The sequence below is a fragment of the Pelophylax lessonae genome, assembly GCF_965119305.1.
Source record: "Pelophylax lessonae genome assembly, chromosome: 8".
Classification (NCBI taxonomy): Eukaryota; Metazoa; Chordata; class Amphibia; order Anura; family Ranidae; genus Pelophylax; species Pelophylax lessonae.
The window spans coordinates 39,463,759-39,752,116 of NC_138775.1; the positions used below are offsets into that span (position 1 = coordinate 39,463,759).

The 288,358-nt window shown below is 45.7% G+C and overlaps 1 protein-coding gene across 1 annotated transcript; it reads left to right on the plus strand.

Annotated features, from left to right (window-relative positions):
- The first annotated feature begins 77,077 nt into the window (after nt 1-77,077).
- On the plus strand, nt 77,078-195,079 carry RYBP (RING1 and YY1 binding protein). Its single transcript, XM_082266115.1, has 5 exons — nt 77,078-77,287; nt 88,267-88,392; nt 176,205-176,828; nt 188,139-188,237; nt 194,064-195,079. The coding sequence occupies exons 1-5, from the start codon at nt 77,256-77,258 to the stop codon at nt 194,314-194,316; spliced, it is 1,134 nt and encodes a 377-aa protein (XP_082122241.1). The 5' UTR covers nt 77,078-77,255; the 3' UTR covers nt 194,317-195,079.
- The last annotated feature ends 93,279 nt before the right edge of the window (nt 195,080-288,358 follow it).

Here is a 288,358-nt window from a genome sequence, read left to right on the forward strand (position 1 = left end):
GGAGGTGGCGATATTTATGTTTTAATCACCTTTTGAAATACACCTATTTTGCCATATTATTATCTGTACTTGCCAAATATGCTAAAAAAAATCTCCTCCATTAAGTCTGGCTGCAGCCATTTTAACTGTGGGCAGCTGAAGCTGCTGCATGTTCACTTCCTGGATTTACACAGACACACACACACATATATACAGACAGGCACATTCACACCACTGCTTGCCTGAACATTGCTCCTCTCTGGGTGGATACAAATGGATCTCTGCAGTCTCCTGATATCTCCGCCCTCATCCAGCCCCCTCCAGCTCTGCAGTTCTCCTTGGTTTTCCTATGACTCATTCCTCCCTCCCTTGCTGACAAACTCTCACGAGAGTAAGAGAGAGAGAGAACTGTGCATGATGTCATTAGCTCTAGGCTAATGACCAGACAAGAAAGAGGAAGTAGGCTGTATAAGGTATTTACTGGAAAAAAAATGTTTTACTATTCAAAGTTAAAACAACAAGGGCAGAGGATTTAATAGATGGAAAGATGAAAAAGGACCGAAGAGCCACTTAGAGGATAGTAATTTCTGATCACATAGTTATTTGGATCCTTTTTAAATCATAGTGATAACAGAAATCACCAAAATGGCCCTGATCAAAGTTTACATACTCTGGAATGTTTGGCCTTTGTAAAGACCCATAAGGTGACACATACAGGTTAAAATGGCAATTACAGGTTAATTTGCTTCTTAAATTGCAATTACTGTCTAGGTATAAATAGTCATCGCGTTTATCATCTCTCACATGGATGCACTGAGCAGGCTAGATACTGAGCCATGGGGAGAAGAAAAGAACTGTCAAAAGACCTGTGTAACAAGGGAATAGAACTTTAGAATGATGGAAAAGGATATGAAAAGCTATCCCAAGCCTTGAATATGCCAGTCAGTACTGTTCAATTACTTATTAAGAGGTGGAAAGTTTGGGGATCTCTTGATACAAAGTCAAGGTCAGGTAGACCAAGAAAGATTGCAGCCACAAATGCCAGAAGAATTGTTCAGGGTACAAAGAAAAACCCACAGGTAACCTCAGGAGAAATACAGGCTGCCCTGGAAAAAGATGGTGTAGTTGTTTCAAGGAGCACAATACAACAAAACTTGAACAACAATGAGCTGCATGGTCGAATTGGCCCGAAATAAGCCTTTACTTCGCCATTGCCTGTTTACAATATGCTTGACAACACCTTGACATGCCTCACAGCTTCTGGCACACTGTAATCTGCAGTGACAAGACCAAAATAGAGGTTTATGGCCACAACCATAAGTGCTATGTTTGGAGTGGGGTCAACAAGGCCTATAGCGACAAGAAAACCATCCCCGCTGTGAAGCATGGTGGTGGCTTACTGATGTTTTGGGGCTGTGTGAGCTCTAAAGGCACAGGGAATCTTGTCAAAATTGATGGCAAGATGAATGCAGCATGTTAGGGAACTTAGGGGGAACTTTAGTGTAGGGCAACTCTGATGGGGACCCAGATGTAATGGGAGCTGTGATAGGGACCTAGATGTAAAGTAGGACTCTAATGGGGGCACCCTGATGTAAGGAGGGAACTTTGATGGGAACTTTAATGTAAGGGGGACTCTGATGGTGACCCTGATGTAAGGGGGACACTGATGGTGACCCTGATATAAGGGGTGACTTCAATGTAAGGGGGTACTCTGATGGAGGCCCAGATGTAAGGGGTACTCTGATGGGGGCCCTGATGTAAGGGGGTACTCTGATGGGGGCCCAGATGTAAGGAGGTACTCTAATGGAGGCCCAGATGTAAGGGGTACTCTGATGGGGGCCCTGATGTAAGGGGTACTCTGATGGGGGCCCTGATGTAAGGGGGTACTCTGATGGGGGCCCAGATGTAAGGGGGTACTCTGATGGGGGCCCAGATGTAAGGGGGTACTCTGATGGGGGCCCAGATGTAAGGGGGTACTCTGATGGGGGCCCTGATGTAAGGGGGTAATCTGAAAGGGCCCCTGATGTAAGGGGGGAAATATTATGTAAGGGGGACTCTAATGGAGATTCAGATGTAAGGGGGGACTGTGATGTGGACCCTGATGAGAATATTTTTGGCCCTCAAATATTTGTAAAATATACTTTGGCCCTCTTATACTGAAAAATTGGGAGACCCTGACTCTAGGCAAAAATGAGCAGTTGGGACTCACTGCAAGGGTTAAAAATTTCCATTGGTTGAATTCATCTTCAAGGTAGTGTGTAAAGGTAAATGTTTTTTGTTTTTTTCTTCCTTTCGGATAAACTAGGGAAAGATTAGAACCCCTGCCAGGTTTTTATTCCTGTGTGTAACTACTGGGGATATTCACCCTCTTTGTTTGTCCTAGTTGGGACCACGGGCAGCAATAAAAATAACTGACACGGTCTTAACTATTTCCTATTGTATCCAAAACAAAAAAAATTAAAAATAAATATATCGTCTTCATATATCAATTCGTAATGTTCATCACAAAAATGTAATATATCTATTTTTTATTTTTTTTTTGTTTGAAATGTAAAAGGAAGAATTTTTATTGGTTGCTACAAGCAACACAGGCAGTCCTTCTTTCAGGCACTTTTTATAAATAAGGCCATATATGGCTGAGCAGGAGGCACCGTCTTGCTTGGTGCCACGGCAGAGTCCAGCGTCTTGTACTCTGCATACTTCTCTAATCACCTCCATGTAATTTGTGTTTGCACAAGTGGTACTTATCAGATCGAATGTAAACAGTGGTCTGTGCTGCAGGGAGCCTACTGTGACTTCAGAAACAATTTATGTCAAGGGTGAAGCAGTGTCTGCTGGGTACTCTGGAGAGACTTGACCACGAAGGGAGCGCAGAAGAAACTTGCTGGGTACACGGTGCACCCACTGCTCCTTACTGGGAAAATAAATACATTTGGGCAATTTTTGGTTCAGTTGATTTCTACACATTTTTATATAGCTGTTTATATCTGTTTATTTTTATTTTTTTGCTTTTTATATAATCTATATTCAATCTTTGTTTTACAGATTTATACTATATTGCCAAAAGTATTGGGACGCCTGCCTTTACACACACATGAACTTTACTAGCATCCCAGTCCAAAGGCCCGTACACATGATAAAATCTGTAGGGAATATTCGTTCGACGACCGATCTGCCGATTTCCGGATTGTAAAGCCCCGTACACACGCAACGATTATCGGCCGACCGATCGTCCGTCTTTTGTCCAGAGTTGTGTTTTGTTGGTTGGAATGTGCCTAGACTGCACACAAATTTTCTCACCCAACAAAATTCTACTTCAGAAGTGATGTCATGTGTTGGTTTGCTTTCTTTGTGTTCTTTCTTCTCTGAGCATGCCCAGACTTGCTCATCAGATTTTTCCCTGTCGAAATCTGTACTGACTGACGGAAAATCGGCCGTTATGTTGACGGCCAACTAAAATTTTATAGCCTGCACACCAGATTTTTTTCGGCCGAAAAGTCGGAGTTGGTTGTCGGAAGCATCATACTAACAAGCCCAAAATCGGCAGATCGGACGTTGGCCGAAAATTCCCTGCCAATTTTCGACGCGTGTGTACGGGGCTTTAGTATGGTGCTTTCGACAGCCAACTCCGACTTTTCGGCTGACAAAATCCTGATGTGCAGGCTATAAAATTTTTGTCGTCCGTAATACAACGTCCGATTTTCGTCTCATTAGTACAGATTTTGACGGAAAAAAATCTTAAGAGCAAGACTGGGCATGCTCAGAGAGGAAAGAACACATACAAAACAATCCAACACATGACATCACTTCTGAAGTAGAATTCTGTCGTACGGGAACATTCGTATGAAAATAACCTCTTCCCTTTCCACATCAGACTAGCATGCCACAAAAAACGGACGACAGATCGTTCGATAATCTGATCGTGTGTACGGGGTCTAAAGCTGGATACACACTATACAACTTTTGTTGTTAGATTTCCTTTAGACTCGATTCACACTAGTGCGACTTGTCAGGCGACTTGTCAGCCTGACAAGTCGCGCTCCCTCGCAGTCCATTGACTGCTACAGGACCCGTTCTAATAGGAGCAACACAAGTCGCTCCGACTTAGAAAAAGGGTCCTGTACTAATTCGGGGCGACCTCGGAGCGACTTGCATAGACTTCCATTATGTGAAGTCCATGCAAGTCGCTCCGAACTCGTGGTGCATGGGAATGCACAAGTCGCCCCCGAAGTAGTACAGAGTCGTACCGTCCCATTGTGAACCGAGTCTTAGATTTACCTTCAACTATGTAGTACAAGGTCCTGCCTGATTGCATATAAATTGAAAGTGTTTAGGTTTGACCTCATATTATATGGTTTTGGTAAATCTAAAGACAATTGTATAGTGTGTATGGCTACCATTCAGTTTATGACTGTGAGCGATCGGTGACAATGGAGCATGCCCCAGAACTACACAGTGACGCATATACACAATATTACCAAAAGTATCGGGACGCCTGTCTTTACACACACATGAACTTAGATGGCATGCCAGTCTTAGTCCGTAGGGTTCAATATTGAGTTGGCCCACCCTTTGCAGCTATAACAGCTTCAACTGTTCTGGGAAGGTTGTCCACAAGGTTTAGGAGTGTGTCTATGGGAATGTTTGACCATTCTTCCAGAAGCGCATTTGTTAGTTCAGGGACTGATGTGGACTAGAAGGCCTGGCTCACAGTCTTCGCTCTAATTCATTCCAAAGGTGTTCTATCGGGTTGGGGTCAGGCCAGTCAAGTTCCCCCACCCCAAACTCATTCATCCATGTCTTTATGGACCTTGCTTTGTGCACTGGTGTGCAGTCATGTTGGAACAGGAAGGCTCCATCCCCAGACTGTTCCCACAAATTTGTGAGAATGAAATTGTCCAAAATGTCTTGGTATGCTGATGCCTTATGAGTTCCCTCCACTGGAACTAAGGGGCCAAGCCCAATCCCTGAGACTCCCCACTCCCCCAAATGATTTGGACCAGTGCACAAAGCAAGGTCCATAAAGTTTGGGGTGGAGGAACTTGACTGGCCTGCACAGAGTCCTGACCTCAACTAGATAGAAAACCTTTGGTATGAATTTGAGCGCAGACTTTGAGCCAGGCCTTCTCGTACAACATCGGTGCCTGACCTCACAAATGCGCTTCTGGAAGAATGGTCAAACATTCCCATAGACACACTCTTAAACCTTGTGGACAGCCTTCCCAGAAGAGTTAAAGCGGTTATAGCTGCAAAGGGTGGGCCAACTAAATATTGAACCCTATAGACTAATGGGCCATACACACTATAAGATTTTCTGAAGACTTTTTCCTTTAGACTTACCAAAACCATATAATATAGAGTCAAACCTAAACACTTTCAATTTGTATGCAATCTGGCAGGCCCTTGTACTACATAGAAAAGGTAAATCTGAAGGAAAAAGTCTTCAGAAAATCTTATAGTGTGTATGGCCCTTTAGACTGGGATGCCATTAGAATTCATGTGCGTGTAAAGGCAGGCGTCCCAATACTTTTGGTAATATAGTGTATATTTAAACAGGACAAGGTTTTCCCAAAGCACTACAGGTTATGTAAAGAGACAGCCTGCTTTACAGCTCCCAATAAAGTGGAACTATACTTCTGAGCATCACAAACCAAAAATGCTATTTAATTTATTTTTAACATTTAAAGCAAACTCCCCCATCTATCCATGTCTCCACGCATTTTTTTTTTTGTTGAGAAAAACCCCCCTAGCACTTCTGGCCGTGGCAATTTTAAGTAGGGGAAGATTATTCATTTAGCATTTCCTTCCAGAATCCACTTGCCCTTATCTTGCATGCAAGCAGGAGAGGGTGTGCTTAGCTGAGAAAGCCCCTTCTCTCCCTTGAAAAAAAAAAAAAAGGTTTATTTACTAAAGCTACAGCGTGCAAAATTAGGCTCACTTCTGCATAGAAACCAATCAGCTTCTAACTTCAGCTTGTTCAATTAGGCTTTGGCAATAAAACCTGGAAGCAGATTGGTTTCTATGCAGAAGTGAGCCTGATTTTGCACTCTCCAGCTCCCTTTTGTTTTTACATTTCTTCAGTTACTTCCTGGTTTCCATGCCTAGGCAAATGATGTCATACATCCCAGGAGTCTTCAGTAGGAGAGGAGGGTCTTTCTCAGCTAAGCACACCCAAACCTGCTTGCATGCCTGAGCTAAGGGTAGCTTAATTGAACAAGCTGAAGTTAGAAGCTGATTGGTTTCTATGCAGACATGAGCCTGATTTTGCACTCTCCAGTAAAGGGCTGCATTGGGTTTGGGCTCCCGCGGGACCCAACGCAAATCTCGCGGGTGCAGGCGGTTTTACCTCTGCTGCGGGCGGGAGTGGGCGGTCACAAAATTTTGCGGGAGTGGAACACAAACATTGCGGGGGCGGGCGGGAGTAGAACACAAACATTGCGGGTGCGGGCGGGGGGGGGAGTAGAACACAAACATTGCGGGGGGGGGAGTGCAACACAAACATTGCGGGTGCAGGCGGGAGTGGAAAACAAACATTGCGGGTGCGGGCGGGAGTGGAACACAAACATTGCGGGTGCGGGGCGGGGGGGAGTAGAACACAAACATTGCAGGTGCGGGCGGGAGTAGAACACAAACATTGCGGGTGCGTGTGGGAGTGGAACACAAACATTGCGGGTGCGGGCGGGAGTGGAACACAAACATTGCGGGTGCGGCGGGAGTAGAACACAAACATTGCGGGTGCGGGCGGGAGTAGAACACAAACATTGCGGGCGGGAGTAGAACACAAACATTGCGGGCGCGGGCGGGAGCGGAACACAAACATTGCGGGTGCGGGCCGGAGTGGAACACAAACATTGCGGGTGCGGGGGGGAGTGGAACACAAACATTGCAGGTGCGGGCGGGAGTGGAACACAAACATTGTGGGTGCGGGCGGGAGTGGAACACAAACATTGCGGGTGCGGGCGGGAGTGGAACACAAACATTGTGGGTGCGGGCGGGAGTGGAACACAAACATTGCGGGTGCGGGCGGGAGTAGAACACATACATTGCGGGTGCGGGCGGGAGTGGAACACAAACATTGTGGGTGCGGGCGGGAGTGGAACACAAACATTGTGGGTGCGGGCGGGAGTGGAACACAAACATTGCGGGTGCGGGCGGGAGTGGAACACAAACATTGCGGGTGCGGGCGGGAGTGGAACACAAACATTGCGGGTGCGGGCGGGAGTGGAACACAAACATTGCGGGTGCGGGGGGGAGTAGAACACAAACATTGCGGGTGCGGGGGGGAGTAGAACACATACATTGCGGGTGCGGGTGGGAGTGGAACACAAACATTGCGGGTGTGGGCGGGAGTAGAACACATACATTGCGGGTGCGGGCAGGAGTGGAAGACAAACATTGCGGGTGCGGGCGGGAGTGGAAGACAAACATTGCAGGTGCGGGTGGGAGTGGAACACAAACATTGCGGGTGCGGGGGGGAGTAGAACACAAACATTGCGGGTGCGGGGGGGAGTAGAACACATACATTGCGGGTGCGGGTGGGAGTGGAACACAAACATTGCGGGTGTGGGCGGGAGTAGAACACATACATTGCGGGTGCGGGCAGGAGTGGAAGACAAACATTGCAGGTGCGGGTGGGAGTGGAACACAAACATTGCGGGTGCGGGGGGGGAGTAGAACACAAACATTGCGGGTGCGGGCAGGAGTAGAACACATACATTGCGGGTGCGGGCGGGAGTGGAAGACAAACATTGCAGGTGCGGGTGGGAGTGGAACACAAACATTGCGGGTGCGGGCGGGAGTGGAACACAAACATTGCGGGTGCGGGCGGGAGTGGAACACAAACATTGTGGGTGCGGGCGGGAGTGGAACACAAACATTGTGGGTGCGGGCGGGAGTGGAACACAAACATTGCGGGTGTGGGCGGGAGTAGAACACAAACATTGCGGGTGCGGGCGGGAGTAGAACACAAACATTGCGGGTGCGGGCGGGAGTAGAACACATACATTGCGGGTGCGGGGGGGAGTGGAAGACAAACATTGCGGGTGCGGGCGGGAGTAGAACACATACATTGCGGGTGCGGGCGGGAGTGGAAGACAAACATTGCAGGTGCGGGTGGGAGTGGAACACAAACATTGCGGGTGCGGGGGGGAGTGGAACACATACATTGCGGGTGCGGGCGGGAATAGAACACAAACATTGCGGGTGCGGGGGGGAGTGGAAGACAAACATTGCGGGTGCGGGCGGGAGTAGAACACATACATTGCGGGTGCGGGCGGGAGTGGAAGACAAACATTGCAGGTGCGGGTGGGAGTGGAACACAAACATTGCGGGTGCAGGCGGGAGTAGAACACAAACATTGCGGGCGCGGGCAGGAGTGGAACACAAACATTGCGGGTGCGGGCGGGAGTGGAACACAAACATTGCGGGTGCGGGGGGGAGTGGAACACAAACATTGCAGGTGCGGGCGGGAGTGGAACACAAACATTGTGGGTGCGGGCGGGAGTGGAACACAAACATTGCGGGTGTGGGCGGGAGTGGAACACAAACATTGCGGGTGCGGGCGGGAGTAGAACACATACATTGCGGGTGCGGGCAGGAGTGGAAGACAAACATTGCAGGTGCGGGTGGGAGTGGAACACAAACATTGCGAGTGCGGGGGGGAGTAGAACACAAACATTGCGGGTGCGGGCGGGAGTAGAACACATACATTGCGGGTGCGGGCGGGAGTGGAAGACAAACATTGCAGGTGCGGGTGGGAGTGGAACACAAACATTGCGGGCGCGGGCAGGAGTGGAACACAAACATTGCGGGTGCGGGCGGGAGTGGAACACAAACATTGCGGGTGCGGGCGGGAGTGGAACACAAACATTGTGGGTGCGGGCGGGAGTGGAACACAAACATTGTGGGTGCGGGCGGGAGTGGAACACAAACATTGCGGGTGTGGGCGGGAGTAGAACACAAACATTGCAGGTGCGGGGGGGAGTGGAAGACAAACATTGCGGGTGCGGGCGGGAGTAGAACACATACATTGCGGGTGCGGGGGGGAGTGGAAGACAAACATTGCGGGTGCGGGCGGGAGTAGAACACATACATTGCGGGTGCGGGCGGGAGTGGAAGACAAACATTGCAGGTGCGGGTGGGAGTGGAACACAAACATTGCGGGTGCGGGCGGGAGTAGAACACAAACATTGCGGGTGCGGGGGGGAGTGGAAGACAAACATTGCGGGTGCGGGCGGGAGTGGAAGACAAACATTGCAGGTGCGGGTGGGAGTGGAACACAAACATTGCGGGTGCGGGGGGGAGTAGAACACAAACATTGCGGGTGCGGGGGGGAGTAGAACACATACATTGCGGGTGCGGGTGGGAGTGGAACACAAACATTGCGGGTGTGGGCGGGAGTAGAACACATACATTGCGGGTGCGGGCAGGAGTGGAAGACAAACATTGCAGGTGCGGGTGGGAGTGGAACACAAACATTGCGGGTGCGGGGGGGGAGTAGAACACAAACATTGCGGGTGCGGGCAGGAGTAGAACACATACATTGCGGGTGCGGGCGGGAGTGGAAGACAAACATTGCAGGTGCGGGTGGGAGTGGAACACAAACATTGCGGGTGCGGGCGGGAGTGGAACACAAACATTGCGGGTGCGGGCGGGAGTGGAACACAAACATTGTGGGTGCGGGCGGGAGTGGAACACAAACATTGTGGGTGCGGGCGGGAGTGGACACAAACATTGCGGGTGTGGGCGGGAGTAGAACACAAACATTGCGGGTGCGGGCGGGAGTAGAACACAAACATTGCGGGTGCGGGCGGGAGTAGAACACATACATTGCGGGTGCGGGGGGGAGTGGAAGACAAACATTGCGGGTGCGGGCGGGAGTAGAACACATACATTGCGGGTGCGGGCGGGAGTGGAAGACAAACATTGCAGGTGCGGGTGGGAGTGGAACACAAACATTGCGGGTGCGGGGGGGAGTGGAACACATACATTGCGGGTGCGGGCGGGAATAGAACACAAACATTGCGGGTGCGGGGGGGAGTGGAAGACAAACATTGCGGGTGCGGGCGGGAGTAGAACACATACATTGCGGGTGCGGGCGGGAGTGGAAGACAAACATTGCAGGTGCGGGTGGGAGTGGAACACAAACATTGCGGGTGCAGGCGGGAGTAGAACACAAACATTGCGGGCGCGGGCAGGAGTGGAACACAAACATTGCGGGTGCGGGCGGGAGTGGAACACAAACATTGCGGGTGCGGGGGGGAGTGGAACACAAACATTGCAGGTGCGGGCGGGAGTGGAACACAAACATTGTGGGTGCGGGCGGGAGTGGAACACAAACATTGCGGGTGTGGGCGGGAGTGGAACACAAACATTGCGGGTGCGGGCGGGAGTAGAACACATACATTGCGGGTGCGGGCAGGAGTGGAAGACAAACATTGCAGGTGCGGGTGGGAGTGGAACACAAACATTGCGAGTGCGGGGGGGAGTAGAACACAAACATTGCGGGTGCGGGCGGGAGTGGAAGACAAACATTGCAGGTGCGGGTGGGAGTGGAACACAAACATTGCGGGTGCGGGCGGGAGTGGAACACAAACATTGTGGGTGCGGGCGGGAGTGGACACAAACATTGCGGGTGTGGGCGGGAGTAGAACACAAACATTGCGGGTGCGGGCGGGAGTAGAACACAAACATTGCGGGTGCGGGCGGGAGTAGAACACATACATTGCGGGTGCGGGGGGGAGTGGAAGACAAACATTGCGGGTGCGGGCGGGAGTAGAACACATACATTGCGGGTGCGGGCGGGAGTGGAAGACAAACATTGCAGGTGCGGGTGGGAGTGGAACACAAACATTGCGGGTGCGGGGGGGAGTGGAACACATACATTGCGGGTGCGGGCGGGAATAGAACACAAACATTGCGGGTGCGGGGGGGAGTGGAAGACAAACATTGCGGGTGCGGGCGGGAGTAGAACACATACATTGCGGGTGCGGGCGGGAGTGGAAGACAAACATTGCAGGTGCGGGTGGGAGTGGAACACAAACATTGCGGGTGCAGGCGGGAGTAGAACACAAACATTGCGGGCGCGGGCAGGAGTGGAACACAAACATTGCGGGTGCGGGCGGGAGTGGAACACAAACATTGCGGGTGCGGGGGGGAGTGGAACACAAACATTGCAGGTGCGGGCGGGAGTGGAACACAAACATTGTGGGTGCGGGCGGGAGTGGAACACAAACATTGCGGGTGTGGGCGGGAGTGGAACACAAACATTGCGGGTGCGGGCGGGAGTAGAACACATACATTGCGGGTGCGGGCAGGAGTGGAAGACAAACATTGCAGGTGCGGGTGGGAGTGGAACACAAACATTGCGAGTGCGGGGGGGAGTAGAACACAAACATTGCGGGTGCGGGCGGGAGTGGAAGACAAACATTGCAGGTGCGGGTGGGAGTGGAACACAAACATTGCGGGTGCGGGCGGGAGTGGAACACAAACATTGCGGGTGCGGGCGGGAGTGGAACACAAACATTGCGGGTGCGGGGGGGAGTGGAACACATACATTGCGGGTGCGGGCGGGAATAGAACACAAACATTGCGGGTGCGGGGGGGAGTGGAAGACAAACATTGCGGGTGCGGGCGGGAGTAGAACACATACATTGCGGGTGCGGGCGGGAGTGGAAGACAAACATTGCAGGTGCGGGTGGGAGTGGAACACAAACATTGCGGGTGCAGGCGGGAGTAGAACACAAACATTGCGGGCGCGGGCAGGAGTGGAACACAAACATTGCGGGTGCGGGCGGGAGTGGAACACAAACATTGCGGGTGCGGGGGGGAGTGGAACACAAACATTGCAGGTGCGGGCGGGAGTGGAACACAAACATTGTGGGTGCGGGCGGGAGTGGAACACAAACATTGCGGGTGTGGGCGGGAGTGGAACACAAACATTGCGGGTGCGGGCGGGAGTAGAACACATACATTGCGGGTGCGGGCAGGAGTGGAAGACAAACATTGCAGGTGCGGGTGGGAGTGGAACACAAACATTGCGAGTGCGGGGGGGAGTAGAACACAAACATTGCGGGTGCGGGCGGGAGTGGAAGACAAACATTGCAGGTGCGGGTGGGAGTGGAACACAAACATTGCGGGTGCGGGCGGGAGTGGAACACAAACATTGTGGGTGCGGGCGGGAGTGGAACACAAACATTGCGGGTGTGGGCGGGAGTAGAACACAAACATTGCAGGTGCGGGGGGGAGTGGAAGACAAACATTGCGGGTGCGGGCGGGAGTAGAACACATACATTGCGGGTGCGGGCGGGAGTGGAAGACAAACATTGCAGGTGCGGGTGGGAGTGGAACACAAACATTGCGGGTGCGGGCGGGAGTAGAACACAAACATTGCGGGTGCGGGGGGGAGTGGAACACAAACATTGCGGGTGCGGGCGGTCCTGGTCATACATTTAGCGGGTGCTGGTTTAATAAAAAAGTCCCATGCAGGGCTCTACTCTCCAGCTTTAGTAAATAAACCCCAATGTTTTTAATAAGCAAATACGATATACTTTCCTATCTATAGCACTGATCCCTAGGGAGCTGCCGAGTGTGGATTTCCCTGGGTTACCCATAGCAACAGTCTGTAAAATGTATCTCTTTAAGACTTGGCTCAGACACAGTCCAGGGGATTTGGTTTTTGTGTCTTATTTTAGAACTTGGATGGGAGAAGGGATGAGTGGGATACTCCAACTTGAACTATGCACAATATCTGAGGACTGTAATGAGTGTGGCAAGGCCGCTGCTTCACCTTGCCGCTGAAGTGAAGTAGAAGATTTGTTCCTGACTGAATTTCTCTTCAGGGTCCTGCCTTGGCACCCCCTTTCTCACTTCCCCTGCATACTAGCCCCTGTCCACTGACTCTCCACTGGAATGGTCCCCTTCCTGGTCAGACCCCTGGCAAGCTTCTCGGTACTCACAGACACTGTTTTTCCCTGGGTTGCTCTGCCTTCAGCTCGACTTGTCAGTGTCCTGGATCTCCTGGCTCAGCATCACACACTGAATCCACTAGGCCGACCGCCTGTGATCACCTTCCTTGCTGACAGGAGGAGAGACCAACGTCACCCTCCTCCTGGGACCTGGCTTCCCTCTCAAAGACACCCTGTCACATGTCCCCGGCTTTTATGACCTATCCCAGGATGCACCACTCTTGTACCCTCCCACTGGGACAGTCACAAAAGCCTGTGTGTCACTGGCTGGGTTTCTTCCACTGTCCAACAGGCTCCCCTGTTGGATACAGAGGGACACTCCCTCAGACCAGATGAATCACACATTAACACATGTAACAGGCCTAACTACTGATCAGGCTCCCCTGATAAGCAGATGGAGCAGAACAATGCCTTTATCTAGCACCTACCTAGGAGGGTGCTACATCTTTACTAATGCTAGAAACATAAAGATTAACGTTGTGCACGTCAGTGCGTTTTTTTACATGTTTGAAGAAATGCGTATCTGCTACTCCCAGAGATAAACTGCCTAAGAGCTGGTTCACACTGATGCGGCTGCGGCGATCGCATGTAATGTCAGAGCGCACTGCTCCTTCATTACATGCGATTGGCTGTGCGGTGCGAGTTCAGCCATACACTTTGTATGGCTAAATTTGCACCGCACCCGCAGCAAAGACGCACAGGACCCTTTTTTGCAGCCGCATCAGGATCGGATCGCACAGTCAACATTAAAGCGTTTGAGATTTTGCGGGACTGCGACATTGTGGCGGACAGATCGGACCCCTAACTGACATTTTTGACACTTTTGGGGGTACCAGTGACATTACTACAGTAATCAGTGCTATACATATGCACTGTTACTGTAAAAATGACACTGGCAGGGAGGGGGTTAACTATACTGGTGATCAGTGGGTTAAATGTGTCCCTAGGGGTGTGATTTTAACTGTAGAGGGGCGTGGCTTGTGAGATCATCACAGAGACATGCAATCCTATATAGCAGGATCGCATAGCCTCTGTGATAATCGAAGGGAGAATGACAGATGCCTGTGTTTACATTAGCCGTCTGTCTTTCTCCCTCTGCTGCGGGAGATCGCGAGTGGCCGGCGGCCATCAGAGCCGCCGGTCACACACGCTGGCTCCTCAGGGAAGGAGCAGGGGCGGGAGCGCGCCGCCAGCGGCGTGCGCTCGCCCCCCACAGGCGCCTGAGCGAGCGACGTAGGGGTGCGTCGATTAGCCCAGCAGCGGCAGAGTGCCGCAGTATATGTACGGTGGGGCGCAAGTGGTTAACCAATGGCCTTCTCTTGGGCACACCTGAAAGGTAATCACATTAATGATGTGCAAAAGGAGACGAGAGCTCCTCCTGTAGGCTAGATAAAAAACTGCATAATATTCATATGTAATATTTCACATTTATCTGACTATAGCAAATAAATAAAAACGTTATTTTTTATTTATTTTTTTACCTGACCTTAAGAAGTTAAAGAAAAAATAAATATATCTATCTATCTATACTTATACAGTAGCTCACAAAAGTGTGTACACCCCTCACATAACTCAACACACAGCCATTTATGTCTAAACCTCTGGCAACAAAAGTGAGTACACCCCTAAGTGAAAATGTTCAAATTGGGCCCAAAGTGTCAATATTTTGTGTGGCCACCATTATTTTACAGCACTGCCTTAACCCTCTTGGGCGTGGAGTTCACCAGAGCTTCACAGGTTGCCACTGGAGTCCTCTTCCACTCCTCCATGACAACATCACGGAGCTGGAGGTTGTTAGAGACCTTGCGCTCTTCCTACTTCCATTTGAGGATGTCCCACAGATGCTCAATAGGGTTTAGGTCTGGAGACATGCTTGGCCAGTCCAGCACCTTTACCCTCAGCTTCTTTAGCAAGGCAGTGGTCGTTATTATGTTGGAATACTGCCCTGCAGCCCAGTCTCCGAAGGGAGGGGATCATGCTCTGCTTCAGTATATCACAGTACATGTTGGCATTTGTGGTTCCCTCAATGAACTGTAGCTCCCCAGTGCCAGCAGCACTCATGCAGCCCCAGACCATGACACTTCCACCACCATGCTTGACTGTATGCAAGACAGACTTGTCTTTGTACTCCTCACCTGGTTGCCGCTACACATGCTTGACACCATCGGAGCCAAATACGTTTATCTTGGTCTCATGAGACCACAGGAGATGGTTCCAGTAATCCATGTGCTTAGTCTGCTTGTCTTCAGCAAACTGTTTGTGGGCTTTCTTGTGCATCATCTTTAGAAGAGGCTTCCTTCTGGGACGACAGCCATGCAGACTAATTTGATGCAGTGTGCGGCGTATGGTCTGAGCACTGCCATGCTGACTCCCCACCCCTTCAACCTCTGCAGCAATGCTGGCAGCACTCATACATCTGTAGCAGGATTTCCAGCATTGTTGCTGAATATGGGTCTGCCAGGGTTACCGCTAACACCAACAGCACATTTAAGCTTGCTGCCCAAGTGTGAATACTGAGACAATGAACAGTCCGGCATCTTTGGTTTTTTTGTTTTATTTTATATGGGGATGGGAGAAGGGAATGAGTGGGATACTCCTCTGGCTCAACTATTTACTTGCAATAGGACACTTGAGAAAAATGCCTCCTGATGCTGACTTGACGCTGGCTGAATGCCAGTCAACGCCCGTTGGCGCTTGTGAACACTGACTTGCTGCTTCTCAACTTGAACTGACTTCTGACACTTCCTGATAGCTCAAAAGTCGTTTGTACAGCTCCCTTTAGTCTTCACTGACTGAGGTAGCTACTTGACACTTTGCTGCAAGACATAACACTTCAGGGCCCAACCGCTGGCACCCCCTTTACACTTCAGGGTTAACACTGGCACCCCCTTTGCTATACTTCCACACCGGCTAGCTCGCTTCTGGATCCCTCTGACCTCTCCAGAGTGGTTCCCTCTACTAGGCGGACCCCAGGGGTAGTTTGCAGTACTCATGACACAGAATGCTTTCCTGAAACTCCATCCCCACAACTCCGCTTGGTCCTCAGCACACTGGATCCTTCTGCAGCTCAGCTCAGCCCTGTATCCACTCAGGCAAGCCGCCTGGGACACCCGTTTTCCTCTGACAGGAGGAGAGACTGCCGTCACCTCCCTCCTGGGACTCTGCTTCCCGCCAAAGACCATCTGCCATGTGTGCCTTACAGACTTATAGCCTCTCCCAAAATGCCCTTCTGGGATAGATACAAGACCTGGTGTGCTATTGGTCAGGTTTCCTCCACTGCCCAGTGAGAGCCCTCATTGGGATGCAGTGGGGAGACTCCCCAACACAACAGGCACACCTGGGAACACATGGCAGCCTAGCTGAATAATCTGGCCAGCAGGCAAGGCCTCCCTTACAATTTACCTAGCACCTACCTTTTAGGGTGCTACACATCTATTTCCCAAAGACAACCTCTGGATATGACGCTGAGCACGTGCACTCAACCCCTTTGGTCAACCATGGCGAGGCCTGTTCTGATTTGAACCTGTCCTGTTGTATGGTCTTGGCCACCATACTGCAGCTCAGTTTCAGGGTCTTGGCAATCTTCTTATAGCCTATGCCAGGGGGTTGGGAACTTATGGCTCGTGAACCAGCCGTGGCTCTTTTGATGGCTGCATCTGGCTCGCAGACAAATCTTTAATAAAGAGGGGCGTCTGGACGTGTAGTCCCAGAGCTCTGCCGTGTCTACCACTCAATCCAGTGTCATCCACGTAGCTGTGCCCGGTGCCAAGGAGATTTCTGCACCCATCGATGGTACACTTTGTGGGCTACCCACCGCTACCCTCAGTTCGTCTCTGGGTGACCAGATTGCCGCGCTACGGACCCCGCGGCCTACTCCCGGGACCGCTGCTGGCTCATGTGCTGTGCATCTGAGGGCCTTGGCAATCACCGCCCGGTAAGGAGACCTGCCATTCACTGCCTGTGCCCCGACAGACACAATCTCCTTCCCCTCTGACACCTGGGGACCCATGGGAGCTGCCTCTCACATCCACTTCTGAGGCCTTCAGCGGCCGGCCGCCATTTTCTCAGGGCCTATACTCACCTCCATCACTCGCAGGCCTGCAGGCACTTCACCACTCAGGCCTCATTGTATACCTGCCTGCTCTGCTCTCTTCCCGACCAGACTCCAGGCACTTTCACACGGCTCCATCTACTCACTGTATAGCTGCGGCCCATGAATTTGAATATTAAATAAAGTTTCCTGACCCCTGAAATATAGTGTATGGCTCTCACGGAATTACATTTGAAAATATGTGGTGTTCATGGCTCTCTCAGCCAAAAAGGTTCCCGACCCCTGGCCTGGGTCATCTTTATGTAGAGCAACAATTCTTTTTTTCAGATCCTCAGAGAGTTCTTTGCCATGAGATACCATGTTGAACTACCAGTGACCAGTATGAGAGAGTGAGAGCGATAACACCAAATTTAACACACCTACTCCCCATCCACACCTGAGAACTTGTAACACTAACGAGTCACATGACACCAGGGAGGGAAAATGGCTAATTGGGCCCAATTTGGAGATTTTCACCTAGGGGTGTACTCACTTTTGTTGCCAGCGGTTTAGACATTAATGGCTGTGTGTTGAGTTATTTTGAGGGGACAGCAAATTCACACTGTTATACAAGCTGTACACTCACTACTTTACATTGTAGCAAAGTGTCACACACACAATACATATACTACATACCACTGTACATTTTAAATAGAAAATATAAGCATAGACATATGTTAGATTCCACTGAATCTGTCATTAACTGTGTCCTTATCTGTCATCGGTCATTAAAAATACATTCATCAGGGAGAGTCATCTGCAGTAAATATCTCTTGAGCCCCTGTTCACATCGGTGCGATTTGACAAATCTCATGCCAAAGTGCAGTCTATTGCCTGCAATGGCACTGTCCTAATCGGTGTGATGCCGGCTTTGCGGCGCCACACCAATTTTCAAAAGTTGTTCCTGCACTACTTCGGGGGCAATTTCAATAGACTTCTCTGTATGAACCCGCACGGATGTCATCCAAATCGCTCCAGAACTCACACTAAAATGCGTGTTTGAAATCGTGCGAGTTCAGTTGAACGTACCCTAAGGGTCCTTTCACACGGGCAGTCCGTATGTCCGTATATCATCCCATCCATTTGCGGGTGATATACGGACATAATGCATGTCAATGGGATTGGGGATGTCAGCGGATGACCTTCCGCTGACATCCGATTTGCGTCCTTTCAGTTCTGTTCTGTTTTTTGGAACAGAACCCTATTTTTCTTCCGTTTAAAAAACGGAAAGGACGCAAAATCGAATGTCAGCGGTGTCACCCGCTGACATCCGCAATCCCATAGACATTATGTCCGTATATAATTCGCAAACGGATGGGATGATATGCGGACATACGGACCGGATGACACAAGAGTCACCCGTGTCCGTAAAAAAAGAAAAAAGTGCCGGAGCGGACCAAAATACGATCCGCCCCATGTGAAAGGACCCTTAAAGTCAGATTTACTGCTTTATAATTATGTCTCTTAGTGTGACACCTACCCACAACAAGCATGCAGTCAGTGAAATGTCTAGGCTTTTGATGCAGAAACGCATAAAAAAAAGTGGCAAAAAGCCAAGCAACTGGAAAGAATAGTGCATTTTAAATTATCATTGCAGAATTTTTTAAAAATAATTTTCGATTTTGCATTTTTATATGCTTGTTCGGCCATATTTATGTTACTGTGGCACAAACACATTTGTGTTTTTACTGTGATTTTGCTACAGAGCAGTGTGAATGGGGGCCTAGGAAGACAGTACTGGATTCTATGTCTTCTGACACATCTCAGATCCCATTATTCTATCCTGACATGTTCCTTTTAATATCTGTACTGGGGTATTCACACACAGCTCTTTACCCAAGAATTAAAAAATTGTATGAACCTTGGGTGAAAGACACACAACTTTCTGTCACCTGTGTATGTCCCAGCTCCTCCTGTCACATTCACCATATGATAAAATACATAAAAAAACAGCAGGGATGGTGGGAACCCCTCGTAGCAGGGAGAAATATTAAACACAATTTCAGCACCATGGAGAGCTATTAGTGGTAGATTTGCCTATACAATAAATCTGAATATTCACTAAGGGCTCTTTCACACTTCCAGTGGGCTTTGGTGCCCTCTGAAGAGCAATCTGAGTTTGGATTGCTTTTCAGAGGGCATTAGATAGATGCTGAGGAGGTGTTTTAATGCTTCCTCACCATTTGCTTTAACCCTGTAATGCTGCACTACTGTGCTTTGCACGTAGTTGCAATGCAGTCCCATTGAACTCAATGGACAAGTTTGAGAGGTGATATTGTCGGTCAAAATCTGCACCAGTGGCGGCTGGTGCTCCATGGGCCGGGGTCGTCAGATGGACCAAACCATACCCTCCCCCCCCGGACCACACCAGCCCGCACACCATACTGGCTCACTCACCCATAACATGTGGAGGGCAGGCAGGCAGCAGCAGCGGTGGCGGCAGCGGCTTCTCCTCAGTCTCCTGCGTCTTCTCCCTCCTCCTCCTCCTTGGCCAATGGCATGGCTTCTCCTTTCGGCCCATTGGGAAACGGGTCTCAGGACCCGCTTTCTGATTGGCCAGGAGGAGGATCCGTGTGACAATAGCAAATATTCATTCGCTATTGTCACACAACTGGGTGGGCTCGGGGCGCAGTTCTCTGAGCCCCGAGCCCACCCTTTTTTGAAGCCTATTAGAGCTTTTGGCTGTAATCGTGTGCTTAAAAAAAAAAAAAAAAACCCATTGGAATCCATGCGTCCGGCGCCCTGCATGTAGATTAGGGGCCAGATGCATGGATGGGGGACGGCACCCCTGCGCCCCCCATGGACGGGCTGGCACTGATCTGCACCCTGCATTAAAAATACTGCATCCACAGCATGTGTACAGCCCCGTCCAGCTGAATTTTTCCAATTCAAGCGGGTAGACAGGGGAGCAGAAAAACCCTGGCTCAGCCATCCATTTTGACCACCCTGCAACCGCCCATCTGAAAGAGACCTTTATGATATATGTCAAGTTTGATAGCTGTTTGCCGGCAGCTGCATTCACCTGTAAATTCCTAATAGGGTGAATGTGACTGCGAAACGCCGGGTAAATCCCATCATATCACTTGAGCAAATGTCTATTATACATTGAAAAACATATCCCTATGAGTCACCAACTCACCAAAAACAATACACTCCCTGTGTGGCTGATCACAATTTTCGACAGCTGCTAAGCAGACAAAGAGAGATTCCACTGAGCCACTGAGAGCTCCCTCTAGTGGCATTTCTCTATATTTTACACAGTAACATAAATATTGACAAACAAGCATATAAAAATGTCAAATCAAAAATTACTTCAGGCCCTTTTACACGGGCTTTCTGATCAGATCCGCCTCAGTTTTTCAGGTGGACCTGATCGGATGCTCCATGCATCCCTATGGGGCAGCGCATGTCCGTGGTGACATCTCTGCTGACACCCGCTGCTATCCCATCCAATCCTGTCCATAAAATCCAGACGGATGGAAACCCTATGGGTCCTTTCACATAGGCTTTCCGCCCAGTGGACTCTGTTTTGCTCAGCGGGGATCAATCCGCCGATCCCCGCTGAGCAGACTGATGACAGGTCCATCTCAGCTTAATTTGCAGAGACGGAGCTGTCAGATCCCCGTTCTCCGCTATGGGAGAGTGGATGAGAACGGTCCGCCTGTCCATTTCATCCGATCCTATCCGATCCTCCAGACGGATGGAAAATAGGGTTTCCATCCATCTGGATTTCACGTACCGGATAGCAGCGGGTGTCAGCGGACATTTTACCGCTGACATCCGCTGCTCCATAGAGGTTCATGGAGCATCCGATCAAGTCCACCTGAAAAACTGACAGGCAGGCCTGATTGGAAAGCCCGTATGAAAGGGACCTTTTTTCCATCCGTCTGGAGGATCAGATCGGATGAAAATGGACAGGCGGTCCATTTTCATCCGATCTGCCATAGAGGAGAGCGGGTCTGTCTCTTCACAGTGAGCGGAGAGGGAGCTGTCACCCGCCTGCTCAGTGGGGATCGGCGGATCGATCCCCGCTGAGCAAAAGTGAGTCACCAGGGTGGAAAGCCCGTGTGAAAGGACCCTTAAACAAAATTCTGCAATGATAAAATAAAATACACTAGACTTTCCCCCTGTTTGTGAACCCCAGCAATCAAAAAGTTAGACGCAAAAGCATTTGCAGTCTGATGTAAAACCTCGGTGGGGACACTTTGTCATCCGACATCCTTCTTCTTGTGACAAGATCCAACGTTGAAGACTCCATTTTTTTTACAAGAGAGGGAAGTATCACAGTTCCCTCCCACCTAACCAGTTCATTTGCTTTTCTTGCATGACTTGGCCACGATCGCTGAGCTACACCCTCCAGGGAAGCTGGTGAGGCAGAGTTTAGAGGCTGTACTAATTATCAGCTAATTATCCAATTAATGTGACACCGACACCATTTCATCATTTGATATAATGGTTACCTGGTGTTGTCAACTTCTCGCTAGTTTTCACACCTCCTTACCCGATGCAAAGAGAGATGGAATGACAATGTTAATTAGGGGGCTATAGGAGAACGATTCGGTTGCTGGACATGGCGTGTGGCAAAGACACCATGATTTTATTTGGAGTCGATTTTGTAGTCTGTTGGCATAGGTTGACTTTGAATGAAAGGTTTAATGGTGACATTCCATGGTAGTCTAACTGTTCTGTTTCAAAATGCCACTTTATTTATTGATATTCCTCCTTAAGCCCCGTACACACGTACCGATCGTCGGCCGAACGATTAACCGTCTTTTGTCCAGGGCTGTCCTGTCCGCTGAAAAGTGCAAAAGACTGCACGCGAATTTTGTCGGCCAACAACAGACGACTGCAGAAGTGATGTCATGTGATGGTTAACTTTCCGTGTCTTTTTTCTTCTCTGAGCATGCCCAGTCTTGCTAATCTGCTGATTGTCGGCCGAAATCTGTACTGACTGACGCACAATCGGCCGTTCTGCTGTCGGCGTACAAAAATTTTAATGCCTGCAGGACAGATTCTGTTCGGGCCAAAAATGCGCTGTCGGCTGTCGGAAGCATCATACTAACAAGCCGACAATCGGCCGATCGTTCGGCGGCCGAATATTTGCGGCCGACAATCGGTACGTGTGTACGGGGCTTTAGACCCAGTCTGTCTGGCACAGTATGGTCACCTGCTTACTTAGCACTGTCCACAGGCAGCTTAACTCATTAATAAGACACAAACGTGGAATCCAATGTGATTTTATTTCAGACAATTGCAGTACAGAGGATGTTGTTCTAATCTAAATGTGAGAGGACAATGACTTTCCTGAGTCCTGTCTCTATGAATTACTAACAGTGACTGTGGGAACATGTAATAAATGGGGAGTGTCTAGCTATGATTAAACTAACTAGCACTAAACAGGAGGATAGGACAGAGGAAGATACCAAAATCACACAGTAAATAAATTACAGTGGCCCAAAACTGGCACTAGATATTAGCATACTACAAAACAATATTATAACTGTATGAAGTTAAAGTGATTGTAAAGTCAGAAGGTTTTTTTTTTTATCTTAATACATTCTACGGCTGCAACTAACGATTATTTTGTCTGTCGACTAATCTAACAATTATTTTTATTTTATTTATTTTTGCTTAATTGAGTGTTTTTTTGATTAGCTAATTAATCCTGTAATTAATACAGACCCCTCAGTAAGCCCCCCTCCCAGTACAGACCCCTTAGTAAGCCCCCCTCCCAGTACAGACCTCTCAGTAAGCCCCCCTCCCAGTACAGACCCCTCAGTAAGCCTCCTTCCAGCACAGACCCCTCAGTAAGCCCCCCTCCCAGTACAGACCCCTCAGTAAGCCCCCCTCCCAGTACAGACCCCTCAGTAAGCCCCCCTCCCAGTACAGACCCCTCAGTAAGCCCCCTTCCAGCACAGACCCCTTAGTAAGCCCCCCTCCCAGTACAGACCCCTCAGTAAGCCCTCCTCCCAGTACAGACCCCTCAGTAAGCCCCCCTCTCAGTACAGACCCCTCAGTAAGCCCCCCTCCCAGTACAGACCCCTCAGTAAGCCCCCCTCCCAGTACAAACCCCTCAGTAAGCCCCCCTCCCAGGACAGACCCCTCAGTAAGCTCCCTTCAGCACAGACCCCTCAGTAAGCCCCCTGCCAGTACAGACCCTTCAGTAAGCCCTCAGTAAGCCCTCCCACCTAGAACAGACCCCTCAGTAAGCCCTCCCACCTAGTACAGACTACTTAGTAAGCCCCCCCCCTCCCAGTGCAGACCCCTCAGGCTCACCTGCGATCACATGCTGCTGCTGGAGTGGCGCATGACATCTCCTCTGTGTTGGACAGTGGGAGGGATCAGCCTGCAGCGGCCCCAATCAATGCAGCGGCCCTGCCGGCAATGCTTAAAGCGGCGATGCGGGCCGGCCGTATCTTGGCTTCCCGGTAGGCCAGTCCGGCCAGGGGGCGTGTGACGTCACATGTGACGCGTCAACGCCTTTCACGCACGTCGACGTATTTCTGTAGTCGAGTAATCGACTACGTTGATGTATCGTTGCAGCACTAATACATTCTATGCATTAAGATAAAAATAAGAAATAAAAGATAATGTGTTCAGCAGCCCCCCCTCAGCTGCCCTAATACTTACCTGAGCCCATCTCTTAGTGGTGTTGCAGGAGAGACTTGGCTGCCTGGGACTCTCCCTCCTTAATGGCTGAGACAGCAGCGGAGCGCCATTGGCTCCCACTGTAGTCAATCAAAGTCAGTAAGGCTGGCCATACACTATACAATTTTCTTATTCAATTTCCTTTATATTTACCTTAAACTATGTAGTGCAAGGGCCTGCCTGACTGCATACAAATTGAAAGTGTTTAGGTTTGACCCTATATTACATGGTTTTGGTAAATCTAAAGGAAAGTTGAACAAGAAAATTGTATAGTGTATGGCCAGCCTTAGCCAATGAGGAGATAGAGGGGGTGGGGCGGCTCAGCTCAGGTGCCCCCATAGCAAGCTGCTTGTTGTGGGGGCACTCCTCAGGAAGGAGGGGCCAGGAGCACAAAAGCGGGAACTGAGAAAAGGAGGATTCGGCTGCTTTGTGCAAAACCAATTGCACAGAGCAGGGAAGTTTAACATGTTTGTTATTTTTAAGCAAAAAAAAAAGAGACTTTAGTATCACTCTAAATACAAGACCGAAAAATTACATGAAAGTGGGGCAGAACACTAAAGCTCACTATATATAATGTAACTGGCTGACTGTACAACGGCTGTAGGATCTCTAAGGCTGGCCATACACTATACAATTTTCTTGTTCAACTTTCCTTTAGATTTACCAAAACCATGTAATATAGGGTCAAACCTACAAACTTTCAATTTGTATGCAATCAGGCAGGCCCTTGTACTACATAGTTTAAGGTAAATCTAAAGGAAATTGAATAAGAAAATTGTATAGTGTATGGCCAGCCTTAGGCAGGGTTCACATTAATGCGAATTGGATGAGGGTTTTGGCTTTTTTTGGGTCCAGTTTAGGTGCGAATTCAGGCAAAAATTCGGACCTGAACCGGTGAACAGGCACACAGCGGACCCCAGGCTAGAAACCGTGGCCGCACATGTGTGAACCTGGCCTTAAAGTTTTACTAAACCCAGGATCCTGCATTCACTATATCTGGTCTCCTACAGTGCACAGAACATGGAAATGCAACTATTTTAGTAAATATAAACTGCTAAATACCTTTTCTCACCAGCAGTATCTAGCAGTCTTGTGATGAGATTTATTTTTTTTAAAGCGGTTGTAAACCTAAAAAAAAAAAAAAAAAAAACCCTGCAAGACAAAGGCATAATGAGCTAGTATACATCGCATACTAGCTCATTATGAATTACTTACCTTAGAACGAAGCCCCGACACGGACCAGCGTGCCCCCTTTAAATGCAGAATGACCAGCGTGCCCCCTTTAAATGCAGAATGACCAGCGTGCCCCCTTTCAATGCAGACAGACCAGCGTGCCCCCCTTCAATTCAGAGAGACTTACCTGCAGCGGCGGCTTCTCCTTAGTTCCCCGCATCTCCTCGAGTCCTCCCTCCTCCTCCTCGGCCAATGGCATGCGTTTGCCTTTCGGCCAAACAGGAAGCGGGTCTCGGACCCTCTTCCTGATTGGCCAGGAGGAGGATCTGTGTGACAATAGCGAATTTTCATTCGTTATTGTCACACAAATGGGTGGGCTAGGGTGCACTGCTCTGCGCCCCGGGTCCACCCTTTTTTGAAGCCTATTAGAGCCTCTGGCTCTAATCAGGTGATTAAAAAAAAAAACCCACTCTGTGACAGCACCAGGCTGCTGACTCACTCGCTGCTAAACTGACTGAGCAGTGAGGAGAGGCGGCATAGGCGGTGCTTGGCTTGCAACGCCACCCACCCTACACCAATGGACAGGTGAGGCAAAGTCCAGCCCCGCCCGAGCCGACCTGACCTTTTTCAGCCATAGGGCGCCCGCGCTGGACATCTCCCAGCCTAAAAGATGGAGGCAGCCGAAGAGAGTGTGTGAACTGTGTATGTCAGAGTCAGACAGACATAGTAACACTGTGGATGCGCCCCCCCCCCCAGATGTTGCGTCCGGTGCGGCCGGCCCCCCCTGCACCCCCCACGATACGCCACTGCCTACAGGTAAGCCTTATTATAGGCTTACCTATAGTTAAAAGTGGAAAAAAGCGGTATACTACCGCTTTAAGAATCATACATACCTAGGTGGATGCTGCATCTGTCCCGTGGTGTCTCTAACACTGAGAACCTAGCGATTGAACACCGTCAATCACTCACTTCTCACAGCTCCCTGAGCAGAGAGCCGGTGACTTATCAGTCACCGGCTCTCTGCTCCCCCCTCCTCATGCTCCCTGGAGCACTGGGCTGTGAAGGGGGCTGGAGCTTCCAGCTCAGGCTCTCAACTGCTTGCTAAGAGGTTGAGCAGGTGCCGGTCCAGGCTTTTGGGGGCGGATCCCGACTCCATTGTCACGGATCGGCTCTATGACGTCAGCCCTCTGTCTGCTGAAAATGGGTCACAGGAGTGCAGAACAAACTGCACTCCTGCAACTGTACTTCTCCTTTAAAGCTTGTAGGAGGAGATTTCATTCTCCTCTGACTGTCCTATGATGCTGAATGACTCCTGACCCTCTGTCTGGAGAATGCTGATTGGCCCTGTGCTGGTCACATGCACCTTCCTCCAATAAGAACTCTCTAGCAATACACACCAAAACTGAGCATGTGCGGAGTGCCCCTAAGGCTGTACGATCAGCTGATGGATTGGGGACAATAAAAGAAGGGAAGGATCAGAAAAGACAGGATGAAAAAGCCTTTTTACACTTAACCTCTTAGGTTCCACAGTGAGCATAACAAGCATGCTTTACTGCATATACAGACCGATTTTACTGTTGTGGGTTTAGTAATATTTTAAGCCCTGATTTCTCCAGTGGGCTGGCTCTTGGGTGGAGTTATGCAAATATCAAAATGTCTTGATAGGTGGATGCCAGTCTGGAGGAGTGGGTGTTCCTTGGCAGCCTGTATTTGCATGGGTAACACCCACATGTGGTGCTGAGCCTTCATGAGTGAAAGAACAGAAATCCAATAAATGAAAGGGGCAGGCCTGGTGATAGATGATGCTGGATGTCTTCCAGCCAAGAAATTAGGTGGATGTGTCTGACTTGAAGCTTCTAATGCACACTGTGAAAAGCTCACAGTGTGCAGTGAAATCAGAGTACTGTTTAAGTCTGAAAGGAAACCTGGAGATCAACTTTAAAGGCGCCCATAGAAGTTGGCCATGCTGGCACATCTGGATCATCCTGGTGGCCCGTGGTCCATCTTCTGAGCTTCAACATAAACATGAATGCTCGGTGACTGGGCAGCTGTAGGAGAAGACGGCTCTATAGATCTATGTTCTCTGTTTATTAGTCCCCGGACGTTTGTTTTACTCACCACCCTGGCGGTATTACCTGCCTCGCTGTAACAGCAGTCACATTTAATTAGCTAATTTATCTCATTATCTAAGTAACTGAAATTGCTACCAGCAAACTAACGTAATGAGGCTTAGCCGGTATTGGGTGATTTAACTGCTCACAAGGCAGCTTGATTTTGGTAACGCTGTCATTCCAACTAAAGGAACGCCGTTGTTGAGCATTTATAAATCAATTGAAAGATGTGCGAATCGCCTTTTTATATATTTTTTCCTATATCTCCCCAGAGATAAAAAGTAAACTAATATTAACCGAGGTTCAACTGTCACCTGAGCATTTGTGGGATGACCTGGAGGACTCCTCTATCTACTTGGCACTTTCACCCCCTTCCTGCCCAGGCCAATTTTCAGCTTTCAGTGCTGTCACACTTTGAATGACCGCGAATTTGCGCTGTCATGCAACATTGTACCCAAATAAAATTTTCTATCATTTTTTTTCACACAAATATTTCTTTTTGGTGGTAGCTAATCACCACTGGCTTTTTTTTTTTACATTTTTTTTGTTAAATAAACGAATAAAGACTGAAAATTTTGAAAAAAAAACTTTTCCAAAGTTTGGTATAAAATTTTGCAAACAGGTAATTTTTCTCTTTCACTGATGGGCACTGATAGGCTGCACTGATGGGCACTGATAGGCTGCATTGATGGGCACTGATAGGCTGCACTGATGGGCACTGATAGGCTGCATTGATGGGCACTGATAGGCTGCATTGATGGGCACTGATAGGCTGCACTGATGGGCACTGATAGGCTGCATTGATGGGCACTGATGAGGAGGCACTGATAGGCAGTGTTCTATCAGAATACCGCTACCTATCAGATTCTGAATCCGGAAGTGACGTTTGGACAAGAACAACTTACTGTCCATGCGCTACGCATTCCAACATGGCCGATATGGGTTCCAATAGGTTTCCTAATGTGACAGAACACGAAGCAGCGGCGGACATCTTCTTACACCCACGCAAGTCTTGAATTTTACATTTATTTTAGCAGTAAACTCACCTTATAGACTGAAAAACCATATTACTTTTATATTATTATTGTAATATAAGTAAAAAATAGCGAGAAACCTGCAAGTAGAAGGTGGCGATGGCCATCTTGGTACACCCCGCACTTCTCAGCGACAAACTGAAATAGACTATTTCACTCAGTCACGATGAAGTAGTCTATAAGGTGAGTTTACTGCTAAAATAAATGTAAAATTCAAGACTTGCATGGGTGTAAGAAGATGTCCGCCGCTGCTTCTTGTTCTGTCACATTAGAAAACCTATTGGAACGCATAGCGACCATGTTGGAATGCATGGCGCATGCGCAGTAAGTGGTTCTCATCCGAACGTCACTGCAGAATCTGATAGGTAGCGCTATTCTGATAGAACAGCGGCACTGATGAGCACTGATAGGTGACGCTGATGGGCACTGATAGGTGCCACTGATAGGCGGCACTGATAGGTGACATTGATGAGGAGGCACTGATGGGCACTGATTGGCAGCACTAGTGGGCACAGATTGGCAGCACTTGTGGGCACTGTTGGGACTGCACTGATATTCAGGACACCAATAATCAGTACCCTGTACATCAGTGTACATGTCTTTTTTACAGAAGCCGGTTATCGGCTCTCTTCTCCTCTCTTCATGCTGTCATCATGAGGAAAGAAGTGCTGATAACTGGTTTCTGTTTACTTCTGTGATCAGCTGTGATTGGACTCTCAATCTGTGATCAGCAGTGTCTGGAAGACACAAAAATCACAGAGCGCGCGGCCCACGCCCCACAGCGGGCTCTCAGTGGGCTCGAGCACGGGAAGCCATCATATGACGGTATCCCAGAACTGGACGACCACGCTGTAGCTGTCATTCGACTATAGCGCGATCGGAAAGTGGCTATAGAAAGGCACATTGCACTCCTTATCTATGAACTCTTGGGAGGCTTGCAGTTCATATCACAGATGAAGCCATTTGTGAATTTAGCAAAATCCAAATCCTCAGCGCTCTAATAAACTCCACTCTTTATTGAATGTTTTGAAGGGGAATACACTGAGTTATTAGAACCTGGAGAAAAAAAACACTACAAACCCGAAATTTGTCTTTGTGATCCAATCTGGTGAATTTTGGAACAATATCCTGGACTTTTTTGGTAAAGTACTTTTAAAGGTTCCTCTTTGACAGTCTAAACATGAACCAAATCTGGTTACTATATGATGCACAAACCTCATAAAGTAAGCAAAACTTTTCTTACCTTGCCAGATTAGCCAAATCCTCCTTCATGTGTCTCACACAATCCCCCTCATAGGCACTGCAGCTCCAACTGGGAGGATTTCAGCAACAGAGGCAGTGCTGCCAATCTATAAAGCGGTGGGCGGGGCTAGTTGTGGCCAGGTGCTGGCTGGCTGACTACAGATTTGTGAATCAGCAGTGATGATGCTGATAGCCACGCCCACTGCAACATCTTCTCCTCCCACTATAGCGCAAGTAGGCATATGGGGGTGGCAACTCTGCTCTGAATTTAGGAGCAGTGTAGCATTGTTGTCACCCCATCGCAGGAAGATGGTGGACTTTACTGGCAGGAGCAACAGGTATTTGTGGGACTGTGCAGGGGGACAATAGGAAAACACTAAGTGCAGATGCATTTACAGTATAATTAAAACTGTTGTAACCCCTTACATATACCCAGTGATACACATAGATGAAACAAATCCTCCTACATAATTTGTACCTGTTTATCTGCAGTCTTTTCTTTATTCGTTTTATCACAGGTAATTATATAGCGCCATCAATTTACACAGCATTTTACATTTAGATTGTGCATTTATATCAGCCCCTGCCTTCAAAGAGCTTACAATCTAAACTCCCTAACTCACATTCATATTCTAGGGCCAATTTAGACAGGATCCAATTACCCTACTAGCATGTCTTTGGGAAGCTCTCTACATCTATACAAAGTGCTGAATTTAAAAGCTTGTCTGAGAGTTCAGAAAAAAAGGGGGCGGAGAGCTGAAGTTACACTCTGCAGAGCTCAGGAAGAAGAGTTCTGAGAGCTGATTGGTGGGAAGAGACAACCCCCCCTTTCACACAGCACACAGGAACAGAGCTGAGGCTGTCAATCAGCTGGAGATCCCTCCCTTGTCCCTTTTGGTGTCACGAAAACTTGTAAGAAGTGATTCATGCTGATAGCAGAGGAACAAAGCAGCAGACAGAAATGAGACTTAGCCATTGTTCATATTGAATGCAGCTTTGAAATCATGTGACTTCACCTGAAATTTCACAATTTCAAAGCTGCATGTCAGTGCGACTTCATGTGCGACTTCGAAGACATCTTTGCACCTTCATGTACAGATGTCTATGCAAGTCACACCCGAAAGCGCCAAAAGTAGTGAGTTTTTTCTAATCGACGCGGCACCGCAAAATTAGCGTTGCATCGATTAGAACATGACCATTGCCAACAATAGGGTGCGACTTGTCATGAAATTTGTCCTGTCAAATCGTATGACAAGTCGCTCCAATGTGAATGAGAGCTTAAATTTTTTATTGGGAAAAGTACACACTATGGAAGGATATCCTTGTTTTCATGTCAGGTTTACAACCACTTTAAGTCCTGGCTTATACCAGTGCGGCTTCAAAATGGTGCTACTTCAGCATGATTTCAAAGCTGCAGATCAGTGCGATTTGGATCTCTGATTTCATTGCGGCATGTGACTTCATTTTACAGAAGTCAGTGCAAGTCACAATGAAATCGCAGAAATGTAGTGCAGGAAATTTTTCAAAGTCGCTGCCACTTAAGTCACAACAATTAGAACATGTTCTTATGCCAACAATAGGGTGCGACTTGTCATGCAATTTTGAACTGTCGAATCACATTGGTGTTAACGAGGGTTAAGTGTTGTAGCCCATATTTTGTTTCAATGGGAGCTCTACTTTAAGTCCATCCCACCCCAATGCCCCTTGGGTTTGTATGCCCGGGGGCGCAGGAAGGTCTGTCCAATAAGGTGACCACTGTGATTGGCTGTCACACTGGGCACATGATCGGAAGGCAGTCCTTCCAGTCATTAGTCCGCCCTAAGAGCTGTCTTTGGCAGCTTGCAGCCTGTGCGGGACGCTCACAGTGATCCTACTCTCATCAAATAAACCTCTGCCGCCCATAGACGACGCCTAGGTCTCTTTTCTCAACCACTAAACACTTTTACTTTTTTTCCCCTCAATGCTGCACCACTGACAGCACAGAATTCTTGTGGGCTAAGTGGTGTCAGCCCTGCCCTTTGTGTTTTGGTGAACTCTTAGCTCTCTACAACTTAAAGGTTAAATATTAGGCAGCCCAAGATAAGAACTAGGAGGACTGTTCAAAATAACACAAGAAAATATGCAGAGGACACAGGAGTTAGTTTCCGGCAGGATCACCAGATTTGTTTGCAATTATCAAACAGATAAAACAAAATGTTTCCAGTGGTGTATTTATCACACCAAAAGGGAGTATGTAAGGCTCGGTTTCCACTAGTGCGGCTACGAAGTCGTGCTACTTCTAGCACGACTTCGTAGCGAAAGTAAACTGCGGCATCAGTGAGACTTGTCCCTCATATATAGAGGGAAGTCGCGCTCAAAAGTAGTACACGATTTACTTTTGAAGTCGCGGCAACTGAAGCCGCGGCAGTGGAAACGGACCCCATTGAAAACAATGGGTTTTGACTTGCTGTGCGACTTGACGACACCGCAAGTCGCACTAGTGGAAACCGGGCCTAATAAAAGTTCATTGTTAGGATTTACATTCACTTTGAGAGCCAGTTCACACATATGTGATGACAGACGTCACATGTGATTCGCAGCGCACTGCTCTGCAAATCACATGCGATGTCTGTGCGATGTGAATTCAGCCATACAGATTGTATGGCTAAATTCGCATTGCATTTGGACACAACTCACACAGGACCCTTTTTTGAGTCCGCACCAGAATCGGATCGCATGGCTGTTCACACCTATGCAATCCGATTAGTGTTCGAACTGACAGTTCGCACTGCGATATGTGAACTGATCTGGGGGTGTTGTTAACTCTGTATTGACACCCCCAGTGATTTGCATACGGCAGTGTGAACTGCCTGCGAGTTGAGTGCGATGCGGGAACCCGCAGTGGATTCGCAGGGTTCCCGCATCCCATATGTGTGAACCGGTACTAAGGCTAGGGGCATTTGGGTAATTTCTAATAGTACATTCATGCTACTTAAATAACGAATGACTACTCACTAGTAGTAATCAGTCTCTACACACATGGAACAAATAGCTTTCTATGGAGTAAGGTACACAAGTAGCCTGTAGAAGTGATTAATCGCTCAGATTTGGAGCAATATGCAATTATTAGTGATTCATTGTTTCTGCATGCTGTTAGATGGAGTGCACTGATATCTGAGGTCGTTGCGCACACCCCAATCACATGAGGGATGTTCCCCAGAGGAGACCCTCTGCCTCCTCATACTCATCAGTTTGCACTACGGGCAGCAGTATTAGATGGGGAAATGCCAACCGTAACACTCTTGGGAGTCAATTTGCTGCCCCTCACTAAGTGCTGCCTGGGTCCAATGGACCCAGTGGGACCCATGGTAGGGCCGGCCCTGCCCTCCCTCTTCCAGTGCTGCTGTGCAAAGGATTACAGCAGGCAAATACAAAGACAGGTTCAGTTGTTTCTGCTAGTTCAATGCAAGAATAGATTTAAACCTGAACCTGGATCAAAAGTTCAGCTTTAAAGCATATGTAACCAGGGTTGCCTCCGTTCCAGGATTCACCCAGACAGGGTTTTGAATCATGTGTCCAGTTTTCAGCCCACCTGAAAACTGAACACAATACGCAGACAGGACAATGGCTTCCTAAGGTAGCTGGAGAGAGGATTAGGTGTTCTCCTCTCTCCAGCCTGCAGGGGCGATAGAGAGCTGGCACTGAGACTGAGAACTCACCTCAGTCTCAGCGACACTGCAGGGGAGTGTCTGTCTGGAGACTGGAGAGGGGAAGGAGGGGCTTCTTTCTTTGGCTTCTTTTAGTTTTTGGTCTGTGAGTACAGAGGGAAGGGGGGGGGGGGGGCAACTCTGATGTGTGGAGGAACACCTGGGGGCACCTGATGTAAGGGGGGATTGTAATGCTTGAAGGAACTCTGATGGGGACACCTGATGTAAGGAGACACTCTACAGGGAACCCTCTGATGGAAAGGGGGGGGGGGCAACTCTGATGTTTAGAGGGACACCTTGGCGAAGTCACCCAGAGATTCGTCCCCCTCCTCCTTCCTTTGCTGCTGGGCCATTCACACATGCGCAGTAGGGAAGCGGCTGTGAAGCCACACGCAATGGAATTTTTGTAAGCTAAAAAAGTGCATCCCCCCGTGGGAATTGCTGGATTGCTACACCTTCGTCCTAGATTTGTTATCTTCCCTCTGAAAAGCGATCCAGCACAGTTGAGAGGCAGCTGGGAAGCAGTATGTCCTTGAACGTCTGCAGCATTGAGCTGCAACTGCAAAGCCCAATTGGTTGCATTTGGCCGTGGTACTGCGGTCCAAATGCAATATGGGGTAAAATGTTTGCCATGGCTGCAGCATGCAGGAACGCTGATAGGGGGGACCACCAGTCCTCCTGTAGGGGGCCCAGGCACACAGGGGGGGCAGTTACAGAAGGAAGCCCTGTGCGGCTCTCTGCAGCAGCTGAAAGTTAGATTCTCCCCCTCCTGACAGCTTTCAGCTGCTGCAGGGAGGGACACAGACACAGGGCATTGTTCCTGTAATTGCTTCTCTGACACCGATCCCCCTCCCTGTCCTGCCTGCTTTTGATCCCCCCCAATGTGCCCCCTTTCTCAAATATGTGGCCTCTCGGCGGGCAGTGCCAATAGAGCTGTGCAGAGAGCACGTGCCCTGCACGCTCCCGATACAGCTACTGGTGGCTAACAGAAAGCTCCTGATGGCAGCGATCCGGAGATTTATGATCATCTGACAGACAATCACAGCGGTCACATGACCATAAGCCCTGCCTCCCGGAATTTTAAAGCCCTTAAAGGGCCGGCAGGCACCAGCTCTACAGGGTTAAAAGTGGAAGAGAAAGCCTAACTATAACTATTCTTAAAAATGTCCCCCTCCTCCCCTTCTCCTCCTATCTATTCTGCCAAACCTGTATAAAAAAGTTCTGTGGACTTACCTAATCAGCTCCGGTCTGGTCCGGTCACATGATCACGCAGCTCTGGCTCTCCTGTGTCAGTGAGCAGCTGCTGCAGGGGAGAGGAGGGAACACCTACAACGGCTGGGTCTTAGGAGCCTATAAGCGACATCATTCTCAGTTGTTGTGGCGCATTCCCTTATACAGAGCTGCAGGATTACATGACCGGACCTGACCGGATTCAAAATAGGTAAGTACTCAGATCTTTTGTATACAAGTAAGGCAGGATAGGTAGGAGAAGACGGGAGGGAACATTTTTAGGACTAGTTATAGTCTTAGATTTCTTCCACTTTAAGGTCAAGGCGCTGAAAAAACAGTGGCCCAACCACCTATTTTTAACGCTCCCCACCAGCTGAAATTATAAACGATGCCGCAAGCTTCAATATATTCCATTTTTGTTCTTAGGTTTAGACACATTTTAAAAATGTTTTATTGGATACTGCACAAAATGGTGCTCTTTTTTTTATTTACGTCTGCCCAGAGTTCAGCTTTAAGTCTATAATTTGCTTTTAACTGCGTTAGATAAAAGCAGCGCGTGCCCCAGAGGCTCCCCGCCCCGCCATAACTGCGCCGGCTCTAGAAAATGCATCCCAATCAAAGCTGAAGTATTCCGGCTTCCTGCAGTCATGCTGTCTATCAAGGCAGCGGCGCACTGAATTAACCTCCTAAACAAAAGCTCTTTTTTTCCCTTTTTCTTTTCACCCGCAGAAGGACGGAGGCGAAATAAGAGAATGTGTCTGACACGCACGCCGGTAGCCTGTCTGGTTGCCACAGAGACAACAAATACTATTGCAGTACCTGCTCTGATTCTTCAAGAGCTCCCCAGCTAACTCTGATGCTTATCCTTCTAAGTGCTGATCCGTCTACTTAGCATGCTCAATAGGCATTATGCCTGGCCGCGCTCTTCTGTCTGACAAGTGGCTGGGTAACAAGCGCTATTGAACAGCGAGAGGAGCTCAGCTTTTCGATTTTTGGGCACTTGCCTTGCTGAGGAGTTGCATTTGATGGACGTTTTTCACCAGCAAATTGCCCATCACCGCCATGCCGCACCGGCTAAAAAAAAGATTGAGTTTGTCGGAGCATGGCGTGTGCCAGAAATACGATGGCAATCATTGTTCTAAACCAGATGGTACTCTGAATTAAAGGTTAAGTTTGCCTTTTTACCAAAGATGGAAAGGTGAACTAATTCCAAATATCCTGGCTGATTTTTGGGCACTTGCCTAGCTGCGGAGTTGCAATTGATGGACATTGTTCATCAGCAAATTGCCTATCGCCACCGTGACGTACCGGCAGAAAGGTTGAGTTTGTCGGAGCATGGCGTGTGCCAGAAATACGATGGCAATCATTGTTCTAAAACAGATGGTACTCTGAATTAAAGGTTAATTTTGCCTTTTTACCAAAGATGGAGAGGTGAACTGACTCCAAATATCCTGTCTGATTTTTGGACACTTGCCTAGCTGAGGAGTTGCATTTGATGGACGTTGTTCACCAGCATATTGCCCTTCGCCGCTGTGGCGATGACAATCATTGTTCTAAAACAGATGGTACTCTGAATTAAAGGTTAAGCTCGCCTTTTTACCAAAGACGGAAAGGTGAACTAACTCCAAATATCCTGGCCGATTCTTGGGCACTTGCCTAGCTGAGGAGTTGCATTTGATGGACATTTTTCACCAGCAAATTGCCCATTGCCGCCACGCCGCACTGGCAGAAAGGTTGAGTTTGTCGGAGCATGGCGTGTGCCAGAAATACGATGGCAATCATTGTTCTAAAACAGATGGTACTCTGAATTAAAGGTTAAGTTCGCCTTTTTACCAAAGATGGAAAGGTGAACTGACTCCAAATATCCTGGCCACCGCACTTGCCTAGCTGAGGAGTTGCATTTGATGGACATTGTTCACCAGCAAATTGACCATCGCCGCCGTGCCGTACCGGCAGAAAGATTGAGTTTGTCGGAGCATGGCGTGTGCCAGAAATACGATGGCAATCATTGTTAAAAAACAGATGGTACTCTGAATTAAAGGTTAAATTCACCTTTTTTACTAAAGACGGAAAGGTGAACTGACTCCAAATATCCTGGCTGATTTTTGGGCACTTGCCTTGCTGAGGAGTTGCATTTGATGGAAGTTAATCACCAGCAAATTGCCCATTGCCGCCGTGGCGATAGCAATCATTGTTCTAAAACAGATGGTACTCTGAATTAAAGGTTAAGTTCTCCTTTTTACCAAAGACGGAAAGGTGAACTGACTGCAAATTTCCTGGGTGATTTTTGGGCATTTGCCTTGCTGAGGAGTTGCATTTGATGGAAGTTTTTCACCAGCAAATTGCCCATCACCGCCGTGACGTACGGGCAGAAAGATTGAGTTCGTCGGAGCATGGCGTGTGCCAAAAATACGATGGCAATCATTGTTAAAAAACAGATGGTACTCTGAATTAAAGGTTAAGTTTGCCTTTTTACCAAAGAGGGAAAGGTGACTAAGTCCAAATATCCTGGCCACCGCACTTGCCTAGCTGAGGAGTTGCATTTGATGGAAGTTTTTCACCAACGAATTGCCCTTCGCCGCCATGGCGATGGCAATCATTGTTCTAAAACAGATGGTACTCTGAATTAAAGGTTAAGTTCGCCTTTTTACCGAAGACGGAAAGGCGAACTGACTCCAAATATTCTGGCCAGTGCACTTGCCTTGCTAAAGGGGCTGCATTTGATGGATGTTTTTCACCAGCAAATTGCCCAAAGCCGCCGTGGCGTATTGGCAGAAAGGTTGAGTTTGTTGGAGCATGGCGTGTGCCAGAAATATGATGGCAACCAATGTTGTAAAACAGATGTTATTCTGAATTAAAGTTTAGGTTTGCCTTTTTACCAAAGACATAAAGGTGAACTGACTCTAATTATTCTGGCCACCTCTCCAGACCACCTCTCCGGACCTCCACGCACCTAGAGACCACGATGCCCCATGCTGCCGATGTAGTGGTCTGTACACCACAATACACAGCCCTGGAGTTAGTGTCCATCATAATGCTTGTAATGGCAATGGCTCATTGGTCAGCATGACAGAATGACCACACTAACCATTGAGAAGTCTTCTTTCTTCTGAGACATCTTCCCAGAGGAAGAAGCCTCAGGTGTGCTGCTCAATACAATAGTTGGCAATGGAGTTTGCTCCATCCATGATGTATAGCAGGGAGGGAGGAATCGATTGGCATATATACACTCACCGGAACACTTTTGTAGGTACAACTTGCTAGTACCGGGTTGGACCCCATTGTGTCTTCAGAACTGCATTAAAGCGGAGCTCCACTCAAAAGGGGAAGCTCCACTTGTTTGCTTTCTACCCCCCTCCACTGCCACATTTGGCACCTTTCGGGGGGGGGGGGGGGGGTAGTGCTTTTGACAAGTACCCACCCCCACTTCCAGGTGATCTTGCTGCGGCGAGATCCCCCGGAAGTTCGGCCCCCCTCCTCCTTCCCTTTCACACATGCGCAGTAGGGTACTGGTTGGGAAGCTGCAAGGCTTCACTGTCGGTTTCCTTTAGAAGGAATGGTGGTGGCAGCACCCAAGGACCGATAAAAAAATTGGCTGGGGTGCCGACATTGCGGGATCCCTGAACGGGTAAGTGTCCTAGTATTAAGAATTTTAAGTATACAGTATTTGTAGCTGCTGACTTTTTAAATTTTAGGTGGAGGGGCTGGAGCTCCTCTTTAGTTCTTCGTGGCATAGATTCAACAACGTGTTGGAAACATTCCTCAGGGGTTTTGGTCCATAGTGACATGATAACATCACGCAGTTGCTGCAGATTTGTCGGCTGCATAGCCATGATGTGAATCTCCTGTTCCACCACATCCCAAAGGTGCTAGATTGGATGAGATGTGGTGAGTGTGGAGGCCATTGGAGTACAGTGACCTCATTGTCATGTTGAAGAAACCAGTGGTGAAATGATTGGAGCTTTGTGACATGGTGCATTATCCTGCTGGAAGGAGCCATCAGAAGATGGGTACACTGTAGTCATAAAGGGATGGACATGGTCAGCAACAATACTCAGGTAGGCCGTGGCGTTTAAACAATGCTCAATTGGTACTAAGGGGCCCAAAGTGTGCCAAGAAAATATCCCCCACACCATAACACCACCAGCCTGAATAGTTGATACAAGGCAGGATGAATCCATGCTTTCATGTTGTTTATGCCAACTTCTGACCCTACCATCTCAATGTCACAGCTGAAATCGAGCCCCGTCAGACCAGGCAACGTTCCAATCATGATAAGCCTGTGCGAATTGTAGCATCAATTTCCTGTTCTTAGCTGACAGGAGTGGCACGTGATGTGGTCATATCCACGGTCGGACCGTCCATTGGGGACTCAGGGGCGATGCCCCCCTATGCATGCGTCCAGCCCCCTGATCCACATGCAGGGCACCAGACGCATGGATTCCAATGGGTTTTTTTTTTTTATTGAAGCACATGATTAGAGCCAGAGGCTCTAATAGGCTTCAAAAAAGGGTGGGCTTGGGGCGCAGAGCACTGCGCCCTGAGCCCACCCAGTTGTGTGACAATAGCGAATGAATATTCGCTATTGTCACACGGATCCTCCTCCTGGCCAATCAGGAAGCGGGTCCTGAGACCCGTTTCCGGAATGGCCAAAAGGAGAAGCCATGCCATTGCCCAAAGAGGAGGGGGAGGAGGGAGGAGACGCAGGAGACTGAGGGGGAAGCCACCGCCGCCGCTGCTGCCTGCCTGCCCGCCCTCCACATGTCCAAGGTGAGTGAGCCAGGGACCGGGGGGTAAGGGGTATGGTGAGCGGGCTGGTGTGGTCAGGGGGGGGGGGGAGTATGGTGTGGCCCGTCTGTTGACCCCCCCTGGCCCATGGAGCACCAGCCGCCACTGGTCATATCACATGTGGGCCATGGGACAATATAAAAAAAGATGGCAGAGTCACATTTTTACCACCCCCCGGCCGCCTACCTAACATTACAGCTGGACAAGCCTGTACACAGGTTGCGGCAGTGTGAACCGAGCCTGGCTAACATTCAAGCTGTGGATGGCCTTGTAAGCACCACCCAACCTGACAATAGTTCATTTTAAAAACAGCTGAGCCAGGTGGGAAAACTATCGGCCAAACAGTAACTGCATCCCATCAGATCGGTCCTATCAGCTGCAGTCACTATTTGGCAGTGCAATTGTTTTCAGACAGCTGCGGGTATTGTGGCTGCTTAATAAAAAGCCAGCAGTGGAGACTCCATTATCCATGCTGTTTAGCTGAGATGTAGGGATTCGATTGCCAGCTTTAGGGCCGGTTCACACTAGTGCAATGCCAGACATCGCATGTGATTCGCACGGCATTGCTGTGCATATCACCTGCGATGCAATTTCAGCCATAAAAACTGTATGGCTGAAATCGCATTCACACCAAAATAGTGCAGGACCCTTTTTTTGGTCTGTACTGGAATCGGATCGCATTCACACCTATTCGATTCGATTTTGTTCTGAGTGGAACCTGTCCTGTTAAACCGCTGTATGGTCTTGGCCACAGTGCTGCTGCCCAGTTTCAGGGTCTTGGCAATCTTCTTATAGCCTATTCCATCTTTATGTAGAGCAACGATTCCTTTTTCAGATCCTCAGAGAGTTCTTTGCCATGAAGTGCCATGTTGAACTTCCAGTGACCAGTGTGAGAAAGTGAGATAGATAACACCAAATTAAACACACCTTGTCCCCATTCACACCTGAGACCTTGTAACACTAACAAGTCACATGACACCGGGGAGGGAAAATGGCTAATTGGGCGCAGTTTGAAAATTTTCACCTAGGGGTGTACTCACTTTTGTTGCCAGCGGTTTAGACATTAATGGCTGTGTGTTGAGTTATTTTGAGGGGACAGCAAATGTACACTGTTATACAAGCTGTACACTCATTATTATTACATTGTAGCAAAGTGTCATTTCTTCAGTGTTGTCACATGAAAAGATATAATAAAATATTTACAAAAATGTGAAGGGTGTACTCATTTTTGTATGATACTGTACCTGCTGTTTTTTTGGCTTTGAGTGTTGCGCAAAAGCTTGTGACAAACTGTATGTGTTCTTCTTGTCCAGATCTGTTACTTATTGCATGTTGCTGTGTACTGGCTGGGATCAATCAAGACAGAACTGGAATATTATTTGAATGGTAAACACGAAGAATTGTTGTGGTTGGCACTGCAATGTTATTATGCATCCCTATGGGTTGGGGGGGGGGGGGGGGTGCTGAAGGTACTGCGCTTTGTTCTTATCAAATCCAAGCATAATTTTGTCTTTTAGGGCCAGTTCTCACTAGTGTGATGGCAGACATTGCATGTGATTCGCACTGCATTGCTGTTCAGATCACATGGAATGTCTGTGCGATGCAAATTCAAACTGTATGGCTGAATTTGCATCGCATTCTGACCAAACTTGTGCAGATGCCTTTTTTATGTCTGCACCAGAATCGGATCGCATGGTTGTTCACACCCATGCGATCTGATTCTGCAAATTGCGCTGCATTTTGCAAACTGATTGTGGGGTGTCATTAACTTAACATACACTTCACCAACAGTTTGCATGAACAATGAACAGGTTGCGATTTTGATGGGGTGCAAACTTCCAACGAATTTGCAGCGCATCTGGCCTTACCCCACAAAAAAAAAAAAAAAAAAAAAAACTTAATTTGCAACCTATTTAGAAATGTTTAAAAAATGTGATCTTTCAAACCATTGTGTAACAAACTAATCCGAAACAACTAATCGATTATAAAAATAATTGTCAACTATTTTCATAGTCAATTAGTTGGTCAGCCGATTAGCCGGTGTCCTGTCAGAATGCCGCTACTCATCAGAAAATGTAACGGAAGTGACGTTCTCAGGGAAAAATTCTTACTGCGCATGCATTCCAACATGGCCGCTATGCGTTCCAATGGGTTTCCTAATGTGACAGAACACGAAGGCATCGGCAGACATCTTCATACACCCAGCCAAGTCTTCAATTTCACACTTATTTTAGCAGTAATTGTCGTTCTTTTTTTGTTTATAACGAAAAAAATAAAAACCGCAGAGGTGATCAAACACCACCAAAAGAGAGATCTATTTGTGGGGAAAAAAAGGACAAATTTTATTTGGGTACATCGCTGCACATCTGCACAATTGTCCGATAAGTAACGCAGTGGCGTATCGCAAAAAGGGGCCTGGTCATTAACCATTTCAAGACCATAAGGACTCCCCCCCCCCCCCTTAATGACCAGGCCATATTTTGCGATTCAGCACTGCGTTACTTTAACAGACAATTGCACGGTCGTGCGACACTGTACCCAAATAAAATTGACATCCTTTTTTTCCCACAAATAGAGCTTTCTTTTGGTGGTATTTGATCACCTGTGCGTTTTTTGTTTTTTGTTTTTTTTGCGCTATAAACATAAAAAGAGCAACAATTTTGAAAAAAAAACAAACAATATTTTTCACATTCTGCTATACGACATTCTCAAAAAAAAATGTAAAAAAATCTAAATTTTTTAACATTTTGGCCAATTTGTTTTCTGCTACATATTTGTGGTAAAAATTGCAATAAGCGAATTTTGATTGTTTTGTGCAAAAGTTATTGCGTCTACTAACTACGGGAAAGATTTATGTCATTTTAATGTTTTTTTTTTTTTTTACTAGTAATGGCGGCGATCTGCGTTTTTTTTTTTTTTGCGAGACTGCGACATTGCGGCGGACAGATCGGACCCCTAACTGACATTTTTGACACTTTTAGGGGTACCAGTGACATTACTACAGTAATCAGTGCTAAAAATATGCACTGTTACTGTAATAATGGCATTGGCAGGGAAGGAGTTAACCCTGTGGGTGATTAAGGGGTTAAATGTGAGCCTAGGGGAGTGATTCTAACTGGGGGGGGCGTGGCTTGTGAAATGACCATAGAGACATGTGATCCTATATAGAAGGATCACATGGGCTCTATGGTCATTGCAGGGAGAAGGACAACAGTGTGTGTTTACAACAGCTGACCGTCCTTCTCTCTCAGCAGGGAGCGATTGTGTGTGTCAGGCTGCAATCGGAGCCGCATGACCCATGCATCGGGATCCCCGCTGCCGAGTGGGGGCTCCCCTCTCTCCTGCCAGCTGCTGCAGGGGATGATTCATAATAGAGAACCAGGAAGGGGTCGGTAAATATGTAATTCCTTTTCTGAATGGACAGAGTCATAGTCAGTGACATTGAAAAAAAATAAAATAAAATGATAAAAAAAATGATACAATTAAAATACCAAAAAATAAAAACTACTGACACCAGTAGATGAACTTCTAGGATCGCAAAGGTCACACTTGCAACCGGGCCCTGTCATTCCACCACCATGGGGAGGCCCCAAGATGGCAGGAAGGGGGCCCACTACAGAACCTGTGAAAGGGTCCCACTGCGGGGCTGTAATAAAGGACCCCGCAACGAGAGTAAAAGACACCAAGATCAGTGGGAAGAACCCCAGGCTTGAAGGGAAAGGCCCCCGGTAAGGGGTCCAGGGGGCCCTTCGTGTTTTTTTGCACCAGGGCCCTGAAGGTTCTAGTTACGCCTCTGCTCACACATATCATGTTTTGGAGCGTGGACTATATTTCAGCTTGTTAATGATCGCTCTGAAGTTACTATTGGCTTTTGCACTTTATACTGGACTTTCATGAGGAATTGATATTTGCACCTATGTTATTTACGTATTTATTTTCTTAACAATATTGAGTTTTACTGCATTTTAAATATGCTGCGCAACCCCATATCATAGATTGTTATGTCACCATTTAAAAGTCCACTATGTGAAAGCATGAAGTAGCAGTCAATAGGTAGCAAGAAATAAGCAAGGAGATATGCTATTTTAAAGGAGAACTTCACCCTAAAAGAGAAACTCTGCTTTATGTCCTCCTCCCCCTCCTCTACCTTATTTGTCACATTACATTTATTCTTGGGGAACAGGTACCTAGTTTTGATAGGTACCCACTCCCACTTCTGCTCGGATCGCCTAGACCCCCCTCTATTTGCCCACTGCCTTCTGGGACATGTCAGAGGCCCCAAAAGGCTTCAGGAAGCACATGTGCAATGGGTAACCAAGTGTGAAGCCACAAGGAGCCACTGTAAAAATGCCGGCGGCGTGCCGAGGACCCAAAGACCTCCAAAGAACAGGTAAGTGTCCTTTAATTAAAAGTCAGCAGCTACAGTATTTGTAGCTGCTGACTTTTAATTTTTTCTCTCTAGGATGAAGATCCTCTTTAAGCACATTCAGCCGATACAATCTTCCACCGGTGACAACTGTCTAAGAAGGAACTTTAACTTCCTTTGTAGAAATTTCCTCTCGCTGTTTCATCTTCTGGACAAAAGAATGAAGGGACATCTCCCCATCTGTTCAGAAACAGCAAACAATAAACTGATAAGGAATTTAATTATGGCCAACTTCACCAAAACCGATTAAAAAAAAGTTTAGGATCTCTATACACTTTAATACAGGAGGCATCCATGGACTGGTGGGTGTTAAAAAAGAGAAAGCAAAGCAGAGTCTGTCTGCTTTCAGACACGTCTCTAATTGACAGATCCAGAGGGATGGTTTTGGAATGGGATGTCCAACAAGCCCATATAGGTGTGATGGTCTAGGGCAGTGATGGCAATCCTTGGCACTCCAGATGTTTTGGAACTATATTTCCCATGAGGCTCAACTACACTGCAGGGTGTTGTTCACCATCACTGGTCTAGGGGGTTTATTATTTACTAAAGCTGGAGAGGCAATATTCGTCACAATTCTGCAGAGAAACCAATCAGCTTCATTACTGATTCCCACGATAAGTTCCTTAACCACCTCCCACCCGCGCCACTGTACATATACGGCCGGGTGTGAGTCTCGTCCTTCTGATCGGACGTTCCGGAACGTCCTTCAGAAGGAGCGAGATTGCGCCGCTGCGGGCACGCGCAGCGGCGCGATCTCGATGTGCCTGTGTCCCTCGGACACAGAGCAACAAGATGCGGCAGGAGAGCCCTGTGATTGGCCCTCCTGATCACATGATGGCTGTGTCCAATCACAGCTGTCATGTAATGTAAACACAGCCGTTGTAACGGCTTCGATCTCTTCTCCTACTGACAGATCCTGTCAGTGAGGAGAAGAGACGATCTGTACTGCAGCTTGGGGGATCAGTGAGTATTTCTAATTACTCACTGATCACAGGGGGGGTCTGTGCTGGTAATCAGAACATTGATTACCAGTGCAGCCCTGGGGGAGGGGGGGTGCCACTAGAGCCACCAGGGATGCCCATCCATGACCACCAGGGATGCCCACCATGGATGGCAAACAGAGCTCAGAGAGCCTGCATGTGGTGCCCTCCCTATCACTGCTGCCCACCAATGCCATCTATCAGTGCTGCCCACCAGTGCCCATTATTGCCATCTATCAGTGCCGCCCACCAATGCTGCCTATCAGTGCCACCCATCAGTGCCGCCCATCAGTGCCACCTATCAGTGCCCATCAGTGCCGCCGATCAGTGCCCATAAGCGCTGCCTATCAGTGCCCACCAATGTTGCATATCAGTGCTATCTATCAGTGCCACATATCAGTGCCCATCAGTGCTGCATATCAGTGCCAACCCCATCAGTGCCACCCCATCAGTGTCTCCTCATCAGTGCCTGTCAGTGCGGCGTCATCAGTGCTCATCAGTGCAGGAAAAAACATATCTATTTACAAAATTTTATAACCTAAACAAAAAAACTTTTTTCTTTCAAACTTTTCGGTCTTTTTTTATTTGTGCACCAAAAAAGAAAAAACCTGGCGGTGATCAAATACCTCCAAAAGAAAGCTCTATTTGTGGGGGAAAAAATGACACAAATTTGGTTTAGGTACAGTGTTGCATGACCACGCAATTGTCATTCAAAATGCAACAGCGCTAAAAGCTGAAAATTGCCCTGGGAAGGAAGGGGGTTTAAGTGCCCAGTATTGAGGTAGTTAAAATATGGGACCCCTGGACGTCGTACTCTGTCCAGATTCCATGCGACACTCCTTTCCATTTAGCTGACCCCCTGGCGCTTACCCCGCAGGATCCACCCTTCCTCTTCTCCTTGCCCCCCCCCCCCCCTTCCCACCCTCCTCTCTGCTCGTTCATTCATTCTTTCTTTCTTTTTCCTTTCTCTTTCTTCTTCTCTGTGTCTCGTCTTTGTTGACAGTCGCCTCTGCATTCTATGCCGAATAAACATGTCTACCTACGGTCAATGGAACCTACTCTAATATTGTTGCTTTTTCCCTCTCTTTTTTTTTTTATTGTTCTTCAAACCCATAGAACGGAATATGTACATCTATGCTATCTGCGTATGGGAGACCGTTCGTCTCCATTCTAATGACTTTCTTTATACTTATACGCCTACTTACAATAACTCATGTCTTGTTATGCATTCCTGTTTGTTCTTCATTATGTTTCTTGCTTATGTGTTCCATTTTTCATTGTACTCCTTCGTATGGCCTTGTTGTATACCTATGCTCGCTATACAATAAAAACGTTTGTAAAAGAAACCAATCAGCTTCTAACTTCAGCTTGTTTAATTAAGCTTTAGCAAAAAAACCTGGAAGCTGATTGGTTTCTCTGCATGACAAGGGTACCCAAGAGGGTTTTACCGGACTGCCTTGAGCACCACTCCAACGACCACTTATCATAAAAATGACCAGACATGACACCAACTAGAGTTTTAATGGCCATAGCAGCCTTTTATTGACCAAATATAAATAAGATATTAACATATTAACATGTGAACATCAGAAAGTATTCAAAGGGCCCCAATGTCCTTATGGGCATTCACTACAAGTACCTGCGTAGCCACCATTTTCAGCCTCCAGCCGCAGAAAGCACCGACTCTGAGACAAACAGACATCGCAGGTACCACCAGCCAACCCCTGCTAAAAATTAAAAATCTACAACTCCTGACACATTAGTGTTACAGTCAGTGGGAAGAATGCTCCTTACTCTTATCATTGGGAAGAATTACCCTTTTACAGATAGCTAAAAGGAACAATGGTGTCATTGGAAACTTATCTGAGAGGCAGAAATTGCCCATTGCTCAAGGAACCCCTAGCAACCTCAGGAGGAACCCTAGAGTTCCATGGAACGCTGGTTGAGAAACCCTGCTCTAAATGTACCTTTTGTCCCAAATCATAACCCATCCAAGGACCTCGTGCCCCGCCAGCCACTATGACACGAATGCCCCAGATCCGTGACCTGTGAAATACAGAAAACAAAAACCGAAACAGCTGCAAAAACCCATAACCCTAAGGGAGGGAGGGTGGAAAGTTGTCCCGTCCATGTTTTTCTTCCAACTAACACTCGTCCCTGTCCTTTCCATGCTCCACCTCGTGAAGCCCCACCTCCTCCCACCTTTTACCAATCCATATTATTTTATCCTAACTCCTCCTATGCCCAAACCCCTTCTGACCCAGTCATGCCGGCGCTTCGTCTAAGTTTGCTCATTTTTCTCTGGGCCTCCCTGAATTGTGACTAATTTTGCCTTTTCTATCTTGAAGAGGTTCTAACCCCCATACAACATTTTATTTTTTTTTTTGCAACCTGTAAGAGAAACACATAATGGACTAGTATGCATATATTACCTTAGAACGAGCCCCCGCCGTCCCGCCCGCTTACCTGTATGACGGGCGACATGTCCAGTCGCCCGTCTTCCGGGATCGCGGCATCCGGCCATCTGATTGGCCGGAGCCGCGGTGACGTCACTCCCGCGCACGCGAGCCGACAGTCACGGCACGGGGCTCTGAAGAAACGGCACCAGCGGCCGTTCCTTCAGAGCGCATGCGCCAGTGACATCACTGGCTGCATGTAAGGTAAATATCTCCTAAACGGTACAAGTTTTATTAGATATTTACAGTACCTATAGGTAAGCCTTATCATAGGCTTACCTATAGGTAAAAGTGTCAGAGGAGGGTTTACTTCCTCTTTAAAGTGGTTGTAAACCCACCTTGTTGACATTTACCTATAGCACAGGTGTCAAACACAAGGCCCACGGGCCGAATGCGGCCCCCCCAGCCCATTTAATGTGGCCCTCGCACCTCTCCTGCAGCTGCAGCACCCCCCTTGTCTCTGCCACCACCTTGTCTCAGTAGTCAGCAGCAGAGAGGACAGAACTCCTTTGCCAGATCCAGCACTTCTCTGTGCAGCTGCAGAAAGGCTCGTCGTTGCCCCCCCCCTTTCTCAGCATAGAGGAGGGCAGAACTCCTCCTCCAGATCCTACACCTCTCTGTGCTGCCGCAACACCACCTTGTCTCTACCTCCCCTAGTCTCAACATTCAGCAGACTCCTGCCCTTCGCTGGTCCTCCTCCAGACCCTGTACTTTCTTCTTCTCAGATCAACCCGCATTTTCTTCCTGGCAGCAGCACAAGGTAAGGGGGTGCATTGTCATGTAAAGAAGGGTGGGTGGGTGACTCTTGACTTCTGATGGTAGGGGGCTCTTGACATCTCATGTAAGGGGGTGTGGGGTGCTCTGGACATCTAATCTTACAGATATAACCGGCCCTTTGAGGGCAACCATAAAGCTGATGTGGCCCCCAATGAAATTGAGTTTGACACCCCTGACCTATAGGTAAGCCTATATTAAGGCTTACCTATAGGTGCTATAAAATATCTCCTAAACTTGCACCGTTTAGGAGATATTTACAGTGCATGCACCCGATGACGTCATCGGCGCATGCGCTCTGAAGAAACGGCCACCCGTGCCGTTCCTTCAGAGCCCAGTGCTGTAAACGACGACTCCCGTGCGCATGCGTGGAAGTGATGGTATCGCGCCTCTAGCCAATCAGATGGCCGGAGGACGCGATCCAGGAAGCAGGATGGATGGCTTCGTTTTTAGGTAAGAACTTCATAATGAACTAGTATGCGATGCATACTAGCTCATTATGCCTTTGTCTTTACAGGTTTTTTTTTTTTTACATTTTTTTTCAGCGGGTTTACTTCCTCTTTAGGTAAATAAACCCCCAAGTGTCTACATCTGCTGAGGTTCGAAAAAAAAAAAAAAATGTCATACAAGATCGGAAGAAGGAAGTCCAATCCAGTATGAGAGTGGTCCTAGCCAGCTGGTGCCATTTGGGTGCAGGAACAGATGACTGGAGATTGGCTATACGGGTCATCTTCATTGTGAATGCCATTCTGTGTGAAGTGGTAATAAAAGTACACAGTGTGTGTGATTGCACCACGTGAGCTTTTCCCCAAGCTGTCATGATCACTGCAAGGCACCCAGGCCGCAGTTACTGGATGGAACTAGATTTTTATTGGGCCATTGAGCTACATTATCAGGAGTTTTACCTCTTGATGCTAGCAGGCGATTATTGCCTAGTGTTTCCCTTTGGGTGACGTAAATTCATATGTTTATAGACACATGTGCTATAATTTTTTTTTATTTGCAAATAAATTTTATAAAAAAAATTCTACAATTACCTAAAGCACAGATGTCATGAATGTGGGCTGCCATTGCTCACCACTTAGAATGGCAGTCATGCTGACACTTAAAGCGGTGTTTCAGCCTCCCCTCTCCCCCTCTAAAAAATAAAAGTCAGCAGCTACACATACTCTACACATACTGTAGCTGCTGACTTTTAATATTAGGACACTTACCTGTCCTGGAATCCAGTGATGTCGGCAGTGCAGCCGATGTTTCCATCGGCTGCTGCCGCCGCCATTGCCGGTGAGGGAACCGGTGGTATTCGATCACCTCTGCGATTTTTAGATTTTGTGCTATTAACATCGCATTAGCTCATTATGCAATACTTACCTTAGAACGAGCCCCCGCCGTGCCGCTCACTCACCTCTATGACGGGCGAGATGTCCATTCGCCCGTCTTCCGGGATCGCGGCATCTGGCCATCTGATTGGCCGGAGCCGCGGTGACGTCACTCCCGCGCACGCGCGCGAGAGCCGACAGTCACGGCACGGGACTCTGAAGGAACGGCACGAGCGGCCGTTCCTTCAGAGCGCATGCGCCAGTGACGTCACTGGTTGCATGTAAGGTAAATATCTCCTAAACGGTGCATGTTTAGGAGATATTTACAGTACCTATAGGTAAGCCTTATCATAGGCTTACCTATAGGTACAAGTTGTAGAGGAGGGTTTACTTCCTCTTTAAGTGTTAATAAACCCACAACAGTAAAATCAGTCTGTATATGCAGTAAAGCATGCTTGTTATACTCACTGTGGAAACTAAGGGGTTAATCCTTTGCATTGTGTATAAAGGCTGTTTGATCCTGTCACTCTGATCCTCCTCTTCTTTCACTGTCTATAATAACCTGATATTTACAGAGCCAGTGGATGGACTGCACATATTCAGTTTGGTGTGTATTGCTAGAGAGTTATGTTTCTAGGGAGAGTGCATGTGGTCAGCACAGGGCCAATCAGCTCTGTCCAGACATGTCCAGACAGAGGATCAGGGGAGAATGAAAACTCATTCTACAAGATTTACTAGGAACTGATAGAAGTCACTAGGCTGCTATATACTGCTGATGAGAAAAGGTATTTATCCATTTATATTTTCTAAAATAATTGCATTTCCAGGTTCTGTGTACTGTGGGAGACCAGATATAGTGAATGCAGAGTCCTGGGTTTAGTAACACTTTAAAGCGGAGTTCCGGCCTCAAAATTTTTTTTCCGATAAAAATACCCCCCGGGACAGTCAGGGCTAGTGCATTTCCGCAACTAAGTGCCGGTTCACACTAGGTCGCTCTGACTTAGGGGACGACCTGTGAAGTCGCATGCACCATGACTTTGGCGCGACTTGCACGGACTTCATAAAATGAATGTCAATGCAGGTCGCCTCCAGGTCGCCCCGAAGTAGTACAGGACCCTTTTTCTAAGTCGGAGCGACTTGTGTCGCTCCTATAAGAAACGGTCCTGTACTACTCAATGACCGCGACGGTTCACGACTTGCCAGGCTGACCAAGCCGCCTGACAAGTCGTATTAGTGTGAACTGGCACTATAGCCTCTGAACTGTCCCGTTTCACTTACCTTTTTAGAAGAAATACTTACCTTGAAAATGTCTTGTCCAGCGCTGCCATCTCAGGTGTGGGCAGCTGAAGCCGGAGTGTCCTCTTCTGTGACGTCGGAGTCCCAGAATGCCCGGCACCGGCCCTGCTCGTTAATTCTGGTGCAGGCGCGTCATCCATGCACAGCTCCTGGGCATGCCCAGAAGCTGTTCAGCAGGGAATAACGTGCCTGCACCTGAAGTGACGAGCAGGGCTGGTGCAGGCGCATTGACTCCTGGGAGCGATGACGCTCATCTCCCAGGAGTCAATGCAAGCAGGAAGAGACGGCGCGGGCCGCGGCCACAGAGGGAGGAAGTGAAAGGAAGGTAAGTACTGTATATTTTCTTTAATAACAAGGTAAGTAAATAAAAAAAAAAATTTAAATTATCCAATTCTTTTTCAGCTACATTACAGCAAGCTGATGGTGTAAAGTCGATTTTGAGGCCGGAACTCCGCTTTAAACAGCTCTCTACCCCAAATGCTACTGGAGAGAGGTTATGCTTTTTACATGTATTGCCCTATGAGGTTTAGCTGGTTGACTTCTAATATGGCAGCTCAAGCTACTGGTACTAGGATACGCAGACATATGCCAGAGAACAGGCAGTCAAAAAGCAGAGCAGGCACATGCACTTTGTTTCATATGCGTACATGCCCCCTACTGAGATTCCTCCTACTGGTCATCAGCCGGTGGGGTCTTTAATGACGACTTTAGAAGGTCGTTTACTAAACAAATGGAGTGGCTCCATTGATAGGAGCTACAGAATGTTCCCCCTGGAGACAACACTAATTTGTATGGAAGCTCCCCCTGCCCTGTAACAACACAGAAAGCTTGACTGGAGAAACATTTTTGATATAAGTGATTCAATTAACCACTTCTGGACCGGAAGATTTTCCCCCTTAATGGCCAGGCCATATTTTGCGATTCGGCACTGCATTATTTTAACGGTCAGTTGCGCGATCGTGCGATGCTGTACCCAAATAAAATTGATGTCCTTTATTTCCCACAAATAGAGCTTTCTTTTGGTGGTATTTAATCACCTGTGTGATTTTTTATTTTTTGCGCTATAAACAAAAAAAGAGCGACAAATTTGAAAGAAAAAAAACAATAATTTTCACATTCTGCTATACGACATTCCCCCCCTCCCCTCCAAAAAAAAAAAAAAAAAATCAAAATTTTGTAACATTTTAGGCCAATTTGTTTTCTGCTACATATTTTTGGTAAAAAAAATCGCTATAAGCATATTTTGATTGGTTTGCAAAAAAATTATTGCGTCTACTAACTACGGGAAAGATATACAGTATGTCGTCTTTATTTATTTATTTATTTTTTTACTAGGAATGGCGGTGATCTGGGATTTTTTGCGACAAGGCAGTGGACAGTTCGGACCCCTGACTGACATTTTTGGCATTTTTGGGGGGACCAGTGACATTACTACAGTAACCAGTGCTAAAAATATGCACTGTTACTGTAAGAATGACACAGGTTTTTTACCACTACTATTCCTTTATATTGACTTTTGGAATTTACAAATGCAGCAATTTAGAAATTGGATGAAAGGTGTATCACTGTAAAATAACTTTTTGAAAGATAAATAATGCATTTTATATACATCTCTATAGATCAGACCAAAATTAGGGAAAAATGAGGAAGAAAGAGGAACAGAGGGACATTGTTCAAATCAGGGACAGTCGATGGCGCCGTCTCCTGGAAGTGGGGAAGGGTACCTGTCAAAAACAGGTACCTGTCCCCCCCCCCCCCCCCCGAAAGGTGCCAAATGTGGCACCGGAGGGGGGAAGGAATCAAATGAGCAGAAGTTCCACTTTTGGGTGGAACTCCGCTTTAAGGCATAAGTTTAGGGCTACATTCACACCGGTGAATAAGGCAGGAGAAAAATGTAGCACCATGAATGCTCAGATTCCTGCAGCAGCTCTTAGTGGCTAGGTGCAGCTGCCGGCCCAGTTCACTATAATGACAGGTCACCGGTGGCCGCAGCTTTACGCGGCTCTCTGCACACTTTGTGTGTGTCCAGCACAGATCACTGGTTGTGCAGAGAGCCACGAATATCTGCCGCAGCCAGAAACCTGTCATTATAATGAACGGGGCCGGCGGCCACACCTAGTCGCTGAGAACTGATGAGAGCCATAGCACGGACTGCTGCTACAATTCGCACCGTCCCTTATCGCCAGTGTGAATGTAGCCTAAATATGGCTCAGCTTGGACCAATGTAAGTATTGATGTGCTATACCTGTGGGATCCCCATGGAAGCTGAAAACCACTACTACAGTAATACTACAGTAATTGCTGCTAGCTTTAGGTGCCTGTGCTGAGGGACTATTCTGCTGTTTACCGAACCCAAGAGATTTCTCGTTTAGCACGGGCCCCATTCAGAGAATGCTTTGCATTTTCTCAATGAATGTAAAGCCTTCTCTGACTGAATGAGAAAGAGACTGAAACGTCACCGCCCAGTCTCTCACTAAATAAAAAAAATAAATGCTGTTGCTTTAAAGTGGAACTTTATTCCTGAGTTTTAAAAAGGATGGACAGGCAGGAATTTTAATGCATGTCTTTTCTGCATAAAGTTACTTACCTGTCTGTCCGCCACTTACTGTCAGGGCCGGCCTTTGGGGTGTGCGAGCTGTACGGCCGCACAGGGCGCCATGGGCAACAGGGGCGCCGTGCGGCCATCAAAGTTTGCAAATGATCAGGCGGGAGGTAAGCAGCGACCGCGGCCTGGAGAGGGTTAACACAGGCAGCCGCTTACCTCCCGCTGTGCGGCTATGCCTCGGTCTCCTACTGCTTCAGTCTGAGCTGTGTATCACACACAGCTCAGCCACAGAGACGCCGCCGCTGACTGATCCCTCCTCCTCTCAGCAGGGACGCCAGAGGAGAGAGATCGTCAGCTCCTCCTCCTCCCTCCCCTTCTCCTCCTGGGTCTGCCCCACCCACACTCCCCGGGCATGTGTGGGCGGAAGGTTTAAAGAAAAAAAGAAAAGCCGCATACAGTGTGAGCCTCCATACTGAGGTAAGTTCTCTCTACTGCAACAAATGTAAGGGGGGCTCTGTGTGGGGGTCTCTGATGTAAGGGGGGCTTTGTGTGGAGGGTCTCTGATGTAAGGGGGTCTCTGATGTGGGGGGGCTCTGTGTGTGGGGTCTCTGATGTGGGGGGGTCTCTGATGTAAGGGGAGCTCTGTGTGGGGGGGTCTCTGTTGTAAGGGGACTCTCGGTGGGGGGGTCTCTGATGTAAGGGGGGCTCTGTGTGGGGTCTCTAAAGTAAGGGGGCTCTGTGGGGGGTCTCTGATGTGGGGGGGGCTCTGTGTGGGGGTCTCTGATGTGAGGGGGGCTCTGTGTGGGGGGTCTCTGATGTAAGGGGGGATCTGTGTAACGGGGTCTCTGATGTAACGGGGGCTCTGTGGGGGGGGGTCTCTAATGTAAGGGGAGCTCTGTGTGGGGGGGTCTCTGTTGTAAGGGGGACTTTGTGTGGGGGGTCTCTGATGTAAGGGGGCTCTGTGTGGGGGTCTCCAAAGTAAGGGGGCTCTGTGGGGGGTCTCTGATATAAGGGGGGTCTCTGTGGGGGTCTCTAATGTAGGGGGGGCTCTGTGAGGGTCTCTGATGTAAAGGGGGGCCTCTGTGAGGGTCTCTGATGTAAAGGGGGCCTCTGTGAGGGTCTCTGATGTAAGAGGGGTCCTCTGTGAGGGTCTCTGATGTAAAGGGGGCTCTGTGAGGGTCTCTGATGTAAGGGTGGCCTCTGTGTGGGGGGTCTCTGATGTAAGGAGGGCTCTGTGTGGGGGTCTCTAAAGTAAGGGGACTCTGTGGGGGGTCTCTGATGTGGGGGGGGCTCTGTGTGGGGGGTCTCTGATGTGAGGGGGGCTCTGTGTGGGGGGTCTCTGATGTAAGGGGGGATCTGTGTAACGGGGTCTCTGATGTAACGGGGGCTCTGTGGGGGGGTCTCTAATGTAAGGGGAGCTCTGTGTGGGGGGGGTTTCTGTTGTAAGGGGGACTTTGTGTGGGGGGTCTCTGATGTAAGGGGGGCTCTGTGTGGGGGTCTCTAAAGTAAGGGGGCTCTGTGGGGGGTCTCTGATATAAGGGGGGTCTCTGTGGGGGTCTCTAATGTAGGGGGGGCTCTGTGAGGGTCTCTGATGTAAAGGGGGGCCTCTGTGAGGGTCTCTGATGTAAAGGGGGCCTCTGTGAGGGTCTCTGATGTAAGAGGGGGGCCTCTGTGAGGGTCTCTGATGTAAAGGGGGCTCTGTGAGGGTCTCTGATGTAAGGGTGGCCTCTGTGAGGGTCTCTGATGTTGTAAGGAGGGTCTCTAATGTAGGGGGGGCTAAGTTATTAGTGATCAGAAAATAAAGTGCAAAAAAGGTGCAAGAAAATGTGCACGCGCGCGCGCGGGGGGGGGGGGGTGCGACAGGATTAGCTCGCAACAGGACGCATGAACACCTAAGGCTGGCCCTGCTCACTGTACAAATTTGGCAATGCTGAATCTGACTAAGCTCCCGCACATGCGCAGGAGTGATGTCATCCCCACCTGGCCAATGACAGCGGCCAGCAATCGAGACCCTGAAGCCAGCCACCTAAAGATGTCGGCAGCCAGGCAGGGAGCTTGGGCACGCCGCATTGCTGGATCCTAGGTGAATATTGTTCAGCTTTAAATGCTTAAAAAGTGTTAGCCAGAGTTGGCCTTTAAAGCGGTTCTAAATTCCCGGGTGTTTTTTTTTTTTCCGGACCTGCAAGGTAAAGGCATAATGTGTTAGTATGCATCGCATACTAGCACATTACGTGAAACTTACCTTAAAACAAAGCTTTTCCAGCACCGAGATGTCAGCAGGGGCTCCTATCTAAACCTGTCTTGCTTCTGGGTTCGCGGACTGCGGCTCTGTGACTGGTTGGAGGCCGCAGTGACATCACTCTCGCGCGCATGTCGCTGATTACGGCACAGGGCTCAGAAGGAATGGCACAGGTGGTCGTTCCCTTAGTGCGCATGCACCGATGATGTCGGCTGCATGTATAGTAAATATTTCCTAAACAGTGAACATTTAGGAGATATTTACAGTACCCATAGGTAAGCTTTATTATAGGCTTACTTATAGGTACAAACTATGCATGGGACTTTACTTCCTCTGTAATGTCTTGGTCATTCAAAACAACATATCCATCCACAGTGTGACAACCCTGAAGAGTGTTAAGCTGGCCATACAGTATAGGAAAAATTGGCTGAAATTCGGTCATTTGGACAGTTCTTTAGTTTTTCGGACGGTTAATGGGCACGAATCGGTAATTGGTTGTGACTTTTTTGAGCCGAAAAAACGAAGAACAAGTTTGGAAATTTTCTGCCGAACGAACGATAAATTGAAAGGTTAATGTGTTTCTCGTCCAAACTGTTTGCACTAGGTATATGTGAAAAACGAACAAAAAACGGATTCATTTATGTCCATTGAACACGATGGCACGATCATCTGCTCTCACTGCCAAGTGTTCGGTTTTCGAAAATGAGCTTGAACGATTTTTCGTATAGTGTATGGCCTGCATTACCCTGTCCAACAACGTGTAAAAATCAACAGCTCTACTAGCAGGATCAACAGGTTATGTTAAGGAAGGAGCTCAGAAAAACAATAACTGCTGTGTTAATACTAATGACAGACTGCGTCATATTTCTCATTCTTGCCCATTGTTCCACTTTCAGGCAGGGGGACACCAGCAACAAGTTATTCTGGGTGTCAGATTGGGAGATCAGCTAATTGGCCCATTAGTCGCCATTGCATTTTAGGGAAAATGAGACATGATTCATAAATTATATTTAGGCTCTGTTTACACCTGGAAAACTTAAGTGCCGGTTCACACTAATACGACTTGTCAGGCGACTTGGTCAGCCTGGCAAGTCGTGCACCGTCGCGGTCATTGAGTAGTACAGGACCGGTTCTAATAGGAGCGACACAAATCGCTCCGACTTAGAAAAAGGGTCCTGTACTACTTTGGGGCGACCTGGAGGCGACTTGCATTGACATTAATTTCATGAAGACCGTGCAAGTCGCGCCGAAGTCGCGCTGCACGCGACTTCACAGGTCGTCCCCTAAAGGCCTGTACACACGTGCAGATTGTCGGCCGAAAAGATTCGGCCGCCGAATGATCGGTCGATTTTCGGCTTGTTAGTATGATGCTTCCGACAGCGCACTTTCGGCCGAACAGAATCTGTCGTGCAAGCATTAAAATTTTTGTATGCCGACACCAGAACGGCCGATTGTTCGCCAGTCAGTACAGAATTCGGCCGACAGACAGCAGATTTGCAAGACTGGGCATGCTCAGAAAAGAAAAAAGACCAGGAAAGTGAACCATCACATGACATCACTTCTGCAGTCGGCTGTTGTTGGCCGACAAAATTCGTGTGCAGTCTTTTGCAGTTTTCAACAGACAAGACAGCCCTCAGACAAAAGACGGCCGATCGGTCGGCCGACGATCGGTACGTGTGTATGGGGCTTTAGTTGGAGCGACCTAGTGTGAACCGGCACTTATGATTTGAAGCATCACCAAAAAAGCACCAAAGCTCGATGGTGCTCAATGGTGCCCATACAGCCTGTTGTTCGAAAAAATACACAAGCTTCTTTTGGGACAGTTGCCCATTTGGATCCCAATAGACTTTAATAGGAATGGCTGAAAATGCACAAAAACGTGCACATTTCTTGCCTAGTAGCTACATTTTAATTGGTCAAAAAAATGTACAAAAAAATGCTCAAGCCTGGAATGCACACAAGGTGTGTAAAAATGCTAAATTAAAAAAAAAAAAACTAAAGACGCTCAGCTCAGGTTTGAATGGGGCTTTGGATGAATGTAGTTTTGCAGGTAGGACATATTATCATAGGAACCTGCAAGACCACTGCATCCAATTTCCTACCTAACCACTTCTGTTTTATTCTTCTTCCTCTATGCAGTACACATAACCTTGATTTTCTCAGCTTCCTGCCTCCCGCTATCCGATCTCCCACCTCCCATCCTTCTCTGTGCTATCTGTATCCTATTCCCACCATGTTATCAGTGCAACCTCTGCCACCATCACCTCCTCATCGCCTCTATCTCTCCCCTCTTCCTGTTGTGTTCTTCCTGTTCTCTTCCTCCCTCATATCTCAAACTTCACTTTCCTGTTTTTCACCTTATGTTATTTCTACATCTGTTTCTGTGTGCCAATCCATTTCTCATTTATTCCGAAACAGACCGTGCTTTCTAAACAAGGATCAGTCGGTATTCTCGTAATAGCAGGAGCACACATTATTTTGAAAGGTGCTTCCCGAAATGAACCACCAACAAAACATTTGCTGTGTTGAGGAGCACATTTTGGAATAAAGTAGAACTCTATTACCCACTTCAGCTCCGGAATGTTTACCCCCCTTCATGACCAGGCCAATTTTTGCAATACGGCACTGCGTTACTTTAACGGAAAGTTGCGTGGTTTTGCAACGCTGTACGGAAATAAAATTGATTTCCTTTTTTTTCCCCACAAATAGCGCTTTCTTTTGGTGGTATTTGATCACCTGTGTGATTTTTATTTTTTGCGCTATAAACAAAAAAAGAGCGACATCTCTGAAAAAAACAAAAAAAAAAACAAAACAATATTTTTCCCATTCTGCTATATAACATTCTCAACAAAAAAAAATTAAAAATCAAAATTTTTTCATCCTTTCAGGCCAATTTATGCTCTGCTCCATATTTTTGGTAAAAAAAAAAATTGCAATAAGGGCTCTTTCACACGGTCCGCCTCCGTAGGCGGATCCGTGCTGCTCAGCGGGGATCGATCCGCCGATCCCCGCTGAGCCGGCGGATGACAGCTCCGTCTCCGCTTGCAGTGCGGATAGGGAGGTGTCACAGCTCCCGCTGCTCTCTATGTGGGATCGGATGAGAGCGGACCGCCTGTCCGCTCTCATCCGATCCGATCCGATAACTGAACGGATGGAAAAATAGGGTTTCCATCCGTCCAGATTTCACGGACAGGACCAGATACGGATGGCAGCGGGTGTCAGCGGAGGTGTCTCCGCTGACATCCGCTGCCCCATAGAGCTGCATGGAGGATCCGATCAGATCCGCCTAAAAAACTGACAGGCAGATCTGATCGGATCGCCCGTGTGAAAGAGCCCTAAGGGTATTTTGATTGGTTTGAGCAAAAGTTATCGCGTCTACAAACTAGGGAAAAGATTTATGTAATTTTTATTTATTTATTTTTACTAGTAATGGCGGCAATCTGTGATTTTTAGCGGGACTGCGACATTGCGGTGGACAGATCGGACCCCTAACATTTTTGACACTTCTGGGGGGGGGGGACCAGTGACATTACTACAGTAATCAGTGCTAAAAATATGCATTGTTACTGTAATAAGACACTGGCAGGGAAGGGGTTAACCTAGGGGTGATCAAAGGATTAAGTGTAAGACTAGGGGAGTGATTCAAACTGTATGGGGGATGGGCTTGTGAAATGATCACAGAGACCTGTGATCCTATATAGAAGAATCACAGGCGCTCTGCTCCATTCAGAGAACACTTTGTGTTTTCTCATGAATACAAAGCGCGCTCTCTGATTGGATGAGGTGAGGAGGTGGGGCAGTGAGATCCCAATCTCCACTTTGTTCAATCATGGAAATCTTTGCATTCATCAAGGAAGTGCAAATGGTGCCCTTGCCAAGCAAGCAACCTCCTGTGTGTACTAAGCAGCAAGGCAGCTTCTTGGCACAGGACTTGTTGGCGATCATTGTAGTAAGTTGTGCCTACCACAGTGATTCAAGGTGATCCCACAGGTATGACACACGCATGGTTACATTGGTCCAAGCTGGACCAATGTAACTAAGCAAAAATAGCAATACCTGGAATTCAGCTTTATGACCTTGGACAATCAATATCTGCAAATTTCAGTGTGATAGGATTTAAAGAGGAAAAAAACCTGTAAAGACAAAGGCATAATGGGCTAGTATGCCTGCAGGAGGGAGAGGAGGAGAATCAGGCATTCAGCGGGCGCAGGAGATATATGAAAAGATCAATTCCTCTTTATGCAGCTGTCCCAGCCGCTTCTCCTATCCAGCACACAGCACTTACCTTCTTCCCGCCCCCTGTGAGCAGCGCAGACTGAAGCTGCCTTCACAGGGAGATGCGCGCTGGCCCGACGGCGCCGGCGGGCACCCCTGTGTGGCCTGACACCCCCCCCCCCTGTGCGTGGCACCCAGGGCGCCCCCCCATTGGTACGCCACTGGTAAGCCTTAATATAGGCTTACCTATAGGCAAAAGTCTTTAAAGTGGGTTTACACCCACTTTAACCTCTATACATTCTTCAGAGCTGACATTCATTTCAATCTACACCTCCTCTCTGGGTCAGCTGATAGCCTCCCATGGCTTCCAATACCATCTCTACGCTGATGATAACCAAATCTATTTATCCACCCCTCAGCTCTCTCCTCACGTATCACTAATTTACTATCAGATATATCAGTCTGGATGTCACACCACTTCCTCAAACTCAATCCATCCAAAACCAAACTTTTCTACTTTTCCTCCACCACGTGCCCCTTCTCCCGATCTCTCTGTCAATATCGATGGCACAACTATCACCCAATCCCCACATGCCAAGGTCTTAGGTGTTGTCCTGGACTCTGAACTCTCCTTAAAGCCCCACATCCAAGCACTGTCCAAATCTTGCCGCCTCAACCTCCGTAACATCTCCAAAATATGCCCCTTCCTAACCAACGACACAACAAAGCTCCTAGTTCACTCTCTGGTCATCTCGCGACTCAACTACTGCAATTCCCTTCTCATTGGCTTACCTCTACATAGGCTATCCCCCCTTCAATCCATCATGAATGCTGCCGCCAGACTCATCCACCTTACCAATCGCTCAGTGTCCGCTGCTCCTCTCTGTCAATCCCTCCACTGGCTTCCGCTCACCCAACAAATTAAATTCAAAACACTAACAAAGCCATCCACAGCTTAGCCCCCAGCTACGTCACTAACCTAGTCTCAAAATACCAACCTAAACGCTCTCTTCGTTCCTCTCAAAACCTCCTGCTCTCTAGCTCCCTTGTCACCTCCTCTCATGCTCGCCTCCAGGACTTTTCCAGAGCCTCTCCAATCCTATGGAACTCCTTACCCCAATCTGTCCGATTATCTCCTACTCTATTAGCTTTTAGACGGTCCCTGAAAACCCTCCTCTTCAGAGAAGCCTATCCTACCCACACCTAACAATCTTATTTCCATTTTCTCCATCAGCTCATCCTCCAGTTACTGCCTTTTGTTTCACTTGACCCTCCCTTCTATAAGCTCTAACGAGCAGGGCCCTCTAATTCCTCCTGTATTGAATTTTATTGTAAGTGTATTGTCTTCCCTCTTGTAAAGCGCTGCCCAAACTGTTGGTGCTATATAAATCCTGTATAATAATAATAATAATAATAATAATAATTTCAACCACAGAAGTGGCTTTGATAAGCTACGAAAAGCCTTCAACATACAAGTCCAGCTGAATGTGACTTAAGTGGGTACACACTATAAGAAAATCGAGCAAACGATCTTCCGATTTTCCTCGTTGTTTCACAATAAATCGGAACCGATGAATGAAAATTCGTACAAAAATTCGGAATCGGCTTGTCGAAAGGTGTGTACACACTATACGAAAATGGTACGAAAATTCTTTGGACGAAAATGTTCGCCCGATTTTCTTATAGTGTGTACTAGCCTTAAGGCCTCTTTCACACTTGGATGACCTGAAAGTCGCATGACTTTGATGCGACTTTGCTGTGCAACTTTGACGTGACTTAAAGCAATGGCTGTGTAATCTTGAGGTCTATGGAACTCAAGTCGCATCAAAGTCAGGCCAAAGTAATGCAGGGACTACTTTGAAGTTGCTGCGACTTGAAGTCGCACAGATATGAATGGTACTCATTGGAAATTATGGGGTACGACTTGTCATGCAACTTTGTAGTCCCAAATCGGAGTGCAAGTCGCACAAGTGTGAAAGGGGCCTAACCACTACTAGTTATACACTGCATGTAAATTGTTTTATCTGCTCAAGGATTTGTATTTCTGGTTTCCTAGTCCACAATACCACCATGTCTGGCAGAACCGGAGACCTCTGAAAAATAATAAAGAACATTTCGAAATGCGTCAGCCTGCAGGGACCCCAGTGAGGTCCCCTCTTATGTAATATGTGATTATCCAGTCTGGAAGTACCAAGCCATGCATGAGTGGCTAGACATGTTATTATTTATTCAAAATTTGTGGGATAATGCACGAGGCCTGTGCGCCGTATTTTGTTCTTTATTATTTTTCATAGGTCAAAGGACATCCCCAGTCCTAGAGGGCATCAAGGTGCTAAGAGATTACCCAGATGTGCAGTGGAACAATACTTATACCCTACTTAGCTGTTACACTCATGCGCAGGAGACTAATGGTTTTGTTGAGAGCTGGAGACCTGTTTTACTCTACTGCAGTGCTCCCCAACCTTTTTATCGCCGCGGACCGGTCAATGTTTGATAATTTTTCCGTGGCCCGCTGAGGGGGGACGTCCAATCCCAATCAATGCAGAGTGCCACAGCGTGCCCCCAATCAATGCAGAGTGCCACAGCGTGCCCCCAATCAATGCAGAGTGCCACAACGTGCCCCCAATCAATGCAGAGTGCCACAGCGTGCCCCCAATCAATGCACAGTGACCAGCGTGCCCCCAATCAATGCACAGTGACCAGCGTGCCCCCAATCAATGCACAGTGACCAGCGTGCCCCCAATCAATGCACAGTGACCAGTGCACTTACCTGATTTGCAGCGACGGCTTCTCCTCAGTCTCCCCGCATCTCCTCGAGTCCTCCCTCCTCTTCCTTGACCAATGGCATGGGTTCGCCTTTCGGCCAATCAGGAAACGGGTCTCGGGCCTGCTTCCTGATTGGCCAGGAGGATCCGTGTGACAATAGCGAATATTCATTCGCTATTGTCACACAAATGGGTGGGCTCAAGGCGCACTGCTCTGCGCCCCAGGTCCACCCTTTTCTGAACATTTTTTTTTTCTAAAATGGAAATAATGTAATGTTCTTTGGGCGGACCGGTACCATTTGATCCACGGACCGGTACCGGTCCGCAGCCCAGGGGGTTGGGGATCACTGCTCTACTGCACCTAAAGCAATTCAACCAGGTCTTGTGCCTTCCCCAGCCTGAAGCAGGACAAGGTAATGAGAAGCAGTAGATTGAAGAGCTCATCTCTGTATCACTGGAGGCTCCTTGAGATACTTTTTCCTCTTCCAGTTTCAGCTTTGTTGTACCAAGTCAAATTTAGGTACTTTCTATGGGTAAGCCTTACTTATGGTGGCCTTCAGCATTCTTTCCGAGTACAGCTTACTCATAGCAATGAATGGGGCCCCCCGCGTGGAGTATAAAAAGGACCTTGACAAAGAAAAAGATCTCTGGATCCGGGTATTGTCCTAGTTGAGCTGCACTCAGGGGGGGTAAGGGGATTTAAAAAAGGACAGCTCAAACAAAGGGGTTGTTATTTCATCACTTGGCGACCGGCCGCCCACAATGTACTGTGGATGGGCGGCTGCTGTAGGCAAAGAGATTGTACAAAGCAGTAGCTGTCAGCAAGTCCTGATTCAAGGCTGGGAGCTGCTGATCGGCTGTGTGCAATCACAGCCCAAAGCTCTGTGTTGGTAAACAACACAGAGCTCTGTACAAAGGGAGCGATCTGTCAGTTTCCAGGGATGAGAAACTAAGAGATGTATTAGCAAAAGCAGCACACTTTACACACATTACACATAGCTAGGCACGCATTTAACCCCATTGATCGCCCTAGATGTTAACCCCTTCCCAGCCAGTGCCATTAGTACAGTGAATAGTATTAGCACTGATCACTGTATTAAAGTCACTGGTGATTTTAGTGGCAGTTCATCTGTTTCCTCCAGTGTTAGTTAGTGTCAGATTTTCCGCCGCATTATTGCAGTGCCATTATAAGTCGTTAATCAACGCCATAAGAAGTATAAAAAATAAAAATAAAATTCCAGTATATATACCATAGTTTGTAGATGGTAAAACTTTCAAAGAAACCAATCAATATACGCTTATTAGCAGGGAACGCAGGGGAACACAGTTCCGGCACCTCTGGCACTGAATGTATGTAATAGCAAGGGGTCCTAAAGGTTCTATTGCTGGCTGCTGGGGGGATCTGTTATCTCTGGAGGGGATCTTCTGTTGCAGGGTTACTATTGTAGCTGGTGGGGGGGTCTATTGTTGCTAGGAGGGAATCTACTATTTAGGGAGGAGTCTATTAATGCTGGCTGCTGGGAGATCTATCATTGCTGGGGTAGATCTATTTTGCTAAAGAGGTGGGGGGTATTTTTTTTGGCAGGAGGTCTATTGTTGTTGGGGGGGGGGGGGGTTCTGATGTTGCTGGGGGGAATCTATAGCTGCTGGCTGAAGGGAATCTATTTTATTGCTTTCCTTGTTATCATTAACAAATTCTTTACAAATTACGTAGTACCACGAAATGATACTTGGTTCTGTATATTCCAAAAGGGGTGATACTGGGAGGTTGGTAGGGAGTGGAACCAAGGGATGGGGCTCAGGGATGGGTAGGGGGTGGAACCAGGGGACTGTGCTCAGAGGTGGGTAGGGGGTGGGACCAGGGGACTGTGCTCAGAGGTGGGTAGGGGGTGGAACCAGGGGACTGTGCTCAGAGGTGGGTAGGGGGTGGAACCATGGGACTGTGCTCAGAGATGGGTAGGGCGTGGAACCAGGGGACTGTGCTCAGAAAAGGGAGGGCGTGGAACCAGGGGACTGTGCTCAGAGGTGGGTAGGAGGTGGAACCATGGGACTGTGCTCAGAGATGGGTAGGGCGTGGAACCAGGGGACTGTGCTCAGAGATGGGTAGGGCATGGAACCAGGGGATTGTGCTCAGAGGTTGGTAGGGGGTGGAACCAGGGGACTGTGCTCAGAGGTGGGTAAGGGGTGGAACCAGGGGACTGTGCTCAGAGGTAGGTAGGGGGTAGAACCAAGGATGGGGCTCTGGGATGGGTAGGGTGTGGAACCAGGGGACTGTGCTCAGAGGTGGGTAGGGGGAGGAAAAAAGGGATGGGGCTCCGGGATGGGTAGGGTGTGGAACCAGGGGACTGTGCTCAGAGATGGGTAGGGGGTGGAACCAGGGGACTGTGCTCATAGGTGGGTAGGGGGTGGAACCAGGCCACTTGTTCTCAGAGGTGGGTAGGGAGTTAAACCAGGGGACTGTGCTCAGAGGTGGGTAGGGGGTGGAACCAGGGGACTGTGCTCAGAGGTGGGTAGGGGGTGGAACCAGGGGACTGTGCTCAGAGGTGGGTAGGGAGTTGAACCAGGGGACTGTGCTCAGAAGTGGGTAGGGGGTGGAACCAGGGGACTGTGCTCAGAGGTGGGTAGGGGGTGGAACCAGGGGACTGTGCTCAGAGGTGGGTAGGGGGTGGAACCAGGCGACTGTGCTCAGAGGTGGGTAGGGAGTTGAACCAGGGGACTGTGCTCAGAAGTGGGTAGGGGGTGGAACCAGGGGACTGTGCTCAGAGGTGGGTAGGGAGTTGAACCAGGGGACTGTGCTCAGAAGTGGGTAGGGGGTGGAACCAGGGGACTGTGCTCAGAGGTGGGTAGGGGGTGGAACCAGGGGACTGTGCTCAGAAGTGGGTAGGGGGTGGAACCAGGGGACTGTGCTCAGAAGTGGGTAGGGGGTGGAACCAGGGGACTGTGCTCAGAGGTGGGTAGGGGGTGGAACCAGGGGACTGTGCTCAGAGGTGGGTAGGGGGTGGAACCAGGCAACTGTGCTCAGAAGTGGGTAGGGGGTGGAACCCGGGGACTGTGCTCAGAGGTGGGTAGGGGGCAGAGAAAAGTGGTGACTCAGATTGGGGGAGTACTTGCATCTATTCTCCAAGAAAAAAAGCCCTGTATATTGGGTTTTCTTTTAATCAAAGACATGTAGCAAAATACATTTTGGCCAAACTTTATGAAGAAATTCGATTTTTTTTTATTGGATATGTTTTATTGCACAAAGTAAAAAATATTGTTTTTCTTTTTTTTTCAAAAATGTTGGTCTTTTTTCTTTTATAATGCAGAAAATAAAAAAAACTCAGTGTTGATCACATACCAGAAACAGAAAGCTCTATTTGTGTGGAAAAAAAAAGTTTGGGTAGAGCAATTACCAGTTAAAGTAGCACAGTGCCGAATAGCAAAAAATAGCCTGGTCATTAAGGGGGTAAAATCTTATGGAGCTCAAGTGGTTTCGATTTGCAATGAGATCTTTTTGATGTATGTGGCGGTGTGTTGGACTGTATTGAAATTTGAGGCTGAACTGAACATAATACTGACTGGGACAGGTGGAAAGATTCTTGGTTTTTTTGGAAATTTTAATGTGCATGGTTTACTTTATACAATCACTTTTCAATGTGCGAAAAAAGAGACAAGGCGCATGTTTGTCGGTATCACAAGGATAGAAAGAACAACCCCCATGGACTTGTAAAAGGATACTCAGGACCTTTGAACGTTTCATTCCCCATGTTTAATGTGCGTGCGTGCCCCAACCTCCCCACACTGACCAGAAATCAGCCGTGGTTACATGAGTGATGTAATACTATACTTCCTTATACATCCTATGGGGAGGGTCTGGACTGCTTCAGATATCATCTACAGCAGCCTAGAGATAAGAGATAACACATGATGAGCTTTTCAGCTGGATCGGCCACAGCCCTGGGGGGGACCTCGATTGGGTAAGTAATAAGAGCTTGAGGCGGAACTAAATTCTACTATACTTCACAGGCAGGGAAGCTGCTATGTCAGCCTCCATGACACCAGCCATTGATGGCTTGACAGTTTGGGTGACAGCACAAGCAACTGTGACAGTTATGCCTCGTACACACGATCAGTTAATCGTACAAAAAAAAAAAAATCGCTTTTAAATTGATCACACGATAATCTGATCGTTAGTACACAGCTTTCGACAGATCACGACATTTCGTCCAACAAAATCCGAAGGGACAAACACAAAAACGTTTGTCCTACGATAGCCTAGCGAAAAACATTTGTTTAATCAGTACAGTATGCGTCCGTTAAAAATCGATAGACAAAGACCACGCGCGATCAGAAACACAAAAATAACCCAGAAAAAGCCTGGCTGCTATTGTTTTTGTTTTGCACTATCCGATATGTAGCTACGCAACCAGGAAGCTTTTCCAGAATCGTACGAATAAAATCATGTTTGGTACACATTGTTGAATTCGATACTAGCATCATGTAACAAAATGCAAACGATAAGTTGTCCGATTATCTGATCGTGTGTTCGAGGCATTAGGTAATAGGTGCAGGAACTCGCCCCTTCAAAGTCACTTTGTGTTTCCACCCCCTACCCACCTCGAGCCCTGACCCTTGGCTCCACCCCTACCCACATCTGAGCACTGACCCTAGGTTCCACCCGCTACCCACTTCTGAGCATGGACCCCGTGGTTCCACCTGCTACCCACCTCCGAGCACTGACCTTTGGTTCCACCCCTACCCACCTCTGAGCACTGACTCTTGGTTCCAATCGCTACCCACCTCCGAGCATGGATCTGTGGTTCCACCTGCTACCCACCTCCGAGCACCGACCCTTTGTTCCGGCCCTACCCACCTCCGAGCACTGACCCTAGGTTCCGCCCCTACCCACCTCTGAGCATCAACCCTTGGTTCCACCTGCTGCCCACCTCTGGGCACTGACCTTGGTTGCTCTCCCACCCACCTCTGAGCACCGACCCTTGGTTCCACCCACTACCCCCCTCGAGCACTGACCCTTGGTTCCACCCACTACCCACCTCCGAGCACCGATCTGTGGTTCCAGCTGCTACCCAGCTCTGAGCACTGACCCTTGGTTCTGCCCCTACCCACCTCTGAGCACTGACCCTTGGTTCCGCCCCTACCCACCTCTGAGCACCGACCCTTGGTTCCACCCCTACACACCTCTGAGCACCGACCCTTGGTGCTGCACCTACCCACCTCTGAGCACTGACCCTTGGTTCCACTCCAACCTACCTCTGAGCACCGACCCTTGGTTCCACCCATACCCACCACCGAGCACTGACCTTTGGTTCCACTCCTACACACCTCTGAGCACAGACCCTTGGTTCCACCCCACCAACCCCTGAGCACGGACCTTTGGTTTCACCCCTACCCACCTCCAAGCACTGACCCTTGGTTCTGCCCCACCCACCTTTAAGCACCAACCCTTGGTTCCATCCCCAACCTACCTCTGAGCACCGACCCTTGGTTCCAACCCACTACCCACCTCCGAGCACTGACCCTTGGTTCTACCTCTACCCACCTCTGAGCAGCGACCCTTGGTTCCACCCTCACACACCTCTGAGCACAGACCCTTAGTTCCTCCCCTACCCACCTCCGAGCACTGACCCTTGGTTTCCCGCCCCTACCCACCTCTGAGCACTGACCCTTGGTTCCACCCCCCCAACCTACCACTGAGCACCGACGCTTGGTTCTGCCCCAACCCACCTCCGAGCCCTGACCCTTGGCTCCAACCCTACACACCTCTGAGCACCAACCCTTGGTTCAGCCCCTACCCACCTTCGAGTACTGACCCTTGGTTTCACCCCTACGCACCTACGAGCACTGACCCTTGGTTTCACCCCTACCCACCTCTAAACACTGACCCTTGGTTCCACCCCTACCCACCTCTGAGTACTGACCCTTGGTTCCTCCCCTACCCACGCCTAAGCACCGACCCTTGGTTCCGCTCCTACCCACCTCTAAGCACCAACCCTTGGTTCCACCCCCCCCACCCAGCTCCCATTATGGCCCCTTTTAGAGACTATAGAGCCAAGTATCTTTTTGTAGTGCCACGTAAGTAAACAGATCAACAGTAGACCCCTTCCTAAACAGTAGATCCCTTCCAGCAACAACTGATCCCCCATTACCAAATGATCCTCCACCAGCAACAAAAGATTGCCATGCAAAAAATGTATATCCTCCAGCAATCAGCATCAGTAGACCCTTCATCATACCCCTGCACTCGTTGCTATTACATACATTCGATGATGGAGGTGCTGGAACTGCGTTCTCTGAAAAAAAAGCCCTGGTTATTCTTTGGATATAAGTGTTTTGGGAAGCAGTTGCAGCAAATCCAGACCCTCCTGACCTTTACAGCCAAGGAAGCGGCCATCTTGGCCTCTGTTTGATCTGCAGTTGCCATGGTACTACACAGGTGATCAGTTATGAAGCTAGCAATTTAATAGCTTGACAGTTCACTTGAGGGTACAAGCAACTGTGACAGTTATCATTCAACAAATGCCTTAAATGCAACTGTTTTTGAAAACGTTAGGTTTACTTCAACTAAACAGGGCCATGGGAAATGAGGCCAGTTGAGGTGGCAACCTTAGGCAGCACTCAGGGAGAAACTGTAGGGGGCAGCACTAAGGCCGAAGTTTCAATAGGACACAGTATAGCAGGATGGCGGCCTATAAATGTTCCCGTTTTGGTGAATTAGTGTGGGTTGCCATGGTAACGGGGATACAAGCTGGAGATTGTACAGGTTTTTAAATGTTTTCACTGCTGGTTTGGTGAACTACGGGTGGGTTGCCACGGTAATGGGGATGCCCACTGGAAATCATAGTTGGGTTTACTTCCGCTAAACAGGGCCATGCTTCCCAAGAGGCCAGATGAGGTGGCTACCTTAAACAGCACTCACGGAGACAATGTAGGGGGTAGCACTTAGGCCAGAGTGTCCATGGGACACAATATAACAAGATCACCGGCAACATTCAAAAGAGTTTATTATGATCTACGGTGGACATTACCATTACTGTGGCAACCCACTCACCCAACTAGAAGTGGAGAAATAATGCTGGATTATGGGTGGGTTGCTACGGTAGAGGGGACACCCGCCGGAGATGGCCTTGACTTTTGAATGTTTACGCTTTTTGTTTGGAGGATTTTGGGCAAGCTGGCATGGTAACGGGGAAAGCCGCCGGAAGGTGGCTTTAAAAGTTTCCAAAACTCTGGTGGAGTGCTGCTGGATTGCAGCGGTAACATAGAGGCCTGCTGGAAATCATGGCGGCTTTTAAATGTTTCCTCTTCTTGTTTCATGGCTTATGGGTGGGTTGCCACAGGAAAGGGTATGCCTGCTGGAAATCCTAGCGGCTTTTGAATGTTCCCGCTTCCTGTTTGGTGGATTAAGGGGGGTTGCCATGGTAACATGGATACCAGCCGGAAATTGTAGATTTTTAAATGTTTCCGCTTCTGGTTTGGTGAACCGCTGGTGGGTTTCCATGGTATTAGGGATGCCTGCTGGAAATCTTAGTGATTTTTGAATATTTCCACTTCCTGTTTGGTGGAGTAAGAGTGGGTTGCCATGGTAAGGGGGATACCCGCCAGTGATTGTACAGGACTTTAAATGTTTCCGCTTTTGGTTTGGTGAGATGTGGATGGGTTGCCATGCTAACAGGGATGCCCGCTGGCAATCATAGAGGCTCTTGAATGTTCCCGCTTCCTGTTTGGTGGATTAGGTGGGGTTGCCATGGTAACGGGGATACCAGTCAGATATTGTACAGGTTTTTAAACGTTTCCCCTTCTGGTTTGGTGAATCGCGGGTGAGTTGCCATGGTAATGGGGATTTCCGCTTCCTGTTGGGTGGATTATGGGTGGGTTCCCAATGCCATTGTAACAGGGATACCAGCCAAAGATTTTACAGTTTTCAAATGTTTCCGCTTTTGGTTTGGTGAATTACAGTATTTGAGCTTACTGTGGCAGGGGGGCGTCAAAAAGCTGCAACTAAACTGGGCACAATCCTGGATATAAAAGGCACAAATTAAGTCAGTGCCGTGCTCAATAATACACTACTAAAATGATTATGTTAAATACAAGCAGTGTAAGTACCTAAATCTGACCTGGCATTACCCTCTTGCAGTCCTTGTACAAAGTGACTGCTTAGGGCTCAGACTGAGGTGTGGTCACTGTGATGTTTGATATTTAAAGCGGTGAGTCAGCATGCCACCCATGCCCCAGGATGACGTCATCTGTGACGAAACGCGTCGGATTTAGCGTCGTGCTGACGTCACCGCACTCTGTAAGATCCTGCAAGGACAGGAGATGCTGCTTTAGTCGACAGGCTTCATTTTATGCTCTTAATCACTGCGCTGTTGTAAGTGAAATATTTTATACTTTGATAATAAATCATCTTACGTTTTTACACTGTGGCAAATCTTTTGTTATGTTTATGGGGAGTGCCACCCTTCGAATAGCTGCAAAGCTGGATTAATGGTTGGAGGTATACAGAGGAGAGTCCTTATGTTCCTTTGAAGATAAAGGCCTTGGTTGGGTTTTAACCCTAAGCGCTGTGGACCCATTGAGGTCTATATTTCTGGAAAGCAGGTCACCCTGTCTTGTTGGTGGACATCCCAGTTGGTGGTGGAAGATTTTTCATGGGGGAAATCCAAGTGTAAATTACATGGTTGGAGATATACGTGTTTACAGGATAGGGCGCGCAGAGTGGCGATTGGTGATGCGGTGTGTCAGAGTGTCTCTTTACCATGTGACCAGCTGTGTGCAATCACAGCTGATCACATAGTAAATAGGAAGTGCCGTTGATCGGCTTTCTCTTGATGGGGGGGGGGGGGGGGCTGTGCTGGTAATCAGAGCATTGATCACCATTGCAGACCCTTGGGGGATGCCACTAGAGCCACCAGGGATTACCCACCCATGGCCACCAGGGATGCCAATCAGTGCTCAGGGAGCCTGTCAGTGCCCTCCTCATCAGTGCTGCCCATCATTGCCATCTATCAATTCAGTGCCCAACATTGCTATCTATCAGTGCCCATCAATGCTGCATATCAGTGCTACCTATCAGTGCCACATATCAGTGCTGCATATTAGTCCCTCATCATCAGTGCCACCCCATCAGTGCCTGTCAGTACGGCCTCATCAGTGCTCGTTGTGCAGGAAAAAACGTATTTATTTACAAAATTTTATAACAAACAAAAAAACTTTTTTTTTTCCAATCTTTTCGGTCTTTTTTTATTTGTTTACCAAAAAAGAAAAAACCTTGCGGTGATCAAATGCCAGCAAAAGAAAGCTCTATTTGTGGGGAAAAAAAGACATACATTTGTTTATGTACAGTGTTGCGTGACCGTGCAATTGTCATTCAAAATGCAACAGCGCTAAAAGCTGAAAATTGGCCTGGGCAGGAAGGGGGTGAAAGTGCCCTGTATTGAAGTGGTTAATTTCTGCATATAGCGCAACTTATAATTATATACTGTTATTGGTGTATATCTCACTTTTGAGGTGCTGCTCTAATTGTACACCATAGTACAGTTTTGTTTTTCTTGTATTACATCAAGTGGCTGGTGTCATAACTGATCACATTTGAAGCACCATGGCAACTGCCGATCAAACAGAGACTAAGGCAACAGCTTCCTGTAAAAGATTGGAGGGTTTGTTATTGTTTTAACTACAACAGATTAAATTTGGATCTTCTTTCCTGACAGACAGAACTTTGCGACAGAGCTGTGTAAATCTCAGGAATGGATGGACAGAAATACAAATCCTTTTACAGGTAAACAGCTTCCATATATGCATTTGGCCTGGATGGAATCTTTAAAATGTACAGATTTCATTTTTTTTTTTTTTCAAGCCAAGCCTTCAGCAGGTAAAGGATTTCTGGTATCTATCTCCTGTAGAATGTCCCCAGTCTCTGACCATCTCCTGCAACATGTCTCCAGTCTCCGACCATCTCCTGTAACATGTCTCCAGTCTCTGACCATCTCCTGCAACATGTCCCCAGTCTCTGACCATTTCCTGCAACATGTCTCCAGTGTCTGACCATTCCATGCAGCATATCCCTAATCTATGACAATTTCCTGCCGCATGTCTCCAGTCTCTGACCATCTCCTGTAACATGTCTCCAGTCTCTGACCATCTCCTGTAACATGTCTCCAATATCTGACCATCTCCTGTAACATGTCTCCAGTCTCTGACCATCTCCTGTAACATGTCTCCAGTCTCTGACCATCTCCTGTAACATGTCTGCAATCTCTGACCATCTCCTGTAACATGTCTCCAGTCTCTGACCATCTCCTGTAACATGTCTCCAATCTCTGACCATCTCCTGTAACATGTCTCCAGTCTCTGACCATCTCCTGTAACATGTCTCCAATCTCTGACCATCTCCTGTAACATGTCTCCAATCTCTGACCATCTCCTGTAACATGTCTCCAGTCTCTGACCATCTCCTGTAACATGTCTCCAATCTCTGACCATCTCCTGTAACATGTCTCCAATATCTGACCATCTCCTGTAACATGTCTGCAATCTCTGACCATCTCCTATAACATGTCTCCAATATCTGACCATCTCATGTAACATGTCTCCAGTCTCTGACCATCTCCTGTAACATGTCTCCAGTCTCTGACCATCTCCTGTAACATGTCTGCAATCTCTGACCATCTCCTGTAACATGTCTCCAGTCTCTGACCATCTCCTGTAACATGTCTCCAGTCTCCGACCATCTCCTGTAACATGTCTCCAATCTCTGACCATCTCCTGTAACATGTCTCCAGTCTCTGACCATCTCCTGTAACATGTCTCCAATCTCTGACCATCTCCTGTAACATGTCTCCAGTCTCTGACCATCTCCTGTAACATGTCTCCAGTCTCCGACCATCTCCTGTAACATGTCTCCAATCTCTGACCATCTCCTGTAACATGTCTCCAGTCTCCGACCATCTCCTGTAACATGTCTTCAATCTCTGACCATCTCCTGTAACATGTCTTCAATCTTTGACCATCTCCTGTAACATGTCTTCAATCTCTGACTATATCCTGTAACATGTCTCCAGTCTCTGACCATCTCCTGTAACATGTCTCCAGTCTCCGACCATCTCCTGTAACATATCTCCAATCTCTGACCATCTCCTGTAACATGTCTCCAATCTCTGACCATCTCCTGTAACATGTCTGCAGTCTCTGACCATCTCCTGTAACATGTCTGCAATCTCTGACCATCTCCTATAACATGTCTCCAATATCTGACCATCTCATGTAACATGTCTCCAGTCTCTGACCATCTCCTGTAACATGTCTCCAGTCTCTGACCATCTCCTGTAACATGTCTGCAATCTCTGACCATCTCCTGTAACATGTCTCCAGTCTCTGACCATCTCCTGTAACATGTCTCCAGTCTCCGACCATCTCCTGTAACATGTCTCCAATCTCTGACCATCTCCTGTAACATGTCTCCAGTCTCTGACCATCTCCTGTAACATGTCTCCAATCTCTGACCATCTCCTGTAACATGTCTCCAGTCTCTGACCATCTCCTGTAACATGTCTCCAGTCTCTGACCATCTCCTGTAACATGTCTCCAATATCTGACCATCTCCTGTAACATGTCTCCAGTCTCCGACCATCTCCTGTAACATGTCTTCAATCTCTGACCATCTCCTGTAACATGTCTTCAATCTTTGACCATCTCCTGTAACATGTCTTCAATCTCTGACTATATCCTGTAACATGTCTCCAGTCTCTGACCATCTCCTGTAACATGTCTCCAGTCTCCGACCATCTCCTGTAACATATCTCCAATCTCTGACCATCTCCTGTAACATGTCTCCAATCTCTGACCATCTCCTGTAACATGTTTGCAGTCTCTGACCATCTCCTGTAACATGTCTGCAATCTCTGACCATCTCCTATAACATGTCTCCAATATCTGACCATCTCATGTAACATGTCTCCAGTCTCTGACCATCTCCTGTAACATGTCTCCAGTCTCTGACCATCTCCTGTAACATGTCTGCAATCTCTGACCATCTCCTGTAACATGTCTCCAGTCTCTGACCATCTCCTGTAACATGTCTCCAGTCTCCGACCATCTCCTGTAACATGTCTCCAATCTCTGACCATCTCCTGTAACATGTCTCCAGTCTCTGACCATCTCCTGTAACATGTCTCCAATCTCTGACCATCTCCTGTAACATGTCTCCAGTCTCTGACCATCTCCTGTAACATGTCTCCAGTCTCCGACCATCTCCTGTAACATGTCTCCAGTCTCTGACCATCTCCTGTAACATGTCTCCAGTCTCCGACCATCTCCTGTAACATGTCTCCAATCTCTGACCATCTCCTGTAACCTCTCCAATCTCTGACTATATCCTGTAACATGTCTCCAGTCTCTGACCATCTCCTGTAACATGTCTCCAGTCTCTGACCATCTCCTGTAACATGTTTCGTCTCTGACCATCTCCTGTAACATGTCTCCAATCTCTGACTATATCCTGTAATGCCTCATACACACGTGCAGATCGTCGGCCGAACGATCGGCCGTCTTTTGTCCCCGGGCTGTCGTGTCTGTTGAAAAGTGCAAAAGACTGCACAAGAATTTTGTCCGCCGACTGCAGAAGTGATGTCATGTGATGGTTAACTTTCCCTGTGTTTTTTCTTTTCTGAGCATGCCCAGTCTTGCAAATCTGCTGTCTGTCGGCCGAATTCTGTACTGACTGGCGAACAATCGGCCGCTCTGGTGTCGGCATACAAAAATTTTGTGCTTGCACGACAGATTCTTTTTGGCTGAAAGTGCGCTGTCGGAAGCATCATACTAACAAGCCGAAAATCGGCCGATCGGTCGTCGGCCGAATCTTTTCGGCCGACAATCTGCACGTGTGTACGGGGCATAACATGTCTCCAATCTCTGACTATATCCTGTAACATGTCTTCAATCTCTGACCATCTCCTGTAACATGTCTCCAGTCTCTGACCATCTCCTGTAACATGTCTCCAGTCTCTGACCATCTCCTGTAACATGTCTCCAGTCTCTGACCATCTCCTGTAACATGTCTCCAATATCTGACCATCTCCTGTAACATGTCTCCAGTCTCTGACCATCTCCTGTAACATGTCTCCAGTCTCTGACCATCTCCTGTAACATGTCTCCAGTCTCTGACCATCTCCTGTAACATGTCTCCAATCTCTGACCATCTCCTGTATCAATTAAATGTTTATATTGATACGTGTGGCCACCCTAAAGCGTATATAAACTCTAACAATGCTTTTCCCTTATTCAATCCTTTTTGCTCTCTGAAATATCCCATTAAAAGTGCTTTATTATATCTGTTCAACAAGAGCAAAGATATATATATATATATATATGAAATAGTATAAATCTTTTGAACTGATAAGATAATTTCCTGTTAGCATCGTTCCCTGCTCTCTCTGAGAAGACACCGTCCCATTATGGAGAAGAGAGGGAGGTGTTATGTAGTCCTTTCCCAGTGTTTTGTACTCCTAACACACTCTCTGTCCTAGGGTGACAATGCTATTCAGCACTGTTGGCACCCTGGGACTAGTAGTGTGTTGATGGCAGTTTTACCAGGTTAAAATAGAGGGGGGAAAAAGTGAGAAAAATTAAAACTAAGGCAGCCACCACATCAAAGTTGCAATACTCTCCATTTTTGTTCTTGGGTTTACATATATATATATATATATATATATATATATATATATATATATATATATATATATATGCATTATACCTATCCAAAAAAAAAAAAAAAAAAAGAAGGGGGTGCTGCAGCAGCTGATTCATCCCTGCATGGGTGATGGTGACCCTCAGCCCATGCACCCCCCTGAGCCCTTGCATCCCCCTCTAGTCCATGCAACCCTCATGCATCCCACTCAGCCCCTGCACCTACCCCCTCTAGTCCATGCAAATCCCTTCTCAGCCCATGCATCCCCCTCTAGTCCATGCACCCCCAGAGCCCTTACATCCCCCTCTAGTCTATACACCCTCCTCTGCCCTTGCATCCCCCTCTAGTCCACCCCCCCACTCTGGTCCTTGCATCCCCCTCAGCCCTTGCACCCCCCCCCCCAATTCCAAGCACCCCCCTCAGTCTTTGCACCCTCCCCCTCTATTCAATGCAGAGCTCTCCCCAATCCATGCACCCCCCCCCCTCACTCCTTGCACCCTCCCCCCTAGTCTATACACCCCCCTGAGCCCTTGCATCCCTCTCTAGTCCATGCACCCCCCTGAGCCCTTGCACCCCCCTCTAGTCCATGCACCACTAGAGACATTGCATCCCTCTCTAGTCTATGCATCCCCCTGAGCCCTTGCACCCCCCTCTAGTCCATGCACCACTAGAGACATTGCATCCCCCTCTAATCTATACATCCTCCTGAGTCCTTGCACCCCCCCCCCAAATTCCAAGCACCCCCTCAGTCTTTGCACCCTTCCCCTCTAGTCAATGTAGAGCCCTCCCCAATCCATGCACCCCCACCTCAGCCCTTGCACCCCCCTGAGCCCTTGAATCCCCCTCAGCCCTTGCACCCTCCCCCCCAGTCCAAGCACCCTCCCCCTCTAGTCAATGTAGAACCCCCCCCCCCCCAATCCGAGCTACCCCCCTCCCCCCACCCAGTCTATGCACCTCCACCTCTAGTCAATACAGAGCCCTCTCCAAGCCATGCACCCCCCCCCCCCCCAGTCTATACATCCCCCCTAATCCATGCCCCCACCCTAGTCTATACACCCCCCTGAGCCCTTGCACCCTCCCCTGTAGTCAATGCAGAGCCCTCCCCAGTCCATGCACCCCCCTAATCTATACAACCCCACTCCATGTGTCCCCCTCTATTCTCTATACCCTCTTGAGCCCTTGTATCCCCCCTTAGCCCATACACCCCCCTGATCCCTCCAGCCCCGCTCCTCTCACCTTCCCCACTTGCCCCAGCGCTGGACTTTTAAAGCCCCCTCGCTCCGCCATTGGCTGCCCGCTCCCCGTGACGTCACGTCGGCCGTGTCCCCGCCCTTCCTTCCGTCCCCGAGTGACTGGTTGTGTGCAGTCTGGCAGCGGATCGGCGGAGGAGAGAGCACGGCTGATCCCGGACTTCACCCCCCCTCCCCTTCTTCTTCCCAACCCCCCCCGGGCTCCGTCCATCCACCGGCAACCGTACCCGCCAGCGGGCCGCCCCCCCCTCTCCGCCTCCCCCCTCATCCTCCCGGTCTCTCTAGGTGTTTTGGGGGGGTCCCCCTTTGCACATCACCAGGAAAAGGGGGGAGGGTGCACCAGGCGTGGATTTTACATTCATGATTATGGGCGACAAGAAGAGCCCGACCAGGTACAGTGCAGAGGGGGGGATGGGTGGGGGGGGGGGTATTTATTTATATGCAACCAGATGGACATTTAAATCCCCCCTCCCTCTTTGCTTGTTTTGCCAATGCCCTTGCAGAATCAGCCCCCTCCCTGTGTATGTCTTGTTTATGTCCTACTTGGAGCCATCATGCCCCCCCCCCCCCCATTTAAAGGGCCCCTGTCAATGCATTGCATATGATCTTTGCCCTGTGCAACCAGATGCAGGCACCCCCCCCCATCCCCCATGCATGCGCCTGCACCATGCATGCCAATACCCCCCCTTCTTCTTTGCAACAATCCCTTTAAATGAGACCCCAATCACAGACAATGGGGGTAGACCAAGCCTGATCCAGGGATAGGTTGGGGGTGGGGGGTGCTGTCATTGCGCGGCGATCGCCTGCCGTGCGTCTCCTAATGTATATATGATGTATAGGGAGGCGAGGGGAAGTGCGCCAGGGCATTGCTGTGCTATGGCGGCTGAGCCTTTCAGACACAGAACACACTCCCTGCACTGAGCCTCAGACAAAGAGAATATTTACCAGGAGAGAGAGAGAGGAGAGGAGAAAAAGGCGAGGAGCAGGGTGGAGAGGAGAGCGCAACGCCTCCACTGCCCCGAAAAAAATCCAAATAAATGATCATAGTGCCCCCCCCCCCCCATTATTCCTTTTATTGCTAGGTAAGCAAGGTGGGGGGTGAGGGGGGGTGCTCTGGAAGGGATCGGTAGACGGCGGCGGTGGGTGGTTGGAATGTCTTCTATGGAAAGGCTCGCCATGGCTGCTTTTGTCTTTTGTGTTATTTTCACAGTGGGGTGTGTTGTCTTTTTTTTTTTCTCATTAACCCCTTCCTGATCTCACCTTGGAAAAGGGGGGGGTTCCATGAGACAGGAAAGGGTTAACCTTGCCCATCTGCGGGGGGGGCTGAGATGGGAAAACGGGGGGTCGATCCGTCCTCTTTTGCGACGGCGGTCTCCGCTGACAATTAGGGCACTGGCATGAGAGCGGTGGGAGGTGAGGGCAGAGACGTTCGCCTGGCATCAGGCGCCATGGACGAGCGTTTTCCTTTTTTTTTTTTTTCCCTCGCTCGTCTCCTTTTTGACGTTCCGTGCTCTTTAACTCCTCCCGGCCCGGAGGGTTTTTTCTTTTTTTCCCTAGTGTGCGATGCTCCCCGTGGTCACGTAAGGTTAATTTGAAGGGCAGCAAATTTAATCGGAGGTACCGTTGCTGCCTAGTGCCCCCTGCAGTCGCCGAATTGACAGGCTGCACCGCGCGTTCGCTCGGGCATTTTCTTGTTGGGTTCGGTGGGGAGGGAGCGAGGAAATGAAAAAAGTTAGTGTGTGGGGAAAGTCAGGAGGGATGGCGTTGGCGAATGTGAGAATGCCCAGGAAGCCAGGCGTTCGGTGTTTAGAGACGTTGGCGATTGTCTGCCCAGGAAGCCAGGCGTTCGGTGTTTAGAGACGTTTGCGAGTTGGCGATTGACTTATGGTCTCTGCCATATGAAGCTGCCCATACACTCTACAATCTGATTGTACAATATCCTTTAAGCTTACTATATATACCATCTGGTTGTGCAATATCCTTTGATCTAACCATTTACTATACAGTCTGGTTGTACGATATCCATTAGGCTAATCATACACTATACCATCTAGTTGTGCAATATCCTGTAAGCTTGCTATGCAGTCTTGTACAATATTCTTTAAGCTAACTATACAATCTGGTTGTACAATGTCCTTTAAGCTAACCATGCACTATACAATCTGGTTGTGCAATAGCCTTTAAGCTTGTTATGCAGTCTTGTATAATATTCTTTAAGCTAACCATGCGCTATACAATCTAGTTGTACGATATCCTTTAAGCTAACCATGCACTATACAATCTGGTTGTACGATCTCCTTTAAGCCAGCTATGTCCAAACTATGGCCCTCCAGCTCTTCAGGAACTACAATTCCCATCATGCCTAGTCATGTCTGTGAATGTCAGAGAGTTACAATGCCTCATTGGGATTGTAGTTCCTGAACAGCTGGAGGGCCATAGTTTGGACACCCCTGCTTTAAGCTAACCATGCACTATACAATCTGGTTGTACAATATTCTTTTAGCTAACCATATACACTATACAATCTGGTTGTACGATATCCTTTAAGCTAACCATGGACTATATAATCTGGTTGTACCATATCCTTTAAACTAACCATGCCCTATGCAGTCTGGTTGTACAATATTCTTTTAGCTAACCATATGCACTATACAATCTGGTTGTACGATATCCTTTAAACTAACCATGCCCTATGCAGTCTGGTTGTACAATATTCTTTAAGCTAACCATGCACTATACAATCGGGTTGTACAATATCCTTAAAGCTAACCATTCATTATGCAGTCTGGTTGTACAATAACCTGTAATCCAACTATACAATTTGGTTATACAATATCTATCAGGCTAACCATAAACTTGACAACCTCCTTAAGATCCAACATCCCCTATGTAGTACAAGGGTCTATCCGTTTAGATAGAAATTGATTGGATATAATTCATTATTGTAATGTGTGTGTCCACTATTTAGAGTTACCGAAAGCATGTTATAGGGGGACACGCCATTTAATGTGTATCCAGTCAAATAGACCCTTCTACTACATAGCTGATGGCAGATCTAAAGGAGATTGTACAATCAGATTATAGAGTAGTTCCTCCTAAAGCCTACACACAGTCCGGATTTCAGACGACATTGGCCGGTTCAGTAAAACTGGCTGACATTCGGCCCGTCTCTAAGGCTTCTGTCGGACATGCATGCTGGAAAACCAGCAGCTGACCGGCTCCCGATTGGCTGAGATTGCTGTTCTGGGGGGGGGGGGGGGGGGGCAGAGCACCATAGAACAGCTGGGGAGATTGCTGTACTAACATCGAATCGTTAGTACAGTGGCTCCAACCAGAGCTGTCAGTTGTTGCGTTGGACGAAGAAAAAACTATTGGTGTGTGTGCCAGGCTTTACCTTGTATGTTACAATATGATTGTACGATTTCCTGTAGTTTTGCCAACAGCTTTGTAGTACAAGGGCCTGCCAGGCTGAATGTTGACTGATTGGATAGATTGGGTTTGCATAGTTTTGGTAAATCAGAAGTTGATTGTATGATTGAGTGATCAGATTGTTAAGTGTATGCGAGCTTTAAGCTGGCTATAAAAATGTCTGAATTTTGATCTATGTATAGGCAGGTTGGTTGTACAGAAGTCGGTCTACCTATCCACTCCTGCACAACCAATCTGTTGGGCTTTTCCTGATCAATCAGTGCCGCCGGTTATAATCTGCAGCACTGATCAGTGTATTCTGGCTGTAGGGAAGTCTCCCCGCTGTCATAATACAATCGCTCAGCAGGGGGAGTGATTCCCCCGTCCGTATCAAGTGTGTAGATGGGGGAGCTGGGTCATCGGTTTGTGAATGACGCATGCATGGGCTAACTTAAAGCAGAGCTCCACCCAAAGAGCGAAGCTCCACTTGTTTGCGCCCCCTCCACTGCCACATTTTGGCGGGGAGGAGGGAAGTGACAGGTACCCTCTCCCGCTTCTGGCTTAGTTTGCTGCGTCAAACCGAGCCATAAGTTTGCCCCCCCCCCTCCCCCGCAGTCTCCCGAGACACATGACCGGTTCCAGAAGACCGGATAGGAGAAATGGAAGGAGGGTGCACCGGCCTAGTGCATTATCCTTGGTAAAAAGATATTTTATTGAAGGTACTCACAAACAAATGCTTGATGCAGGCATATCACAATGGAGTGGCTGTAGTGCCCACAGTATCACATCATGGATGAAAAAGTCCACAAAAACTGGCTGACGCATTTCGAGGCCCTGCCTCTTCAGAGAGTTAGCACTGAAGAAGAGGCAGAACCTCGAAACACGTCAGCCAGTTTATGTGGACATTTTTTTTCATCTATGAAGTGATACTGTGGGCACTACAGCCACTCCATTGTGATATGCCCGTATCAAAGATTTGTTTGAGTACCTTTCTTATATAAAATAAAATATTTTTACCAGGGATAATGCACTAGGCCGGTGCGCCCTCCGTCCATTTCTCCTATCCAGTTGCTCAGACATCGCTAGTCTTGTGAGGACGGCAAGGTGGCATTTATTTGATTCAGCCTGGACGGAGATCCTAGAGCAGTGATGGCAAATCTTGGCACCCCAGATGTTTTGGAACTACGTTTCCCATGATGCTCAGCTACACTGCAGAGTGCACGGCATTATGGGAAATGTGAAACATCTGGGGTGCGAAGGTTCGCCATCACTGTCCTAGAGTATAACCTCTTTGGGGCCGACCTTTAAGGGCAGGAGAATTGTGTTGGGTTTCTTTGGAAGTTCCAGAAGATGGCTGGACCATTGACAAGGGGCATGCAAAGTAGGATAACCCATTATAAGGATGCCCGCGCCTTCACCCAAAGCTGATTATAGAATCGGCTCAGGTGAGGACAGCGCTGGATCCCTGGACAGGGAAGTCTCCTTATATTGAAAGTCTGCAGCTACAGTATTTGTAACTTCTGACTTTAATTTTTTTTTCTTGGAGTCTGGAGCTCCTCTTTAAGGTCACCTCAATATATCCTGACAGCCAGCCTTCGCTGTAATATAAGGACCTCCCTCATCTATCCAGTCAGTATGGCAGATTCTCATACTACAAAGTTTTTTATAGAAGATTGTACAATCAGATTGTATAGTGTGTGGTCACCATGTTGGGTTTGTCTGCTGTGCCATTCCTCTGCAATGCTGATATCCTCCCTGTTCTGTCTCTCCGGCACCAATATTTCACTGACCCAGAACGAGTAATCTGATCGGGATCCATGTCTGAGAACTGGTTCTGCATCAGTGAGCCAGGCAACTGGCATTTCTGGAAAATAGGAAATGGTTTTCTTGTGGTTCCCTGTCAGTAGAAGTTCCTGATTTTCCCCCCCCCCCCTTTTTAGATATTTGACATTCATATACCATTGCTGGTGTCCTGTGTTTGTTACACATCTTCATCTTAGGTTTAACCCTGCAATTAGAGAAAGGGCTGCAGTCGATGTGATCCTTTAATGCTTGTTTCCTGGCTGTTTGACATTAGTACATTTGTGAGTCACAGACCTGTAACCGGCATGCTGTAAACACATCCGAATTCTATTTCTGTTCTTGTTCCAAGTCCTGGAATGAGGGAATTATAGAGGCTGCCCTTGCTGGCCATTCCTTCTGGAAATGGCAGTTACCTGGCTGTCATGCTTGGCTCCAATGGACCTTTAAAGTGGTTGTAAACTCTTCCATGTTCCCAGTGCAGTGAGTGGCCTCAGGTGATACACATGAGAGGAAATCAATCCTGCATAAGTTGTATCTCTTTATCTGCAGTCTTCTCTTCTCTGCATCCATTCAGAGTGCAGACTTTGCACAGGATCTCTCAGCTCTGAAAAGCAGGGGGCGGAGAGCTGAAGTTACATCAGTTAGGAGAGCCGATTGGAGGGAAGGGACACACCCCCACCCTTCACACAGCACACAGGAATAGAGCTGAGGCTGTCAATCAGCTGGAGCTCCCTCCCCTGTCACCATTGTTCTCTTGGTGTCAGGAAAACTTGTCAGAAGTGATTAATGCTGATTGTGGAGGAAGGAAGTAGCAGACAAATAACTCTTAGGCCCCAGTCCATTCTGCTCAGGGGGAATCGATCCGCCAATCCCTGCTGAGCAGGCGGATGACAGCACTGTCTCTGCTCTGTGCGCGGAGACCGAGCTGTCAGATCCCCGCTGTCCTCTATGGGAGATTGGATGAGAACGAATCGCCTGTCTGTTCTCATCCGATCCGATCCTCCAGACGGATGGAAAATAGGGTTTCCATCCATCCGAATTTCATGGACAGGGTCGGATCGGATAGCAGCGGGTGTCAGTGGACATGTCTCCACTGACACCCGCTGCCCCATAGGGATGCATGGAGCATCCGATCAGGTCTGCCTGAAAAACTGACAGGTGGATTGGATCTGATCACCCGGGTGAAAGGGGCCTTTGTGCTCTGGATTGAGGCAACTACACACTATAGAGGGATATGCTTTGTTCATATTCCATACCTGAGGTTTACAACCACTTTAAAGCTGAATTCCCAGGAAAAGAAAAATCCTCCCTTGCAGTGGGGCTCCCCCTGACACTGCAAGGGTTAAATGTTCACCTTATTCATCTGATCCCGCAGGCTCCTTCCATGCTATGTGATTGGCTCCTGCCACCTCTTCTCCAAGGCGCTCCCTGTGATTGGCTCCCGCCACCTCTTCTCCAAGGCACTCCCATGGTCACAGACATGCTGACCTCATCAAATACAATGCCAGGCCAACTAGCCCTGCGTTGTACATGAGAGCACAGAGGGACCGCCTACAAGCTGGAGGGGGATTAGAGGAGCGCCCACTGCTGGAGGAGTGTGGATGAGGGAAAGTCTTTTTACTGGTAAATTGAGTATTTAACCCTTGCAAAGCTTTGTTTACACTTGTGGTTGGAGGGCGGTAAAAACAGGCAGTTAAGCCACGCTTTTACCAATCCCCCCCTAAGCTGCAAAGGCATCCATATGGGGAATACACCTCATCCCCATTTCAAGTGGCATAGTGATGCGGGGGTTAAAACGGGCAGTGAGGAGGTGACATCATCCCTCTTCATCGTCTGTCACATGTCCTATGAATGCGATCCTCTGGAGCGCTTTTCAGAGGGCAAGTGCAATTGTAAACAAGCCCCAAAGAAGGAATTTTCTTTTTGCCAGAGTTCTGCTTTAAGGATCACTGAAGCCAAGCATGATGGGCAGGTTAGTCGTTTTATCTGCAATAAAAGCCTCCGGAATTCTGTTACTCCAAGGTATCTTTTATAGTGGAACTCTGCAATACTAGGAATGACCTGTATGGAATCTCTCACCAGCAATGTTTGTCTTCTGCGTCCTCCTTCTTACAGCAACTGCCATTTTTTTTAAGGAAAAAATGATAAATCTGATGAAGTCCGTCCTGCATTAAAAATGGCAGTTTTTGGTTTTCTGAGTCCCTTCTGTATCATTGTTTTATTATCTGCTGATCTTGCCAGTAAATCCATCATTATTTTATTTCCCGTTCCAACAAAAGTGACTGGTACAGAGGTTGGGACAAACCATGTAAAACTGCCGGGGTGCCTACAACAGTTATTATTATTATTATTATTATCATTTATAAAGGGTTTATATCGCGCCAACAGTTTGTGCACCGCTTTACAATGTAGAAGGGGACAGTCCAATCCCAATACACTATTCATAGAATTTGAATCTTTGTCCTAAAATAGAACCTGTTGCTGTAACTGCCCAGAACGTTTTAGATGGTCTTGATTTGGTTTGTTTCTTACTTACACCCAATTCACACTTGTGCGACTTGTCATGCGACTTTGAACATCCCCCCTTGCTCAGAGCTGAGGCTGTCAATCACAGGCTGTGTGCTGGAGCTCCCTCCCTGGTCACCTTATTTTTTGTCTTGGTGTCAGGAAAACTTGTCAGAAGTGATTCATGCTGCTAGCAGAGGAATGAGGCAGCAGTCAGAAATGACAATTAGTGCTCCTAATTAAGACAAATACACACTATAGAGCAGTGATGGCGAACCTTGGCACCCCAGGAGTTTTGGAACTACATTTCCCATGATGCTCGTGCACTCTGCAGTGTGGTTGAGCATCATGGGAAATGTAGTTCCAAAGTATCTGGGGTGCCAATGTTCATCATCACTGCTATAGAGGGATATGCTTTGTTCATAATTTATGTCTGAGGTTTACAACCTTTTAAGAGCTTGTTCACATATGCGGCAGGGCCTGCTGTACCTATGAAAAGCAATCCATGCTGGGATCGCTTTTCAGAGGTTTTCACAGGTGGTGAGGAGGCGGATTTTCGCCTGCTTGGACCCCACAATAATGTACTGCATTGCACGCAGTTGTGGGGCACTTGCAGAGCAGCCCTATTCTTTTTAATGGATTGCAGGCGGTAGTGCTCAGCAGCAGCAACAAGGGGTAAACTTCCTGCCCAGAAGCAAAGCGTTGTTGCTCCAGCATGTGTATACCCTCAGCTGCTGCCTCTGCAGCTAAAGGGGAGCGGCTGGGGGCTCAAACGCAGGGTTTTAATGCCCTCCCCAAACCCTAGTGTGAATGGGCCCGAAATCCATCAACCGCTTTGAAAACGACCTTGTCCACAGGGTGACAACACTGCTGTGTGATTTTGATGGCAGAACATACAACTTTGTCACCCTGTTAGTGGAAAAGTATCTGCTCTGATGGCAGGATCAACAGGTAATAAAACTTTATTATATGGGGGACTCAGATTATCCAAAACTGGACCAGCTGCACTCATTTAAAAAAAAAAAAAAAAATATATATATAATTTCTGTATGGGAAGACTAGACAGGAAGTCAGTTGTTGTGAATGTTTTTTTCCCCAAACAATAGAATATTTTCTGCATTGCCGGCATTGTATGTATTTGCACACGAGTGTAATTAAAAGCTGTGTAAATAAAGCAGCGTGGTATTTGGAAGGCATTTCAGTTTGGTTTGTGTGTGCCGTTGTTTGATGAAGGGACGTGTCTGCTCTCCGGAATGCATGAGTCAGTGGGACGAGTGAACGCTTAAAGTGAGGAAATACGGGAGCCGCCATTGTGGAATCGCTTTTAAAGCTGCAGACTCTGGGGCTGCCATTCTTGTGAGTCACTGACTGGGAACAGCCGTGTGGTTTGTAAAGTCTTAGGCTGGCCATACATTATACAATCTGATTGTATAATCGCCTTTAGGTCTGCCATCAGCTATGTAGTGCAAGGGACTGCTTGGCTGGATATAAATTGAATCGTTTAGACAGGTCCCCTTACTACAAAGCATTGGTAAATCAGTAGAAATTGTATAGAGATTGTACAAGGGTCTCCAAACTTTCTAAACAAAGGGGCCAGTATACTGCCCTTCAGAATTTATCCCCATCATTGGTGTCAGTGGCGGGAGGAACTGTGCCCCAACGTCGGGGGGGGGGGGGTGCGGGGAACCGTGCCTCAAAGTTGGGGGGTGACCATGCCTCAACGTTGGGGGGGTGACTGTGCCCCTACATCGGTGTCGAGGGGGGGCGTACCCCGATGTTGGGGAGGGGGGGACCGTGCCCCATCATCGGTGTTGGTGGGGACCGTGTCCCGACGTCGCTGTTGGGGGTGGACACCGTGCCCTGGTGTGGGGGAGGGACCGAGCCCCGACCTCAGGGGGGGAGGGACCGTGCCCCGAACTCGGGGGGGCCTTGCTCCAACCTCAGTTGGGGGGGGCGTGCCCTGACGTCAGGGGACGACCGTACTCCAACGTCAATGTCGGGGGGGAACCGTACCCCGATGTCAGTGTCGAGGGGGGGGCGGGAGACTGTGCCCCGATGTTGATGTCAGTGGGGGGACGGGACTGTGCCCCCGACGTCTGTGTCAGTGCGGGGGGGAAACAGTGCACTGTTGGTGTCAGTGGGGGAGGAACAGTGCTCCATTGTTGGTGCTAGTGGGGGGGGGGCAGTGCCCAGTTGTTGGGGGTCAGTGGAGGGTGGGGGGGACAGTGTTACATCCCCATTGACTTCTATGGGACCCTCTGTGGTGGTCCCTGGCCTCAGCACACAGCCCCCATTAACTTCTATGGGACCCTCTGTGGTGGTCCCCTGGCCTTGGCTCACAGCCCCATTGACTTCTATGGGACCCTCTGTGGTGGTCCCTGGCCTTGGCTCACAGCCCCATTGACTTCTATGGGACCCTCTGTGGTGGTCCCTAGCCTCAGCACACAGCCACCATTGACTTCTATGGGACCTTCTGTGATGGTCCCTGGCCTCAGCACATAGTCTCATTAACCCGTGGTCGCACTAGCATCATGCTTGCAATGCCCTTGACAGCTAATGACACCCTATATGCACCAAGCATAAAGCGCAGTTTTGTGACTGCAAGGGTGCGCAAATGTCTTAAAAATGGGCCTTTGTCACTTCGGCTGCCCTATGTGTGAAGACTGATGTTGTGTTATGGTCAATGGAACCCCAATTTATGTCTATGGGGCTGTAATGGGCAGCACTGCTGGATGTAAACAAATGGCGGAGCTGCAGCCTTCAGATGAATGTAAATAGAGGGGGAATGGGAACGGTTGGGTCAGGGAAAGGGGTGGGTTAAGAAGGATAAGCCCTTTGTTTATATAGGGCACTTCCTTTAAATGTAACCTTTCTTCTCTGGAAACTGAAATGCGATTTCCTGCTCTGTATCGGTTTGTTCTGTATTATTGGTTTGTTCTGTTATCCGCTTTTTAGGTTGAATTAGGGAAGGGGTGATACATATCCTCCAATACAATAAGACCATCTACTCGGTACCATCCATTGCAACAATTCTTTATTGGTTACATGGCAGGATACAGCAGTAAGATGCTAACACGTTTCGTCCGAAGCCTTACTCATAGCATGCGAGGCGTGATACATATCTTCTATGGCAGGGGTGTCAAACTGCGTTTCATCTTAGGCCGCATCAGCATTATGGTTGTCCTCAAAGCGCCGGTTGTATCTGTAAGACTAAATAAATGTATCTGCTCTTTATCGTAATAAATAATTGCCTCTGCATTCAGTTATTCTAATCAAATGCAGAGGTAATCGAAAAGTCTGCATTCGGTTTTACTAATAACTTAAGTCTTAAAGCGGAGTCCCCCCCCCCCCCCTTTTTAAAAATGACCATGAGGGCACTTACCTGTCCTGTCCTGTTTGAATCGGCTCTCGGGTGCTGGTGTCGCCATCTTGGCTAAGGGCAGTTCGGCTTCACAACCAGGATTCCTACTGCACATGCGCAAATTGCACTGCGCTCTGTGAATGGGCCAGCTGCAAGGGGGGAGGGACAAAGTCGGCTGTGTACACAAAAATACAATTGTATCAATATCCTAATTTATGTGTGTGGCCCCTTTATTTAGGCATATAGGCATAGCGCTATTTATATTTAATGATTTCTATTTTTTTTGATTTTCAGGCCAAAAAGGCAAGCTAAGCCTTCAGCCGATGAAGGATATTGGGATTGTAGCGTGTGCACTTTTAGGAACAGTGCGGAAGCCTTCAAGTGCAGTATATGCGATGTGCGGAAAGGAACGTCAACCAGGTACAGTCCATTGCTAAGATCTTTCCTACCTTAAAGGTGAACTCCAGCCAGCACCTAAAAGTCCCCTCAAACCCCGCCTTTCCCCTGTGGGAGAGAAAAGCTTTTTTTAACACATTTTTTCAGTTACTTCCTGGTTTCTTGCCTAGGCAAATGATGTCATACATCCCAGGAGAGGAGAGGAGGAGGGTCTTTCTCAGCTAAGCACACCCTCTTGCCTGCATGTCTGAGCAAAGGGCAGATGGATTGCAGGAAATAAATGCTACATGAATCACTTGCCCTTACTCAAGATGGCCACTGCCAAAAATTCTAGGGGGGTGTTTTTCAAAGTGATTTCTCAACAAAACAAAAAATGGAGACCTGGATGGATGCAGGAGTTTGCTTTGATTATTAAAACTAAATTAAATAGCGTTTTTGGTTTGTGGTGCTCAGATGCAGTGAAGCTCCGCTTTAAAACTAAACATTTTGAACAAAATTCTACTAGTGTATGGCAAGCATTGATCCAGCCCCTCCCTGCACCATGGCTCTGCATCCTCTAGCCCAGCTTTTTCAACCAGGGTGCCTCCTAGGTTCTTCAGCGGTGCCTTGGCAAAATGGCAACAAATTGCCAGGGGTTTTTGTGAAATTACAACCCTGGGCACTGTGCGGGTCGAGCCTTTGGCACCCTGACAACCCTGGGCACTGTGCGGGTCAAGTCACTGGCACCCTGACAACCAGTGACATAATTGGTTGATAAGGAGAATGACGGGTGCTTGGACAGCATACTTTTTTACTCCTCCTCCTGAAAAATGGAAACAAATTGTCACAGGTTTTTACTTTACAACCCTGGGCACTGTGTGGGTCAAGCCACTGGCACCCTGACAACCCTGGGCACTGTGCGGGTCAAGCCACTGGCACCCTGACAACCCTGGGCACTGTGTGGGTCAAGCCACTGGCACCCTGACAACCCTGGGCACTGTGTGGGTCAAGCCACTGGCACCCTGACAACCCTGGGCACTGTGCGGGTCAAGCCACTGGCACCCTGACAACCCTGGGCACTGTGCGGGTCAAGCCACTGGCACCCTGACAACCCTGGGCACTGTGCGGGTCAAGCCACTGGCACCCTTACAACCCTGGGCACTGTGCGGGTCAAGCCACTGGCACCCTGACAACCCTGGGCACTGTGCGGGTCAAGCCACTGGCACCCTGACAACCCTGGGCACTGTGCGGGTCAAGCCACTGGCACCCTGACAACCAGTGATATCACTGGGTGATTAGGAGAATGAGGGGTGCTTGCACAGCATCCTTGTTTACTCCTCCTCCTCCCTTCTCCATCAGCAATGGGGTCACATTAGCAAATAGAAGAAGAGAAACTGAGGGAGAAGAGAAACCCTAGAATACTAGCCGTACCAGTTTGTGCAATGTTATTACGATAGTGAAGGAATAAATCACTTCTAATGTTGGATGGCCCGTGTGTATGGATGTTGCTGCCTTATGCAAAACTATTAGTTTAGAAGGGGTTGCCTCGAGATTGCGCAGAATTATTAGGGGGGCCACAACTGAAAAAAGGTTGAGAAATATTGCTCCTAGCTGTTTGGCTTGCAGAAATGAACGAGATAAATCCCGATGAGTATAGCTGTGTATGGCTTTCCCCAATCCCCTACCCACTTGATTGGAAAAAGTGCCTGGAGTTCCCCTTTAATTGGACAAAGTGCTTTGCTATCCATGTATCACTGCTGTTACTTTACATCATTTGTGTAAATTCAGGGAAATCCTCCCGAACACCGATGTCAGTCGGGCGTTGTGTTATGTGACTTTTAAAAAGTAAAAGTGAAGTTTCCTTTTTAATAGGATGTGCTGGTAATGATGTACAAAGTGTCAGAGGGACAAATGATGTCCTAAAAACATTTCATATATTGCACCTTACCAGTTCTTGGATGCGATGGCTGCATTCGTTTTCTTTTTTTAGACTTTCCTTCTTCTATTTTCATCTGGAGATCCAGCCAGTAAGTCTGTTGTTTTTCAAAAGCTCGCCAGCAGAATGTATCAGTTTACATGGACAAGACAAACCATTGAACACAGGCAGCGGTGCTTACAATGACCAGTTTTTTGCCGTTACTGAATTTAAAGTGTTAGCGTATCTAAATCTGCTAGTACATTTAATACTATCCCCCTTAGACTGGCAATGCTGCTGTCTGCTGTGGCTCCTATGCTCATTCCTCCAGAGTTGTCTCATTATTATAGCAGGCGTGTTACTGGCCAGATCACCAGCTGAAAAAGCCAAAGAAAATGAATGCAGCCATTTTATCTAAAGATTGGTAAGCTGCAATAGAATGTATTTTTAGTTTTGGGTTTATACAATCTGCTTCTAATTCTGTATGGTCAGTAAAAGGTTCTGTGGTGTTCTGATGCGGGGAGCCGGCAGGAGAGGCTCGGCATGTGTGGTGTTTATCATTTTGTTTTTCAGCCCTGATAAAGGGAGTGTTCGGCCCCTGAAACGTGTTGGCTGCTTTCTATAGAAATTCACCTGACACTCTGTGTGACACTCTTCATCTTCACACTCCCGGGATTTGTCCTTGTGATGTTTCTTGCTACTTTCAGTTGTTCTCCATTGCTGTTGCTGCTCTCCTCTTCTGAAGATGTGAACTGTCTGGCTGTCATGCTGACCCAGAACAAGTACACAGATTGGCCCTCAGACTTCTCTGATCTGTATGCTTGTTCCAGGTCAGTGACTTGTAATGTATTGGAGCCAAGGGGTCAGAACAGCAGCTGGGATGGGGGCTTTGAAAGGTTTGAAGTTGTTGGATTAAATTGACAGCCTATATATAACAACTTTATTTTTTGGAAAGTGGTCGGCCATGGAAGCTGCCCAGCTGATGCCACTGGTGGAGCCTGGCAGGTCATGCTGGGTCTTGTAGTTGCCCGGCTAATGTTACTGGTGGCAGCTGGCAGGTCATGCTGGGTCTTGTGGTTTCCCTAGCAGCGGTTACTGGTGGAGGCTGGTAGGTAATGCTGGGTTTTGTAGTTCCTTGCCAGCTGTTACTGGTGGCAGCTGGCAGGTCATGCCGAGTCTTGTAGTTCCCTGGCAGCTGTTACTGGTGGCAACTTGCAGGTCATGCTGGGTCTTGTAGTTCCCTGGCAGCTGTTACTGGTGGCAGCTTGCAGATCATGCTGGGTCTTGTAGTTGCCTGGCAGCTAATACTGGTGGCAGCTGGCAGGGCATGCTGGGTCTTGTAGTTCCTTGGCCGCTGGCAGGTCATGCTGGGTCTTGTAGTTCCTAGGCAGCAGTTACTGGTGGCAGCTGGCAGGTCATGCTGGGTCTTGTAGTTGCCCGGCTGCTGTTACTGGTGGTAGCTAGGTCATGCTGGGTCTTGTAGTTCTCTGGCAGCTGTTACTGGTGGCAGCTGGCAGGTCATGCTGGGTCTTGTAGTTGCCCAGCTGCTGTTACTGGTGGTAGCTAGGTCATGCTGGGTCTTGTAGTTCCCTGGCAGCTGTTAGTGGTGGCAGCTGGCAGGTCATGCTGGGTCTTGTAGTTGCCGAGCTGTTACTAATGGAGGCTGGATAGACTTGCTGGTCCTTTTAGTTGCCTTAAGTTTAACTGCTGGGGCATGCTGCATCTTGTAGCCCCCCCCTCCCAGCTGCTTATACTGGTGGAGGCTGGAAGGTCATGCTGGGTCTTGTAGTTGAGCAGCTGCTGTTACTGGTGGAGGCTGGCAAGTAATGATGGGTCTTAGTCCCCTAGCTGTTTATACTGGTGGAGCCTGGAAGGTCATGCTGGGTCTTGTAGTTGCCCAGCTGCTGTTACTGGTGGAGACTGGCAGGCCATGCTGGGTCTTGCAGTTCCCCAGCGGCCATCATTGAATAGGTTGATGTCTGTCTATATAAGAAGCATTACTGCACTCTTTTCTGAAAGCCGTGTCCGGATACAGCGCTGGGACCCGGCATCCCTGTCCTGGTTTAGGATTCTCTCCTTATAGTTGCTTTACTAGTCAGTGAGTCACTGATCTGAGACAAGCATGCAGCCAGTGAGGGCATTCCTACCGATCAGCATGTTACAGATCATTGACTCACTACTAACCGTGAAACAAATAAGGATGACGGCAGTTGCCAGGCACACCCCTGTATAGGGATAAGAGAGCCGAGGCGGCCATCATTACTATTTATAAAGGTCTCTGATTTGCTGCATCACAAAATGACCTTTTCCTGGAGCCACTGAGTGTTTTTTTTTTTTTTTTTTTCCTTTGAAAAGTAAATGTTAATCTGAAATGAGGATGTTTATTTTGTATCGTAAACTATTGCAATTTATTTTCAAATAAGGTCAGTTTTTCACTATTTTCCATCCTTTATTACATCTCATTGCTGCTGATCTCCTGCAGCTGCTTTGTCTACATGTATTGCACTCCTCCCACCAGCCCACCCACTGTGTGCATCAGGGCTGAGGGCTCTACAGAGGACTACTGAGGCAGGGTGATGTCATGTTTTAAGGAAGCTTGTGGCCACTCCCACCAGCCATGATCTGCCTGCATTGCATAGAGAAGTATAGAGACCCAGTGATGATGTAAAAAAAAAAAGTATGCAAGGGTAGATTTGGACGTGAGTCTAAATCTTCCTGTCCTCCAAAACTCTAAGGCTCGTACATACTATAAGAAAATTGGGCGAACATTTTCATCCAAGAAATTCCCGTACGGTTTTCGCATAGTGTGTACACAACTTTCAACAGCCGATTCTGAATTCTCGAAGGGACAAACTCCAAAATTTTTCTTGTACGGAAAAAAAAAAAACGTACGATTATCGTTTAATATGTATAGTTTTTTACGATTTTTGCACAAGAAAAATCAGAAAGGAAAGACTGCGCATGATCCAAAACAATAAACAAAGGAAAATCCTTTGACGTTCGGGAATTTTTGTTCATTGGTTCTGATTTGCTGTGAAACTAGGAAAATTTAACAATCGTTCACCCGATTTTCTTATAGTGTGTACCCCACTTAACTGCGACCGGATTGAGATTCAGAGACTACTAGCGGGCGGTGAGGAACCAATGTGGCATCTCCTCGCTGCCTGTTATAACCCCATTTTTACCAACAAACGTGCTACAACTGTGTGCACTGCGGGGCGTTTGTGGTGCTTCGCCATTTTCATGAGTGTGTTCTACGTGTGGAGTAGACTTTGGCTTTGACATCGCCACCATGGCATGTGAGTCCGCTGCCTATTGCAGCCTAAAGTGTTACTGAACCCAGGACCCTGCATTCTCTATATCTGCTCTCCCACACTACACAGAACATGGAAATACAATTACTTTAGTAAATATAAACTGCTAAATACCTTTTCCCATCAGCAGTATATAGCAGTCTTGTGGCTTCTATCAGTGTCTTACTAAAGCTTGTAGGAGGAGTTTTCATTCTATTCTGACTGTCTTATGAGGCTGCAGGACCCCTGACCCTCTGTCTGGACAGTGCTGATTGGCCCTGGACTGATCACATGCACTTTCCTAAGGAAAAAAAAAACTCTAGCATCGGGGTCTTCAAACTATGGCCCTCCAGTTGTTCAGGAACTACAATTCCCATCATGCCTATTCATATCTGTGATTGTCAGAGTTTTACGATGCCTCATGGGATGTGTAGTTCCGCAACAGCTGGAGGGCCGTAGTTTGAGGATCCCTGCAAATACACACCAAACTGATCATGTGCAGAGTGTCCCCCAAGGCTCTGTACTATCTGGAGATGGATTGGGGACTGTGGAAGAAGGGGAGGATCAGAGAAGACAGGATCAAACAGCCTTTTTACACCATGCACAGGATTAACCCCTTAGGTTCCACAGTGTGTATAACAAGCATGCTTTACTGCAGGGGTATTGAATAAAATTCACATAGGCCCAGTCAGTAAAATATTCTTCCAGCAGAAGTCCGAATCACATTTTTGTGCAATGACCGCCCTGTATCCTCTCAACCAATCAACTGCTTGTTAACTTGGGTAGCCCTGGACCTCTGTCCAAAGCTGTCCTGCCTCCAGCTATTGGCTCTGTGAGAATGGCTGTGGGCAGAACGACTGTAAAGGGTGGGACCACAGGGGTCCGGATGAGGCATGAACTGGGTCCTGATTTGGACCGCGGTCCGCCATTTAGTGATACCGGCTTTACTGCATATATATACACTGATTTTATTGTTGTGGGTTTAGTAACACTTGAAGGGGAGTACAGTTGGTGGGTGGCAAAAATTCAACCACCCATTTTTGCTGCCCCCCCCCCCCCACCCGCACATTTAAATGAAGCCTGATAAAAAAACAAGCTTTGTAATTGGCTGTCGGTGGTGATAAGCAGGGAAGGGGAAATATTTTATTTCAGCTTTATCCTATGAAAGCCTATATGAGATTTTAGTGATTAGTTCACATGTATTTTAGTACAGAATTTCTTTTTGTAAAACAAAAGTTACCGGCGTTTTGCTAGCAGAGAAATGTTCAACGTCCTACACTGACCAATCAGAAGCCGTCTCTCTGACCCCGCAGTTCAGTAGAATAAAAGCCGGTTGCTGAGGGTGACCGCACTTTGCCCATCTCGGCGCGGCGTCACTGACCTGATTACACAGCCAGTAGATTCCGGCTCCTGACCTGTGTGTTTGTTCCAGGTCAGTGACTCGCTGAGTACTGGAACAAGGCGAAGGAGGAAAGCCCTGGTAATCACGCCTTTAAAAATCAGCCCCATATTTCTGTCCTGACAAGTCGTTCACGCCTTGCGCGTTCTGCTGCTCATTGCACGGCTACTACTACTCCGCATTAAAGAGAGAGAGAAGAAAAAGACATGGCACAATTTCATGCACCCCAGCGCACAAAAACACGTTCCAACGCATGGTGAGGCTGCGCTGTGCATGGGATTTAGTAGTAGGTAAAGGGCGGAACAAGCGAAAAACAAAATGCACAGCAGCACATGGATTTTGCGCACCTAAGTGTGCGCCCGCTGATGTGAAAAAGCCCTAAATGTGTTTTTTTATGTTTTTTTTTTTTTATTTTTTTTATGCATCATATTAGTGTACATTTGTGTGTCTGGCTTGAGAGCATTTTGCATTGCATCGCCTCACTGCTTGCTCAAACCCCAGACTAGCACGATGCAACGATCTGCATTGCTTACGGTTTGGGGCATTTGCAGAGCAGCCCCATTCACTTGAATGGGTCGCACTCCTCAGGCGCCAAAAGCGACGACGGGGTATGTAATTACTGGATATTATATATTATGGAAATTATTGTGAAGCTGCGGCATGTGTACACTCCGATCTGCTGCAGCTAAAGGGGGAGCAGTTGGGGGGTAGCAAGAAAGGGCCGCTCAGCAACGGGTTTTACCTCCCCTCAACTGTTAGTGTGAATGAGCCCTTCTAGTTTTGGACTTTGTTTCAAGTCCTGAGCTACTAACCAGGCCTTAAGAGTTACTCGGCATCAGTTACCCCACCTAACTACCCTTCTCCGCCCCTAATTCTGGCCCTGACACTGTTCAATGTTTTTTTGCAGAATTAAGTTACAAAAATAAATATTAACTTTAACTATATTAACGTAAAGCATATCAGTACCCATCGGTGCAGCCTTACCAGTGCACATCAATGCAGCCCCCTTCAGTGGCCATCAGTGCAGCTCCTCCGTCAATGGCCATCAGTGCAGCCCCTCCGTCAATTCCCATCAGTGCAGCCCCCCCCCCCCCCCTGTCAGTGGCCATCAGTGCAGCCCCCCCCCCCTGTCAGTGGCCATCAGTGCAGCCCCCCCCCCTGTCAGTGGCCATCAGTGCAGCCCCCCCCCTGTCAGTGGCCATCAGTGCAGCCCCCCCTGTCAGTGGCCATCAGTGCAGCCCCCCCCCTGTCAGTGGCCATCAGTGCAGCCCCCCCCCTGTCAGTGTCCATCAGTGCAGCCCCCCCTGTCGGTGTCCATCAGTGCAGCCCCCCCCTGTCAGTGTCCATCAGTGCAGCCCCCCCCTGTCAGTGTCCATCAGTGCAGCCCCCCCCTGTCAGTGTCCATCAGTGCAGCCCCCCCCCCCGTCAGTGTCCATCAGTGCAGCCCCCCCCCCGTCAGTGGCCATCAGTGCAGCCCCCCCCCCGTCAGTGGCCATCAGTGCAGCCCCCCCCCCGTCAGTGGCCATCAGTGCAGCCCCCCCCCGTCAGTGGCCATCAGTGCAGCCCCCCCCCCCCCCGTCAGTGGCCACCCGTGCAGCCCCCCCCCCCGTCAGTGGCCACCCGTGCAGCCCCCCCCCCGTCAGTGGCCACCCGTGCAGCCCCCCCCCCCCGTCAGTGGCCACCCGTGCAGCCCCCCCCCCCGTCAGTGGCCACCCGTGCAGCCCCCCCCCCCGTCAGTGGCCACCCGCACAGCCTCCCGTCAGTGGCCACCCGTGCAGCCTCCCGTCAGTGCATAGAGGTCACAGGGAGGAATCGAGAGGAGAGCCAGCCGATAACACAGAGATAGGATCTTCCGCAAACAAAGCCCCCACCTCCTCGACTGACTTCTGTGATAGAAAGCACACTGATTCAATTTCCTGCCATTGGACCAGTGTGCTGTCTATCATAGGAGCCTGTACGTAATCTTGCAGAAGTGGTTGTACGGGGAGGATGCCTGCAGCTGCAGGCAATCAACCCAGTTCTTTTTTTTTAGAGCCGGCGGTCGGCTTTCAGGAGATAACAGCCGAGTGGGAGGGGACGTCCTCCTCCCGCCGCCTCTAGCGACTCTGCCCGGGTCTCCAGTCCCACCGGGAGACCCGAGCAACCAACCGGCTGGTTGGAGTCCCAAATAAAGACGGATTCGGCTTTGATCGGGTCTCCGATGTAGTAACCCGGAAGCGACGTTTACTCGGCTGCTAACTGCGCCAATTTTAAAAAACCGAATTTTGAATACTTTGAAGTGCAGTGGAGTCTTTTAGGCCCCCGATCCCTCCATAAAGAGTACCTGTCACTGCCTATTACTGTTACAAGGGATGTTTACATTGCTTGTGACAGCAATAAAAGTGATCAGATTTTTTATTTTTTTTTATTTTTTTTAAACCGTGCTAAAAATAACCGTGCCCCTATCACTGTGAGCTTGTGCACGAAAGAAAACGCATACGTAAGTCGCGCCCGCTAATGAAAATGGTGTTCCAACCACACATGTGGGGTATCGCTGGGATCGCCAGAGCAAGAGCAATAATTCTAGAAAAATACTTACTCTGTAACTCTAAGCTGGTAACCGTTAAAAATTATTAAAGCATCACCTTTGCAGATTTTTAGGTACCGTTATTTTGTCGCCATTCCAACGAGTGTGCAATTGTAATGTATATGTAATTTATATGTATAGGGGGGTTCTAAGTTAATTTTCTAGTAAAAAAATACTGATTTTAACTTGTAAACAACATGTGTCAGAAATAGGCTTACGATTGACCTTAAGTGGTTAAATAAGTGGACTAAAGGCTGTTTTCCTATACTTCTGTATTATGTAGAAGTAATTCTGAATCTCTCTCTCTCCTCTTCCACGCTCAAATAACGATAAGCCCTCCAAATAATATTCGCCCCCCCCACGTGCGGTTTGTATTGCCCGTTCCCTTGAGTCTATGTTTGCCGGCAGGATTTGGATGAATAATCTGCGACGTCTTTGTGTGACGTGACTTGGACCACAGAGGAGGAATTTACATAGAAGCGTACAAAAACAGATGATTCATCTGTTATCTGAAACTGGTTTAAAGAGGCTGTGAATTCTCTGCGAGCGTTTCCTGCACGTGATTGACAGGTAATAGTAAACAAGGTGCAGCGAGACTGTTTCGGTATGTGTGCGGTTTTTTTATCGACTTTTCGTAAAGATGCCGAAAATATCTCAATGTTGGTGTTGTGTAAATAGTTGTGTGTAACTGGTCACACTTAATGACTTTCATCAATTTAGTTTTTTTGTTCTTCTTCTAGAGTTGTAGACTACATTCACACCAGAGAGAGCCAAAACACCTGTTGCACTTGCAGTGCCATTAATTGTTTATGCCCCCCCCCCCCCCCCAAAACGTTGCAAGTAGACATGCGCAAAAAATGCAGCAAAATGCGCAAAGCTCAATGCTCAAAAAGTTGGGCTACTGTGCAGCATTTGTCACACAGGCAGGATGGATAAAAATCAAAGATAATTATTTTTTTTTTAAATCTGATTTTTTTATTGAATTTGTTTTTAATAAAATTCTTTTGGAGTAAAAAATCTATCTAAAGATATCCTATTTAGGATACATTAATAATTTAGTTTATTCAGCATGAAATGGAGCTTAGTTATGTAGCATGAGGCTGTATATTCTGCAATATTTACATTTTTGGTAAACTCATTCAATGAATCCAAGCTCTGCAAGCTGAGATAACATGCACTGCATTGATGCATTCACACAATTTCACACTACCAGGAGGAATGAGTTCTTCCATTTAAAGAACACCTGTCATTTCAGATCCATCATGGCAGCTCCTGTTAGCGGGCATCCACTCCCCTGCTGCTGCCACGTCCTTCACCTTGTGACACTGCCGCATCACCAGTCGTTCTATTAAAGTGAATGGGAGTGTCGGTGAGTCAACGCCGGGTCAGAGGAGGAGCCGCTACGGAACAGAGATTACAGTTGCTCTTTAAAAATTATATAATAAATTGAGCCTTTATACTAGTGATTTAAATTATGATTTAAATCCACTTGATTTAAATCAAATCCACCCTGTACACAGGGCAGCCCATTGAAATGAATGGGCTGTCTTACGCATGTAGTGCAGCAATGTGCGCAAAAAGCACATATATGCAACGCCTGGCATAACACGTCATAGACAGTTTGAATCTGAACAGGCGGAGACTCGAACCATGTATGGGCAGGCTGAATGTACCCAAGTTGATTATTCGATCAACTTTGGTACAGCCAGCCTGCTGGATTTTATATGCAATTATTGCTAGCCGCTAGCAATAATCACTGTGTTCTCCCGGCGGGGATGGCTTACCCCGCCCCCCTGCTGGGAGATCACAATGGCTCTGCCGGAGGTATTACCCCTGCTGTGGGGGAGATTACCAACACTGTCTGTGTTGATGGGGAATCAAGCGAGTTTCCTTCCTGTGTCTATGGCCAGCCATAGTTTGATGGGGAAGTCCTTCAGAATCACCCAAGGTCATTCTGCACAAGCTTAAGGACTACATGAATATTTGCAGTCAAGCCCCCCCTCCTGAGATGCAGTTTATTGAGTTGTGCCTAAAACCAGCTTTAGGCCTCATTAACATGGGCCCCCAGGGCTGTAGAAGGTAATAATACACTGTAATGCAAAAAAAAAACCTTTAACCCTTTATTTTTTTTTTTGTAAAATATAAAAGATGTTACGCCGAGTAAATAGACACCTAACATGTCACGCTTTAAATTTGCAGAATGGCGACAAACTATGATACTTAAAAAATCTCCATAGGCGACGCTTTAAAAACTTTTACTAGTTTAGAGTTGCAGAGGAGGTCTAGCGCTAGGATTATTGCTCTCGCAATAATGTTCACGGCCATACCTCACATATGGTGTGAATGCAATTTACATGTGTGTGTGGGACCTACGTATGCGTTCGCTTCTGCACGCAAGCACAGAGGGATGGGGGCACTTTTTTTATTTCAGACTGTCCCAATAATTTAAGAGCCCAAATCCCTCCTCTACCCTTGGAAGCATCAGATCAAAAAAAAAAATTGATGCTTAAAAAAAAAAAAAAAAAAGTTGTTTACAATCGCCCTGGACCGGAAGTGACATCATGACGTGGCTCCCAGCCTCCTAGATCATAGAGGTGAATAGAGACGACCTGGTCTCCTCACCTCAACGGCCAGCCGCGGTGCCTGGCGGATTGTTTTCTGGACTCGCTGGTGGGAACAGTAAGCCGGGGAAACACCAGGGAGCAGCGGGAGAAGGAGGCTATCACTGCTGCTAAAAGTGATCCAGCAGCTAATCGGCCGCTCGGGTTGCTTTTATCAGAGAATCGTTGGCTGAAAAGAAAAATACAGGGGTTATGGCTGAAAGCTTCTGCCATAGCCTTGGTAAATCACTTCAGAGCCATCGCGTACAGTATTTATACATACTGTGGTCTTGAAGTGGTTAATAACACCTAATTGCGATATGACTTGTGCAGAAATTCTGTGCTATATTTATTTGCTATGTTTATATTTTTAGGCCAATTGCAACGTTTCTGCTGCATTTCCGGCTTTGCTCGCTAATCCATAGGAAGGATGTCCTTCAACTAGAAAGGGTTCAGCGAAGGCCAACAACATTAATTAGGGGGTCGGAGGACCTCGGCCACTAGGAACGATTACAAAGATGACATTATTTATTCTGGAGAAGAGGCGCTTTAGGGGAATACGATCCCATTGTACAAATATGTCCGATGATTACAGTAATGGAAATAATCTGTTTACGCTAAGGCTATAGTTCTCAGCCTTGTTGAGACCAGGGCCAAGTAACTTTTCCCAAAACCCACCATGCTCCATCAGTAAAATAAAATAATTCTAGTACAATAAACGTATGGGAATAGAAAATGTGTATTGAAATGCTGAAACATGCTGGACATTGCTGGGTGTCACCGTGGGGGTTAGGGGAGCCGTAGGGGTTTAGGGACTCTGCAGCAGACTTGCTGGCCCTGTAGGGGATACTGGCCAGAGGTGGGGGCAGCTTTTGGGGCTGCAGCCTTTAGTGGGCGCTGTGGGTCTCTCCAGTGGGCTTTCAAGGGGCGCTGTGGTAGTCTGGATTGCACTTCAGGGACATTGTGGGACACTGTTGGGGGCATTATGGGGGTTAGAAAGCTCTGCAGCAATCTAGGGGGCACTGTGGGAGGGTGGAGGGTAGTATGGGACCCCTTGGAGGTTGGGGGCACTATGAGGGGTTGGAAGGTCTGCAGCAAGAAAGGAGGCACTGTGAGAGGGTGGAGGGTACTGTGGGACCCTGTTGGAGATTGGAGGCACTATGAGGGGTTGGAAGGTCTGCAGCAAGCTAGGAGACACTGTGGGAGGGTACTGTGGGGCCCTGTTGGAGATTGGAGGCACTATGAGGGGTTGGAAGGTCTGCAGCAAGCTAGGAGGCACTGTGGGAGGGTACTGTGGGACCATGTTGGAAATTTGGGGCATTATGGGGGCTAGAAGCTCTGCAGCAAGCTAGGGGGCATAGTGGGAGAATGGAGCGTAGTGTGGGACCCCCCTTGGAGAATAGGGGCACTATGAGTATGAGGGGTTGGATGCTCTGCAGCAAGCTAGGGGGCATAGTGGGAGAATGGAGGGTAGTGTGGGACCCCCCTTGGAGAAATGGGGCACTATGAGTATGAGGGGTTGGAAGCTCTGCAGCAAGCTAGAGGGCACCATGGTTCACTGTTGGAGGTTGTGGACACTATGGCGGTCTGGGAGCTCTTCTGCAAGCTGGGGGGGGGGGCACTGTGTGAGTATGGGGGCTGAGGGCTCCCAGGGTCCCCAAAGGCACTGTGGGAGGTTGAGCAGTACAGTGGACCACTGTGGGAGGTTTGGTGGCACTATATTAGAGTGGGGCATCTGCAGGTGGCAGGAGGCCACAGACCAGCAGTGAGCCATAGCCTGCTGGTTGAGAACCACTGCCCTAAGATCCAACATGGTCATGATTTAAGACTAGACTTTAAATAATTTTAAAGCGAGGACAGATTTCTTTACTGTTAAAGTAGTGAAGATGTGGGGCTCTCTTCCCCAGATTTTAAGCTGACAGTGTGGATAGATTCAAGCTTTTAGATATGTTCCTCAGTCAGCATAATATACAGGGCTATAAGAATGCAGAAATTAGATAGACGGTTGATCCAGGGATTTACTGGATTGCCAGTTTCCCCAGCCTGAATAGGACACAAGATCTGACTTTTTTGCAAGTCATTGTTACACTCCACCCCTTTGCTGTACTTGGTGCCACCTGCTGTCAAAATGTCAGAACTTCTACTGGTCCGTAAAGTTCTGGCAGTGGGAGGGGCTGTAGGAGGTGCAGCTTAGTCTTGACTTGGAAAGAAGTCAAGGCTGTGCATATTGATTACAGCCCCACTCCCTTCCACACTTAATATACCTAATATACTCATCCGTTTGATATATCACCTCAATTACCTATCAGTTCTTTCTGTTTAAGGTTGGTATTTGCACATTAGTGCACCCAGTGTACAGGGAATTTTGGCTCCCTCTAGTCACTGTGGCAATTGTACCCATTACAGGGGAGAATGTCCCCCGACAAACTATTGTTTTTTGTATATCTTTTATGCAAATAAAGATTACATTTTCAACCGAAAAAAATAAATAAAAATTGTACCCATTACAAAATTCTCCCTATTCCTGTTCTAGTGATAACAAGCATTTCACTTGGTGTCAGCTTAGTGCCATGCCTGTACAGCAGAGCTCAGATATGGAGAAGCCGCACAAGGAACTAATTGGCTGTGATGCTTTTGCTTCTGTGCTAACAGGTGGCGTGCTGTTGGGGGAGAGAGCAAAGTGACATGCAGATGAGCTCATCAGTCTGCTGCTTCTCCTTTTACTGTCCATTCATAGGCTGGGGGAGGACCAAGACCTGTAGGTGTTACTTAACTGCAGCAGAGAAAAAACAGGTGGGCTGTGCTGTGTAAAGCCCAGGACTGGATGGGCAGAAATACAAATTCTCTGACAAGTAGAACTATCGTATACTGTAGTGGTCTTCAAACTGCGGCCCGGGGCCAGATGTGGCCCTTTGCTTGCCTTTATCAGGTCTTTGAGATACTAATCCTCCCACTGATACAAGGCATAATTCAATTCCTATCACTGACCCCAACAATTGGGCACTATTCTTCCTACTGACACCGATGGGGGCTCTATTCCTCCCACTTACCCCAACTGCAGGGGCCTATTCTTCCCACTGACACTTATGATGGGCATTATTCCTTCTTGATACCAACAATGGGGCAATATTCCTCCTACTAATACTAATGATGGGATATTCTTTACTCCCACTGATACCAGGACACCACCCCCATTGGCCACCTGAAAGTCAGAAGGACAGTAAACTGGCCCTTTGTTCAGAAAGTTTGGAGACCCCTGATAGGCTGTATTCCAGGGTGCCCAGGCACCCTGGTGTGCCTTGAGGTTTCCTCAGGGGTGCCTCAGCAAAATAACCCAAAAATTTACCAAAATTGCATACAAGTCAGCGGGTGGATGAAGACTGCCTTTTAGTTACAGTCACAGGTTTTCATTGTACACCATTACAACCCTCTATCCACTGATCTGCTAACGACTAATGACATCATCAGTTGATAAGTAGGATGTCAGTTGCCTGCGTGGCGTCCTTGTTTGACCCTCCCCTGCTTCTCTCCATTGGTTTTGGGGTCACATTAGCTGAGTGATGGAGAAAAACTTAGGAAAAAGAGAAACATTGGAATACAAGTCCGTACCAACTTGTACCTCTAATGGCACTTTTCCACTGCAAGTACCGGCTAGTACCGGCTCGGCTCTACTCGGCCCTGCTTGGCCCGGTTTGCTTTTCCACTGCGGTACCGCATGGTATAGTGTCGGAACGGTTCGGTACGGTACGGTATAGGTTTGCTTTTCCACTAAAAAAGTACTAAAGTTAAGTGGGTGGGATAACAACGGGGTGGGTGTGATTCTCTGACCAATCAGTGGCTAGTAGTGACTGCATGCAAAGGATTGTGGGATATGGTACCAGTTTGGTACCTGTTGGAACCACAATCGAGTAGGTACTGTTTTTTCAGAGCCGTACCGTACCGTACCGTTCGGTTTCATGCAGTGGAAAAGCAAACCTATACCGTACCGTACCGAACCGTTCCGGCCCTATACCATGCGGTACCGCAGTGGAAAAGCACAAAAGCGTGCCGAGCCGGTACGGTTCTATGCAGTGGAAAAGCGCCATTACATTGGGCATCATATGTGTGTGTATGTTGCTGCATTAGGTAAAACGATTAGAATAGTTTTTACGTTTTAGGATGGGATGCCTCGAGACTGTCCATAATTTTAAAGGGTGCCCCAAGACTGTCCATAATTTGGGGGTGTGCCTCGACTGAAAAAAGGTTGAGAAACCCTGCTGTATTCATTCTCTAGAATTGATATCTGCATAGTTGGAGTTTAGCGCCATCATCGGAGTATTGGTTCACCTTACATGAACACGTGTCTCTTATTTGCGCCATTTCTGTGTGTTTTATTTTAGAAAGGGGCGTTGAAATGCAGAATCCCAAATCAACCAGTTTGCTGGAGTGCAACCAGGAAAATATTCCTGCTGATCGGCTTCTGCACTTTGCTCTAAGCTTGAGATTTTCACTTTTTTTCTTTTTTTTTTTTTTTTCTTCCTCTGGAATTCGGCCTTTTCATAGACTCCAGCGTGCAGACGGCTCTTTGTCTGCTCGCTGCTGTCGGGGCCGCTGGCGATGAGCGCTGCTTGACAAGGGCAGTCAAGGTGATGAAAAGATAATGACTTGGACGATCTTCTCAAACTGTTTATTACAGAAGCCCACCTCTCACTCCAGAGGACCCTTCTATTAATTGGTCTGGCCTGCGATGCTGCTGAGGGGGGTGTCCACGCTTTGTCCTGGCTTTATTTTTGTGTTTCTGCCTATTAAAGAGACCCTGTCGTCAGCCTACTAAAAATACCGATAAAGCATCGGAAAATAAAGAGTTGTAAATGGTTACTTGCAGCGTTCGTTCTTTCCATAAATTACTGTATTTTATATTGACTTGCAATATGCCTTTCAACTTGCTAGAAAAGTTTTAGAAAGGGTCAATTCCTCAGCACAGCCCTCTCCCCCTGTGCACACACAAGGCCTCTCCTCTTCTGAAAGTGTCTGATTACGGTCTGTGCAGGCCCAGCTCCTCCACAGCTCACCTCCCTCCATAGACGCACCCAACACTGATTTCTATGTGAGGACCCCAGAGTGTGATTAGCTGTGGGAAGCAGCCCCCATTAAATGCAATAGAAGGCTGCTGGCTCCCGCAGCTAATTGTGGCCACTCATTTAAAGTGGCAGTGAAAAAAAAAAAAAAAAAAGTGGGCCCCTGGGCGTTTTAAGTAGGGATCGACCGATTATCGGTGGGGCCGATAGTCACTTTTTTTTTTTAAGTATTGGTATTGGCCACAAACTTTACGATGTGGCTGATTATAGCTTCAAGTGGTTGTGCCGGGATGATATGCAGCTAGAGGCATCACCCTGGTACCGTTTTTTAGAGCCGAGGGTCAGTTTTCTTGTAATACCAACTGATGCAGCTAAGCAGCCGATCGGCTGTTATTACAAGCAGCGGGAGGGGACTTCTCCCGTCCCACTGGGAGGCCCGAGCAACCAGACGGCATGTACGCCGTCTGGCCGAAGATTCGAACAAAGCCAGAATCTGCTCTGAACGGTTCTCGGATCTAGTAACCCGGAAGTGATATCATGACATCACTTCCGGGTTCTGGAGCCTTAAAGGCGCCAGATTTTTTAAAAGACCGTATTTAAAACAGCCAAACTTGGCGTTTTGAATGTTTTTAAAGTGCAGAGGAGGGGTTTGGGGTCTTATAGACCCCAGATCCCTCCATAAAGTGTACCTGTCACTGCCTATTACTGTCACAAGGGATGTTTACATTCCTTGTGGCAGCAATAAAAGTGATCAAAAAAAACATTTTTTTTTAAAGGACGATGTAAAAATAAGAACTTTAAATGTGCAGAATATCGGCACCTAATATCAGCTATCGGTATTGGCCCTGAAAAAAAACTATATCGGTCGATCCCTAGTTTTAAGCCATAGTGTGCTAGTAGGCATGCACCGAACATGACAGTCTTAGCTTAAAACGAAGCTCCAGCGGCGCGCTGTCACCTCTGTTGGTGCTCTTGTCTTCACATGGTCTTTTTTCTGGGTTCACGCTCTCAGGGCATTCAAATGGCCAGGCCACTATGACATCATTCCCACACATGTGTACAGGAGTCATGGTAGCGGCACATCGCTCTGAATGGACAGCACACTCGATATGCTATGAATTCAGGACGCGGGGTGCATGTGTCGGTGATGTCACCGGCTGCTTCAAGCTTGAATATCTCCTAAACATCGCACATTTAGAAAACATTATTATAGGCTTACCTGTAGGTAAAAGTCAGAGTAGGGTTTACTTCTGCTTTAGGCCCCTTTCACACTTGCGATTTTACCGCAATTTTGTTTCTGCGGTTTTGACTGGACTTGAAGCAATGCCTATGTCTTTGGACCTCAAAAACGCATTCAAATCGGCCAAAAGTAGTGCAGGGACTACTTTGAAGTTGTTACGACTTGAAGTCATACAGATATGAACAGTACTCATTGGAAATCATGGAGAACGACTTGTCATGTGACTTTGCAGTCCCAAATCGCAGGACAAGTCGCACAAGTGTGAAAGGAGCCTTAATTGATCATGGAATGATTGGGCCTCAGTGCAGTCTGCCTACATCCAGAGCCGATCACCCACATGTGATCACTGGGGTTCTCGCATGTAATTTGGTGTCAAGTCCTCCCGGATGCAGACATTTTACGCCCAGGGCCGTTCATCCTTGCACCGGCATCTCTACTCTTGGGTATAGAGATATACACTTATACCAATGATGTACAGCCCCCAGCGGCTATGTTATAAGGTTTAGGCCTGCTCCATACTTCATGTATTTCACCTTGCGTTTCCTCAGTGCATGTTACTGTCTGCATGGAATGACCAGATAGGGAAGGGTTTTTATTGCCCCTATTAGGAAGGTACTTCGGCCTGGAGCTTAAGCTTGCAAAGCTATTTGTACCACCATGAATGACTGGGAAATATAGTAAAATCGTTCATGGATCGACAGCGACCCTTTAGGCTCCATGCACATTGGCTTATTAATTGCTGTTTCTACAGGAGTTTTGTGTTCTGCTTGTAGAAGCAGCTCAATGTTATCCTATGTGTTCATGTACATTAGGAGGATTACATTTAGGCTCGGTTCACACTATTGCGATGCGGGAAGGCTGCGAATTCGCAGCCTGTTCCCGCATCGCACACGCACCCCCGGCAGTTCACACTGCCATATGCGATCCGCTGGGGGTGTCAATGTAATCTTAACGACACCCCCAGTTTGATCGCATATCGCAGTGCGATCGTGCAGTTCGCACAGGATCGGATCGCACAAGTGTGAACCGCTGTGCGATCCGATCCTGATGCGGCAGCAAAAATGCCTCCTGTGCGTCTTTGCTGCGGGTGCGGTGCGAATTTAGCCATACAAACTGTATGGCTAAACTCGCACCGCACAGCTGATCGCATGTCATGTCGGAGCAGTGCGCTCCGACATGACATGCGAACCCGGCACACGCAGAAGTGTGAACCGGGTCTTACAGGTGTATTTTGAGTTCAACGTTTAGAGGCAGGAAAAAAAAAACCCTTCTGGTTTGCATTTCTGATTGGAGCTTACTGGCAGAAAAAAAACCTAAAACTCTCCTAAACTCATCTAAACTTTGTACAAAAAATGCTCTGTATGAGTGTTTTTTTACTACCAGGAGAACTGTCTTTTTTTTTTTTTTTAAGCCCAGTGTGCATGGAGCCTTAGAAGGTCCCCCCTCAACCACCCACCTGGTTCCTCTTCACTGCTTAGGTGACTGGAGCTTTTTATCCCCAGCCAGAGTCAGACCTGTTCGGGTGGGAAGAACAAACATCTGTGAGCTGTCATGTTAATGGCTGATATAGCTTATTTAAAGGATAACTGCATTTTAAAATAAAGTGCATTTATCATTTTTGCCCCCTCTCCTAACCTAACCCAGCATTCCCTTTCATGCATGCATGTTTGCCTTGGTCAGAAGGCCATGGCCTCCAGTGTTTGTTTCCATCCAGCAATGAAGGTCTTCACTATGCTGGCTGTGCCTCACACATTACAGCCCTATAAGCTTCTATGAGACTGTCTCTCTTTATCTCCATAGAAGCCTATGGGGCTGTAATGCGCAGGCGCAGCTAGGAAAGGGAAGACTGTTGCTTGTAAACAAGCATCGGAGGCCACTTTGTTTAATCCCTTCCATACCGATGGCCGTCATATGATGTCCTTGGATTTGAGTGGAGATATCTGAATGATGCCTGCAGCTACAGACATTCAGATAGCTTTTTTTTTTTTTTTTTGCAGCCAGAAATTCCCTGCACAGTAAAAACAATCATAGCGGCAGTTCAGCTGCTTGATTGTTTTTACAGGCGGCCGGAGGGGACGGTAAACACTCCCACCTGCCACCCTCCGGTGCTTCTACCGGATTTGTGTGATCAGCGTACCGGAGAAGGAATCCGCCGGCAGCGGAAGTTTGCCATAGAGTTGACCGAGAACCAGATGGTCCCCAATCCTCTCTATGACTCTCTGAGGCCGCATCAGTTGTAAACAATGCCGTGTGTTTGGCTGGAAAGCCTGAGATCCATAAAGCGAACTGGTCTTGACCGACTCCTATTACAAGGGATGTTTACATTCCTTGTAATAGGAATAAAAGTCATAAAAAAAAATGTAAAGGGAAAGTTTTAAAATAAATTAAAGTGCCCTCGTGCTCGCACACAGAAGCAAACGCATACGTTGGTCGCTTCTGCATATGAAAACAGCGTTCAAACCACACGTGAGATATCGCCACAAATGTTGGAGGGAGAGCAATAATTCTAGCATAAGACGCTCTCTGTACTTCTAAACTGGTAACCTATGAAGATTTTTAAGTACCTAAGTTTGGCACCATTCCACGAGTGCACAATTTCAAAGCGTGACATGTTGGGTATCTAATTACTCAGCGTAACATCTTTCACATTATACAAAAAAATTGGTCTAACTTTACTGTTTCGTTTTTGTTTTCATTAATGAAAGTGTCTCTTTCCAAAGAAAATCGTGCTTGAAAAATTGCTGCGCTAATACCGTGTGACATAAAAAAATTGCAAAGAACGCCATTTTATTCCCTAGGGTCTTTGCTAAAAATATATGTTTGGGGGGGTTCTGAGTAATTTTTTTAGCAAAAAATGATGCTTTTTACATGTAGGAAAGGAATGCAGGAATTCGTAGGTATAAAACCCATCCCCTCAAAAATTGAGCCCCCCCCCCCCCCCCCCCCCGGCCCACCACATTAACGCATGTACAAAGGTAAATGCATGGGCTGGGCGCCTATGCCTGACACTGCAGATTGCGACACACATGGTTCATATCGCCATGCACCAGAGCAATAATTGTAGCACCAGACCCCCTTCGTAACTCTAAACTGATGACCTATAGAGGGCTTTTAAAGCATTGCCCATGGAAAATATAGGGTGCTTTAATAAGTTAAATTACTAAAAGCAGCCCTTCTTTTATGTGAGAATTACCTCTTATCTGCCTTTGTAAAACCTCGCCGCTTTTTACGTTTGTCGCCATTTCATGGGCACACACAAATCTAAGGTTTGACATGTTGGGTATCTTACTTGGGGCAACCTTGTCTTTTTATATTTTACCAAGAAGTTGGGTACCATAATTTATTGTGTTTTTGTGCCCTCTAAAATTATTTTTTAATGTGTTTTTTTTTTTTTTTTTTTTTACTGAATTTTTGTGTTTCCTATACCTTTGCAGTTATATTGTGTGACATAAAAATTGGAACTACCGCTATTTTATTCTGTAGGGTGTCTGCTTTCAGAAAATATATAATAATTGGGGGTTTTATGTAATTTTCAGACCTGTTCAAAAAATGCAATGACTGCTCTCACCATGATAGGGTTAAAGGATAAGTTCACCTTCGGGAACATGTTGCATGTTCTACCCGTAAGCTTTCAGTCCCGGTTCACATATATGCGATGCAGGAACCCTGCGAATCCACTGCAGGTTCCCGCATCGCACTCCACTCACAGGCAGTTCACACTGCCATATACGAATTGCTGGGGGTGTCAATACAGAGTTAACGACACCCCCAGATCAGTTCGCATATCGCAGTGCGAACTGTCAGTTCGGAATCGGATTGCATAGGTGTGAACACCCATGCAATCCGATTCTGGTGCAGACCCAAAAAAAGGGTCCTGTGCAAGTTTTGTCCGAATCTGATGTGAATGAAGGGCCATACACACAATAAGATTTTCTGAAGACTTTTTCCTTCAGATTTACCTTTTCTATGCAGTGCAAGGGCCTGCCAGATTGCATACAAATTGAAAGTGTTTAGATTTGACCTCATATTATATGGTTTTGGTAAATCTAAAGGAAAAAGTCTTCAGAAAATCTTATAGTGTGTATGGCCCATTAAGCCATACAATCTGTATGGCTGAATTTGCATCGCACAGACATCGCATGTGATTTGCAGAGCAGTGCAGTTGCATATGTGTGAACCGGCTCTTAGTTAAAAACAAATTTAGCTTTTTTAGGCTCGGTTTCCACTAGTGCGACTTGTGGTGCGACTTGACACATGTCAAGTCGCACAGCAAGTCAAAACCCATTGTTTTCAATGGGGCCCGTTTCCACTGCCGCGGCTTCAGTTGCCGCGACCTCAAAAGTAAATCGTGTATTACTTTTGAGCGCGACTTACCTCTATATATGAGGGACAAGTCTAACTGAAGCCGCGGTTTACTTTTGCTACGAAGTCGTGCTAGAAGTAGCACGACTTCGTAGCCGCACTAGTGGAAACCTAGCCTCAGCTGGTTTCTTGATCTAAAGCAAATTTGTCAAGCCCTGGTGTAAACCTTACAACGCATTTTGCAGTCTGAATGTACAATCTTCTTTAGATCTGCCAACAACTATGTGCTTCAAGGGACTGCCTGTCTGGATGCAATTTGATTGATTAGGTCCTCATATTATTAAATAGACAGTTTTGGTAAATCTTCGGTTGATTGTATGGTCACATTGTAATGTATGTAGGGCATTTATCCTTTAAAATGGCTTCTTCAGCTGTTCTGTCACATCCGTCACTTGTTTTCCAGAAGAGCTCCCCACCCCCCACTCTGTCACGCCATTTGTTTATGCGGTTTGTCCCCTTATAAGAAGACTGTTTGTTTCCAAAAATGAATGTAATATTTTAGCGGCGCTACGCCTAGGATTTTCTAGCCAAATATTCGTTATTTATGGACTATAGGGATTTTTTTTTAAATAAATGACTGTTGATTTGATGATTTTGTACATTTTGTTAACCAATAATAGAAGCTGCAGCCTTTTTTTAGGCTAAGTTGGTGTTTTTTGTGTATTTGTTCGAGATTATCTAAGGATCTATTTGTCTTTGTTGGTTTTCCGGGGGCATCCCTTGGAGTTCCATGATTCTTTTATGACCTTGTCCTCTGAGAATTCCTTTCCCTGAGGGCCGTGACCTTCTAGGTGGGGTGAGGAAGGTCAGGATTGATACTTAGATAAGATGAAGGAAATAGTAAATGGATGAGGAGGGAATAGTTCAGGAAGGATATGTGATAACGTTCTCCTCACCCACCTTTTTCTTTCTGAGGCCAGACAATGGCTCGGGGCCACATTTGATATATTGGGCCCTCGGGTGGCACATAGCAGCCGGCATGGCCTCAGGGCTTGTAGGAAAGCCTTGTGCAGATGTTTGTTCTGATCATTTCTTTACAGAATATAAAATCTCTATTAGTAGTTCTGTTTATCGGCACGTTTCTGGAAATGTGAATCAGAAAATGGCCGCCATCGTGTTGTCTACGCCTCAGGTTCTCTGTCGGAGGCACTTATGGCCCAGGGCTGCTATTCTTATCAAAGTAAATACATTGAGATTTTGTTGTTTGTTTATTACAGGTATGTATTTAGACAGGCCATACATTATGCAATTTTTCTTACCTTTTACCACGGGTTGAAGGAAAGGAAATAGCTTGATTCCCCCATCAACACAATCAGTGTTAATGAGGGAATCCCTCCTGCAGCGCTATTGTGTTCTTCAGGGCAGGAGCCTTCTCCACCGCCAGAATACAACGACCTCTGCTGGGGGTTATAGCTGCTAGCAGTGATCAAGTGAAAAAACCCAACAGGTTGGTGGTAATGAAGTCATTTAATGCAGTGGTCCTCAACTCCGGTCCTCAGGGACCACTAACAGGCCAGATTTTAAGTATTACCTTGGGGAGATGTAGACTAGAGTACTGCAATCACTGAGCAGCAAATGATATCACCTGGGATGTATTTCAGTTATCTTGCAAACCTGGCCTGTTAGTGGGCCCTGTAGGCCAGGGTTGAGGACCACTGATTTAACGGATTGCCTTCAGTACCACCAGCCTGCCCATAGATGGATCTGCTGAACCGGCCGAATTTTTATCCGTTCATGGCTTGCTTTAGCGCCAACAATGTACTTGGGGCTTTACATACTGAACGTTCACTTCAGTCCCTGTCCCTAAGCTTACAGTCTTAGGCCTCACACGCGTTTAAAAAAAAAAACGTCAGCGCTGCTGCTAGGAAAAAGCAGCTATGAAAATGTGCTTTTGGCCGCAATTATGACTAGCGTTTGTGTGTTTTTGGGCGTTTTTACAGTAAAAACACTCCCTATAATGTAAAAACGTCTATAAACTCAAAATGCAGCTAACAGCTTGTTGCCGCATTTAACGGCTTTTACTGCTCAACAGCCTTTGCTCCTGGACGCATAGGCTGTCCTTTTTATTTTATATTTTCTCCTGTCCCTAAACGCTTATGCCTCCAAACTCCTCTGAAAGTTTGTGTGCATGGAAACCAGTGTTGGGGTAGTTACTCAAAAAATGTAACTAGTTACTTCTGTAAATTGTAATGAGATTACTTTACTAGTTATTGCATTTGAAAAGTAACTTCACTACTTATTACTTTACTTTCCTCTTTCCTAATTAAGGCTCTGTTCACATATATGCGATGCGGGAAGGCTGCGAATTCGCAGCCTTTTCCCGCATCGCACATGCACCCCCGGCAGTTCACACTGCCATATGCGATACGCTGGGGGTGTCAATGTAATCTTAACGACACCCCCAGTTTGATCGCATATCGCAGTGCGATCGTGCAGTTCGCACAGGATCGGATCGCACAAGTGTGAACCGCTGTGCGATCCGATCCTGATGCGGCTAGAAAAAAGGGTCCTGTGCGTGTTTGGAGCGGATGCGGTGCGAATTTAGCCATACAAACCGTATGGCTAAACTCGCACCGCACAGCCAATCGCATGTAATGTCGGAGCAGTGCGCTCCGATATTACATGCGAACCCCGCACAAGTGTGAACCGGGGCTGACCGTGTAGAAGAAGATACATGACACTCTTTCTGCATAGAGTTTATTGTATAAACACAGGCTTTGGGAAACATGAGAACAAAAGCTGAAAAAACAGAATAAGGGCTCTTTCACACGGGCGCTCCGTTTGTCCGCAAATCATCCTATTTTTTTGTGGATGATTTACAGACATAATGTAAGTCAATGGCATTGCGGATGTCAGCGGAATACCATCCGCTGACATCCGATTTTCTTCCTTTCAGTTCTGTTCCGTTTTTTGGAACCGAACAGAACCCTATTTTTCCTCTGTTCAAAAAAATGGAAAGGAAGGAAAATCTGATGTCACAAACGGATGGGATAATATGCGGACATACGGAGCGGATGACACAAATGTCATCCGCTCCGTGAAAAAAAAAAAAAAAAGTGCCGGAGCTGATCGCAATGCGGTCCGCTCCGTGTGAAAGAACCCTAAAACATAAAGTGCAACAAAAAGTCATAAACTTCATCCCTCTCTATTCTTCGAAATAACGATTGTATCGCATGGCTTGGGTAACGCAGGAAAGCGCGTTCCTATAGCCTAGTATACCGAGTTGTATAAAGTACTCGAAACCCATACTTGAGTAAAAGTACAAGTGCTCCATCAAAAAGTGACTTGAGTAGAAGTGGAAGTGCTCAATCAAAAAGTGACTTGAGTAGAAGTACTAAAGTATTCAACATTTTTTGTACTTAAGTATCGCAAGTAGTTTTTTAAAAAATTTTGCTACTCAAGTACTGAAAGTAAAAGTACAAGTACTGTGTTATGTAGTTGTTAAAGAAAGAAGTCAAAAGTTTGAACATCATATTGTTTTTTATTATTTCAAATGCAGCTTTTATTTATACATACAGTAGCATTTATTTTCGTATGCGCTGATAATACACATGTTTTCAGCTTCATGAAACCTTCCATCTACTGTTCTGGCAGTGGTAATTTTTAGAATTGTAACGAGTAACTATGCAGCACAAAAAAAAAATATCGGAGTAGAAGTATTGAAATCATCGAAAAAATGTAGTGAAGTAAAAGTGGAAGTAGGAGAAAAAAATTCTACTCTAGGAAAGTACAGATACCGCATTTCGGTACTTAAGTACAGTAGTGAAGTAGTTCTACTTAGTTACTATACATCAGTGCTAGTAAAGTAGTGTAATTACCAATATTAGTATTGTAACTAGTTACATTACTTTGTTACCAAAAAAAGTAATGTAGTTACTGTAATCCGTTACTTTGTAACTAATTACCCCCAACTCTGATGGACACATAGGCTAACATGGAGGACCATACAAAACCAAAGTTCCAGCGCTGGCACTGTAGCAATCTCACTTCGAAAATTACAACTGGCCAATGGTGCTGCTGCTTAGGAAATGCTGGTGCCAGCATAAATGTTTGCAAAAAAGGGAGAAAGAAAGCAGCGCTAACCACAGTTAGTATCATAGAGACTAGGAGAGCAGCCCATATGAGAAAGTAATGTTTTTAAGAAGGACATGTATAAAAAAAGGTTCCAAACCGGTAGCCTATTCAGGCTGAGGCCGCTGGTGGTGAAGGGGGCACAGCTGTCAAAGTCGCTGGGTGAGGGGTCCGGTATCCACGATGGTATGAGGAGAACCCCAGCTAGATGTTGTCCCTGGGGGTCTGAGGAGCGTCGGACCAGCCGGTATTCTATGCAGAGCCGTGCGGAATCGCCTGGTCTGGAAACCGTCAAACCGGAAGTGGCGAAACCGAAAGTCAGGACCAGCTTGGAGCGCTTGGAACTAACATGGAGGGTAGGCTTTAAGAGGTGGTAAAAAAAGGAAAATCAGACACCCCTAACAGCAGCTGTAAAAATGTCCTATCTGCATGAGCCCTTAAAGTGGATCTTCATTGCATGTGAGCGATACAAACTAAATAAAACTATACAATTCATTTTTAATATTCAAAGCAAATTCCCTCATCTATCCATGTCTCTATGCTTTATTTTGATGTTGAGAAATCACTTTGAAAAAAGCACTCCCTAGCATTCCTGGCTGGGGCCCATCTTGAGTAAGGGCAAATGATTTATGAAGCACTTTAGTTCCTGGAATCTGTCTGCCCTTAGCTCAAGCAGGCATGCAGAAGAGTGTACTTAGCTGAGAAAACCCCTCCTTCTCTCCTCCCCTCCTGAAGACTCCTGGGATGTTGGACATTTGCCTAGGCAAAAAAAAACAGGAAGTAACTGAATAAATGTAAGAAGAAAATAAAGGTTTAGAACAATTAAATATATTTTCCTATCGATTTTACTAATGCTAGCAGCATGAGGATTAAAAATTAAATAATGTTGATTGGTAGAGTGAAGTTCCACTTTAGGCACTTGTAAGGTGCCAACCCCCTGACGAAGTCACGTGTTGACGAAAGCGGTCGGAGGAGGAGCCTGCGGTTCGTCGTGCTGAGGCCAGCAAGGAGACACGGCGGCCATTTTATTGGTTGGAAACAAAGGTTCTGAGAGTATAGCTCCGAGACATGCTGTGATTTCTTCATGCAAACGTGAGTTGCCACTCTGCTTTTACTGAATAAACCTGTGAACGTACTTCACTATTGGAGTTGTCCCTCTTTTCCTTATGTTCACTTGTTCCGGTCGGAGCTGCTGAGGGAACACTGGGAATCGATACATGTCGATCTGGGCACTGATTTGATCACACAGGCTTTCTTTGATCCTTGTAATGGGGGTCATTGCAATTTGGTAAGAGGCCATTTATTATCTTGGTGGCGGTTCCTGCACTCGGGGCTTTTTCCAAGTTTGAAGTGGTGGACAGTTTCCCTTCTTTATTGGATTGGAGCACTCTCTGATGAACTTTTGTTTACTGCACTTTTGTATTTGATCCATTTGAACATTTGTATGGACTGTGGATTCAATTGTGTTAGCGCTGCACCAATCCCATTCTAAGGTGGGAAGAGCCAGGAGCCCCGGTGGGGGACCCCAAAAGACAAGGATCAGGGCTGCTGTGTGCAAAACCATTGCACAGAGAAGGTAAATGTAAGACCCCGTTCACACTGGGGCGACACGACTTTCGGTGGCGACCTGTGAAGTCGCGGTGCGCAGCTCGCACCGCGACCTCGGAGCGGCCGGCACGGACTTCATATCATTGAAGTCAATGCAGTTCGCTCCGGGTCGCCCCAAAGAAGCTCCGGACCCTTTTATAAGTCGGAGCGACTTGTGTCGCTCCTATTAGAACGGGTCCACAGCTTCTCTATGGCAGGCGACCAGGTCGCCCCAGTGTGAATGGGGTCTAAATGTAACATGTTATGTTTTTATTTATTTATTTCTCAAGTTTTGTAGAAAACAAAAGGCCCCTTTCACACACGGTAGTCCGCCGGTGGACTCCGTTTTTCTCAGCGGGAGATCGATCCGCCAATCCCTCGCTGAGCAGGAGGATGGCAGCTCTGTCTCCGCGCTGTGTGTGGTGACAGAGCTGTCAGGTCCCCATTCTTCTCTATGGGGGAATCGGATGAGAACGGACCGTCTGTCCGTTCTCATCCGATCCGCCAGACGGATAGAAAATAGGGTTTCCATCTGTCCGGATTTGACGGATCGGATGTCACTGGACATGTCTCTGCTCACATCCAATGCCCCATAGAGATGCATGGAGCATCCGTTCAGATCCGCCTGAATAACGGACAGGCGGATCTGAACGGATCTGTGTGAAAGGGGCCTTAAAGTTTATTTTAGATACAAAAAAAAAATAAGTGCCATTAGTAACACTTTAAAGAGGGAGTGGCCTAAGAAAAAGTAGGTGGGGCTAGAACCAGGGAACACACCGGTCTGCATTTTCATAGGGCCATTCAAAAGATGAAAATGGGTCAGCATTCTTTAAATCAAGAAAAAAAAATAGAGCTAATGCGATTTTTGAATATTTCAACGTTTTTGGGATTTTGTGTGCAAGTTGAATTTACAGAATATATATATTTTGCCTGTTGTCGGATTTGCGGATCCTGGCTTGTAATGGCGTTCCTTTTCTAACTCGCGTGTCCTCCACTAAAATATAATCATCACACCGCCTGCCAGAGATCATAGATCTAGATAGCTCGTGTGATGCCGACTGCCTCGTGAGTTTAATATTCGGTGCCAAAAACATATCGATTAAGTGGAGTGGAATTAAAAATGTATGTAATTAGTCTACAACATCCCTCAATCTGAACAGAGCGCAGACAAGAAAGCCTTTGTATAATTGAGAGCGTTGGGCACACAACAGAGAGAGCACGCGCTGCTAACGGTTCAATCCAAACTGCTGCAAATTATGTTTATTAATAGCAGCCTTCCGTATAAACGTATGCTCAGGACGTGGATGGGACGCAAAAGTCCCTGCACTCTGTAGGGGCGGTAGGAGGGAAACGCAGCAGCACCACGCACTCTGTCCACACTGAGGCTCTGGGCGAACTGGACAAGTCGCCATTTTTTTTGATTGCTGATAAGGGAAAAGCTGCAGTACCCTGTTGTTGATTCTTTGCGTCTATCAGCTTGTCATTGATTTTCAACTGACTGGTGGCGGCAGTGCTACAGAACATCTGTCACTCTCGGGTGCATAACCACCTGCTGTATAGGCCTCTGTAAATGAGCCAGAAAAAAATAAAGCCTGGCCAGAGTTCTACTTTAATACCAAAGCTTGACAAATTTGCTTTGAATCTAGGAGGTAGTTTGTGCATGTGCGCAGAGTAATGCAACGTGTGCATCGCGATTGACGTTTTCATGCATATTCACCCCATTTGTATGTGCATACATGTGGGGGGATTTTATGTGCTTGGGTGTAACTTGAGTTTTTTTTACAATTTACGAAAAAAAAAAAAAAAATTAACTTTTTTTTTTTTTTTTTTTTCACGTAGGGGACATAAATTCCCCTATGTGATGATTTTTTTGGTGACAGGTTCTCTTTAATGAGTGTCATTTAATGTCTCCCCTGTGCTCCATGGTATGTAATTCAGTGCAGATCATACTGCATTACATTTTTTCCCGGGAAACTGTCATCGGGGACCCAGAAGTGACATCGTGCACATCGCTTCTGGGTCAGGAACAAGATTGGGAGTAGAGCAGATGTGTCTCCGCTCTCCTCTCTCCCTTCCTCTCCCTTCCACCCTGTGGTACCCACTATTTTGGGCTACTAGATGGACATGCGGAGCCCAGGATACGGGAGGGGGGGGGGGCACTTTACCCATCCCTGACAAGTGAGCTAAATGTAGAAAGAAAAAAAAAAAAAACTACCTGCCCGGCACTCAAAACTGCAACAGTGAATGGGCTGACAAGCCCTGTTTGATACAATTATAAAAATTTGGTAAAGTGGCATTTGGGACTTCTGCTTCCGAGGGGAGAGTCAAGCATGCTGGCAAGGGAACAGGCTTTTCTACTCAGGCTGTGGCTGCTTTCTAAAACAGAGAGGCACAGTGGCCTTGTCGTTAACCCTTTTGCCTTGCAACACTTGTGTTATCAAGTGGGACACCATCTGCATGGAGTTTTCTTTTTTGCCTTGTGTTTGTGTGGACTTCTTTCCACACTCCAAAAACTTGCTTGTAGGTTTAAAGACTTCTGTCTAAATTGCCTCTAGTAGATGTATATGTATGTATGTGACATAGGGACCTTTGGGGCTAGCACTTCTGCCTTGCAGCACTGGGGGTCTTCATCCACGACATCACCTGCATGGAGTTTGCATGTTCTCCCTGGGTATGCATGGGTTTCTTCCAGGTAGTCTGCTTTCCTCCTATACTCCAAAGACATGCTGACAGGTTCATTGGCTCCTGTCTAAGAGCTGGTTCACACCATCTTCTGGATCAGCCTTTTTCAACTAGGGTGCCATGGCACGTTTGGCGATATATATAGATGATAGATCCTGTTTTGTAATAATAATGCCCGCACATGAATGCAAAATGCACTCCATTTGCAATCTGCAGTGGGTGTCGATCCAGAGTTGAGGAACCCCCCCCCCCCCCAAATGCAGGTTGCAAACGCGGTCAGTTTGCCCGCAGTGAATTGCATGGTACTTTTGTACCATGTGATCCGTTTGCATTGTGTTTTGTAAAAAGTAGTACATGCATTGAAATCCCCCTGCACAGAACCGCATTGTGAATCGCACAGGAATGCATAGCGTGTTCATGTGCGGGCATGGTGTGAACCAACCCCGACATTGGCCCTAGTATCAGTATGTATGCATGTGAGATGGGCACCTTAGATTGTAAGTTCCCTGAGAGCAGGGACTGATATGCGGCTCCATTTGCACTCCCAACTCACGATAGCGGCTGTCGTTTCATTTTTGTTGTGCTACACGCATAGGGCAGTTCCCTCGTTTCAATTGGCTTCCCTACGTGTGGCAAACTCGCTCCTATACCTTTTTTTTTTTTTTTTTTTTTTTTTTTTTTTTTTTTTTTTTTTTTTTAAAGCGCCGCATTTTTTGCATGTCTGCTTGGCATGTTAGGGTTGCAAAAGCTGTTAAAGCAAACGCATAAAATGTGAAAGTCCTAAAAATGTTAATGTAAGGGTAAACGCTGAAAAAATCACAAAGCATTTGCCCTCACGTGCAATTTTTTTATCATAGCTATACATCGCCTTCTCTCCTGGCATTTCGTTATGGAATACGCTTGCAGAGGTTGTCCTAAGCTGCGGTTTATTGCTATGGATAGAATTCCTGGCATTTAGCGCACTTGGGAAGGCTGCAGCATGCTGATAGATGGCTGGGTAATGATGGAGTTAATCTGCTGCCTGTCATGTCTCCCCCCTCTCGCTCTCTCTGGAGGACTCCTCTACAGAGCGTATTATTAGTCTGTAAAGTGCTGCTCTCACCATTCAGTGTTTCTCCAGGCCTGGATTCCGCTTCTCGTCTGCAGCAGCTGATAATTCCATTTGGCTCGTGACGGATATCACTAAGCGATGATGCCATTGCTCTTATACCGTTACATTAGCGCTGCGATCCATTCAATTACTTGCTAAACGCATAGATCACCCAAATTACGGTATCATTCTTGGTGCTCGTCTATTTGGTTAGCATACATTATATATGTTATGCGCAGAGGGAAAATTAATTCGTAGACCGCTTCTACGGAATGTGTTTGTACATGGAGGTTCTAAAGAAACCCAGGCACGTCTATTGGAAAGTCTTTTAGTTCAGCTTTGGATGCCTTCAGAGGTCTTTACATTCTATGTAAACCCTAGCTATGAACCGTTCTTATTGGCTCCTTTTTGTTTGAGATAGGATTAGCTATGAACCGTTCTTATTTGCTCCTTTTTTTGTTTGGTATAGGATTAATATTTAGCGTTATCTGTTCCGGGAAAAAACTGTTGATCCTGCCAGAAGTCCAGTGCTGTCCTGTGTGCATTGCATTATCAGCCCTGCCTGTGTTACCTATGTAAACTTAAGAACACCTTCCCCATGTTATGGAGCTGAAGAGATGTTCTGAAATCCTATGTTGTGGGGATTTTCTGTAGTATGTTAGGAAGATGAAGAGATGTTCCAAAGTCCTATGCTCTGACGATGAGGGGGAGATGTTCTTTTGGTCCTGTGTTATGGAGATGATAGGGAGATTTTCTGTAATCCTATGCGAATGAGGGAGAGATGCTCCATAGTCCTGTGTTCTGAAGATGAGCAGGAGATGTTTTATGATCCTATCTTAAGTGGGGTACACACTAGTAGAAAATCTGCCGAAAATTCCCGCCCGATTGTGAAATCGTCCGATTTTCGCCTAGTGTGTACACAACTTTCAGCAGCCGATGCCGACATTTTCAATGAAAAAAAACGGAGGGACAAACACCAACATTTTTATCGTCCGTCCCCAGACCGATTTTCGTTTAATGTGTACGTCCGTGAAAAATCAGATACGAAAGACCGCGCATGATCTGAAGTTGCTGACAACCCGGAAGTCTAGGAACAAATGTGCCAAAAAGAAGAAAAATCGGACGAGAAATTTCGTGAACATTTATGCACTGTAGACTAAAAACGGTTATGAACGCTGAGAAGACAGAGAAAAATTGGAGGATATTTTGTCCGATTTTCATCAAGTGTGTACGGCCCTTTATGAAGATGAGGGAGATATTTTCCGTAGTCCTATGTTATAAAGATAAGCGGGAGATTCTCCATAGTCCTATGTTATGAAGATGACCAGGAGATGTTCCATAGTTCTATGTTATGAAGATGAGGGAGATATGCTCCATAGTCCTATGTTCTGAAGATGAGGGGGGAGATGTTCTTTCGGTCCTATGTTATGAAGATGAGGAAGAGATGGTCCATAGTCCTATGATCTGAAGATGAGGAGGAGATGGCCCATAGTCCTATGTTATGAAGATGAGGAAGAGATGGTCCATAGTCCTATGATACGAAGATGAGGAGGAGATGGTCCATAGTCCTATGATATGAAGATGAGGAGGAGATGGTCCATAGTCCTATGATATGAAGATGAGGAGGAGATGGTCCATAGTCCTATGATATGAGGATGAGGAGGAGATGGTCCATAGTCCTATGATATGAAGATGAGGAGGAGATGGTCCATAGTCCTATGTTATGAAGATGAGGAGGAGATGGTCCATAGTCCTATGTTATGAAGATGAGGAGGAGATGGTCCATAGTCCTATGTTATGAAGATGAGGAGGAGATGGTCCATAGTCCTATGATATGAAGATGAGGAGGAGATGGTCCATAGTCCTATGATATGAAGATGAGGAGGAGATGGTCCATAGTCCTATGATATGAAGATGAGGAGGAGATGGCCCATAGTCCTATGATATGAGGATGAGGAGGAGATGGTCCATAGTCCTATGATATGAAGATGAGGAGGAGATGGTCCATAGTCCTATGTTATAGAGATGACCGAGAGATGTCCTGTAATGCTATGGCCTCCTGCACCAAGGACAGAAAGTTTAAGCCCTTCTGAACGCCAGAACTCCAGGCAGGAAAAAGCAGCTTTAAAAATGCGGTAAAAGCCGTGTATTGCACACACGCTTACGTGCGTCTAGCTCTAAACGATTCTCTACTAGGCATGGACACAAAGGCTTACACAGATGTGTTTTTACAGGCCGGAAAAAACTGCTGAACTTCTGTAACAGTGGCAGTTTTTTTTTTGCATGCATATGAGGCTTTGGTCCTAGTGATGAGGTGGAGATGTTCCATAGTTTCCGTCGACTAAATTAACACAATTTTAGTCGACTAAAATACGACTAAAACTAAAACAATTCAGATGACTAAAATACGACTAAAACTAAAATGGCATTTTAGTCAAAAGACTATAACTAAAACTAAATCAAAATTTGCTGCCAAAATTAACACTGGTGCATGCTGAAAGCTTAATACCACCATTTAATAACATATTCGATTTTTCACTCCAGGACCAGCAGTAGTATATAATGAGTTTGGAAATTGTAGAGAAATGCTTAAATAATGCATTACAAATTACAATTGAACTACACCAATTCGATTATAGATGACTAAAATGAGTTTTAGTCGACTAAAATGTACTGGAGTTTTAGTCGACTAAATACGACTAAAACTAAAACACTTGCAGAAGACTAAAATGGGACTAAAACTAAAATGCCATTTTAGTCCTAAGACTAAGACTAAAACTAAATTGAAATTTGCTGCCAAAATTAACACCGAAGGCCAGACATTGATACATGTATCTTGGTAGACAAGGGGGTTAGTACGGGTGTCCTGGGTTCTTCTATCAAGTATTTTTGTATATTCCCTGTGTGAATGGATTTACTGCCACCATACTAAATTAGTTGAAATACCCGGTATCATTGAAACCTGTAATTCTCTTTTTCTCTCAGATTAGACATGAACGTGGTGGTCCTGGTCTGTCAGAAACATTTCCCCTCAATAGTTTTAGTCTGAAGAAAGAAAGTCTGTACGTCTTTCTCAAGGACTTGCATTCTGTGAGCAGATGTGTTCACAAACTGGTACTTACTGCTTAGAACAGGGCTGGACCAATTACGGTCACCATGGTGACTAAAAAATGCAAGTTGGTGACCAGAACATGTTCCTCTTTATGTACGCTAACGGTCTGGGAGCTATTACAGCTTGTTCTCGGTGTGCCGAGATTCCAGGCTCTGTGTTCTGCGGCTCTGCTATTACCAAGATCAGAGAGGCTCTTCTACATTCAACAGTCACCCCTGTGACCTCCTAACCCGACATTCTGTGAAGTATTACTCTTACCACTGCAATACTGTAGCGTTTTACAGAGATGTGTCTGTAATGTGTATAAACTGGAAGCCGGTGATAATAATAGTTCACAATAGAGTATGAGGGGAAGGGACGGGCTGGAATAATAGAGAGAAGAAACGATGACTGGTGCTAGGGTGTGTAGTAGCATGGACCAGCACCGGGCAGTGTATAGTGGCTCGGGCCAGCTCAGGGTGGTGTGTACGGGAAAGGGGCTGAACCTGGGCAGTGTGTAGGGTCTGGGGCCAGCCCCGGGCGGTGTGTAGGGTCTGGGGCCAGCCCCGGGCGGTGTGTAGGGTCTGGGGCCAGCCCCGGGCGGTGTGTAGGGTCTGGGGCCAGCCCCGGGCGGTGTGTAGGGTCTGGGGCCAGCCCCGGGCGGTGTGTAGGGTCTGGGGCCAGCCCCGGGCGGTGTGTAGGGTCTGGGGCCAGCCCCGGGCGGTGTGTAGGGTCTGGGGCCAGCACCAGGCAGTGTGTAGGGGCTGGGGCCAGCTCAGGGTGGTGTGTAGGGAAAGGGGCTGAACCTGGGCAGTGTGTAGGGTCTGGGGCCAGCCCCGGGCGGTGTGTAGGGTCTGGGGCCAGCACCGGGCGGTGTGTAGGGGCTCGGGCCAGTCTTGCCAGAAGTGTAGCAGCACTTTATTTGGCAGGAGTGAAGGTGCAGGGACTGGTGCCAGCAGGAGTGTGGGGGAACAGGATAGTGCCAGCAGGTGTGTAGGGTCAAAAGCTGGCGCTGGCAGAAGTGTATAGGGTCCATGCGCCAATGCTGGACTGGCTGTGTAGGGTCCACGGGCCAGTGCTGGACTGGCTGTGTAGGGTCCACGGGCCAGTGCTGGACTGGCTGTGTAGGGTCCACGGGCCAGTGCTGGACTGGCTGTGTAGGGTCCACGGGCCAGTGCTGGACTGGCTGTGTAGGGTCCACGGGCCAGTGCTGGACTGGCTGTGTAGGGTCCACGGGCCAGTGCTGGACTGGCTGTGTAGGGTCCACGGGCCAGTGCTGGACTGGCTGTGTAGGGTCCACGGGCCAGTGCTGGACTAGCTGTGTAGGGTCCACGGGCCAGTGCTGGACTGGCTGTGTAGGGTCCACGGGCCAGTGCTGGACTGGCTGTGTAGGGTCCACGGGCCAGTGCTGGACTGGCTGTGTAGGGTCCACGGGCCAGTGCTGGACTGGCTGTGTAGGGTCCACGGGCCAGTGCTGGACTGGCTGTGTAGGGTCCACGGGCCAGTGCTGGACTAGCTGTGTAGGGTCCACGGGCCAGTGCTGGACTGGCTGTGTAGGGTCCACGGGCCAGTGCTGGACTGGCTGTGTAGGATCCACGGGCCAGTGCTGGACTGGCTGTGTAGGGTCCATGGGCCAGTGCTAGAAAGTTTGGTAGAGTAGGTCAGAAAATTTCAGATCTTTTGTCAATGGAAAAAGGCTTTTTTTTTTTTTTTTTTTGTGAGGCCTGATGGCCTGAGTTTGGCAACTCTTTTACAAAACAGAGCAGGGTGGACCCTCAAAATTAGGGGTCACCCACTGAGAAGTCCATGTGTGATAGAACCAATTAGAGCACTGAAACGTCTTAGAATTCCAAAGCCTTTTATTAATGCCAGAAAAAAAGCAACAGGCAGCCAATGTGTTTTGGTAGCTCTGTTGGAGGATTTTCTTGGCATCCAAAACTTATTGGCTGCCTATTGCTTTATTGTGGAATCGATAAAAGGTTTTGGAATCCTAAGATTACGTTTTTGATGCTCTTATTGGATTTACTACAGGTCCACTTTGGAGACGCTGTTACTATGGGGTTAATTTACCAAAACTGGAGAACGCAAAATCTGGTGCAGCTGTGCATGGTAGCCATGCCAAAATGAAGGGTGCCGCTGAAGGCTCCAAAAGGTCCTCATCTGCTGTCTGCCACTAGGAGTGCAGGCAGGGATGAAACTCGGCCCAGCTCCGTGGATATCCGTGCAAAGAAAGAAAAGTCCCAAAAGCTGCACATGACAACAAAACCCTGTGTGTAGAGAGTAGCCTGCCCACACTCCCCAATGCATTTTGCCCTGCCCACGAGGCTTAAAGCAGATCTTCACTGCATCTGAGCACCACAAACGAAAAACACAATTTAATTCATTTTTAATATTCAAACAGACCACCCCCCCCCACCCCCACCCACCCATCCATGTCTCCATGCTTTATTTAGCTGAGAAATCACTTTAAAAAACAACCCCCTAGCATTCCTGGCCATGGCCATCTTGAGTAAGGGCAAATGATTCATGTAGCATTTACTTCCTGGAATCCATCTGCCCAAGCATTCATGCATGCAGGAGAGTGGACTTCGCGGAGTAAACCCCTCCTCCTCCCCTCAAGATGACTCCTAGCATCATTTGCCTAGGCAATAAACCAGGAAGTAACTGAAGAAGTGTAAAGAAAGAAGTTTAAAACAAGTAAATATGATATACTTTCCAATCTACTAATGCTAGTAGCATGAGAATTAAAAATAATCTGTGTGGATTGGGAGAGTGAAGTTCCACTTTAATAATGGGGATCCCCATGATTAAGCCCCCGGGGCAGAGCGAAATGCGTTGGAAGGGTGTGGCCTGGACGAAGCTTGGGCTGAGGCAGTTTCCATTTTCTACACACAGGGTTTTGTTGGGATGTCTGGCTTTTGAGACTTTTCTGTGCACGGTAGCCAATCAGCTTCTAGCTTCAGCTTGCTCAGTTAAGCTTTGGCAAATTAACCAGGAAGCTGATTGGTTTCTATGCAAAGCTGCAACAGATTTTGCACTCCTCAGTTTTAGTAAATCAACCCTTATGCCTGTTCCGTGCAGTGCCCCCACCAGCAAGTTGTACCCACCCATCCACACACGCTTCCCAACTCCTTTGCTCTAACAGAGTGGGCTTCCTAGTATGGGGAAGCGTGGGACTTCCCCCATGTTCAGACATGAGTGGTCATTTGCCAAGGTGGTGGCAGTGGGCCAATACAACCCGGTAGTGTGAATAGGCAAGTATTCTTTGCCTATCAGCGGATTCTGTCACTTTGCCCTGAATGGGACGACGACACTGCCTCTTTATCTCTTCAGCTCGCGTACGTTTGCAGAATACCGATCAAAGCGCGGAACGCGTGTTGGAGACTGGACGCAACACCGCAGACACGCTTGTGCCTTCTGCTTGATGGTTGTAAACATCGGCCTCTGATAGAATAGATTCCTCCAGGCGGTCAGGAAAAAACAATGTGAAATTCAGACAGATAATGCGCATCTTTCCCCAGGTGGATGTGCAGTAGGAGTCAAACAGAAATCCTTGTTCCTCTATCTCCCTGTGATCTCGAGCAGAGCGGCAGACTTGTAACGGGTCACTGGGGGTTTATCCTGACAGCCGTCTGTCACTTTCCATCGTGATCTGCAGGGCTGCAGCCTGCGAGAAGAACAGCCTGCGTCCTACCTGCTACATTGTGCTGATCCACGGGATGAATCCGTGGGGGAAATTTAGAGAGTTATGGCGCTCTGCCTGTGCGTTGTATAACAATTGCCGGAAAGAAGCAATCCTAGATTTCTCTCATTTTAATAATTTACTTTTTTTTATATAATTTATGTTTTTAACATTACTTTTAAACTAGACTTACCCCCAATCACTAAAAGCTTTAAAACAGGGTGGATTTGATTTAAATCCTGATTTTAACCACTTCAATACAGGGCACTTTCATCCCCTTCCTGCCCAGGCCAGTGTTCAGCTTTTAGCGCTGTTGTATTTTGAATGACAATTGCGCGGTCATGCAGCACTGTACCTAAACCAAATTTATGTCATTTTTTTCCCACAAATGGAGCTTTCTTTTGGTGGTATTTGATCACCGCAAGGGTTTTTTTTTTTTTTGCTACACAAATAAAAAAAGACCAAAAAGTTTGAAGAAAAAAAAAAAAAGTTTTTTGGTTTTATGTTAAAACATTTTTGTTAAGTTTTTTTCCTGCACTGATGAGGCTGCACTGATGAGGCTGCACTGATGAGGCTGCACTGATGAGGCTGCACTGATGAGGCTGCACTGATGAGGCTGCACTGATGAGGCTGCACTGATGAGGCTGCACTGATGAGGCTGCACTGATAGGTAGCACTGATATGCAGCATTGGTGGGCACTGATAGGTGGCAATAATGGGCACTGGTGGGCGGCTCTGATGGGCAATAATGGGCACTGGTGGGCGGCACTGATGGGCAATAATGGGCACTGGTGGGCGGCACTGATGGGCAATAATGGGCACTGGTGGGCGGCACTGATGGCAATCATGGGCAGCTCTGATGAGGAGGGCACTGAAAGGATCCCTGAGCCCTGATTGGCATCCCTGGTTGCCATGAGTGGGCAATCCCTGGTGGCTCTAGTGGCATCCCCCCAAGGGTCTGCTCTGGTAATCAATGCTCTGATTACCAGCACAGACCCCTCCCCACACCCCCGTCAGGAGAGCTGCCGATCGGCTCTCCTCTACTCGTGCCTGTCAGGCACGAACTGAGGAATGCCGATCAATGGCACTTCCTATTTACTATGTGACCAGCTGTGATTGGACACAGCTGGTCACATGGTAAAGAGCCTACGTCATTAGGCTTTTTACCGGGATCGGAGATGCGGGGGGGTCAGAGTGACACACCGCACCACCGATCGCCGCTCTGCATGTCCCCCCGGGTGCATGCAGAGTGGTCTATCTTGCTGGATGTCATATGACGGCCAGTCAGGATAGAGAAACCACTTCCTGGCCGTCATTTTGCGATGTGGCGGGCGGGAAGTGGTTAAATCCTGATTTAAATCCCTGGTAAAAAGGCTTGATTTAAATCATAATTTTTAAAGAGCATCTGTCATCTCTGTCCCGCAGTGACTCCTCCTCTGATCCGCTGATGACTCACTGACAGTCCTATTCACTTTAATGGGATGGCTGCTGATGCGGCAGTGACACAACAAGGCAAGGGGCCTGGCGATAGCAGCTGAGTAGATGCCACCTAACAGGCGCTGCCATGATAAATCTGAAATGACAGGTGCTCTTTAAATGTAGAGACTCATGGGACAGGAGGATTCATCTTTGAAAAACTTTAAGGCCCCTTTCACATGGGCGGTGCGCCCAACAGACTCCGTTTTGCTCAGTGGGGATTGATCCGCCGATCCCCCGCTGAGCAGGCGGGTGACAGCTCCGTCTCTTTGCAGAGACCGAGCTGTCAGATCCCCGCTCTCCTCTATGAGAGATCGGATGAGAACGGACCACCTGTCTGGTTTCATCGGATCTTATCTGATCCGATTCGAGGCATGGAAAATAGGGTTTTCATCCGTCCGTATTTCACTGACAGGATCGGATTTGATAGCAGCGGGGGTCAGCGGACATGTCACCACTGGCATCCGCTGCTCCATAGGGGTGCATGGAGCATCCGTTCAGGTCTGCCTAGAAAACTGACAGGCGTCCGAAACGGAACGCCAGTGTGAAAGGGGCCTAAGAATCAAATTTTAAAATCCTTAAAGTGGTTGTAAACCCAATTTAAGTCTTTTGCCTATAGGTAAGCCTATATTAAGGTTTACCTGTAGGTGCTATAAATATCTCCTAAACATGCACAGTTTAGAAGATATTTACAGTGCATGCAGCCGATGACGTCATTGGCGCATGCAGTCTGAAGGAACGCCGTTCCTTCAGAGCCCTATGCTGTGAACAGCGGTTCCCGCGTGCATGTGCGGGAGTGATGTAATCGCGCCTCCGGACAATCAGATGGCCAGAGGATGCGAACAAGGAAGCAGGACGGCCAGACATGTCGGACGCCCTGTCGCTGAGGGGGCGGCACTGCGAGGGCTTTCGTTTTAGGGTAAGTATTTCATAATGAGCTAGTATGCGATGCATACTAGCTCATTATGCCTTTTTGTCTTTACAGGTTTTTTTTTTTTTTTTTATGAGAGTTTACTTCCTCTTTAAGTGACAAAAAAAACACACACACACAGTAATCATTGGCCAAAGAAATGGCCGCGGCACTTTTATTGGTTTATTAATAATCAAATCTTTATTTAACCAAATCACGTTGAGATATACAGTAGTCTAATGAACAAAATCTATCGCTTAGTCACAGAACTCAAACGAAATCTAATCCAGATTATAACAACCAAGTTCCCCCCCTTGCATCAAGGGTGACATACCATACAAAGTGCCAGCAACAAGGGTGGTGAGGGAGGCGAGCTCGCCAGGCAGCTACCAGTCATCAGTGAATGACCCTGGACGGAACACCTTTTCATATAGCGGTACAGAATATTCTGGAAGGGTACGCGGATTTCAGCCTTCCCGCCACTAATACATGTGACGGGCAAGCCGAAGCCTTAAAGGGACATTCGCCCTGAAATGTTTTTTCTTTGTGGCATCCCCAGTCCCATGTGCGTGGGCCCTAATTTATTTGTGCTCTTTCCATTCTTGCTGGTAGTGTGAAATTGTGTGAATGCATCAATGCAGTGCATGTTATCTCCGCTTGCAGAGCTTGGATTCATTGAATGAGTTCACCAATAATGTAAATATTGAAGAATATACAGCCTCATGCTTCATAACTGAGCTCCAGGCTGAATAAACTAAATTATTAATGTATCTTAAATAGAAAAACTAGCTATAGATTTTTACTGCAAAAGCATTTTATTAAAATAAATTTGCTCAAAATAAAAAGAAAAAATCTGATTTAAATGAGAAAATATATATATAATCCAATTTGTTTTTCATTTTTTTTTTTTTAAACTTAGATTTTTATTTACCCCGGCTTTAAAGCGGTACTCCAGGCACAGAAGCTTACATTTAAATATATTTCTTAATAGTCACAAAAATATAAATGCATTTTGTGTGCATCAAATGCCTTTGCAAGTGCAGATGTTACCATATAAACGTAGCGATGACATCATCATTGTGCTGTACATAGCCTGTGCAGAGAGCAGAGCTGTGGGAGGGACCCAGCAGACTCCACCCACTACAGAACAGGGCGGATACAAGACCAGTCATCCTGCAATAGAGCAGCAGGGAGTAGTCCCTTATTACAGGATTCAGCTTTAACCCCTTCACAATGACAGTACACAAATATTCAGCCTCTTGGCCAGTGGGCCTTAACGCCGAGCGGCAGAATATTTGCCATTTACCAGATTGTAAATACAGCTGTGCCCAGAGCGCGCACCCCGATTGCTTCTGGCACAGGTACTGGCAGATAATGGAAAGCTTTCCAATCATGTGACAGCCAATCACGACAGTCGCATGATCATAAATCCCTCCCTGCCTTAAAGGGGCGGGAGGTGCTATCACAAAGGGGTTAAAGTAGTTGAAAACTGTTCCATATACCCAGTGAAGTGACTGGCCTTGGGTGATATACAGAGATTAAACAAATCTTGCTACGTAAGTTGTACCTGTTTTATCTGCAGTGTTCTCTTCTCTACATCCGTTCAACGTCCAAAATGTATAAAGCTTGTTTTAACTGTCAGGAAAAAGGGACGAAGAGCTGAGATTACACACTGCAGAGCTCAGTGAGGAGAGCTTGAAGAGCTGATTGGAGGGAGGGGACGCAACACCCTGTACACAGGAACAGAGCTGAGGCTGTCAATCACAGGCTGTGTGATGGAGCTCCCTCCCCTGTCACCTTTTTTTTCCTCTTGGTGCCAGGAAAACTTGTCAGAATTGACTCGACTCGTGCAGATAAGAGGAACTAGGCAGCAGACCGAAATTACACTTAGCATGCATCTGCTTCTCTAATAAAGTTAACCCCTTTCCTGCCAGTGTCATTTTCACTGTAACAGTTCATATGTATAGCACTGATTACCTCTAGTAATGTCACTGGTACCCCCCAAAAGTGTCAAAAATGTCAGTCAAGGGTCCGATCTGTCCTCCACAATGTCGCAGTCCCGCAAAAAAAAATCGCAGATCGCTGCCATTACTCGTTAAAAAAAAAAAAAAAAAAAAAACAATAAAAATGACATAAATCTTTCCCTTAGTTAGTAAACGCAATAACTTTTGTGCAAACCAATCAAAATACGCTTATTGTAATTTTTTTTTTTTTTTTTACCAAAAATATGTAGCAGAAAACAAATTGGCCTAAAATGTTAAAAAATTTAGATTTTTACATTTTTTTTTGGGGGGGGGGGGGAAATTTCATATAAAAAAATGTGAAAAATATAATTTTTTCAATATTTTCGCTCTTTTTTTTTTTTTTCTTTTTTTTTTTTTTTGTTTATAGCGCAAAAAGTAAAAATCGCACAGGTAATCAAATACCACCGAAAGAAAGCTCTGTTTGTGGGAAAAAAAGAACGTCAATTTAATTTGGGTACAGCGTCGCACGACCGCGCAATTGTCCGTTAAAGTCACGCAGTGCCGAATCGCAAAATCGACCCTGGTCTTTGAGCAGCCAAATCCTCCGGGGCTTAAGTGGTTAAAGGAACGCAGTGCCATTTCACAAAAAAATGGCCTGGTCATGAAGGGGGCGGGGGGGGGGTAAATCTTCCGGGGGGGCTGAAGAGGTTAAAGTGTATCTGTACTCCTATGAATCTTCTAGAATGAGACACAAATTTTTAGGTGTGCAGTACCAAATTTATTTGATCATTTCCCCTGGAGAACTCGCAGCCGTGGTTTTTCAGGGAATGCAGGTGCTCAGTAAATGGGGGGGGCGTCTGTTTCCCCGAGTTTCGTGCTTTGTGCGCTCGCACGGCAGCCGGAGATCTGCAAGTCATAGACGCTCGCCTTACGCCTAAGCTAAAGTGAAACTGAGCGTAGTATTTGCTTGTGGTCAGCATTGTGAACCGCCGATTATAGTTCTGGTTAAGGCTGGAGGGAAGCCAAGGCTGGTTCTAAAACTTTTGAAACTGGAAGAAGTGACAGACGGCATATTGCAGTGTCTGCTCTCAGCACATGGTGGATTGCCACATTTTTGGTTTCTCTTTTTTTTTTTGTTTTTTTTCTTGTAACTTTATTATCAGGTGACAAATTTACTCGCAGCGCGCAGGAAATCCTAGAAGCTTATAGCAGAAGTGTTTGTGAAATGTGCAGAGAATTGGCTGGGTTTTCTGTGTGTCGTGTCCTGGAGGAGGAAACGAAAGTCGGGGCACAGCAGACTTTGTCTTTTTTTGGCAACTGTAAAGTTAGTGACTTATAGCAGATGTTTAAATGCACACATTTAAAGGGCCAGTCCATCTGAAATAGGTGTTCTAGCTCTTCAAGTCAAACTGTAAAGGCAAACTATTAAAAAGAGTGTTAACTATGTGCAATGGTTTTGTACAGAGCAGCCCTGATCCTGTTCTTCTTGGGTCCGCTCCTGACTCCTACACCCCCTGCCGAGTAAACCTATAGCGAGCCATTTTCTATGGGGGCACTCGTGCTTGCTTCCAAGCCCTGTGTCCATAAAGCCCCGTACACACAGGCCGAATGTCAGGAGACATTGGCTGGTTGAAGAAAAAAATTTGGCATTCGGCTCGTGTGTATGTCCGACTGAAGCCGGCCAATATCGGCAGCCGACCGGCTCCCAATAAGCGCACTCAGCCAGCATCGGAGAGAGCTGAACTGAGTGTTCTGGCAGGGGGGCTGTCAAAACACAACAGCTAAAAAGGGGAGATCGTTGCACTAACTTTGCATAGTTAGTACAGTGGCTCCAACCAGGGCTGACATAGTGTGTACCAGATTTGAGAAACACACAGCACACCTCAGCCCCGCCCCCTGTTCCCTCCTTCGAAAACACAGCCAATGAGGTTAGAGAGCCGAGAGAACCTCTGTTCTTGCACGTTGCTGGATCAAGATATGGCTCAGGGGGAGCTGCATGCACAAGGTATTTTACCTTAAAGGAGATGTACAGCCAAAGCTTGTTTGGCTGTACATCTCTTATGGATCACAGGAGTGCAGTTTGTTCTGCACTCCTGTGACCTGGTTTCAGCAGAGAGCGGTCTGAAGTCCGCTCTCTGCTGTCACAGAAGTTGGTCCAGGCACCGCATCATCACTACCACGGGCCACTGAGAGCCTGAGCTGGCCTCTCCCCGCACCTCCACAGCCCAGCACTTCAATGAGCGAGGAGGGGGCAGAACAGAGAGCCATGACTAACAGTCAGCAGCTCTCTGCTTGGGGGAGCTGTCAGAACCAATCGATCAGCGATGTTTGATTGCGCGGTTCTCAGTGCAGAGGCGTTGGGGGAACAGATGCAGCATTGGACCGATGCTGCATCCACCTAGGGAAGTATAAATGGGGGGGAAAAAAGAATCCCATACATCTCTTTTAATGCATAGAATAATTAATTAAAAGTAAAAATAATTCTGCTTTTAGAACCACTATAAAGTGATTCTAAAGGAAAGATTTAGAAAAACAGGTTGTGCTTTCCTGCTCTATGTAATGGTTTTGCACAGAGCAGCCCCAATCCTCTTCTTTTTTTTTTAGTGTCCCCTTCCGGTGGTCCTGGATCCCCCCCCCCCCCCCCCCCCGCCGAGTGCCCCCAAAAGCAAGCCTCTTTCTATAAGGGGACTTGGGCAGGCTCGCTCCCGAGCCGCGCTGCATATGTCCATTCACACATAACAGCGTGGCTCAGCCCAATCCCCGCTCTTTCCTTATTGGCTTACTTGCTGTAATTGACAGCAGCAGGCGCCAATAATGAGAGAGACCCAGGGGAGTCACTGCTCTCATGCACATCGCAGAATTGAGATGGGGCTGAGGAGGGAGCTGTACTAGGAAGATTTTTGACACTTCATTTATAGAATGCATTAACGTATAAAACCTTGAACCTTTGGATGCACTTTAACTGCTGTATAAAAGTCTGAAGGTGGACATATAGTTTTGCAGTGCCATTTAGAAATAGAGCTTCAGAAAACACTCAGGCGGCCATTGCCCCCACGGAGGCTTGTGATCTGAGCTGTCATTGATACTGGTCAGATCCCAGTCATGATGTGCGGAGCCGATCAGAGTGGCTCTGTACCTTGTCATCTCTGTGAATCAGTCACAGCCATCAGAAGTGTAAACACTACGTAGTGTTTACAAACATTCAGCCCTTTCACTATAAGTGCCGGTTCACACTGGGGCGACCTGTGAGGCGACCTGGTCGCCTCACAGGTCGCCGCAGGTCGCCTCCCATAGGGAAGCTGCGGACCCGTTCTAATAGGAACGACACAAGTCGCTCCGACCTAGAAAAAGGGTCCGGAGCTTCTTTGGGGCGACCAGGAGGCGACCGCCATAGACTTCAATGTTATGAAGTCAGTGGCGGCTGCTCCGAGGTCGCGGCGCACTGCTCGCACCGCGATCTCGGAGGTCGCCCCTGCAAGTAGCGTCGCGGTAATGTGAACCGGCGCTAAAGAAGCTCTCGCTCCTCTGTTGTGAATAGGCTGAATGTTTGCAAACACAACAGGAAGGAGGATTGCCAGATCAAGGGTGAAGATGGGGGTGTGGGGGTGCAGAGAGCGAGTTTTATGTGCAATTCACCACTAATGATTGTGGTCCCTTTTTGTAAATACATATAATCATTTTTATCTTTAAGAAATACAAAACAAGACAAAGTTTCTGCTGGAGACTCCAATGGCTTAACACACATTGCACAGACAGGTTGCATCAGGAAGCTCGCTATAAGAAAAGGAGCCAACACATGTAAAGATTAGCAGCATTGGGATGTTTAAAAAGATGAAAACAAAAAATTGATCTAAAGACAGAATATATGCCTGGTGCACAAAACGAGCTACCTGTCATTCAGTTAGGATTTACTTGAGGATGCAAGCTACAGAAAAGTACATTAGAGGTAGAAAAGAGAGCTTTTGGGCTTTTATTGACTAATTGGGGGGTTATGTTAATTCTGCAGTGACGTTTCTTGTTTCTGTGGCCGCCCATTATGTAACCTGGGGCTGTTAAATAGACGGAAGCTTCTAGATTGACTCCAGCTCGCCTGATGACAACCTGCATTAGTGTATAGCTCCACGCATGTTCTGGGTCAGGCACAACGCCAACAGTTCTGCCTTCTGGAAATAAATGAGCATTAGAATTCCCTGCAAGCCTCACTTCCATCTCATCCATGCAGTGCTTGCTTACAGCAAGAAATCTGTGCTGAGACTGCCAATATTCAGTTGGATGGGTAATAAAATTGTTTGCATGGCACCGAGGTGGCCAGATTTAAATTCCTCCCAATATTTGTATTTCAGTTCGTCCTTCATGGTTGCTGCCAAGTCAAATCCATATCTTCCAACTGTCACTTATTTGGAATAATCATGACCAGAAAAAATGCAGACAAGGAAAACTGTAGTGTTCCCTCACATTGGTGGTCAGTGGAAAAATACATGTATTGATTGGTCAGTTGAGACATGGCCCCTTTTGTCGGTGGCCAGTGTGGTGCCTACTTAGGTTGATTGTCAGTGAGAGAAGGGCCTCCTTACACTGGCAGTCAGTGGCAGAAGGGCCACCTTGCGGCGGCGGTCAGTGGGAGAAGGGCCACCTTGCGGCGGCGGTCAGTGGGAGAAGGGCCTCCTTGCGGCGGCGGTCAGTGGGAGAAGGGCCTCCTTGCGGCGGCGGTCAGTGGGAGAAGGGCCTCCTTACACTGGTGGTCACTGCCTTAGGTGATCAAGAAATATTATTTTTTTTTCCTCCATTGTAGCAAACTGGACCATGTTTTTTATTTTGCCTTCCTCTTGATCATCTCTAGGTATAGAGTTTTAGAGTATACAAACCTTGGGACTGCGGCAATCCTAACTTAGAATGCAACCTAACAAATAACTGCAGCCCCTTTTTTTGTAGAAAAATCACAACCAAAAAATGAAACAAAAAACAGCACCTAGTTTCATTTTTTTGTTTTTATAGAGTTTTAGAGGTTTCCAATGTATTCTTTTGTTTTTTCCCATTAATTGAACCAGATTCATCTACAGTGGTGATCGAAAGTTTGGGCACCCCAGGTAAAAATTTGTATTAATGTGCATAAAGAAGCCAAGGAAAGATGGAAAAATCTCCATAAGGCATCAAATTACAGATTAGACGTTCTTATAATATGTCAACAAAAGTTAAATGTTTTTTCATCATTGAAAAATTACAGAAAACAAAAAAATGGCGTCTGCAAAAGTTTGGGCACCCTGCAGAATTTATAGCATGCACTGCCCCCTTTGCAAGGCTGAGACCTGCCAGTGTCATGGATTGTTCTCAATCATCGTCTGGGAAGACCAGGTGATGTCAATCTCAAAGGTTTTAAATGCCCAGACAAATCTGACCTTGCCCCAACAATCAGCACCATGGGATCTTCTAAGCAGTTGCCTAGAAAACTGAAAATAGTTAACGCTCACAAAGCTGGAGAAGGCTATAAGAAGATAGCAAAGTGTTTTCAGATGTCAATATCCTCTGTTCGCAATGTAATTAGGAAATGGCAGTCATCAGGAACAGTGGAAGTTAAAGCAAGATCTGGAAGACCAAGAAAAATATCAGACAGAACAGCTCGCGGGATTGTGAGAAAAACTATTCAAAACCCACATTTGACTGCACGATCCCTCCAGAAAGATCTGACAGACACTGGAGTTGTGGTACACTATTCCACTATAAAGAGATACTTGTACAAATATGGACTTCATGGAAGAGTCATCAGAAGAAAACCTCTTCTACGTCCTCACCACAAAAATCAGCATTTGAACTTTGCAAATGAACATATAGACAAGCCTGATGCATTTTGGAAACAAGTTCTGTGGACCGATGAGGTTAAAATTTAACTTTTTGGCCGGAATGAGCAAAGGTACGTTTGGAGAAGAAGGGGCACGGAATTTAATGAAAAGAACCTCTGTCCAACTGTTAAGCATGGGGGTGGATCAATCATGCTTTGGGGTTGTATTGCAGCCAGTGGCACAGGGAGGGAACATCTTAAGAGTAGAAGGAAAAATGGATTCAATACAATTTCAGCAAATTTTGGATGGTAACTTGATGCCATCTGTGAAAAAGCTGAAGTTAAAGAGAGTATGGCTTCTACAAATGGATAATGATCCTAAACACCCCTCGAAATCCACGGGGGATTACATCAAGAGGCGTAAACTGAAGGTTTTGCCATGGCCTTCACAATCTCCTGACCACAATAGAATTGAAAATCTATGGATAGACCTTAAAAGAGCAGTGCGTGACAGACACCCCAGAAATCTCAAAGAACTGGAAGTCTTTTGTATGGAAGAATGGGCAAAGATACCTCAAACAAGAATTGAAAGACTCTTGGCTGGCTACAAAAAGCGTTTACAAGCTGTGATACTTGCCAAAGGGGGCAGTACAAGATATTAACTCTGCAGGGTGCCCAAACTTTTGCAGACGCCATTTTTTTGTTTCCTGTTATTTTGAAAGTGTAAATGATGGAAATAAAATCTAACTTTTGTTGACATAATTATAAGAATGTCTAATCTGTAATTTGATGCCTTTTGGAGATTTTTCCATCTTTCCTTGGCTTCTTTATGCACATTAATAAAATTTTTTACCTGGGGTGCCCAAACTTTCGATCACCACTGTATCTATGTAATTGGGCTTCTCAGTGCTGCTGGTCTCCTCTAATCTTTTTTTAGCCATTTCCTGTACACATGTTTTGCTCTGGACCAGATTTGCTATCGATAGACCATGGTAGACATTTCAGGAAAAACTGCAAAAAAAAGATTAAAAAAAACTCTGGTTAAGACGTACCTTTTGTGAACTTTTGTGGTTGCACGACCGCTTAACCTTCTTGATGGTCCTATGACAACAGGCGGGGGTAAGATTAGGAAGATTGACATCAAGACCATACATGTGCACTAAAGTGAGACGGTTCACACCATAACAGTGTGAGCGCAGTGCAGTAGAGGGAGTGCCAGATCCAAAGACCCTGCATGTGCAGGAGAGAGGAGCCTGCACTTAGGTTGTTGGCACTGGACACAAAATTATCCATGTGTAGAAGAGGGAGTATACGCCTGCGCATGTGCAGTAAAGGGAATTCCAGATGCAGTGACAGCTATGTGCAGTACAGGGAGTGCCAGGCACAATGACAGCACATGTGCAGTCTAGGGGAGCCTGCATTTCCATAGCTGGTGATGGGTGCAAAACCCTGCATGTGTAGTAGAGACAGTGCCAGAGGGACTTGCAGACACGTGCAGTAGAGGGGAATTGCATTCCATTGTGATTTTTGCATGGGCAGTGAAGAGAAACCTACGCACACATCAGAGGCCAGACAGAATAACCACACATGAGGAAGTGGCATGGTAGCTTCTGGGTACCGACAGTGCTTAGGGGATTAGCCATTTCAGAAGGTGTCTGAATTGTGTTGCTAAATCAGGTTATTTGGGGGGGGGGGGGGGATGCATACTTGGGGGGGAAAAATTGGACATATTGGGAAGATACTTATTTGGGATAAAATTGGGCAAACTAAGAAGATGCATTGTTTGAATAAAATTTGACATCAGATTTGGGGAAAGAAAATGGGGTCATATTAGGAAGATTCATATTTGGGATAAAATTGGACAAATTAGAAAGATGCATTGTTTGAATAAATTGGACATATCCGATTTGGGGAAAGAAAATGGGGCATATTAGGAAGATACATATTTGGGGAAAGAAATTGGACATATTCAGAAGATAAAACCAAAGAAAATTCCCAGCCAAACTCCCCAACCAGCCTGCAAACAACCAAACTACTCTGTCTAACAGTTTGCGTTAAAAACAGGGGTTTAGTCTGCCCACATTTGCAAATACATGCTTAAGCTGCAGAGGCCACTTCACAGCACCCCGGTATTATCTGGAGACCTAACTCCATAAATATTTGGGAGCCTCCATAGTAGAAGCACATGCATAATGGATAGACAGAGGGCAGGTGAGTGTGGAGGGAGCCCACTCCTTTAGGGCACAGCGGCGCACTGGACACCCAGCATATAGCACAATGGCAGCAAAGGTGTCCAGTGCGTCCCCTCATCAGTGTTCCAACAGTACGCCTGGGTTCACAATATTGCAAACCCAAACCTCAAATCTGCATTGATCACATGCGATGTCTCTGTGTGATGCAAATTCAGCCATACAGTTGGTATGGCTGAACTCGCATTGCATTCGCATGAAAATGCTGCAGGAACCTTCCCCAAACCCCCCCCCCCCCCCCCACTGGAATCGGATCACATGGGAAATCTGTGATCTGATTCCTGTCCGAATTCAGTTTACACTGCGATCTGCGAACCGATCTGGGACTGTCCTTGACTTTGTATTGACACCCGCAGTGGGAGATGCCATGCGGGAACCCGCACTAGAATCGCGCTGGTTCCTGCATCGCAGTAGTGTGAACCCAGGCTACAAATGGCCACTGCCCCCAACTTTAACTGGCCTATGCAGCAAGGAGCGCATGGAAGGGTGACGCATGTCAAACCCAAAATTTTTATTGGTTTTGTTTGACCTGCGGCCCTCCCATGTACTCAGGACCAGTATAGGTGGGGGCATTGGCCATTTCTTTGTACATATTAGGAAGATGCATATTTGGGATATGTACAAAAGAATGTTTGTATCTGGAAAGAATTTTCAGCATGTTAAAGCTTATGAGATTTTAGCGACTTGGTTTAGATTTGCTTTAGGCTGTAATAAACATTCAAATATAAGAAGCGGAAGGCACACAATGGGCAGAATGGGGTTAGATCCAGTAAATGTGTCCTATAATGCTGTCAGCCTGTGCTCACATCCCGTTCCCTGCTCGGTTCTAGAAGTTCTTTGCGATCAGCCATTCCTCCCCCCTCGGCCATAGAACAGCGTTCATCTAATAAGCTGCAGATCGAGTGACAGGAAATTCTCTCTTGCTAAGGGGTCATGCAAGGACAGAGAAGAATGGCAAGAAGCTTCACACCCTGGCTCCCTGTGTGCAGGTCTGCAGTAAAGTCTCAGCCCTTTTTCAGGGTAGATCTCCAACATTCCTTCACCACTCGCATGTATTGTTCACTGCAGCGGGCTCGTAAAGGGGAATTAGCCCTCCCCGCCGCCCCCCTGCTGAACATTAAAGAGGACTGCGATGGCACGTCTGCATTTCCAGCATGCTGTGTCACAGTCGCATCAATAAAAGGCAGCGCCTATAGCAAGGGCCTAAAGAAAGAAGTGTGTGGGGGTTGCATTAAGTGGACACAATAATACCGATTTGCAGAGCCCATTAGTCAGATCTGGGAGCCAAAAGGATCTTGGAAGGAGCCAGAGAAGATTAGCATGCATTGACCTCAATAAAAACGACTGCCAACCCCCAGTCGAAAGCAGGGTAGTTTTTTTTTTTTTTTTTTATTCCAGACGTGTTTGCTACCTGACTCCGGGAATGTCTCCAGATTTAATTTAAAGCTTATTCTGGTGGAGGTCTTTTTTTTTTTTTCATTCTGGTTTTTTTTTTTAAAGTGTATTTAAAGCCAAAAACAAAAAAAATAAATATGTTGCGGCTTACTAGTGTGGCTGCATGTATTTTCTTTGCTTTGTTTTCCCTTGGTGATCATGTTAGAATCGTACGTCCTAGGGTGACAATGCTCACTCACTGTGAGGCCCTGTTCACACCTGAGCGTTTTTCAGCTCGCAAAACGCTCATCTCCAAAGTCTCAAACCTCCCAACAAGCAAAATCCCTGTTCTCATATGAGCCTTTTGTCGCCTGAAGCAAAACGCCTGAAGCTCAAAAAAGTACATGAGCTTCTATTTTGGCAGATTACAGGCGTTTTTGTTAGATGTCAATTAGGGATAGACCGATATGGTTTTTTAACCACTTAAGCCCCGGAGGATTTGGCTGCTAAAGGACCAGGGGTTTTTTTGCGATTTTTTTACTGCGTGACTTTAACGGACAATTGCGCGGTCGTGCGACGCTGTACCTAAACGAATTTGACGTCCTTTTTTTCCCACAAACAGAGCTTTCTTTTGGTGGTATTTGATCACCTGTGCGATTTTTTGATCACGCGCTATAAACAAAAAAAGAGCATAAATTTTGCAAAAATAACAATATTTTTCACATTTTTTTATATGAAATTCCCCAAAAAAAAAAGTAAACAAAATTTTTTAACATTTTTCAGCCAATTTGTTTTATGCTACCTATGTTTGGTAAAAAAAATCGCAAAAAGCGTATTTTGATTGGTTTGCGCAAAAGTTATCGCGTTTACTAACAAAGGGAAAGATTTTTGTCATTTTTGGTGTTTTTTTTTTTAACGCGTAATGGCGGCGATCTGCGATTTTTTTTCGGTACTGCGACATTGCGGCGGACAGATCGGACCCTTGACTGACATTTTTGACACTTTTGGGGGTACCAGTGACATTACTGCAGTAATCAGTGCTATACATATGCACTGTTACTGCAAAAATGACACTGGCAGGGAAGGGGTTAACTTTATTGGACAGGGAGGGGTTAAGTGTGTCCTAGGGGCGTGCTTCTAACTGTGCAGGGACATTCCTATTGGTGTAAAAGCAAGGATCAACCGTTCTACACAGAACGGTCAGATCTTCACTTTTACACAGGGAGAACTGACAGGCAGCTTGTTTACACAAGCTGCTCTGTCTTTCTCCCTTCACAGGAGCGATCGCAGTGTGACTGGCGGACATAGAGTCCGCCGGTCACACGCACTGACTTGTCTGTGAACGAGCCGCGGCGGGCGCGCGCCTGCCCGCGATAGGCTCGCAAGTCAGTGACAGGCGAGTGACGTACCGATACGTCACTCTGCCTGGCCGGTGCTGACCGCCGCAGTATATAGTCGTGCGGCGGTCGGCAACCGGTTAAGGGCCGATACCTATATTTTGGTCACAATGTATCGGCCGATATTTTGTACATTTAGACAATTTTTGACACAAATATGGTAATGAACATGTTCATTTTTGTTTAATGCTTAATGGCTGGCTTGCTGGCACCCTGTGGCGGGTGGCTGGCTGGCACCCTGTGGCGGGTGGCTGGCTGGCACCCTGTGGCGGGTGGCTGGCACCCTGTGGCGCGTGGCTTGCTGGCACCCTGTGGCGGGTGGGTGGCTGGCACCCTGTGGCGGGTGGCTGTCTGGCACCCTGTCTGTGGATGGCTGGCTGTCTGGCACCCTGTCTGTGGATGGCTGGCTGTCTGGCACCCTGTTATGGGTGGCTGGCTGGTACAGGGCCTGTGGATGTGGGTGGCTGGCGCTGGGCTGCTGTGGGTGGGTGTATGGCTGTGATACACTCCCGCGAGACCCAGACGAGGCTGTCCAGGGCGAGGGAGGCAGCCTAAGAAGGCAGAATGACCTCACAAAAATATCTGCAATATCGGCCATTTCCCGGGCCGATACCGATATATTGGGGAAAGTGCATATCGGCCCCAGATATATCGGCCTTGCCGATAATCGGTCTATCCCTAATGTCAATGCCTGCCTCCAAACATCTGCAAAAAATGCCCGAAAAACGCCCCCAAAAAAAGCCTGAAAATGATACGCTCAGGTGTGAATGGAGCCTTAAGGAGCAATGCTGTCACTCTAGTAGGAGTAAGTTTGGGTTCACACTGGTGCGATGCAGTAAACCCTGCGAATCCTGTGCGGGTTCCTGCATCACACCTGAATCAGACGGTTCACACTGGCATCTGCGAACCGCTGCAGGTGTCAATGTAAAGTAAATGATATCCCCACATTAGATTGGTTTATATACACTTTACTTTTAAAATGGAACAGAATACCTTTCTCCTTGTGTTCTTTGTTGGACCTTTCTATAGCCTCCCGGTTCCCCCATCCCATTGTTGAATACAGAGCCCGTAGAATTGCATACATACACACATTCAGTAATGGACGCTTATTAACGATCCAGCTATATAAATACCTGTAATAGATAGGTGTAAACCATTGTAATGACCAGCAGGGCTGCTGATAGAAATCACAGGGTCCTGTACAACCTGACAGGGCCCCCCAAAAAAAAATTAAAATTATATTTTTTATTAAAAAAAAACCCACTAAAATCATTATTGGTGGGCAGCAGGGGGAATCGAATCTTGGATAGGGAAGGTGATCGTGAAGCGTATGGGGAGGGCGGGCAATTACCGGATCTGATCCCCTGTGTGTCTCTCAACTGTTAATTGCCACCTCCCACCGGCTTTCCCGATCACCCCCTCTTCTGCCCATATCGGATTCCCCTGCTGGCATGGGAGGACTGGTGCTACCCCCTTATCAGCGGTCCTTTATGACCAGTATTAAAGTGACCCTGCTGCTTTGCCTTTCTTGTGGAAACCGTGCAGAAAATCTAGGGTGTGCCCTAGGGTGTAACCTCGCCAAAAAAAAAAAAAATGCTAGCTGCCTCACCCGTTATGTTGAATGTTTTTTTTTTTTTTTTGTCACAAACTTGAAACCAGTATCTAAACCGGTAGCTCTGATGCTCTTGATAAGCAGTCTTGTTCCAGGTCAACATTGATGTAAATCGGCTAACATTTTCAGGAGAAGGTCAGCAATGTCCCCTAATTTCTGTCATTGGAGATTTCTTCTATCAACTAAATGCAGAACTAGCACCGCTCCATGCAAGATCTGGTGTTCTGATGTCAGATGGTAACCTCTTTCTGGCAATGTTTGCCGATTCTTTCATCTCAAAGTGATCAAAGGTCTTTACCAATTGATCTTTGTTTCAGAGAGATCTTTGATTGCTTGGTGACCTAATAATCAGTTGTGAACATCTGAAAACGGAAGCTGAAGAACTGTTGGCTCAGTACTTTTATCTAAGGTGGAAGGCAGGAGGCTTGGTGGGGGAAGCTGGGGAATGATGCATAGAGGCATCCTGTATGGAGCCAAGGATTGCAGGATGCACTATAATGGATCAGAAATCGATAGCATAAGCAGTTCTTTGTTCTGTACGAATGTCCTGGTGCAGGGGTGTCCAACCAGCGACCTAAGACGCCTATGAATGCAGCCCAACAGAAATTTGTATACTTGCTTAATTGTTTTTTTTTTTTTTTTTTGGGGTGGGGGGAATTTTTGTAAAAAATAGCTTTTACGCTTAGCAAACACATGCAGCCAAAGAAAAATTTGACAGTCTCTCTTTACTGGATTTTTATAAGTTTTATCTTCCCAAACAAAAGTTTCCCACTCTTCACAATCACTCCTTATTCATGTCATCGGTTTTCGGCAGTACCTATATTTGTGAGCAACTATTTTTATGGATGAAGCACACGAAGGTCAAAATTAGAACCAAAATATCTGATGAGCACCTTGAGGCCCCGTTCACATAGGGGCGATCCGACTTGGGGGGGCGACCTCCGAGGTCGCGGTGCGAGCAGCGGCCGCCACGGACTTCATAACATTGAAGTCTATGGCGGTCGCCTCCGGGCCGCCCCAAAGAAGCTCCGGACTTGTCGCTCCTATTAGAAGGGGTCCGCAGCTTCCCCATGGAAGGCGACCTGTGAGGCGACCAGGTCGCCTCACAGGTCGCCTTAGTGTGAACGGGGACTCAAAATTAATTGAGAATTGCTACTATAGACATCGAACCAGATGTTGATGCATTGTTATCAAAAACAGTATCAAATAACGCACTCGTTTTATGTTGCCGTCTTTTTACTTTTAAAATAAAAATCTTTATTAAATATATCAAATAAAAAATTTTATTACTTGGGTAAATGATCTACATCAGTGATCGTTAACTTGTGATCTGCCTGACTTTTTTTGCTCATCTGCTATCCCTATAGTTAGTGTTACTTATGTGTGACCCAAGACCATTCCTCTTCTTCCAATGTGGCCCAGAAGGTTAAAAGGTTGGACACCCCTGTCCTAATGGCTTCTTGATTGGACTAGCTGGCTCATACTAACCACAATTTTTTATAAAATTTTGGCTTTACTTAGGCTTTTGGAAAGTGCTGGGTTGGCTCTTGACCCAGAGACGAGAAAACTGTAACAAAATGGCCATTCACTAATGTGGGATCCACACAAAAGTTGGTTGAGGAACTTTTTTATTTTTGGGTTCGACTTAAGGTGGTGTATAGATGGAAAATAATACAAAAGTGTACTTTGCTCTTTACCATTGAGGGGTTTTAAAAGTAAATCTGTGGCCTCCCCATAAACTGGCAAGGCAGGAGGGACCATTCTACAGGCCGGTGACATGTTATAGTAGTAGTGGAGGAGTGGTGTTGACATAGTAGAGAGCCCTTGTAGGGGGAGCTGCCGAGGACGTTACCCAGCGCTGGCAGATAGCCATGTGCAGTGCATCAAACAATTTAAGCAGTAAGATTGATAAAACAATGCTCCTGTATTTTTTTTTTTTTTTAACAAAATATTCTTTTTTTTTTTTTATATTTGGCAAATTAAAAAAAATCAGCCTCTTGGCTAGAATTTTTTTTTTTTAGGATGTACAGTACACGTGAAAAAAATGTAAGTGCTTGCATTTCCCCAGTCAATTTTGGATTTGTCCTCTGGTTTAGTGATAGTTAATGCGGTTCCTGTGAGCTAATGTTCTGTGTGGAAAAACACAGGTTCCCTGGGGATTCTGTATTGCATTTTTCCTGCTGGATCCCTTCCAGTTAAAGCAGTGCTAACATCGCTGTGCAGGGATTCTGATGAAAGATCTCAGCCGTGTCCGCTCACTGTTCATGGATTATCGCATCTGGAGCTTATAAGTAGATTTCTGCAAATATTACACTCCCTACAGACCTGTAGATGATGGTTGGATGTGCCGGCAGTGAGATCTTTTATACAAAGGATCTTTTTTTCCTCCTTGCATGTTTGGATTGGCTGAGAGTACATGTTTTAAAGTGAATCTACGGCCAGGCTGTGGACATTGAAGTATTTACATATTCTTAGGAACCCGTTTTTAGATGGGAGCCCTCTGTGACCTCTGTAGCTGCAGGCATTGTGGAACAATTTATCCTCAAAATTCACAGCATGAAGCAATAAAGTTTACTTATTTAGCAGCTCAGCTACCCCTGCATCCGGTCTCAGCAATGACTCAGCAGCTTGGCTTCCCTCATATTCCCCCTCCTAGCTGTGACTTGGGAGTATAGCTAATACTGCTTCCTCCTCTCATCAGTGATTCAGGTGCTCCAATAATCCCACTTCCTCCTCCCAGCAGTAATCACCCATGCAGGGATTCTGATGAAAGATCTCAGCCGTGTCCGCTCACTGTTCGTGGCTTATCGCATCTGGAGCGTATAAGTAGATTTCATCAAATATTAAGCTCCCTACAGACCTGTAAATGATGGTTGGATGTTCCAGCTGTGAGATGTTTCATACAAAGGATCTTTTTTCCTCCTCGCATGTTTGGATTGGCTGAGAGTACATATTTTAAAGGGAATCTAAGGCCAGGCTGTGGACATTGAATTATTTACATATTCTTAGGAACCCGCTTTAGAAGGAGCCCTCTGTGACCTCTGTAGCTGCAGGCATTGTGGAACAATTTATCCTCAAAATTCACAGCAGAAGCAATAAAGTTTACTTATTTAGCAGCTCAGCTACCCCTGCATCCGGTCTCAGCAATGACTCAGAAGCTTGGCTTCCCTCATATTCCCCCTGCTAGCAGTAATTTAGGAGTTTAGCTAACACTGCTTCCTCCTCTCATCGGTGACTCAGGTGCTAATCCCGCTTCCTCCTCCCAGCAGTGATTCAAGCAGCGACTTCAGTGCTTCTGCTGTGAATTTATTAATCCGTAATGCCTGTAGCTACTGTTAGAGGACTTGTTTTAAAGCTTCAATGCTGCTTATAGGTCTAGATACTTTTAGGTTCACAGCCTGAACACGGGTTTACTTTAAACTTATGGATGAAGAACAGGACACACCATATGACCCCTGGCACTGGGCAAAGCCAGGGGTCAAAACAGTAGAAATCTGGTGCATAATTTCCTCAGCCAAGGAAGCAGCGCTGCTCTTTCCTATCTTCTCACAAAAGGTTCGGCAGCAAGGGGAGCCATTGTCTCCTCCTGCTGTCAAATCCTGTGGGCAGAGAGCAGGAGAGAGGGCAGCGCTAAGACGCACTGTGTATGTCAATATATGCACACAATCCAGCTCGGGGTCAATTCCGCACAAGTGCCCTCATAGCAAGTCCCTTGCTTTGGGGGCACTCGGAAGGCAGGAGGAGCCAGTAGTGCTGGTGTGAAATCCCAGAAGATTAGGATTAGGGCTGCTCTGTGCAAAACTGTTGCACAAAGCAGGTAAGTATGACATGTTTGTTTTTTTGCGGGGAAAAAAAAAACTTTTTACAATCACTTTTTAGGCCCTTTTGTGGGTTAGATAAGTTGGGGGCATTGCTTTGGGTGGGAGTGAGCAGTGTGCTGTCACTGCAGTGATCCTTGGCTGGAGCTCAACTGTGTTAAGTGTGTGGCCCATTGTTTGGATCATGAAATTTAGAGTGAGATTTGGTAATGTCACTTCTGTGCTACTGACTGTTTTCCTTGCTGGAGAGGAAGCTGTACCTGAGAACTTGCAGAGCAAGGATCTCCCTGTGTCTGCTTTATTTTTTCTGTAGATCTGTGCTTCTTCCACATGTCCTGTTGCTTCTTGAATATGCCACCATCAGTCATCAGATCAGCAATCTACCCATCTACATATAGCAAAAACTGACATTATTAAGTGGTATTAAAACTTGTAACTAAATGAGATGTACTTTGAAGAAAATATCTTCCATACTCAAACAAAAAAGGGACTTGGTTTAAGGTGAAGATCTTTTTTTACAACACACATTGATTTTCGCAAATCATTTTTATTAGGCTCGGTTCACATAAATGCAAATCTGATGCGCTTTGAACCGCATCCGATTCACATAACATGTGAACCATACCGGTTTTAAATGGGGACGGTAAGCATATATACAGGCTGGTTGCGGTGCGATGAAAAAAAAGGGTCCTTTTACCTTTTTTTTAGTCCAGTTCAGGTGCAATTTAAGTGTCAAATGCGCCCCTGAATTGCTGAATGGAAACCACACCGGACTCTGCACAGAAACCGGCTTCGTGTATATATGTGAACCCAGCATAAAGTGAGAGAGGATGTGTGTGTTTTGCATATAAATTTTTTTCCTCTGTTGGAATGGTCTACAAATTGTATTATTTGTAAGTCCCTGCCCTGCCTGAGCGTATTAAAATAAGCCTGCGGATTTTACGACACTGCCGAGGACAGCTTGAAATGTGGATACAGTTTAAAGTTTTTGGAGATGGTTTTGTTTTAAAGAACATCTAGCACATATTTTACATAGTTTACTAGCTATCTAAGTTTAGAGGAAATATGGATCTCATTAAACGAGACTTTCCCATCGAGCACAATCGTCTTGTGTTTCATTCCATAAATTCACCATCAGGACAGGGCTGGGGAATAGGAGAGAAGAGGGGGGTACACACCACTTGGAACGGATTGTCCTATTCTTAAAAATAAAGGCTTTCTTCTTAAAGGAGAAATCCACTATAGACTAACTATAATGATGAGCCCACCAGGAACCTGTCACCTGTATTGGATCTATGGTGAGGGCATTCCGCACCCCACAGCTGCAGGTATACACGCCCCTTGTATACATGAGGATGTGGGGCGTAGAATGCCCATGCTGCAGATGATTGGTCTATTTAGAGGTCTTCGGGATCCAGCAGAGACCTAGGGCAAAATTGCATAGGGGGTTTTCCCACATATGAGCAGACACCCGGAGATCCATGACTAGCGTCGTTTTCACACTTACATGAGACCTCTCCCGCACGTGCGCAGTTGTGCCACATGTCCTCAGCGGGTCCTGAAGCCCTGTGGTACATCTCTGTATGTGCAGAACCTGAAAAGCAATTGCATTTTACCTAGGAACGAAAGAAGGAAGTCCCCTGAAGTAGCAAACGCTAAAGGCCCGTACACACGATAAGAAAATCTGTAGAGAAAATTCGTCTGACAACCGATCTGTCGATTTTCGGATTGTTAGTATGGTGCTTTCGACAGCCGACTCCGACTTTTCGGCTGACAAAATCCTGATGTGCAGGCTATATCATTTTTGTCGTCCGTCAAAACAATGTCCGATTTTCGTCTCATTAGTACAGATTTCGACGGAAAAAAATCTTAAGAGCAAGACTAGGCATGCTCAGAGACGAAAGAACACATACAAAGCAATCCAACACATGACATCACTTCTGAAGTAGAATTCTGTCGTACGGGAAAATTCGTATGAAGATAACCTTCACTTTCCACATCAGACTAGCATGCCACAAAAAACAGACGACAGATCGTTCGATAATCTGATCGCGTGTACGGGGCTTTAGAAATACATTTTTTTATTTTTTTTAAATCTAATTGTGGAAAAGAGAGGGGGGAGGAGCCAGGTTCAAATAAGTTGATTTATTTAGAGGATTAGATTGCCTTTTCAGAATACACCCTTCCCCACTGTACTTTCCCCTGTGGCTGATGAGCTGTTGGTGCCGCAGTTTGGAGATTTGAAGTTCTCGCCCTCGTCTCTCTGCAGGGCTTTGGAATGGGTCAGAGCGATTTTAAAGGTCAGCACAGGGCACCACTCTGATCCGTCCCGAAAGACCTGCAGAGAGACGAGCGGGAATTTCAAATCCCTGGACAGCTGCATTGGCTGCGTGGGCACTGACAGCTTATCACCCATGGAGGTAAGTACGGTGGGGAGGGTATAGGGTGCTCGGTAAATTTTTTTCTTTTTCCCTGAAAAGTTGAACTTACATTTTAAAGCAGAACTCCAACAAAAGGCTCCTCCCCCGTTCCTCTTTGACATTTGGCATTTTTCTTGGGGGGGGGGGGGTCTGCTCGGATCACAAAAAAAAAAAAAAAAAAAAATGTCTCTGCTACTTGTTTCTGGTGACTAACTCGGAAAGCATGGGTGGCAGAGCTTCTGAATGACAGCCAGGAAACTTTAATCTGTTAATAGAGAGTCCCAACAATGGCTGCCCCCTATGATCCCCACATGAATGAGTCCCTTTAATATTTTCCTTTACCTATCATTCCTATTCCATTTATATTAACAAATGCAAATGTGTGGAGAATAGTGTGTAGGATGTATGGGACGCCTGCAGCGAGCACACATGCAAAATAAAGAGGCAATTTGTCTACATTATTATTAACATAGTTTTTCTTGGTACATTGTTTTCAGATTTGCATGAGCCATTTTTTATAAATCGGCACTCGAGTTTGCATTGCAATTGCCACCTGGCTGACTTCCTGCCTAGATGATTATTCTCCTTTCACACAGCAGGCTTGTAGGGTATTTTCTGGAATACTTGTGTGCTGCATTGCATACCCAATAACTGGAACTGATGGATTTAGAGACTGATAAGATATGGCTGGTATGATTTTAATATCAGGATTCGGACCACTTTCAGGTTAAAATAGATGTAAATTCTTTAGGCCCCTTTAACACGGGCAATCTGATCACGTCCGTCCTGTCAGTTTTTTCAGGCGGACCTGTTCTCTTGTCTATCTACACATGTCCGCTGACACCCGCCGCCATCCGACTCGATCCTGCCCACCAAAAACAAAGAGAATGGGGGACTTATTCCCCATCCATCTGGCAGATCGGATAGAAATGGACAGGTGGTCCGTTTCCCTCTGATTGCCCCATAGAAGAGAGTGGGCTGTGTCCTTTTAAAGTTTGACCCCAAAGTTGCACTGAAAATCATGCGACTTTGGAGTCTGCTTAGTGTGAACTCTGTGCTATGCAGAACTGACACATGCCTGTCATCTGCTTGCTCAGCGGAACCCAATTACGTAGGCACCCTTGTGAAAGGGGCCTTAATGAATGTAATTGAAGCTGGCCATCCACTAGTAGATTTTCAAATTCATATGTATGTTGTAGGGATTGACCGATATTGGTTTTTCGGGGCTGATACCGATATTTCAGTCACTCTTCAGGCCGATAGCAGAAATGGTGCTGATATTCTGTTGTGGTGGGTGGCTGGCTGGCACCCTGCTTCTGTGGGTTCCTGGCTGGCACCCTGCTGTGGCTGGCTGGCACCCTGCTGCTGTGGGTGGCTGGCACAGAGGCTGTGGGTGGCTAGCTGGCACCCTGCTGCTGTGGGTGGTTGGCTGGCACCCTGCTGCTGTGGGTGGTTGGCTGGCACCCTGCTGCTGTGGGTGGCTGGCACCCTGCTGCTGTGGGTGGCTGGCACAGGGGCTGTGGGTGGGTGGTTGGATGGCTGCTTGCTAGCTGGCGTACACTGTCTGAGGCGAGGGAGGCGGCCTAAGAACTTTCCAGAACGTGCAGGCCCAGTGCGTGGAAACGCGTGGCGCAACATACGCAATGACGTTGCGTGTCACTCACACCATCAGTCATATCAGCAAATTCCATGACCGATACTGAAAAAAAAGTGAATATCGGCCTCCGATAATTGGCCCTGCCGATCATCGGTCGATCCCTAGTATGTTGTACTGTCTTGACGAATGTTGTCTGAAAGGAATTCAACGTTTTTTTATTGGTTTTACGTATTTTGACACAATTGTAATTTTCCAAACTAAAACCATATTCGCTATTAGAAATGTGTTTAAAGCTTACCATCCTGCTTCTTTGAATTCTCTTGCCATCATTGTCAAATGCGAATGTCATTTTGACCCCACTGAAAATTCAAAAATCGAAATGAAAATTCTTGAAAAATTTCCAACTAAATATTACTGGTATAACTGCAGTGGCCCCTGCGCGTCATCGAGGGTTCAGCTGTAAGAACTGGGAAGAGACATTTTGGCTCCTGAAGTTGTAAACATAAAGGTTCTCTGTGCTATATGCCCACACATCCTCAAATGCATGAAAAAAGAAAAATTCCTGTAGCAGTGGATTTTTTTTTTTTGGGCATTTAGAAATTGGTACCACAAAATAAATTCACCAAATTCTAAAGTTTATTATACAAATATTAAAACTGTATAAAGCAGCATATCCAGTGCAACCCAATATCCCTGTTAGCGCAATGTATTTTGAATGCTTCAAACCTTCAGGATGGGATCTGCCTCGAGATAGTGTTCGGAGCAGCCTTCTCAACCTTTTCAATACAGAATAACCCTTGCAATAAATTTCTGGTCTCAGGGAACCCCTGCTAAAAATTAAAAATCTACAACTCATGACACATTAGTGTGACAGTCAGTGGGAAGAATGATCCTTATGCTTGTCATCATTGGGAAGAATTACCCCCTTACAGATAGCTGAAAGGAACAATGGTGTCATTGGAAACTTATCTGAGAGGTAGAAATTGCCCATTGCTCAAGGAACCCTAGTTGAGAAACCCTGGATTGGAGTATCTTGATCTTCTGATTATTAAACAATCTGGAATACATACATTAATACATACATTAATACTGTGGTCAAGGATCTTGGCATGCTGTTGCTTCCCCTTTATGGATGGCAGGATTGAACTCCAGACCAGAACTGATTAGGATTCTCGCATGAAAATTTTGCTCTTTTTCTTTAAAGCTCTTTGTTTTTGATGTAAAAAAAGTGGAGGACTATACTGACGATTTATTACAACTTTTGGATTACCATCTTCATGTCCCTGGGCTGTCATCTTCTGGAATTTAGAATTTCTACTCCAGGCAACTGTATGGAATCTCTTGATTTTACACTACTGGGTTTTCCTATACAGATCCTGTTCACATGTGCTACTGATGAAGAGATTTGAAGCCTTCGAAACGCGTTGTGCTAACACATGGATGTTGAATTGAAATAAGATTTGTGAACTTCACTTTAAAATAACTAGATATGGTGCTATAATACAATTTTAATATTTTGTATAATTTGATTATGTGAATTTGCTTTATGGTACCATTTTTCTTTACACTGATAAAAAAAATAAAACCATGCTACAAGAATTGTTCTGTTTTTTACTTTGGCTCCTGAAGGTAAAAAACTAGATGTGACGGCTTACCCTCCCTCTTAGTTTGTAAGCTCTAACGTACAGGGCCCTCTGATTCCTACTGTATTAAAGCGGAGTTCCACCCTGGGAATACTTTTTTTAATAAAAATACCCCTGGGACAGTCAGGGCTAGTACATTCCACAATGGATAGCCTCTGATCTGTCCCGGGTTGCACTTACCTTTTAGGAGAAATACTTACCTTGAAAAAGTATTGTCCAGCGCTGCCATCTCAGGTGTGGGCAGCTTGAAGCCAGCGCGATCCTCTTCTGCGTCCTCTTCCGTCTTCTTCTGTCCCACGATGCACTGCACCGGCCCCGCCGTCACTTCCGGTGCGCGCGCGTCATCCCTCCACAGCTTCTGGGCATGCCCAGAAGCTGTTTAGAAGGGAATGACGCGCGCGCCCCGGAACTGACGTTGGGGCCGGTGCAGGCGAAGATGGAGGTAAGTATAAATTTAGGGTGGAACTCCACTTTAACATGTATTGTATTTGTACTGTCTACCCTCAAGTTGCAAAGCGCTGCGTAAACTGTCGGCGCTATAAAAATCCTATATAATAATAATAATGACGGCTTGAAACCCAACCTGGTGTGCAGCAACAGAACAACAGATCACTAGAGCATGCTACTGATTTTACTAGGTTAAAAAAAAAAATTCATTTAGGGGGAAGAGTTCCTTTTTCACAGATTGAGGGCTCCTACACAAGTAAGCGTTCCCGTGCGTTGATGCACGCCTAATGAATGCAGTATTGTGTGTTGTGTTTAGGAAAGCCCTTGACTACTTTTTTTTAATGCAAAACAATTGCCATTTGCAATGAATGTCAAAGCACAGGGATTTCATTGTTTTGATGAGTCAGCCAATTAATATTCTTTTCTCTGCAATAAAGCACAACCATTGTGTAGCATTGCAAAGCAGGAAGAAGAGCCTGCACATGTAATGAGCAATTATGGCTGCCCCCATGTACATAGATTGCCATTTCTACCCACTCGGCCCCCCCACCTCCACCATTAATTAGTGAGCCGGGCCATTACACTAGTAGACCAGCAGTGGAATGATGGAGGTGGTAGAGAATTTGCCAGGGACAGTAGCAGGTCTTTGCATGTAAGATCACTGGTATTTGGGCTGTTGGGCATGCTGCAGAATTTGTATATGTTGTACAGGTGCATCTCAAATTAATAATTCAGTAGTTCAATTCAAAAAGTGAAACTCCTATATTATATAGATTCATTACACACAGAATGATTTATTTTAAGCATTTTTCTTTTAATTTTGAGGATTATGGCTTACAGCCAATGAAAACTCAAAATTCAGTATCTCAGAAAATTAGAATATTACATAAAACCAATAAAAAAAAAAAAAAGGATTTTTGATACAGAAATGTTGGCTTACTGAAAGGTATGGTATAATGTCTCAATCCTTGGTCGGGGCTCTGTGCATCAATTCGGCTTGGCATGGAGGCGATCATCCTTTGGTACTGCTGAGGTGTTATGGAAGCCCAAGTTGCTTTGATAGTGGCCTTCATCTCATCTGCATTGTTGGGTCTGATGTCTCCTCTTTCTCTTGACAATAGTCTACAGATTCTCTATGGGGTTTAGGTCAGGCGAGTTTGCTGGCCAATCGAGCATAGTGCTACCATGATCAATAAACCAGCTATTGGTAGTTTTGGCAGTGCGGGCAGGTGCCAAGTCCTGCTGGAAAATTAAATTAGCATCTCCATAAAGCAGCAGAGTGAAGCATGAAGTGCACTAGAATTTCCTGGTAGAGGGCTGTGCTGACTTTGGACTTGATAAAACACAGTGGACCAACACCAGCAGATGACATGGCTCCCCAAATCATCACTGACTGTGGAAACTTCACACTGGACCTCATGCAACTTGGATTCTGTACCTCTCCACTCTTCCTCTAGACTCTGGGACCTTGATTTCCAAATGAAATGCAAAATTTACTTTGATCCAAAAAGAGGACTTTGGACCACTAAGCAACAGTCCAGTTTTTTTTCTCCTTAGCCCAGGTAAGTCGCTTCTGATGCCTGTGGTTCAGAAGTGGCTTGACACAAGGAATGCAACAGCTGTAGCCCATGTCCTGGATACATCTGTATGCGGTGGCTCTTGAGGCACTGACACCAGCCGTAGTCCACTCTTTGTAAACCTTGCTCAAATTCTTGAATGGCCTTTGCTTCACAATCCTCTCAAGGCTTTGGTTATCCCTGTTGCTTGTGCACCCTTTTCTACCATACTTCTTTTTTTTTTTCCTTCCACTCCATTAATATGCTTGGATACAGCACTCTGTGAACAGCCAGCTTTTTATCAATGACCTTTTGTGACTTACCCTCTTTCTGGACAACTGTCAAGTCAGCAGTCATCCCCACGATTGTATAACCAACTGAACCAGACTGAGAGACCATTTAAAGGCCCAGGAAATCTTTACAGGTGTTTTGAGTTGATTAGCTGATTAGAATGTGACACCATGAGTCTACAATATTGATCTTTTTCACAATATTAACATTTTTTGAGATATTGAATTTTGGTTTTTCGCTAGCGGTAAGCCAAAATCCTCAAAATAAAAAAAAAAAAGAAATGATTGAAATATATCACCATGTGTGTAACGCATCCATATAAAATATGAGCTTCACTTTTCTAATTGAGTTATTGAAATTAACTAACTTTTTGATATTCAAATTTTTTGAGATGCGCCTGTATAGCCACAGGTAATCTCTTGACAACAAGCAGTAAGAGTTTTCCCATTAACTGTAATGGAATTCTTGTTGTGCGTACTATTTTTGCAGATCTGGCATTGACGTGCCAGTGACAAAGTTCAGAACCCATAAAGTATCATGTCTTCACTGTGACACGAATGTCGTATTAGCTCAGAGTATTACTGGGCTCTTCAGGTGAAGGACAGGCTTGTTTGTTTTGCTAGAAGTGGATGGATCACATACTTCATCATACAGACCTGGAAGCTTAGAAACAAAGCTAGGGGACTGATTATGGGCGCTTTCCTTGAAATGAACATCTACATTTTTTTTTCCTTGCTTCAAACATTCGTAAACTCTCACCTCTTAAAAGAACCCATTAGTTTTAAAATATAAAAGTCGAAACCAGTAAGTTTGTTTTTCAACAGAACAAGCTCTCCTTCAGTTATAGGGATGAGACAAACTGTTTAACCAGTTCTGAACCAGAAGATTTCCCCCCTTAATGACCAGGCCATATTTTGCGATTCGACACTGCGTTAATTTAATAGACAATTAAGCCGTCGTGCGATGCTGTACCCAAATAAAATTTATGTTCTTTTTTTCCCACAAATAGAGCTTTCGGTCGCCTGACAAGTCGCCCCAGTGTGAACGGGGTCTAAGTCCCCGTTCACACTAAGGCGACCTGTGAGGCGACCTGGTCGCCTCACAGGTCGCCGTAGGTCGCCTTCCATAGGGAAGCTGCGGACCCGTTCTAATAGGAGCGACACCCAAGACCCCGTTCACACTGGGGCGACCTGGTCGCCTGACAGGTCGCCTGCCATAGAGAAGCTGTGGACCCGTTCTAATAGGAGTGACACAAGTCGCTCAGACTTAGAAAAAGGGTCCGGAGCTTCTTTGGGGCGACCCGGAGCGACCGTTATAGACTTCAATGTTATGAAGTCCGTGCCGGCAGCTCCGAGGTCGCGGCGCGCTGCTCGCACCGCGACCTCGGAGGTCGCCCCCCCCAATTCGGATCGCCCTAGTGTGAATGGGGCCTAAATGTATGTTAAAGGTGTAAAAATATTGACGAATAAAGCAAACAAAAAAAAAAGTTTTCATTATTAATAGTTTATAAAATAGAAGTGAACAAAAAAAACTCAGCAGGAAAATAAGTTACATGGAGGAGAATAGGTGGTTAATTAAGGCTGATTAGAGTTAATTAAGGGTTAATAAGGGGTTTAACAGAGGAAGATTTAATAAGAAGCACGATCATTTTTTTTTTTTTTTTACTTGACAGGTTGCTTTAAACTGACTTCATCTGCAGATCAAAGTTCATTCCTTTGATCTGTAGATGAAGAAACCGAAAGATACAAAGAGAAACAATGTGTTTTTTCATAGTGTTTCAAGAGGAAGTAAACCCTCCTCTGCTAGTTGTACCTATAGGTAAGCCTATGATAAGGCTTACCTATAGGTACTGTAAATATCTCCTAAACATGTACCGTTTAGGAGATATTTACCTTGCATGCAGCCAGTGACGTCACTGGCGCATGCGCTTTGAAGGAACGGTCGCTGGTCCCGTTCCTTCAGAGCCCCGTGCCGTGACCGTCTGCTCTTGCGCGCGGGAGTGACGTCACCGCGGCTCCGGCCAATCAGATGTCCGGATGCCGCGATCCCGGAAGACGGGCGCCTGAACATGTCGCCTGTCATAGAGGTAAGCGGGGGCTCGTTCTAAGTTAAGTATTTCATAATGAGCTAGTATGCGATGCATACTAGCTCATTATGTTGTTTCTCTTTCAGGTTGTAAAAAAAAAAAAAAAAAGTTCAACGAGTTTACAACCTCTTTCAGTGGCTGAGCAGTGTTGTTGATAAACATTGCCTGGCTTTTTTTTATGACAGCTCCAATTGCTGGGCTTCTTTACCACTTAAAGCTGTAGTATACTCCGCTTTTAAATTTTTACCTACAGGTAAGCCTATAATAAGGCTTACCTGTAGGCAAAATTAATATCTCCTAAACCTGAACTGTTTAGGAGATATTCTTCCTGCATGCAGCCGCTCACACCAGCAGTGCATGCGCTCTGAAGGTCGGGGCGTATCTTGCCGGACCTTCAGAGCTCCTTGCCAGAAAGTGAACTCCTGCACGCATGCCCGGGAGTGACGTCATCGCGGCTCCGGCCACTCACAGCGCCAGAGACGCCGAGGGAAAATGTCGGCTCCCTCAGTGGTGTCTGGCGACTGTGTGGGAGCTTCTTTCTAAGGTAAGTATTTCATAATGTGCTAGTATGCGATGCATACTAGCACATTATGCCATTGTCCTGCAGGGTTTTTTTTTTTTTTTTCAAACGGGATACAACCGTTTTAAGCTGTCAACAGTGTACAGTGTGCCTGTGCAAAGAGTAGAGCTGTGGGAGGGACCCAGCAGACCCCATCCACTACAGGCTGCCTGCAGAAAACTACAGAAGGGGTGGAGTCGAGACCAGTCACCCTGCACAAGGAGCAGGAGCAGCAGTAGCAGTGATCAGTCTTTATTACAGGAAGTGAAAGTCTCACACTGGATTGCTGCATAGATCTGGAAGAAATACTCAAAGCTTACCAAGATTCAATAAGAATACACATGACTCTTATATTTAGACAATATTTACTTATTCCCCGATATTTGCTTATCCCTCGAAGTTCAGCTTTGAAGGTCTGGTAATCACAGCACCACACGCTTATCTTTAGCGATGCTATCTTTACAGTGCGGCATTTATTTTCCATCTCATGAAATAGCTCAGAAGCGGAATCTGCCTTTTTCACCCGCAGAGTCTCCCCCATTTAGAAGTCCATTAGTGCGTCTCGCAGGGCGGACAATGTGGAGACAATGTACGATTCAAGTGACAAGCGCTGTGTTTTCCGTTGACAAGCGGACATGCTTTCCGTCGGCTAGTTGATCGCACTTTGCTCCAGGAAGAATGTCACACGGATGTAGCTTGGTTTGTGGCGATGTTCTTTGTTCCACTCCTTATCTACAACTACGGGATAGGACTAATTAAAAATGTAGGGTCAAGAGCATAGGGCATTGTTACAAGATTCTTGTGCGGCGAGTTGCTAGGCGCAGCATGACAATTACCCTCCTCTCCCCGCTGCCTTTCTGTTCAGATTCAATCATCTACATTTATACTATAAATCGAAGGCGAAGAGTCTATAGCTCACAGCATTGTGTCTCTTAAGATGATGGGTCTTGGTATAGGACGTCGGTCTGTGAATTGTGGTTCTTGCAAATCAAGAATAAAGCAACCTAAAGCATTAATGTGGTACTCAATGCTATGAGGTTCCCCCCCCCCCCCATAATGTATTACATTAAAGCAGGGGTGTCAAACTCAAATTCATCGGGGGCCGCATCAGCAGTATTGTTGCCCTCAAGGGGCTGGTGGTATCTGTAGTTTTGGGTACGGACTGCTGGGTTCAGGAGTGCACTGCATATGGAGCGTGGGATTCAAGAGTGCAGGGTTGCGTACGGATTGCAAGGTTTACCCCCTCCTCTGTCATAAGTTGAATGAAGACACTCACATTTTAACCACTTTACTACCAGTCACGTAACCTCTACGTCGGCTGACTTTGAGTGGTTATACCGGGATGATGCCTCTAGCTAGAGGCATCATCCCGGTACCGTTGTTTGAAGCCGACGGTCGGCTTTCCGTCGGTAACGATCGATGCGGCTCGGGAGCCGCTCGATCGTTACCCGGGGGGGCGGGAGGGGACGTCCCCCCCCCTCCCGCCGCCTTCCGCGGCTTTGCTCGGGGCTACCGTCCCACCGGGAGCCCCGAGCACCCAGCCGGCACGTCCGCCGGCTGGATGGAGTCCCGATGAATGCCGGAAACGGCATCGATCGGGTCTCCGATGACGTAACCCGGAGGCGGCGTCCATGACGTCACGTCCGGGTTACTGTGCTGCAAAAGGCGGCAGATTTGAAAAACGGCTGTATGCAAAAATGCCGTTTTCGGCGTTTTGCATACAGGGAAGTGTAGTGGAGGGGTCTAGGGTCTTTTAGACCCTAGACCCCTCCATAAAGTGTACCTGTCACGACATATTGCTGTCACCAGGGATGTTTACATTGCTTGTGACAGCAATAAAAGTGATCAGATTTTTTTTTTTTTTAAAAACCTGTAATAAAGTTTAAAAAAAAAGAAAAAATAAATAGGAAAAAAAAAAAAAAAAATTTAGCCGTCCCCGTCACCGTTAGCTCGCGCACAAAAAAAAACGTATACGCAAGTCGAGCCGCAAATGAAATCGCTGTTCAAACCACACATGTGAGGTATCGCCGCGATCGCCAGAGCGTGGGCAATAATTAAAAAAAAAGAGCTACACTCTAACTCTAAACTGGTAACCGTTAAATAAATTTAAAGCGTCGCAGATTGAGATCTCTATTGACCGTAGTTTGTCGCCATCCCACGGGGGGGCGCAATTTTAAACCGTAACATGTTTGGTATCTATTTACTCGGCGTGACATCATCTTTCACAATATACAAAAAAAATGGGCTAACTTTACTGTTTAGTATTTTTTAAATGCAGTGAAATGTGATTTTTCAAATTTTTTCCAAAAAAATGGCGTTTTAAAGACCGCTGCGCAAATACCGCGTGACAAAAAATTTTGCAATGACCGACATTTTATTCTCCAGAGTCTTTGCTAAAAAAATATATATAATGTTTGGGGGTTCTAAGTAGTTTTCTAGGAAAAAATACTGGTTTTAACTTGTGAACAAAAAGTGTCCGAAATAGGGCTGGGGCTAAAGTGGTTAAAAAGCATGGCATGAATGTACACTTCACGGAGAGGGATGGAGGGGGCAGTGTCCCCAGGGCCTACGTCTGAAGAAGAAACGCAGTGCTGCCCAACCATCGTATCACTTTGTCTCATCTGACGTCAGATCCTAGATCGGCGCCATTTGTGTTCCATGCTGGTGCCGCTGCGGCCGACGGCTTCCTCTCCAGTTTCGGCTACCTTAGCAATCCCTCCACGATACTGATGCCAGCATCCCAGGGACACCCTTGGTCCCAGCATCTACACAAATGTGAGCTGATAATTTTTACTATGCAGACATCCCCACCTGCATAATTCATTTAATTTCACTGCACGCCCCCTTCCCCCCTACCAATTTAATACAACTAGAGGATGATCAAATGCAATGCAAACAGTATACAGAGGTTTACTACTTCTGAGAGAAATTAAAGGAACAACTCTAACCACCATGACCACTTCACTGATTTGAAGTGTTCATGGTGGTAGGAGTCAGAAACACTGCACATGCTTGGATACTTTCTATTATGTGCTGGGGGCCAGTTGCACCCCTAGCACATGTGACTTACTCCTGGCGGGTACTCCTGATGGGTCCTGCTGGCGCTTACTGCTGGCTAGAGCTGCTGGTGGGTACTGCTGGCTAGAGCTGCTGGTGGGTACTACTGTGGATACTGTTGGCCTGGAAATGCCTGGGAAGTGTGAGTGTGAGGAACGGCGCAGAGCTGATGCTTCCTGTAACTCTCCTCAGTCACCTCTCTTACTCGGTCACCTCTCTCACAGGGGAAGTGCATTTGCTGTGACAGAACAGAGTCGAAACAACAAAGGAAGCATCGGCTCCGATCTGACAGCTGAGCTCTGACACAGGCAGCCGGGATATTGCCTGGGCGTCAGGCAGCCCGCATGCCAGAGACGTGGGATGTCTGGCTATGTGTCATCTTAACCCATTATGACTGCACTGAGAATTGTGGAAATTTGGGATTGAGATTGCGATTATTATAGGAATAATCGTGCAGCTCTACTAGCTATGCTGGCATCTCATCCTGCTCTCCTCCAATGATCAGACTTCTCCTGACACACACCCCGTGCACAGCCTTTTTACTGGGAAGCTCCGTGTACTGTTGCTTCTCCTCCCCCAGCTCTTATGCAACTGAGAACAGGGAGTATGTGATCACTTGAAAAAAAGATATTCGTTTTTTAAATCTATATACAAATGTTTTGCCTTTCATTTCTATTTTAAACTCACTATTGTTTTACAAAGTGATCATTTACAATCACTTTAATATAGAGATGGTCTTCATCTTTATGGTTGAGCTTGTTGAATGCATACTAGTTTGTAGGTCCCGGTATTAAGCGTTACCTGGTGCTAGTTGGTAGGATAGGCAGTGAGGAACTTGTAGTTGTCATCTCTGTGGCTTGGTGTGTTGCATGTACCTTTTTTAGGAGGCCCCAATATTTAATGCTACCTGGTCCAGGTAGGTAGGATAGGCGATGAGGAACATGTCATCTCTGTTGCTGTGTCTGTTGCATGTACACTATTTAGGAGGCCCCAATATTAAATGTTATCTGGTCCAAGTAAGTAGGCTAGGCATTGAGGAGCTTGCAGTTGTCATCTCTGTGGCTTGACCCTTTGCATGTACCCTATTTAAGAGGCTCCAATATTTAAATGTTATCTGGTAGGATAGGCAGTAAAGAACTTTGTACATGCAATGCTGCAGAGATGACAAGAAGTTCCTCACTGTGTATCCTACCTACCAGGACCAGATAATGTTTAATACTGGGTCTCCTAAATATTGTACATGCAATGGATCCAGCTATAGAGATCACTACAAGTTACTTACTGCCTAGGCTACCTACAAGCACCAGATTATGTTTAGGACTAAATAGTGTTCTTGCAACAGGTCCAACCACAGATCTAACAACTACACTATTTAGGAGTCCCCAGTATTAAACATTAGCTGATCCTGATAGGCAGTGAGGAACTTGTAGTCATCATGTCTGGCTGGGTCCGTTGCATGTACCCTATTTAGGAGGCCCCAGTAATAAATGTTACCTGACCCAGGTAGGTAGGATAGGCAGTGAAGAACTTTTAGTCGTCATCTCTGGCTGGCTCCGTTGCATGTACCCTATTTAGGAGGCCCCAATAATGAACGTTACCTGACCCAGGTAGGTAGGCTAGGCAGTGAGGAACTAGTAGTACTGCATCTGGGACGTTAAACAATTTGATTATGGCGTTGACAGGAAGTTTTTCCTAAATTGCACCAGCCCATTGCATGGCAGCCTTGACTTCATTTGGCCGGTGGGCGCCTTTTAAGAAGGGAGAGGAAGGAAATATTGTAGTCTGCTGGTTGGCTCATTTCTCTTGGCTCTAGTAGTGATACATATGTTCTCTCTTAGAAGAATTTGAAGTACATGTGGAGATTATTTGAGCCCATTCTTTACTGTCCTCAAATCTCCTGAAACCTGAGGCTGATGAATTAATTAAATATCCCCTTGGGATAATGACTCAGCTTTTGAAACCCAGCAGATTAAAGGTACTTCTTTTTTTCCAACCATTCCAACCCGTGTTTCACATAAATTAAATCAGCCAATACCTTCAAAAATAGCTTGTAAAATGACCGGCCGTTTCCTTCTTCGTTTTGGCTGTTTTTCCTATTTTTAATTTGTGGTTTTCTCTTACTAATTCCTGTTTCCAGTTCTTCAATTCAGTGAACTGCGTGTGTGTTTTTAGGCATATTACAAAAACAGATCAAATCCTGCTGTGTTGTGTTGAAGTTTTGGTCTTCTGGTATCTGTTTTGTTTGCTCATTATTGACTGTCGAGGAGCATTTGTGAGCATGCAAGAAAGACCACTTGTAGAGTGGGATATTTAATGGGAAATGTTACCTTAGGCTTAATGTAAAGAGAGCTTGTACTGTGCTAATAAACACGTTGTGAAGGTGCCAGGAAGATCATTACAGTACTTGGTTCTTCCAGTGACAAGGATTTGAATGTATTTCGGTGGTGCTGTGTTCCTGTGTAAATCTTGCTGCTCTCAACTCAAGTCGAAAGTCACACAAAAATCGTAACCTCATTTAAAGATATTGGCATGTTTCCCACGCATCCTCCTGACTTCAACTTCATGTTACATAATGCTGACGATGTCTTTCCTTGCTGCCACTAAAGGATTTGATTCTAGGACATTATCCCCCCCCCGGACATTATCCCCCCCCCCCCCGGACAATATCCTCCCTGGACAATATACCCCCGGACAATATCCTAACCTATGTCCAGGGGGATGTTTTCCGGGGGGATATTGCCTGGGAGATGTTGTCCAGGGGGGGACTATGTCCAGGGGGATGTTTTCCGGGGGGATATTGTCCTGCTACCAAAGGATTTACATGGGATATAGGTTGCACATTGAGACCAAATCTCTGTCTTCAAATGGCTCCCTCTATGGGCTGCATGTTGAACCCAGTGCCTGTCTCAACATCTCCTTCCTTCAGCTACACGTTAAAGCGGAGTTCCGGCCTCAAATACCTTTTTTAACTAAAAATACCCCTATAATACTAATCCATTGCCCTTTACAGAACCGCTATTCTCATACTTGCAACGTGTACAGTATTGGATTTTAGTCAAAATCTTACTTTTAAAAACGCTGTCTGGGCGCGGCCATCTTAGACGTGGGCATCTGAAGCCGCAGTGTAATCTGCTGTGTCCTTCTTCCTGATTCCAGGGAGGGTTCTGGGAGTTCTTCCTGATTCCAGCCTCCTGGGAGTGATGACAAACAGCTCCCAGGATGCAATGCAAAGGTGGAAGTGATGTCGGTGGCCACGGCCACAGAGGGGGGAGAAGGAGGAAGTACAATCAAAAATGCCCTGAAAATAAGGTAAGGGACCCCCGAAAAAAATTGAAAATGCACAATTGTTGATCAGCATAGCGAGCACTCCAGGAATCACTAAAGTTGCAAAATAGGCTAGAACTCCACTTTAAGACCAGCCTGTCTTCCTGACAGTCACTCTTCAGGCTGCACATTTTGCCCATTGTCTCTCTTCCAAGAGCTCCATCTACAGGCTGCATGTTGAACCTAGTACCTGTTTCCCAAGAGCTCCGTGGCTACAGGTTTGCTCACTGAGTCCAATGCCTGCCTCCCAAGTGCTCTTTCTATAGGCTGCATGTTGAGGTCAAGGCCTGTCTACCAAGAGCTCCTTATACAGTCTGCATGTTGAGCCCATTGCCTGTTTCCCAACATCTCCCTCCATAGGCTGCATGTTGAACCCAGTGGAAGAACTTAGTTTGGGATGTGGGCCTTAATTAGTAGAGGGGGGAAGGATTTCATCTTTCCAAAATACCGTAAACATTTCATAATTCCAAAGAAAACCAGTGGCAAAAGACTACCTAATCTTCCATTTTTGTTTTGTACAGCATCTGACTTTGGCAGTTCTACAGGTGCATCTTAATGAGGTGATGCCGGAATAATGAAGGGCCCATTCATGCCTACCTGTGTTGTAGATTGCATGTGCAGCCACACGCTTTTATCAGGTGTTGCAGCGTCATGCCTTTTCACAGCTCATTATCACACTTTACCTTATCACACGCTCCAGTGTGGGAATTGCTCCATATTTTTGTAGCATAGCGCACGTCGTATGTTGCGGTGCACTATAATGTTGCTGATTTATGCAGATATGTAGAGGTGCCATTCAAAATGACTGGCACTGCAGTATGTTGCACCTTGTTTATTGCTGTACCACGTCACCACAATGTGAAGGTGTGAATGAGCCCTTAACCACTTCAATACAGGGCAGTTACACCCCCTTCCTGCCCAGGCCAATTTTCAGCTTTTACACTGTTACATTTTGAATGACAATTGCGCGGTCATGCAACACTGTACCTAAACCAAATTTGTCATTTTTTTCCCCAGAAATGGAGCTTTCTTTTGGTGGTATTAGATCACTGCAAGTTTTTTTTTCTTTTTTGCTACACAAATAAAAAAAGACCGAAAAGCTTGGAAAAAAAAAAAAAAGTTTGTTATACAATTTTGTACATATGTTTTTTCCTGCACTGATGAGGCCGCACTGACAGGCACTGATATGTGGCACTGATGGGTGGCACTGATAGTGGCACTGATGGGCGGCACTGGTGGGCAATAATGGGCACTGGTGGGCTGCACTGATGGTGGGCAGCACTGATGGGGAGGGCACTGGCAGGCTCCCTGAGCCCTGATTGCTATCCCTGGTGGCTATAGTGGGCATCCCTGGTGGTCATGGGTGGGCATCCCTGGTGGCTCTAGTGGCAGCCCCCCCCAAGGGTCTGCCCTGGTAATCAATGCTCTGATTACCAGCACAGACCCCCCCCCCCCCCCCATGCTCTGATTACCAGCACAGACCCCCCCCCCCCCCCTGGCAGGAGAGACGCAGATCGGCTCTCCTCTACTCGTGCCTGTCAGGCACGAACTGAGGAAATTCGACGAATTTGACGGCTCTTCCTATTTACTGTGTGACCAGCTGTGATTGGTCACATGGTAAAGAGCCGACGTAGGCTCTTTACCGAGATCGTAGTTTGTTTTGTTAGGGTCCTTTCACACAGGCTTTCTGTCTGGCGGACTCCATTTTGCTCAGGGATTGATCGGCCGATCCCTGCAGAGTAGGCAGATGACAGCTCCGTCTCTGTTTACTTTGCAGAGAAGGAGGTGTCAGATCCCGCTCTCCTCTATCGAAGATCGGATAAAAATGGACCGCCTGTCTGTTTTTCAATCTGCTCTGATCCTCCAGACGGATGGAAAATAGGGTTTTCATCCGTCTGGATTTCACGGACCACATCGGATCGGATAGCAGCGGGTGTCAGTGGAGATGACACCGCTGACATCCGCTGCCCCATAGAGGTGCATGGAGCATCCAATCGGATCTGCCTGCAAAACCGACAGGCAGACCTGATCGGAAAGCCCGTGTGAAATGGGCCTTAGGCTGCTATAATCTCTTCTTGCAGGAAAAACGAAAAGATTTTCATGTCTCTCTGAACTTTTAAAAAATTTTTTCATAATGCTTATAGCTACAGAGGTAAATGAGGGCTTGTTTTATAGTGCTTTTATTGCTTGTTCATTATGCAAATACTGTGTGCATAGCCTCGGTACAGGTTCACTTAACCACTTCTACTGCTGTACATCTTCAAACATCAAAGTGGTAGACGCTGATTTCTGCAGTGTCCATGCAAAACCTTTATAATCTGGAGGAACGGGCGAGTTGCTTAACCCTCCAGTTTATTTATGATCTTGGTATCTGCGGACCCCTCCTAATTTTTAGAGGATGCAGTGATTTCCCCTACTGTAGCAGGTGTGTCTGAATCAGATTCAGGAATTACAGTGGTTCGTCTCCAAGATATGCAAGAACTGTTCATTCAAACTGAAGGAAAATGTTTTCGGTTAAGTGCCCACTTTAGATCTGCTGCTTCTGCTTTCTTGGTGAAATAAAAAACCTATGCAGACCCCCTCCCCCATACTGCTGTTTAGCCAGAGTAGAGGCCTGCAGAAACAAATTGTAGCTGCAGAGCCATCTGCTGGTGAAACCTGGTATTTTAAAATGTTAATTTGTAAATGCTTGAAGCTGATCTCCAGATAAGCAAAACTCCTCCCTTGCAGTGGGGCTGCTCCATACTGCAAGGGTTAAATGGTCAAATAGGTCTAGGTGAATGAGAAAAGCAGTTTTTCCTACCTGTTCCTCTGTGCTGTAGATCCCCTCAGCCTCCTCTCCCATTCACTCCAGCAGTGGCAGGTCCTCTGACATCACAAAGGCCAATGCAGGGTCCATTGAGGAACCGTCTACTGCTGGACCTCAGAGTAAAACTGCTTTTCCCATCCCCTAGATCTAAACTTGAACCATCTACTTCTGAAGCATTGGGTAAACCTACTTTTCTGATCCCCTACTTTTTTCAGTCAAGGCACCCTCTAAAAATAATGGACAGTCTCGAGGCAGCCTTTTAAAAATTTTGGACAGTTTTAAAGCACTCCATTCTAAAATGTAGAAACTATTCTAATATTCTACAATACTTAGTAGTAGTATTATAATATTCTTACATAATGCAGCAACATCCACATGTCCAAGTAGGACACTCAATGTTAGAGATGATTTATTTTTCCAAAGCAAATACACTTTTGCAATCTGGTACTGACTAGTACTCCAGTGTTTCTCTTCTCTCTGTTTTTCTCCATCATTCAGCTAATGTGACCCCCAACGATGATAGAGAGGCAGGTGAGTGGCAAACAAGGATACCATGCAGGCGACTGACCTCCTCCTTATCAACTGATGAGGTCTTTGGTTGTTAAGACGCCGGCAGCTATTGGGCAATTTTTAGGCATTTTGCCAAGGCAACCCTAAAGAAACCTCAAGGCACTCTGGTTGAAAAAGGCTGCCCTAAACCAAGTGTCAAACACGAGGCCTGCGGGCCGAATCCAGCCTGCCAGACCACCTTCTGTGGCCCTCGCACATCTCCTGCAGCTGTGACACCCTCTTTATCTCACCACCTTATCTCTGCAGTCAGCCAGATCCTCCGCTTCTCAGCTGTGGAGAAGCTCGTCTCTCCCATCAACCTGTCTCAGCAGTCAGCAGCAGAGAGGAGGACAGAACTCCTTATACAGATCCTGTGCCTCTCTGTTCGGCCACAGCACCCTCTCATCTCCTCCTCCTCCTGAGCGGACAATGGCAGCTGACTTGAGTCCTCCTCCAGACACTGCACTTTCTGCTTCCCAGCTCCGCTCTCAGCCTCTTTTTGCCACCAGCATATGTGATCTGAGGGACGGTGGGGCATTATTGTCGTCTGATGGTGGGATTGCCCTTGACATCAGATGTAAGGAGGGTGGGGGGTTTAGGAGCTCTGGACATCAAGTCTTACAGATATAACTAGCCCTTTGAGGGCAACCGTGATGAAATTGAATTTGACACCCCTGCCCTAGACCTAAGCTAGCAATTTAATCCTTGCAGTGCAGTGGCAGCCCCAGTGCATGAGAGGTTTTTTACTTTCCCCGGAGTTGGGCTTTAATGATGGATTCATTTTTCGTTATTTATAGACTGTTTTTTCCACAGAGCTCTGCAGAGAGCAATGAACCGTTCACATTAGTCCCAAAGGAACTTACAGCCTTAACACACCTGCACACACAGAAGGGCTAATTTGGGAAGAAGCCAATTAACCAAGCCACACATCTCTGGATTGTGGGAGGAAAAGGGAACACCCAGAGGAAACACATACAATCATATTGAAAACATGCAAACACCATGCACTTATTGTCCCTGAGAATCAAAGCCGGGGCCCCAGTGCTCTTCACTGTGCTGCCATTGCAGTTAAATAGTCTGGATGATATTTCCCAACATAAACACTGCAATTCGATGGGCTGCCCAACTTGGAAGACTTTACATGCTACCTGTGCACCTGTTTCACATTTGGATTGGTTAGCTTATGGCCCCTTTCACACAGGCACACCGCCCTACGGAGTCTGTTCTGCTCAGCGGTGGATCGATCCGCCGATCCCCGCTGAGCAGGCAGATGACAGCTCCGTCTCCGCTCTGTGTTCAGAGATGGAGCTGTCAGATCCTCGCTGTCCTCTATGGGGAGATCGGGTGAGAATGGACCGCCTGTCCATTCTCATCCGATCCTCCAGATGGATGGAAAATAGGGTTTCCATCTGTCCGGATTTCACGGACAGGATCGGATCGGAGAGCAGCGGGTGTCAGTGGAGATGTCTCCGCTGACACCCACTGCCCCATAGGGATGCATGGAGCATCTGATCAGGTCCACCTGAAAAACTCAAAGGTGGAATGGATCGCCTGTGTGAAAGGGGCCTAAAGCCCCGTACACACAATAAGAAATTCGGAAGGGAAATTTCGTCCGACGACCGATCTGCTGATTTTCGGATTGTTAGTATGGTGCTTTCGACAGCCGACTCCGACTTTTCGGCTGACAAAATCCTGATGTTCAGGCATTAAAATTTTTGTCCTCCGTCAACACACGTCCGATTTTCGTCTCATTCGTACAGATTTCGACGGGGAAAAAATCTTATGAGCAAGACTGGGCATGCTCCGAGATGAAAGAACACATACAAAGCAATCCAACACATGAAATCACTTCTGAAGTAGAATTCTGTTGTACGGGAAAATTTGTATGAAAATAACCTTCACTTTCCACATCAGACTAGCATGCCACAAAAAACGGACGACAGATCGTTCGATAATCTTATCGTGTGTGCGGGGCTTAAGACACTGTGATTATTCAGGTATTCTTATAATCATTTCAGCTCCAGGGTTTTTTTTTTTTTTTTTTTTTTTTTTTTTTTTTTTTAAAGCAGAGGCCCTAGAGAATAAATTGGTGGGTGTTGCAGTTTTTTTATGCCACATCGCCTCCTGCTGTTGCTGTTGTAATAGCAATCGAGCAGCTAGTTAGTGGCTGCAGGCATCATCCACTGAAAGTCCAGCAACATGCGGTTACTTCATTGGTCGTTAAGTGGATAATGTACACTATTGTGCAAAGATTTTAATAGTTGATTTTTATCAATTAACAAAATGAAAATTAAATGAACAGAAGAAAAATCCAAATCAAATCAATATTTGGTGTGACCATCCTTTGCCTTCAAAACAGCATCATTACATTAGTACATTTGCACACAGTTTTTTGAAGGAACTCGGCAGATCGGTTGTTCCAAGCAACTGAGCACAGATCTTCTGCGGATGTAGGCTGCCTCATTCTTCTGTCTCTTTATTTAATCCCAGACAGACTCCATGATGAGATCAGGGCTCTGTGGGGACCAAACTATCGCTTCCAGGACTGCTTGTTCTTTGCTCTGAAGATAGTTCCTAATGACATTGGCTGTATGTTTGGGGCCCTTGTCCTGCTGCACAATAAATTTGGGGCCAATCACATGCCTCCCTAATGGTATAACATGATGGATACGTATCTGCCTGTATTTCTCAGCATTGGGTACACCATTGATCCTGACCAAATCTCCAACCCCATTTTCAGAATCGCCACCCCAAACTTGCAAGGAACCTCCACCATGCTTCACTGTTGCCTGCAGATACTCATTACTTTACCTGTCTCCAGCCCTTTGCCAGCAAACTGTCTCCTGCTACAGCCAAATAGTTAACATTTTGACTCAACAGTCCAGAGCAATTGCTGCCATTTTTCTGCACCCCAGTTTCTATGTTGTGCATAGTTAAGTCGCTTAAGATTGTTTACACGTTGGAGGTATGGCTTTTTGGCCACAATTCTTCCATGAAGACTAGTTCTGGACAGACTTCCTCAGACAGTAGATGGGTGTACCTGGGTCCCACTGGTTTTCGCAAGTTCTGTGCTGATGGCATGTGCTGGATATCCTAATTTCTCCCAGTTGCTCACACAAGAACATTTTGGGAATACAAAATATGTATTGAAATGCTGGAGGGCTCTAGATGGAACTGAGTGTCGCAGTGAGAGGATGGGGTTCAGAGACTCAGAATTGGTGGCCTTGTAGGTGATGAGGTTTCTAGAGGTAGCTGGGAGCAACTGCGGGACAGTGATATCTGGAGGGGGCTATTGGTCTCTCTGGGAGACTGGGTGCTTTGCAGGAATTTAGTGGGAGACTGGAGGGCACTTCAGAAGTGGGGGCCACTGTTGGTTTGGGGTACTATGGAAAGCTTGAGTCTCTACAGCAAGCTTGAGGGTACTGCCGATGGACACTGTAGGGGCTCTGGGCACACAAGGGACCTGAGGGCACTGTGGCAGATTGGGTGGCTCTGTGGACAGTTAGATCTACAGCCAGCTGGAAGCCCAGAAGTAAGGGAGTTCATGGGCTGGCAGCAGACTGCAGCCCAGTGGTTGAGAACCATTGGTCTAGGCTACTCTAGGGGTGTTGTAGGCCTAATTCTTGTCATTGATCTCCCTCCTGGGTCGCCTTGCCTCATAAACAGTTGACAGTCTGGCAGAAGGTGGTTTTTTTTTTTTTCCCTCCTTGTGTACACTGCCTTATGGAGCCTGTCCAGGAGCTAAAATGTTCCCAGTGTGGTGAAACTTGAAATAATAAGCGATCCAAAAACACCGATCTCCATAGCTAGCAAGTCGTTTACCCCTACATATTTTCTTCACTGTATATCTTGCCTATCTGAATCTTTAGCCTTTACTGCCAGTCCTTCCTCTCCCCTCTTAAGTCGATAAGTGTGAAGCTGTCATTCCGCAGACAAAGTAATCATCGTGATTCCTCAGAGGGACACAGACGCTATTGTTGTATAGAACAAGGCTGTCCTGCCATGACGCCGCCGCACGAAACCGACGTGCTCTGCATCGGAGATTAGCCGCGCTGCCTTTGTCGCCTCGCTGCCTGAAGGATCGCGTTTCCATTGTTCCACTGCTGTAAAGCTGCACGGCGCAGCAGACAATGTGTAACTTGCTGTAGAATCTATCCAGGATTCTGTTTAAGCAGACCTGTCATTTATTGAGGCTGCCACACCATACTTAAGGCATTTCCTTACTTAACAGTAGAAGTTTATGTAGGAAGGGTTAACCTTCAAAAATAATCCAGCTGTGTATATTACCTGTGTTTTGTGGAGAAAGAGATAAAGCAGAGATGTCCGGTTGTTTGACTAAGCCCGTGGTGCGCCAAAACTTTGAAAATGTATTTCTCTTTCCTTGATGGACACAGCTCCTGATATTCATATCCGTTGGGTTATACTGCCCCCCTACAGGAGTAGGACACTAGGCATACTCCCTCTCTCTGCTATAGCCACTAAGTTGTTTTTTTTTTTTTTCTTCTGCCTAGTCAGGAGTAAGGACCTATTTCCTTGCTGGGATCTTTGGTCCTAGCAAAATTTTTTAGATAGAAAATGTTTTCCTCCTGTGAGACCTACAATCAACTGCCGGCCTGGGCGATGGGCTGAATAATCTAGATCCAGCGAGTGCACGCAGACCTCTGCTCCGTGCAAGGTCGGCCGCAACATAGCCCCACTGGACGGGGGCTGGCCTGCGAGTTAAACGCCTCGTGAGGTCGCATACGACCGTCTCTCAACCCGAGTCGCAGCGTTCCTCCTGGCCGACAGCCCCCCATTTCGATAAAGAAGGGTTCTGGCTGGAGCGGTGCCCTCCTGGTATGGTGAGTAGCTGTCTGACCTCTCCCCCTGGATGGTTTTGGGGTGGATGTCGGATCCTCCTTGAGACGGTCGGACCCACCTGATCCTCTCTCTGAGGCTGCGGGGACCTCCGGGTCCCAACTTTCCATCCATGCATTGACGGCGGTCCTGAAGTCCCGGGTGGAGGGAGCTTGCGGGTGACGGGCTAACAAAAAGCACCCCTGCCTCATCCGATCCTGAATCTGAGAATAGAGAATATGAATATCCCTAACAGGGACACACCACAATAAAAACTGTCAGGTGTTCTAATCCCTCTCCACTCTATCCAAACTAGAAACAAATTTTGCCTTTAGTTCTGCTTTTAACCACTTCCATACCGCTGGACGTCATATGACATTCTGAGCTTTGAGTGGAGATATCTGAATGATGCCTGCAGCTACAGACATCATTCAGATATCTATTTTTATTTTTAGGCAGCGATTCCCTTCACCATAAGAGCAATCGTACCGCCCTTTACACTTTTCCACCGCTCTGAACTGAATAAGTTAACGGGGTTCGATGGTTGGCGGAGTGCCGGCATTACCCTTCTACATCAGCTGTTTGATAGGGATGTACTGTTGCCTTTCAATAACCTTAAAGAGTGATATCCGCTTTCCAACTCTAATTTTATTCCAATATCTACAACTTCGCCACGCTATACAGATCCAGACATCTGTTTTACAGGTGAAATATAGTCCATCTGCCGTGTTGTCCATGGCTGTTTCTACCTTCTGCACAATAAGGGGCTTAATAGGGGATTTATACTCTGCTCTACAGATTGCAGTAAGTGCGCGGACAAAGATCACCAGCTTTAAGAAATGGCAGGAGACGTTGGAATCATTCTATGACGAGAAATGGGCTCGGGCACTGGAGGTACTGCAGAAGGTGTCCCTCTCTCCTTCCCAGCGTCTGACCCAGTTGTTCATTGTTCATAGAGCTCACTATACCCCGCAAAAACTTTAGGCATAGGGAAAGTATACATCACCACCTTGTCCCCACTGAACCTCAGCCAATGGGTCTCTCATTCATATGTTTTGGAGGTGCCCCAAACTGCACCGTTATTAGGAAAAGGTGTTTGCAACTCCCTGTGCTCAGCAAATGTGGCCTTGGATCCTAATGGGCCATACACACTATAAGATTTTCTGAAGACTTTTTCCTTTAGATTTACCAAAACCATATAATATGAGGTCACACCTAAACACTTTCAATTTGTATGCAATCTGGCAGGCCCTTGCACTACATAGAAAAGGTAAATCTGAAGGAAAAAGTCTTTAGAAAATCTTATAGTGTGTATGGCCCGTAAGTTTGCACTTCTGGGAGTGATCCCAGAAGATTTACTCCCGGGAGACATGCACATTGGATTATATTTAGCTTGAAAACTTATTTTTTACGCAAATAGATTTCACCTTCACCCCCTACACACAAAAAGTGTTGTAAAGTTCTTAATTACACGTTGAAAAGGGAAAGGTTTACCTACAAACACAGGGGTTGCCCGAACAAATTAGAAAAAATGTGGTCCTGATGGGTGAACTCGAACAACCCTCTGTTTGATTCCCCCACCTCGGGATCTAGAAGCTATAACATAAAGGGGGGGGGGGGTGGTGGTGGTCTATGGGCGATTGCCGCTGAGGGTCAAAGATATGAGTTGGACAGGGATGATAGAAGAGAAAGGGTCAATGGGAAGGGAAACAATAATTTAAGCACAAAACTCCACATTTAGGATAGGGGACGATGCCTGTTCATTGGTAAATGGAATTAAAGAAACTGTATGCAATAAAGGCCAATCTGTAAACATTACCGCTTTACGATACTTACAACCATTTACATGTAACGTTTATAGGAGGTCGGTGATAGGCTGTGATTTACTTTATTTAGAATTACTTTATTTTATTTTGCTTAGTTTTTTATTTTATTATATTTGTTATATAGTTTGTACAAGAACCTTTTCTTGGCGATATGCTTTATATTGCTAAATTTGTTTTTGTACTGTTAAAAATTGACAATAAAAATGACTTGATTTAAAAAAAAAAAAAACAGCGCAACGTTGGCGTGTTTAATGACCATAACCATGGTCACCGAATAGATCATAGCGCGGACTCTTATCCAGCATATTTTTCATGGGTTTCATGAGTTTTCAAGCTACAGCCATGACATCACTTCCGGGTACTGGCGCCAGATTAAAAAAAATGACAGCATTCAAAACAGCCAAACTTGGCGGTTTGAATGCTTTTAGGTGCAGGGGAGGGGTTTGGGGTATTTTAGACCCCCAGATCCCTCCACAAGAACTGTCAAGTAAAATAAATAAAAAAATAAATAATAATTTTAAATGTACGAAAATATCGGCCGATACGGAATGACCAAACGATCGGAATCGGCAATGAAAAACTTATATTGGTCGATCCCTAGTGTGTATGTATGTGTGTATATATAATATGTGTATGTGTGTGTATGCTTCCTGCTTAGTAGCAGCATAGTAATTGTGGATTATGGCTTCTTTAACCTTATGGGATGGGTTAGTTCTGGTCCGTTTTCAGTTAACAAGATGTAGTTGGCTTACCCTGTATCCGGTTTTATTTCAGCAGTTGTTTATTAGGGCTGTGGATTGCTTTTTGTGGTATAAAGAAATCTGTATGTTAAGTACTAGTACTATTATGTAGTAGAGGAAGAATGCAGAGATGTGAAGCACTCGTGTTTTTTGTTGTGTTTTTGTTTCAAGCAAGTTGCAAAAAAAGAACTGTGTACTTGATGATGGTCAAAAGTGCTGCCTTCAGTTGATGCATACATGTTTTAGCTCTTTGAAACCAGGGGATCTGCATGACAGCCAGGCAGCTGTCACAAAGAGGTTCGCTAAAGCAGATCATGTATTTCTGTCATAACAGGTTTACGCTAATGTGATTGTTGCTCAGAGAGATACTTTGACACTTTTGGCGCTTTTCCACTGCATGGAACCAAACGTTTCGGCTTGCTTTTGTGCTTTTCCACTGCTGGTACCGCATGGTATGGTGTAGGAACGGTTCGGGACGGTACGGCGGCGCTTTTCCACTGCATGGAACCGAACGGTACGGCTCTCAAAAACCATACCACCTCGATTGCGGTTCCAAGAGGTACCATACCCGGTACCATATCCCACAAAACTTTGCATGCAGTCACTACTAGCCACTGATTGGTCAGAGAATCCCACCCACCCCGTTGTTATCCCACCCACTTAACTTTAGTACTACTTTAGTGGAAAAGCAAACCATACCGTACCGTTCCGAACCGTTCCAACACCGTACCTTGCAGTACCAGCAGTGGAAAAGCAAACCGGGCCAAGCAGGGCCGAGCCGGTACTTGCAGTGGTAAAGTGCCATTTGGGGGAGGAGGGGACAACTTAATGTGGATCCTAATCCACTGATTTTAACCAATACTCTATAAGATATTTACCATTTTCTTTCAACTTTATGTTTTGCAGGAAGCCCAGAATAAACTCTCAACTGGTGGCGCAGCAAGTCGCCCAACAGTATGCGACCCCGCCACCTCCCAAAAAAGAGAAGAAAGAAAAAATTGAAAAACCTGAAAAGGAAAAAACAGAGCGAGATAAGCTGGACAAGGAGAAACCAGAGAAGGAAAAGCTGGATCGGGAGAAACTGGACAGGGACAAGCTAGACCGAGAGAAAATGGACCGGGAGAGGCTCGACCGGGAGAAGCTTGATCGGGAGAAGCTAGACCGCGAGAAGCTTGATCGGGAGAAGCTAGACCGCGAGAAGCTAGACCGCGAGAAGCTTGATCGGGAGAAACTAGACCGCGAAAAGCTTGATCGGGAAAAGCTAGACCGCGAGAAGCTTGATCGGGAAAAGCTTGATCGGGAGAAGCTAGACCGAGACAAGATGGACAGAGAGAAACTGGACCGGGAGAGGCTAGATCGGGAGAAAATGGACAAGGAAAAGATGGACAGGGAGAAAACAGAGAAAGATAAAAATGATAAAGAAAAACCAGAAAAGGAACAGAAAGTAGAGAGGGACAGACATGAGAAGGAGAAAAATGAACGAGACATTAGTTCAAGTGTTGTCAAGAAGACCACTAATAAAAAGACAAGGTAGGTTCACACGTATTAGACCATCTGTATATGTAATACAATAACCAGGGCTACTGAGTACGGCTTCTTGTTGCCATGTAAGATGAGGGGTCCCACCACTGGCGACTGTTCACCAGCAACAGGATCTTTAATGGGCTATCTATGTAACTTTTTTTTGGGAGTCACTTTCTTGGTCGTCGGACCATCAATATGTTGTTCTCCCTGCTCCTTACCGAGACAGTATAACCTTACACAGCATGGTGAGGAACTGGGAAGAGCTCAGGGGTGTTTGGATCCTGGTTCCTTCCTACCTGCCAGGAAGCTGTCTCTGCTCCAAGGCAGTCGTAAGCGGCCCAAGGCATTCACTGCCTTTTGTATATGTGTGGTTGTGGGGTGGATAATGCCTCAGCTGCTTATGATTGGCTTTGTGTGGTGACTGCTTCCTAGCAGAATAGCCCAGGTGGGTTCAGAATAGGATCCAAACTTGCTTAAGCTCATCCTTCATGCGGAGAGAGTAAAGGAAGCAAAGAGCCTTCTGATCACATTGTTGCGCAATGCTGTAAAGCCTTCTTAAAACGGAGGGTATTCGCGTCTTCTTTCATCACATATCCCAAAAATCAGAGGATTTTTCCTAATTTCAGGACAGTGGTCAGAGCAATGCTAATCAGTGCTTTTACCCCATTGGCCAGATGCACATCCAGACCCACTAATGTATAGTGCAGATACAGCCTAATACTATAGAGCCGTTTCCAAACCGCATACAGGTCATCATCAGTGCAGTGACTCCTATGGAGTAGGGCTTGGAACCCTAGTGCAATTTTGCGGTATTCCAGCAAGGGAAAGAGGTTTTCTTGCCTGGAGGATTCTGCTTTTGGCAACACAATTGATCATCCGTGATGACCCTAAAAGAAGAGCTTCAGTCTCCCTCCCCAAATACTGAAGGGGCTTAATTTTAATATAAGGACACTTACCTGTCCAGGAATCCAGCAATATCCTCACCTGAGCCAATTCTTCAATTAGCTTAGGGTGTAGGTGACAACATCTTAGGTAAGGAAAACCAGCAGTGAAGCCTCAGAGACAGGCTGCACTTTGTGAATGTTCCCGCAGTCTTATGGGACCTGTAAAGTGTCCCAGAAGGCTGCAGAGGGAAGGAGTGGGCGAACCTCCATACAGATCACCGGCGATCTGACCGGAAGTGGGAATGGGTACCTTTCAAAACCAGATACCCCCCCCCCCCTCCCCAAAGTGCCAAATGTGCCGGGGGGGGGTGGTTTGGGGTAAGAGGGCGAAAAAGAGCAGAACTTCCCCTTGTGGGTGAAGTTTCACTTTAGGCTACCATGAACATGGATGGTAAGAGGACAGAGATGCACCTGGAGGAAATTTATACAAACCAGGGGAGAACGTACAAACTTCATCCTGATCATGTGGGTCCCTTGCATATTGGCTGGCGGGCTTTAGTGGTACAGACACGATTTAGCATGTTTCAATCAAATATTCGTACAGTGTATACCACGCTCCTCCTCATCACTCCTCAAAATACTCAAGGTCATCAGGCTCTTTAGAATATTTTTTGTTTAGACCAGAGTTTTTTTCAATATTAAGCAGCAGCCACATGTGTCTTATGGCACTTTTCCACTGCAAGTACCGGCTCGGCTCTACTCGGCCCTGCTTGGCCCTGTTTGCTTTTCCACTGCTGGTACCGCATGGTACGGTGTTGGAACGGTTCGGTACGGTACGGTATGGTTTGCTTTTCCACTAAAGTAGTACTAAAGTTAAGTGGGTGGGATAACAACGATTCTCTGACCAATCAGTGGCTAGTAGTGACTGCATGCAAAGGATTGTGGGATATGGTACCGGTTATGGTACCTCTTGGAACCACAATCGAGTAGGTACTGTTTTTCATAGCCGTACCGTTCGGTTCCATGCAGTGGAAAAGCGCCGCCGTACCGTACCAAACCGTTCCTATACTATACCATGCGGTACCAGCAGTGGAAAAGCACAAAAGCGAGCTGAACCGTTCGGTTCCATGCAGTGGAAAAGCGCCATTAGAGACTGAACACACTAGGCAGAGGGGGCTGCCTGCTTTCTAGCAACCAAAGACACTGGACAGCAGAGGGAGCGTGCATCCTAGCAACCAAGGATGCTGGGTAACAAGGACCTATCAATAGTGTTGATACTTACATGTCCACCAGCAGTAGGGTACATGTACTCTGTATCGCTAGGTGCATATAAACGTCTTACAAACGTTACACGTACAGTGCATCCAGAAAGTATTCACAGTGCTTCTTTTTACACATTTTGTTAGGTTACAGCGTTATTCCAAAATGGATTAAATTCATTATTTTCCTCAAAATTCTACAAACAATACAACATAATGACAACGTGAAAGAATTTGGTTCGAAATCTTTGCAAATTTATTAAAACCAAAAATTAAAAAAATATCCCATGTACATAATTATTCACAGCCATTGCTCAATATGTTGGTGAAGCACCTTTGGCACCAATTACAGCCTCAAGTCTTTTTGAGTATGATGCTACAAGCTTAGCACCTATTTTTGAGCAGTTTCTCCCATTCTTCTTTGCAGGATCTTTCAAGCTCCATCAGGTTGGATGGGGAGTGTCGGTGCACAGCCAATTACAGATCTCACCAGAGATTTTCAATTTGGTTCAGTGGCTGGGCCACTCAAGGACATCCACAGAGTTGTCCTGTAGCCACTACTTTATCTTCGCTATGTGCTTAGGGTGGTTGTCCTTTTGGAAGATTAACCACTTTAAGACCAGGCCTATTTTTGACACTTTTTGTTTACAAGTTAAAATCAGTATTTTTTGCTAGAAAACTACTTAAACCCCCCAAACATTATATATAATTTTTTTTAGCGAAGACTCTGGAAAATAAAATGGCGGTCATTGCAATATTTTTTGTCACGCGGTATTTGCGCAGCAGTCTTTCAAACGCCATTTTTTGGGGAAAAATCACATTTCACTGCATTTTAAAAAAACTAAATAGTAAAGTTAGCCCATTTTTTTGTATATTGTAAAAGATGATTTCACGCGTAGTAAATAGATACCCGACATGTTACGGTTTAAAATTAAGCACACCCTCGGAATGGCGACAAACTACGGTCAATAGAAATCTCTATAGGCGACGCTTTAAAAATTTTTAACGGTTACCAGTTTAGAGTTAGAGTGTAGCTCTTTTTTTTTTTATTATTTCTCACACTCTGGCGATCGCGGCGATACCTCACATGTGGGGTTTGAACAGCAATTTAATTTGCGGCGCGACTTCCATATACGTTTTCTTTTGTGCGCGAGCTAACGGCGACGGGGGGGGGGGAATTTTCTTTTCTATTTTTATTTATTTTTAAATTTTAACACAGGTTTTTAAAATAAAAAAATAAAAAATCTGATCACTTTTATTGCTGTCGCAATGTAAACATCCCTTGTGAAATCAATATGCAGTGACAGGTACTCTTTATGGGGGGATCGAGGGTCTAAAAGACCCTCGACCCCTCCACTACACTTCCATGTATTCAAAACGCCAAAAACTGCATTTTTGAATACATTCACTTTTTGAAACTGCCGCCTTTAGCAGCCGAGTAACCCGGATGTGATGTCATGGACGCCGCTTCCGGGTTACGTCATCGGAGACCCGATCGAAGCTGCTTCTGCCCTGCTTTAGGAATGTGTATGGGCTGTCCCCCCCCCTGATGGCTGCCCTGCAGACAGCTAAAAGGCAGGATCTTACTGCCAGCAAGATCCTTCATTTTACATTGAGAAATACTTATGCTTGTCTGAATGAACCCTTAGATTTAAACCGTTCTGAGCAAAGTTCTCCTTTAATGTTTGCAATATGAAAAGCAAAGGAAGATGTTAAAGGCTCTTTAATGACCGCAGATAGGAGAGAAATGCCAGCGCTGACAGCCAACTGTCAGTTTTCTGGAAGTGTACATTGTATCATTGTAAACATCATTGGCTCAGCAGATGCGTGAATTAAGGAGGGGAGTGAAAAGGCTCATTGTCTGCGAATAAAGACTGCGCATTGTTTGCCTCCTCGTGTGAGAAACGATCTGAATTTGTGGCTGAAGAGCCCATAATTACTTGATATTGGGAGGTTGTGTATTTGTTGCTACGGTTTCAATAGCTCATTTACATTCCAAACCGGAGAGGGACCAGCGCATTGCTGGGATATATCGGCCAACAGATATTTGAACGTTGACAAAAAAATTCTCCTTTTATGTGTCAAGAGATTGAATTTGGCTCAGAAATGATGTTTTAAATCCTGTTTCACAGTCCTGTAAGGAATAGCTGGAAAAAAAATGTTATTGAACGTCAGCCTAATTGGGATTAATGTGAAGACGTTTGCTGGAAAATTTATGCTTAAAGGTAAAGTGAACCTACAAAAACACCTTCAAGTATATGCCTAAAGCTTAAAAGTAAAAATAAAAATTTAGCGTAGGGAAGGGTAAAAACTTCCTTCCAATTTTTTCTCCCTTTTTCTTTTTGCCATCCTATTGGGAGATTTGCCTTCACTCCCTATCTTTTATACACAACAGGAAATCTCTTCAATATGTGGAGCATCCCCTAAGACAGGGTTCTCCAAACTTTCTAAACAAAGGGCCAGTTAACTGTCCTTCAGGCATTAGTTGTGGCCAGTGGGATTAGGAAACTTCCTGGCATCAGTAGGAGTAAACAATGCCCCATCACTAGTGCCAGTGGGATGAATAGTACCCCATCACTGGTACCAGTGGGATGAATAGTACACAGTCAATGGTGTCAGTGGGATGAATAGTCCCCCATCATTGGTTTTAGTGGGATGAATAGTGCCCCATCATTGGTATCAGTGGGAGGAATGGTGCCCCATCATTGGTATCAGTGGGAGGAATGGTGCCCCATCATTGGTGTCAGTGGGAGGAATGGTGCCCCATCATTGGTGTCAGTGGGAGGAATGGTGCCCCATCATTGGTGTCAGTGGGATGGATAGTGCCCCATCATTGGTGTCAGTGGGAGGAATGGTGCCCCATCATTGGTGTCAGTGGGAGGAATGGTGCCCCATCATTGGTGTCAGTGGGAGGAATGGTGCCCCATCATTGGTGTCAGTGGGGGGAATGGTGCCCAGTCATCATTGGTGTCACTGGGAGGAATGGTACCCAATTATCATTGGTGTCAGTGGGAGGACTGCTTCCTCAAGGGCCGAATAAAGCCAAGCAAAGGGCAACATCTAGCCTGTGGGCCACAGTTTGGAGGCCGTTACCCTAAGATCACAATCACGCCTGCAAATGGGCCCAGGACTGATTACATGTGAGAACTCCAGTGGGTGCTCTCCAGCGATTAGCTGACAGTGGCATTCCCATTGAAAACAATGGGTGGCTGCAGGCTCCCGCAGCTAATTGCGGCCGCTCACATGTATTTGTCCCCGAGGTGTCCCTAAGCCCAGCTCCATGAGACAATACATACCAGTGACCATGTTTGGCTGTGGGCTGTGGAAGCCATCGGCCTCCCATTACTTTCAGTGGGGCTGCCTTCTGCAGCTATTCGCCGGGGAACACCCACTGGGGTTCTCTCATGTAATCTGTGTTGGGCCCATTCGCAGGTGTGAACGTAGCTTAATACAGCTGACATCAGAACAAGTATCCCTTATTGGAAGATTTCCCTTCTGTGGTCTTGTTCACAATTGCAGTTTAAAACACGCAGTTAAGTCGCACGGGTGTTCCATGCTTCTCTGTTCAGGCAGTCCCATTCATGTCAGTTGGGACTCAGTGGCTGCATGGACACAACCACATATCCCAAATTGACATCTATGCAGATGCATATCCATGAACGCAGACAGGGTACTTTTGTGGCTGTGCATCCACTGTGTTCCAATTGACATGAATTGGATTGCCTGCATGAGGTGCATGGAGCACCTATGCATCCCATTGCGGGTAAACGCTGCCCTCACACAGGTTTACCCTGTCATACACCCGGGTCATCAAGGCCTAACGCCTGTTGCACACAGGCAGTTTGTTTTCTTCAACCCATGAGGCTGAAAGAAAAAAAAAAAAGAGGAGCTTGCTGTACTAACTATGCAATGTTAGTACAGTGATCTCCCCCGATTTAGCTTTTTATGTTCAGCCAGTTTATCAGTTTGGAAAGCATTTAAAGTCTGTTTTACTGGATTTAGGTCCTGATGAACAGGTATTCAACCTTCATAAATTGTGTGTTACCTTGGCGGGGAGTAGCAAAGTGGCGATGTGTCAATACACAGGATGCTGGAAAGGTAAGTATGTACGCATGTTAGTGCCAACACATTTCAGGGGTGTAGAAGAACAGATAACCTAAAACAGCTGCTGACAGAACCAGCCTGGTTTAGAACCCTGCATGTACTACAGTCAATCCACTATACGCTAAATCCAATATCAAACCCTGGTGAAGGAGTTTTATGACCCCTGAAACACGTTGGCTCAGTAATAGTCTTTTATGTTTTGGAAAAAACATGGTTTATGGATGATTCAACTTCTGTTGTGGCCTTCAGTTTTAGACTGTCTTAAAAGAGAAGTATGAGTTTCTATTTTGTTCCCCATTTATACTTGGGTGGATTCTCCATCTGTCCCCCGGCGCCTCTACACTGAGAACCGAATGATCGAACACTGCTGTTCGCTCGGTTCTGACAGCTCCCCGAGCAGAGAGCTGGTGACTGTCAGTCACCGCTCTCTGCCCTCTCCTCGCTCATTGGAGCGCTGGGCTGTGGAGGGGGAGGGAGCTGGCGGCTCGCTGAGAGACTGAGCCGGGTGTCGGTCCAGGCAACTGGCAGATCCCGACTCCATGGTTGCAATGACGCGGTGCCTGGACCGACTCTGTGACGTCAGCCCTCTGTCTGCTGAAAACAGGTCACAGGAGTGCAGAACGAACTGCACTCCTGTGATCCATAGATGTGCAGCCAAACAAGCTTTGGCTGTACATCTCTTTTAATTACAAACCAAGGAAACAGTTGAAAGCCTTTGGTGTGGAGAAGCTGCCAGCCCAAAATACAGATATATCCTGCCCAAAAATTTCTACACCTTTTTATAGACAAAAGTAGAGATGAACTGAAATTTTGGCTGCCAAAATATATCGGCTGAAAATGGTTGCATTTTGCCGACCAGAGAAAAAAGGCGCCTATAATTGCGCCGAAACCGCAAGTTTTTACAACAATTTTACTGTGCTTATAGTTTTTTTTTTTTTTTAAGTCCTATGACTCAAAAACGGCATCAAAAACGTAACACGGTGAGTTATTGATGCATTCTTGCTGCGTTTTCAATGCATTTCAACGGGAAGGTGCAGTTTTTTTTTTAACTGACCAAAATTGCAGTAAGCAGGATTTTTAAGGGCCAATTCAAACCTTAAAAATGCAGTCCGAAGGCGATCCTGATGCTTTTCTGCATGTAGTTTTTTTTTTTTATATATGTTTTTGGTGCATTTTTGATGCCTTTTCGGTGTGTTTTTTCCCCTTCCTTTTTTTTTTTTTCTTCACTTTAATTAAGGATGTGTGTTCCAGTGTGTTTTTGGCACGTTTCAGGGCTTTTGTGATGCGTTTTACCACAATCCTGTCCGGTTCAGTGCAGAAAAAAAAAGCAGCATGTTCTACTTTTTATTCTGGAACACACTGGAACTGACTGCACTGGTGTGAACTATGCCATGGAAAAACCATATAACCTACTATCCATGCATTTTTGATGCAGAAAAAAACGCACTGGGCTGCATGTGGTGTCAACTGGCCCTAACACTGCAACGAAAGTGCAACAGACCAGCGTGAAGACATAGAATTTAAAGTAATGCATTTTTATTGAGCTAAAAGCCGACAATAAATTCATTATCGTTTAAGTTTATTATATTAATTAAAAAGTCGTACAAATATATATAATATATATTAAAAACTGTCATTTTCGGTTTTCTGCCAAGTGCATCCTACATTTTCGGTTTTAGCACCTAAATTTCCATTCAGCACACCTCTAGACAAAAGGATTGGTCTAAGTGCCAGGGACACCTTAATTGGACCTTAGACCATATACCCTGTGCATTACTTGTTTCTCTTTATGGAAGTAATACAGCAGTCTTACCCTGTCCCTGCTTTGTCAGTGATCGACCGATATTGTTTTTTCATCGCCGATACCGATATTTTGGTCATTGCGTATCGGCCGATATTTTCATACTTTAGTACTTTCGTACTATTTTCGTCCGTTAGGATGGGAGACCCGGGCGAGTCGCGGAAGGCGGCTGGAGGGGGGACAACTTTTCCTCCCGCTCCTTGTAATGATAGCCAAGCGTCTTCTCAGCCGCATCGGTTGTCATTGCAAGACTGCCGACTATGGATGCCTGTGCCGGGGTGATGCCACTAGCTGCAGGCATCATTCGGTACAAGGACTTTCCGAAATATCGGCAATATTGGTTTACTTTGTGGCCGATTCTGATATATCGGGGAAAGTGCATATCGGCCCATATTAGCTTTGCCAATAATCGGTCAATCCCTACTCACCAGCCATAGTTGAGTGCGCTCTCCTCTCCCCTGCAGCTGCCACTAACTGATACAAGGGATATCACATGACCGGAGCGGCCTGAAAATCAGTAAGTATTTACATCTTTCTTGCACAGATTAGTCAGCATAGATGGGGAGGAAACATTTTTAAGATTAGTTGGGTATAGCCTGGAATTCCACTTTAATTTGAAGTGGATGTAAACCCCATTCATGAAATCTGACCTTGGGTACTGTGTATCTGCGGTGTTTACCGATCTCTCTCCAAAGCCCTAAGGCGCCTTTCACACGGTCCGCCTCCGCCGGCTGACTCCATGCTGCTCAGCGGGGGATCGATCTGTGTGTGGAGACGGAGCTGTCAGATCCCCGCTGTTCTCTATGGGGGAATAGGATGAGAACAAACCGCCTGTCCATTCTCATCCAATCCGCTGGACGGATGGAAAATAGGGTTTCCATCCGTCCGGATTTCATGGACAGGATCGGAATCGGATAGCAGCGGATAGCCCCATAAGGGATGCATGAAGGATCCGATCAGATCCGCCTAAAAAACTGACAGGCGGATCTGATCGGATTGTTTGTGTGAAAGGGCCCTAAGTTCTGTGTCTTTCTGCTGCTTTGTTGCTGTTATCAGCATGATAACTTCTGACAATTTTTCTGACACATGAGATAACAGCAGCTGGAACTTGTCTGGGAGGGTGCTTGGAGACAGATAAGTAGAGAGCTTGTCTATTTACGGCACAGCTCTGCAAGATTATTCGTTCCTCTGCCTATGTGGAGGGGGGGAGGTGTGCCTTTCCTCCAATCAGCTCATGCACAGTGTATGCCTAGACTCCCCTCCCGCTGCTGGAAGAGGAAGAAACAATTTGTAACATGATCTGCACTTTATAAAAAATTTAGAAAGCTGAGAACAGCTGATATACATGTAAAGCATATGTAGGGAGATTTGTCCCATATCTGTGTATCTGGGTGTATGTGAGGGTTTACATCCACTTTAAAGCTGAACTAGACATATAAAAGTTGTAACTTAATATCATTCTGTACTTACATTTAAAATACATTTAGTGATGTTTTAGTAAGTACCTGAATTTGACCTGGCATAAGCCACTTGCAATCCCTGTATAGCAGAACTCGGGCTGGGAGAGGGAGCCAGTTATACATAATGCATATGTGCTAACAAGGAGCATGCTGATAGGAGGAAAGAGCAGAGTTGACAGAGGGATTAGTTCATCAGTCTGCTGCTTCTCATTTCACTGTCTAGTCACAGCCTGGGGGAAGGACAAGACCTGTAAATGTTAGCTGCTGCAGAGAAAAATGTGGTCTCCTATCCTGTCACATAGGGCTGTACTGTGTGACAGAGCTGTTTAAATATTAGGACAGAATAGACAGAAATACAAATCTCTTGTTTGGTACAACAGCTCCCTTCTGTGTACAGTTTTTATTTGTGTATTAGCTGTTTGCCTGCTTCAGCTACAAATTTACTAAGAGTCCTATTATATTCTTCCCACACAGCCCCCTTAACCGCTTGCCGACCACCTGCCAAATATATATATATATTGCGGCCGGCTGGCTCGGCTGCACGCTCTCGCCCCCACTAGGTAGCGGGGATGCCGATCCACGGGACCGGCGGCACCCGCAATCGCTCCCCGCTGAGAGAGAACAGCGATCTGCTGTTGTAAACTCTGAAATGATCACACTGTGATCACCCTATATAGGATCACAGGTCTCTGTGATCATTTTACAAGTCCCTCCCCCATACAGTTAGAAAACACTCCCCTAGGATCACACTTAACCCTTTGATCACCCCTTCCTTGCCAGTGTCATTATTACAGCATATTTTTAGCACTGATCACTGTAGTAATGTCACTGATCCCCCCCAAAAATGTCAGTTGGGGTCCCATCTGTCTGCTGCAATGTCGCAGTCCCGCTAAAAGTCGCAGATCGCCACCATTACTAGTTATAAGAAATAAAACTAAAAATTAAATAAATATTTCCCCTAGTTTGTAGATGCGATAACATTTGCGCAAACCAATCAAAATACGCTTATTGGGATTCTTTTTATTTTTTATTTTTTTGCCAAAAATATGTAGCAGAATACAAATTGGCCTAAAGGGATGAAAAAATAGATTTTTACATTTTTTTGGGGGGGGGGGGATATTAAATAGCAGAAAGTCAGAATTGGCGCTCTTTTTTTAGTTTATAGCACAAAAAAAAATGCAGAGATGATCAAATACCACCAAAATAAATCTCCATTTGTGGGAAAAAAGGACATCAATTTTATGTAGGTACAGCGTCGCACAACCGCGCAATTGTCCATTAAAGTAACGCAGCGCCAGATCGCAAAAGCCTGGTCATTAAGGGGGCAAATGCTTCCGGTCCAGAAGTGGTTAAAGGGAACCTTGGCGGTTAGACTATAGGCGGAGACTATGGGCGGTGTCGTTGCCCACGTAAAGATACAGGGTTGGGCTCTGCCAATAAAGCCTGATAGGTGTGATCTTCTCTCCGTATGCTTCTTCTGAGCCAGGCAGGATCAGGACCGTAGAGCAGAGATTGCGCAGGTCAGCAGCAAGGGATGCCATCATATCTGTGCTCACCAGCTAAGCAGTATATTGGCCGTTCTGACTTGCCAGTAGATGATTGGTACACCATGCTGGGATTTAAAGTTCCAGCATTTGCCAGGAGCCACGGGTTCCCCGCCTCAGGCTGACGCGATAGCGAGCATTCCCTATCTTTCCACATTGTACAGCTCATGCTAGCCAAACAGACTGATGACTTGGCACGTGTGTCTGTATTGACATAAACAGAATCTAAATAGCGTGTGTTGTTTTTGGTTGTCTCTCCCACAGACCAAAGCCAGATATTCACAGAGACCCACAGAGCGAAGTGAACAGTATTCAGTCTGCAAATTCAGTGACAAAGATCGGCAACTTTAACCACACTTCTAGGTAAGTGCCACTGACAAACAGAAGGGTTGTTGTGTTATTAAAGTGAATGCACAGACAAAACTTTTTTTTTTTTTCTGGTTTCTGTTTTGCATCGAACAGGAAAGAATTAAAGGCTAATCCCACCTTTTGCAAAAAAAAAAAAAATGCACCCATTTTGATTTAAAAAGTGCATTTTGGGCTGTTACTGCCTTTACAGCTGAGTCCATTCAGCATAACTACCAGCATATTTCCTCTGCCCAGGTGCGATGTTCAACCTTCCATTGACGTGAATAGTTGTACTCATGTATACATTGTACGGGCGTATGCAAAAAAAAGAAAATTGAGCAGAAAAAATGCACCGGCAGTTACGCTGAATGGACTTAGCCTGCATGCAAAAGATCTTTTTCATTTTTTTGCATTAAAGGTGTTATAAACATCATTTGTACAGAATATGGCAGATAGAAGAACAGCCTGTTGTCTGTAATCCTCTCCGTTCTGATTTTTAAAAACTACACCATGAAAAAAAGTGTCACCGCACTGCTTCTACTTTGACAGCTTGTGTAATGAGACAAGTGAAGGGGGCGTGTCTGCCGCTCTGTACCTTTCTATGGCTGAGATCTGAGTCGAGTTTACTTTTACTTTCCTCTATCCTTTCCTCCAGAGATTCAGGTACAAAGCTCAGTGCTCACTGAGTCAGCCGAGCATACAGAAAGACATTAGAGAGAGAGAGACATCAGAGAGTACAGGAAGAGAGAGAGAGAGACATCAGAGAGTACAGAGAAATATCAGAATACAGATTGAGAGAGCTATCAGAGAGTACAGATTGAGAGAGAGAGAGACAGAGAGCGAGACATCAAAGAATAAAGATTGAGAGAGAGCGAGACATTAGAGAGTACAAAGAGAGAGCGAGACATCAAAAAGTACAGAGAGAGAGCGAGACATCAAAGAAAACAGATTGAGAGAGAGCGAGACATTAGAGAGTACAAAGAGAGAGCGAGACATCAAAAAGTACAGAGAGAGAGCGAGACATCAAAGAAAACAGATTGAGAGAGAGAGCGAGACATTAGAGAGTACAAAGAGAGAACGAGACATTAGAGAATACAGATTGAGAGAGAGATGTCTCTCTCTCTCTCTCAAAGAGAGAGCGAAACATCAAAGAATACAGATTGAGAGAGAGCGAGACATCAGAGAGTACTGAGAGAGAGCGAGACATCGGAGAGTACAGAGAGAGAGCGAGAGAGACATCAGAGAGTACAGAGAGAGAGCGAGACATCAGAGAATACAGAGAGAGAGCGAGACATCAAAGAATACAGATTGAGAGAGAGCGAGACATCAGAGTACAAAGAGAGAGCGAGACATCAAAGAATACAGATTGAGAGAGAGCGAGACATCAGAGTACAGAGAGAGAGCGAGACATCAAAGAATACAGATTGAGAGAGAGCGAGACATCAAAGAGTACAGAGAGAGAGCGAGACATCAAAGAATACAGATTGAGAGAGAGCGAGACATCAGAGAGTACAGAGAGAGAGCGAGACATCAGAGTACAGAGAGAGAGCGAGACATCAGAGAGTACAGAGAGAGAGCGAGACATCAGAGAGTACAGAGAGAGAGCGAGACATCAGAGTACAGAGAGAGAGCGAGACATCAGAGAGTACAGAGAGAGAGCGAGACATCAGAGAGTACAGAGAGAGAGCGAGACATCAGAGAGTACAGAGAGAGAGCGAGACATCAGAGAGTACAGAGAGAGAGCGAGACATCAGAGAGTACAGAGAGAGAGCGAGACATCAGAGAGTACAGAGAGAGAGCGAGACATCAGAGAGTACAGAGAGAGAGCGAGACATAAGAGTACAGAGAGAGACTCTGTGTATAGGTGGAAGGGGAAAAGTGTAATGATAGATCTCCACCCCCAAGGTTTGGTGTTATGCCAGCTCACAGATCAGCAGATTTCTCAGGGCTACAACCAAATGAGGATGACTTTTTGACAGGTACACACAATGTGAATTAAATAATGTTATTATGAGTTATAACAACATTTTCTACTAAACTGTGCAAAAGAATCGTGTTTTGGGTTTACTAACACTTTAAAGCCTGCAAAGCGTTGCAATCCGTGGATCATGGGTTCAGTGCTCTGGTTTCTGCAGACTATTCCTCCAGCTGCAGGTCAATACTGGGGTACAGGCCTTCAGTTACAGGACCGGACCGAGTATTAGTGGATTACAAGTGTAATGACGTCCACTCATTTCTACTCCATTCCACGGTGGCAGATGTGACTTGTAGTCTTCTTATTCACAGATCCAGAGCCACACACAGTGGCACCAAATTACAAAATACAAGGGAGAAGATTCCCCGGATTTAGTAAGAAGGGTTGGTTTGGTGGTGGGGGGCTATGGAGTATGGTCACAAGGTCAAACAGAGAAGGTGAATTTCCCCATTGGGTACATACACTTTTAACATCACTCTTTTTATAATGCATGCGATACCATCATAGCATGCAGTGCTGAGAATTGCATACAGTCCAATTCAACTTTTCTCAACTCCAGTCCTCCCAGCAGTTCATATTTAGAAGGTAAATCTACACGTTTTTGGTTGTTACTGTAAATTTCACCAAATGGTAATTTGCAATGGGATTATTGCACTTCTGCTTGCCTTCTCTCTTTTTGATTTGGTTGTAGATTTATAAGCCCCTCTAATGTCCATGTTTATTGTGGGAATTAGAATTGGCAAACCTGAATGGAATCCGCTCAGTTAGGGCCTGTGTCGGCAGGCTTTTGCTGGCGTCAGATCTGCTTCTCTCCCGATACAAGTCTATGAGAATGCAACAACAGTGAAAGCACGTATGTTGCACCGCAACGAAATCTGAATGATGTCAGAAGCATCTCAAACTCATGTCTAAGCACGTGTCATTTTCTCTTTAGCCCTGTTGACAGCCTTTCTTCCAGGCCAGCTAGTGTAACAGTCCGCACACAATTTTATTTTTACTGTGTGTACCACCATCACAATGCTTGCAATGGGGAGCGATCATTGGTGAACAAGGCTCCCCATAGTGTGCATTGTGATGGTGCGCCACCTCTTGGGCTGTATAGTAAGATTTTCAAATGTGCTTGGGCAATTGGAGAAGTTGATCATAATGGGGAAAGTACAAAGGTGACTGGGGGGGTTCACCTTTTATATTTGTATTTAATGAAAAGCCTAGTGTAGCTTTTAAATTCAAGCTCTGAACCATGCATGGCAGTGTTGCACATAGGTTGTGTATTGCTGGTCCACTACTACAAATCTAAGCTGACAGCAGCAGGCTCTTAATAAAGTGCACCTGGGAAAGAGGGGGGGGGGGATCTTAATAAAGACTGAACAGTTGAACTTGGCCTCTTAATATGAACAGTTTTTGATTAAGAACTGAAGGATTATATACTCTGTCGAGATTAGATTGCTTTGCCCCTAATGGGGAGAGTTCTGTTCACTTCCTGTTTTGGTGACCTCACAGGAAGTGAGAAGAATCTCCCCAACAGGAACACAAAAAGCCATTAAATACCTGACCAGCAGCCCTTCCGGGGAAAGTTAGACAGGCAGCTTTTATAGCAATCTGTGTCACCGTCGGAGAGATTTATAGAACCTTTAATTGCCCTTTAAAATCCTGTAGAATTTGACTTTTATTGTTACAGTTTGATACTTTTACAGTTAAAAATCACAATCTTTTTTTTGTTTTTTTGTTTCCTTTCTTATTCCTACAGCATGTTTTTTTACCCTCCGCTTGCTGCTCTCCTGCACCACCATTTTTAAAAATCTGGTGCTTTTACAGATCTCTGCTGGGTATTCGGGACTTAGCCAAGCTCCGCGGCACATCAGCGCTTGGGTCCTCCCTCATGAACACAGACTGGAACATGACACAGTCCCACAGCATTTGTATGCATGCAAAAGATCCCTAGCACATGCGCAGATGTGCCGCTGGGCTCTGACATGTTCTGTGAGTGCTGTATCTGCCCATGCGCACAGTTTTGTAGTAGGAGGCAGTAGGGGGGTACATTCACTATATTGCCAAAAGTATTGGGACACCTGCCTTTACACCCACATGAATTTTAATGGCATCCCAGTCTTAGTCTGTAGGGTTCAATATTGAGTTGGCCCACCCCTTGCAGCTATAACAGCTTCAACTCTTCTGGGAAGGCTGTCTACAAGGTTTAGGAGCGTGTCTATGGGAATGTTTGACCATTCTTCCAGAAGCGTATTTATGAGGTCAGGCACTGATTTTGGACAAGAAGGCCTGGCTTGTAGTCTCTGCTCTAATTCATCCCAAAGGTGTTCTATTGGGTTGAGGTCAGGACTTTTCTTTGTGCACTGGTCCAAATCATTTGGTGGAGGGGGGATTATTGTGTGGGGTTGTTTTTCCAGGGGTTGGGCTTGACCCTTTAGTTCCAGTGAAGGGAACTCTAAAAGCGCCAGGATACCAAGACTTTTTGGACAATTCCATGCTCCCAACTTTGTGGGAACAGTTTGGGGATGGCCTCTTTCTGTTTCAACATGACTGCGCACCAGTGCACAAAGCAAGGTCCATAAAGACATGGATGAGTGAGTTTGGGGTGGAGGAACTTGACTGTCCTGCACAGAGTCCTAACCTCAACCTGAACGAACACCTTTGGGAGGAATTAGAGAATTAGACTGTGAGCAAGGCCTTTTTATCCTACCTCACAAATGCGCGTCTGGAAGAATGGTCAAACATTCCCATAAACACACTCCTAAACCTTGTGGACAACCTCCTAGAAGAGTTGAAGCTGTTATAGCTGCAATGGGTGGGCCAACCCAATATTGAACCCTATAGACTAAGACTGGGATGCCATTAAAGTTCATATGCATGTAAAGATAGGCGTCCTAATTTGCACTGAGCTGAACAAATGGATTACATCACCCACACTAAAAATTTTTATTATTATTATACAGGATTTATATAGCACCAACAGTTTGCGCAGCGCTTTACAATGTGGGGAAGAAAATACAGTTACAGTGCAATTCAATACAGGAGGAATCACTCGTTAGAGCTTACAATCTAGAAGGGAGGGTCAAGTGAAACAAAAGGCAGTAACCGAGGGGGATGGGCAGATGGATAAAATGGAGGTAGAGTTGTTAGGTGTGGGTAGGGTAGGCTTCACTGAAGAGGAGGGTTTTCAGAGATCGCCTAAAAGCTAATAGAGTAGGAGATAATTGAACAGATAAGGGTAATGGGCCATACACACTATAAGATTTTCTGAAGACTTTTTCCTTTAGACTTACCAAAACCATATAATATGAGGTCAAACCTAAACACTTTCAATTTGTATGCAATCTGGCAGGCCCTTGTACTACATAGAAAAGGTAAATCTGAAGGCAATCTAACCACAAAAGTTGGATAGTGTGTATCCAGCTTAAGGAGTTCCATAGGATTGGAGAGGCTCTGGCAAAGTCCTGGAGGCGAGCATGGGAGGAGGTAACAAGGGAGCTAGAGAGCAGGAGGTTTTGAGAGGAACGAAGAGAGCGATTAGGTTGGTATTTTGAGACTAGGCTAGTGATGTAGTTGTTGAAAAAAGAATCACCCGCAGCTGGCTATTCTGATCTGGAATTCAGGATTCGCAGCTGTCAGAATACCTGAACTGTGACTGCACCTAATTAGATGCAAAGTTCAGTCAACTTTTTCTATCCGGCTCCTTCAATTTACCAATCAAACTTTGTTGATGGCAGGTGGTGTCGGCATTGCCACTCATGGTTCGAAAGTCAGCCTATCCACATAAATTGGATGACGTTCGAGCCGTGTATGGCCAGCTTTTGTAGTGGTAAATCTCTACAACCAATAAGGATCATTCTGTTTGTTTTTATCTCCAGGCCCAGGCTGAAAAACGTAGACAGAAGTACCGCACAGCAGCTTGCCGTAACAGTGGGAAACGTGACGGTAATAATCACAGACTTTAAAGAAAAGACTCGATCTTCCTCCACCTCGTCCTCCACAGTCACCTCCAGCGCAGGCTCAGAACAGCAGAACCAGAGCGGCTCCGGCTCAGAATGCACAGACAAAGGATCATCCCGTTCCTCAACCCCCAAGGGCGACATGTCTGTGGTAAACGACGAGTCTTTCTGAAAAATACATAAAAAAAAAAAAAGGAAAAACAAAATATTGCACATTAATTTTGGCAGAAGAGACTCTGGATTGGGGGGGTCAGGAGTTCCAGGACCCCGTCTGCCTCTGTTTATATTCCTGGATTATTAATATTATTATTTTTTTTTTTTTTTATTGATGGTTTTTCCCCCTACATTTTTTCTTTTCCTGGACACCATCCTGTCGCGTGCTCCGCCAGGACCATTTTGGACGGATTTTGGGCTTTTGGCAACCGTGGAACTTCATAATCCCACACCAACAACCTATTCTATAGTTTTCATCAATTCCCCTTTCAAGCCTTTGTATTTGGATGTGCTCCTCAACCCACCTTTTTATACAGATCTACTGTGCACAATTTTCCATGTACTCTTTTTTTTGTTTTTTTGCTATTTTTTGACTTTTATTTATTGCATTCACAACCCCGTCTTCCCTCCTGTTTGTTTTGCGCTTATTCCTATCTTTTACGTTTCTTGCTCTCCCTGGACCTGTTCCCTGTAATACAGCATATTATCAATTTTTATACATCAATATATATATATAAATATATATAAATATATATATATGAATAAATGGTTATTTAAACCAATACATAGAAAGAAAAAAAAAACACTGGTGCTTGATACACTGTGAATGGAGAACTTTGAACACAGGCCTGAAGACAAGATGTCTAACCCGTTATGGTGCCAGCAGCTTCTGTCTGCCAATCTGGCGTTGGTTGTTAGAAATATCAAACTATGTGAACCCCCCCCCCATTGACCCATCTAAAGATGTATTTTGTTACTTCTGGAAACAGGTGCAAGTTGTCTCAGTAACCGAATCCATGCTGCATTTTTCACAGATGCTCCTTGTGGTCTTTTTCCGGGCCAGAAAAATCTGAAAACAATATGAATAGTCTCTACTGCCTGCACCCACCAATTACACAAGAGGTTCTGATTGGTGGATGTGGACAATATAGCTGTCATTTTAGGATCAGTTTAAAGATGAAGACTTTAGTAACAAAGGAGAAGATGGCAGCATAATAGAAACGGTTGCCAAAGGTTAGCTTGCACCTGTTTTAAGAAAGCGTTTCATTGGAACGTAGGAGACTCTCGGTGTTGTCTAAGCAAACTTTAGAAAGAGGACCCATGTCCAGGATGTCAGTTTATGTACTACATTTGTGGTGGCTTTGAGTGTATAGTTGGCAGAAATTACATTCTTTTTCTTTGGTTTTATTTTGAAAAGGGATTTTTTTTTTTTTTTAATAATAAGCCCAACATCGGCCAAAATATTTGCTGTTGGTTTTGGATAGCATGGAGAAAGATTCAAACTTTTTTGAGGTGTTCTGCTGTCTGAGACTCCATTTGGGGAAATTGGATCTTGCTTCTCTCCCAGTGTCATTGGAACAGTCTGTATGGGTTACAAAAGACTAGAATGCCACAACAATTGAATATATCCAGAAGGTTTCTTAAACATGATACAAAATGGGTTTCCAACACGTTTTGGTGGCTCAAAACTCTTCCTCAAGGCTTTATGTAGAGATGAAAAACAAACAAAAAAATGCGCTAGAGCCCCAAAATTATAAATAGTACACCGCATCTAGCACTATACCATGATACACACTACTCCAAAATAATCTGGAAAAGTGCACCTCTATAAAAATGGACATAGACAAATATTAATAGTACCTAAGTGAACACATGTATATAATGCATAAGTGACTGTGACCATCGAACCGCAGTGTATGGATAGAACAGTGTGGGTGCATGTCATGCTGTTGGAGGAGAGCTGATTGCCTTTTGAGTTGATATATAGCGCTGTTTGACCACTCTTGAGTGGAGGTCATGTCATATTCCAGTAAGCCCCCCTTTTCTTAGGTGTTGTGCGGTCCTGCTGTGTAAAGGCTTGGAGGTTCTTTGGGACTTAGATCTTTCCTCCTTTTGCTGCACGCTGGCTAATATTTTCCTTGGCTCTCCATTGGGACTTTTTATTTTCTTTTTTGCATTTGATTATATTGATGTTTTTCACATAATTTGAATATTGTCACGTAAATAGTTTGTTCACTTATGGCACTTTTCCACTGCAAGTACCGGCTCGGCTCTACCCTGCCCTGCTTGGCCCAGTTTGCTTTTCCACTGCTGGTACTGCATGGTACGGTGTTGGAACGGTTCGGTACGGTACGGTATGGTTTGCTTTTCCACTAAAGTAGTACTAAAGTTAAGTGGGTGGGATAACAACGATTCTCTGACCAATCAGTGGCTAGTAGTGACTGCATGCAAAGGATTGTGGGATATGGTACCGGGTATGGTACCTCTTGGAACCACAATCGAGTAGGTACTGTTTTTGAGAGCCATACTGTTTGGTTCCATGCAGTGGAAAAGTGCCACTGTACCGAACCGTTCCTACACCATACCATGCGGTACCAGCAGTGGAAAAGCACAAAAGCGAGCCAAACCGTTCCATTCCATGCAGTGGAAAAGCGCCATTAGGCACTATATACATGTGTTTTATTTAGGCACTAGTCTATGTACATTTTCATATCACTGCACTTTTCTATAATATGTAGAGATGGGTTCAAGGACATACTGGGCACAAAAAAAGTAAATTGACCAAGATATCATATGAAATGGGTGCCAGTGCACAGTGCCATTGGAAGAATGGAAAATCTCAGTGGGGATACGGACCGCAATAAAAGCCTGGTGGAAGTTCTAGCCCTTCTCCACTATATTCAAGCCCCAAAATAAAAGTTTTGGCTGGAGTTAGACTTTCAGTGTGGGAGAGATTAAGGAAGCCAATATTATTTCTAGGAAAACTGTAAACCACTGCTCTTTGCCTAGAATATAGATGCAAGTGTTTAATCCAGCATGTTGTCTTTGTTGCTTTTGCGGTTTACAATTTTTTCCAAATTGTACAAAAAGATCTTTTAATCGTAATGAGGTGTAATCCCCAAAAGAGCCTTGCTGTCCCGTTCCAGCAGTCGGGTAACAATTGCCTAATTTCTTCACTGGTTTGTTGGGGTACCAGTCTATTACGTGGGATTTCAAAATTGCACTAGATGTGCCAATAAATAAGTAAATTTGGTTTGAAGAGGACTTGTCAGTTTGGTCCAAGTAGGAAAACGTTTTATGTAATTTGTTAAAACGGCTATTGTTACGGCTTATCTTCCTACAAAAATGGTTGACCTGAATCTGAGAGTCTAGTGCAGGGTTTCTCAACCAGGGTTCCATGGAACCCTAGAGTTCCTCCTCACGTTGCTTGGTGTTCCTTGAGCAATGCACAATTTCTGCCTGTCAGATACGTTTCCCACTGACACTATTGATCTTTTTAGCTATCTGTAAGGGGTAATTCTTCCCAATGACCACAAGTGTAAGGAACATTCTTGTCACATACCATCACACTAATGTATCATGAGTTGTAGATCTAGAAATTTTTAGCAGGGGTTCCCGGGGACCAAAAAGTTATTTCAAGAGTTCCTGTGTGTTGAAAAGGTTGAGAAAGACAGGTCTAGTGGATGTGTTGTCGGGGCTCTACTCCAACTTTCCATTTCTCTTGTATTGCCAGTGGAGATTTTAAACTGATGTTAAGGGGGAGTTGATGAATAACTTAAAGGGTGTGTTTTCCATCTTCTTTGTTAAAAGTTCAGGGGCTCTCATTCTCCCTCTTACTTTTCAGTGTGTATTGATTTACTAATCCAGAACGGGTATGCGGGCTTGAAACTCCAATCTCACTGACTGCACAATTGTGTTGGGCCAGTTGCTGAGTAGTTGAAGGAAAGATAACAATGGTAACCCCTGAACTTGCACTTTTAAAAACAAGTCTACAATGACTATAAAGCAAGCATGTCACAAGTCTAATGCCCCATACACACGCGTCGATAGTTGGCCGTGAATTTTCGGCCAACGTCCGATCGGCCGATTTTCGGCTTGTTAGTATGATGCTTTCGACCACCGACTCCGACTTTTCGGCCGAATAAAATCTGGTGTGCAGGCTATAAAATTTTTGTTGGCCGTCACCACAACGGCCGATTTTCCGTCAGTCAGTACAGATTTCGGGAGACAAAAATCTGATGAGCAAGACTGGGCATGCTCAGAGATGAAAAAACACACTGAAAGTAAACCATCATATGACATCACTTCTGAAGTAGATTTTTGTTGGCCGAGAAAATGTGTGCAGTCTAGAGCACATTTCAACCAACACAACAACACTGAACAAAAGTCGGCCGATCTGTCGGCCGATAATCGTTGCGTGTGTACGAGGCATAAGGCCCCTTTTTCACACAGGACTGATTTGTTTTTCTCTTCTCAGCAGGGGATCTGTCTGCTGATCCCCTGATAAGCTGAGCGAATGGATGACCAGTCCTTGCCTGCTCCACCTATGCAGAGCAGGCACGGCCACAGCTCAATAGACAGTCGGATGTAAACTAACCGGCTGTCCATTAACACCTGTCTGCCCTCTGATCTGGTGAGACGGAGGTGAACGGATCCCCTTTTGTTTTATTTTTGCTAGATCAGATCCGATTGGAGGTGTAAACGGACACAAGACCGTTTGTTTACATCCGCCACTCCATAGAGGAAAATGGACAGGCGGACACGATCGGACCACTTGTGTGCAAGGGGCCTAAAGCAACAACTGTCAACTTCATGAGTTCATAGTACTTTGAAAAAAGCAAATGGCTTTTGCACCAATTACACTTTATTTGTGCCATAATAGAAGGAAAAGCTGCTGCTACGACTTTGCAGGTCCAGTCTCTAGGGCTGTCATACTTCAATAAGTCAGTCCGTGACCTGGAGCTAGCATTTGCATTTTGTAATGTGTGTGTGTGTGTGTGAGAAGTTGTGCCTATTCAAAAAGAGCATTTGTGAGGTCAGGTACTGTAGGATGAGAAGACCTGGCTGGTAACTGTCATTCCAATTGATCCCAAAGGTGTTCAGTAGGGTTGAAGTCAGGAGTCGTCTGTGTAGGTCACTTGAGTTCCTTCACATCAGACCATGTCTTTATGGAGCTGGCTTTGTACACAGGGGCATAGTCATGCTGGAAAAGAAAAGGGCCTTCACCAAACTGTTACCACGAAGTTGGAATCGCTCACTTGTCTAAATGTCGTTGTATGGTAATGCTTGTCAATAGATAGGCTTTGGCTATGCGCTTGATTTAATGCACTTTGTTTTGTAATTGGATGTCCAACAAGCTCATACAGAGGTGATAGTCAGGTTCCCACAAATGTTTGACGAAAAAATGTACATGCTTACTACACGTAACTGACCTGACAAAGCATTGTGAGGATGACGACACCTTCACCTTCAAAGATAAGCCAACAAAGGCATCTTCTTCCCTTGTACTTTTGATATGGTGGTTGTGTAATCATGTTGTCTGCCATACAGGCTGGGTTGTAGTTCCAAGGTAGTAAACTCTCTATCAGCAATGCTGACAATGCCTCAATTAGAAGAAAGCAGGGGAGTAGAGGAGGCTTTACTAGGAGGCAAAAGAAAGCCTAGAGGGTAGACTTTTGTAAAACAGATGTATAGGTGGATTTACGAAATTGGACTCCGCAGGGCAGATTCTCAGGTCAGGACAGGTCAATTGTTTCTTTGGGAAAATTGCTTCTGAAATTAGTCAATTTGGACAAATTCAGAACATCGCAACAAACGGGAGCCAGTGGCAGTTCATCCAATTATATTACATTGGCAAAAGGAGATCTCAAAGTGATCATTTGCTTTATAAGATATTTTTTTGCGTATAAGACCCATTTAAAAAAAATCTGAGAAAGCGTCTGTGTTGTTCAAGGCAACCAGATGGCAGCTGACATTTTCCTTGGCGTATGAAAACTTAAAGCTGGTTGCTATGGGTAACAGCACAATTTTATTTTGCTTCAGCATATGTTTATACCCCCCCCCCCATGTAGTAGAAGCCATAAAATGTGATCAAACAAACCATTGTTGGTTCATTTTTATTATGCTTTTCAACAATTCCTCAGAAATACTTTTGCTGTATTTCATTATGCATTCAGTGCACTATTTATGTTGTCAGTGGCTAGTAATATTCACAAATACATTTTTTGAGAACATGATCTGGACTGGAAAGAAGGATAGTAACTGATTACCATTCACCAAACATGTTTTAGCAGCCTACATTGGAAAAGTTACAAAAGAATTCTCACCACAATTTAAAATTTCTTCTTGAGCTCTCCAGGTGACCAGTTGTGTGTAGCACTTGGTCCCGTTCTGATCCGTAGCCCCTTGTGCATTTTAAACACTTTTATTTCTGTCTGCACTGGCTGTAGCTCCACCCCAGGCTACAGCCCAATTTATAAGCATTCCTATAGGGGAGTTATAGCACTAGCCCCCCCCCCCACCCCCGTTCTCTGATTCCCACTGTGTACATTCTGATGTCCACCCATTTACAGACTCACCATTGCTGACAATTTTACTAGTAAAAATCCAATGCATTGGCAGATAGATCACACAGCCTCGCAGTCTTGATCATTTACTACTACTTTTGTAATGAATTCCGCTCACCCCTTCCCTGCTGTGCTGAATGGTGCTCATCTCCACAGTACGCTTGCTGCCAGATATGAGCGCGTATCATTGAGCCCTTATTAAGTATTTATCTCTTTACCAGCGGCATGGTCAGACAGCGCTGACGGGAGGAGGACAAGTTGTTCAACCATGCTGCTCAGCAACCACAGGACGGATCAGAACAAGATCAAGTGTTACATGCATTTGAAAGACGTGGTGACACTTCTTAATGATGTGGATTCTGAGTGGTTGTTTTATAATATTGCACTTGTTTATTCCTAGCATTTTTTTTTTCTTTTTAATATCCAGGCTTTTTTCTTATTTTTTTTTTTTGGAAAGGATAAAAACACAGTCTGGTTTTTACTGCTATCTGGGGTGCGTTGTTAGTTCTTGTCCTGATAACCGTGGTTTCACCAGAAAGAAGTGAAGGTAAATCTCAAACAGTCACACATATTGAAATCCATAGGGGGAAAGGCTGGAACCCCCATCAGTTTTTATTGTGTTCTGTGTCCCTGTTGCAGACTTTGCCACACCTGCACAGTAAGTGAGAAGAAATCTCTGCAGCAGGGACTGTGAAAGGGCTCTAAGGCTTTATTTTACGCAGGCATACCGTTATGTACACCCATGCTAAAGGGCTGCTTTTACCTGCATGGGAGGCACAGGTGGGTGGCTGCAGCGCATCCCCAAGCATATGTCTGTGTGGACCGATGCACCAATTAGAACGCAGTCTATCCAAAGACAATCCTTTTCATGGAGTACAGAACAGTACCCCCGTGTACATAAGGCCTAAGGCCCCTTTCACACAAGTGGACCATTCAGATCCGCCTGTCTGTTTTTCAAGCGGATCTGAACGGACGCCCCATGCATCCCTATGGGGCAGCCGATGTCAGCAGGGAGACATGTCCGCTGACATCCGATCCGTCAAATCCGGATGGATGGAAACCCTATTTTCCATCCGTCCGGTGGATCAGACCGTCTGTCCGTTCTCATCTGGTTTCCCCATAGAGAATAATGGGGACCTGACAGCTGTGTCTCCGCACATAGTGCAGAGACAGAGCTGCCATCCGCCTGCTCAGCGGGGGATCGGCGGATTTATCCCCTGCTGAGAAAAACGGAGTCCGCCGACGGACTCCATGTGTGAAAGGGACCTAAATGAGCCTCGGGTATCAGAAAAAAACAGATCTCCTACTCTATTCTGTCCTAAGCTAAAAATAAATACACATAAGTTGACAGTTGGGCTATATCTGACCATCAGAAGCTAAAGGCTGTTGAGCCTATGAAGTTTTTAGGATAACTGGCCTGAGCGATGTCGTACTATAATGCCAATCACAGTGTTTTTAGGAAAGGGCCTCTCTGATCTTGTTAGGCTCATGTCACAAAAGTTATTTGACCAGCAGCTTCCCGACCCCCCTTTCTGGGCTGCATCAGCTCATCATAGAACGGAATAGGATCACTTTTCTTTGTCTACATGAGCATAAAATCCCCGCCATTAATCACTTCTGGACCGGAAGGTTTTACCCCCCTTAACGACCAGGCCATTTTTTGGGATAAAGCACTGCGTTACTTTAACTCACAATTGCGCAGTCGTGCAACGCTGTACCCAAATAAAATTGATGTCTTTTTATGCTCACAAATAGATCTTTCTTTTGGTAATATTTGATCACCTCTGCAGTTGTCAGAGCTATAAACAAAAAGCAACAATTCTGAGAGAAAAAAAATTAAAACATTCCCAATAAAATATAAAAATCAATTTCTTCATCATTTTAGGCCAATATGTATTTTGCTACATATTTTTTGTTAAAGGAAAAATCCTATTTAGTGTATATTGATTGATTGATTTGTGCTAAAGTTATCGCGTCTACAAACTAGGGGAAAGATTTATATCAGTTTTTTATTTATTTTTATTTTTTTACTAGTAATGGCGGCGATCAGCGATTTTAAGCGGGACTGCGACATTTCGGCGGACAGATTGGACACCTAACTGACACTTTTGGGGGGACCAGTGACATTACTACAGTAATCAGTGCTAAATATATGCACTGTTACTGTACTAATGACACTGGCAGGGAAGGGGTTAACACCAGGAGCCTTTAAAGGGTTAAGTGTGATCCTAGGGAGTGCTTTCTAACTGTGCGGGGGACAGGCTTGCTGGATGAACACAGAGACCTGTGTTCATCACAGACAGAACAGCGGTCTGCTGTGTTTTACATCGGGGAGCGATCGCGGGTGCCTAGTGGACATCGCGGCCGCCAAACCTGCTGATTGGCTCCCCCTGTGGCCAATCGGGGTGTGTGCACGCCCCATTAGCTGTCTCACATAGCGACGTCGTTTCACGGGACAGAGTCAACCTGTTGCAGTAAAAGTACAGCGGCTGGTCGGCAAATGGTTTAAAAAAAAAAACTGAAATCGGTTTTAATTTTTCCTCAATTTTTTCAAAAAGTTTTGCTTTTTGGATTTACACGTAAATACGCAAAGCTTATTTTAATGTTTAAAATATGTGCCTAAATTGTCCATATTGGGAAAAAATGTTTTAAAGTATTTTATCTTTCCTGCTGAAAAGAACATTCCCTAGAATATATGCATTAAAAGCTTTTCTTTTTTTTCTATTCAGTAATTTTCATGCAACTTGTGTCTTTGTGAATATTACTTTTGAGCACTTATTGTTTTTCTCACTGAGTCTTTGGCATCCTGGTGCATAGACAGCAAGGCAAAGAACAATAACCCATAGCAGACGGTCAGAATTCATAGTTCTCATCTGCCTATAGTATGTTGAAATCTGATTGGCCGCGATGGGTTGCTGCAATTTGCACTGCTGGTTTAGATAAACCCAATAGTCTCTCTATTGGGCAAGCAATTGACTTTTCAAGGCTGGTTTGTTTTCATATGTAGAGGTTTTCTGTTAAGTATTACCTTGACGTAAGATACATGTTTTTATGTATTTCCGCAAAAAGCTTGCAAGAGTATAGATGAAACGTTTTTAGGGAATTTGCAGATAGGAAGAAATGCACACTAAAGAGGTTTATGGAATAAGGATGAATGGGGTAACCCATTCATCCTTATTCCATACCAGCAGCCATTGTTTGTTGTACAGACCGCTCTAAATTGAAGAGCCGTGAAATCTAGTTGTCATGGGTTACTGCACTTTGCAGATCGTTATTGCTCTTTGCACTGTCTTATCAAATAAACTCTGTTTGCTCTCATTTTTTTTGCGACTTTTCTGTTCTTCATAGTATTTACACATGGTGATTCTTTCAGACAGTTTTGCATGGTCCCTGTGGATCTTCAAAGGCTTTGGCCATGACTATAAAATTTATGGTAATGTGCAGATAAATGTAGAATTTTTGACCAAAGGTTGCATACACATTACAAGTCTGCAGTACCAGTACCCTAAGGGGCTGCGGCCACAGAGTAAGCATAAATGACTATAATATAAACTAGGAAGGCATACATAATAGGTGCCAACATCCTATTAATAATGTCCAGTATTGTTAATGATGGTCTCATTAATCAAGCTTAACTGCACAAAGAATCCTCAGCCAAAAGAAGAGGTCCTGTGGGAAAATCCAGTAGATGGCATTAAAGGAGAAGCCTAGCCAAGCTATAGAACACAGGAATGCAGTTTGTTCTGAAGCCCGCTGTCAGTTGACCTCACAGAGCTGTATATGGTCGGGATTCACCCAGATGTCTGGACGGGCAGCTGGCTCAGCCTCTCAGCGAGCCACTTGGGAGACTGAGCCAGCCGCTCCCACCCTCTCCACAACCTGATTCTCCAGTGAGCACTGGAGGGGCAGAGCAGAGAGCCAGTGACTGACAGTCACCAGCTCTTTGCAGGCTAAAGGCCAAGAGCTGAGCGATCAGCGGTGTTTGATTACTTAGTTCATGGTCTTAGAGCCGGTGGGGTACAGATGCAGTATCGGACCAATGCTGGATCCACCTAGATGAGTAATAATTTTTACTTTTAATGAATCCCAAACGCCTTTTAAAGGCTAAGCCTCGAAACACGTCAGCCGTCATCTTATCGGATATGGACTAATTTATGGACTACTCCTGACATTTGAGCAACTGAGCTTGATATGATCTTTTTTCGCCTATGTTTGCGAGTAGCCATTTTTTTTATGTTGCATGAATAAAGCCTGTTAATGAGGATAATGCGCTAGGTCGGTGCGCCCTCTTTTTTTTCTCAATGGCTGAGCAGAGCCTGACTGTTTTGTTATGGGAGCAGGACAAGAGTTCAAGTCCCACTGCCATAACACAGCACTGTATACTGCATGTAGCTGAAGCTAGAAACCATTAATTCATCATACCGAACAAGCGCACCTGTTCGTGCAGTAAATACTTTGTTTGGGCCAACTTGGTCCAAACTATTTAAAAGGGGGCATTAAGGGACATCTCTTCACCTCAGCCAATCAAAAGAACCTTTTTGTATTTATTTATAGAATACAAAGCTTCCCCTTGAATGGTGCAGCGCTAAGCCCGACTCCTCTATTTTGTTCTGGGAGCAGGGCAGGAAGACTCTGTCCCACTGCCACAACACAGCGCTGTATAATGTATGTAGCTGAGGCAATTTACAGTTAATTTGGCACGCCCAGCACACCTGTTAGAGCACTATATAGTTCTTCTACACCATTTGGGCAGGCGGTTTGCATCTCGGCTGGTTCATGCTGGACCAGACGAGATTTGAACCGTGTATGCGAAGGCTGACTGTACCAAGTTGATCGATCCACTTGGGTACAACCAGCCTGCTGGGTTTTACTTGTGATTATCGCTATTGGTTGCTATAGCCACTAGCAGTAATCACTGTCTTCCACACCGACCGCAAGAAGACCATGACTCGGCAGGAGGGATTCCCACATCAGTACGGTCTGTGTTGATGGGGAAATTGAGCTAATTTCTTACCTGCAACCCATGGTAGCAGGTAAAAAATGTGCTCCTTGTATGGCTGACCTAAGTGTGGAGTTAGGCTTAAAGGGCACCACACCAATGATGAGAGCCCAGTCGTTTTTTTATTGTTGAAAATCTGTAACATAAGAAAGCCAAGTTGTTTGGGAGGGTTCACACCCTCCCCCCTTCATCAGGGCTCATGTGTTATGTCACTTTAGGAATGCATGGACTCAAAGGGGTTTTTAAATGTTTTTAGGTACAACATCAGATGTTTGCACCAGCAGGTAATGCCTCGTTCCTGACATGACATAACTCTCAATTTCAGTGAAGGTGGGGTGCGTGTGAACCTCCAAAATGTGTTGGATTTCCTATGTTGATTTTTTAGTAATAAACGTTATCACCATTGTCGTGGCGCCCTTATTGCTGTCTACTGGTTAATATAAACCTAGGACCTGTAAGTATTTACCGAGACCATGAGATGTGTGCATCAAACATTTACAATTCAAAATAATTTTAGGTAATCTCCCTCTGTGGCGCACCTAAACTTATGATTACAATGACGCACACATTACTTGGAGATGTAGACTTGCACAATTAAATGAAAGCAGCCTAAAGAGAATATGTGGATGTTAAAAGCTCTAATGCTGCTGACCTAGCATTGGTCATTTAATAACGAGAACTTTCCAATTGCTGGAAGCGTACTTTGTGTACAGAGCCTTTCAAACTTGGTAATTTCCCAAAAGGGTGGGAAGGCAAGCGGACTGTATGTGTGCCAATCCTGCCCGCTGGATGAACCCAAGATACATCACTAGCTAATTCCATGTGTGAGATTGAGCAGCTGTCTACCCCTATTGTTCTCTGATAGACCTGCCCATCCATGGTCATCCCAACACCTTGGCTACTTGTTTTTCAATCCTGAAATAGATCATAGACTGAGGATCATGTTTAAATTCTTGGTAGAACAGTTCTAACTGGTAAGTCAAGTAGAAGTATAAATCAGACCATCGCCAGCAAACCATGTAAATGCATTTCAGATTTGCATATTGCTGGTTGATGGCTAATTTGGTAGGGTTGACATATAGAACATAAAGGTACCATTTGGAAGATTAGGGTGTCTTTTTTTTTTTTTTTTTTTTTTTTTTTTGAGTGCAGTGCCTTTGTACTGTATTGACCTTAATAGAGTGACACCTCTTTTTATCATAATTCTCACATACTTTGTGTTGAACAGCCTTTTGTGATGATTTTCTTCCATTAGTCTACTCATTCCCTCTAGGGTACTCTTGCCAAGTCCAACAGGAAACAGTTTACAGTTCATTACAGAGTCTTGTCCTCACATACACAATCAGTTATCCAAGATGTTTGAAATCCCCTATAGCAGCCTTTAACTTTTTTTTACCCCAGAGGAACCTTTGAAAAATATTTTGCTAAAACCAATTCATTGATGGTCAATGGTAAAAATTACCCTTACATTGGAGGCTAGTGAGAAAAAAGCTCACCTTACAGACAGCTAAAAAAGTGATTGGTGTCATGGCACTGGCTATGCCAAGTGGCATTGACCCTGACACTCTGTAGGCACCATCAAATGGGAGGTCAATCAACCACAGCTCAAGGAACCTCTAGAAACCTCTTGAGGAACCCTATGGGTTTTTCAGAACCCTGGTGGAAAATGGCTTCTCTATACTAAATGTTTGTTCCCTTTTTAATTTCTTCTACTGTGTGTGGCTCCCTCCCCTCAAATATTAATTAAAAATGGCATCTTTCTTACAAATATTTGTGAAGTTTTACAACTGTCTGAAAGAACATCACCGTAACCAATCAGCTTATCCATTTAATTTGCTTATCTGCTCTGATATGGTGAATCGCGTTTGCTTGCTGTAAAAGAGCACACGCCCTTTTTCTTTTTTTTTTTTTTAGACCTATAGCCGAAAAATATCATTCTCATACAATTCCTTGTCTTTTAGGTTTTCTCTGTTTTATGGCAAGTTTACAGCTAGATCAGGGACTTGCAGAGAAGGAATTAAGGTTAGCGTTTACAAAGTGTTCCGTAGCGGGTTTGTTTATCTGCGTAAGTCATGGTCTTATTACAGTGTTTTATGGGGCCATAATTGCTGGTTTAGCTCAACCTGCCGAGCATGTTTAACTCCCTGCAGTTAGCGAGCCGCGGATTCCCGCCTGAGCGTATAGCTATACCTATTCTTTACCGCTACTGCAGTCCTCCCCGTAAAACGAGTTTACAGAGTCCAAAGTTAAGGCTGGTATTTGTTACAGATTGCCTTTCTTTAGTTAGATTTTTTTCAGGCAACTTTTTTTTTATGGTAATTGGCTTGTATGTGCATAACTGCATATTTTGCCCTGTAAATAATAGATCTCTGGACAGCAATATTTTAAAAGGAGGAACTACTGACATTGGTGTACACAAACCTATTGACTTTTTAGGGAATCTTTGTCAGGGGTCTTCAAACTATGGCCCTCCAGTTGTTCAGGAACTACAATTCCCATCATGCCTAGTCATGTCTGTGAATGTCAGAGTATTACAATGCCTCATGGGATGTGTAGTTCTGCAACAGCTGGAGGGCCGTAGTTTGAAGATCCCTGCTTTAAGGCTTCATGGACAGTGTGCTCCTATGGATGCCTTTTCTCATTACAGGAGAAGGCAACTTATAAAAATGTGGTAAAAGCCATGTTTTTCACAAGTGTTTATATGCTTTTAGTGCTAATGCATTCACCTGGCCAGAAAAATATTATTAATATACAGGATTTATATAGTGGCAACAGTTTACGAAGCTCTTTACAATATAAAAGGGAGACAATACAGTTACAGTACAATAAAATACAAGAGGATTAAGAGGGCCCTGCTCAATAGAGCTTACCATCATAATTTATTCTGGCCATTAGAGTGCATTAACCTGTGTTTTTTCTGGCCAAATGGTCCACTCTGAACATGCAAGTGATGTTTTTTTCCACTGCTAAGGTGGGCATAGGCTTCATTCCCACAGTTAGCTACAGCCTTACGTAAATAATGGCCATCTTGCCTACCTGTGTTCCAAGCTATTAGAGGAACAATCAGACAGTGCTTGGCTACCACCAATTACAGAAGAGTAGCTAATATATAGTCTTTTGCCAGAAACCATTGCAAAATGTTGTGACTCTACCCACCACCACTAATAAATACTGGGACCTTGCTCCTCAAAGCTAGTTTTCCTTTGGTGGCCACCAACAAAACACTCTGCACAGACTCAGATTCTAGCCAGCGGAGAAATACCACCAGTACACCATGGGCTTGATTTACTAAAACTAGAGAGTGCAGGTGTGCATGGTAGCCAATCAGCTTCTATCTTCAGCGTGTTCAATTAAGCTTTGACAAAAAAAAAACTGGAATCTGATTGGTTTCTATGCAGAGCTGCACCAGATTTTGCACTCCAGCTTTAGTAAATCAATCCCAGTGTGCGCAAACAGCAGCCCCCTGGCTCCTTAAATTTTTCTATTGAAGAGCCAACAGAGCAAATTTAAAATTTTGGCCAGTTTAGCAGTTAATGGCCAAAATTTAAAGTGTATGGCCTGCTTAAAGTGGCTGTAAAGGCATGAAAAACCTTCAGTGTGCAGTTCCCCCCCTTAGTCCCTGATCTCGATACAGCGATGTGCATGAGACCTGAGGCTCTCCCGGGTCATTCCCTTCTGATTGGCGGAGATGCAGGAGCCATTAGTGAGGCAGGGGCAGGACTGAGCCACACTCCCTGTGTCCTATGGATGCAGAGAACTGGCTTGGGGGCGGGCACGAACGAGTGCTCCCACAGCAAGTGGCTTGCTATGGGGCACTTGGCAAGGGGGTGGGGCCCAGAATACCTATGCGGTACCCGAGAAGAAGAGGATTGGAGCTGCTCTGTGCAAAACCACTGCCCAAAGCAGGTATGACGTGTTTTTTTTTTTTTTCTTTTAATAAAAAATTTTCCTTTTACAATCCCTTTAAATAGGAGAAGTAGTCACTCACAGAAACAAAGATTCTGATCTCTCTAAGTGATTCCTGGAAGATCCACAGGGCACTATACAGATACGTGTCTGTCATCAAAAGCTCTGATTTTTTAATTTGTAATTTTAATTAGTGCAAATGGAACACAGATCAATGCCACTTAACCATCCATTAGTGGTGTAAGGATATTTGTCACAGATTTCACAAATTCCTCCAGTATAACTAGGCTGGCACAGGAAAGGGAAAAAAAAAGTGCCAAAAGATTGGCAGCGGTTGAGGAATGCGAATTGTCGCACATGACGTCTTATTCTGACACGTCGTATTGCAAATAAACTATTATGTAGCAGGGCGTATAGTTTATTTGAACCATAGTAGAATGTGTAACTGTCTTGCTTTATCATCCTCTTGGCGCACTACTTCACATCTCCTTCACAGCACCAAATACTGACAGAATAACTTTCTGAACCATTAGTCGGACCCTTCAAATTTAACTATTATTTGGCCCATCCAAAAAAAAAAATCCGCTTTCAGTGTGCCAAATATTTGGCGTACCAACAATGGCTGATCTGACCCTTCCATAGGAAATCCATTTGTTTATCTTTTAGCAGTCACAATTGCCATTTCCTACCCAAGTTATGAGAGGAAAAACAGGCCTACACTGGTGACCTAGCAAAGGGTAGCAACATTCGAACACAGATCAGTAAACTGTTAGGAGGAATACTTTGGCAGGTTGGCCTTTCCAAATAAAGCACTTTCTGCAAGAAAAACTGTTAACTCTAAATTAAGCCAGAAATTTGTAACTTTACATCTTTTATTTATTTTATTTTTTTTAAGTGGAACTGCAATGCATCTGAGGACTACAAACCCAAAAACACGATTTTAGTTCATTTTTAATATTCAAAGCAAACTTGCCTATCAATCCATGTCTCTATGCTTTATTTTTCCGAGAAATCACTATAAAAATTATCCCCCTAACATCTACAGCATATACTTCCTGGAATCAATCTGCCCTTAGCTGAAGCATGAGGGTGTGCTTAACTGATAAAACCCCTGTTCCACTCCTGAAGACTCCTGGGATGTAGGACTTCATTTGCCTAGGATTTGAAACAATAAGTAACTAAAGAAATGTAAAAAAAAAAAAGTTTAAAACAAGTAAATATTAAAACCTTCCCGTATTTATTTACTACAGCTAGCAGCGTAAGGAATAGAAATAGTCCATGTTGGTTGAGAGAGTGAAGTTCCGCTTTAAGTTCCTTCCACAAGGGCAAATTTAACCAAAGATGTCAACCACATTCGCCCCCGGCATTCATGGGTCTGATGCTGGTGTATGCTAATGAGGACTTAATGGAGACAGATATCCTCATTTCCAGTGCAGAACATGTAGATGTAGGAGAGCAAGCTGGTCTTAATAGGGAATTGATGCAGAATATATTGTAAAATTAATGACTTTCCATTTGCAAATTTTTAAAAGAGATACAAGTTATAAATATGGCAGATGTTACCTGCAAGTACCATTGAATAATAGGGAGGTGCATTTGATAGCGAAAAGTGGTGATCAGCAAGTTGGCCATTCAATTGGAGTGGTTTTCCCTGGAGAAAAAAAATTGGAGAAGCGTTGATAAACTCATAGCACTCAAAGCAACTAGCCTTGTCTATGTGTTGGCCAATGCATAGTGTGTTAACAGATCCTAATAGTAGTACAACAGTTTTGCATTTGACAAATCATTTACCTGAACATCGCTGAAAGTCCAAAAATTTAAATAAAAAGGAAACTGGATTGTGGAAACTGTAAAAAGATGTTATGCAATATTGGATATCATTTAATGGTATTGTGCAAAGAGCAATAGATTACAGTAACCCATGATAGCCAAGTAAATACGAGCAACACGATGGCCTAGTGGTTAGCATTGTGGTTTTGCTTAGCTGAGGTTCTGCAGTCCAAAATGGGGGAACACCAGCTGTGTGGGCAAAAAACAAAATGTGCAAACCAAGTTCTTGTCGTCAGTTTGCCTCCTATTGAGGAATGTTCTGTCAGGGTGTCTTGATTCCTGCCTCAAATTAAAGCTCATTTAGTCTAGGAGTAAAGGAATGCCTTATTCTCACCTTAGCCTAACTACAAGACTGGTTACCCAAACCCTCTTTCCTTCGTGGGTTGCAGGCTTTGCGACGTCCTCGCGTACAATGTAGGACCAGCATTATGTGTGAGGACCCACCCACATAATGGAGCACAGAAGAGCACCATCTGCTGGAATAGATAGGTATAAGGTAGAGCTGCACGATTAATCGTTAAAAAAATCGTGATCTCGATTCAACCCCCACTCACGATCTTAATCCAGCATTTCCACGATTCATGTTAAACAAGTGCAGAGCCAATCTCTGGTCAGAGCTGTCAAAAAAAAAAAGGCATCCGGCAAAGTTTATCACAACATTGCTCAGCGTTGAGATAAAAAAGAAACATGTCGTTTGGTTCTTTTAGATCAAAGGGATGAACTTTGGTCTGTAAATGAGTGCAGTTTAACAATTTAAAGACTAAGCCCTTTTCTGACACTTGTTGCTTACAAGTTAAAATCTGTATTTTTTGCTAGAAAATTACTTAGAACCCCCAAACATTATATATATTTTTTTAGCAGAGACCCTAGAGAATAAAATCGTTGCAATATTTTTTGTCACACTGTATTTGCGCAACGGTATTTCAAAAGCAATTTTTTGGGAAAAAATACACTTCAATGAGTTAAAAAAATAAAATAAACAGTAAAGTTAGCCAAATTTTTTGTATAATGCGAATGTTATGACGAGAATCGTAATCCTTATTCTAAGCAAAAAAATTGTGATTCTCATTTTATTCAGAATCGTGCAGCTCTAAAATAAGGTATTACTGCTTATTCCTCTACCCCTAGACTACATGAACATTTAACCAGCTTGCAATTTGGTTAGAAGGGAGGTACTGAAAAGTAATATTTAAACTAGCAGACAAACTGGTACAGAGAGTGAATTGTCCTCTGTCCACATGGGTCCCGGCGTGTGTGTCTACGTCCCTATGACTTAGGTAGGGACATTAAATTGTAAGCTCCTCTGGGGCAGGGACTGATGTGAATTGTTCCATGTACTCCATAAAACATTGCCAAATATATTCGCACTATAGAAATATGGTAACTTTATATAAAATCAGCTTTCAGCATTTTGCTATAATCAGGCAAATGGAAAAAAATAATAATTACAAAGCAGTTACTGCACTCTTGTGGTTTTAGGGCAAATGAATTAACTATATACAGGATTGAGTGGGTAGTGAGTTTTGTATGCATTGTATTTACTTTCATGCTTTCAAAGCAGACATGCAAAGTTTTGGGTGCAGGCTGGCTTCTGTCTTCTCTGTTGCAATCCAGTTCTAGTTAAATCCTTATGCGGTCACCCAATAATTCTAGTCCACCACAGAGCACTAGACAGATGGGGGGAAGCACCCGCAGATATAAAGATCAGGGGTTGCGATTGTGGATTTAATGTGGTTGCCATTGCTGAATTCTGAAATCTCTAGCTGATTGGCTGCGATACTGAACCAATGAGCTTTAACCTTCCTTAATACCCGACCTGAGCTAAGAATGCACACAGGGCACGCCCGATGTCTATATCTGCATACTGGGCTAACAATTTAAACTATTGGAGCCAACATGACAGCCAAGCAACTAGCATTTTCTGCAAAGACAGCCTCTCGAATACCTTTTATTATATGTACATAATTCAGAGACTCCCAACCTTAGTCCTCAATTGCCCCCAACAGGTCATATTTTCATCACCCTAGCAGAGGTGCTTGAAATGAATGGGCTGCCAAAGCATGCTGGGGAGCCAGAGGTTGCCCAAATGCCATTGCCCAGCACTGGCATTGCAAAACTACAGAAAAAGTTAATTTATGAGCTACGGTATAGTGCAGCGGATCAACTACCTTAAGTGCAAGTGATTCAGTTATAAGATATATGAACTATGTCATTGTCTGATATTAGGAAATGCAGGTGTCCTACCACTGTACAGATTTTCCAGCCACAGGCGACAAGATTTTTATTCCTTCCTGGAGTAACCCTTTTTTAACTTAAAACTGAACTCCGAGATAAGTAAATATTGTCTAAATACAAGAGTCATGTGTATTCTTCCTTGAATCTTGGTGTGCTTTGTGTATTTCTTCCAGATCTGTGCAGTAATCCAGTGTGATACTTTGACCTCCTGTAATAAAGACCGATCACTTCTGCCCTCTCTGCTTGTGCAGGGTGACTGGTCTTGTCGCCGCCCCCTCCTGTAGTTACTGCTGTGGGTGGAGCCTACTGGGTACCTCCCACAGCTCTGCTCTTTGCACAGGCTGTGTACAGCCCAGTGATAATGTCGCCACTACTTTACAAGGTAATAAGTTGGTTTGCAAGGGGCACTCAAAGTGCTTTATATCCTTTGTGGCTTTTGAGGAATTTATTTTAAATTCTATTTTTCATGCCCAGAGTTCAACTTTAAAGTAGAACTATAGGCAAACCTATCTTTTTTTTTTTTCATTTTGGATAGAGGTAAGGGAGGGTTATAACCCCTGCAAGGTTTATTTTTGCCCTCTTTGTCCCATTGCACTTCCTGTCCCATAGTCAAACAGGAAGTGAGAGGAAATCACTGCAAATTAAGGGAATTTTCTTGGAGACCCTCAGGTCATCAGAACTAGTGTCCCCATTGGAGGATTTCCCCTCTGTTACTTTACTGGGGACAACCCAAAATTTGGGATTTTATTCTACTTTTACTTTCACCTTTAATGATAATAGTAAACAGAACAAATAGAGGGTGACTCTCCCTATTAAGGACACAGACAGCAATAGATACTTATAGGTGTTCTAATCCCTTTCCACTCTATCCAAAACTATAAAAAAAGTTTTGCCTTTAATTATACTTTGTTAGGCTGGCCATACATTATACAATTTTCTTGATCAATTTTCCTTTAGATTTACTTAAACCATATAACATGAGGTAAAACCTAAAACACTTTCAATTTATATGGAATCAGGCAGGCCCTTGCACTACATAGTTGAAGGTAGATCAAAAGGAAATTGAATAAGAAAATTGTATAGTGTATGGCATTCCGCAATGTATACTTTTGCAAAAGGGCTGTATGAGGCCAGGACCCTTATTTAAAATCAGCTGGTAGTTAGGGGAGGTGCTGCCATAAATGCCATTGTTCAGGCAACTCAATAGATATCTATGGTGGAACAATCAAACTAATATAGAAATGTTAATTTACGATAAGAACCAAGTACTTACACAGCTCTCGACTCTCCTAGCAAATTATTTGAGGGCTGTACATTAGGGACTGTATTAGCAGAAGCACAGAAGGTACGTCGACGACATTTTTTTCCTAGAAAGCCAGTGTATAAGCAACTATTGCTACCTAAAGAAACTTCCTTTAAATCTTTGAATAAAAAGTCACCTTTTAAGAAGAAAAATGTAACGGATCTCTACCAATAGCTGTTGTGCATGACTGGGCATTTACCCAATGCTGTTTTTTTGTGTAGTAAACTTCTGCGATAATTCCCTCAATTTTCCTCTATCCTCAGAGCATACCCACTGTGTTTTCCCTGCTTTGTTCTTGAAACTGCAGTGTTTTAGAATTTTGGAGGTTCACTGTTCACAAATGGGTGAAATGTATTTAGTATGAACATATTTAAATGGCAGTGGGGCTGATTTGCTCAAACTGGGTGAAAAAGGGGTAGTGCTGCCCAAGACAACCAATCACATTAAAGCTTTCATTTGCGAAAGTGCCTTGTAAAATAGGCAGTGCCAGTTGACACTGGAGCGATGCGGAAACCCTGCAAACCCACTGCGGGTTCCTACATTGCACCTGACTCGCAGGCAGTTCACAATGCCATATGGGATCTGCTGAGAGTGTCAATACAAAGGTAATGACACCCCCAAGATTGATTCACGAATCGCAGTGTGAACTGTAAATTCGGACAGGAATCAGATCGCATAGGTGTGAAGTAAACACCTATGCGATCCGATTCTGATGCGGACAAAAAAAGGGACCTGCACGACTTTGGTCTGAATGCGACGCCATACAATCTGTATGGCTGAATTCGCATCGCACAGACCTTGCATGTGATTTGCATAGCAGTGCGGTGTGTAAATCAAATGCGATGTCTGACATCGCTATAGTGTGAACCGGCACTTAGAGTCAGATTGGATAGACCCTTTTACTCCGGGTTTGACCACTGAGGCCCTGTAAGTTTTAGGCGCTTGGTCCAACAGGGCTTGTATAAAGAGCACAGTGTTACATATTTCAACCTTTTCAGAATACAATTTTTCTCAACTTTGTACAAATCAAAATGCGTTATTGTCTAAATAATTAATCGCAAGGAGCTTTTCTTTCTTTCTTCCTTGTGACGACGCTTAAGAACAAATATCTTTAAAGTGTACTTGCCATGGAGGCAGCCATAATTGGTGTGAAATTCTTTTATCTAACCAATCAAAACCCTAGAAATTAGCACTTCACATTTGCTTCAAGGGAAACGATTATCTATTTTTTAGTGACTGCATATGGAGCTAATATTGTAAAGCTTACCTAAAAGTATTGACGTGTCACATTTTTACTTGCTTGCTATGCCATATGTTCATGATGCTGTTTTTTTTTTTTTTAATATACAGATTTGTAGGTGCTCCCTCCTGTGGCTTTCTGTATATTGGATAGTGCAATCAGTATTCTTGCTGTAAAGCTGCCAAGAGTTACAATAAATAAAAATGAAAAATAGTTACGGAATAAGCCACTGTTTTTCCTTTTACGGAATCCTTTGGAGCTGAGGTGAATTATAGCCTTGCTTTGAGAAAGGCAGAGAGGTAAAGCACAATCTCTGTGCTGCAATTCAGAGCACAGCATGTATATGCAGTAATCAAATATGGCAGTTCCCATGTACACATACAGTTCCAAACAAATATTAATAACATGAAAAGACTATTTTCATTAGCTGACCACATTTACATATAATTAATAAAAACTATGGATTTCCTTTTAAAGTCCAGTTTAAATTGGCTAAATACATTCCTGGTGCATCAAAGTAAAACGTGTGCAAAAAAATTATATTTCTCTACAGAAAGTAGCCACATCTGAGTAGAAAAGCCTGTCCTCTGCCAGCATGCTGTAGAGAAAGACACTTGCTCTCTGTGGTGTCTCTGCAGAGGTCCCCTGTGAAGTCAGAACTAGGGTTGTCCAATCAATAGGTGATTGGAGATTTCTAGTTCCGACTTAGCAGGGGGCGTGTCAGAATTCTGCAGAGAGACCGCTGCTTCCACATAACAACAAGGTTCCTTTTCTGCAGCATGCTGGCAGGAGACGGGCTTTCCTGTTTTCTAACAAGCGGTTGTTACTTAAAGTGATTGTAAAGTCTCATTTTTTTTTTCTATTAAAATAACAAACATGTTATATTTACCTCCTCTGTGCAGTTGGTTTTGCACAGGGCAGCCCAGATCCTCTTTTTGGGTCCCTGGCTGGAGCTCCTGGCCCCTCCCTCCTGTTGAGTGCCCCCACAGCAAGCAGCTTTCTATGGGGGCAGCTGAGCCGAGCTGTGGCTCCTTTTATCCATTCAGACCTAGAGCGGCTGTTCGACCCCACCCCCTCTCTCTCTCTCCTAATTGGCTGAGTTTGATTGACAGCAGTGGGAGCCAATGTCTCAACCAATCAGGAGAGAGCGGCTGAGGCCCTCGTGGACATCGCTGGATAGAGAGGGGCTCAGGTATGTATTAGAGGGGGCTGCTACACACAGAAGGCTTTTTTATCTTAATGCATTAGGATAAAAAAAAAAAGACTTTACAACCACTTTAATGTAACTTTTATTTTGATGCAATGAATGTATGTACCTGATTTGAATTTAAAGTTCAGTTGGGCTTTAAGCATACTGTACATAACGGCTCCTCTAAGAAAAATGTAAGTACACTCCAGATAACCGCAACTCCTAATAATGGTTCACCTGCCTTACTAAAACCCTTTGTCTTTTTTTTTTTTTTTTCTTCTTCTTAAGCTTATTGTATCTTAAATTATTGAAATTTTTAATAATTACTGACTATATATATTTACTTTTTTTTTTTTTTTTGCGTGTATGTAACCAAACATGGTTTGAGAGCCAACATTTAGCAAATGCCATTGAAACGTACAAGCTTTCAATGGACAACAAATTCTGTTACGTATAACTTGTAACCTTTATTTACTGTGTAAAGCTGGTTACATCCTTGTCTTTTTAGTTTTGTAGTTTTAGCATTTCTTTTTCTGCTGCCCGTTCCTATTGAATGCTTGTATGTCAGGACATAACTTTGTGAAACCTTTTTTTTTTTTTTTTTCTGTTTGTGTAATATAAACTTTTTCCCTTTTTCCTGAAAAAAATAAAGCTTGTAGTCTGCTTTTAATGGTTTTTACTGTACAGTCTATAAAACATTTTATGATTTATTTTTTTTATTTTTATTTTTTTTATTTTCATGCTAAAATAAATTGTCAATTTGGTGGTTTTCGTGAAATGGTCAGAAATTCACAGGTCTTTAAATGTTTTCGGGGAATTTTTATTAAACACTGCTTTTTTTTGTCTAGCAAAATGAAATAAAAAAGATGTTATATTCCTGTTGCTAGCATGTGCACCCCTGTCCTAGAAGCCACTCTATCATTTTCCTTTCTGCTTTAATTAGAAATGTCTATTTATGAATCTCTTGCTTGTAGTTTTTTTCACAAATAAAATAGTAAAAATGAATGTAATATTCATGCTTTTATTGACATTTTTTTTTACCCCTCGGAAAAAAAAACAAAAAAAAGTGGAAGGCCAGCCAAATGGATTAAGGGCCCTTTCACACCGGCTGTCCGATCAGGCCCGCTTGTCAGTTTTTCAGATGGACCTGATAGGACCCTCCATTCACCCCCTATGGAGTGACGGATGTCAGTTGTGACATGTCCACTGACACCCGCCACGATCCGATCCAATCCTGTCCGCAAAATCCAGACGTACGGTGGTCCTATTTGCCATCCGTCTATCGGATCTCATATGATCGGATGAAAATGAACAGGCGGTCCATTTTCACCCGGTCTCCCTATAGAGGAGTTTGGGACTGTGTCTGTCTCTGCTCTGCACAGTCAGTGGAGACAGACCTGTCATCCGCAGTGAGCGGAGACAGACCTGTCATCCGCCTGCTCAGCGGCAATCAGCGAAGCGATCGCCCGCTGAGCAAGTAGATCCTGCAAAACAGAGACACCCGTGTGAAAGGGGCATAAGCCAGCTAGCTGTACATGGATCGAAATTTGGTTGGTTCAGCAGGGACTGACTGAGAATTGATCCGTGTATTGGCAGACTGACTGTACCCATATCGATCGACTTGGGTACAACAGTCTGTTGTTTTTTTTTTACATTTGATTACTACAGGCGGGTATTGCCAATGTGTTCTGTCAGCTGGAAAGGCTCCACCGCCCCCCCCCCCCCCCCACACACACACACACACAAATACACCGCCAAAACACAATAGCGCTATGGGAGGCATTCCCCCATCAACAATGAGTGTGTTTATGGGGGGGATTGAGTGATTTTCTTTCTGTCCACCCTAGGTGGCCGAAAAAGAAAATCTAGTAATCTATGGGCTACTTTAAAGGTGCTCTGGGGTTTTCTTGTTGTCCATTTTGGGAAGATTTCCTCCTGCACTTCCAATTCCTGTGACACCCATCACAAGGACAGGAAGGGGTCTTTCACATTTTCATACTGGTGGCTAGGAGGCAGGTGGCTGAGCTATGGTCTTACTGAACCCCGGTCGCTCACCGAAATTAAAACATATGCCGCAGCCACAGAATTTTATTTTTAACTTGGGCTGCAGAGTTTGACAGGTGGCACTAATGCATCAAACGCTCACTGAATATACACTGAATAAAATTATAAACGCAACACTTTTGTTTTTGCCCCCATTTTTCAGTAGCTGAACTCAAAGATCCGAGACTTTCTATGTACACAAAAGGCCTATTTCTCTCAAATATTGTTCACAAATCTGTCTAAATCTGTGTTAGTGAGCACTTCTCCTTTGCTGAGATAATCCCTCCACCTCACAGCTGTGGCATATCAAGATTAGACAGCATGATTATTGCACAGGTGTGCCTTAGGCTGACCACAATAAAGGCCACTCTAAAATGTGCAGTTTTACTGTATTGGGGGGTCCGAAAACCAGTCAGTATCTGGTGTGACTACCATTTGCCTCACGCAGTGCAACACATCTCCTTCGCATAGAATTGATCAGGTTGTTGATTGTGGCCTGTGGAATGTTGGTCCACTCCTCTTCAATGGCTGTGCCAAGTTGCTGGATATTGGCAGGACCTGGAACACGCTGTCATATACGCCGATCCAGAGCATCCCAAACATGCTCCATGTGTGACATATCCGGTGAGTATGCTGGCCATGCAAGAACTGGGATGTTTTCAGCTTCCAGGAATTGTGTACAGATCCTTGCAACATGGGGCCGTGCCTTATCATGCTGCAACATGAGGTGATGGTCATGGATGAATGGCACAGCAATGGGCCTCAGGATCTCATCACGGTATCTCTGTGCATTCAAATAGCCATCAATAAAATGCACCTGTGTTCGTTGTTCATAACATACGCCTGCCCATACCATAACCCCACCACCAGCATGGGCCACAATGTTGACATCCGCAAACTGCTCACCCACACAACGCCATACACGCTGTCTGCCATCTGCCCTGTATAGTGAAAACCTGGATTCGTCCGTGAAGAGAACACCTCTCCAAAGCGCCAAACGCCATTGAATGTGAGCATTTCCCCACTCAAGTCAGTTACGACGACGAACCGCAGTCCGGTCTAGACCCCGATGAGCATGACGAGCATGCAGATGAGCTTCCCTGAGACGGTTTTTGACAGATTGTGCAGAATTGTGCAGAAATTCTTTGGTTATGCAAACTGATTGTTGCAGCAGCTGTCTGGGTGGCTGGTCTTAGACGAACTTGGAGGTGAAGATGCTGGATGTGGAGGTCCTGGGCTGTTGTGTTTACACATGGTCTGCTGCTGTTAGGCTGGTTGGATGTACTGCCAAATTCTCGGAGATGGGTTATGGTAGAGAAATGAACATTCAATTCACGGGCGACAGCTCTGGTTGAGGTGGCGTCTATTTCTCAAGAGGCTTATAAAAATGTTCCCAGGAACTTCTCCATTGTGCTTTGAGGGTTATGAACATCAAGAAACCATGCTCCACATATCGTGGGAATGTCCCCAAATCCGGGGATATTGAAATAGAATATTAAACTTAATATGGAAAGTTACTGGAATACAAGTCTCTAGATGCCCTCAATTCATACTTCCGAATGACCCAGTTCAGGACTTCCCCAGACACTCTCAAACTTCAATATTCCATATATTCTTAACTATTAACTCAAAATAGGAAAGGCTTAGAAAACCCCAGCTACTGCATATCTCTATCTTTAACAAAAACCCTTATCTACTTTTTCTACAACTAGAAAAAAACAAAAAGGTACCACTAGAAAAATCTTTCTTGCTTCTCAGCATAGCACAAGAGATGTATTACTACATGTGAAATAAATTTGTGTTTAATAAGGGATCTTTAAACATAGTAAAAAAAAAAAAAAAGTTAACGTGAAAGAGTTTTATTTAAACTGCAGAGAATTTTTATCGAATACATCATTTAACTTATTTCTATAAAGAAAGTACAGCCCTAACCTCCGGAGACTTTTTTACATTTTTAGTGTTACAACGTGGTGTGACAGACCCAATTGGGACAAGGGCTTATGGAGGGGACTGCAGGGTAGCCTCTTGCCTACTGACTTTGGGCCCTGGCATTTGAGAGAGCTATGAGCATTCAAAAAAACCCAGGGATGTCCAAATCTCATTAACCAGCTTTCTTTTCACATGCTGCTTCTCACTGAGTTTTAAGTTGGCAGAGACCATCATGGCTTCATTGACTGTTAAATGTGGTAATACCATGTCATCTTGCATGATATAACTGAACATCTTCCTGAATGCTCGTAGATCCCTCATATGCCAGGGCCCATAGTCAGTAGACAAGAGGCTATCCTACGGTCCCCTCCAAAAGACCCTGTCCCTGTTGAGTCTGTCACATTTGGATTTTATGATCTTCACACATTATTGTACACCAGCCTTTCTTGACATTTTAATTCCAGAGGAGCCCTTGAAATAATTTTCGAGCTTTGGAGAACCCCTGCTAAAAACCAATTCATTGGAGGTCAGTGGCAAAATTCTCCCTACAATTGTGACCTGTTGAAAGAAATTCTCACTTTACAGACAATTAAAGATCATTGTAGATGGCCCGGCAAAGTGGTATTGGCTCTGGAACTTTACAGGCACAATAAAACAGTAGGTAAGTCAACATTAGCACAAAGAACCCTTAGCAACCTCTGGTGCCTAAATAGTAAAAAATGCAACCAAATGTCTCAAGACAATGTCTGTGATTAACCACTTGCCGACCGCCGCAAGTACATATACTGCGGCGGTCAGCCCCGGCCAGGCAAAGTGGTGACGTACCGGTACGTCACTAGCCTGTCACCGGCTTGTGAGCCAATAGCGCGTGAGCGCGCGCCCGCCCCGGCTCGTTCCCTAAGAAGTCAGTGCGTGTGACCATCGGACCCGATGTCCGCCGGTCACTCGCGATCGTTTGCCGGGAAGGGAGAAAGGCAGGCGGCTAATGTAAACAAGCCGCCTGTCATTCTCCCCTGTGTAAAAATGGAGATCAGACGGTTCTACTATGTAGGACCATTGATCTCTGTTTTTACGCTAGTAGCCATGTCCCATCACAGTTAGAAACATGCCCCTAGGACACACTTAACCCCTCCCTCTCCAATACAGTTAACCCCTTCCCTGCCAGTGTAATTTTTACAGTAACAGTGCATATGTATAGCACTGATTACTGCAGTAATGTCACTGGTAACCCCAAAAGTGTCAAAAATGTCAGTCAAGGGTCCGATCTGTACGCCGCAATGTCGCAGTCCTGCAAAAAAATCGCAGATCGCCGCCATTCCTCGTTAAAAAAAAAAAACCACCAAAAATTACAAAAATCTTTCCCTTTGTTAGTAAACGCGATAACTTTTGCGCAAACCAATCAGAATACGCTTTTTGCGATTTTTTTTTTTTTACCAAACATATGTAGCATAAAACAAATTGGCCGAAAATGTTAAAAAATTTAGATTTTTACATTTTTTTGGGGAATTTCATATAAAAAAATGTGAAAAATATTGTTATTTTTGCAAAATTGACGCTCTTTTTTTGTTTATAGCGCATGATCAAAAAATCGCACAGGTGATCAAATACCACCAAAAGAAAGCTCTGTTTGTGGGAAAAAAAGGACGTCAAATTCGTTTAGGTACAGCGTCGCACGACCGCGCAATTGTCCGTTAAAGTCACACAGTAAAAAATCGCAAAAAACCCCCTGGTCAGGAAGGGGGTAAAATCTTCTGGGGCTTAAGTGGTTAATGTATATACACACAGGTAGCTGCCCCTTTAAGTGAAACTGAAAACCAATCCACTTTTGCGATAATAAATCATAAAAAGTGTGGGGCTTACATGCTTCATAAACAATTATACTAGCCAACATAAGGATGCAATAAAGGCAAAAAAGAAAAAAAAATCCAATGTGGTATTGATCCCAACATCAAATTGTAAAACAATATATATTCAAAGTGACTATTCTATTAAAACTGTTCCATGTCTTCACTTGTGCTCAAAAGTGTAGATGCACATTTACCAGAGGTGTTTGGACCCTTTTTACAGGTAGGTCAAGCAACGCCTTTTGCCTCTCAAAGGCTCTTATCTCTTTGGGATGATCTCCACTGTCTTCCTCCAGTTGAATGGAATTTCACTCATATGACAACCAAGCAGGAAACACCATTTAAAAGTATCATTGTGTAGTATTTATTAAGAACAATAGATCAACAAAAAGTAAAAGGGTACACTCACATGTGTGGGTGCCAAGAACCGGAATCGGTGGTTACAGCTTGCGTGGGTAAACTTGCCCCTCCGTGCCTGTCATTAGACAGCGTGCGTTCCAAGCCTCATTCCTAGGCCGGATGTGATGTCATACAAGACCCATAAGTAGCGGTCCTACGCTTCTACGTACGTTTCACCTGAGCGGCGTTTTCAGGAGCAGAAGTTCTGGTGAAACGTGCATAGGAGCAGAAAGGAGGAGAGGGAGGAAGGAGTTCTCAGAAGCTGCCAAAGCAGAAAGAGGAGCCTGTGGATAAAAGAAGTAGAGACTCTTAACGTATGGGAAATGGTTTTTGAAGCCTAGAACTGGAGAAGGCTTGTGGTGGACTGTGAGGGTGAAGATAAATTAGGCAATAGCTGCCAGATCAAAATGAATGTGTTGTATCATTTAACCACTTGCCGACCGGTCACGTTGACCGTACTGCGGCAAAGTGGCTTGATTCCGTCCGGTGACGTAGACCTACGTCACTGGACTCCTCCCCCTGTAGGCGGCGCTCCCGCTGTTTTCAGTCACAGCGGGAGTCGGGCTAGGGGAGGAGCGGCGGCGGTCGCCGCTGCTCTTCCCCGATCGTCGGGGAATCTAGTTTGGAGATCCGCCCGCTTGTGTAAACAGAGCGGGCGGATCTCTTAAGTGACAAGGAGTGACAGATTGCAGTGTTCAGCATAGCTGAACATGCGATCTGTCCTTGTGTCACTCAGTCCCCTCCCCCCACACACGTCAGTAAGCACCAGGCATACATTAACCCCTCCCTCTCCAATAAAATTAACCCCTTCCCTGCCAGTGTCATTTTTACAGTAACAGTGCATATTTATAGCACTGATTACTATAGAAATGTCACTGGTACCCCCAAAAGTGTCGAAAATGTCAGTCAAGGGTCCGATCTGTCCGCCGCAATGTCGCAGTCCCGCAAAAAAATCGCAGATCGCCGCCATTACTCGTTAAAAAAAACACCAAAAATTACAGAAATCTTTCCCTTAGTTAGTAAACGCAATAACTTTTGCGCAAACCAATCAAAATACGCTTATTGTGATTTTTTTTTACCAAACATAGGTAGCAGAAAACAAATTGCCCAAAAATTTAAAAAAATTTTGATTTTTACATTTTTTTGGGGGGGGGGGAATTTCATATAAAAAAATGTTAAAAATATTGTTATTTTTTCAAAATAAAAGCTCTTTTTTTGTTTGTAGCGCAAAAAGTAAAAATCGCACAGGTGATCAAATACCATCAAAAGAAAGCTCTGTTTGTGGGGAAAAAAGGACGTAAATTTCGTTTGGGTACAGCATTGCACGACTGCGCAAGTGTCAGTTAAATTCGCACAGCGCCGAATCGCAAAAAGTGGCCTGGACGTAAGACAGCAAAATCCTCCGGTGGTAAAGTGGTTAAAATGGCGATCAATTCCTCAATAATGAGTCTGGCCTATATGCAGATCTTGATCTTTGAAAAATTAAGAGAAGAAGATTTACAAGCCTAGGCAATGGTCTGTTTGGCTATGGTGAGGACATTTTTTGTTTAGTAGAGAAGGACCTCCCACGATCCTTATGTAGGTTGATCAGTAGGATTAGGTTTATCATGGTGTAGGTCTGTATCCACAGACAGCGAACCTTGGGGCAGGTCCACCATATATGTACCATTTTCCTTATGTCTGGACATCTTTGAAAACAAGTGGCAGGATATTACAAAATATTTTTTGCTATTCTTGGTAGAGTAAAGTATCAACGAGCCATTGCCTTATGAGTTTTCCAAGGCTTGCACATTAAGGGAGCAATTGGAGAGGGCAAGCCAGATTTCATCCCTCTCTACTGGAAAATATGTTGTTATTGTACTGTCAGAAAGGGTTAGAACCTTTGTCAGATTTGTATTGCCCTGACTACGTTGGGAAGAATTTACTTCAGGGACAGGAAATCTCCCTAATAGGGACACAACAATAGAGGGCCCTCGTTCCCATGTTAATGTTCAGCTGGAGTGTGCCTTTAAATGTGCTGCATGTATGGGTTGGAAATTTGGCACAGCACAGATGAGGGACCGGGGAGCAGTACCTGACAATGATCCGTGGATCAGAACTGTCATTTCATTGTGTACTCATGTTCTGGTCACCACTCCCCACTGATCCTTCAAGCAGCAAAACACTGCCAATAATTTGCCAAATAGCGAAACGCGATAGCTCTTCTACACCCAAAACGTAGGACTAATGTGTTAAGGCTTACCAGGCATTTAATTCAATAACTTTGTAAAACCTCCTGGCACCAGCTGGGAATCCTTTTAATCAATACACTTAGCTGGCTTGCAATATGAGCTTATCACAGTGGGCGGCCATTCTGTGGACCGCAGGATCGCTTTTAGTCCAAGACACAAACTCAAAGCTTATTGCAATGTGTCACCATGGACTGAAATTTCATCAGTATTTTTTTTTTCTTTTGACCATTTGACTTCAGGAATAAATGCACATTAAATACAAAATATATTAATATAATTCTTTACTTTTTTGGACTTTTACATTCCCAACTTCACTTTTTTCTTCCATTAAAACATGCTTATTGCTAATAGAGATTCTGTTTATGGGTTTTTGATTTTTTTTTTCTCTTCTGATTCTTTAGCACTGTTTCTAAGGCAAGTGATGCAGAATGCGATAAAAGCGTACAATGCAATTATTTTATCACGCGGTTTAAAGTCCAGGCCTAAAGGTTTTACTAAGGCCCCTTTCACACTTGCGCGACTTGTCCTCAGTGGTGTATTTTGGTTTTGTGCTGCCCTAGGCAAGATTAAAATTGGGCGCCCTCCTTCCCCCTCCTATGTAAATTTGCCCCACTCCTTCCTTTTTAACGGATGTGACTCCCTCCAAAATTAAATGACTCCAATTCCCAGCATGAACCCCTGAGATCTCACGAGATGGGGGGTGAGAGGTGGTGGGTGAGAGAGAGGGGGGTGGGTGAGGGAGGGAGAGAGAGGGGGTGAGAGAGAGAGAGAGGGGGTGGGGGAGGGAGAGAGAGAGAGGGGGGATGAGAGGGGGGAGGGAGAGAGAAAGGAGGGTGAGAAAGAGGGGGGTGAGAGAGAGGGGGATGAGAGAGAGAGAGAGAGAGAGAGAGAGAGGGGGGGTGAGAGAGAGAGAGAGAGAGGGGGGATTAGAGAAAGAGAGGGGGATGAGAGAGAGAGGGGGATGAGAGAGAGAGAGGGGGGGTGAAAGGGAGAGAGAGAGAGAGGGGGGTGAGAGAGAGAGAGAGAAAGAAGTGGTGAGAGAGAGTGAAAGAGAGGTGTGAGAGAGAGGGGGGATGAGAGAGGAGGGGGTGATAGAAAGAGAGAGGGGGTGAGAGAGAGAGAGAGAGGAGGGGGGTGAGAGAGAGGTGAGAGAGGCGGCTCTAGCAACCAGTGGCCAAAAGAGTCTCAGGGGGAGGGGGCGGCTTTTTTGCTGCCCCCCTGCAAAGTGCCGCCCTAGGCCTGGGCCTTGTCGGCCTAGGCCAAAATACAGCACTGCTTATCCTGCGACTTGGGACTGTAAAGTCGCATGACAAGTCATACCCCATTATTTGAAATGAGTACCGTTCATATCTGTGCGACTTCAACGTAGTCCCTGTCCGACTTTGATGCGACCTAGAGGTCCATAAACCTCAAGATTACACAGGCATTGCTTCAAGTCGCGTCGAAATTGCGCATCAAAGACGTGTGACTTTCAGGCCGCATAAGAAGGAGCCTAAATCTCAGGAGGTGTATGCCACCTCCTGGATCACTGCCATTTATTTATTATTAAAATTTTCACTGATGCCAGGAAGTATAGCTTTTGCTATACTTCTGGCGCTTCAACAGGAAACTTGCAGTTCTTCTATACAGCAGCCATCCATTAATTTGCCCGCCCCTCTCTGCTCTTGTCCAATCACAGAATGCTTTGTATTCTGTACACCCTTTCACAAAATAACCTGGCATTCTGTGAATAGACAGAGGAAAGGAGCGACAGACAGAGCGGCTGCTGTCCAAGAGAGCTGCAACTCTCTTTTCAGTGTGTTGGCTCAGCAGCAATGAAAACACATTAGCGACCCAGGAGGTGGCATTTAAAGGATAAGCAGGATAAGCAAATATTGTCTAAATACAAGAGACCTGCGTATTCTTCCTTACATATTGCTGTGCTTTGTGTATTTCTTTCAGTAATTCAGTGTGAAACCTTGCCTCTGTGCAGGGGCTTCCTGTAATAAAGGCCGATCATTGCTGCTCTCTCTCCTTGTACAGGGTGGCTGCCTGCCTGGTCCTGTCTCTGCCCCCTCCTGTAGTTTTCCGTAGGCAGTCTGTACTGGGTGGAGCCTACTGGGTCCCTCCCACTGCTATACTCTCTGCACAGGCTATGAACAGCACAGTAATGATGTCTCCACTACTTTTACAAAGTAATATCTGGTTTTACAAAGGCATTTGTTGTACACAAAGTGGATTTATATATTTTGTGACTTTAGAGGGTTATGAAAGTTTTTGTTCCTGGAGATCACCTTATACTATTTGTTACGCATCAAATTTTTTAAAAAATATAAATGTGGAACCACACTTTAGGGTCCAAGTACACAGGTATGCGGAAAGTTTTCCCTGTTTTTATGTGTTACAACCAGTGGCTCACAGTGAGGCACCATTCACATGTTTGCAATACATTAAAGCGGAGCTCCACCCAAAAGGGAAAGCTCCGCTTGTTTGCTTCTTCCGCCCCTCTGCTGCCACATTTGGCACCTTTTGGGGGGAGCGGGTACCTGTTTTTGACAGGTACCCGTCCCTTCTTCCGGATGACCATCGCCGCGGCCCCTCTTCTCTATCCTCTGCCGTCAGACCATTCAGAAAGAGCAGCGCGCTTCGCGCATGCACAGTAGGGAGCCAGCTGTGAAGCCGCAAGGCTTCATTCCTGGTTTCCCTTACAAGGAATAGAGGCGGCAACACCCGAGAGCTGATTGAAAAATCAGCTGGGGTGCCGATATTTCGTGATTCCTTGGACAGGTGAGTGTCCTGATATTAAAATTTTATTTTGGTGGGGGGGGGCTGGAGCTCCGCTTTAAGGAAGCCTAATGAAATACATGGACTGCCAAAGCAGCCTAAAGCCAGCCATAGACGGTACAAATCTCAGCTGGTTCAGCAGAGACTCGAGATTCGATTGATCAACTTGTGTACAACCAGCCTGTCAGATTTTACATGCAAATATTGCTAGCGGCTATTTTAGCTGCTAGCAGCAATCACTGTGTTCTCCTGGCAGGAATGGTTCCCCCCACCGGGGAGAACACAATGGCTCAGCGGGACCCTTGGTTGCAGGAAAGAAAATCGCTCCATTTATGACCGGCCAGTTAAGCCAATTCTCCAACTGAACTTTCAGGATAGACATTTACTGAAGTCCCATGTCGGTAGAATAATTAACATTTCGAGGGTACAAGAGTGGACATTATACAGAGAAAATATGCCGAAGATCGGACATAACCCTTTTTTTGTAACACTTAGCAGGCAACACACAATTGTGTGTTGCCATAATGCGTTGGGGTGCCATTCAAAATTAATGTTTTGAACTCAAATTGGATTTTACCGCAATGCAGTAACACATTACATGCGATAAAATGCGCATTACCACAGCGTGTTAGTGTACATGTGCCCGGAACAATACTAAGAGTCAATTTATAATAGAGAATGGATATCTGAACATTATAGGGCTTGTTCACACTAGCAGCTGTGGGGGCAGTAAAACTCAGTGGTTGAGCTGTGTTTGACCGACCCCCCTCCCCTCCAACCGGGGGTGTACACATGCCACGGCCGCAATGTTTTGTTATGTCTGCTGAACATGACCATGGGGCTGCTCTGTAACCACCATGCTGCGTTATGCTAGTCCGGGGATCAAGGGGTTAAACCAGGAGGTGAGGCGGCAAAATAAAGCCTCCTCGCCACCTGTCAAATGCTCTCTGAAGAACAATCTGAGAGTGAATCACTCTTCAAAGACCAAAGCTAATATAAATGAGCCCCTAATGATTACTACACACTGTGCATGCATTCATAAAATGCAGAATATCAGTGACAAATGAAATAATCCAGATCGGTACATGTGAAAGTAAAAATGGTTTCCCAACTCCAGTTATCAAATGTTATGAGAATGACAGACCTCTAGGAGATGGAAAAGACGATGGTCAAATTCATACTCAGGTCGCAACAGGATCTGCAGGTTCAATCACAGTGAAGAGTAATTTACTGGCCCATGTGCAGCAATCTGATGCCAGTGCTTTCTTTTACTGCAATGTCTCATACAGTCTTCCAATCAGGGCCGGACAAGGGGTGGCAGGAGTGACGGGTGCCCTGGGCACTGTGGTATCATGTGAAGGGGGGAAACCGACGAAGAGATCGAGGGGGAGGGGATTTGTGTTGGAAGGGGGCATTTCAGGGGCAGCAAGGGGTAAGTATTGTTTTAAGAGGGGAATTTGAGGGGGGGGGGGTGGTAATAGTGGGGATTTGTGTTGGGAGGGGGGAAGAAGATTTGGGCTAGGAATAAGAATTTGGGGGGAATTTTTGCTGGCAGTGGGGATTTAAAGTGGGGGGAGGATGTGTTCTACTAGGGGAAATTTTAGGGGTAGAGGATTTGTGCTAATAGGGGGGAATTTGAGCTGGGGGGGGGGGGGGTTGTACTAGCAGGAGGGGGAATGTAGGCTTAGGGGGTAAGCATGCAGATTAGTGCTCATTGTTTTTCTGTAGGAATTTTTGCTGACACATAATGCTCTTATATCTGGGAAGGGGGGGGGTGCAGTTTGGCATGTTCGCCCTGGGCTCTAGATGACCTTTTCCTGGCACTGCTTCCAATGGGGGATCATATGCTGGAATCTGAGAGAAAAAATATCACAGGCAATTACTCGACTACCTCAATAAAAGTATATTTTACAAGCCCATCTGAAATCATAAAGGAGGGGGATACCGTGGACCTAATCTGTGACGGTAATGGAAATCCACAACCCTCATATACACTGCTAAAGAAAGGTAATGATACCCAATTGACAGACAGCTTGCCATATTCTTGGACAGTTTCACGTGAAGATTCTCCGATTTATGAATGTACCTCACTCGATGGGGATACCTTATTGGATTTAGAAGAAGAGGCCACACTCAATGTCTACTTCCTGGATCCTCCTGTGCTGTCCCTTGAGCCCCCTGTTACTGTTGATCTTCAAAGTAAATTGATGGTTTCCTGTCAAGTGAATGCATCAAATTCAACTATAATCCACTTAAATCAAGATGGAAAAACCATTGCAAATGGGCATGTGCTAAAGAGGTTGTAAACCCCCCTTAATGACTTTTGCCTATAATAAGGCTTACTCATAGGTACTTGCACCGTTTAGGAGATATATACATTGCATGCAACCGATGATGTCATCAGCGTATGCTCTCTGAAGGAACGGCCACCCGTGCCGTTCCCTCAGAGCCTTGTGTCGTGAACGGTGGCTACCGCGTGCATGCGCGGGAGTGAAGGCATCACGCCTCCAGCCAATCAGATGGCCGGAGGACGTGAACCAGGAAGAAGGACGGCCGAACATGTCTGCCGTGTTATCGGTGAGCAGGCAGCACAGCGGGGGCTTCGTTCTAAGGTAAGTATTTCATAATGAGCTATTATGCAATGCATACTAGCTCATTACGCCTTTGTCTTTCAGGTTTTTCTTTTTTTTTTTTTTCTGAGGTTTACAACTTCTTTAAACCTGGATTTTGTAGATTACAATGCTACAGGACTTTATACCTGTGTGGCTAGTTCGAATAATAGGGAAGGTAAGTAGTGAAGGGTATACCTTGAGATAACATTTTAATAAACAATACATTAAGTAAAGGCCATACACCATACAGTTAAGTAATTTAGAGTGTAGGTGCCTCAGTGGTAAAGAGGGCTACCTCCTTATTCTGTATGTTGATCACAGTACACTAGAAGGGGTAACTGTGAATGCATAAGACTGCCCCAAGTAAGAGGCAGCAGCAGGGGAAGATTGAGATTTCTGATGAATTTAGCCACCTACCAGGTGAGCAGGAAATCCAGGTAATCTGTAGTAGCCAACCCTTTCACTTTCCGGGGGTGGAAGCGTGCCTTTTTCAAGAGGGTTGTGAATAAGGTGTAAGAGAATTGAGTGTCCTGTCCTGGGGACAGGAGGGAAGACACCTCCTATGAGGGAGGGTGTAGGAAAGCTTTGGCCAAGCTTTTACCTACTCTATTCTGGGAGAAAAGGGATAAATAAGGTACCTAGGGGTTTTCCAAAATGGGAAATCAGTTGGGGGAGGCGCAAAAAATAAGGGACCCCCTTTGACTCCTTGCCAGGAATTGAAAGCACGTAATGCAAGCATACCCTCTCTCGAGGAGTCAAAGCAAAGGACACTCAGGGCATGGTTGGGCCTTGTAGGTTATTGTAAAACCTGGATTCCAAACATGTCACAGATTTACCAGCCTTTTTATGCATTGGCATCTCCCTTCATGTTGCGAAAGGAGGGATGGTTGATGCAATTTTAAAATATGGTTTGCACCTGGTTTTGAAACAAAGGCAAAACAGTTTTGTCAAGCATGTTTGATTTGTGCACAGTTTAACCCAGGGAAAAAAGGAACAAACACCATCTGGTCATATCCCAAGACCTTTATACCAGTTTCAGAGATTGCTGATAGACTATATACAGTTGCCAAAGGTGGGAATGTATGAGTATGTTTTAACTTGTGTAGATTGCTTTAGTGGTTGGCTAGAAGCAGAGGCGTAACTAGAACCTTCAGGGCCCCGATGCAAGAAACCATGAAGGGCCCCCCAGACCCCTGGCCGGGGCCCTTCCCTTCAAGCCCTCCCGGGCTCTTCCCACTAATCCTGGGGCTCTTTAATCTCATTGCATGGCCTTTTATTATGGTCCCGCATCAGGATCCTTTCACAAGTTCTGCAGTGGGCCCCCTTCCTGCAATCTTGGGGCCTCCCCACAGTGGTGAAATGCCAGGGCCCGGTCGCAAGTGTGACCTTTGAGATCCTAGAAGTTCACCCACTGGTTTGCTATCGGGCCCCCTGGAGCATGGGGCCCGGTAGCAATTGCAACCCCTGCAACCCCTGTAGTTACGCCCCTGGCTAGAAGTTTTCCCAGTACAGAAGGCTACAGCAACAGCTAAGAAATTGATACGATATGTAGGTATGGAATTCCAGAAACAATAGAGAGTGATAGGGGAAAGCACTTCACAGGTCAGATAATGAAAGAGATACTGACAGCTTTCAATACTGAACAGCGCCTACATACACCATATAACCCAGCTGCGAGTGGTAAAGTGGAAAAATATAATGGGTTGTTGAAAGCAAAGTAGGGGAAACGTATGGCTGAGGTAGGATTGAATTGGGTACAGGGATTACTGATTGCACTGTTCTCTTTAAGAACTACTCCAAAACAGAAAGAAAAGATATCTCCTTATGAGATACTTTTTGGATCAGTGCCAAAGAAAGCTTTGTACTATCCTCAGGCCTAACTAAGTCCTATGGCATGCTCACAGAGTGTGTGATAGGACTACAGAGACACCTTAATCAGTTGCATAATAAAATATATGCTTCATTTCCAGATCCAGATGGTCTTGAAGGGATACACAAGTTACAACCAGGTAACTGGGTGATGCTTGAAAAGCACCAGAGGAAAGGTGAGCCTAGATGGTGAGGACCTCATTGTGTAGTAATGGTGGCCCCAATGGCTGTAAACCTTGAGGGCAGAGAGGTTTCGGTGCATGCGTCACACTGTAAACACGTGCATAAAGCTGTGTTACCTGAGCAATCAGGCTTTTGTGGCATAGACAAACCCGCAAGTCATTGATAATATCTACTCATGTGATTTCCCCAATGTATTGTTGCACCTTCTGCCAATAATTGCGGATCTTAGAGCAGTCCCACCATCGTGCCCAACATGCCACAGCCCCTCAAACATAGGGGGGACCTTTCTGATTGACATTTTTTCACTTTTACTGGTGTTATATACCATCTTGATAGACATTTATAGTGCATTTCAATAGTATATACATCAACATCATAATCATGGGCAGCTTTCAACAATGCATTTACTTCTTGTTCTTTTAATCGGTATCCTAACTCCTTTTCCCATATCTCTACGAATAGAGGTCTCCTCAGACCCACCATTTCTGTTAGCATTTTTTTATTGCTGGAATATACTATGTTTGACTTTTGTTTGTGGGTTACATAGTTTTTCCACTAGATTCAAATCCTTCTCAGCTCTAATCGGTTGTGGTAGAGATCCCACAAAGAGCTTAAACTGAGAGCACCTCCATTCATTCAGGGATATATTACCCCCACTAGCTTTAAGCTCATGATATGATCTTATCTTCCCTCCCTGTGTTATATCTTTTAACTGTGTATTTTTAATTCATTTGCCAAACTGTGTCTCTTTCCCAAGTGCGAAATATCTTGTGCCGTCCAGTCAGGGGCGTAACTACAGGGGTTGCAGGGGTTGCAATCGCAACCGGGCCCCATGCTCAAGGGGGCCCATGTGGCTCCCCTGTACACCTGAATAGGAGGGGCGGCGGGGGCAGCATGTAGAGAAATCACTGTCCTCCTTTTTTCTTCTGTAGCTGCAGGAGGAAAATTGAGGAGATTGGTTCCTCTGTATGCTGCCCCCACCACTCCTCCTACCCATTTCACTTGTGTTCTGCTGTCTCTGGGCCCTGTGTGCTCCCCCGATCCCCCCCCCCACTGTGCTGCCCCCCCCCCCCCCACTGTGCTCCCCTCCCTCTCCTGCCGGCTGCTGCAGGGGATGTGTCACAATAGAGAACCAGGAAGGGGTCGGTAAATATGTAATTTGCCAGCTCCTTCCTTTTCTGAATGGACAGAGTCATAGTCAGTGACATTGTAAAAAAAATAAAATAAAATTATAAAAAATAATACAATTAAAATACCAAAAAATAAAAACTACTGACACCAGTGGGTGAACTTCCAGGATCGCAAAGGTCACACTTGCAACTGGGGCCTGGCATTCCACCACCGTGGGTAGGCCCCAAGATGGCAGGAAGGGGACCCACTGCAGAACTTGTGAAAGGGTCCTGCTGCGGGACCGTAATAAAGGGCCCCGCAACAAGAGTAAAGGGCCCTAGGGCGCCAGGGGTCCAGGGGGCCCTTCATGGTTTCTTGCACCGGGGCCCTGAAGGTTCTAGTTACGCCTCTGCGTCCAGTGATAATAGTGGTGAGTCGTATTCCTGAGGAAGCGTGTGAAGCAAAACGGCTGTTGAGCTGAGATACACGTTTGAGGTCCAGCTATCATCCTATTTATAGTTTGGCGGCTTCCAAAGTAAGTGCATAACTAAGATTGATATCCATTGCATTGCACTGTATGGACCTTATTTATGGTTTTGTACTAGTAGCTTGTTTTATTCTGACCACTAATCTTTGCACAGCGAGTCAGTGTTCTTATCTGTACCTTTTCATTTTAATAATTACTACACTATGAGAATTTATTTCTCTCATGTCTGTCGATTATCCCTTATGACTGATTGGAATACTTTATGTGAGGACATCAGTTTTGAGATCACGGGAACGTACTCATCTTTGTTATCAACCCCATGTCCAGAGAGATATCATATTCATACAAAGGCGTATTTGCTGTCCTATAATCTAGACAGCATATGATTCTGATGAGTTTGCATTTCTACCATTGGTGGAGGATATAACTGTGGTGACCCTTGAATTATCATTTCACACCGGGAATCATCACAGTTTATTCACATTTGTATTTGATATATGGACAGAGTTGTATAAAGTACTCTAAACCCATACTTGAGTAAAAGTACAAGTGCTCGATCAAAAAGTGACTTGAGTAGAAGTGGAAGTGCTCGATCAAAAAGGGACTTGAGTAGAAGTACTAAAGTATTCAACATTTTTTGTACTTAAGTACTGCAAGTAGTTTTTTTTAAAATTTTGCTACTCAAGTACTGAAAGTAAAAGTACCAGTAGTTTTTTTTTTTTTTTAAATTGCTACTCAAGTACTGAAAGTAAAAGTACAAGTACTGTGTTATGTAGTTATTAAAGAAAGAAGTCAAAAGTTTGAACATCATATTGTTTTTTATTATTTCAAATGCAGCTTTTATTTATACATACAGTAGCATTTATTTTCGTATGCGCTGATAATACACATGTTTTGAGCTTCATGAAACCTGGCATCTACTGTGCTGGCAGTGGTAATTTTTATAATAGTAACGAGTAACTATGCAGCACAAAAAAAAAAATCAGAGTAGAAGTATTGAAATCATCGAAAAAATGTAGTGAAGTAAAAGTGGAAGTAGGAGAAAAAAATTCTACTCTAGGAAAGTACAGATACCGCCTTTCGGTACTTAAGTACAGTAGTGAAGTAGTTCTACTTAGTTACTATACATCTCTGTATATGGACATTATGCTACTCTTGTTTTTTTATACACATATGATTATACCACATTTAATTTTGTGATATACAATATGCTATTCATTCTATAGCGCTGCAACCTTTATATATAGTTTTTGTTGGTGTTTGTATATTTACACCGTTTGCATGCTGCTGTTTTGATCCTGTGGCACTGACATATTATTGCTTTTCATTTGTATTCCCATTTAACCTGCCTATAAATCGTGTCCCATAATTACTGTATATACTACTCTAGTCATTTCATGTCAGTCATTTTTAACTGTGTGCTGCTTATTGTGAATTCTATCTTGATCCATCTTTTATCAGAATTTATTTTTGTCAATTCTATCATTTGAGATACTATAACTGCATTGTAGTATCTTTTAATATCTGGTGCCACTAAACTCCCCCCCATATTTTCCCTTTACTAAGTGTTGTGTACTGTATTCTTGACTTCTTTCTCTGCCATTGTTTTACCTGTTTTAATGTACGTCTTTAGGATATGTATTGGTAACATTTGGAATTTATATAGGATTTTGGGTAGTATTACCATCTTGACCATATTTATTTGATCCAGCCATGATAGGGGTCCCATTGAAAGTTTTTTAATGTCTGCTTTTATCTTGTTTAACAAAGGGATATAAATGGCATGATATAAGCTCTTTAACGGTGAAGTCAGGTTTATCCCTAGGTATTTTAATTCTGCTGTTGCCCATGTAAATTGGAATTCCTTCTGCAGGGCTATTTCTTCACTCTTACTTAACCCAATATTCAGAATTTCTGATTTTATTGGGTTGATCTTAAAGTTTAACCACTTAAGCCCCGGAGGATTTGGCTGCTAAACGACCAGAGGGCATTTTGCGATTCGGCACTGCGTGACTTTAACGGACAATTGCGCGGTCGTGCGACGCTGTACCGAAACGAATTTGGCGTCCTTTTTTTCCCACAAACAGAGCTTTCTTTTGGTGGTATTTGATCACCTGTGCGATTTTTTGATCACGCGCTATAAACAAAAAAAGAGCGTAAATTTTGCAAAAATAGCAATATTTTTCCCTTTTTTTTATATGAAATTCCCCCCAAAAAAAATGTAAAAATCAAAATTTTTTAATATTTTCGGCCAATTTGTTTTATGCTACCTATGTTTGGTAAAAAAAATCGCAAAAAGCGTATTTTGATTGGTTTGCGCAAAAGTTATTGCGTTTACTAACAAAGGGAAAGATTTTTGTCATTTTTGTTGTTTTTTTTTTTAACGCGTAATGGCGGCGATCTGCGATTTTTTTTGCGGTACTGCGACATTGCGGCGGACAGATCGGACCCTTGACTGACATTTTTGACACTTTTGGGGTTACCAGTGACATTTCTACAGTAATCAGTGCTATACATATGCACTGTTACTGTAAAAATGCACTGGTAGTGAAGGGGTTAACTTTATTTGAGAGGGAGGGGCTGTGTGTGTCCCTAGGGGCGTGATTCTAACTGTGATTGGCTGTGGCTTCAACTGTATGCAGAGTGATCAATGGATCTACATAGTAGATCCATGTGATCAGCTCTCATACAGAGAGGAGAATGACAGGCAGCTTGTTTACACAAGCTGCCTGACTATCTCCCTCTCCCCCGCCGATCGCAGAGTGGCCGGCGGCGATCGGGTCCGCCGGTCACGCGCGCGGGGGGGTCCGTGACCACGCGGGAGCGGGAGCGCGCCTCCGGCGGCGCGCGCTCGCTCCCTAAACCCTCACAGGCGAGCGACGTAGACCTACGTCACTTTGCCTGTGAGGGGCTGACCGCCGCCGTAGATAGTCGTGCGGCGGTCGGCAAGTGGTTAATAGCTCCTCATATTTTTAAAGTTATTTTATTACATTTGGGAGAGTTATTTTAGGGTTAGCAATATAAAACAGGACATCGTAGGCATATGCTGCTACTTTATGTTCTTAGGTCCCACCTTTACTCCCCCTATGTCTACGTTGTTTCCAATGGTGGCCAATAATGGTTCCAACAACAAGGCAAACAAAATGGGCAAAAGTGGACACCCCTGTCTTGTCCCATTGAGCATTCTAAAAGGAAGCAAGAGGTTTCCATTTACTTTTACCAAGGCTGTCAGATTCTTATATAATGCTCTAATCCAATACTTCATCCTAGGACTGATACCTAGATCTTCCAATGTTTCATACATAAACCCCCAGTCTACCCTGTCAAATGCTTTTTCAGCATCTATTGACAGTAGCAGATCAGTGGTCTTAAACCCTCTAGATTTTTGTAATAAAAGTAACTTTCTTATCCCGTTATCTTCTCCTTCTCTGCCCGGTATGAAACCCGTTTGGTCTGCATGGATCCATTCAGGCATCAGCTCTTTTGATCTAGTTGCCAAGATTTTTGCATAAAGTTTTATGTCAGAGTTTGATAAAGCTATTGGCCTATGGCTAGAGCATAAGGTTGCGTCTTTCCTTTCTTTTGGTATTACCGTTATAAACTCTTGTAGTGATTATGCTCTCATTTCCTTTCCTTCTCCAAGCCCATTCATGTATGTACATAGTTTTGGTACTAATATTTCCTTAAATGTCCTATAGTAACGAGTGGTAAACCCATCTTGTCCTGGGCTCTTCCCTGTTCAGTTTTTTAATGCCCTTATCTCCTCCTGTGTAATTGGTACCCCGAGGGTTTGCAGTTGTTCGGTTGATATGCTTGGTAATTTTGCCTCCTTTATATATGCTTGCATCTTTTGTTTTCTCTTTTGTTCATCTTCATGTAACCCCTTTTGCCTCACTTTATATAAAGCACCATAGTAACTGTGGAATGCGTTAGCTATTTCTGTTGTTGTATACCAGATCTCCTCTTTTATTTTTTCCATATAATTGGTCGATTTTTTATTGTTTAGTGTTCTTGCTAAATTTTACCCCTGCTTATTCCCCCATTTATATCTATCTCTGGCGACTCTATTAAAAAAACGTCTTGTCTCTTCTTCTATTAGCTCTTTTATTTGTCCCTTTTTATTACTAGGGCTTGTTGTGTCTCCACTTCTACCCTTTTTTGTGCTTTTGTTCTAGCTCATGTATTTCTGTTATTAGTCTATTTATATTACTAGCTCGTTCCCTTTTCTTCTTAGAGCCTATTGATATCAATACGCCCCTGATGTATGCTTTATAAGCTTCCTACACCGTCGCTTCTGATATATCTGGGGTTTCATTACACTTAAAGTATTGCTCTAGTTCTTTTCCTCTTTTTTTCCCATAGTGCTACATCATGTATCAGTTCTTCATTAAGCCTCCAATCATTTGTGGTCTTCTGAGATCCTATCAGTTGTATTTTCATGATTACTGGAGCGTGATCTGAAAGTTTCATATTCCTATTGAGGTGCTAACGACTGATTCTAACATTCGATGTTCAATCATGATGTAGTCTAGTCTTGAGTACACCCCGTGCACAGGAGATTGGAATGAGTAGTCCCTTTCCCTGGGATGTTGAGTTCTCTATGTATCTACCATCTGACAGTGAAACAATTTTTTTTTTCACTGCCCAGAGTTGGTGACTTCCAGCGCACGAGATGTACAGTCCAAGTGTGAGTCCATACAAAAGTTAAAGTCTCCTGCTAAAATCAAGTTACCTTTTTTAAACTGCATCAACATTTCCAGTATCCTTTTCAGATAGCCCCTCAGGTTTTTATTTGGGCAATATATGTTTGCCACTGTTCAGTCCATTCCCTGCAATTTTCCCTTCAAAAAAATATACTGTCTCTCTGGGTCGACCAATCTATCTTCTAAAGAAAACCTGACATCCTTTGCCATACCAATTGCTACTCCCTTTGCTCTTTTAGATGGTGAGTCTCCATAAAACCATATTGGGTAAAATTTTGAGTATAATTCCACATTTGTGTCTTGTGCTATATGTTTCTCCTGTAGGAATATTATACTAGCAGAGTGACGTCTGAGTTCATCTAAGACATTGTGCCTTTTAGTTGGCGTATGTTGTCTCTCCTCCTCCTCCTTCCTCCTGTATTCTACCTCATTTTTCCTCCACTTTTAATCTACATCAATTGCGGGGACAAGGCCTTTCCCTTAAAATTATACGAGTAGGCTTGGACCAGGGGTTAGAAGGAGGTACAGCATCGACCGGTAGATTTACCGATTTTGCACACAGTGTTCTTCTTAACTTCACCCTCCTAAATCCACTACCCTACTCCCCCCTCCCAACCTTTACCCCGATAACCTCCCTCCCTCCTCCCCCCTCCCCCCACCCTCCTACTGCTATACTTAGCATGATGTAAGATTGACCAACTAATGGTCCTGCAATAATCAATGTTATCCCTGTTTGGCACTCCTTACCCATCTACTCCTATACCTCTTGGTGGTGTTCTATCCAATGCACTCGTAGAACTCATTCTCCCTAATCCGGGAGAAGAAGTTCGGGCCCAACTAGGTTTGTATTCTTCCCCCCCGCCCATCTGCTCCCCCAATTTCCACCCCCCCCCCACTTCTCCTTTCTACCCTATCTTTATTCAGCTTTATAGTTCAATTTCTTTCTTTGATGCCTGTCGCCATTGTTCTTCTTCTTGGATTAATTCTTCTGTCGCCAGACACTCCCCCTGTATTCAGTCACAGCGGGAGTCGGGCCAGGGGAGGAGCAGCGGCGATCGCCGCTGCTCTTCCCCGATCGTCAGGGAATCTAGTTTGGAGATCCGCCTGCTTGTGTAAACAGAGCGGGCGGATCTCCTCAGTGACAAGGAGTGACAGATTGCAGTGTTCAGCATAGCTGAACATGCGATCTGTCCCTGACTCACTCAGTCACCTCCCCCCCCCACACATTAGTAAGCACCAGGCATACATTTACCCCTCCCTCTCCAATAAAATTAACCCCTTCCCTGCCAGTGTCATTTTTACAGTAACAGTGCATATTTCTAGCATTGATTACTGTAGTAATGTCACTGGTACCCCCAAAAGTGTCAAAAATGTCAGTCAAGGGTCCGATCTGTCCGCCGAAAAAAAAAAATCGCAGATCGCCGCCATTACGCGTTAAAAAAACCCACCAAAAATGACAAAAATCTTTCCCTTAGTTAGTAAACGCAATAGCTTTTGCGCAAACCAATCAAAACATGCTTATTGTGATTTTTTTTACCAAACATAGGTAGCAGAAAACAAATTGGCCAAAAATGTTAAAAAAATTTGATTTTTAAATTTTTTGGGGGAGAATTTCATATAAAAAATGTTAAAAATATTGTTATTTTTTCAAAATAAACGCTCTTTTTTTGTTTATAGCGCAAAAAGTTAAAATCGCACAGGTGATCAAATACCACCAAAAGAAAGCTCTGTTTGTGGGAAAAAAAGGACGTAAATATCGTTTGGGTACGGCGTCGCACGACCGCGCAATTGTCAGTTAAAGAATCGCAAAAAGTGGCCCAGACGTAAGACAGCAAAATCCTCCAGTGGTAAAGTGGTTAAATACACAACATCAAAAGCTCACTAAACCACCTGTGGGTGAGAGATATTATTACACATGTATGGGAGCATTTGTCATGAAGCAGGTGAAAATATCCACAACTGATACAAAGGGATTACGATATTACGATCAGGTGGGTGTGAGAGTGACTTGGCAACAGCTGAGACAGTTTTTACAGGAAGAAACATTTACTAATCCACCGTTTGCCATAATAATACATTTGGGAGGTATTGACATAAGGATGGAACCTCTGATAAAAAGGGTTCGGGAAGATATGCATTGGGTAAGAGGGAAGCTTCTAACTGCACACATAGTTGTCCCACTGGTTATATCCCGACCCTAATGGAGACATGGCAGAATTTCATGTGCACAAAAGTTTTAATTGGGAGTGTTACAAGGCTGTAAGAAAAATTAGTGGATTTGCAGTTCATCACTTTGAATGAGATGCACAGGACCCACGTCTTTTCAGGGGAGACCTAGTACACCTGAGTGACAGAGGATGTGATATCCTCCTAGAAGGGATGCAAGAGACAGTTGCTATGTGTCTTAGAATAGAAACTCAGGGGTGAAATGTGGGCAAAAATCAATTTATGAGAGAAGTCTATTTTTCAATTAGCTAGAGTGTGAAAGCATTGTGACTGGTAAGTGTGAAAATGCAATAATAAAGATGAATGCTTGCTGGTGGGACTGAATAGGGCAAATGTCCCTTGGGTTCCTGCCCCGTTTGGAGGCTTTCCTCCGTCATGTAGATGGGTTTAGCCTACCTATATGTCCCGGTAAAGGACAGGGATGGGACATTGTCCACCTATAGTCAAGTTAGTAAGGAAGTTTTCGAACATCTACTGATGCAGAGCTAAGCAGAAACGGATACGACAGTGGGAAACCATGCCTGTGAGGCAGAAGTACAGGTGTAATGGAGGTAGGAGCAACATCACAGGGTTTGCTGCTAGAAATCATGTTGCAAAGCTCTTCCAGCAGTAGATGAAAATCAAAAGGAGGTGGAGTTTGGTGACCACCAGATGATCAAAAGGAGGTAGGAATGTAGAGAATCCTAACATTCTCTATAGCCTTCCTGATGGTCATGTGAGGGCCCATCAACCTACGTGTCCTTTAATTGAGTTGTAATTGCTCCGAAATATAGACCTACCCTGAAAATAAGACCTACCATGATTTTCGGGGAGGGCTGCAATATAAACCCTACCTCGAAAATAAGCCCTAGTTTAAAGTGTTTGTAAAATCCTAGAATCCACTCTATTACTGTTTTATATAATGTCTAATGTGTGTGTTTCTGTATTATTATCAAATACCTTCAGTACAGCAACGCTCGGCGCTCAGCTGATCTCCCGCTGCTCTCCCCTTGTTCTCCCAGCTGTCAGGGGGATCTCAGCCCCTCCCCTCTGCAGTGCACAGAGCATAGAAGAAAGTTCTGGCGGGTCACAGAAGCGCCGAGCGGCGCTGTAACGAAGGTATTTTGCACAATTATAATACAGGAACACACACATTGGACATTATTATAATACTGGATATATAAGAGTGGATTCTAGGATATTACAAACACTTTTACTCGGTTCACACAGGGGGTTCCTGACAAGCAGTGAGGGGGAGAGAAGACAGCACATTGCATGTTAAGACCTACCCCGAAAATAAGCCCTACTGTGTCTTTCGGTGCCTAAATTAATATTAGACCCGGTCTTATTTTTGGGGAAACACGGTAAATACTAATGTGTGATCAATTATGAAGAGAATAGAAGTAACAAGAACAAAGATTTGAGCCTTCTATCTGCACACTAGTGCAAGGAATGAGATGTATGATCAGTAATTATCAAAGATTGGAGTTAATGTATAAGGATAATGTGATCTTTACTGATTCCTACATCATAGTGTATAATAATACATTTATTTGGAAAAAAAAAAAATTGGAAAAAAAGTAATACATTTATAAACACATTTATGAGGAAACCTATATAGTATGCAGTATTGTTAAAATATATTTATAAGTTAAGGTGATATATATGCTTATCCCAAAGTATTATCTATATTGATTAGTGAAGCTAAAATGGGGCTTGTGAGTTTGTTAAAAACTTGATCTTTGTCAGGGGAATGAATACCACTAGGGCAGGGTTTCTCAACCAGGGTTCCTCCTGAGGTTGCTCGGGGTTCCTTGAGTGATGGGCAACTTCTGCCTCTCAGATAAGTTCCCAATGACACCATTGTTCCTTTTAGCTATCTGTAAGGGGGTAATTCTTCCCAATGATGACAAGAGTAAGGATCATTCTTCCCACTGACTGTCACACTAATGTGTCATGAGTTGTAGATTTTAAATTTTTAGCAGGGGTTCCCCGAGACCAGAAATTTATTTCAAGGGTTCCTCTGTATTGAAAAGGTTGAGAAAGGCTGCACTAGGGGGTTATTGCCCCATACCAATGTCTTGATGTTTTGATAAGAAAACCCTATAAAGGGTGATCTAAGAGCTGTCATATCAGAGCACATATTGAACAGCCTGTTAAGTGTCTCCATAATTATAATTTACGATTACGTAACAAATATATATGATTTTGAATTTTATCCTGTCTGCAAGTATTTATACAGGTTTCCTGAAATTTAAGGAACTTGCTGTAATAATCTCTATTCACAGGGTTCAGCTTGCAGTCTCCAGAGCACTCCCCGCTGCACAGATAAAATCTGAGATGGGAGGAAAGTCCGGTCTCATGATCTGTTGAAGTTTTGCAACAGATTTCTTCTTTTTCACAGATCCTTTTTTTTAACATTTGATGGGCTAAGTTTACACTTGTGACAAACCTCGCCTGCCCTCTGAAAAGTGATTCATGATGGATGAATTTTCAGAAGCACGTGACAGGTAGTGAGGTGGGGCAGCTGCATGTGTACAGCCCTAAAGTGGTTGCAAGCCTCTGAAATGAAAAATGAACAAAGCATATCCTTCCATCGTGCTTACTTGCCTCAATCCAAAGCACAGTGTGATCTCTGTCTGCTCTGCCACTCCTCTGCTATTTGCATGAGTCACTAGTGACAGTCTATGCTGACACCAAGTAATTCCAGAGTCCAAGTCCCCCCCCCCCCTTCCCAATCAGCATACAGCAGATGATTGACTGCCTCAACTGTTCATATTTCCTTATGAGACTGTGTAGGGGGGTAGTCCTTTCCCTCCACTCAGGTCTCAGGTTACACCAAGCTCTCAGCTATGCAGTGTGTGATCAGATCCCCGCTCAGTGCCTTCTAAAGCTCAGAAATGTGTAAATTCTGGACTTGGAAAGGCTGTAGAGGAGAGAGGGCTGCAGATAAACAGATACAACTCACACAGGAGATTTGTTTCATCGCTATGTATCACCTGAGGCCAGTCACTTCAGTGGGTATATGTAAGGGTCAGTTAAAACCAGAACACGGGGAGGGAAATGTGTGTTCTGTGCATGTTTCCCGCACCGCATTAAAATGCACTACTAATATGCATGAAGGTGCCAATGTATTGCTAATGCATCTCAAATACAGATTGCAAATTCAATGCGTTTGCGGGCATTGCAGCCCGAAGGGTTTACAACTACTGTAAGGGGGTGGCTGGGGGGCAGTATAAACATGGCTGAACTGTCTATTTTTACTGACACATGCCCCCAATCACCTACCCCTTATGTCCGCAAGTGTAAATGATTCCCTAAAATTGGGCCACTTGCTGTGCCCCCCCAAACACTTTGTCCTTTTTTTAGACCAGCACTGTACCCGGCTGCAGTTCTTTCCTCATCTTTTGACTGGCTCTAACTGCTGTCAATCAAATCCTGTAGGAGGGAGTGGTGGTGGGTCGAGCCGCGCTGTGTGTGTCTATGGACACACACAGTCCGGCTTGGGAGCGAGTCCACACCTCTGCCCCCTTAGCAAGCAACTTGCTATGGAGGCAATTACAGAAGAGGAGGAGCTGAGAGCGCTGCCGGGAGACCCCAGAAGAGGAGGTTCAAGGCCGTAATATTGCGCACAGGGCAGTTGAGTATAAGATGCTTATAAAATCAATTAAAAAAAAATTCAAACATCCAAAAGCAAGCAAAGGAGAGAAAGCACTTTTTTAGAAGCAGCAGGAAGGCTGTTGTCAGACTCGACTGCTGCTTTCTAATTCTGCTCCTCTGAGACTCAAATCTTCCCTGGCAATCAAAGTTTCAATCTGATTGGTGCATGTGGGGTAATGACTACAGTTTTCACAAAACAGCCCTAAAGTCGTAACATGTCCGCTCTCCAACTGGATATACGCACTTTGAAAAAGCCTCGGTTACTTGTCAGCGGCTGATGTTAATGAAGCCGTGTTTCTGTCTTAAGAAACCTTCTAAAAGAAAAGAAACTTTCAGCACCGCTGTGATGGTAGTGACGCCGCCAATTAGAATAATTACAGGGATGTTAAGTATTAAATTTCCCAGAACTTTATATAATCTGAACTCACTAATGTCAGCCCACACAGGACTGCTGTAGCTGTTGACGTACGTTTTCCACTGTTGATGGCGACAGTCATTTGATACAATCAGTGCTCATCAGTGTTTTTTCCCACACTTTATGTTTTGCCTATAGGGCCCAGGATAAGTAAGAGATCACTATCTCAGCAAGAGGCTGCAGCTAAGTTCTTGAAAGAAATGGAACATTTATTTGGTATGTTAGCTTTCAACTGGGGGGAGCTTGCAGCACATAGGCTTGCGCACAGGAAGTGCCAGGTCACATCGATCAGCCATCGATCACAATCTACCCGTCAATCAGGGGCAGGTGACAGGTAGACCGCAAATCTTCCTTGCCAACCCTGTAAAATATAATAAAAAATAAAATAATAAGAATAAAAAACTTCTGACACCGTTCATTGGTGTACTGACACCAGTCCTCTGCCCTACTGAGACCGTTCATTGTGCTACTGACCAGAGGCGTAACTAGAACCTTCAGGGCCCCGGTGCAAGAAACCATGAAGGGCCCCCTGGACCCCTGGCGCCCTAGGGCCCTTTACTCTCGTTGCGGGGCCCTTTATTACGGTCCCGCAGCAGGACCCTTTCTGCAGTGGGTCCCCTTCCTGCCATCTTGGGGCCTACCCACGGTGGTGGAATGCCAGGCCCCAGTTGCAAGTGTGACCTTTGCGATCCTGGAAGTTCACCCACTGGTGTCAGTAGTTTTTATTTTTGGGTATTTTAATTGTATTATTTTTTATAATTTTATTTTATTTTTTTTACAATGTCACTGACTATGACTCTGTCCATTCAGAAAAGGAAGGAGCTGGCAAATTACATATTTTCCGACCCCTTCCTGGTTCTCTATTGTGACACATTCCCTGCAGCAGCCGGCAGGAGAGGGAGGGGAGCACAGTGGGGGGGGGGGGGGGGGGTTAGCACAGTGGGGGGGGGACCGGGGGAGCACACAGGGCCCAGAGACAGCAGAACACAAGTGAACTGGGTAGGAGGAGTTGTGGGGGCAGCATACAGAGGAACCAATCTCCTCAATTTTCCTCCTGCAGCTACAGAAGGAAAAAGGAGGACAGTGATTTCTCTACATGCTGCCCCCGCCGCCCCTCCTATTCAGGTGTACAGGGGAGCCACATGGGCCCCCTTGAGCATGGGGCCCGGTTGCGATTGCAACCCCTGCAACCCCTGTAGTTACGCCCCTGCTACTGACACGTCCACTGCTCTAATGACTGACACCATCTAATGTCCTACTGACACATACACTGCTCTACTGTCACCAACCTCTGCCCTACTGACACCAACCTCTTCCCTTCTGATACCATCCAATGCCCTACTGACACCAACCTCTGCCCTATTAATACATCCAATGTCCTATGGTCACCAACCTCTGCCCTACTAACATCAACCTCTGCCTTACTGACACCATCCAATGCCCTACTGACACCATCCAATGCCCTACTAATACATCCAATGTCCTACTAACACCAACCTCTGCCCTACTGACACCATCCAATGTCCTACTGACACCAACCTCTGCCCTACTGACACCAACCTCTGCCCTACTGACACCATCCAATGCCCTACTGACACCAACCTCTGCCCTACTGACACTATCCAATGTCCTACTGACACCAACCTCTGCCCTATTGACACCGCCCACTGCCCTACTGACACCATTCAATGTTTTACTGACAACAACCTCTGCCCTACTGACACCATCCAATGCCCTACTGGCACCAACCTCTGCTCTACTACTGATACCATATACATACAGACACAAGCATGTGTGTTTGAACTTTAGGGTGCACACACATACTGGAGCAGTAGCTTTTATTGAGGCACAACAAACCCAGGCATGCCTCTAACCCTGTTTAAAGGAAGCTGAGAGTTAAGAATACATACTTGATTTTTTTTTTTTTTACCAGAATTTATTGTCACTAACCTTTTGAATCCATAACCCTCCTCACCTAACCATCTACTACAGGTATTTATATAGCATCAAAATATTTTGTAGAACTTACCATGTTTGGTACACAATACCGGAACAGGTTCAATTGGCCCTACTATGTATGTATGAATGTGAGTTAGGGACCTTAGATTGTACGCTCCTTGAGGGCAGGGGCTGATGTGAATGTGCAATGTATATGTAAAGCGCTGCGTAAATTGACAGCGCTATATAAGTACCTGAAATAAATAAATAAAATAAATCTAGCGCCCAGAGCAAGGAAGTTGAACTGCGCCCCCAGACCCACTGTTAATGCATGCCATACAATGGGTTTACTGCCCTGTGTCCATTCTCTGCCCCCTTGCTCCAGCTGTGCCCAGGGCAGCTGTCTCTCCTGCCCACCCCTTATCCTTGCCCTGATTGTACATTTTTATCAGTCCCTGTCTTCAAAGAGCTTACAATATACGTTCCCAATCTCACATTAAAGGTTTTAAGTACTTTATCGATCTCCTCTATATCGGCGCTTCGAGTGAGGATCTCTGAGCTTTAGTCAAGATGCGAAAGGGGATAGAGTCTACATACTCATTAAGCTCAGTTAGGATATAATGAGCTTGATACATATATGTTTTTAAACAAAGAAATGTAAAAAGGAGTCCAATATTTTCCCCTGAGAAGAGTGGAAGACAGACTTATGGTCATAAATACTAGCTATTGTTATGGGGTCTGTTGTAGGCTTCGCTAAAATGGCCAGGATATGGCCATTCCGATCCCCGGATTCGAACACCCGCTGTGTCTGATACAGAAGCCTCTTCTGAGTCTTAGCTACTAAGGCCAATTCTATCTCACATGAATATATATACTTGGACCAATGTAGAGTGGAGTCAATTAAAATTCCATTTTGGCCTTTAGAGCAGGCTTTCTCAACCAGGGTGCCTTGAGGTTTCTTCAGGGGTGCCTTGGTAAAATGCCAAAAAATTGTATACAAACATGTGGATAAAGTCTTTTAGTTACACGAAACCACAGGTTTTCATTGTGCACCATTACAACCTTCTAGCTGCCGGTGTCCCAATGACCATTGGCATAATCAGTTGATAAGGAGGATGTCAGTTGCCTGCACAGCATCCTTGTTTGACCCTCCCCTGCCCCTCTCTATCTGCATTGTAGTCACATTAGTTGAGTGATGGAGAAAAACTGAAGGAGAACAGAAACATTGGAATACTAGTCAGTACCAGTTTGCAAAAGTGTATTTGCTTTGGAAGAATAAATCCCCTCTAATGTTGGACCTTCTACGTGCGTGGATGTTGCTGCATTATGTAAAACTATTAGAATAGTCTTTCTTAATTTGGAATGGGGTGCCTCGAGACTGTCAATATTTTTTAAAGGGTGCCTTGACTGAAAAAAGTTTGAGAAACACTGCTTAAGAGTGTGGAAGGAAACCCCCACAGGCACAGGGAGAACATGCAAACTCCATGCAGGTACTGTCATGGATGGGATTCAAACCATTAACACAAGATTCACAAGCTAAAAGTGCTAACCACTAAGCCACTGTTTCTTGACCTGCCCCCAACCCTTGACCCTTCGACCTTCATCATACCTGTTGAGTGTATTGCAGTCTATTATTTTACGCCTTAACGTATTACAGCAGCCAATTCATTTTGCATGGACTACCAGCACACCACAACACTGGAAAAAGTGGACAGGACCCTTTTTTTTCCAATGCAGTGCACCAATATACATATGTGGTTCCCATCCCTGTGTTGTGATGTGCTGAAATATCCATGTGTTGAAGTTTATTTGCAAGATGTGTTGGACTGCCATCCAAAATGAATGTAAACTCAATGCATAGGTGTTAAAGTGGAACTTCACTCTCCAAATCAACATTGATTATTTTATTTTTTCTTCCTGGTTTCCTGCCTAGGCAAATGATGTCATACATGCCAGGAGTCTTCAGGAAGGGAGGAGAAGAGGAGGGGTTTTCTCAGCTAAGCACAATCTCCTGCATGCATACTTGAGCTAAGGGCAGATAGATTCCAGGAACTAAATGCTACATGAATCATTTGCCCTTACTCAAGATGGCCATGACCAGAAATGCTAGGGGGTGTTTTTCAAAGTGATTTCTCACCAAAATAAAGCATGATAACATGGATGGATGGGGGAGTTTACTTTGAATTTTAAAAATGTATGATATAGTGTTCAGAGATGTATAGTAACTAAGTAGAACTACTTCACTACTGTACTTAAGTACCGAAAGGCGGTATCTGTACTTTCCTAGAGTAGAATTTTTTTCTCCTACTTCCACTTTTACTTCACTACATTTTTTCGATGATTTCAATACTTCTACTCCAATATTTTTTTTTGTGCTGCATAGTTACTCGTTACAATTATAAAAATTACCACTGCCAGAACAGTAGATGGCAGGTTTCATGAAGCTCAAAACATGTGTATTATCAGCGCATAGGAAAATAAATGCTACTGTATGTCTTGTAGAGTGGGAGAATAATTTCTTTATTTCTGGAGTGAATCCCCTTTTTTATACATGCCAGTATTCTGTTGGCTTTGCTTGCGGCGGCTTGGCATTGCATGCCACTGCCAAGCCTGTTGTCCACCAGTACCCCCAGGTCCTTTTCCATCTTAGATTCATCCAGAGGTTCCCCCCCCCCCTTAGTGAGTAGCTTGCTTTCGTGTTTCTGATGCCCAAGTGCAATACTTTACATTTTTCAACATTAAACCTCATCTGCCATGTAGTTGCCCACCCCATTATTTTGTTCAGGTCCGCTTGTAAGGTTTCCACATCCTGCATAGAAGATATTGGCATGCTTAGTTTAGTATCATCCACAAATACCGAGATTGTGCTGGATATCCCCTCCTCTAGGTCGTTTATTAATAAATTAAATAGGATTGGCCCCAGGACAGAACCTTGGGGGACCCCACTTTCCACACCCGCCCAATCCGAGTACTCCCCATTTATCATACCTGGAAACATATGACAGGCAAAACTAACAGAACAAGCTCCCTTGATAAGCAGAATGGAGCTAATAGATGCTTTTACCTAGCACCTGTCTAGGAGGTTGCTACAAGTAGAACTGGGATCAGTATCTACGGAGAGGCAGAAGGTAGTGAGATATGCTGTTTCCTTCACATGTGCTACTTTACCAAGGGACTGCAGGTTCCTAGCCTGTAATGGGCTGTTGCTGAACTAACAAATGACTGTTAGTTCCTCTAGGAGTGAACCAGTGGAAGATGTACAAGGGAACCATGTTTGTGCAGGTGGAAGGAAGAAGAGGAATCTGTAAATAGGGAGGACAGTTGTCTCTGGTTTTAACTGTTGGACATTTTCAAGTTGGGCATCCCATAATCCCTACCCCATCCAAGTTATTATCCCCTAATAAAATAGCAAAAACAAGCCAAAGGACTGATTCCTGTGTCCGGATGAAAGAAGGAAATGCTGTGTGACTGGCTGTACAGCAGTGGGGAACCCTGACATCAGCAACTCGTATAGGGGTATTGCTACACATGCAATTATCCTTTTCGAAAGATATGTCTCTGCAACTGACCATCTCGCCTCTAAAGTTGCCTTAACCACTTGCCAACCGCCGCAAGTAAATATACTGCGGCGGTCAGCCCCAACCAGGAAAAGTGACGTATATATATACGTCACTAGCCTGTCACCGGCTTGTGAGCCAATAGCGGGCGAGTTAGTAGACATGTCCCATCACAGTTAGAAACACACCCCTAGGACACACTTAACCCCTCCCTCTCCAATACAGTTAACCCCTTCCCTGCCAGTGTCATTTTTACAGTAACAGCGCATATGTATAGCACTGATTACTGCAGTAATGTCACTGGTACCCCCAAAAGTGTCAAAAATGTCAGTCAAGGGTCCGATCTGTCCGCCGCAATGTCGCAGTCCCGCAAAAAAAAAAAAAAAATCGCAGATCACCGCCATTACTCGTTAAAAAAAAAAAAACACCAAAAAAGACAAAAATCTTTCCCTTTGTTAGTAAACGCGATAACTTTTGCGCAAACCAATCAAAATACGCTTTTTGCGATTTTTTTTTTTACCAAACATATGTAGCATAAAACAAATTGGCCAAAAATGTTAAAAAATTTAGATTTTTACATTTTTTTGGGGGGAATTTCATATAAAAAAATGTGAAAAATATTGTTATTTTTGCAAAATTTACGCTCTTTTTTTGTTTATAGCGCCAGTGCTGTATTTTGGCCTAGGCCAACAAGGCCCAGGCCTAGGGCGGCACTTTGCAAGGGGGCAGCAAAAAAGCCACCCCCCCTCCACCTGAGACTCTATTGGCCACTGGTTGCTAGAGCCACCTCTCTCACCCCCCCTCTCTCCCTCTCTCTTTCTCTCTCACCCCCCCTCTCTCCCTCTCTCTTTCTCTCTCATCCCCCCTCTCTCTCTCTCTCTCTCTCATCCCCCCTCTCTCTCTCCCCCTCCCTCTCTCTCCCTCCTCTCTCTTTCCCTCTCACCCCCCTCACTCTCTCTCTCACCCCTTATCTCTCTCTCTTTCACCCCTCCTCTCTCTCATCCCCCCCCTCTCTCTCTCACCCCCCTCTCTCATCCCCCCTCTCTCCCTCCCCTCTCACCCCCTCTCTTTCATCCCCCTCTCTCTCTCTCTCATCCCCCTCTCTCTCTCATCCCCCCTCTTTCTCTCCCTCCCTCTCTTCCTCACCCACCCCCCTCTCTCTCTCCCACCCCCTCTCACCCCGTTCGTGAGATCTCAGGGGTTCATGCAGGGACTTGTAGTCCTTCAATTATGGAGGGAGTAACATCTGTTAAAAAAGAAGTGGGGCAAATTTTCATGGGGGGGCACCCAATTTTAGTCTTGCCTAGGGCAGCACAAAACCAAAATACACCACTGTATAGCGCATGATCAAAAAATCGCACAGGTGATCAAATACCACCAAAAGAAAGCTCTGTTTGTGGGAAAAAAAGGACGTCAAATTCGTTTAGGTACAGCGTCACACGACCGCGCAATTGTCCGTTAAATTCACGCAGTAAAAAATCGCAAAATAACCCCCTGGTCAGGAAGGGGGTAAAATCTTCCAGGGCTTAAGTGGTTAAATCTTGTACATCGGCTTATTTTACCTTTGGCTACTATACTTTTTCTTAGGGAATCAGCCCAAAGTTCTCCTTTAACTCTCTGACTTCTGCTACTGAAAGAGTGTGCCTGACGCAAGCCTGAGCTCTCGCTGACCGACAGACATCTTCTAAGCAGCTGCTTTTTTTTTTTATAAGTATTATTTATCTGGCTGTCAAGATTTATGGTTTTCATTAATGGATATGCATTGTGAATATTTTAGCAGATGCGTAGTGACCTTGCCTGTTCTCCTGCTGCACACTCTTGGGATAATTGCTATGTGATAAGCAGACACAGCTGACCTCTTATTTTCCTATTAGGCATAAACAGGCGTAGAGCACCAGCATGCCTGTGGCGTTCCGCCTGTGTTACAGACATCTCATTTGTATTCTGGAAGGGCACCTGTGCTGATGGAGTGACGCTGGTCGCAGTCCGCAGGAATCCAAGTCACAGCAGAACAGAGCGCCTTGTACTTCGCTCACAGTTCTAAATTTACAATTCACCCCGCAGAATTGTGGCCTATCAGCGGCGTGCAGAATTGAAGGCAATCTGGGAAGAAGCTGAACACCTGCCTCAGAATCCTCTGATGGAAGCAGCCATTTATTGCTTAGCGAGCCATGTGCTCGCTCAGAATTTATAACATCGCTTGCGGTGAAATAGGCTCAGCTTCACTGCCTAGGACTTACTTTGTTTCTATTCTTTAAAAAGCCAACCCAGAGTGATAAGTTGCCTTGAGGGTACGTTCACATTGGGGGCGGGTTTGAAATCGTGCGAGTTCAGCTGAACTCGCATTATTTGCAACCCACATTTAATTGCGAGTCTGGGGGCGATTTGAAAGACATCTTTGCGGGTTCATGCACAGATGTCTATTGAAATCGCCCCTGAAGTCGCCAAAAGTAGTGCAGGAACTACTTTTTAAATCGGTGCGAAGCCACAAAGTCGGTGCTGCACTTATTCGGACGGTGTGCTGTTGCCGGTAATAGGCTGTGGTTTGGCATGCGATTTGACGTTTCAAATCGCCCTGATGTGAATGGGGGCTTACTGTTGTAGCACTGCCCCCTTGAGGGCTGCTGAAGTTCTCACCTTGCAGGTCCCCCTGGGTTACCTATAGCAACTGCATGCAGAATCTTAATACTTTACTTTCCTGGCTCAGTCAATGAACAGGGGTTGTTGTTTTTGTTGTTTTATTTTAGATGGGAATGGGAGAAGGGATTTATTTATGAAGGGATGAGTGGGATACTCCAACACTTGAACTATTCACAATGCTGAGGACTTCTATCTGAGAATGCGGCAAGGGCGCAGCTTCATCCTGCCACTAGATGAATCTGAGGTAATGTTCTTTAGCACTTATCTTCAGGGCACACGCCTAGTACCCCCTTTCCATCCACCAGCTGACACCCGTCCTCTGACTACTCTAATCTGGAGTGGCCCCCTTCCTGGTCAGGCCCGTTGACACGATCCCCTGTACTCACGATACTGCTTTTCAGGTTCTCCAGTGTCTCAAATCCTCCTAGTCAGCTCTCCTGGACCTCTGGGTTCAGCTTCACACTTCTGGCTCACCAGGTCGACTGCCTGTGACCATACACCAACCACTGCAGAAGAGGAGGCAGCTGCCACCCTCCTTCCGGGCTCACCAGCCAAAGACCCCAAGCACATGTGCTCCTGGCTTTTATACCACACCCCACAATGCACAGAGACAGCAGTCTGTGCAAATCACTGGGGCTGTATCAAAGCCTGTGTGCCCATTGGTCAGGTATCCTCCACTGTCCAGTGTGCCTCCCCATTGGACCAGTGGGGACACTCCCCCCCAGACCACATGAATCACACACTGAGCACACCTAACTCACAGATCCTGCTCTCTGTTGAGAGAATATAAAATTTACCTGCTGCTCTTCTGATAGACAGACAGAGCCAAAAACGATACTCACTCTCTAGCACCTACCTAGGAGAGTGCTACACTGTCACTACTACTTGCTGCTGTACCCTTTCCTTACTAAGCACTCATGTATGGAGCAGTGGGGGCTGGTGCATTGGGGGCACAGGGGTGCCGCCCCCCCTATCCATGCGACCGGCCCTAATCTACATGCAGGGGCGCTGGACGCATGTTCAATGGGGCTTTTTTTTTTTTAACCATGGGATTAGAGCCAGAGGCTCTAATAGGCTAAAAAAAATTCTGTCACATGGATCCTCCTCCTGGCCAATCAGGAAGCGGGTCCTGAGACCTGTTTCCCGATTGACCGAAAGGAGAAGCCATGCCATTGGGCATGAAGGAGGAGGGGGAAGAAGCCGAAGCCACCGCTACCACCATCTGCTGCTGCACACGTCCAGGCAGGGAGAGAGAGCCGTGGGGGTGGGGGTGGGTCCTGCTGGGGTCCTGGGGGGGTATGGTGTGCAGCCTTCTGTGGTCCTGGGGGGGGGGGGTATGGTGCACTGCCTGGTGTGGTCTGGGGGTATGGGTGTATGGTGCGGTCCGTCTGCCGCAACCCCCCCCCGGCCCATGGAGCAACAGCCGCCACTGGTATGGACCCTTGTGGGGCCGCTGCTGTTAGAAACCACAGGGCCCCATACAGCCTACCCGACAGGGCCCCCTTCCTCCGTCCAAAAGTGACTGAGGACATAGATTTATTAGTCCTTTTCTCTGTAGCCTCAGCTGCACAGATGAATGAATAGGAAGCGCTCCGAGGCTTCCTGCTCATTCAGTGATGAATGGGCACAGGAGTGATTGGTTCCAATCGCTCATTGTGTTCATTCAGGAAAGGAAGGGGCCAGTAAGTTACATATTTACGGACCCTTTCCCCCGCTTCCCATCTTGAAACATCCCCTTATGTGCCCTCAGCAGCTGCCAGTGGGAGAGGAGGGCAGATGGCAGCGCTGCAGGGTAAAGGAGCACACTGGGGCCCAGACAGCAGATGGAAGGGTTGTATATGCTAGGACCAATCCACCTGCAGTGCAGCCAGAGCGGGGGAAAGTAGCAGAGAAGCTGGCAGCGCTGCAGGGGGAAGTAGATCAGTGTCTGCAATAAGACAGTACAGCCAGACCTCCTGCTCAATAGGTGCCCAAGCCCTCCTTTTGAACTGATGGCGCCCAGGCCCAGTAAAGGAGAGCTGACTGTACTGCCTTATCAGTGGCCCTGGCTGTCCCTACAGATACTTTCACCTCTTGGTCACAGACAATGTTCAAAGTGGGGAAAATCAAAAGTTATTAGCGTGTCTTCATTCCAGGTCGAATTTTATTCAATCTAAGGGCCCTTTCAGACAGAGCGGAATCCGTCAAGCGGATCCTCCTGCTCAGCGGGGGGATCTCTAAGCTGATTGCCACTGAGCAGGCGGATGACAGGTCCGCATAGGTCTGCATTGCGGAGTGGACACGGACACAGCCCGCTGCTCTCTATGGGGGACTGCCTGTCGGTTTCCATCCGACTGTGATCCAATCTGATCGATGGATGGGTAACGGATCCCCATCCATCTCTTTTTACCGGACCTGATCTGATACCGGCGGGTATCAGAGGGAAGATGTCCGCTCCATAGAGAACAATAGGTGGTCCAATTGGGTCTACTTGAAAAATGGACAGGTGGACCCGATAGGTCCGCTGGTGTGAAAGGGGCCTTACAGGAATAGAATGAATCAGGAAAATACTGCATTATGACCACAATAAGTATCTATTTCCTTTGATTATCAGGTCCACCTAGTGGCCATAATGCAGTATTGCCCTGATTGTGTATAAATGAATAACATCCAGCAAAATTTCCCCAATTTTTCTCACTGCTGCGGGTCCCGGGTGCCCATCTTTGTTGATTTTGGGGGCCGTCTGTGACTTCCTGAGGAATCAAAGCTTGCTCCCCTCTGCACATACGCAGCATCTCACAGAACAGTGAGGCTGGTATTGTATCTTCCTGGTTTGTGTGACATGTTCCAAGAGGTTGAGGGCAAGGAAGGGGCCGGGACAAGCAACATCATTCTTGCCGAGTCGAGAATTGAGGAAATGGGACCTGTCAAAAAAGGTCTCAAATCTCAAATGTGTTAGGAGCAGGAATGGGGGGGGGGGGTATTCTCTATGGAGCTCTGGGTCTAAACAGGCTTGTGCCCTTTTACACCCGCCTATCTCCAATCTGATCTGGTAAAAACAAACGGAAGGGGATCTGTTTCCCACTGTCTCGCCGTATCGAATCGGAGGGCAGTCAGGTGTAAATGGACAGCCGGTCTGTTTATATTCAACTGCCCATACAGCAGGCTGTCTCTGTGTTCGCTCTGTATAGACCGAGCGGATACGGACCTGTCATCCACCCACTCCACTCCACTCAGCAGAGGATCAGCGGACAGATCCCCTGCTGAGCAAAACGGATCCGGCCTGTGAGAAAGGGGCTAGATGCCAAACGGTGCCCCCCCAAATGTACGAGTATTGTGTGTCAGCAAACATCTCCTCCGCCCAAAGAAAAAAAAATTCAAGCAGTAATCTTCACACTTACCCCTAAGCAAAAATTCCCTTTGCAAGTCAAGATCCTCTACAAACAAAAAATGTACCCTTTCTCAGTACAAATCCCCCCTCACAGCTCAAATCTGCTCCCTCCCCAAACCTCCTCTCCTAGCACAAATCCTCTACCCCTCAAATTTCCCCCTCTGAGCATAAATCTTATCCCCCCTCCAAGTCCTCCCAAATACTTTCTCCTAGCACTAATCCTCCCCTATTTTCCCCTCCTAGCACAACCCCCCAATCATTCCTACTAGCATAAATCTTCCTAACCCCCCCCCCCCCAATTATTGCTCTTAACACAAATCCACCTTCCTAGTACAAATCCCCTCCAAATCACCCCTTCTAGCACATTCCTCCAAATCCCCAACTGCACCAAGGGCAGTCTCCCCTCCCGCCCACCCCTTGTCCCAGTGTTCTGCCGAAAACTCAGATACGCCAAAATCTCCAACCACATAATTTCTGGTGACTCTCCAGCAGCAATAATTGGACATTTTGACGAGTTGGTTGTTTTCCCAGAAAGCCAGCAGCGTATACAATACGGTACACAATATAATGAGTGGACATTGTTAGTTCGCCCGCTAGCAACCAACGATATGGCCGCCTTCAAGGCGGGGACAACTTTTTTCCTCCTTACCCAGTGTTCTGTGAAAACAGCCAACTCGGCGTGTACCGTGCATATATGCTGCCGGTGTTTTCTGTGAAAAGAATGAAGAGAGATAACAACGCTCAGGCTAGTCAACGTCCACGATTCAAGGTGGGTGCTGAACCTCAGCTCACCACCAGAAGCATTAAAGAAAATGGTCGCACACTACCACGGAATCCAGTGAAGAAAAGTTCCTTTATTCACATAAGTGGTACAAGGTACAGAAGGGTAGGACAGTAGACGCGTTTCACACGACACAAGTGAACAAGCACGTAGCAGTCGTGTGAAACGCGTCTACTGTCCTACCCTGCTGTACCTTGTGCCACTTATGTGAATAAAGGAACTTTTCTTCATTGGATTCCATGGTGGTGTGCGACCATTTTCTTCTTTAATTCTGTGAAAACAGCCAACTCGTCAAAATGTCCAATTATTGCTGCTAGAGAGCCACCGGAAGCGACGTGGTTGGAGATTTTGGCGAGCTGCAGTTTTCGGCAGAAAACCCGCCCTGCAGGAGGCTACTTGAGATTTCAGTGCAGCAAAGGTTGAGTTGTCAGTCCACTACAGGTATTTAGGAGCATACCGGTTTTCTGGTAGGATCATAAGATATTTTTCTGTCCCTGCAGCATTTGTAAAGAGAAAAAAGATGTACCGCATATATTTTTTTACCCAAAATATGAAAAAGAATAAAGATAAAATGGCCAGTCTGTTGCCTGAGCTGCAAATTCTAGTTTATTTCCAGAAAGTGAGAACTGGTAACCTGTGTGGGCACCACGGTTGTCAATCTCATTTTTATGTATTTGCATACGGGAGGTTAGGTCACCGTATCTTCCTTCCCCACTTCTGCTCAGCAGGACGCACAATGTCAGTCTCATCCAATGAGGTTAATTAATTAGAAGCAACATCTTTGAAGAATTGACTCGGCAGGTTGCAAAAGACAGTCCATAAATCACTCACACTTTGCATAAAGACTACGCAACCTTGTAATTTGTGGCTTCCTTCAAGGAGAAAACAGCGATGGCTTCTCCAATCTCATCAGGACATATTCTGTTTATACTCCGAAGTCATGGGCTGATATGTTAATTAACTGAATTGGGTTCTAGGTTGTATTGTTAATTCCAAAAATAACATTTGTAAATGACTCCGCAAATGACAGAAGGGGGGGATGGAAAGGTTTGGGTGTAGAAGGATTAGGTAGAATTATAAGGATTTGATAAGAATTAAAAGGATTACTTGACAAATAAAAGCTGCCTTGCAAAAAGTAAATAACTACATTGGCAGTTCTATTGTGCACCCTGCGGAAAAGGTAGACAACCCTCCCTCCTCCACCACATCCCTAACCTGTGCCAGGCATTCATCACAAAAAGAAAAGGCGCACCAACCTAGTGCAACACCATCAAACACCAAGTGCTAAGAGGAAAGCACTGGTGTCCACATTTATGGGGAAGGATATCCACAAGTTTAACACTGACAGTCCTCGTCCAGGACCACCTCGCTAACGCGTTTCACCCATAAGGCTTCTACAACCATGCCCTATTGGTAAAACACATTTGGAGGAGGTTGGTCCTAAAGGAGGGCTGTCAATGTAAAATTTGTGGATATCCTTACTAATAAATGTTGGCACCAGTGATCCCTCTGGTGTGTGGTGGCTTTTTTCTCACCACTTGGTCGTGAACAGAGAGGGCTTGCATAACCCTCAGAACCCGGGTTCGAAGTGGCAGTGAGGAGTGGGGAATTTTTATGTCCAAACCTTCAGACACCAATTTTTTTTAAAAATGTATTAAAGTACAGTAAAACCATGGATTGCGAGCATAATCCGTTCCGGAAACATGCTTGTAATCCAAAGCACTCTTATATCAAAGCGAATTTTCCCATAAGAAATAATGGAAACTCAGATGATCCATTCCACAACTATTTATTCATAAGTCTTTCAGTTTATAGTCTATATACAAAGATTATAGCATTGTGATAGGTTGTGTCATCATAAAATGTCCATCCACAAATGGCAGCCTCCACAAGGGGATTAGAAGCAAAATCCAGCAGGAGCTACAGAGTATAAAAGAGAAGAGAGGCGCCTCGAAGTGTAGCAGTATGGGAACATTTAATGAAGGTACAACATTTAGCAACTCACATGGTTGATGATTAAAGAGGCACATCTAAGTATGCAGGCATCCGGGATAAAGCTGTCCACATAGACCATCTTCTGAAACACTGGCTCTCACCGATGTCAGTCTGCAATTGTGATTGGGAAGACTACCCTGCAGTAGAGTGATCTGAAAGCGAGACTTTGGAGTGCAGCGTGGAAGGGTGTGATGAAGATTACAGTGCGGAGGATGGTCTATGTGGAAAGCTTTACCCCGGATGCCTGCAAACTTAGATGTGCCTGTTTTAATCATAAACCATGTGAGCTGCTAAATATTGAACCTTCATTAAATGTAAAAATATTGCTACACTTAGAGGCGCCTCTCTTCTCTTTTATACCCAGTTGTGACATGACGTCGCTTGTATATCAAGTCAAAATTTTTTAAAAAAATGTGCTTGTCTTGCAAAGCGCTTTCAAACCAAGTTACTCTTAAAGAGGAAGTAAAGTCCAAAAAAAAATCCGAGAAAAAAAAAGCCCTGTAAAGAGAAAGGCATAATGAGCTAGTATGCATCGCATACTAGCTCATTATGTAGTACTTACCTTAAAACGAAGCCCCCGCCGTGCCGCCACCTCAGCGACTGAACGGCGCATGTCCTGCCGTCCCGCTTCCGGGTTCGCGTCCTCCGGCCATCTGATTGGCCGGAGGCGCGATTACATCACTCCCGCGCATGCGCGCGGGAGCCGCCGTTCACGGCACTGAGCTCTGAAGGAACGGCACGGGTGGCCGTTCCCTCAGAGCGCCTGCGCCGATGACGTCATCGGCAGTTTGCGCTGTAAATATCTCCTAAACGGTGCAAGTTTGGGAGATATTTATAGCACCTATAGGTAAGCCTTAATATAGGCTTACCTATAGGTAAAAGTTATACAAGAGGGTTTACAACCTCTTTAAACCAAGGTTTTACTGTACTCACAAAAGCAATAAAATCGCAGGCATATCATCCTATCCCAAACTTGGGGTCTTTAACCATCTCCAGAGACTTGATGTTCAATTAAAATAACTCTTTAGCACCTGCAGCAGGATGCATTAGGTGCAAGTCAAATAATGCGTTTTGAGGGACAAGCCCTCTTCCTCAGAGCTCCAGCTGTAGACAAGTGGGTGAGAATGATGTCCACTATGCCCGATTTACACTTACTTACACCCCGGTGCTGAGGGTTATATAAGCCATCTCTGCTGCAGGTTTTTTGACTTTTTTTTTTTTTTGCACGCATTTTAGGTTTGAGTATTTTTTTACATTTTTAGCCAATGGAAAGTTAGTTACTTGTCAGGAAGAAAAAAAAAAAATAATAGACCAATTTTCACAGGTTTTTCAATTGCCTCCATGAAAAACACTCAACTGTGCCCTAAAATAAGTCAAGTGCTTTTTTGAGCAATGAGCTTCAAGTGACATTGAAAAGAATGGAAATCTGATGTCAAGCGGTGAAGCTCCTAATTGCTCAGGTGTGGCTGGGCCTTCAGAGGTTCAGCCCTCGTTCACATTGAATGCAGGCTTGTAATCATGCCAGTTCAGCTGAACTGGCATGATTTCAAACCCGCATTTCAGTGCAAGTTCAGGGGCGATTTGAAAGACATCTGTGTGCGTTCAGGCACAGATGTCTATTAAAATCTCCCCCTGGAATCACCAAAAGTAGTGCAGGAACTACTTTTGAAAATCGGTGCGGCGCCGCTAAGTTGGCGTCGCAATGATTGGGACAGTGCCGTTGCCAGCAATAAGCTACGAGTGGAGAAACATTGCGAAAAACAAATCTATAGAGCTGGAATTTTAAGGCTGTTTCCCTTTGGACAAGTATTGTTGTGCATGTTTCCTACTTCAAGAGTACCTGTGACAGAAACATGGAGGCTGTCATTGCTGACCTTTCCTTTTGAAATTGCCAGTTACTAACCTAATATAAAAATATGTATTTAAGTACTTCTGACTTTCTTTTTGACTTTTTTAAAAAATATCTTTTAATCAATTTTTTATAAGTATAAACGTGTATTTATACATCAATTTTTAAAACTTACATTATTATTATTGCAGATATTTATATAGCACCAACAATTTTCACTGTGCTTTACAAATTATAATTTCTCATAAATCAGTCAATCTAAGGTCCCTAGCTCACATGCATATATGCTGATCAGCCAAAACTTTAAAACCACTGACAGGTTAAGAGAATAACATTGATTATCTCATTACAATGGCACCCTATAGTCAGTGGGATATATTAGGCAGCAAGTAAACGTGTTGTCCCTGAAGTCGAAAGCAGAAAAAATGGGCATCGCAGTTTGTTGTGTATGGGGCTAAAGGCCCGTACACACGAGTCAAAATTCGACCGGGAATTTTCATCCGACGACCGATTTGCCGATTTTCGGCTTGTTAGTATGGTACTCGCGACAACCGATTCCGACTTTTCGGCCGAAAAAATTCTGGTGTGCAGGCTATAAAATTTTTGTCCACCGTCAAAACACGTCCGATTTTCGTGCAGTCAGTACAGATTTCGACAAGCAAAAATCTTATGAGCAAGACTGGGCATGCTCAGAGATGAAAGAACACAAAGAAAGCAATCCAACACATGGCATCACTTCTGAAGTATAATTCTGTCGGACGACAAAATTTGTGTGCAGTCTAGAGCACATTCCAACCAACAGACACCACTCTGGACAAAAGACGAACGACCGGTCGGCGGAAATTCGTTGCGTGTGTACGAGGCTTAAGTAGCTCCAGACCGGTCAGCGTGCCCATGCTGACCCATGTTCAGCTCCTAGAATGGGCATATTAGCATCAGAACTGGACTACAGAGCAATGGAAGAAGGTGGACCGATATGATTAATCACGTTTTCTTTTACATCATGTGGATGGTGCATCACTTACCTAAGGAAGAGATGGCAACATGATGTAGTATGGGAAGAATACAATCCTTTGGAGGCAGTGTGATGTTTTGGCCAATGTTCTACTGGGAAACCTTGGATCCTGCCATTCGTTTAGATTTTGACACATACCACCTACCTTAACATTGCTGCAGACCAAGCACACCCCTTCATGGAACCCGTAATCCCTGATGACAGTGGCCTCTTTCAGCAGGATAATGTGCCCTGCCACACTCCGAAAATGGTTCAAAAATGGTTTGAGGATCACAGCAACGAGTTTGAGATGCTGACTTGGCCTCCAAATTTTCTAGATCTCAATCGAATCGGGCATCTGTGGAATGTGCTGGAAAAACAAGTCTGATCCATGGAGGCCCCACCTCACAACTTACAGGACTTTAAGGATCTGCTACTGATGGCTTGGTGCTAGATACCACAACATATCTTCAGAGGTCTAGTGGTGTCCATACCGTGACAAGCTGTTTGGGAACAAAGGGGGGACCTACTCAATATTAGGTGGGTGGTCATAAAGATGTGGTTTATCAGTGTACACATACTAGTGCCAACCTATTAGCATGTCTTTAGAGTGTGGGAGTAATAAAGCAAAGGGAGAACATTGAGACCAGGGTTTCTCAAAAAAGGTTCCTCCAGAGGTTGCTAGGGGTTCCCCGGGCAATAAGCAATTTCTACCTCTCAGATGCATACCCAGACACCATTGATCTTTTTAGCAATCTGTAAGGGGACAATTCTTCCCATGACCACAAAAATAAGGAACATTCTTCCCACTTACCATCACACCAATGTACTGTGAGCTGAAAAAATAATAATTATTAGTAGGGGTTCCATGATGCCAAAAAAAATATTTTAAGGGTTCCTTTGTGTTAAAAAGGTTGAGAAGAAGCTGATGTAGGCAGTGTCTTGACCAGGGTTCAAACCAGGGACCCAAATGCTACAAAGAAAAGGAACTAACCAGCAATTCACTGTAAAACACCTCAAGTATTGTGGGGACAATGGTACCAACTAATGAAACATATTTAAAAACATTTCTAACTTTCAAATGAGCACCAGTTTACAACTGAAGGCATAGTGAGCTTTCACAATAATAATTCAGACTGATAACACTACAGTACAATACAGATAATACTAGGTTTGTCGAATCACTTAATAGCCTCTAATGAGGGACCTAGCTTAAAGTGATTGTAATGTAAAGGTTATTTTTTTTATTATCAAAATAATAAACATGGTATACTTACCTGCTCTGTGCAATTGTATTGCACAGAGTGGTCCTGAATCTCCTCTTCTTGGGTCCCCCACCGTCACTCCTGGCTCCTTCTTTTCTTGGTGGGCCCCATAGGAAGCTGCTTCCTGCGGGAGCCCACCTGCATGTAGGACAGGGCTTAAAGATACTTTGAAACTGCACTCGCTAATGCCTAAACTTTATGTGAAAATCATGTGAAAATCAACATTAGGGCGATACTCCAGACAAAGCAAGCAGGCACTTGCCCAGTTAACACTTTCACACAACTTCTGTTAGAGAACACCTCTCCCTCCCGGTGTCCAGCATTTCTGGGCTGGTACCACGGAGCATGTCTCCACCAAATCAGCAATCCCATCACCTGGAGCAAAGCATAACGCCCCTTTACTACCAGGGTAACCGTCACCTTTGCCATGTCACCCATATCCTGGCTGGTTAGTTGAATTAGCAGATGACACAAATACTGCAGTTCCTAGCATGACAGTCTGGCTTCCTCTGGACAGCATTCTGCTTGCTAGGCCTCTGTACTATATCTTCTCTAACTTCAGTCCCCTTGTTGTAAGCCCTGTTCTTTGATATGCCACGCATGCACCCCTTTAGAGACTTCAGACCAGTCAATTGAGTTGAAAAATAAAGACCTGTACTGAAGTAGTTGCAGATCACAAGGAAACATTCCCAAAGACATCTTCAGCATACGTTCCTGGAAAAAGCTATCTTGTGCCTCATAAATTTGTTATACCTTAGAAAGATGGCTAGGTTCGTACAAGTAATCCATAGCAAGGCAAGAGTCCATAGGAGCAGTAAATCCACAAGGGCAATAATTATTCCATAGGAGTCCAACATACATCTATGTAGATCCAGACCCTTTGGAACCCCAACTGGGTTTCCACAAGGGAGCAAACTGGTAAAGTAATGGCACTTTTCCACTGCTAGTACCGGCTCGGCTCTACTCGGCCCTGCTTGGCCCGGTTTGCTTTTCCACTGCTGGTACCGCATGGTAAGGTGTTGGAACGGTTCGGTACAGTTTGGTATGGTTTGCTTTTCCACTAAAGTAGTACTAAAGTTAAGTGGGTGGGATAACAACGATTCTCTGACCAATCAGTGGCTAGTAGTGACTGCATGCAAAGGATTATGGGATATGGTACCGGTATGGTACCTCTTGGAACCACAATCGAGGTGGTACTGTTTTAGAGAGCCGTACCGTTCGGTTCCATGCAGTGGAAAAGCGCCGCCGTACCGTACCGTACCGAACCGTTCCTACACCGTACCATGCGGTACCAGCAGTGGAAAAGCACAAAAGCGAGCCGAACCGTTCAGTTTCATGCAGTGGAAAAGCGCCATAACAGTCACATCTTGACAGTATCTCTGGAACCTCTCTGGAAAACCCCCTCCTGGGCACTAATGAGCCCTTATTTTTATGGTATGATGTGCAGGGAAAACATGGCTAGCAGTGTTAACCCTTGTTTCTCAGGAACCACCAGCTCAACAGGATCACCAAGGAACACAGTGAAACATTTATACATTGTAACAATTTGCAAAATAGTTTACGGGCTCTTTCACACGGGCGGTCCGATCAGATCCGCCTGTCAGTTTTTTAGGCGGATCTGATCGGATGCCCCATTCAGCCCTATGGAGCAGCGGATGTCAGCGGTGACATGTCCGCTGACACCCGCTGCCATCCGCATCCGATCCTGTCCATGAAATCCGGACGTATGGAAACCCTATTTTAACCCTGCTTACATGCAGGCTTGCTCGCGAGCCGCGGTGTCCCCCATTCCCTTGTTACAGGATGTTCTATCTATGAAAGGAGGAGAGAATAGGGCTTCTGGTGGGGACAGTGCTGATCGAGTGGTGTCAGGTAAGTTTGTGGGGGGGGATACATAGACAGGTGAAGGTTTTTTTTACCTTAATGCAGAGAATTCATTATGGTAAAAAACCTTTTTGCCTTTGCAACAACTTTAACTGTGAATGATCACCCCCCCCCCCCCCCCACGTTGGTAACTCAACAATCAAAAGATTGTTAAGTCTTTCTTAATTGCCCTTTTGAATACCACTCCATATACCAGTACTGATTTTATTTTTGTAAATTCTTTTTTTTTTTTTAATCACACAGAAATAAATAGTAAATGAGATGTTGAGTCAGAAAGCACAGATAAGCATACGAGAATCAATGGTTAATACTGATCTTGCAATGGTGTTTATAGGCTACAAGCAACAGATTTGAGCAAGACTGTTTTGGAGACCAGTGATTCCCAACAATTGTTCAAAATAAGGCAACAAGGGGGATCAGGACACCTAAAAGGTGGAAAAAGGTAAGGGGTATGCGAAAACTGGCAAGGGACTGAACATGAGTGGGCTAATCAGCCCATGAGTCAATGGAAAGTTAGGGATGGGGGGTGGGAGTAAAGGGATTGAGATGAAGGTAAAGATTTTTCCCAGATAAATATACATTGAAGGTCTTTTTTAATATCTGAGATGGTGGGTATATGAGCAGAAGGCCACATTTTAATTTTGCATCTTCTAGCTTCTAAGGCTTGTACTTGAAACAGCATAGCAACCAGGCAACTTTACTTTAACATCTTAATATATGAACTAAAAAAAAAAACTAAAGTCAAACTAAAATAAAAAGTAAAATAAAGTGTGTTTGCTTTTTGTTAAAGTGAAAGATTAGGTAAAACATTTTAGACAGTACTTGATGGGAAATCCAACATTTTTTAGTTGCCATAGGAGGAGAACGTCAGGGTAAGCCTTCCACTGGAGATATCTGTCCTAGTGACCATTGTCAGCAGAATGTTCTTCTCACTCACCTGTTGTGTCTCTAAGACAGGAAGTGAAGGGAAATCTCTCCAACAGGATATGGGCAGCAAATAATAAACTGCCGGTGTTCCGTGAAAATTCCCTACCCTCGTCCCTTCCTGTGCACCTACATCATTGAACAGCTGAGCAGCTTACCACTGCGCATGCTCACAACTCCGGAGGGTAGGGAATTTTCACGGGGTTGTGTTTTGTAACGTTACACCGCATCAGCTGTTGCCACGGGTACATTAAATCATCTCCGCTGCAACATTAAATCATCTCTGCTCCTACCCCTGTGACTTCCCTGATCTCGGCTCCTAAATGTAAAAGCGGCGGCGGGTCTATGAAAATATAACTCACGGAGATCTCTGTTTCTGATTGTTTGGTCAGAGACATTCAGACCAGTGGCCTGCTGGAAGTATCTTTGTAGGGCTCTGGCAGTGCTCATCATGTTCCTTCTTGAACAAAGGAATAGATACCGGTTCTGCTGATGGGTTAAGGACCTTCTACAGCCATGTCCAGCTCTCCTAGTGTAACTGCCTGTGTCCTGGAATCTCCTGCATGCTCTTGAGACTGTGCTGGGGGACACAGCAAACCTCTCTCTCATGAGGCTTCAAGTTGAAGGAACTTCATTCCAAGTGTAAAAGCAAAAGTCCATCCATCAGAAATATATGTAGGGAGCACCACCACAGGATCAATGGGAGAGGGACAAGCGTCTGACTGGTTTCATTGGTATCACAACTTCCTCCGAGACTGCGTTTAAGAATGGACTGCTTTCAATATGGTAATGGAAACTAATTAATATTATTTAGAAATTCTTTGAGAAAGTTTTGATCCAGGTAATAAATCCAACTGTCATTTCTGGGTTCAAGTAGGAATTTCCCTACCCCTTTGGGACAAAATTGGCAGCGGTTTTACTGTGGGTTGCCTAGCCCTGGACCAAAACTCTTAGAAATTGCTGGAACTTAAACATTACGGCCTTTGTATTGTTTTCTAAAGTTACAGAATGATGAAATGTTTTCTGTCATCACTTTCTTTTTTCTTTGTTTTTTAACAGCCTGTCACTTTATTGTGCTAACAATTTCACTGTGACAGTGAGACAGGATCTGTATTGTGTGGTGTTAAGCCGCGCATCCATCTTTTCCTGGCACTCTCTCTCCGTATCCTTGTCAAAATCTCTTGTAGCCGGGCCAAAACTAATTAATGCTGCCTCCCTGCATAGTCAGTGGGGAAATGGCGCTGGTAAGTAAAACTGAATGTATTTGCAAACAGTGGAACTGTATAATGAAGAGTGATACAGATCCAGTACGGCATTTCTGGCTCTAGGAGAAGGGCGACACTCAGCACTGGATGATCTTATCACAGGCTTTATAAATGTACAATGCAGATAAGAAGAAATTACATGACACATTAATGGAGTAATGGCTGTCCGTAGACTTTAGCTCTTAAAGGAAATTTCATGGTGGTCCCATGCCAACTAGGAGATATAATCCCACCCACATCTCCTGGGTCTACCTTGCACTGTCTACCCTCAGTGGACATCCCATGGTGCCAATCCCAGGAGGCATTCAAACTTCCATGCTAGAGCTGCAGCTCTGTTTTAAGACATTGCTAAACTATAATATATAAAATATATTTTCTCTAAAGATCACCTAGATATAATGCATGCATCTTTGGCACTCAGATCCACAAATGCTATCTGGAGTCTTGTGCTTCTGTCAGGTCTCTTGATGAACAAGACTGATGTTAACGCTCATACAACACACAGGAACGTCTGTCTTTAGACTTTAGCTCATCGAGGGTATTCTATGGTGGTCTTATGCTAAATAAGCGGCATGATCCCACGCATGTGTTCTGACTCTACCTTATGTCATTGAGACCTAAGTCGACATCCCCTGGTGCAGTTATCAGAAGGCCTTTATGGGGATGCCCAAATCATTTCAGCTTGCAAACTGGTTATGGAGATCTGCTTCAAGACCTTTCCAGACTCTAGTCTATAGAAAATCTTCTTTCTGAGGATCACCTAAATGATTTGCATGTATCTGTGGCTTTTGGATCCATAATTGTTACCAAGAGTCTTGTTCTCCTATCAGTCTCTGCTGACGAACAGACCTGATGGTAAAGAACAAACAACAACCCACAGCAATGGCTGCCTGTAGACCTTAGCTTCTCAACAGAGTTCCATTGTGGTCTTATGCCAGCTAGGGAAAATAATCCCACCCACATGTTCTGGGTCTACCTTATGCTGTTTACCCCCAAGTGGACATTCCATGGTGCACCTTCAAGGAGGCATTCATAGAGCAGTCCATGTAATCTCAGGAGCTGCAACTCTGCTTTAAGATCTTTCCAGACTCAAATGTATAGAAAATCTTTGGGGCAGTAGGCAGGATTTCCTAAACTTAGCTTATAAAATATTAAATAAGACACCATCAGACTTTATTAATTTTGGAATAAAAGAGGCCGCGGCCGTTTATTATTTAACACATTAAAGATCGATAAATCTTTTAAAACTTGAATAAAAACAGCAGTATAGAACAACCCGGTCCCAACGACCCAGGTTGCCATTAACAAATAAATACATCAACTCATCCAACTCAAATATAACAAAAACGTCCCCCTTCGCCATGAGCGAAGGTGACCCTAAAATAACAAACTGACCGCGACAAACAAGGGGGGGGGGGTGGTAGGGGAACCGCTGGGCTATCTTCCTTCTTCTCTTCTTGACAGGCAGAGTGACGACTCGTCTGTGAGGGGACCCTTAAATGGGTCCTCTGAACACCTTTGGACCAATCATCTTTAAGCATCACTGGCGGGAGAAAACCGTCTTAAACAGGTGAGGGGCTTATTCTCCCTAGATACTGGACAACTAACTGTAAAACCCAACAGCCAATCAGCTTAAAATAATATCTAACAGGCTCTAAACTGCCTGACAACTAAACTCGGCCTATTCTATCCTAAACTATCCTTACCTGCCACTACCCCATAAATAAAAGGGGCCATTCGTCCCCTTTTCTTTTCATGGGGCAGTAGGCAGGATTTCCTAAACTTAGCTTATAAAATATTAAATAAGACACCATCAGACTTTATTAATTTTGGAATAAAAGAGGCCACGGCCGTTTATTATTTAACACATTAAAGATCGATAAATCTTTTAAAACTTGAATAAAAACAGCAGTATAGAACAACCTGGTCCCAACGACCCAGGTTGCCATTAACAAATAAATACATCAACTCATCCAAAAGGCAGGCGGCTCACACCCGCCTGGCACACCCCCAACACGCGGCCTCTTCTATGCAAGTACCCAAGTTAGCATTAAAAGTATCAAGGCCAATGTCTGATAGGTGGGTGTCATCGAACCTGTATAGCCCTCTGGTACCACCCTCTAATTCCCTATGCCGGAAGGATAAAATACCCACGACGCGCAGCAGCTTTTCTAAAGCTCTTGTTACTCGCTTACGAATTTTCTCAAGTGGTCTCAAGTAACAATGCTTGAACCAAGCGAGTCTATGGATGACTTCCGAAAAAACCACGGTCATAAAAGGGAACATCAACTTCAATAATTGCAAGTCATCCCGAATCGCAAAAATCAGGTCTAGAGTTCTAGCTCTACCTACATCATTCCCCCCAAGATGCACTACCAGTACATCCGGGGGGAAAAGAAACTGCAAAAGTCTGAAAATTTCGGGACGAAATTCCGACCACAGCATTCCTCTTTTGCTAAACCACTGAATCCTATAAAAATTGGGATTTAAGCCGAGGTTTTCCCCATAAGATCGTCTTCTGGCTCGTGCACGAGCCCAGTGCACAAAAGAGTGTCCGATGATCCATATGTTCAGGCAGCGTCCTAAAAATTCAACAAACAGTGTCAGGGCGGATATAAGATTGAAAAACATCCGACTTCCATCTACCCAACTTTTTAACAAATTGATCGTCAAAACCCAATCTCGCAGCTTCAGTAGCAGCACCAATACGAAAGGAATGGGAAGTCAACTTTTCTTTGTCCAGCCCCAACTGAATGCGACATTTCTTAAAAACTGCATTAAATTGATAGCCAGTCAATGGCCTACCATCCTGGTGATTGAACAAGAATTTGGAACCGGCCGATCTTATAGCCAAGAATTTATTCAACAAACGCACCGGACATACTGACGAGTTCCGAAACCTGTGCAGATTAACACGCTTCCCAACACCTAGCTGATCCGTCTTAGAGAAACGTATCAAAATGCTACAAGTCATGTCCGATAAAATCGCATCCGAAAGAAAAAGACCGGAACTGAGCGTTCTACCCGTCGGCACCAGCTCAGAAATTCTCAGTGCCGCAAAAAACATCAACGAAAAAGCCGCCTGAAAAAGGACCGACTCATAATAAGAATAGCAAACGGACGACGTAACAGAACATAAATTAACCAAAAGTGGGACAGTAATAGGCTTTCTAGAATCAGGCAAAAATGTTGATTTCCGATATCCCTTCAGGGCTTGACGCACCGTAAAAAAGGAAGAGCAGGAAGGGAAATTTTTTAACTTAACAAAAAATGATACTCCGGACAAAATTTTGTTCACGTGAGACCACGCATACTTCTTATGGAACAATGAATTCAAAAATGACAATACCAAATTTTCTGAGAAACCGTCAGGGGATACACCCAGCAACTGAAGATGCGACACCCATAGTGACCATGCTGATTGGTATCCCACCATGGTCGACGGAGCTAAAGAACGCAAGACATTTCTCGCGACCAAGTCTAAACTATGTACCACAGATGGCTCGGGTAATGACAGCTCAGCTCGTCCGCTTCCGGAAACAGCGTAAAAAAGCGCTCCATCTGTAAGCGAGACAAAGCATCCGCCAAACCATTATCTTTGCCCGGGACGAAAGTCGCCTTAATCCAAATATTCAATGACAAGCATTTAGATACTAAGTAACGCAATAATGCTATAACAGGAGGGGACTTCGAAGACAAGCAATTGATTGCAAACATCACCCCCCTGTTATCAGTCCTAGCCATCAGTCTCCTATTCCGAAAGTGGTGGCCCCAAACCTCCAGGGCCACCACGATAGGAAAGAGCTCAAGAAGAACGCTGTTGCGTGTGTAACCTAATTGAATCCATCTCTGACACCAGCGATCGGCGCACCAATGTGTGCGCCAAATGGCAGCAAAGCCGACCGAACCCGCTGAATCAGTGAAAAGGCAAAAGTCCTTATCCAGGACAAATTCCTCCTGCCAAACACTTTTGCCATTAAAATCCGTTAAAAACTGGAACCACACCAACATATCTTCCCTGATATCCTGCGTTAACCTAACGTGAGAATTGGGTGATTTGAGACCTGCAATCGCCGCGTACAGTTTCCTGGAAAATAGCTTACCAAGGGGAATAACCCTGGAAGCAAAAGCCAGCAAACCAAGCAAGGACTGCATTTCCTTTAGACGTACCTTTCGTTTCCAGATCAAAGTCAATAGACAAACCTTGAGTTTAGACACTTTTTCCTGCGGGAGCCTAAATTCCATATTCTCGGAATCGATCGTAATACCTAAAAACTGAATGCAAGTAGACGGCCAAGCCGTCTTCTCATGAGTCAACGGGATCCCAAACTGTTCGCACAACCGGACAAAACCATTCAGTAAGCGCAAACAGTCCATAGACCCGGCCCGACCCAAGAACAAAAAATCGTCCAAATAGTGGACGATATCGGTCGAATCACAAAATACTGAGACGACCCATTCCAAAAAAAGTGGCAAAACATTCAAAATAAAAACAAGACAGTGAACATCCCATAGGGAGACATCTGTCAAAATAAAAATTACCCGAAAAGAAAAAACTCAGGGAATTAAAAGCGTCCGGGTGCACTGGCAGCAGACGAAAAGCCGATTTGATGTCTGCTTTGGCCATCAAAACCCCTTTCCCTAGACTCCGTAATTTAACTAGGGCATCACCAAATGAGGAATATTGAACCGTAGCTAAATCCTCGCTTATTTCATCATTTAGAGAATCCCCGAAAGGAAACGACAAATGATGAATAAGCCTGTAAGTATTAGGCTCCTTCTTTTGGACAATGCCCAACGGAGAGACCCTAAAATCCCTAAAGGGGGGAACCGAAAAAGGGCCGGCAAATCTACCCAGCTCAATTTCTTTACTCACCTTCTCGGCCACGACTGATTCCAAGCCATCAACAGATCTAATATTATCATCCAACCTACATCCCTGACCATAAAATTTGGGCAGGGGAAAACCATCCCTAAAACCCTCAGTTAGGAGGGTGGCCTTCGCCCTGTCTGGGTATCGCTGAAGCCATGGGCGCATGGCGGTGAGGCTCACCGGGGTTACTGCCTTTTTGCAGAACTCCCGTGGCTTGACCCCCCTGCCTCTTGAAGCATTTTGCAATGGGGTGGGTTCCAGAGCAAAAGGCGCATTCGTGCCTGTACTTGCACGAACCCGGCCACTTACAGACGGATTCGTTAAAGTTAAAGCACACTCCCTTTCTAAACTGAAAACCTGATGAGGAAGCTTGGGGCTGTTGACTTGAAAAGGGCTGTCTGGAAAAAATAGACCTTTGCGGGAGAAAAAGGTCCAGCCAAAGGCTGACGTCCTTTACCCCCCATTTCATAGATGGCTGCACCGCCAGCTTCTGGCGAAAAGCCACATCGTACTGGAACCACGATGTGCCACCAAAGTTCTTGTACGCTTCCAAGATGATATCGGCGTGCTGAAAGAGCCCAATGCTTTTAGCCGGGAATCTCTCACACATAACCGAAGAAAATATAAAAAAGCCCAGCAACCAATTGTTAAAAGATTTGGAAATAGGGCGTCTCCGCTCATCATCATCTTTCTTATCCCCTTTAGCAACAAAATCCCTAGCTGAAGGTAATAGTGACAACATGTCTATAAAATGTCCCTGCCATATCCTCGCCTTGACAGACTCAGACAAGTGGAATCCTAACGGGGACATTTCACACGTGAGAGTTTCCCTTAAGGAAGTCTCGGGCAAATTCTGGGATTTAGCCAGGAGATAAGAAGCCGACATATCTGAATGTAAGCTCTGGGGCCTATGAGGTTCAACCTCCAAATTGCCCGAGGGAGGCACCCATACATCTCGAGGTGAAGGGGCAGGCTGAGAAGCCACTATATCGCCCGATATGTTTGCAGGGGTAGATTCTAGCAAGGACTTAAAATCCTTTAAAAAATTCTGCAATAAGCCAGCCATGGCTGGCTGAGCTGCACTGTCCTGAATGACAGTGCCCCTGGAGAGATTTTCCGCCCCCAGAGTCAGTGTCCCGGGGGGCCGAGTGTCAATGGTGGGGGCTGGCACAGTGTTCATGAAGATCTCCTCACCTATCCCCGCCGGCGCCATCCTCTCCGGTCTCCTCGCTCCGCCGGCTGACCTCGCCGCTGCCGAATGGGCCCTCGCTCCGGTCCCTGGAGCAGGTCTTCTTCTTTGTCCACTTCGTGGCGAGTCTCCGCCTCCCCTCCCGGCGCGCCTGTCTTCCGCCGGAGGGGAGAACCGATGGCGCGGAGTGCGCCGCCTCTTCGCCGGTCCGATCCCCGGACCGGCTCTTCCGGGTGTGACGCGCCTGCGCACACCGCTTCCCGTGATGTCTTCTTCCTCCGGTGTCGCCGATGATGACGTTCTTCTGCCCGTGACCGCCGCGTCACCCGGTCTGCGTCCGTCTTCTCTTCCGGCGGCCGCCTGCGATGACGTTCCCGCTCTGTCTTCACCCGCCGCTCCACCGGATTCAGCGACGAGCGGCAGCTCCAAACACCTCCGCAGCCAGTCTTCGCCGCCATCTTCTCCCGCCCGCTCGATTAGTCTTCGCAGGAGGCTCATCTTCTCCGAGGTAAGCGGGACCGCCTTTCTTCTATCTTCTCCTTTCAGACAGGAACCGCTGCCGACGCCGTCCGCTTCCAAACGAAAACCGCTGGGCTACTTCTGCTTCTCGGATCGGGAACCGCTGCCGTCCTTCAATGTTCCTTCTGGAAAACCGCTGGGCTGTCCTCTTCTTCCCTCAGGAGAACCGCTGGGCTATCTTCCTTCTTCTCTTCTTGACAGGCGGAGTGAAGACTCGTCTGTGAGGGGACCCTTAAATGGGTCCTCTGAACACCTTTGGACCAATCATCTTTAAGCATCACTGGCGGGAGAAAACCGGCTTAAACAGGTGAGGGGCTTATTCTCCCTAGATACTGGACAACTAACTGTAAAACCCAACAGCCAATCAGCTTAAAATAATATCTGACAGGCTCTAAACTGCCTGACAACTAAACTCGGCCTATTCTATCCTAAACTATCCTTACCTGCCACTACCCCATAAATAAAAGGGGCCATTCGTCCCCTTTTCTTTTCATTCTCCGAGGATCACCTTCATATAGTACATACATCTGTGTTATTCAGACAGGACTGATGACAAAGGACAAATAATAATCTATAGAAGTTTCCAGAAGAATATATAATGTACCAGAAGAATCAAGTGTATTCTGCCTAGTATGAGTTTGCCATGAGACAGCCCATCTGATGCCTTGGCTCAGCCTAAAACGGCTATATGGGAGCAAGCTAATAGATCAGCCCCAAAACACTATGCAGATCCAACTTGTGGGCACCAGTTCACAAGCCCAAAAAGGCTATGCGGAGTCAGCTTGTGGAAAGCTGTAATGGTTGATTTTCATGTCTTACTAGCAGGGCTATCTTACCGAATGGGCATGCTGGACAGTTGCCCGGGGGCCCCACTTGCCCGGGGGGCCCCACTTGTCCAGGGACCCAGCCCCAGCCAAGCATTAGTTCCAATTCCCGTGTGCATCTCACTGCCGAACTTAGCAGGTGGCAAGCGCCTGTTGGCCCTGTGCTGCTGTCAGGCCACTTGGGCCATGGAGGGGGAGCCGAAAACTGCAGGAATGCCTGTCTGCCTCCACAGAAACAGGCACACACAGGACAGTCGAATCTGACTCCAGTTTGTGTGTGGTCACTGGATCCAGCCGCCTAACTTGGAAGCTGTGATTAGCCTGGCACTGCTGCACCAATAAATATAACCTGATCGATAATTTGCATTTTTATTCTTGTGGGTGATTTATTGTGTAGGCAGGGCCCCAGGGCACTGCATTGCCCGGGGTCCTTTATTGCTCTTAAGATGGCACTGCTTACTAGACTTATGCATAAGTGGGAACATTTCAAGTGTAACAGGTCCTAGATTTGAATAATTGCTTTTGAAAGAGGAAATGTTAGCTTCCTGGCAGGGGTTTATACACAAGCAGGTTTATATTCAAGTTCTAGATTTCGGGAATGTAATGTAGGCAAAAACTACAAGTAAGAAACATTTCCATATTGTCCACCGCAGCCAGTTATATTTTTCTTCACATTTAGTAACCTGCACTAAAAAAAAATCTGGCAGCTGGATTCTAATTGGCTACTTTGGGCAACATACTCTTACCTTTATATTATATATATGATTCACATTGATTGCTCACATCACCGGAGACTTGTAATGAGATCTTGGTATCGTTTCTGACAGTGAATCCCCTGGGACTAACGCCTCAGCTCCCCTACTTATCCTTAAAACCACAAACAGTGTGAGGCCAGCTTCTCTATCTGATATATATTCTTCTTAAGTCAGAGACAATCCAGACCTCAGACACAGCCAAGGCTGTGGTCTGCTCTATTGATTGAGGTCTCTCTGTCTCCAGGCTGTAAAACAACCAAAACAGCGCCGAAGATTGACAGCTGCGCTGCCCCGCTACAACATGAAGAGAAGCATGTGGGTTGTGTATAATATAAAATATTTACAAGTGTCTGTATTAAAGCCAAGACAGCTTGATGAAGGAATATTTGCTCCAAATGTGTTAAAGCAAAAACCCGAAAGCCTAAGTTCACTTGCCTATTATTGTGTTCTAACTCAAGCTTTTTCTTTTTTAAAATGTTCAGCAATTTTATATTTTTTAGCACACACATACTCTATGAAATTTTTAGGTGCAAAAAATGGACCTCACTACTAATTTTGTTTTGAAAAATGTGCAATGATCCTATTATAGTGATAAAACAGTACACTTATACAACAGGACCATGGTCTTTGCATATGGGTGTTTTACAATGACAGCAAGATCCTGCATCTAAGTTATCCAAATGCTGAGCGCCCGTAAAGTTTATGTAAACTTAATATGTAATGGTCCAGCGTTAATGCAACCTATTGGCGGATAGGACGCAGGCGCCCATTGCCAACTAGCGTCCTTCATTGCTAGGATGCAGACAGCTTCTGCCACCCAGCATCCTTCATTGCTAGGACGCTGGTGGCACTTACCATTCTTTGTTGGCTGGAGACAGGAGGCTATTGCCATCTAGTGTTTAGAGGAAAAAACAACGGCCATCTAGATTCCCTGAGAAGGTAAGTGAACAGTGCTCTTGCTGATGGTGTCCTCCTATCACCCAGGTACAGTATGATGCCAAAATGTATAGGCGATAACGTTTTTTTACCGCCGATACCGATATTTTGGTCATCGGATATCGGTATTGGCCGATATTTTCGGACATTAAAAAAAATGTTTTTTTTTTTTTAATGTCTACAGGTACTCTTGTGGAGGGATCTGTGGGTCTAAAAGACCCAAAACCCTCCTCTGCACTTAAAAGCATTCAAAACACCAAGTTTGGCTGTTTTGACTGCTGTAAGTTTTTTGAATTCGGCGCCGCCAGTACCCGGAAGTGATGTCATATGACATCACTTCCGGGTACTCGGCGGCGCCAAATTCAAAGAAATAGAGACCCGGTCAGACGGTGGCGGTGAAGGTAGGATTCCCTGTGGGACAGGAGACCTGGGCGAGCCGGAGAAGGCGGCGGGAGAGGTGGGGAACGTCTGCAGGGATCACTCCGGTACAGCACTTTCCTGAAAACGGGTGATAGTTTCCATCCATAACTATCACCCATTTCCCTTTTTGGCAATGAGATCTCCGTTCTAAACTGGATATCTACTTTCGTGACTGCCTCACTGCCTGCCCCTATTTTGTGAGGGGACTGTTTCTTTTATGTATGAGGTCACCTATGGGCGATCCTGGATACATCCGGCATAGACAGTAACGGGCCGGACTAGTGACCCATTCCTCTTTCTTGTATCTCAGTTGTTATCGGGACATTAGGGTAAGACATCTTGGGTCATGACATTTGATGGACGATGTATTACCTTATTTCCATGAGTTTTGCTTTTAAACAACGGAGAATGTGATTATACACAACTACTTTGAGATACTACTGTTGGGTCCTGAGGAAGCTGTTTCTGCGAAACGCGTTGATACACCAGTAAACCTGACTATAGATTGTTTATATGTATTTTTATATTTTGTACTATTTTTCAAATATTTTCTGTGTTTTTTTTTTTTTTAATTAATAATTGAATGTCTATGTACTAATAAAATATTGTGACTTTTTTAATATAAAATACTATTTTTTGTGTTTGAATGAATATATGGCACAACTAAATCCCCTGCTGCCCTGGTGTGCTTGATCACCTTCCCTTTCCATGCCCTTGTTCCCCTACCCTTCACATTCCACTTGCACACCTGGTTCCTATTTATTTGCTGCTTTATAGTTTTAAAAAATCACACCCAAAACATTTTTGGGTAAACTCAGTAAAAACCCATAATAGTTTTTGACAAAAAAAAAAATATACAGAACTGCTTCCTAGGCTCTATTCACACCTGTGCGTATTATTTTCAGGTGCTTTTTGGGGGCGTTTTTCAGGCGTTTTTTGCAGGTGTTTGGAGGTAGACATTGACATGTAACAAAAACGCTTGTAATCTGCCAAAAAAAAACTTGTGTATTTTTTTTGAGCTTCAGGCGTTTTGCTTCAGGCGACACAACACTCATATGTGAGGAGGGGCCATTGAAATGAATGGGATTTTGATTGTTGGGCGTTTTGAGACTTTAGAAATGAGTGTTTTATGAACTGAAAAACGCTCAGGTGTGAACAGGGCCTTAGGCTCCATTCACACCTGAGCATATCGTTTTCAGGCGTTTTTTTGGGAGTTTTTCATGTGTTTTTTTGGGCGTTTTTCAGGCATTTTTTTGGGCAATTTTCAGGTGTTTTTCAGGCATTTTTTACAGGTGTTTGCAGGTAGGCATTAACAAAAACGCTTGTAATCTGCCAAAAAAGAGGCTCATGTACTTTTTTGAGCTTCAGTCGTTTTGCCTAAGGTGATAAAACACTCAGATGTGAACAGGGGCCATTGAAATGAATAGGATTTTGATTGTTGGGCGTTTTGAGACTTCAGAGATGAGCGTTTTACGAACTGAAAAACGCTCAGGTGTGAACAGGGCCTGAATCTGCTGCCGAAACATATATTGATCCCTTGTTACAAAAATCACTTTTATTGAAAATCCTGTCACGCTTGTGATATTTATTGCAGTCTTGGCAACGAGAAACACCTTTTTTTCCATTCCAGCGGCGTTCTTGGCTCCCATAGCATGATTTTAAAAACGTACTTGTTACATTACACTTTTGGTTAAAAGATTAATTTTTCCTCTTATTAACTTCAAAGGATGCCATTAAAATACTTTCTCTCCCCCCCCCCCCCTCCTATAAGCATGCTCATTACACTATCATTTTAAGTAATTAAATCAGAATAAGTGCTTCTGCAAATCTGTTTTAATGCATCGTCTAATTAAATCTGACCTAGACTGTGAACTGTAATCATTAGCTACGTGAACTGTGTAATGTTGTGCGGACGGTTTTAATCATTTCTATAAAGCGTAATCGGATGGATAATGCTGTTCTGTATTTCAAAAAACACCTGAAAAAAGGAAGAATTTCTACGACTTAATTATTTTGCGCACGATTGACAGTGATGTCGGTGTAGATATTGCTGTGTTATAGATGAAAAAAACAAATGGAAATGATTACCGGAAGAAAAGAGTGGAAGAATAAGAAGCTGAACTCCAGGCAAAAAGCTAAATACACCGATAAAAAATACATATATAGGAGCTGTTTTGCCTGCTAAAAGATTTGTACTTCTGTCCATCCAGTTCTAACATTTGTACAGCTCTGCAACTTAGCACAGTCCTATATTGAAGGGCAGGAGACCTGTTTTTTTTTTTTAACTGTTGCACTTAAAGCAGAACCAAAGACTTATTTTGGACAAACTGCGACTAAACAGGGTATTATCACTAACTAGACATGCAATGCAGTGGCGGCTGGTGCTCCATGGGCCGGAGGGGGGGGCGGCAGACGGACCACACCATCAGGGCCGGCCTTTGGGGTGTGCGAGCTGTGCAGCCGCACAGGGTGCCATGGGTAACAGGGGCGCTGTGTGGCCATCACAGCTCGCAGATGATCAGGCCACACAGCGGGGGATAAGCTGCGAACGCGGCCTGAACAGGGTTAACACAGGCCACGACCGCCGCTTACCTCCTACTGTGCGGCTGTGCCTCGGTCTCCTATAGCTGCAGGGCTGAGCTGTGTATCTCACACAGCTCAGCCTCAGATCCGCCGCCGCTGACAGATCCCCTCCTCCTCTCTGCAGGGACGCCAGAAAAGAGATAGACAGCTCCTCCTCCCGCCCCTTCTCCTCCTCCTCCAGCCCCTTCTCCTCCTGGGTCTGCTCCGCCCACACTCCCCGGGGATGTGTGGGTGGGAAGTTTAAAAAAAAAAAAAGGAAAAGCTGCAGACATACTGAGGTAAGTAAGCCCTTTCTCCTGCAACAAATGTAAGGGGGCTCTGTGTGGGGCGTCTCTGTGTGTGGGGTCTTTGATGTAAGGGGGGCTCTGTGTGGGAGGTCTCTGATGTAAGGGGGGCTCTGTGTGGGGAGGTCTCTGATGTAAGGGGAGCTCTGTGTGGGGGTCTCTGATGTAAGGGGGGCTCTGTGTGGGGGGGTCTCTGATGTAAGGGGGCTCTGTGGGGGGTCTCTGATGTAAGTGGGGGCTCTGTGGGGGTCTCTAATGTAAGGGGGTCTCTGATGTAAGGGGGGCTCTGTGAGGGTCTCTGATGTAAGGAGGCTCTGTGAGGGTCTCTGATGTAAGGGGGGCCTCTGTGAGAGTCTCTGATGTAAGGGGGGCTTCTGTGAGGGTCTCTGATGTAAGGGGGGCTCTATGGGGGGGTCTCTGATGTAAGGGGGGGTCTCTAATGTGAGGGGGGCTAAGTTATTAGTGATCATAAAAAATAAGTCAAATAAAGTGCAAAAAAGGCGCAAGAAAATGTGCCGGGGGGGCACGCGCATGCGCGGAGGAGCGCCGCAGGATTAGCTCGCACAGGGCGCCTGAACACCTAAGGCCGGCCCTGCACACCATACCCCCTCCGGACCACACCAGCTCCAGCCCGCACACCATACCCCCCCCCCCCCGGTCGCCGGCTCACTCACCCTGGACTGACATGTTGAGCGCAGGCAGCGGCGGAGGCTTCCCCATCAGTCTCCTCCGTGGGTCGGGCTTCCCCTGTGTCTCCTCCCTCCTCCTCGTCCTTGGCCAATAGCATGGCTTCTCCTTTCGGCCAAGCAGGAAAGGGGTCGCAGGACCCACTTCCTGATTAGCCAGGAGGAGAATCCTTGTGACAAGAGCAAATATTAATTCGCTATTGTCACACAACTGGCTGGGCTCAGTGCGCCCTGAGCCCACCCTTTTTTGAAGCCAATTAGAGCCTCTGGCTCTAATCACGTGCTTAAAAAAACCCCATTGGAATCAATGCGTCTGGCGCCCTGCATGTAGATTAGAGGGCCAGACGCATGGATGGGGGGGCGGTGCCCCTGCGCCCCCAATGGACGGTCCGCCACTGATGCACTGTCTCTTCTGCAATAAAATACACTTACCTCCTGCTCGCAGTCCTCCGCGGTATGCAAACTGAGCCGTGCATGCGTAACTCATGTGTAAGCCCTGTGTACCAGGAAGACTGCCTCCTGTGCATATGCAGGATTTACGTCATCCCATGCGGGCCATTGGGGATGCCTGAAGACCGGCACCTCTGGAGAAGATGCCAGCACCAATGAGGGACCTGAACCGTTACAGAGGAGGTAAGGTCAGTTCTGCTTTAAAGTGGACCTTCCCCTTCCCGCAGCACTCTCCTCCTCTCCATCCCCCCCCCCCCCCCCACCTCTGCGGCACAGATTACAGGGTTCTATTTAGTTTTTTTGTTTACTTCTCTTTTTTTCTTGCTAAAAGCCTTGGTCCAACACCCCCCCCATCATCCGGCCTTTGCATAGGCGAATGCTGCCGATGCCTCATTGCCTCCTGGGATGCATGACGCGCAGTCCCATTCAGTAAGAAGGAGGGGGCCTACACTCAGAAGAGCCGGCTGCTGTCAGGAGGAAACATGCCAGAGCCTGACCCTTGCCGTGGCATCAGGGAAGACATCCCAACATTTCAAAGCCGGATCCATTGGCTAGGTGAGTATCAATACTGTGCAGAATACAGTATCAGGTAAGCAGGGGACAAAAAATATTAAGGGGGAGGGGACAGGGAAAGTCAATTTTTCACAAACACACATGCGAGTATATCAGCAGAGCAGTGGACGGTGTCAGTAGTTTTTTGTTTTTATTATTTTTTAAATTATTTTTTAACATTAATTTCTAGTAGCTCACTAGCCATCTGTTGCACACTTGTAAAGAAACAGCTACACGTGCACCACCCACAGAAGGGCCCCAATAAAAGTCGGCCAACATGAACAAGGGGTACTTTTTGGCAGGAACGCATACGCCCACACACTATTGGGTTGTATGCGTATGAAGACCTTTGTTTTCCTGGGTTAGTTCATGTCTGTAATTTGGTTTAACATTGTTACCTTTCATTTGACTGCCAGCTTATGGGTCAGTGCCCATTTATTTACTGCTGCATCTTGAAATCTGATTGCTTGTTCATTGATTTATGTATTGTTTAACTGCATTGCTTCAATACATCCGTTTATAGAGTGGTATCATACTAACGCTTAAATTGCACAAGTGTGAGAGGTCTTCAATCTACACCAGGTGTGTTAGTGGGGACCGAGCAACTTTAAGAGTTGTGGCAAAACAGAGAACCCTTCACGACCAGTGGCTCCTTTGGGGTAAGCGCTACAAGAGCTACGTTGGGGGTGAGGGTGATAAAACCACAGCTCAACCACCTGCTTTTACCATCCCCTGGCTGCCTGTGTGAATAAGCCCTAACTGGATAACATTTAGCTTGCTAAAGCACTGTGTATCATTAACAATTGCTATGTTTTTTTTTTTCACTGTAGACAGAGGCAGCCGACTCCAGAAATGCTGGTATGCCGCTTAGCAAGCTCCAGCAAATTTATGCCACGATGGAGTAAACGACAAGCAGCGTGTTGTTCGCACAAGACAAAAAGCCTTCAATCGTAACCGTTCAGCGTTCCAAAGAACAGCACTTTTTGTTTTTTCCGAAACGCTAAATGTTTTAATTCTAGGTGGATTATGTAAATGCCACTGCTCTGTCATGCTTTAATTTATTTTTCAGGAAGCTTTCTAGGATCTTTTATTACACGCTTCTTGGATATACGTCATAGCCCTTTGCCAAGTCTCTGCCGGGGCTGCTGAGCGATTGTGTCCCTGTCCTGTTGTCATAGCAACCAGCAAAGAGCTTTGGGTCTCTTGTATAAAATGTGTCTGAAGGGAAAAAAAAACTCTCTGTTGCTGATAGTAACCAGAATATTGATTACCCATTTTCAACCTGCATTAGAATGACAACAGGAGTCCTCATTTCAGATCGCATGAAGCCTTTGTTTGGTTAGATTTATTAACTCTTAAAGTTAAACTCAATTCAAATATGAAAAATTTGCACTTAAAGTGTCCACACCAATAGTGATGTTTGAGTTTATGCTGATTGCTGGAAATTCAATTTCAGGAACAATGTTAAAAAATGAGTGCCCAGACAAAGTCTGCATTAAAAAGCAGCTTTGGCTACAGGACTTGTCTTCAATCCAGAGCTGTCCCTTGCAGTGTTTATTCTCCACCACAAGATGTCACCAGTGTTCTTGGCTAAATAGAGCCAAATACATAGCTCCCAACTGTTTCTGAATTTGAGGGACTGTCACTGATTTGGAACAAAGTCCCTCTGTCCCTCTTCCTTCCTTATTTGTCCCTCATTTTTGTCTGCTCTATATAGTTGTATATAAAATGCACTTTATAACTTTTAAAAAGTGTTTCCCAGTGCTAAACCTCTCACCAAAATTCTAAATTGCGGCATTTGTATATTTCAAAGGCAGTATAAAGTTACATAGTTACATAGTTAGTCAGGATGAGAAAAGTCCATCTAGTTAAACCGATAAAAAAAAAAAAGAAAAAAAGAAAAAAAATTTTTACAATCCCATATACACAATCCTATACCCACAGATGACATCTCTTTTCCTCCAGACGTAAATAGTGCCCCCTTGTTCTCTGTGATGACCTTAAAGTGAACAACTCAACGCCAAGTTCACTATATGGACCCCTTATGTATTTATACATGTTGATCATATCCCCCCCTTAATCTCCTCTTCTCAAGAGAGAATAAATTCAGTTCCTCTAATCTTTCCTCATAGCTGAGCTCCTCCATGCCTCTCATCAGTGTTGCACCCTCCTAGGTAGGTGCTAGAGAGAGAGAGAGAGAGAGAGAGAGAGAGAGAGAGAGAGAGTAGAGTTTTGGATCCTTTCTGCTTACCAGAAGGATTACAGGTAAATCTATATTGTTCTCTGCCTACCAGAGAGCAGGAACTGCTAGTGAGGTCTGCCCATGGTGCTCAGGTGCAACTCAGTTTGTCTGAAGTGTTTCCCACTGGTCTAGTAGTTGACCTGAGGGCCTAAAGAGCTAGAGAGGAACTGAACCCAGAGGTCCTGTAGAGCTGGCTGAAAGGGAGACACTGGAAGGATCTGATTCTGCATACAGTGAGTACAGATCTGTGTCAAGGGGTCTGACCTGATGGGGGCCATCCCCGCAGCAAGAAGACTCAGTGGACGGGTGTCAGTAAAAAGGATGCTAGAGAGTATCCTGAAGATAATGTAGTTCACCAAGTCTGTTGCTGGAGAGAGAGCAAGGAGACTTAACTGTTTCCATACACGTGGCAGTATGGTTAAAGCAGCATGAATGCTTCCACAAGTAACCTAGTGAGGCCAAGTGAGAGTTGTCCTTATCAATTGTAAATTGTTCAAGTTGGAGTATCCCACTATCCCCTTCTCCCATCCAAGTTCCACAATAAATACAAAAACCAAATCTCCTGGATTGTTTATTTAGTAACGAGTAGGGTTGAGCGGACACCTAGATGTCCGTGTTCGACGGGTTCGGCCGAACTTTAAAAAAAAGTCCGGGTCCGTGTCCCGGACTTTTACCGAACTTTTCCCGGACACCGAACCCCATTGAAGTCAATGGGGACCCGAACTTTAAGGCACTAAAATGGCTCTAAAACACCAAAGGAAAGGGCTAGAGTGCTGCAAATGGCAGCAAAACGTAATTAAGAGCATGGCAAGTGCTCTGCAAACAAATGTGGATAGGGAAATAACTTAAAACAACAAAAAAAAACAGAAAAATAAAACAATGTTCTTCTTCATCTCTGAAGGACGAGGCCCATATGGAGTAGGAGGGAGGTTGAGGTGGTGGTGGATGTGGCGGTGACATAGGCGTGCACACAGGGTGTGCTGGGTGTGCCTGGGCACACCCTAATCACCTAGGGCACATAGCATTGCCAGTGAGGAGATGGGAAAGATCTCCCTGGGACCTGCTCTGCTCTATTTCTCCTTGCCTACAGGTACATGGCCCCGATACATTACTCTCCCTGCTGGCAAACACATGCATGTGTATTTCAACTTTTGGGTGCACACCTTAATGCAATAGGCTGCGCACACCTATGGGCGGTGTAGGTGGAAGCGGCGGTGGAGGAGGACCAGGGCCGGATTAACAGCATCATGGGCTTGGTGCTGAGGATTTTGAAGGGCCTTAAGGGCCGTGCCTTGCCATGCACCCAGAGGAGGAAGGGTGCAGCCATGCATGCCTAATTCAACATGGGATGCTGTCTCTGAAGCCCATAAACACATCCATGCATCGCCAACTGTCCCTCCTTGTCCGGCCTTCACGCTGTGTGGGGAGGTTCTGAGGGTGCTGCCTGGGGAAGCGAGCATAGAAGCCAGACTTCTGTGTTTACAAGTGACAGAAGAGCGGTAACAGTGAATATGGCCAACCCGGGGCCTATATAAAAGGTAGGGGCCTGGAGCTGCAGCTCCAATAGCCCCTACATTAATCTGGCCCTGAGGAGGAGGACGAGGTAGCCAACACTGCTTCTTTTCAAAAATTTTAAATGAGGGTACACCCCAAAAGAGTGAGAAAGAGCAAAAATGGAACAATGGGTGGGTAAGGTCGGTATCCATTGCTATTCTGCATAAGGTACGGAAAAGTCCCGTGGGATCCATGCCTGGTTCATTTTAATGAACGTGAGCTTGTCCACATTGTCTCTGGACAGGCGGCTGCGCTTGTCTGTTATAACGCCCCCAGCCGTGCTAAATACCCGTTCAGATAATACACTGGCTGCAGGGCACGCCAGCACCTCCAAGGCGTAAAGGGCAAGCTCAGGCCATGTGCCCAATTTGGAGACCCAGAAGTTGAAGGGGGCAGACCCGTCATTCACTACATGTAGGCGTGTGCACACATACTGCTCCACCATGTTGGTAAAATGCTGCCTCCTGCTAAGACGTTCCATCTGAGCTGCTGGTGCTGCTGTTTGTTGTGGCGTGCTGACAAAGCTTTTCCACATTTCGGCCATGCTAACCCTGCCTTCTGAGGTGCTGGCGGTGCCCTGGTTGCGTTGGCGACCTCCTCCTCCTCCTCCTCTGCCTTGTGCTTCCACTGTGGCCCCGCTGTCAGATGGGAATGCCAGCAGCATGGCGTCTACCAGCGTGCGCTTGTACTCGCGCATCTTGCGATCGCGCTCCAGTGAGTGAATTAAGGACGGTACGTTGTCCTTGTAACGGGGATCCAGCAGCGTGGCCACCCAGTAATCAGCACAAGTTAGAATGTGGGCAACTCGGCGGTCGTTGTGGAGACACTGCAGCATGTAATCGCTCATGTGTGCCAGGCTGCCCAGAGGCAACGAAAGGCTGTCCTCTGTGGGAGGTGTATCGTCCGTGTCCTCTGTATCCCCCCAGCCACGCACCAGTGATGGCCATGAGCTGGCCTGGGTGCCACCCTGCTGTGAACATGGTTCCATCTCCTCCTCCAGCTCCTCCTCCTCCTCATCCTCCTCATCCTCCAGAACTGTGCCCCTGCTGGACAATTGCGTCCCTGGCGTTTGCGTGTGCAGGAACCCACCCTCGGAGCCCCTTGCGAATGACTGCCCTGAAAGCCTTGGAAATGTTACCTCTTCATCCTCCTCCTCCTCCTCATCCTGTGCCACATCCTCTTCCATCATCGCCCGAATTGTTTTTTCAAGGAGGCATAGAAGTGGGATAGTTAAGCTGAGAACGGCGTCATTGCCACTGGCCATGTTGGTGGAGTACTCAAAACAGCGCAACAAGGCACACAGGTCTCGCATGGAGGCCCAGTTAAATTAAATAGCGGAATAGAAAATATGATCCAAAAAAAGTGTATGTATATCACACGTACACAACCACACTGGGCCCCAATTACTATTGTTTGTACCCCTAAAAGGCTAGATGAGGAGTAGGGGGAGTATGGAACAGGCAGCACCCTCAAACCTTCAGAAGTATGAGATGAACCCCAACAACTTGGAAAGGTGGATCTCTCTCACACGTACCAACACAGACTATCCCCCAATTTAACTGATCCCCAAAGGTTTTTGATTAAATAGCGGAATAGAAAATATGATCCAAAAAAAGTGTATGTATATCACACGTACACAACCACACTAGGCCCCAATTACTATTGTTTGTACCCCTAAAAGGCTAGATGAGGAGTAGGGGGGGTATGGAACAGGCAGCACCCTCAAACCTTCAGAAGTATGAGATGAACCCCAACAACTTGGAAAGGTGGATCTCTCTCACACGTACCAACACAGACTATCCCCCAATTTAACTGATCCCCAAAGGTTTTTGATTAAATAGCGGAATAGAAAATATGATCCAAAAAAAGTGTATGTATATCACACGTACACAACCACACTAGGCCCCAATTACTATTGTTTGTACCCCTAAAAGGCTAGGAGTAGGGGGAGTATGGAACAGGCAGCACCCTCAAACCTTCAGAAGTATGAGATGAACCCCAACAACTTGGAAAGGTGGATCTCTCTCACACGTACCAACACAGACTATCCCCCAATTTAACTGATCCCCAAAGGTTTTTGATTAAATAGCGGAATAGAAAATATGATCCAAAAAAAGTGTATGTATATCCAGGGCCGGATTAACAGCATCATGGGCTTGGTGCTGAGGAT

Excerpts from the sequence above, each read along its gene's own strand:
- RYBP (XM_082266115.1), top strand. The coding sequence starts at position 77,256 with ATGATTATGGGCGACAAGAAGAGCCCGACCAG. Across the intron at positions 88,393-176,204 it reads CGGAAAGGAACGTCAACCAG|GAAGCCCAGAATAAACTCTC; the intron begins GTACAGTCCATT and ends TATGTTTTGCAG. Across the intron at positions 188,238-194,063 it reads AACTTTAACCACACTTCTAG|GCCCAGGCTGAAAAACGTAG; the intron begins GTAAGTGCCACT and ends TTTTATCTCCAG.